General features: G+C 47.4%; 1 protein-coding gene and 1 pseudogene across 1 annotated transcript; one reads left to right on the top strand and one right to left on the bottom strand.

Annotated features, from left to right (window-relative positions):
* Positions 1 to 80,982: 80,982 nt before the first annotated feature.
* On the bottom strand, positions 80,983 to 81,099 carry LOC136661805 (5S ribosomal RNA; annotated as a pseudogene).
* Positions 81,100 to 277,628: 196,529 nt separating this feature from the next.
* On the top strand, positions 277,629 to 278,813 carry POU3F1 (POU class 3 homeobox 1). Its single transcript, XM_066638761.1, has one exon. The coding sequence runs from the start codon at positions 277,629 to 277,631 to the stop codon at positions 278,811 to 278,813; it is 1,185 nt and encodes a 394-aa protein (XP_066494858.1).
* Positions 278,814 to 288,358: the final 9,545 nt, after the last annotated feature.

The raw sequence follows: 288,358 nt of genomic DNA, 5'->3' as shown, positions 1-288,358 counted from the left end.
GGAATTTCTGCTTGATTTCCCAAATCTGTGTGTGGTGGTACAGCTGCCCTATGGTAGCCCGAGCATACATGAACTCAAACTGCCCTTTGCAGTCAAAAGAAGAAGCTTGACAAGAACGATTTATTTGCAAAAAAAAAATAAAAAAAAATTCCCCCAAAGTTTACATAAGTCTCTTTCAAAACAGGCAAAATAAGGGTGGACATGTGGGGGTTATTTTGCTCCCTGCTTTAAAAAATAATCATCATCACCCAACAAGTGGAGTGGCTATTTTCTAACATTCAAGCTGCCGCTCCTCATCATTCTCAGCAGGACGTGACAGCTTTAATTCTTACTCCAAATGGCTTCTGGCTAGAGTGGCCTCTGATCAAACCCAGCACAACTCACAGCGCAGAGGAATTGCTCTTGGCCGCGAAGGGCGACACTTCAGTGCCCGTGTTCAGACGATGGGTGCAGGCCAGGCACACAGGGAGTGTCAGTGGAGCCAGGCACGGTGAAAGCGCCCCTCACTCCACCTGCTACAGCAGGGGCGTCAAACGCGCTTCATACAGGGGGCCAAAGTTAGCACTCATGGGGCCTGCTGAGGGCTGGAAGTGACATCATTAAGCAGGAGGTGACGTCATTTAGCAGATGATGGCCAGAAAGAAGCATTTTGTTCTCACATAGAAACTCATGAGCTGCAAATGACAGATGAGAAAATGTGCAAATCTTGTTCATATTTTTCAAGACATGAGAAAGCCCAATTATAATGGGGGTTAGACACATTACCTAGAACATAAGAACAGCCCTGCTGGATCAGGCCATAGGCCCATCTAGTCCAGCTTCCTGCATCTCACAGCGGCCCACCAAATGCTCCGGGGAGCACACGAGACAGCAAGAAACCCGCATCCTGGTGCCCTCCCTTGCATCTGACATAGCCCATTTCTACAATTCTTCCCGGGCTGCATTCAGTCCACAGGCTTTATGTTTGACACTGCAGTGTTACAGGATGTGCATCACAGCAAAAGGGCCTGTAAGGCATCACTCCAGTCTGCCAAGTGAAGAATAGAAGAATTCTGCCCTTATTCCGGTAGGTCACTCCCTCTGGGGCCATGCTAATGGCTCCAAGATGATGCCATGAATCAGTGCCCACTTGCATCAGCAAGTGTTTCCCTGTCCTTGTGCATGTTCATGGGGGTCAGGATCAGGGTGGTGCAAGATTCCACGGAGTCATGGGCTGGGGCCCTTAGTTGCATCAGTCCCAAGCACAACCAGGTTCTCCCTTCCTCACAGCATTTCCTCCTTCAATGCATGCTCCATGCTACACACTCTCCCCCCACCCCTGATCCTCAGCATAATTAGCAGGGTGCTGGTGAGCAGGTGGGTGGGGGGCTTGCTCAATGGACTGGAAAGGATGGTGGGGAGAGATGAAGGACTGGGGAAGAGGATGTGAGAGTTGGATGGGCTCTACTCCTGCCCCCATTTCTCCTAGTCAGGTATGGCTGCTCCTTAATGATTATACCCTCTTCTGGTTCAGAAAACAGGCTTGAGAGCAAGTGTCTGTGCACAGTCTGGGTCCTGAAAGCAAGCCATTGGTTGCATGGGTGACCCATCCATGATGCAAACAATGGCATTTGTGTTCGGTAGTGAATTGGGAGGCATGGGGAACAGACACCTGCCACCTCCCTCCTTTCTTTTAAAGGAAAGTTCTTTCAGATATACAGTGTCACATGACCTGCTGGAAGGGGCCTTCAGGACAGGCTTCTATGGTGAAGAGGACCTGGGTGTTGCAATGTCAATTGTGTTTGAGAAATGTTTGCAAATAATTTCTGCCATCTTGGGGAAAAGACCCAGTTAACCCAGGGTTAACTCTCATAGAATCCTAGTTGGAAGGCACCCCACAAGGTCATCTAGTCCAACCCCCTGCCAGTAAGTAGGAAATTATCCTAGAGCATCTCCAGCAGGTGCCTTTAGTACCTCTGCTTGGAGATCTCCAGTGAGAGAGAATCTCTCACTTCCTTTGGCAATCTGTTTCACTACCGAACTGCCTTAACCATCAAGAATTTCTTTCTGCTGTCTGACAGGAATTTCCCAGGTATGTGACTTAAAAAAAAAACACCTCGGTAAGTTCACACAATTTGATGATTTCTCAACATTTCTACTGAAACTAAAATGCCCCTTAGTTCTTAGTGGTGGTGGTGGGTGCATCTTGGTCTCTCTTGGTTTGAGTTTCCGTGCAGAGAAAGCCCGAGTACGAGCTAAGTGGGGAAGAAGCCTTCGGCGTAGCTTGGGTCAAGAGTAATTATCACTTTAGTGCAGTGTTATAGCACCATAATGAAAGCTTGCAGCAATTCTACCTTGGATTGGAGCTCATTGTGGGCTCTCAGCTGAAAAGCGACCACTTTTCTCCTTCGAAGGTGTAGCCCGCCCCCCCCCCCCCCCACTGAGCAATGTTTACCACCCGGGAATGAAATTGGCAGTTTCCATCCTTTGGCTGGTGAAGACTTTTTGTGGAAGCGACAGAACTGGCTGCTGGGGAAACAGCTGGGCCCCCTGAGCTCCAAGCTGCACCCTGGCAGAAGCTGTCTTGGCTTTGGGGCTTTGCTTGCCAAGCCCTGCAGCCTGCAGGAGGGGAAGAAGGGGGAACAAAACTTCCCGTATTACGGGCTCAGGGGCCGATGCTTTTCCTAGGGAGCCAGTTTATTAGGCTCAACTCATGCAGTGTCCCTCAGAGAGCTGTGAAAGGGAGGCTGCCGCACAGTAGAGGCAACTTCACACCATCAGGTTTCTTGCTGGAAGGGCTGGTTCTTCCACACCAATTTGAATTGCCTGAACAATCATGCTGAGGGGTGGACTAACCTGTCCCCCCCATCTCTCTCCCATGTTGCAAGTCAGGCCACTTGGAGCGTTGGCTGTTCTCTCTCAACTCGCACCATCTGGCCATGATTATTAAACGGAAACAGAACCCAATCTGGTCTCATCAGGCCCCATAGTCTATCAACTACTACTGCTTTACCACATATTTAAGTCTAGGTGGATTACAATTCCTGGTTGCCCAAATCAAGAGTATTTGGAGGACTGAGACCTAAAAGTATTCTTAAACAACAACAAAACAGGCCTACAAAAACAACTAGGGGTTTTCTATTTACACACACACAACACACACATGAGACTGATGTAGGTGAATGGCGGCGCACAAATGGAAATAACAACTACATAAATAAATACTGTAAACCAAGAGAGTCACAAGGGTTTGAGTCCTGTAAGAAGAATATTGTGAGCTTTCTAGGACAAACATAAGGCCTGTGGGCTGAATGCAACCCCCAGAAGCAATTTATATGGCCCTCATTATAATTGGGCTCTCCCAATGTGATAATTGGGCACTCATATTTTGAAAATATGAGTAAGATTTACACATTTTCTCTTCTGTCATTTGCAGCTAATGAGTTCCTTTATGAGAACAAAGTGCTTATTTCCGGTCATCATCTGCTTAATGATGTCGTTTCCTACTTAATGATGTCACTTTTGGCTCTCAGCAGGCCCCATGAATGCTGACTTTGGCCCTCAATGTGAAATGAGTTTGACATCCCTGTTCTGGGAGATTCCAAGCTTTGGATCAGGGTTGGTGCTGAGCATGTCTGCGGAATCCAGATTATGGTCTTGCCACAACCACTACAAAATAATGGGTCTTAATTTCTTATTTATAAAAGAAAACAGACATCACAGTCACAGGTGTCATGCACTCTCCCTCATCTGATGCCAAAGCCATGCTGAGAAGGACCACATCCACCTCTGTGCATCCGGGCTTCTCCCCCACATGAGCTCATGTCAAAATCACACATACAGCAGGCTGGTGAGGTAGGTACCACCCAGTTGCCCCCAGTAACAGGGGATCAGGGTCACCATTATCAACCCGTCACCCAACTGTGGACTGTCAAACAACAGTCTGCACACTGAGGGCCTGAGAAGTGGGAAGGATGCAGTGGTGTAGCTAAGGGGGCAGGTGGGCACATTGCACAGATAGCAGGCATTGAGGGGGTGCCCAACCCATATCCCCAACCCCCATCTCCCTGCAGCAAAAAAAGCAACCTTCAGAGGTGTGGAGAGGCTGTGCGCCATCTCCCTGGGCCTCAGTAGCCCTCCTGGAGACCTTAGAAAGACACGTCTGGTTTTCATGAAACATATGTAACCCTCCCAGGCATCTGACCACCTTCTGGATGTGTGTGTGTGCGTTAACGTGGGAGGGGGATTAGGTATGTTTCATGAAAACTAGAAATGCCTTCCTAGGAGGCCTTGTGAGGCACATGCAGCCTCCCTGCACCTCAGACCACCTCCTGGACACCAGGTGTGGGGTGTTAGACACCCTTGGGGGTGTTAACATGGGTGGTTATGTATGGGAGTGGTGTAAACAACTTTTGTATCTCCAGGTGCAATGTGGTTTAGGCATGCCACTGGAAGGAGGAGGAACATCTTGACTGATCAGTTTGCTTTGCACTCTCCCTCTTTCATCTCCACATCTCCACACACACTCTCACAGACATTCAAGCCTTCTCTGGATAGTGGGCAAGGCTAAGTGCCCACTTAGTGCCTCCCATCAGAGGTGGGAGGCCAGCTGCTCTATGGGTTAAAGCACTAGGCAGGTGGGCTTTATTCAAACCAAAGGGAACCATTTATTGGGGATTAAAATGGAACGAGGAATTAACAGACAAACAAAGCCTGCACTTGAGATCAAGAGGCGAAGTTCAAAATAAAGTAAGAACAGATTCTAACTACAGCAATATCTTCAACTACAGCATTTGTTAGCAGCTAAATTTGGACCTACTGCAGTATCAGCTTCCCAATTACCTCCAGTTTTAGTAGTACTTACAGAATCCACTGAGAAAAAGAATTTTTCTACAATTTTGAGATAACAAATATGAAACCTGAAGGCTGTAGTCCTACACACACTTACCTGGGAGTAAGTCCCATTAAAGTCAGTAGGACTTATTTCTGGGTATACATGTATAGGTTGCAGTGATGGTGTAAGACAGGGGTCTCTAAACTTTTTGGCCAAAGGGCCACATCAAACATCTGGCACAGTGTCGAGGGCTGGAAAAAAGAATTAAATGTAAAATTTAAATAAAGTAGAGATGGAACTTAGATAAATGAATGAATGGGCTCAAATGTCCAGAATTTCTCCAAACACCAACACAGCCCAAAGCACACACTTAAACAGGCCCCCATTTCTCCACCCCACAAGCACAACTCTGGTTGTGTTTGGTCACCTGGACCAGAGGCTCTCAAGGGATCAGAGGCTGGCTGCGGGCCAGATAGAGGCTCACCATGGGCCGCATCTCAGGGTTTTGAGACCCCTGGTGTAAGAGAAACATGGAATAAAGAGATGGAACATCCTATTTACATCACAAATGGGGAAGAGTGTTAGCTCCTTTCACTATAACATCTGTGGATCTTAAACACTGACAGTTTAAAAAAATCTTTTTTACAGTCACAACACCTTTACAGTAAGGGCTTGCTAAAGAAGCCAACTGTTACTGTTGCAGTGAATCCCAAGGGTTGCTTAGGCAAATGTTTTGGTCTTGCATAGTGACACAATCTTTTTGGATGGAGGTTATTTATTAGTTGTATTAATTGTGCATTACAGCAGCCATTATTTGTGAATATGAACTTTTGAATTATTTACCTACTCTGTGGAAATCTGCAGGACAATGTAACAGAGGCATCACCCGACACAAGAGCTCATTGCATCACCCCCATGACGGACCTCCTCCCATACCAGACCATACAGAATAAATCACAATATCATATGCACAGCCTTAATGCAGTAGCATCACTAGGGTTGGTGTCAGCCCAATGAACTTTATTTATTAATTTATTTTAATATATAACAGTGCAGGTCATCCACCAAATTAATCATCAACAAAAACCCAGTTACCAACTTGATGACACTCATACAGCTGGAAAAAAAAAAATTCGAGTATTAGCTCAGATCCATGGAAATGAGAGCTGACTCCTACTAACAACTTATGGGTGTCATAATAACATCTCATTGGCTCTTAGAACAATCAGTCTCATTGGTCAGTTTTGAGGTATGGAGATCCACTTTTTGTTACTTAAGGCAGTTGTGTTTTCGCTTTCTTTGGCCATAACTTTTGATACAGTTACTTCAACATGGCTTGTTTTGTTGCATTCTGCATGAAATTATGCATGAGTTATATATAACATGATGGCATTGTTCAAAAATATCACAATTTTACAATTTTGACCAGTAATGGTGTCCTCCACCCCCCCTCAAGTTTGTCACCTGGTGTGGTCTGTACTTTCTGCCCCCCCCCAGCAATGCCACTGCAATGGAAATCAACTCTTTGTACCTTTACTGTAGCTAAAAAACTTGACTTGAAATCTTGGATAGACAAGTACCCTCCCACTATTCTTCAGTGGACTGATGACCATTCAACTTTATAGGTATTTGAACCAATGGCTTTAAGATAACAACTATGGACATGTTTTTGGATATTTGGAAGCCCTTTTTTAATGTTTAGGCAGGGCTTTTTTTCTAATGGAATGTGGGGGGACGGAGTTCCGGCACCTTTTTGCAGGGGCCCCTCCCCTTCGGAGGCATTCCAGCGGGGGGAGCAAAATAGAGGCATTCGCTGGGTGGATGGAACGCCCAGGTACTGGCTTGGTGGAGGAGGAGGGGAAGGAAGCTGGCTGGTGCAGCCCCCGTGCCAATCTGCAGCACGAGCCTAGGCGTGTCTACTCAGAAGTAAGTCTCATTGTGCTCAATGGGGCTTGCTCCTGGGAAAGGTTGCATAGCCTTGCAGCCTGAGAGCCCAAGCCTATGCATGTCTACTCAGAAGTAAGTTCCATTATGTTCAATGGGGCTTACTCCCGGGAAAGTGTCATAGCCTTGCAGCCTGAGTAGACAGGCAGAGGAAGGGCTCTGAGGCTGCAGTCCTCTCCACACCTTCCTGGGAGGGAGCCCACTGCCTCTACTGGGACTGACTTCTGAGGAGACAGCCATAGGCTTTGGCTCTGAGGCTGCAGTCCTCTCCACACTTTCCTGGGATGAAGCCCCATTGACTCTAATGGGACTGACTTCTGAGGAGACAGGCACAGGATTGGGCCCTGAGGCTGCCATCCTATCCACAGTAAGCCCCATTCACTAAAGTGGACTTCTGAGTAGACATGCATAGGATTGGGCTCTTAGGCTGCAATCCTAGGGACTTTCCTGGGAGTAAGCTCCATTGACTAGAACGAGACTTACTTCAGAGTAGACATACCTAGGATTGGGCTCTTAATCCTGGCAGAGATATATATCTGCACTCGTTTTCACATGCTAAGGGCAGGTGAAAAGGGATTCTACGTGTGTACAACGTGCTGTCCAGCCTTGCCAGAGATCCTCCTCGTCCTTCCCCCACAAGCATGCCCTCCGCCAGCCAGCGTTTGCAGCTCCTCTCCAGCAATGCTCAGGGCAGCAGAGAACATACAATTGCATGCCAAGCACCTTCCAAAGACACAGAGTATTCTGATACCTGAATTAAGCCATATTGTTTGCAAACGTAGCTGTTTCTATGTGCACCTATGGACCCCTCTTGTGTAAGAATTCCTTTTTTGTTCTTACTCCCACAGTTGCTTAGAGTAATTTTACTACATGGAACTCATGTAAGCCATTTTTCGGAATCCATTCACTGCTTCCTCTCCTCGAAGTAGTGCCACACTACAAGCTACAAGTGCACCTGTACAGTATTTTTCCCCATGTGTAGAAAAAGTAGCTAGGGGGAAGGGGATGTGGAGATTGACAGCCCAATCCTATGCATGTCTACTCAGAAGTAAGTTCATCTTTAGGGGGGAAGCACATAAAAAAGATTTTATTTCTCCAATAAAAAATGGTTTAAAAATGAATGAATGAATGAATGAATGAATAAAAGATTAACAAGTTGTGAGTTCCTGCACCTTTTCTTTTACAAAAAAAGCACTGTGTTTAGGTATACTCTATTAACATCTATTTTATGAATGGCCATGCTTATTTGTATATTAACTGAATATATCATACACATATATAAATTCTTTTTTTAAAATCAATTTTTCTCCCCTTGCCCTTTATTTTTTCTTTTCTTTTCACAATGTTGCTTTCGTACTGTGATTGTATTGTGTTTTATTATGCACAAATGTGGGAGACAGATTTCAACAGACGGCCCAATCCAAACAACTTTCCAGTGCTGATGCAGCTTCAATGAAGCCCTGAAGAGGCCTCCATGACTGCCCCCCACTACTCCAGAATGCAGCTCATGCCATGTTGGCAGGGTTGCATTGGTGATGGAAAATTGATTAAGATTGGGTTGTCAGATTTCCCTGAATTTAATAGTCCACTTACAATTTAACAGCCTCCAGGCACTGGAAGAAAGATCTTCTGATCTCTTTCCTAGGTGGATAGCATCTAGTGTTCATCTTGGCTTGGCTGGCATCTTGCAAGGCACAAAACCCATCTTACATTTCCCCCACATCTAACTCTGTTTTATTCAACTGGGCACCTCCTTTTTATGACCCATTTAGAGGAGCCCAGCCCCTAAGCTCTGTTAGGATGGTTTGAAATGAATGGATGATCAAATTTCCCCGCTTCCAAGTTGAATGAGTGACCTGGACACATGACTAGGTGTGAGCTACACCCATCAAGGATCCAGGAAGACTTTTAGTCAAGGCCATTGTTTTCTGGAGTGACCAGGCTGTAATGGGACTCTGATATGTTTGAGAGAGGAATGTCGAGTGAGATACATGGCCAAGAACTCTGGACTGAATGGAGAACGTGACTTGCTAATTCCTAGGTCGGTTTCAGTGTCCACAGAGAGCAGGTATGTAGGAGAAAGGGGTTTCTCAGGGCTTACTCCTGACACTCCCTCACAGATACTGAGCTACAATCTATCCATTGCTTTTAGCCACAATCTGCGGCTAGATCTATGTCCAACCTAGGGGGCACCACCATAATCCCCACATAGCTTCTCAGAGCTATGTATGAAAACTGAGTGCTGAAATCCTATCTCTGTGCAAAACCCATTGTGCTGTGGATCACCCTTGGATCTGACCAAAGCAGCCAATAATTGTATTCCAACCAAAATCCACAATCCTATGCATGTCTACTCAAAAGTAAGTCTCAATGCCTTCACTGGAATTTACTCCCAGATAAAGTGTCCCTCCTGCAGAGTCCCCAGTTTCTTTCTTTCTTTCTTTCTTTCTTTCTTTCTTTCTTTCTTTCTTTCTTTCTTTCTTTCTTTCTTTCTTTCTTTCTTTCTTTCTTTCTTTCTTTCTTTCTTTCTTTCAGCAATCTCTCCCCCTAACCCCAATTTGCATTCCTGCACTGCCCGAGTGACACAGGTGTCAACTCTAGTTAAAGGAGGAGAAATATTTCAGGCTGTCCCTCCCAAACGGAAATATGTGTGGCGAAGCAGTCATGGGTGGTGGTGGGGGAGGTGCGTGTGGCCAAGAGGAGCTACAATGGCACTCTGAAGGACTGCTCTTCAACTGAAGCTGCCTCTGAGCTAGGAGCTTGTCTCTGTCAACTTGGATATGGGCTCCAAACAGAAGCAAATTTGTTCTGCTATTTCTGCCCTGCTTGTGGTGACCCTCCAATCTGCCAGGTCAGATGGAAGGACCTTTGCAAGGTCTTGATCTCAGTTTTTTAATCACAAAGTAAAGTACTGTACACGTGCCTGGAGTATATATGTTGAATGCTTGCTGTGAACTTGATCTGGAAACCTTGTGGATCAATGTATGAGGTATTTAGAATTGGAAACATAAGCATGGTCAGCGTTCTAGGCTCAAAAATACCTCCAGTTTACAAATCTAGCCATGCTCCAAAGAGCATGGGAATGGCAAGAGGTCTGGTCTAGAGGGTTGAGCCTCCGTTTGACTGAAGATATCATCTGAAGGTCGCCAGTTCGAGGCCACCGGCACTGTGAATGGCAAGACCTTGAAGCAGCTGACAAGCCCAGCCAAGTTATTCCACCTGCTCTTGGAGAGATGAAGGAGCTGCTTGGGAGGAATCTGGAGGCCAGAAAGTGATGACATCTGAAATGTTGTGAGGTTCTTGAAAGACAGAACCTTTCTTCAATTGTAAAAATCCCTACGGGGATTTAGAACAGCCTGCCTATGTAAACCGCCTTGGATTAAAGTCTGCTGACCAAGAAAGGCGGTATATAAATGCCTGTAAAAAAAAAAAAAAAAAGATCAGGTGCCCGCCTTGAATTCTGCACTTATTGTGTTGACTTACAGTTTTGCCTCCGTGCACCCACACTGTCCCTGGGTCTTTCTGTCTAGCTGTGGTGTCACAAGGGTTTGCAGCACTTGATGTGGGAGGCCCCCATGATGGACTGCCTCCCATGCAGTGGGCATGGCAGCACCTTGGGCACCGGGCGTGTTTATGCACCATTGCCCTGCCCCCTGCTTGTTGGCTATAACTTTTGATAGATAGAGATATTTCAACACGGTCTGTTTCATTGCATTCTGCATGAAATTACACATAGATTGATATATAACATGACAGTATTATTTGAACATACCAAGATTTAAAATTTTTTGGCCAGTAGTGGTATCACCCCATAGCAATGCCACTGCTGTCTAGTCCTCTTCTCTGCAGGACACAGAGACAAAACTGAAGGGAGCAACATTGGTTAATGCAATGTCAGTGTTTAACAGGACATCTCTTGCCTTCCAGGTGGTGGGAAGCATTGATGCTAAGGACACCTCCGGGGCAATAGCCACTAGCTATATGTTGACCCCTGCCTTTCCTATATGCTTTCATTTGGGTTAGACAAACAAACAGCTTACGTTAGTTGTGGTGTACTGTATGTGGCGAGAACAGGGATGACAGATGAAGGATGGAGTGAGAGATAGACAGAGACAGAAGACTGGGGAAGGGCAATCAAGCATTGGGGTGTCTCTCATCATGGAATGACACACACAAGTCACTCAAAGAAAGAAGCAAGTGGGGCATCAGACCCACAATACACCAAGATTGGCATTTGCCACAGGTTGCCTTTCTTTTTAAAAACAAGTTACTTGGTGGTTCGCAACCTGATTTTTGGTGGGTTTCCAAAGGGTGATGGAAAGATCAGATAACTAATTGCCTCAAGCCCTGAGATTATTGAAAAATCAGTAGCTGCTAATTACCCTGCAAAGAGCTCAGCTCCTGCAGTTTGTAAAGATGTGTAAATAAAGGAAGATAAATATTTGGGGATCTTTTTTCTGGTTATTATTATTTATTGTAATAGTACAGCTTGTACATGGCTTAAAAAAAAAAAACATGTGCTTCACAACCCCCAACCCAGCATGTTCTTACATCTTAGCTGCCCCAAAATTGTACCTTTGCGATTACCCCATAGCGGTGCACCCCTCTGCAGATGCCAACATTTGTAGTGTTTATCCTGCAACCACTCATTATCTGACTATGACATCCAGTTCCCACAGAAAACATGGCAGCGTTCTGCAGGCTGAAGAAGGTGGTGCTTCAGTCTCATCATCATGGTCATCTCTCATCTCCAGTGGACTTTACCATCCTCCCTCTTTCCTTCCTGTTCACTGACAATCCCAACAGCACTTTGGGGAAGGAATTCTGGAGGGCTCACCCCCATGACTACATGTTTATCGTTCCTCCAGCTGTTTCAAGGCCTCTGTCTTCCCTTCCCACAGTCTTTCCACTAATGAGGATGTGGGATTTTATGTGGTACATTGACTTATGATGCTCCTCCCCACAAAAGAATTCTGGTTCTGGGTCTAGGGTTCACCAGAGCTGTCTCCTCCTCCTCAGCCACCTGGGAATCTAACCATCTTTTCTGGTAGTCCACCCATTACTGCTTTCCACAATTGCCTGGATCTCTCCAGCAAAAGCTCTTCCTCTCTCCAGATTTCTATACCTGTTTCTCTGTTTCTCTGGGTCCTTTGATCATTGTTGTCATTTGCATCCCAGTTGCCCCAGCCAGCGCCCTTCAGCTGGCCTCTCTTCTCTTTCCCCAGGGATTCCTTCTCACGGCCTATCTCTTTCCTCCTGGCTGTTCATCTCAACACGTGCTGCCACCTCTTCCTTCTGCAACCACGATCCAGGGTTTACATAAGCAATTCCCACCACTTTTGTTGTTGGAGATTTAATTCCTATTCTGAGAGCTCCAGTAAACACAATGCGAGCAAAAGGTGGGATTACAAACAAACAAACAAAGACTCCACACACAGTTAATCAGGAAAGAGCAGGCCCATTTCCTAGGGAATCTATGGGAGAAGGCGAGTGTGTGTGGGGGAATTCTGGTTTGATGCTGGCTGCATATCACGGTTGGGAGGGGGCATTGGATTCGGCGATAGCCTCTGCTGCCATTCCCACCCCCCTTCTGGGTCTGGATCTGCCTTCTGGTCCACCGTCCCTCCACCCGGTTCTGCCCCTCCCTGCCTTCCCCTGCCCTCCCCCCCACCCCAAAAAGCCTCCCTGCCACCTGGCAGAGATACTCATTGACCGTCACTCCTTGGAAGTGTCCTTCCAGCACTGAGGCCAAGCCTCTCTGCCAGCACTGGGTGTCTCATGCCAGTGGTAAAGTGCTTGATGACACTTTTAGGACACCCACCACTGGCAGTGCGGCTGGAGCATCGGTGGTGCACCAGATAGGATTGAGCCCTAAGTCACCCTTTCTTAGCCTCGGTCTTCCCCTTGTACAAAGGCAACAACTGTGGCCCACCTCTCCAAACTGGGGGATGGCTGTGAGGTTTAGAAAGCACTTTGAGTGTTTTAATAACACAAGCATCTTCTGATCTGGAGTAGATCTTCTTTTGTCTGTTGATAGTTTAGTACAGTGGTTCTCAAACTCTCTGGGAGAGTTTGAGAGCCACTAAGTGCTTGCAGGGGCAGGGGGGAGGCAGCGGTGTGAACCAGAGGATCGTGCTACTCAGGGGGGGCTGCAGGGGCTTGGATGCACTTACCCAAGCCTCCTGCAGTCTCCCAGGGATGCAGGGAGCCCTGCGCGACCTTCTGTAGGTCTTTTACTGCTGCGGGGATCGCACTGCTGCCTCCTCCCTGCCTCCAGGCTGCCCCCGCCCCTTAAGGGGGAAGAGTCCAGGGCCCACAGGCTGGGGCATCATGACACCCCAGTTTGAAAAGCCCTGGTTTAGTAGATCAAATACACAGGTGGGTTCATGGGACCACCTCTGACTGAACGGCTTGCTGGTATACAAGAGAAAGGCAAGCACACAGCACAAGCAAGAAGGGGAAGAAGCCCAGCCTGTTTGCAGCCGGAGCTGTGTCTGTGGAGACACAGAGAGGAGCGAAAGGCTTCTGGCCATCAGATATGGAGCTGATATACAACCTGACAGCAGCTGCCTGCTTGCCAGCACCTTTTTTCCTGCAGTTCGGCTGTTCATTTGAGTACATCTTACCGGTGCATAAACTCAGATGGGTGCGTCTCTATGCAGCTGGTGAGCCTTAAAGAGCACATCTGAAATCAGGGATGGCTAGAGGGATTGGTCAGGATGGGCACTAGGGCCCTGACCCATCACTGGGTCCATCTGGCTTGTTCAGCCCCTACAAACTCAGTATTCTTGGCAGCAATAGCGCCAATGCACTATCAAGAGGTGGACATGGACCATCATGGGGGGCGCAGCAGAGGGCTTTGCCCAGAGCCTCCAGCAACCTGGCAGCAGCATAAGAACACAAGAAGAGCCCTGCTGGATCAGGCTAAAGGCCCACCTAGTCCAGCTTCCTGTATCTCACGGTGGCCCACCAGATGCCTTCAGGAACACACAAGAGACCTGCATCCTGTCGCCACTCCCTTGCATCTGACATTCAGAGATGGTTGGTTGGCAACCTTCAGTCTCGAAAGACTATGGTATAAGCCTACAGCACCTGGTATTCCCAAGCGGTCTCCCATACAAGTACTAACCAGGCCTGACCCTGCTTAGCTTCCGAGATCAGACAAGAATTCAGAGATAGGCTAGCTCTAAAATCCAGAGGTTGCATACAGTCATCACGGCTTTTAAGCTGTGATGGACTTTTCATCCATAATCCCCCTTTAAAGGCATCTAGGCCAGGTGCCATCATCACATCATGTGGCAAGGAGTTCCGCAGATTAATCACATGCTGGGTAAAGAATTATTTTCTTGGACTGCTAACTGCTTTGGACGTTGGGGGCTGACCACTTGTTTCGCACAAGAGGGGTGCAGCCACTCCTTTGGCTTCCTCAACTCAGGCCACGATGAAGCGTTGCTCCAAAGGGTATTATTCCCTGTTTGATGCCCCCCTGGTGTGCATTTGGACCAAACCATCTCTGCAGTGAGAAACTCACCTTATGACATCGGCCTCCTGTCCAATTCATTTTCCTGTTTCTTCTCTATTGCCCCTCTTAGCCCTTCTCTCAGCCTTCTGAGGCATGTTTCCAGCATTGATGCAGGCACCCACCCACCCATTTGGATTGCTTCTAACTGAAACTATTCCAGGATATTTTTTTCCCCAACCTAATCTAAAGTCATTTGGGCCAGGAGGCCCTATTAAAATCTTCAGGTTCGCTTTCAGAAGTTATCTGCTGATTCCTAGCAATTCCCAATCAATCCCAGAGGATTGGTAGCCCAGCCAATCTCCCACCATTCGCTACCTCCCCACTTCCTTTCTCTCCTTGGTCTGGAATTGCTGCTCTTTTCCCCAGAACACAGTCATGCTTCCTTCCCCTTTCACTCCCTCAAACCTTTTGCTTTCACCAAAATCAGTCTCCTCCACCTGGGTCGGCCCAGCCAAGAAGCGAATGGTGCAGCTCACATAAGTGACAGAGAAGTGGCAGAGTCAGGATGCCCTTTGCTCTGCAATGGCCTCCATCCAGCTTGCCATGGCCTGAGTTGCATCAATGCACCTCCAGAGATCTGCTCCACTCACCTTGCTGCTTCCTCATGCAGTGCCTTTAAACTGAAAAGGCCCATGTGAGGAAGGTGCAAGGGGGTAGAGAAGTAGCCACTTACCTGGCTCCTTCCTTGCAGTTCCCTCAGAGCAGTGGTTCTCAAACTTCTTAGCTCCGGGACCCACTTTTTAGAATGACAATCTGTCGGGACACACCAGAAGTGATGTCATTAATCTGGAAGTGATGGCATGGCCCAAAGTGACAGAGGGCCCAATCCTACCCAATTTTCCAGCAATGCAGCCCCAGGGCAAGGGAACAAAGGATCCCATACCTTGAGGAGGCTTCTGTGACTGCCTCCCCAACAGAGGAAGCAGTGCATACCCCATTGGCACAGCTGCACCAGCCCTGGAAAACTGGATAGGATTTGGCCCATAATCAAGTACGAAAATTTTTGACAATTCAAGGCTGCAATTCTATCCAGACTTACCCAGGAGTAAACCCCGTTGACTATCATTGTTAAAAGTATATACACAGTAGTCTATTAAGAACATAAGAACAACCCCACTGGATCAGGCCATAGGCCCATCTAGTTCAGCTTCCTGTATTTCACAGAGGCCCACCAAATGCCCCAAGGAGCACACCAGATAACAAGAGATCTGCATCTTAGTGCCCTCCCTTGCATCTGACATAGCCCATTTCTAAAATCAGGAGGTTGCACATAAACATCATGGCTTGTAACCGGTAATGGATTTTTCCTCCAGAAACTTGTCCAATCCCCTTTTAAAGGCGTCCAGGCCAGACGCCCTCACCACATCCTGCGGCAAGGAGTTCCACAGACTGACCACACGCTGAGTAAAGAAATATTTTCTTTTGTCTGTTCTAACTCTCCCAACACTCAATTTTAGTAGATGTCCCCTGGTTCTGGTGTTATGTGAGAGTATAAAGAGCATCTCTCTATCCACTTTATCCTTTCCATGCATAATATTGTATGTCTCAATCATGTCCCCCCTCAGGCGTCTCTTTTCTAGGCTGAAGAGGCCCAAACGCCATTGCCTTTCCTCATAAGGAAGGTGCCCCAGCCCCGTAATCATCTTAGTCACTCTCTTTTGCACCTTTTCCATTTCCACTATGTCCTTTTTGAGCTGTGGCAACCAGAACTGGACGCAATACTCCAGGTGTGGCCTTACCATCGATTTGTACAGTGGCATTATAATATTAACCGTTTTGTTCTCAATACTTTTTCTAATGATCCCAAGCATAGAATTGGCCTTCTTTACTGCCGCCACACATTGGGTCGACACTTTCATCGACCTGTCCACCACCACCCCAAGATCTCTCTCCTGATCTGTCATAGACATAACCCATTAGCCTATATGTGAAGTTTTGATTTTTTGCCCCAATGTGCATGACTTTAAACTTACTTACAATGAAACGCATCTGCCATTTTGCTGCCCATTCTGCCAGTTTGGAGAGATCCTTCTGGAGCTCCTCACAATCACTTCTGGTCTTCACCACTCAGAAAAGTTTGGTATCGTCCGCAAACTTTGCAACCTTACTGCTCAACCCTGTCTCCAGGTCATTTATGAAGAGGTTGAAAAGCACTGGTCCCATGATAGATCCTTGGGGCACACCGCTTTTCACCTCTCTCCATTGCATGTTAAAAGTACAGATCTGTAACATTTCCCCGAATACATTCATATACCATGGTATATATGGTATATATTCATATACCATGGTAGGATCAAGTCTAATATATTAAAAGTAAAATATTGAAATGAATGGGGACCCATCTGAATGGCTTGGGAACCATCTAGTGGGTCCCAACCCACAGTTTGAGAAACACTGCCTTAGAGAACACACAAACTGCAGTGCATGCTGGGAGTTTCCAAGATGACCTGCACTTCCGGTTTTCAGTAAAAGGATCACCTGGGCAGTAGCCTGTTTATGCAACCTTTAAAAAGGTGGCCATGGTGGACCCGGCATCAGGTGCTGGGTCTAGTTCGGCCACCCTGCTGCCCTGATGCTGCCTCCACCCTGATACTGTTGCTTCTCTCTCAGTTTAAGGTCTCTCCTTTTGCCACACCAGCTGTCTGCTGGCCACAGTAGCAGAGTTGTCCACCCTCTGGCCACATCCTGCTACTTTGTCCCCATCATTCAACATATTAAGGCTATTTATCATTTACATCTATGTCCCTCTCCCTGACCAACAAAATGGGTCTCAAACTGACTTATAATCATACAGTGCAAACAAAACATTTGGAAAACCATCAAATAGAATCCCATTAATGAGCCTACTGAAGTTTTAACCTTCTGCTTAACCTTCTGTATTAAACAATGGATGACAGGTCAGCTTCAGAAAAAAGCCTATCCTAAAGCAGAAGGTTCTATCCATCCTCGTAATTTCAGGTAGGGAGCTGGCAAGGCAGGTTTCCCTAGGTAGGGAAGGAGTTCAACAAAGAAGTTCCTATCTCAGTGAGGGCCCTTAGGTCCCAAACCTATCCCACTTTCCACTGCCAGTGCAACTGCAATGCAGCTCCTAGGCTGCATTACTTTGTTCCCTTATCTTGTGGAGGCCTCCATACCTACCGTCCTACCACAGGATGCAACGCACACCGCATTGGCACGGCTACACCAGGGCTGGAAGGTTGGATAGGATTTGACCCTCAATCAGGCAACTGTCTGCCACACCTCAAACAGCAGACATACCCTTACCAAAGCATCGCTGGCCAGTCTCAGCACACAGGAGAGATTACATCAGAGAAGCTTTTTCCTTCCTTCCTTAGTATGGAGAGAAGCAATGCAAAATTCAGCCCTTCTGGGATCCTCTTGAGAGTTTTACTGCCAATCATTATGCTTTTTCTTCAGGATCCGCTCCCTAAATTAATTTTGGCACATTGTATCACATGATTGGTAAACAAATCTTGGGATTATTAGATGAAACTTTCTCCAGCCCCAAGAACACTACTGTGCAAAGTCTTTAACTCCCCACTGTGGCTGTTTTGGGAACAGGCATTTCTGGCTGTCTTCAAAGAACTTTGGATGACTCTGCTCATGCAGCGGTTTGGCAACCCTCTCTCCTTTCCTAGAAAGTGCAAGAGGTGCACTCAGTGTCTCAAGGATCTCCCCCCCCCCCCCCGGTGAGAATCAAATTTTGCCCACTTTAAAAAAAAAGGCAGACAACAACCACCATTGCCTGGATTTTGAGAAATTGTGAAGGGTGCATAGGTATATTTGAGCATCGAGTGATAGATGCTAACTACAGAGCTAAATATGGCTTCTTTAGAATGTTTATGGTCACTCATGGATAGGGCTAATCTAAAACAGTTTTATTTTTTCATGGATGGCAATGTTATCCTTGTAAAAGGACTGAACGCATAGTATAGTGGTGTTATGTGTTTTTATTCCAAATCTATATTTTAATTTTTAAAAACATTTTTATCCAGTGTAGTCACTGACATATGGGATAAATTCTTGTGGAACAACCATAGCAGTCTGTCAAGGAATACAAAAACCCAGCATAGGGAGAGCTTGTCACAAAAGAAGCTCCTAGCAACCCTCCTATAAACCTTCAGGGTTGATTTCCCATTGTAGTTCACCAATAACATCATACTCCAAATCATCTCACACAACATGTGAGGTTCGTGTGGATGTGAAGTAGCACAGGGAAGAAGATGGAACTTTGTAGTATCCCCCATGACTAAAACAGTCCCCACAGGGTGGAGCAGCAAACTCCCAAGACCATCACCACTGCCAAGAAAGTGTGGGTCCATCCAGACAGGCTGTCTGGAAAGGTGCCACGGGTGGGAACAATTGGTGAGGTCTAGGAACTCAACATGGGCCCAACCCCACCCTAGTCTGTCTCCTGGCCAACATTGTCCACTGGTGCATCCAAATTGTTCTGCTTCTTGAGACAAGTTAAGAATACAAATGAAACAGAATAATCACCTTGAGATGTAGGTGAAGAAGTGAATTTGCATCCAGATGGATAGGAAGGTGCATTCTGACCCAAACTGTGCCTTTCTGATGTGGACTCAAAGTAAGGGGGGGGGGAGCGTGCTCTGTTTATGGAAGCTTATAAGTGGATCTTCTTTGTGGTACTGGGTCAAATACCTTTTAAGGTCACTTTTATGTCACAAACCAAGTGGGAGACTGTAAATGAAGGATCCCTACTCCTTCTGTATCCTTTATTAGCTGGAAGATCTACAGCAGCACATCCTAGGAAATTGTTTTTGTGGATGCCAGAATTAGTGACACCTGGTTTCCACTTTTCTGTGACATACCAAAATACGTGGCAGGGCCAACCTTAGGAGTTGCAGGGTCCAATTGGAAACATTTTTTGCAGGGCCCGAGGTTCACTGCCAAGGTCAAAGCCAGACCTGTCATTGGCCCCAAAAATTGCCAGGGAAATCTCAGTTTCTGGCACTTGTTAAGACAGCCAGAGTTCACCATAGTTTCTGCAGGTGCTTACTAGTCCATGGCCCTAAATTCCTGGCCCAAGGAGCATGCAATCCAATCCAATCTGTGATAAAAGAAGGGGGAGAATGACACATGGGGCGATGACCAGGGCTGGCCTGGTCCAACTGCACAGCCCAACTGGAAACATTTTTATCCGGCCCCAGGTTCACAGCCAAGGTCTGTAGAATCTTAGGGAAATAAATGACATTTATTCTAGACTTTCTATTTCAATGGTAAAAAGCGTGCACTTAAAAAGTGCGTGTGAGTTAATGGACCAAATGGATCTAAGCACATTTTAATATATGTAGATCACTGTAGTGTGGGGCCCCCCTTAGGTGTGGGGCCCAATTGGGAAGTCTGTTGGTTCCTTCTCAATGGTCATGAACAGCTGCCAGCAGCTAAGTTTTGTGCTTTAGAGAATACTCTCTCCCCAACCTCTCAACCTGTTATTCCCCATTTTACCCTTCTTAGGTAGGTGGCTGTTCCTGCCTTCCTTCTTCCTTCCCTTTTTCCAAGCAAGCCCACCAACCCTCTGGTGGCAAGAAAGTAGGACAAGGACAAGCATTGGCCATCCAGTTAGGGGGCATTGAGACTTGAGCTCTGGTTCAGAAACAGAGGTAGGCTGTTTGTTTGCTCTCCTTTCAATCTAGGATGGGAAGGGCTGCAGGAAGAGCCCGATGTGAACTGACAGATCTGAGAAGATGACAGGAAATGGTTTAAAGGAAGCTCCTTTGGCCACAGTCTCCGGAAGACGATGTGTAGAACCAGGGAGTTAAGTGCAGAAGATTTTGCCTCAAAAAAACTTGTCCAATTTCATTTTAAAATCCTTCCAGTGGAGGTGAAACTGTCTTGTATCTGTAGATGAATTTGACCCCAGGAGGGTTTTGTAATGGACATCAAAATAGATTAGTTGTGACAGACACTTCCTGAAATCTCCAGCAGCGGCTCCCTGCTTGGCACCCAGTGACCAACACCATTGTAATGAAGGAGGTTCAGATGACGCTTCTGATGTCGCAGTCAGATATATCTGGAGTGGGTGATCAGAATAGATCATTATGCATACAGCCAGAGCTCCCCCTTCATTTCATCAGGTTAAAAATAGGGACCACGAGATGTTAGCGGAGTTTCCTACAGGGGAGGGGGAAAAAACCCTCTGTCTTGAAAACCACACTCGGCAATGGAGCAGACAGGTTTGCTAACCTATTCAGCTCTCGTTAGTGTTGCATCGGTCTTTTATCTTGCTTCAAACTGACCTAAAGCCGGGATTTTCTGCAAGCGATTTAAACTCTGGCCATTTGCGTTCCTCTGCCAGTGATTTTCTCTTCTCCAGGAGAATCTGCCTCTGCTCTCGGCTCGCTGATCTTCTCCCCCACCCTCAGCCGGCCATCTCCATCTGAGTGCTGTATCTGTTCTGATGTTCTTTTTGTTGATTAGGAACCTACCTCTGTTTCATCTCCAGGCTACATCTCTTCTGTTTCATCTCACTGAGAAAAGTTGGTCCAAGAAACTTAATCTAACTTCTCTCTGGCTTCCTTCCACTTTGCAGGGAATGAAGACTGGGGCAGCAAAACGGCTTCCTCCTGGCAGTTCCTTTTTAAAAAAACGCCCAGCAGCAAGTTCTGTGCAAATTAGTTTATCCTTCTCTAGTGACTGGAGGGAAGTGAATCTCCTCCACTCACGTCTCTGTGCTGGACACTCTCACAATGGTGCATGCTTTGGACTTTCAAACTGGGGCATCTTTCTGGCAAGCTGTCTCTGTTGTTAAAGGGTCCGCTGTCACATCCCCCTTCCCAAGGATAGGGATCCTGGGCAAGGATCCTTGGGAAGGATCACACAGGGCTACGCCTTTTCTTTTTTGGGGGGGCCTTCTTCCACAGCTCAGAGAAGGTATCAGGTGTGATGGAGAAAACTGTAAACTACAGAGCAAGCCTATGCATGCCTATTTGGAAGTAGGTCCTATTCAACTCAATGGAACTTGCTTCCACACAAGTGTGGTTAGGATTGCAGCCTTAAAGCTGTGAGTTTCTGGCAGTGACGTACAGTGAGGTCCAAACTTGGGAAGGCACAGCCACAAAAATACACACTCACTGTGCCCGCTTCCTCCTTCTTAAGTTCAGTCTCTCTCAGTGCCTTCCTTGGGGGGGGGGGAATACACACACTTTCACTCTCTTCCTCATCTTAGCAAATAAACTAAGGCCTAAATCTTAACCAACTTTCCAGTACTGGCATAGCTGTGCCAATGGGGCATGTGCTGCATCCTGCAGTTGGGGGGGCAGCCACGGGGGCCTCCTCAAGGTAAAGGAATGTTTGTTCCCTTACCTCAGAGCTGCATTGCCCTTACCTTGGTGCTGGAAAGTTGGTTAATATTGTGCCCTAAAAAACTCACCTCTTCTTCCCCCACTGAGACTTTTGTCAAACAGAATGGAGGTAACTCTTCCTGCTGCCTCCCCAGAGATTGCCGATGCAGGCACCCTGTTTTTTATTTAAAAAAAAAATTGGAAACCGGTCATGATCACAGTCTAACCGGCTGAGGCAAATCTTCTGACTGCCTCCCCAGACATTGCTGACACAGGCACTCTCTCTCTCTCTCTCTCTCTCTCTCTCTCTCTCTCTCTCTCTCTCTCTCTCTCTCTCTCTGTGTGTGTGTGTGTGTGTGTGTTTGTGTGTGTTTAATTGGCAGCAAGCCAGAATTGGTTTTTGGCTGCTTCCTTGTGTTTTGTATATTGCGATGTGTTTTTCTGTGTGTGCTCCTTAACTCACTGACTGTGCTGAAGAAGAAAGGAGCAGAGGGGAAAGGCAAGGAATTTTTTATTTTTACTTGTTGAGTCTTCCTTGGGCTGTAGTGGTTTGTTTTGTTTTACTTTTTTGGGTCTTTTGTGGGTCTTTTTTTTTGGCTGCATGTCACTGGATTCTGGCCAATTCATGTTCCGGTATTAGTGGGGCAGAGGGAACATTATTGCAAAAATTAATTCCACATTGCAAGCAAACACAAATGCCTCTTGAGTTTACCCCTCATACAGCATGTCTGACATGGCCCTGCAATGAGACCTGGTGCTCACCTGTGCATGAGGACAGGTGTCCCCCACAACCGCTGCAGAGAAGGACCTCAAAGGCCACAGATTGGTAGGAAGGCCCCCAACTCAGGGTATCCTTCTTTGCCTCCTGCTCCAACCACCAACCTGCACCAGTCAGGTGGCCTTGCATAGTCAAGGCATATTTTAATTCTGCCTCCTTCACCTTCAGGTTCCAGATCAGCCCTGGATCCCTCTTCCAGAGCAGCTTCTGCTGTGGGAAGCTGCATGTGACAGGCAGGGCCCACTTAATATGCAGCGGAGAAACAGTGCTACAAAGAAAACAAGATAAGGTGGGAATGTTGAATATTCATTTTTCATGGTTAGAGGGTATTTTTCCAATGGTTCAGTTATTCAAATTAGCTTTGGTTTGTAACTGCCATTTAAACAACAAAGACTTAAAGGAACCTCGCAGGATAATGGCAGTATCTCATGAAATATCCATGCAAAATCCCAAAAACACTCAGTGGGCCACAGCAATGATAACCCTTTAACAAAAGAGCAGGAAGAAGAAGGAGAAGATTTGGGATTTGGGATTCTGGGGGCTCTGAATGCCAGATTCAGCATGGCTGGAACTCCTTCACAGTGGGGTGCTGCTGTTCAATTCCAAAATGAAGCCCCAGCTTTCACTGTGGAGTTAGAAATGAGCACACACCTACTTCTCTGATAAATTGAGATCTTAAAATTCTTTTTTCTGCCCTTAAAAATATGTCTTAGGTTTTTAAATATCATATGGTTTGCTAAATGCCCTGCATTTAAAGTAAAATCAGTAAGTAAAAATAAAGAAAGTAAAATCAGTGCTGTACTTTTATTTAGTGGGGATCATGTTGCTGCCCCCCCCTGCCCCTTAAGGGGCCAGAGCAGAGTGCTTCCCTGACTGGTTTGGGCACTACTAGCTTAGAGCAGTGGTTCTCAGCCAGTAGCGGTTCTCACACCAATGGTGGCACACTGGGTGGCGTTGGGTGGTACGCACATCAACCATCACCCAGCAGTGAGACCGCAATGGGAGCGTCCAACAGCAATAGGAAGCTCAAGCTGGTGGGCAGAGTCTATTGCAGGGTTTTGAAGTGCAAGAAGCACGCCCACCCGCCCTGAGCCTGACCTTGGAAGCTCCCGTTGCAGTCTCCAAATTCTGAAGTGACTGGTGATGACATCATTGCCAGTTACTTCTGGTGGTACTTCTGAGGACAGCATGGTGGCAAGTGGTATGTTGGGGGAACAGCGTTGAGATACGCTGGCTTAGAGGGTTCTTCCATAAGAAAACAGTCAGATGCCGCCGCCATCAGCCACAGGACCGAGAGTAGCCACAGGCTTTTTGTCCTACTAGGGGTCAGCATTCAGAATGCAGGTCAACTGGTTTTCTACCACTTCCTGGTCCTGCGCCCAGCCAGAATCCAGAGCACCGACATGGGAATTTATTTATGTATTTTTCACTTTTTTATACTACTCTTCCTCCAAGGAGTTCAGGGTGGTACATAATTGATCCCCTCCTTTTGTCCTCACAACAACCTTGTGAGGTAGGTGAGGTTGAGAGAGAGGGAATGGCCCAAAGTCATCCAGGAAGCTTCATGACTGAGTGGGGATTTGAACCTGCATCTTCCAGGTCTAAGCCCAACTCTCAAATCTCTACACCATCCTGGCTCTTCCATCACAGCCTTTGGGGTTACCTCCAGATTGTGCTGTTTTCATGGGATATTGTCTCTTTTTTCAGAATTGACTTACCTCATGGAAAGTTTCAGTCGGCCCCCTCTTTGGGCTGTGTTGTTCCTAAACATTCAACAGCCTGCCCAGAAGACAGCCTGGCTGTTCCATCCGGAGAGTTTAGAATCACTTTCTGTTGTACATCAAAGACCTAGGAGACAACAGAGAAACCCCAGCAATTAACCAGTCGCCAGTTTCAGGACACTTGAGATGCATAAATACTGTTAATTAATTAATCTTGGTTGAAGAGAAGATTGTGCTGGAAGAGAGTTTCATCTGTCCATCCCAGGTTTTTTGCCCAGAATCATCAAAGGCTGCAACCCTGTACACACTTACTAGGAGTAAGCCCCAATGAACATAGTGGAACTTACTTCTGAGTATCAGATTGTACAGGATTGTGCTGAAAGTGTGACACCTTGCATCTCTCATCTTGCTTTTCTTTTAACCTTCTGCACTATGGGGCCCTGTTCTCAGCTCCACCTTTGTCAAAAGTTCAACTGATGGCTCTTAGAAGCAAGGTCTGAACTGCAGTGGGATTTTCACTATGGAAATCCTTCCACCCTCCCTGTAGCAGTTGCTGGCACTGAGCAGGGGTTGGACTAGATGACCTCCAAGTTCTCTTCCAACTCTATCATTGTATGCCTCCCCCAAGAAGCCTGCCAACCCAGCATGGTTAATAATTTCAGGCTGTTCATGTCTGTTTCAGTGGGTCTTGGAGAAGGGGCTGACCCCATATATTGGGGATGACCCATATTTTCTGGATTCTGCTGGACAGTTTTGAACCATTTCACTCTTCTTCACTTAGAAAACTAAATTGGCCGCAGCAGAATGAAAGGTTCATTTGTTCATTTTAATTTGTTGCTTTTTTGTTATTGAATATATCTTTGTTGACTGCTCTGAGGGCTCCTTGAGGCAAAATTTGGCTGGGTAAAAATTTTAAAAAAGATAAAAAGGAATAAATAAATAAATGGAGAAAGTCTGACTGGCATTAGAGAGGGCCAAGCTAGTAACACACACAAAATTGGCTCTGGAAGGAGTTAGTGTGATTCAGTTTGAAGTGTCACTCTAATTGCTTTGGAATGGAAACATATTTTAGTAAGTATTTCATGGTTGCTCTTATTAAATCCCCCATCCACTTCAGTTGTATTCGTTTTCCAGCAAGAGCTGTCTGGGGCAGGATCCTGGCTCTTGCAAAGCAATCAGCTGTCATTGTGCAAAGATGGCCCTGTGGGCCTTCCCCCCAGTGTCAGCACCCAACCTTGCCCCCTTCCTCCACCCAAGCCGGTGGGGTTCGCTTCTGATTTCCATCTGCTGAGAGCCTGCTGAGAGGCACCTGCCCCTCCAATATGCTCTTGCTCACAGCCTCCACTTCCCAGATAATCTGAGCACCCATAAATTATCCCTGCACATGGTGCCAGGCCACCTGACTCAAGTGACACCGTTTAACATACAACAAAGCCAGCTATAAATGCGGGGGGACGGGGGGACCTCTGAGGCTCTGGGGCCGCCTGCAAGGTTCTTTGGCCATGCGGGTTTTGTGTTCATTTTGCTTCTCTGATGTGAGTGACTTTAAATAGGACAAAAAGAAAAAAGAATAATCCTTGAAAGGAGAAGGAGTGGAGTGTTGCAGGCTGGCGGAGGCTGAGATGGCCTGACTGTGGGCATGGTCAGGGTCGATGAACGCAATGATGCTTCTGGTGCTCATTTACCAAGATACGTATCTGTGGCTGGCATCCCTCCTTACAAGTTGATCAGAGCCCGTATAGCTGTGTGTATTGAAAGGCAAAGCCTGTTTGCAAAGAGACACTCGCTCTCTTTCTCAGTGGCACTTTGGTTTTGAAGCTCATCCTCTTCATAGCAGTGTGGCCAGGCTTTCCCTTTCAGACTCTCTGTCTGAACCCATTTTCCTCCTCTGTTCATAGGGAGAGGTTGCCCCTTCTCTCTCTCTCTCCTCCCCCACACTTCAAGGACAGGCTGCCTTCATCGGCAGGCACAGATTCTGCCTGGGGCTTTCGCAGCCTGCTGCTTTTGGCAATGCAATGCGCCAGGCAAGGCTGAGCATGTCTCGCATGCAGCCGCATGTCACAACCAATGGATTTGCAGACGCTCTCATTACAGGCAGCGAGAGCAGTCGGAGCCATACCACGGAATGGCACATCTTATCTCTGGGAAAGACGCCTGGCCGGCACAACTGGCACAAGCCGCGCCAGACAAGCAGGGTGACTTCAAGTGCCAGCAGCAAGGGCGTGGGAAAATGAATCTTGCATGACCAGGAGAAACTATCGTAGGGCCCCCAACTATGGAAGGTGAAACCAGAGTTGTCCTCAGAGCGAGAAGCCCCTCTGGCTGCCAGCCTCCTCCTCCACTGTCGCTTTTCATGTGCTCAGTTGAAAGACTTGGAACGAAGGCAGCCCACATTGCTCCAGCTCCTTCCCAGGCAGTGGCGTCACTTGGGTTTGCATCACCTGGTGCAAGAGGCCAGCACGTTGCCCCCATGATGGATCTCCTGGGTGGGGAAACACCCCAAGTGGTGGGCGTGGCGATTCACCATTGCTCCATCCCTGCTGGTTTTTTGGCTATAACTTTTGATAGAATAGAGATATTTCAACGCTGTTTGTTGCATTGCTTTCTGCATGAAATTACACATTGAATGACATATAATGTGATTGTGTTTTTCAAAAATACCAAGATTTTAAAAATTTTGGCTAGTAGCAGTGTCACCTCCCCAGTGCGCGTCACCCAGCACGGTCCACACCCCCACACCTCCCTAGGGATGCCACTGTTTCCAGGAACCATGTCTTTTGCAGCTACAGCTTTAAGTCTCCCTTGAGCAACCAAGCAACCAAGGGGGAGCGCTTGGTCAGGAAGCCTCCACCCCCTGAGCAGCCGCTGTGTTCCCTGACCCCTCTGTCCTGGTCAGGGTCAGGTCCCAGGTCCCAATGTCAGGTGTTCCCCTCTGGCCCTTCTTTCTTATCACCCTAATAGCTATATTGTGGTGTTCTCCCAGAAGTAGCCCTGCCCGTGATCTAAACAGATGGGTCACTATTTCCAATCAGGCCACCTAGTTGGCTTTGCAACTGCCAGCTAAGCTGTAGATCTGGCTTCTTTTAAGGGGGTGCAGAGTGGAAGAGAGGCAAAGTCTGCAAGGAGAGCAGAATCTCCCAGCAGCTCCTTCCTTTCCTTAGAGCTGTATGGTGGCAAATAGGCTGAATTTCCCCCACCACATTCCCTGGGTTGCTAGATCAAGACCCACACATTGGCTGGCTTCCTGACAAGTTGCCTCTTGTGGTGGACCACACACTGGGTGGGCACATCCATGATGACAACTGAAGCAGCCGCCTCAGGTGGCAGAATGGTTGGGGAAGTCCACTGCCATCTGCCCACCTACAACATGTCCTCCCATACCCACTTCTTGGATTTGGGAAGGAAAAGGGGAAAGGAGCAGAAGAGGCAGGGTGGAGGAGAGGAACGTGATGGGCTAGAGCATCTCTCCTCCACTCCACATCTTCTCTTCTGCTCCTGTGGGCAGAGAAGTATTGGAGGTGGCAGCTGACACATTGTCAGTTGAGGAGACAGTGTTTGGAGAACTGCCTCAGTTACCAGGTGGTCTTGGTTGCCCAGTACACTGTCCGAACATGAGTAGTAGGCTTATTTTGGTATACTTGCCTATATGTAATGAGAGCCAGGGGATGGGGCCCGAGTCTATACATAAAATTTATTTATGTTTCTTATAACCTTTATGCACATAGCCTGAAGGTAATTTTATACAATATTTTTAATAATTTTGTGCATAAAACAAGATTTGTGCATGAACAATTTATTTTATTTCTTTAGGCAAAGAAAAGTTTTTTAAGAAGTCATGTTGGAACTGAAAAAAGTTCAGTATTTTGGAAGACTCCATAATTTGGAATTCCAGATAAGGGGTGCTCAACCTGTAGCTTTATAAGTGCACTAGGTAGGTGATATAGGTGGTATAGTGTCAGCAGATGGAGCCCAGTCATTACAGAGTGAATTAGGTGTTAGAAACCGGTTTTATTTCTTTGCAGATTTGGGGTTTTTGGTTTTTAGGCTTTTTACAAAAATGAGAAGTGCAGAAAGCAGTGTGATGTGTTTTTATTTCGTTATCACTGTAAAATCACACCTCTACTCATAACTACTTGCCGTCCACGGGTGTCTCTTCCCACCTGCTGAAGGTCCAAACACAGACTCGTCTGTCTGAGTCCACAGCTCTGTTCCTGCCCTGTGGTCCTAGGAAGCATTTGTGTGTGGGGTGCGGGGGGGGGGGGAGATTAATTGGCTGAAGCAAAATGCATCCGATTTCTACCCACAGCTTGTAGTTATAACATTGGAAAAACATTGTCACTGCATGTTAGACGGAGATAAGTGACACATTTTCGACTCCACTTGTTAGGAGCACGCCGTGATTTTATTGGCATCGAGGAGCTGAAAGGGAGCTGTTTGGTTTTATTTGCTGAGCAGTGACAGGGTTGCAGCTGCTCCGTTTTTAAAAATAACTCCCTCCCATGAAATTGATCTTGCAGTGATACCGGCGTCTGTCTGCTGCCGGCGCTTCCAGACTTGCAGGCAACAGGCAGCCAGTCTCAGGTCGGAGCTTCAGCTGCCCAAGTGGCAACCAAGACATCATCAGTAGCTCTTTTCCTAACCTGAGCCCAGAGCTAACCCTGGGACTGGGGCTGTAGCGCAGGAGGCAGCCCCTCTTCCCCCCGAGGGTGATGCCAAAGCAGCAAGCTTGCCTGTGCCCAGAGATGTGCAGTCTCCTTGGTGTGCCTGCGGGCTCTGTGTATGGCCCTCCTTGTTGCCTCTGCCACTGCAGGAAGGAGAAAGGCTTGGCCTCCCTGGTGATTGGTCCAGTTGGTGCTTTTGAACGTGCCAAGGGCTGTGACTTTGTTGACTTCGCAGTAGCTGTGTGAGTTCAGGAAGTGGTTAAGGTCCCCAGTTTGTGAATGCAGTGGTGTAGAAAGTGGGGTGGGTGGGGAGGTGGGCCGCCCTGGGTGCCAGACTGGAAGGAGTGTCACTTGAGGTCCAGTCAAGTTGATGGTGGCAGGAGCAGCAACAGCAGCATGGTTGCAGGTATGTGGAGGCCTCCTCCTCCTCCTCATTTAGGTGGCTTTGAGATCTTGCTGTTGCTCTGTTCCTTCTCCTTTGGAGGCTGAAGGGACAGGGTGGCAGCAAGATCTCCAAAGAGATGGAAAGTGAGACTGCGAAACTACCACCGCTGATCATGCCATTGCCTTCTCTTCCAGGAGAACACAAGAGCTCTGCTTGTTACGCTGGCCTCTGCATGGAGGCCTTTGCATGACTTACCTCCATGCAGAGTGCTGGCTGTGGCTGTAGGCAGCCCGCCCTCTGCCTCATTTTAGATACCCATTTAGATACCTGATTTGGTAGTCAGTCAGTCAGTCAGTCACTGATTTCCCTCCACTCACATGAAAGTAATGGGAGAGTTAGCAGAAAGTAAACTCAAGTAAAGTAGTGAGATCTCTGAGTAGAAAATAGATTATGCCCAGATCACTGGGTTTGCTCTTAGAAATGACAATGCTGAAGATCGCAGCCTCCAGTCAGTGAAGAGACTCTCTATTTGGTGGCCTTGAAGCAGCTCCTGCTTCCCTTGGCCCAGCTCAAAATACCCAGATCTAAGTAGGGTCCTTGGGTAGTTTTGTTTTTTTTTTTTTAATGTAGGCAGTGGCATCACTAAGGTTTGCATCACCTCGTATAGGGGGTCAGGGCATCACCCCCATAATGGACCTCCTCCCATGCAGTGGGTGGGGCAATGCCCCAGGTAGTGGGCGTGGTGATGCACCATTGCCCCACACCACTGGTTTTTGGGCTATAACCTTTGGTAGAATAAAGATATCTCAACGTGGTTTGTTTCATTGCATTCTGCATGAAATTACACATTGAATGATATATCACATGATGGTATTATCCAAAAACACAAAGTTTTTTAAAAATTTTGACCACTAGTGGTGTCACCCCCCCATTCATGTCACATGGTGTGGCCCGCTCCCCCTAGCAATGCCACTGCATGTAGGTAAACATGCAAGTTGATGCACTGCATGCCCAGATCCTTGCTGTTCAACCAGGGAGCTGGACAATATTTTATAGGAACAATCTGGGATTTAATTGAGCGTCCACAATTCATCTGGATTCCTGTGGTGGAGCGCTTTCATTACTCATTTCCAGAATGCTAACCTCTTTGCAGCCATACAGTACGACTATTTGAGGGCTGATTGGTTTTATTTTATTCTATTTTTATGAGTGCAACTGTGCACGAACAGAAAACAAAAATAAAAGCATATGGGAAAGACCAAAGGCCAGTTGTTGAGAAGTTATGGAGGAAGGGATTAAGGAGACATAACCAGAAAGGCAGGGCAAGCACTGTAGAAAAGTGGGGGTGCAGGAGGGTCTCATAAGCCATGCCACTGCCCTCCTTGTGGTCCACTCAGTAGTGCACATTGAAGAGACTGGCTTGGCCACCACATTTTAAGTGAACACAGTTGCTACAAAATAGCATGGAAAGCAATGGAACACAACCGGTTGGAAGCGACACAGCACACAATGAGGAATGTTGGCATACATGACCTGCCCAGCGGCAGTCCTGGCCACTGTGCCACCCTGGGCTAAACTTGGAGGTGCCACCCCCACCAGTCACGTGACCTCCAGAAGACTTCTGAGGCTTTTGGAAGGCCTTAAAACATCACATCTGGTTTTTCCCCCAAAATGAGAAGTGACATTTTAAGGCCCTTAGAAGGTATTCCAGATGGGGAAGAAGATGGGGAAGAAGATGGGGAAGAAGTGGGCATGGGTGGCATGGCTGGGATGTGTCATCTCCCATCCATGCCACACTTGCACGTGCTGACCCTCCCAGGTATGCCACTGGTCCTTCTCCTCCTCCCCTACAAGCTCCATTCCATTTTCCTCAATCACAAAAATCACTTTGTCTGAACCACCTTGCACAAGCAGTTTAAATAGTTGTCAACATTGCATTCAGATCACACTGAGAACTACTGAAATCTCATTGAACCATCACACTGAACCCCCCCTCCCCATTTTATGACTGTGGAACAGCAGGGAGTGGGGAGGGACTTGCACATTCGCATCTCTTAATGGTAGTGGGCAGAGCTGATAGTGTTACCAACCCTTTAGGGTTGGCCTAGAATCTCCAGGAATCAACACTGACTGTAGGTGATTTTTGAAAGCAATCTTGGAGATTTTGCTTGACTCTGTGACATTCCAACATGTCAGAAAATGAAGATCTCTGGGAGTATCTTCATTCAGAGCTGGCAACTCTACTAAGTGGATATATCATCTGAACTGGGCCATGCTTTGGGTTCTGTGAAATAAGAACAACGAATGATGTTGATTCAAGAATAGGTCTGGGGATCACCTTGAATCTCCACCTTCAACATGGAGCTCACTTTTAATTTTCTAGATTCCATGTTCTTTCTCTTCCTCTCCTTCCCTCTCCAGAAATTTGCCTGCCTTCTCTAAAAGAACAAACCAGAAAGAAAATTGTGAGTGGGAGCTCTACGAGAACCACCAGCAAAACAGGCCAGCAGGGCCGGCCTTAGGGCAATTTGACCAATTTGGCCAAACTGGGCCCTATACCAGGAAGCGCCCTGGACTGGGGTGGCAAGCAGAGTGCCCGCAACTGCAGCTGGTATCTCGCTCTGCAGCTGAGGCATTGCAAGGAGAGCATGGTGAGTTAAGCATTGGCACTGGATGGTCCTCCCTCCCTCCTGCCCCTAGAATCAATTGAATTGAAATTGGCCCCTCTGGAAGCAGTTGGCGGTGACATCACTGCTGGGTGCTTTACCACTGCCATTCGTCCTGGTGAGCAGAAGGGCCCTGCAGGATGGGGTCTCCTGCAAAAATATTTTGCATTGGAGCCCGTAGCTCTGAAAGCCAGCCCTGACTACCAGTCAGCCAAAGATTCCAAGGCCTGGAAGTGGGGACAAGAGAAGGGTGATGCCTGACTGCCCTGTGGCTTGCGGTGCATTTCAGTGGAGGTGCGTGTTGTAGCTGTGGGGCCAAAATAAAGCCAGAACCAAAGGGAGGCCAAGTCTCAAAATGATGCACCCAGTGGGAAGATGTATTCGAAAATGCAAGTGTTGCACTTGTGTGCATCACCCTCTTCAAAGGCCAAGAGAAAACTCCAAATTGGTCTCATTTTTATGTGTGACATTTTAGATCTTTGCACCATCGCTTTGAGTACCGGGTGGAGGGGCTCCCTTCCTTATTTTAACTGTTTGAGACATAACTTTTCACCCTCCTGCCCCCCACCTCGCACCATCTCAGTGTGTCTTTAAATGTGCTATCATATGAAGTTTGGTGCAATGGTGTTCAGCTGTTTTACTTGATGCTTTTATGGCACTGGACTGTATCTTGAGATATGTGCTTTTATTTGAGAAATGTATGAAATAAACACATAAATATTATGTTAGTAGCTGTGACTTTTAGTTTTTTTCCGGTTTAAATACACTGCATAGGGCACCTTGGTAGCTGACTATGGAATAGAGGAATGCCTGCATGAGCAAGCAAGTTTTCCACAAACTCCCTGGCAAAGGCTTGTGGCTGTTGCTGACTCTTTGACTCCCCATCAGGCTGCATAACTCGGGATAAGGAAAAGATCAATACATGATTTACTGGAAGGGAGCTGCGGGGCTCTTGCACCTCCTCCTCGCTGTCATGTGTGCCTCCATCAAGTAAAAACTACACAATGCTTTCAGCCAAAGAGTGCGTCTTTCATTCATTCAGGGGGGTTAGGGCTGCACTGGGTGATGTGCACAGGGAGGGGGGTTTATACCGCTACTTGCCAACATTTTAAAGATCTTAGTATTTTTCAAATAATACCATCATTTTATATATCATTCGATGTGTAATTTCATGCTGAATGCACTGAAACAAACAGCTTTGAAATATCTCTATTCTATGAAAAGTTATAGCCAAAAAGCCAGCAAGGATGGGGCAATGGTGCACCATACCCACTGCCCCACCCACTGCCTAGGAGGTGGTCCATCATAGGGGTGACATGTTGGCCTCCCGCACCGGGTGGGGCAAACCCTAGTGACGCCACTGTTCATTCATTTCATTCTCTTCTCTTATGCATTCTGCACAAAGGCTCTCTTGCCACTATATCGGTTTGGGGTTCTTTTCCAAGATTTCTCTGAAGTGCATTTTGAAAGCTACCGAATGATACACATTTCAGCTTATATATATATAAAATTTTAAATTAAAAAATAACTGTCATAACAGCACTTGGGTTAATTGATTCTCAATAGAATAATGACATCCAGAATGTAGTGAGAAATATTCATGAGTGGATCTGTGAAAAAACCTAGAGGTGCTGAGCTGCTTTGGTGAAACAGGAAACTCATTAGAGTCCATAATTTAATGCACAACACACACACTCACGAATATAAGCAGCTGTCAGGGGATTTCCCCCCTCCCCCTTAATTTCAGGACAGTCAACATTCCTGTGAATGATGGTGAGATTTTGGATAAAGCAGAGCTGCAGAGGAGGACCCAGTGAAATGACTCAGCAGCTGAGAGCTGCCTCCTGCCTCCTCAGCCCTTGACTGGCCTCCCTTCAGAGCATTACTCCTTGATGTCATATTGAGAATTCCATCAAAAAACATCTCCCAGCATACCTTGGCACATCCTACCAGGGCTCGCCCATCTCTGAGGCCAACTGAAGTGGTCGCGTCAGACAGCAGACTGGCAGAGGGCACCCGGTTCCATCCACCCCCTCACCTTCACTGATCCTCTTCCTCCTGTTCCCTGGATCAGAAAAGGAAGGGGGGCCATACAAAGAGGGTGGCCAGGGCCACCTGGTCCTGGGTGCCAGGCTTCAGGGGTGTGTCCAAGAGGCCAAGATGACAGCAGCAGCGGGGGTGACCCTGGCCACAGCCGTGATTTGGCTAGTGCTGGCTGCAGCTGCCCACAAGAGAAGCATGTTTATTAGTTATAACATTTTTATATACATATAGAAATATCTATGCGCTTCTTCTCTGGTCATTATTATTATTCATTTCATACCATGACTATTACGGAAAATAATTTTGTAATGGGGGGGGGGTGTGTGTGCCAAGATTTTACAGGCCCTGGGTTCCAAATGATCTTAGTATGCCATTGGGAAAGGTCAAAGCAGAAATGTGGAGAAGAGGAGAGTGGTGGGCTAGGGTGTCAGGGGAGCAGAGTTTGGCACACCACCAGGTCATGGGGCAGCATTTGGCTTGTCACCTCAGATGCCAGAGGTCTTGGACCAGCCCTGCATGTCACATCTGACATTGCTTGAAGGTGACCTTGGGCACCTCTGGAGGAAAGCAACCTCCCTACCTAAGCTTGTCCTGAGCTTTCTAGCAACCTATGGATGACATGGCCCCCAGAGCACCTTTCCCAGGATGTAGTCAGGTGTGGCTTCCCCTTTTGCTGACGAACTTCTCTGGTCAAAAGCTTATTCTTTTTCCCCCCCTTGCTAACCAAATTCTGGATTTTGTCAGTTTGTGAGTTTGCTCACAGCCTAGTTCAGAACACAGTTTCCTCAGCTGTAGATTGTTGGGGGCAGGAACACCTGACTTTTTGCAAAATGCATATGGAGGGTGCTGCAGAAAGAAGTGCTAGCAGGATAGAGAAAAGGGGAGCACACATAGGTCTGGTCTAAGACCTTCCTCCACCTAATGCTGCTCCCTTAGCTGAGGGCTCATCAGCTGCCACTGCTGCTCTCATTCCCTGGATGGCATAAATTAAAGGGGAAAAGAGCAGAAGTGTAGAGGAGAAGAGAGGAGAACCGCTTCTGCACTATTTCCTTCTTCCTTTTCAAATCCAGGGAGGAGGGGCAGCAGCAGAGACAGGTAGAGATAGGCAAGTGGTGGGTGCCCTCCACCCATCCACTGCTTCAGAGCCATAACACACTGCCCCAGCACCATCAGGAAGTTGTGTCATGTGACATCATGATGTCATTTGCAGGTTCTCCTCGAAGGAGGGGTGGTTGCTACGGAGGCTTCACGCGCCCCATAGGAGATGGAATGGAGTGCACAAAGCCACCAGCGCCTCCTCCGTAACTAGGGTGGAGCCTGGTTGTATCGCTTGCCATATCGCCTGGGGCAGGTGCCCCTCAGGCTCCGCACTAGTTATGGCTCTGTCTTGAGGCAACCACCTCACTTAGCCCTGAGTGGGCTTCATGAATGGGCTGGGCTGGCCCCTGAGAACACTTGAGCAAGAGACTGTGCCTGTGGTTCACTGGCACGCACTGCGCCTCCCTTCTAAGAGCCGAGGGAGATATAGAATGATAGACTTTGACCCACTTCAGGTACAGGTGAGCAGTGCTGTCACGTGCAAGGAAAGCAAACAAACAAACAAGTTGGATTGGAAAGATTGGAAAGTATTTTGTAGTGCCAAAGGGTGCCCTGCCTGGCCCTTGCTGCTGATGAGGCTGGTTTTTGTTTTGTTTTTAAAAAAATAAACCTAGTGTGGGGGAGATTGGACGGTGACGGTGCAGCATGAAGAAGTCTGACTCAGCAGGATTCCAGGGAGAGATTAGAAGGGAGCAAAGCGGCTCATCAGAGCCACCAGCCAGCCCTATTGCTCCCTCCACTCTTTACCTGCTTCAAGAAGCTCCATTGCCTCAGCAGTGAAGGATGGTGCAATAAAATAGCAATGATGCAACCACGCAGGGCACCAGGCTGCACTGATGGAAGCAAGCAAGAGTCAGCGGCAGACAGAGAGTCTTTTCCCAGCATGCAGGCGGCAGAGGAGGCCACCCTAGAAGGTGCCACACTGCCCGAGGGACAGCAACAGGGCAGGGAGGCTTTGCATCGGGATGGTGGCAATGGGGCGAATTCTTTCCCTGTGCATCATTCCCTTAACTTAAATTGTCCCTGTTGAGAAAAAAAAGAAAACAGATGACACACTGTACATATCTTCCCCCTTGTCTGCAGCTGGACTCAGGGGTAGAAAGGAAACCACTGGATAGCCCAGCAGAGATCAGGCTCCTGGCTTGAATCAGGCAACTTCATGGTGACCCATCGCTCTTTGTCCCCCTCTCTTTGTTTCTTTTGGCTGCTTCCTCTCCTTCCTGGCTGCAGCAGCAAGTGAGAGAGAAAATCTGAGCAAGATCTCATTTGCAGGGGGGGAATTGAACTCAGGAGGAGGAGGAGGTTGGGCCCTGGGGGTCCAGGAGGATGAGAAACAAGTTTCTACACTACTCTCTGCTTTGCAAACTGCAAATGAAATTGGTGCAACATACCTGTGTGAAGGAATGTGAGCCCCAAGAACACGCAGGGTGACGTTTGCACACCAAGCAGCCAAGCCCCTCTCCTCACCTCCACAACACCTGGGATTAGAGTTAAGGAGAGAGGGAAGGGTCCCACTCCAAGACCTTCCATGACTGACAAATAAGACTGTATTGGATGTGGCTTTTAAAAGAGGTCTGAGCTTCACAACTCCCCCCCCCCCAACATTCTTACATCTTGTCATTAAATATGGTCTTTGTGGTTTTGCAGCAGCGGACCCTTGTACAGGTACCAGAGTCTCCTTGGGCAGGAGGTCTGGTCTAGAGGGTAGAGCCTCCATTTGCCTGAAGATTAACATCCACAAGGTCGCCAGTTCGAGGCCACCGGCACCGTGCGACCTTGAAGCAGCTGGCAAGCTGCAGCTGAGCTGTTCCATCTGCTCGGAGCGTGGGAGGATGGAGGCCAGAATGTTAAACCAGATTGGAGTGTAACATCTTGAATGTGGTGGTTCTTGAAAGAGAGAACCTTCTTTCAATTTGTAAAAATCCCTGCGTGGATTTAATAAGCCTGCCTGTGTAAACCGCCTTGATTAAAGTCTTGAATAAAGACCAAGAAAGGCGGTATATAAATACTGTATATTATATTATATTATTACCAACAGTTTTCATGATTGTCATTTCAGAAATCACTAGTGGAATGTGAGCTCCAGTTCCCAAAGAAAGCATGCAGAATTTTGCCGATCGAAGGAGGTACCACTGATTGGAAGTGATGTTTGAGTCCAGGGGTGTCAAACATAAAGTCCACAGGATGAATGTGGCCCCTGGAAACAATTTTTCTGGCTCCCATTATAATTGAACTCTTCCAGCATGTTAATTGGCTCTCTCATATCTTGAAAATATGGACAGGATTTGCACATTTTCTCTTCTGTCATTTTTTATTTAATTATAAAGTTTGAATATTTTTTATTTACCTTTTATATTAATTGTGATGCAAAAGGAGCTCAGCCAACATATTTTTAATAGCCGTGCATTATATGTCAAAGAGCTCCATGTGGCTCACAAACTGTGGTTTGGTCACCCCGATATACTACACACACTTTGAGAAAACCCACCAGTGGAAATGCATCAACTAAACCACAAAAAGGACAAATTTGAACTGTTAAGCCTGATTATGTTCAATTACAGTTCAATATTAAAACCATTTCAATTACATCTATATACATTATGTGTCCATAACCTTATAACTGTGCAATATTAGATTATACAATTTTATAACACTGTTATTCCTCCAAGGGTTTCGAGACCTCTCCATTTTCTACCATGTTACTGGGAGAAAATATATGACTACTATTAAGGAAGGTGTGGTTTTATGCTCGATTTAACCATTGTTGCATTTTCACAGTTAATATTTTCAGAGAGCAAGTACAACCTCCCTGTCTGTTTTGAATTGAATTGTTCTGGGACCTCTCTTGGACTGAAATCCTAGATGAACAGCTGGGAAACTGGCCCTTAAATCAATTTGAATTAATAATTTCAGTAATTTTAAATGTATTCGAGCAGCGTTGATCAAACTGTGAGTCAGGACCCACTAGGTGGGTCGTCAGCCAATTTCAGGTAGGTTCCCATTCATTTCAAGGTATATTTTATGTTTATTAAACTTGATGCTACCATGGTATATGACTGCATTTGGTGAAATGTCGCAGATCTGTACTTTGAACAGGTTACTATGCTCTGAACAATGATAGTCAATGGGGCTCACTCCTGGGTAAGTGTGATTGCAACCTTTGGGATGTTTGGGGAACTTTTTTAAAACAGTTCAGTAACTGTTTGGAAGGGTTAGGAGGGTTCTTTTTCTTTTAAATAAATTTTTAAACTCATTGTAAACATTTAATTTACTTAGGGTACAATCCTATGCATGTCTACTCAGAAGAAAGTTCTGTTGTGTTCAATGGGACTTACTCTCAGGAAAGTGTGGCTAGGATTGCAGCCTTACTTACTTAATTTGATTTAATTTTGTCATAGGGGGGTGTAAGAATTTTTCTTGCCTGATGATGTTAGTTCTGGCCATGACATCACTCCAGTGGGTCCCCATAGATTGTCATTTTAAAAAGTGGGTCCTGGTGCTAAGAAGTTTGAGAACCACTGTATTAAGAGGATATGTAGAGGTTTTGCTGTTTCAGGTTTCCTTACCATGCCCACAGGTCTATTTTTCAGAGGACCAACCTCCCACATCCAGCCCTCTTCAACACCACAGGGCTATTTTCCAAGCACATTTTCACAGGTTCTCTCTGGCTCACTTTTTTCCCCACCTTCCTTTTTATGTGGTGAGATTATTTCGCCACATACCTTTTGCTTGGCGAGTGTTTTATCCAAATGCACCCACATGTGGTGATGGCTGGTATTTATTTCCCAGAGTAGGCCCTGCACTTGCCATACCTGCAAGTACAACCAGCTCTTTAGCAATGTGTGACTACTTGCAAGTTCAATGTGCACCAGGCAGAACCGATGTGCTAAAATTAGGTGGCTTCACCCCAGATCAAAAAGGAAGGCAGGGAATCCGGATCCAGCCTCATTCTCCCTAGTTCTGTGTTTGTTTGTGCGTGAAGTTCTACCTGCTGTTCTTCAGACATCTAGGGATTGTCTAGTAATATGATTCTTTGGTAACTTAGTCCAGAAGGCTGGAATAGACTTGAAAGACTTGACTGGCAAAGGAATGACAAGTTTGCTGCTGCTGTGACCTGCCACAGAGTTCTGGAAAGTAGTGTCACTTGTAGGTCTTGTGTTTGGTGGAAACCCAGATGAAGAGGTGGGGTGGAGGGGGCTGCAGAGCACTGGGATGACTTCCAGGGAGGGACTATTTTCCATTCTTAAATGTGTCAAAAGGCACATTACTCCTTCCATTTTACTGCCATCCCTCCAGCCATAGAGGCTACTCAACTGGGTGAACCGTGGAGTTGAGTGACAGCATAATTCTGTTGTTGCTGTAAAGTGCATTTGTGACTCTGTGTGAGTAAGTGAGTAACCGTGAGGAGTGGTTCAAGCCCAGGATAGGGGTAGGAGAGGGATCAGTGGAGAAGGTCTCTGCCAGATCCTCTTCCCCCTCCCAAACCCGGAAGCCCTTTGTGGAGCTTCTGGAATTTGTGCCAACAATTCTGCTATTGCAGATCAGAGTAGCCCTATTGGGCAGGCTGGGATGCCACACTGGGTAACGGAACATGTTCTCTTACTCCACGGAGACCTACAGTCTGCCCAATTCCACTGCTGGATATGGCTTGGGCTGTGTGGCCCCACTGCACCTGTGATGGTTAGAATTAGGCTTCCCATCATCATCATCATCATCATCATCATCATCATCATCTAGGACCGGCCCATCCATGAGGCCAACTGAGGAAGCTGCCTCAGATGGCAGACTGGTGGTGGGACCCCTTGGCCAGCCCTTGCCACCTCTGCTGTTCCATTCCATTTGGAAAGAAAAAGGAGAAGAGGAGGAAGTGTGGGTGGTGGGTTAGTGTCAGAGACATTCCTCTCTATTCCACATTTCCCCTTCTGCTCTGTTCCTCTCTTTGTTTTGGCACCTGTGGAGTTGAAGGAGCAGCAGCAGAGGAGGTGGCTGGCATGCCGCCAGGTAAAAAGGGCTAGGTTTTGAGGCAGCTCCCCCTCCGGCACCAAAACTTTTTGGGCCAGCCTTTTTATTATTACTACCATTCATGCGGTTGTGGTTTTATGGTTGTGAAGGGCAAACATGCCCTGAAACAGCCAGGCGTGTGGCTGAGACATGGATCCACCCCTTGTTCTTAAAAGCCACATGCTAAAAGCAAGCATCAGATTTCTCATATTGTCTTTTTTGTGGCTGCTGCCTCTGTAGAAACCTGCTTCAGTCGCAAGTACCGGAGTCTCTTCTCCCCACCCTTACAGACCCAACTGGGGTCTGTTTCAGTGTTGCTCGCTTGCCAGGGACTTCATAGTGAGTAAAAATCAGGCATCCCCTGCGGCAGTTCTTGGACAGCTCAGATGAATGGGTTGCTCAGAAAGGGACACGATACTCCTGCATAGCAGATATTCCTGTTACGAGGTGAGACAGACCTGATCTCTCTGAGCAGGCACTTAATTCCCTCCTTGTTTAGGAGCTGTGAAAGATAAATGCTGCCAGCCCTGGAATCTGCGATCTTATCCTTGTGCCAGGCTTTAAATAGCAGAGAGGAACAAGTCCAGGCAGGGATTGCCTCTTCATTGCAAAACAAAACAAAACAAAAAAAAAAAACTCGAGCACCGCCTGCACTGTTCAGACAAGGAGGGAGATCCCATCCTTGCCTTTCCTTCTCCAAATGTAGATATTTTTCCACGTTTTGAGCAGAGTTACCTTTCTGACACCAGTGTCCCCAGTTGCAGAGGGAGAACATGCAAAAACCGGTTGAACTGTGCAAACCCCTTAGTTCCAAGAGAGCTCAGTTCATTTTCCCAGCTGTGTCTTGGGCTCCCTAAATGACATAGAGAAGGAACAGGCATTTTATCAGTTCTTTATCAAACCAGTGAGCTCCAAGCAGCACCCTGCTTGGAGGAAGGGTAGGTGAGTGGAACCTAACTGTGGCAATCCAACAGGGCTTGCCTGCCTTGCACACAGGGCCACTGAAAACTGACTTTGGGCCTGGGACAAGAGGCCTGATTGGTCCCCCTTTCTTAAAGTGGAATAAAGCTGTAGTGGAAACATAGCCCTGAATAGGCTGAGACTCCTTACTTATTTTGTAATAAATTTGTTTTGTACTGTATAGTGGGTTTTCTCATGGCCTGGGCCCCCTGGAAGCCCTGCCCCCTGGGATTTTCCCCTCTTCCCTCTGTCTCCTCAGGCCTGCCTTAAATAAGTGTAATAGCCCCAATCCCATCTCAAAAGGGCCAAGTGGAATTGGGGAGAACAGGCTGAGGGTCAAACCAGAGCTGTGAACAAAGGAATGCTGTGCTCTCCAACTGTGTTTTAGTCAGGGAGATTTAAAACCAGGTGAAGAAGGGAGGTATGAACCTCCCCCTCCCCTTAGCTTGGGTCATTTCCACCCACCAGTTTTTTTAACAAGAAAAGAGGAGCTTCCAGTTGGAAGTACATTTGGATAGCACTGTGGCGTCACGAGAGTTTGTGTCACCCAGTGCGGGAGGCCAGCACATCCACCCCGTGATGGATTTCCTCCCATGCAGTGGGCAGGGCAATGCCCCAGGCAATGGGCATGGTGATATGCCATTGCCCTGCTGGTTCTTTTGGCTATAATTTTTGATAGAATAGAGATATTCCAAAACAGTTTTTTTACTGCATTCTGCATGAAATTACGCATCAAATGATGTATAACATGATGGTATTATTTGAAAATACCAAGATGTTAAAAATTTTGGTGAGTAGTGGTGTCACTCCCCCTGTGCACATCACCAGGTGCGGCCCACACCCCCTGCACTCCCCTAGCAATGCTCCTGGCATAGCACATTTGTGTGCCTATTTGATTTGTCTGTAAGCATAAAGGAAACAGCAGTCTCACTCCTGAGTGTTTTCTTAAGAGAGTCAGGCGCATGTAGATGACTATTAGAAGGAAAGCAAAGAAGATGCCTTTTCATAATGAGACATCAGCCCTTTTGCCAAAGGAAGATGTAGGCACCTGTGGGAGGCCTGGTTAAAGACCTGTGATGGGACAACTGTGTGTGTGTGTGTGTGTGTGTGTGTGTGTGTGTGTGTGTGTGTATGGCAGGGGGGTCTTTAGAATTTGTTGAGCTCTCTTCAACAGACAAGAGGAGGGTGATGGAGATGCACATATGCTCCTGATGTTCTTTTTGTGTGAAGAAGCTGATGGTCACATTCTGCCATAGGCTGATGCTATCTTCAAGGGCAGCTACGTACATAAGCTGTTCCATTCTAGTAGTCAAACCCTGAGACTTCAAAGATATGAATGCTGGCTGCTGGGTCTGAATCCAGCACAGATGCTCACAGGTTTCTCACCAAAGAGAGTTGGTGAAAACAGTTGCTAGAATCCCAGGTACAGTGATAAGTATCCAACTCTCCTCCTCCAAGGCTGTGCCCACAAAATGCTTGCCGAGCCCCAACGTGTCATTGCCAACCTCTTGCTGGAACTCATCTAAGTCCGGAGAAAGTTCTAGCAAGATGAATAGGGTATAATTGCCCCAATCAGTCAGTCAATCAATCAATCTCCTGCTTAAGATCATTGGCCTGGGGAATCAGCACATGCTCTGTGTCACACCCAGGCTGAAAGCCAATTAAGTAGAAGGAAATGAGTCACTCAGAACCCAATCAACTTCCCAGCACCGATGCAGCCACAAATACAGCCCCCGAGGTAAGGGAACAAACATTCCCTTGCCTTGAAGCGGCCTCGAAGACCACCTCCCACCACCACAGGATGCAACTCCTGCCCCGTTGGCACAGCTTCATCAGTTCTGGAAAGCTGGACAGGATTGGGCCCTTAGCAACCTTTCCCCCAAAACAAAGTCTTCCTGAATACTGAGTAAATAGCTGGGGATGAAGTTGGCGCATTCAAACTAGATTTCTTTTTTTAATTCAGGGGTAGGACAACTGACTCCCTAGATGTCTGGAATACATCAGAAAGTATTGAACTTGAGGCGCTTGTTCATGCTTGCTTTTTGGAAATGGAGCACTTTGGTGGTGGTGGTGGTTGGGGACACATAGATCCAGTGCAACTGGTGCTTCACGAAACACAGCAGAGGCAAAGTTAAAAGGGTGACCACGTAGGGTCTGCGCAGAGAAGGAATTTCTTAGGTCTGATCATGTTAGAGGTGAGCAGCCCATGTTGCACTTGAAGGAAAACATGCAGCTGGATCCCAGCACACTGTTGCTACAACTTCCTGTTGTTTTTTCACAATCATCTCACCTGTCATCTTCTTCCTTGTAATTAAGGCTGGGGTTCCTTATTCATGTGTTCAAGCCTCCTTCGCAATCTTGAATATGAATGAAGCGCTTAGCAGGCACTTCTGTTCGGCAGGACTCAGGACTCAAGACTTAATTTGCAGGCAATTAGCCTTGACCTTGGAGCACTGGATGAGTGGATGCTGAGCGATGATGACTTTGGTGTCTCCCAGGCCCAGGGGCTCCTTCCAACAATGCCCTGAAACTCCAGGTCTCTGCCTAGGTTTCGTGTTCGTGGAAGTGCTACAGCTCTGTGACTAGCAGAAGGGATGGCGCAAGAACCTTTGCCTCATAGAGTCAAACTGGACGTCCACCTATATTATTACCACAAATATTTGCATACTGCTCTTCAACAAGCAAAGAAAGAAAGAAAGAAAGAAAGAAAGAAAGAAAGAAAGAAAGAAAGAAAGAAAGAAAGAAACTTTCAGAGTGGTTAACCCAGCTGGATGTGGGTTAACACACTGCCAGTTTTTGCCCCCACCCCCACATCAGGCACAGGGAGGTCTTCCTCCAGTTGATTGCCAGCCAACTGGAGGGAGCTGGGCCATGAGGCACCACTGAGCAAGCCTGCTCAATTGGAACCTCAGCAGCGATCCCTCACCTGCCCACCCCGCTCACCTTCTTCAGTCTGAAGATTAGCTGGTCACCTTCTACAGGGCTGGGTAGATTTTTTTACCATCACCCAAATTGGCTGGTGGGTTGGTCTTTTTTTCACCTACCCCACACTGGAGTTTGTGGGTTGGGGCTATAAATAGGCTGTTAATACCATGGTCACTTAAGGCAGGTGTTGTGCGGGTTTAGGGCAGGTAAGAAAATCTTAGTGTCCATCATGGGCACTCATTAATAAAGTGGCCCTTTCTACCAAAGTTATCTCATCTGTGTCTTTATTGGGGGGGGGGGTGAGGGGTAAATGAAATTTTAAATAATAGCCTCTTATCCACAAAGAACTCAAAATCTAAACCAGTGACTTTCAACCAGTGTGCCAAAACACATTGCCGTGTTCCACAGTGTGCCGTGGGAATTTGGGCACAGTGGTTGAAAATAACTGAAAAACTCCTCTGGGTTCTGCAGCTCTGTTTTTAGGGCAACTCTCTGAATGGTCTCTTCCTCTTCCTCTTTCTCCAGCAGTGGAGGAAGAGACAGACAATTGCTCTAGAAACAGAACCGCAGAATCCAGAAGAGTCTCCTGGAAGCCTGAAGTGACATCACAAGATGCAAAGACCATAGAGAAGACCATAGAGGTCAACATGCCATGAGAACAAAAACATTGAAAATCACTAATCTAAACACTGTTTAGATTACACTAATCTAAATGCTACTGAAGAGGCACTGAAAGACCCTCTTCCTTCTTTCAGATGAACCTGGAGGGCCCCGCAATCCTGATCAAGACCACGAAGGTTCAGTCTTTCTCCTTGGGCAGCTTTCCTGCTAGAAGTCACTCCCCAACCTCCCAGCCCCCAAAGTGTCTATCTGTAGTAGCCAAATGCTCCAAATATCTGGTCGAGAAGTCCACTTTAGTTCAATAGACTTACTTCTGGCTATACGGAAGCAGAGGGAAGAACTCAGGATCCTTCATCAAGTGGAGCTTGTGTAAGTAAACCAGGCAAATTAGAGTCAAATAATGGGGAAGTGCATGTGTGCATGTGTTTGTGTGGCTTCATATTGCGTTGATAACACATGAATTGGGTCTCAACCTCTCTTACAACTATCCTATAAATCATGCTGGTACTATTAGATCCATAATACAGATGGGGAAGATTAAGGCAATGGGACAATTCAGCCGTGGCATCACTCCTGGTGCAGGAGACCAGCACATTACCCCCATGATGGACTTCCTCCCATGCAGAGGACAGGGCAACACCCTGGGCAGTGGAGTGGTGATGCACCATAGCTCCGCCTCACTGGTTTTTTGGCTATAACTTTTGATAGAATAGAGACGTTTCAATACGGTTTGTTTTGTTGCATTCTGCATGAAACTACTCATCAAGTGATATATAACGTGATGGTACTATTCAAAAATACCAAGATTTAAAAAATGTTGGCTAGTAGTGGTGTCACCCCCCCATGTGCATCACCCGGTGCGACCCGCAGCCCCCTAGCAATGCCACTGCAATTCAGATGTCCTGGCAAAACTAAGCTTTACCTTTAGGGAAAGTGCTTTGGGCTCCCATGCTTTCTCTTTCTATTACACACACAGAAGATTCCCTCCCTCCCTATAGGTCTTAGGTCACGGTTGCGCCAGTAGACTGTGACATATGAATCAGACAAATGATGGTTAGCGCAAAACATAGATTGACTCCAAATCAGATTTGGAAACACACACTTCCAGACTCTGGATTCCAATTCTGGGTTCACCAGTAACCATAGTATATGCAATTGGAATGTCGAGGCAAGGTACTGCCAGCAAGTTCAGAGCTTGCTTTTAGCTCAGTGGTCTTCATCCTCTTTGTGCCATGACCCCAATGAAGAAAGAAAGAAAGAAAGAAAGAAACAAAGAAACAAACAAACAAACAAACAAACAAACAAACAAACAAACTGGGGACCTATTGTCAATTTTATCCCCTCCCTGGACCCAATCCGCCTACCCCCACACCCCCACCGCCACTCTGCATGTCTACTCAGACATAAACCCAACTGAGTACAATGGGTCCCAGGTCAGCGCGTATAGGATTTGGGGCAGCTCTCTGACACCCTCTGCTTTTGGCAGTGATTAGTAAGACTCCATTCTAATCATCTTCACTCCTTCAGAGAAGAAGTATTTGTTGGTTCCTGCCCATGAATTTCTTCCTGATCTTCACTGAGCAGAGGAATGAGAATACCACATCACTTTCTTAGGACTCTAAGAGGCCAATTTTGTGCATATCTACTCAGAAGTCCCATTGTAGTCAATGGGGCTTACTCCCAGGTAAGTGTGAATACCAGGATTGCAGATTAACCCATTTTTGCCCGGCCCAGAGGTGTACACATTTGAACCCTGTTGCATATATGCAACGTGGGTGGAAATGGCTTAAGCCTTATGCCTCTCTGGACCACCACAACTGGTAAAAGTTCAAAGGCAGAATTATAACATTTGCAAAATGAGCCCACTACATGCATGAGTGACTATCATATAAGCCACATGCCTACTCAGATGTGGGCATGGTTAATCAGGTGACTTTGGTGATCAAGTTATGGAAAGAGTTCCCTTGCACCTTGCGCCCCCCTCTGCTGCCGCCACCACCACCTTCCTGACCTTCACCCTTCTTTCCAGTAGGTGCTGCCCTCTTTTCTCTACTTTCTCACTGGGATTGCATGACCAAGGAAACAGGACTTGAGTCACGCTCTGCCCCATCAAGAGGGCACTGCCCTGCAATATCCCTGTGTTGGCACTCCTCCTCCTAAATCACTTGATAACTTTAGTTCCACATCTGTGAGAAGAGGACAGTAATATAGCCATCTATGCGGATGTTGTGAAGTTTTTAATTAAGGTTTGTAAAGAGCGAGATGTTTGCACAGCAGTTTCCGATGGAAGGTCTCAGAAAGTTCTTCATAAGATTGCACTCACAGAGCCATATTAACTTCTGTTGCATCAGAGTACAGGATTTCTCATCCGACCTGCAGAGTGCTTAATGCCCTGGGAACCCAACAAAGCAGAGAGCAGCCAAAAACAACAAAGCCAAAAAAAAGGTCCCACTAGCGTTGACTTCCTTATGAACAAAAATAGCTTCAGAAGGTCTCCCCAGCAAAAGAGTTAAACAAATGAGGACGGTAAACATGAAACAAATACAAGCAGCCAGAGGGTAAAATCCAATCATGATCACAGCTTCTATACATTAAAATTAATACAAATACTTATTGTCTTAACTGAATCAAGCATCAGATCTCATCCAGGGTCTATCCAACTTTCCAGCCCTGGTGTAGCCATGCCAATGGGGTTTGTGCTGCATCCTGTGGTGGGAGGGTAATTATGGAAGCCCCCACAAGTAGCCTTGGGGCTGCACTGTGGCTGCACCGGGGTTGGGAAGATGGATAGGATTGGGTCCTCCGCCCACTATGGATTCCACGTACCTGGATGGAGCATCTAGGTTTGACATGAGGGAGAAATGGGTTGGAATTCAGGTAACCACTTGCTGGACTTCAGAAGGCATCTGGAAAAGGTGCTCAGACACAGGCCATAGCTAGTGCGCATGTTAATCTCAACAAAGGCAATCTTTCAAACTTCCTGGTTCCAGACTGTTTAGGGATGGAAGAAGATATGCTACAGGCTGGTAATGTTCTTGATCAGTGTTTCTCAAACTATGGGTCAGAACCCACTGGGCGGATCGAGAGCCAATTTCAGATGGGTCGCATAGCACCTAGCTCATCCACCGTTGAAAATACAGAGCTGAAAATACAGGCTACAGAGCTGCCGGGCAGGGTGGCCTCCTAGTGGGATAGAGGCATGGTGCTTTGCCCCAGGTAGGTGGGAAGATGGGATGCTGCATGTGTGTTTAGACAAGGATCCAAGTTCCAGTTCTGTTTCGACTTTTGAGCTGGAATGTTTAAATTTCGAGCTAGACAAAATAGCATCACAAGCGCATTGTATAATGGGACCTTGGGCTGATTGCGGCTTAGATTTGAAGCCTAAATTCATGATGTCACATATGAAGCTTCTAAGTTATTGACATCACTTCCAGTGGGTCCTGACAGATTGCCATTCTAAAAAGTAGGTCCTGGTACTAAAAAGTTTAAGAACCACTGATCTAGATTGTCTGGGTTCAGGGATGGCATGTTCAGAGTATATGTGTCTGATGACCAACTTGGTGGCCAGTACAAAGCACACCCCCCCCCATAGAAAGAAGCATTCACTGGTTTCTGCATCTGACCAGCCATCTCCAGTCAAGCTATGCACTCTGCCCACATATCCACAGATTGCAATAACTGAAACCTTTCCATAGAATATCGAGCAATCAGTGCTTGTGAAATATCCGGCATGTGCCCTTTATTCTGTTCTGCACACAGACAGGTTTCGAGGTTGGAATGGATGCAAGTAACTTTTTCTGCAAAAATGCCTTGCAAAAGAGTCGTGGTGAACTTTTGAGGGCTCCACAGAGCTACCTGAGGACCAAGAATGCCCCAAGCAACATCCACTAGATGGCATTGGGCAGATGCAACTGTGATAGAGAAATGGAACTTTGTATGTGGCCATCACCACCAATGAGTTGTGCTTATCGGACTTGTGAGTTTTTCTCCCCCTATGTTCTGGCTATCTTCTCAGTTGCTTTATTGTCCCAACCTCCTTGGAGAACCAGGGAGCTGATTTGGCTCTAGCCAGTGAAGAGGACATGAGTGACAGTGAGGTTTGGTTGCCTGGACTTTAAGAGGTTTGAGTCCCCTTGCATGCTCCTGAAAAAACTTAAGAATAAGGGTAGCATCCACCCATCCAGTTTTCCAGTGTTGATGCAGCCATGCCAACAGGGTGTGTACTGTATCCTGTTGTGGAGGTGGGGGGCAGTCATGGTGGCTTCCTCAAGGAAAGGGATCTCAAGGCTGCACTGTAGCTGCATCAGTACTGGAAAGTTGGATAGGATGGGGCCCTTAAGGGTGCAAGTCCTGATCAGAATCATAAAGATTTTTCCAATCAGTGTCCCTTCCTTTTGCGTGCTCCATTCCAGAACAAGTTCCAAATTCTCTCCAAAGTCATTCGTCATCCAACAGATTTTATTTACAGCAAACACAAGAAGGCAATCCACACACCCATCAATCATAAAAATCCAACCATTTTGACTCCTGTTTCAAGGCACTTAAAAAACCCTTCAGGTGTGCTGTAATTCATAATGTCATTTCCTTGATCATGCAGAGTCATGCAAGGACTCATCAAAGACCATAAAGCTAGAGTATGAAGGTCAAGAGTCATGGTTTCCAATGGCAATGAGAGCAAGGTCTTCCCTTCCATGGGGGGAGCAACCTTATTGGTCTGTTGCCAGAAAACAACAACAACAAGGAAGTGTCCTTTTTGTGATCCCTTAAAGACTAGCTCAAGCTTATAGCAGAAGATTCAATTTCACCTGATGTGAATGTGCTTGATGATGTATCCTTACCTAGATCAGAGTTGTGGATGGCAAAGAGACTATTAAATGAGGCAAATATAGCTTACATAAGTCAATCAATTGAAATTAATATGACACATTCACTGGGTAATCCCAAGGTTCTCTCCTGTGAGGTTCCCCACCATAGCTCTTGGTCTTAACAATGCATTCATGCCTCTCTCTCTCCAGGGATTTGACACATCTGTGTTTGACACAGTTGGCTGTGACAATCATGAAAGAAACTGACAACTTTTGAAGATAACCCTGACCCAGAAGGGAACAGCCTTGACTTTGAAGCGTTTGTCATGCTCCATGTTACTACACTGAACTGCACACGTAAGGGCCAAGCAACACAACATGTTGATGGCATGCTGTGTGGATGGAGTGGAATGGGAAAGCATTTTATGGACACTGAAATGCAGCTTCAAGGGGGGCCCCCAATGCCTTCAGTGGAGGAAAAGGAAGCATTTAACTCTACAGTTTCAAATGTAAGCAAGGCTCCAACTTCTCTAGGACACTTCTTGCCCCTGGGCAGAACATCCTTTCACTTCTGTTTTGCTGACAGGTCCTTCCCCTGTCTTCTTGCTCAAGTGCTCTTCCTCTCTTTTTTCCTCCTCAGCAACCCCTTCCTCCTCCCACTCACATGTACAATTTAGGCCTCCTCCCTAGCCACACCACTGCTGGGTGAGATGATGCATGGATTGGGCAACTGCCATGGGGAGCAGGTCTCATGCCCTCTTAGTTCACAGTGGCATCCTAGTCCACAATCCACAATGGATTTGAGAGCAACTGATGGAGACTGACCCAGTCTTCAGGAGTGACCAAGCGGGCTTATACAATATTCTTTTCCACCATCATACTCATTCTGTGGCCACCAGTGGTGCTCCAGCTGAGGTTCCTACCATCTGGGCCATTGGTTCCTACAACACAGTGAGCAGATCAGGATCCCATTAGTGACACAGGCTTGGCCTCTGGAGACACGGTGGGCCTGGAGGGCAATGTCACTGTAAGTTGTTTCTGTTGCAGCACTCAATAATCCAGGCACTGAGAACTACCTGCATTTTTTGTGCATGTGGGTTGCAGAGAGCATCCCACCCACCCTGCCAAGTCAGGTGTGGAGTTTGATACCCTCTGTAATTCCAGCCATTCCATTTGCTCTCTGACTCTTGGACTCTAAGCATTAGCAGTGCTCAGATCTTAAAACGTATACAGATTGAAGAGAACTTGGGAACATGCTGATTTTTAATGATACTTTACCATCTTATGCAAGGACCAAGAGAGTCCAGCAGAGCCGCTGAGATTTTTTGTTTTGCTAGGTGGTGGAGAATCTGCAAGGCTGCTAGATGTTCCCATGAACTCTGTTGGAAGAGTCCCTTGGCTTAGAGACTGCCAGGGGGTAGACATGGGAGTCTCTTTCCTTGGCTGAACACACTCAAGGAAAAAAACAGCAGCAACAACAGGGCCAGAGGGAGGCACAGTGTCAAGTGTTGGCCAGGTTGGATATCAGCTGGGGCCCTCACCCATCAGGGGTTCCATCCTGCAAGGCTGACCCCGTGAGCCGCCTCCAGTACCAGAGGAAGGGATAGCAAGAATTAGCCAAGCGACTTGTGCCATGTCTGCATCTGGCAACCACATCTATCAATGGCAGCATCCCCTAGAGGCCTCTGATCATTGCATCTCCAGGGGATGCTCTGATTGGTTGGTGGGGTGCAGGAGTTGCTGCCCATTCTCAGTGCCAGCAAGCCTGTGTAAGCCTCCCCAGGGAGGCTCTCTGCACTCTGGCATGATGATGACCAAAGGGACACAACTCAGTTCAAGTTTCCAGAAAGATGAAAAGACTAAGAACTGAGTCTCTTAGCAATGGAGGACCAGCACTTCACTGCTACGAGATAAGAGTCAAGAGAGAGTAATTCTGCTGATAGCCCCAACATTGATTGAAAAATAATCAGATACAAGGAAAGAGAGAAGAAAGTGTGATTAATCTGGAAGATGGAAGGGCACCATCTGCCAAGATTATGCCAGCTTGAACAAAGTACTGAGATTTGCATGCAGCGGGCACTGGTTTAACTTCAAAGGAGACTCACCGAAATTGTGTTTGTTCTGCATGAAAAACCCAGTCCCGTCTGTATCAGAATTCCATGGCATTGTGCATGGGACATTTCAGTGAGTGTAGGATTTGGGTGTTGGTGCATTTGTCATGGATTCTCCAGACTTTTGATGCTAACCTCAAGATATACTTTAGGAAGGCAATTAGGAGTAAACAGCCTCATGGTTTTTGTGTGTAAGCACCTCCCTGCAGCTTCCCTTATCAGGAGCAAGAAATGTTATAGGTCAGCATATAAGAAATGCTATAGGTTTCTCAAACTGTGAGTTGCAACCCAACGCCCGGTGGGTCCTGGGTTGGGCCCTCCCACCTGCCCTTGCATTTGTTTGGCTCCAAATTGAAGCCCTCTGGATGTAACTGGATGCTGCACTGGACCTCCGCAGACCTCAGAAGGTGTCTGCAAGCCTCCAGAAGTAGCTGGAAAGGCACGCCCGGTTTACTTTTGATTTTGTGAAAGTAACTTCTGGTTGCTTCCAGAGGTCTGCGGAGGCCTTCTGAGACCTTGCCCAGAGAGGGAGGTGGGATGTGGCATCCTCCACCACAGAACAGATGGGTCACAGTGGGGTTTGAGTTTGAGAACCCCTGCTATTGGCAGTTGCTGTTCTGCCCGCTGTTGAGCATACTGTTGTCAATTATCACATCTCTACTTTCCTCCAAGGAGCTCACAACAGATGAATTATTCCATTTGGTTCTCACTCACAACAACTCTTCTAGGTAGGCTGAGAAAACGTGACTTGGCCAAGGCTACTGGGCTGGCCCGAGACCTCGTGATGCTACCCCTTCTTCCTCAATGACACACCAGCCTCCCACTCTTCAGTGTTATAGCTTAGCACTCTGCTCCCCTCCACAGTTCCTCTTCCTCTCTGTCCCCCTCTTTGTTTTCCAATCCAGAGAATGGAAGGAGAACGTAGAACAGTGGAGACAAGTAGGCCAACAGGTCACCTCCCACCAATTTGATGCCTGAGGCAACTGCTTCAGTTGGTCTCATGGATGGGCCAGACCTGTAAGGTCATACAGTAAGATTCATGGCTCAGTGGGTTTCCCACAGCCAAGGTTGGCCCTCTATCGACATACACTTTACCTTACACAGGTACCCAAAATGTAATTTGTAGGTTCACTCTTGTGCGGGTATTTTGTTTTGCCAGCCTGGAGTGGTCTTAGTTCATTCCATAATTGGGAAATTATTCTGGGCTACCTAGTGTAAGTCTGACATAAATTTCCAAGTTCTGCCTTTTGGACAGGGAGTTGTATCTGCCACAAAGACATCTTCATACATATAACATCTTCTAGATGGAAAATCAATTCTGCAAATGAAATGCAGGGGACTTCTTTAAAATCAGGTGGTACTTGGTTTTCCACATCTGTGCTTTGGAGATTTCTGCGCCATTCAACACACACACACAAAACCCCACAGGAATATTTGTTTATTCAGTGAAGGACTTTATTGCTCCCTGTTAAATAGTGTTTTACAAAAATGTTCGTCATCTATAGGAACACACACACACACTTCCAAGTCCTGGCTCAGTCATGAAGTTTACTGGGTGACGTTGGGCCTAACACGGAACCAGGACATATCCACTAAAAGTGAGTGTTGGGAGGGTTAGAACAGACAAAAGGAAATAGTTCTTTACCCAGTGTGCAATTAGTCTGCGGAACTCTTTGCCACAGGATGTGGCGACGGCATCTGGACTAGATGACTTTAAAAGGGGATTGGACAGATTTCTAGAAGAAAAATCCATCACAGGTTACAAACTGTGTGTATGTGTGGAGGGTATGTGCAACGTCCTGGTGTTAGAAGTAGGCTACCTCAGAATGCCAGATGCAAGGGGGTGGCAACAGGTTGCAGGTCTGTTGTTGTCTTTTATGCTCCCTGAAGCACCTGGTGGGCCACTGTGAAATACAGGAAGCTGCACTAGATGGGCCTTTGGCTTGATCCAGTGGGGCTTATGTCCTTATGTTGTTAGGGTTGTTGTGAGGAGTTCTAGTCTAGAATTTGCATTGACTTAAACTGCTGTTGGGACAAGAGAGTCCTTATACACAATTCTTATTAGCTGGGACTGGAATTGGGTCAGCCATCCCTACTTCTGACCCTACAAAAATCCAAAGAGTTGCTTCCTGGGACCTGCTGCTGCTTCCTACAGGACCTGTCTTAAATTTCAAAGCTCTCGATTTTTTTCCCCTTGAAAGAGTTGCCAAGATGTGCTTGTTGCCACCTACTGGACTCACCATCTGTTGCAACACTTGCACATTTATGCTGACCAACAGACTGTGCCGGTGGATTACCTGTGATCATAGACCAGTTTTTGCTTACAGCACTGTTTCAATAACTACAGTTCTCTTGCCATATCTCAGGTTTGTGTTTGTGTGCAAGGTGGGGGGGGGGGAGTTGCTACTGAGATGCCCACATTAGAGCCCTGAATGGATGGGGGCTTGGGCCGGAACATGAAGAACGTCATCCCTAGACACTTGGCCTTAACTCAAGGCTTAAGTAAGTGAAATTGACTGCATCAAAGGACTTTCCTTCATTTCCAGTCGTGCAAATGGTAACAGCTTGGCTTGGGGCAAACCTTTCGTAGATCCCCAAACGTTTAACATTCTCCATGACGGTTTTAAAATGCAGCAATTTAATTTCAGGAGCCAAGGTTGCTCAGATGCTTCTGAGTGGGTGAAACCCGGAGCCTCCGACAGAGTCGTATTTCATGCTCTCAAGCCCTCTGCTCATTTGCAGGGTTTTCCCTTACTTTGAATGCGCCATGATCTGGACATGGGAGAGCCGCTACTGCTTCTGCTCCTACTGCTGCTGCTGTGATTCAAGGCTGAAAGAGAATTTATGTCTTTTATTAAAATTCTTGATCTTGTGGAGCGGAACTTTACTGTAACTCCAGAGCTGTGGGGATTTATGGTTTTATTTAATACACATAAAGAGAAGAGAGGCAGGACACGGGAGAATGCATAATGCAGTCGCTTTCGGCAGGGCAGGGTGGGCAGGCTGGCAGTGGAGGGAGGGCGTGCAGGCTTTGGTTGTGTTTGGAGCGAGCAGCAAGCCCTTTCTGCCATGCCTTCTAATGCACAAGATCAGTGGCAGACAAAGAGGCGGGGCCCAGACCGGGTGCAGGGGGGTGTCTGAGGGCCCGCCCTCTGATAGGGGTGACCCTGGCTGCAGCCACCCACAAAAGAAGCATGTTTTTTTAATACAAATAAAAAAGGCTCTCCTGAGGCTGTGTGTGTCCTCGTGTGGCCCCTGTGGGTCTCAAAATGGGCATTTAGGTCAAAAAAGTGCGACTTCCGGTTTTTAGCTAATACCGGAAGTGACATTTTTATGCCTTTAAAAGGCACTACGTGGTCCGGGGAAGCCTTCAGTGGCTTCACTGGCCTTCATAATGCTTTTTAAAGACATAAAAAGTAACGGTTTTACAATAAAAAGTCCCTTTTTTTGAACCCCAATGGCCATTCTGAAACCCACAGAGGCCATGGAAGGCTGAAAGCGGCCTCTGCAGAGCTCAGAAGACCCTCCAGTGGGAAGTACAGTTTCCCTCACCTCACAAGGCCCAAAGGCAAGGGGGGCACCCCTGGTATCTGCAGATTCACGTAACCGTGGGGGGTTCCCAAACAGAACCCCTGCAGATACCAGGGCACACCTGTATTATTACATATATAAAGTTACAAAGCAATAGATAGATAGATAGATAGATAGATAGATAGATAGATAGATAGATAGATAGATAGATAGATAGATAGATAGATAGAAGAAATTGTTCACTGTCTGTGCTTCTTCTCTGGCCATTATTATTATTATGCATTTCATGTCATGGTTATTACTGAAAATAATTTTGCCATGGGGGAAAAAATTTATGGGCCCGGGTTGCCAAATGACCTTGGTACGCAACTGCACACGATCAAACCAATTCCCATTTTTTACTCCAAGTGTAATTAAGAACAAAGGGTACAATATCTGGTGCCCAAGAACTTAGAAACTGGGAGCAGGTTTCCTTCACTCCCAGGTTTGACATGAGAAAAAAGGCAGGGGGGCAATCTGATCTGTGCATTACATGCGCCCTGTGGCAATTTCCTCAGCCCCCAAGCATATTGTGAAATAGAATTCAGTGCAGGTTTTTTTGAGGGGGGGGGGGCCTAGGGGACCATTGTTCAGCTGTTCAGTGTTTTTTAAATTCACCAGTGTGGGGCAGGGGGGACTTCTAGGATGTGGAGCCAGGGTGCAGGTGCTTGAAGGAATTCTGCAGTGTTGGAAATTTTACCAAGAGATACCTAAAATCCACCCCACCCTCTGACAGTAGTAATTAGATCCCGCTCCATAATGAGGCTTTAATAGGGGGCCTCCCTGTTCCAGAGCAGGCAGCAGTTTCATGTCAGTTTCTCCATGCAAATAAGGCCTGCTGGAGCCAGCTAATTGTGCTGGCTGCGCAGTGCGCCTGGTCCTGCCTCCGTGCTGGAGAGGCTCTTGCGCCAGTTGCCTTCGAGAGGGTGGCGCCTCGGGCCCTGCTTAACGCTCCTTTCCCAGGAGACTGCTGAGTTCATGGCAAGGGTGTCTCCTATCTCGACAAGCTTTAGTACGGCTGGTGCCAAATTGCCTAGAAGCACAGCTGTTGATGTTGCCACCCGGTAAGGCCAGGCTCCTGTGGGGCCAGCCTGGGCGAAAGAGCTCTTGTGTGCCACCACACCTGCTCTCTCCTGTGGCCAAGACAGCTGACCACCACTCTTGGCCTTGTCCAGTTTACCCTTCTGTGGGGTCCGCCGGCCCCACAGTCCCTCCATGCACATTCTGCTTGATTTCCTCCAGCACCCCTGCACACACTTTCACTGCCACTGCAGATGTCTCCTTGGAGAGCAGCGCACAATCTGTCCACTCAGTTTCCTGTGGAAATTCAGGCTCCCTTCCTGTGTGCCTCCTTCTCCTGAATTATGTAGTCACAGGCTGTTTGGGGTCCTGGGGCAAAGCCTTGGATGGACCCCTCCGATTAGCACCCCATCTTTGGTGGTACCTCAAATGCCACAAACATTCACCAATACACAGGGCTCTGGAGTCAGCTTGGCCTGGTGGACCTCTGACCAGAGCTCAACTTGACCGACTTCACTAGAGTCGAGTCATGAATCTCTATCCCCTTCAACTCGACTTGAAAACGAGTTCCAATGGGCAGACTTTCTGAGTCGCCCAGAGTTTTTAGGGACTCTAAAAGTCCTGGATCTTTTTTGTGAAAGTCAGCTACAGCTCCGCAAGACAAAACAGAGCTGCTGCTGGTGTGTGTGAGTGTGTGTGAGAGTTCTCTTTAAATGTTCCCCTGATGTCCTCCTCTCCCCCTCCCTTTCCCAAAGACAGAAAATCAGGGCACATCCTCTATCCAATGGATAGTCTGGGGGGCAAGAAGAAGCACCTCCCTCCCCTGTGTTCTGGATTCCTGCAGCACCCAGCTAGTTACTTCTGCAACTAGTTACTTCTGCAACCCAATATGTTTAAACCCAAACAAAAAAATTAACCATTTCCCTCCACCCCCAGCCCTGTCTCTGTTTCCTGACTGAACATAACATACCCTGCTGCTACTTGCGCAAATCTGATTGCCTGGCTTCCAGATCACCACACGAAGTTTTTCAGGCAACGTGGAAGCAACGCAACATCAGAGTCCACAAGCAGCATCCCCAAGCTGTGTCTGGGAGACTCAAGTCATCCAAACCCATGGCACTTTCCAAGTCAGTAACCCCAGACTTGAGTGTTTGCCCGAGTCTTTCACATGTGTGACTCGAGTCTGCAGGAGTCTGCAAAAAAGTGTGTTTTCGAGGCTCTGACTCAAGTCACTTAACTCAAGTTCCCATCCCTGGTGCCATGCCTGCTTTGATACTTAGCCTTGCAGGTCCCAAAGGCATTATGGGACAATGTCTCATTCACAGAAAATTATTACACTGTAATAGTTGCATGTCAACAAAGCAACGCAGAGTATAAAAGAGCCCCTAGGGGGGTCTTTTTGAGACTTCCTCGGCACTTGTGAGGCAGGGAGGGTGTCACTGCCTGTGAGCCAGAATTATCGCAGGCAGCAGTAATTGCAGCAGCAATGTATAAAAATGAGAGAAAATGAAAACCCTCCCTCCAGCCACTGACTCTGCTGATTTTTTTTTACTGCAAATGTACATTTCATGTAGTGTGTTCCTCACACCTGCATTTAATGCTTGAGGCAATTGGCAAAGGTTTACTGATCCGAGAAGATTTACAAGACTAAAAACTCTTATTTCATGCAGTTGGGGGTTTTCAAGAAGTCACTTATCTTCCGCGAGAGGTTGAAACTTCCCCCCTGCCCCTATGCATTAGCACCTGGCGTCACCTCCACCCCCTGTTGTGTGTTCTCAGGTGCTAGAACCTTAGGGGGAAGGGGGAGTAAATGAACCGTTTGACCATAGGGTTGCAAGAGCATTGCTCCATTCCTATCCTCACCAGTGGCTGTCTTCATGAGGACTAGCCCCACCTTATTATGCACTTATCCTTCACCCAAGCCTATTTTTTTTTCCTTGAGCCATGTCAATTTCCCCCTCACAAGCTCAAGGTGGGAAGAAATGGGGACACTTCTCTAGCTCTATCTCAGTGTCTGTGAATGGGGGGCTCTGAGTTGACCAGCAGCTTTGTGCTGTAAAGGAAAGAGGGGAGACCACTGGTGTGTGTGTGTGGGGGGGGGGGGGGGAGAAGCTGCAGCATGGTATTGCAACAAGATTCTCCATGAGCCATCTGAGATGAGGGTGGATCAAGTGGTGGATCTACCCAGAAAGATGAACCTAGAGTTCCTGCTGTCAACCGTCCTATTGTGTCCAGGTTGCACCCTAAATTCTCTTCACCTCCATCTCTCTCCTGTTAGATTTTATTGGAGAATTTCCTTTCTCACCAGCATGCAAATTTGTTTCTCATTGGCATGCATGGGCTTCAGCTGCAGGAGGGGAGATTTTGGCTTAATATCAGGAACAATTTCTTCGTGTAAGAGCAGTTTGATAATGGAATCTACTATTATGGAGGAAAGTGGTGGGGTCTTCCTCCCTGGAGAGTTGCAAGCAGAAGCATCTGATATCTGTCTCCCTCAAGGTTTAACAACTCACAGCCCTAACCAGTGCTGGCACAGTGGGGCCAAGCAGCCCATGCCAAAACCTGTGCTGGTTAGGAGCAGGTTGGAGGTCTACTCAGGGTAATGAGACTTCTCAGATCTGTGCCAACTAAATAGCCGATGCAAGTCCAAGAATTTCCTTCTGGGGGTGGGAAGGCTTGGGAGAGGGGCACAGGATTCGGTGTAAGCCTCCCAGGCCTGATCCGCTACCTGTTACACCACCCCCACACAGAAAACCCCCTTCCCACCCCTGCACTGCACAGGGCAACACCTTAGGAGGCCTCAGGCCTGGATCTGGTGCCAATGGGATGGTGCTCACTGATTCCCACTGATGCCGCTCAATCTCGAGACATTGCAAATGTGCTTTAAGGCATGTTTGCAACACTCCAGACTGGCAAAGTGGCTGCTATTCTGGCAGAGCGCAAGGTTAGGTTTGCGCACTCAGTTCCCTTTCTTTGCACAATTTGCTTCCTCCACCCTTGCCAAATCCTCTCCTCCATCAGCAGGGGTATGTGTGTGCAGGGGGGTCAGGAGAGCATAGTTTGCTACAGTTCAAGGAGGATATTGTCTCACTGGAAAACAGCTGAGAGAATCCCAGGGGAGAATCCCATTCTCTGTTTCTATTCTCATTTATTATTAGAAGTATTTATATGCTGCTTTTCAACACAATAAGTTTTTATTTGAGGCAAAAAGAAGGTCCTCTGTCTGAAATGAGACAGCCCCAAACAGCCACTGGACATCACACTATGCTGGGTTGATCAGGGACAGCTCCTTTTCTCTCCCTAAGAGAGCCATCCTTAAGCAGAGGTGAAATACGTGATGCGCCTCCAGGATTGTGGCAGGATTGAGACTGGAACTGGGCTCTCTCACTCTTTCAGGGACTTCTCACTTCATCTTCTTCGCAATGGAGGGCATCACTGACAGACTGTAAACCGGGAGATGTCTCACACCAACCATTCGACCTCCTGTCATGAAGGACTTATGTCGGGTTCCTCCATTAGGTCTTCTTTGGGTGTCTCAGCGTTCTTCAGCCTGTGGGTCAGGTTCTCAATGGAGTTGTGAAGCCACATTTGGGGGGTTGTGGCCAGGGCCTTGGAGACGGGGGTAAAGGGGGTAATTTGTACCTGGGCCCGGGGTCAAAAGGGGGACCCAGGAGCCAAAGGAGGAGGCCCAGAAATTTCCTGAGATCTTACGTTTTCCTATCTACTCAGACTTGTTGCCCTAACGGGATGCTGGGGACCCTACCGATGCCACATGGGTTAGCAGACCTGGGCTTTAAAGACTTTTCCAGCTGTCTCTACCCTCCCCCCACCCTGTTTCGCTCCTCCCTGCCCCCATTCTGCTCACCTATCACCATCCTCCCCCACTCTGTTTCACCCCTTCCCCCATGCAAAGGGGCCTAAAAAAAATTTGTACCCCCTGATAAAATTCCTCTCAGAGGCCCTGCCTGTGCAAGAGAGGGCTTGGGTTCAATCCAATCATGAGACTGCTTTATCAAAACTGTGTTCCTGCACAGCCTCTTCTTGCTGTCTTGCCCCGCATCTCCCAAGGCTGGCCCTGCCCTGGCTCCTACCTCACAGGGTTGTTGTAAAGACACAAGAGGTAGGGAGAAATGGGGTGGGAGTGGACAGCAGTGGGCTCAGTGGTGGGTGGATTGGGTTCTGGGAGGGGGGCAGGATCGGTGGTGGGGCCCCAGTCTCATACATTATTTATTTATTGGGTTGTGATATGAAACAGGTTGCAGATCACTGTCCTAGGTGGTGAAGGAATTGTAAGTCAACCTCATTCCCCTTCTCTACCATCGAGACTTGTGGGTCCCGTCCCCCCCGTCCCAAGGCTGATGTTCTTGCATTCAATTGGGCCACAACTGTGTGGCAGGGATGTGGCAGTGATACTGCTTTGAGAAGAATTCCACATGGCTCTGAGCCACAGGGAGGATCGCAGTTGCCTTCACAACAGCCTCATCAGCACGTACAGCTTTCACACACACACACACACACACACACACACGCACACACAAAACAAAGTATATACGTACACATGCATACATTATCCTTTCATTAGGGCTGATTTGGTGCCAAGGACCTCTTAGCGGGGTGTTCAGCAAAAGGATGTTTCGACTCAGCAAGGGTCTTCCCAAATGATGGCTTTGTTTGGTTCTGTTTTTGTTTTTTAAATGCAAATTGTAAACTTGTCAGAGGGGATCAAGGTAGTTGTCCTCAAGGCAGAACTTCTGTTGTGAAAGAAAAAAAATAAATATTTATTTATTTATATATATACCGCCTTTCTTTGGTCTTCAGATTTCTCCTCAGGCTTTAATCCAAGGTGGTTTACATAGGCAGGCTGTTCTAAACCCCCATAGGGAATTTTGCAATTGAATAGTTCTAGTCTTTCATAGAACTCCTCGTTCCAGCTGGATTCCTTCCCGGTCTGGCCTCTCTCTGGCCCTTCGCCTCCTATGCTCCACTTGAAGGCAGCTCCTCTCTGCCACCAAGGGTCAGCTCATCAGTATATCGTCAGTTCTTGGGTATTTCTGGTTGTTTCGAACTGGCAGCCTCAGATCTTCAGGCATACAAGATGGCAGCTCTACCAACTGAGCCAGACCTCCTGATACATATTCCCAGCACTCAAATTGCACTACTTTGCCAGTGAGAAAATGAATCCCCAGCCCACACACAAGTGCATCAGTTGCAATCACATGTGGAGACTGTGATTTACTTTATGGGACTTTGATCCCACCCTTCCTCCAAGAAGCTGTGGAGGCAGCCGGAGGGCAGAGTATTGTCCTGCTGGTCCTGATCTGGGGCAAACATAAAGGTTATATGAAGCAGAAGGGCATGGAATGGTTGATCAGGAAGCCCATCTGTGAGCTGATCTTTGTCAGGAGAGATGAACGGACTCCCCAGTTAAATCAGTTCCGCCATCCATTACTGTTCCAGCGGTCTGGTGTCCTCTGGGTTCCACTCTGTCTTCTAGCAGAAGTTGTAGATTTGGGGATGTCAGCGCTTCTTTCATGCCTGTGCCCCTCATGCTATAATACAAAATACAAACCCTCAGCCGGTTTCCCTGAAGAAAATATGTTTTTTATATATAAAAAAAAGAAAATTCCTGCAGGAGCACAGTTGCAATGATTTAAAAAAAAAAACTAGATCCTTGGCCTCAGTGTTTGAAACAGGGCACTTTGGGAGGAAGAACAAAAATACACCATTTCCTGGCTTTAAAATGGGCCCCCAAAGCAGCAGTTTCTGCCACGATCAGCTCAAGCACTGGCTTGTTTGGTCTTGTTTTTTTTTTACTTATTTACAATTTTTTTCTTTAATTGTTGGTGCTCAGGATTTTAATTGTTTGTTTCCTTCTTCCCTCAGGTGTGCAAATGCACTTCTTATAAGTGAGTGTATTTTTTTTTACTATTTTAAGAGCGATCACAAAAAAAAATTGCAATTAAAAAAAAATCTTTACAGAAAGCATCATTTCTGGAAAAAACAACCCCAGAAGAATGACAGGTTCCAACACAGATCAATTCTGCTTGGTCGAGGACATGGTTTGCATGCAGGTTCAGTTTGCATGCCCCAGGTTCAGTCCTGGACATCGCCAGTTAAAGAGATTTCAAGGCAACGTCATGTGTTCAAATTGCTCTGCTAAATGCTGCCAGTAACATGAAAGCCAAATATACTGGTGTAATCCAGCGGAGGGGAGTTCCACAAGCATTCTGCCATGCAAGCAAGATGCCTGTTTCACAGAGCAATCTTGACAACATTCCTCCTGTGATATCGTCTGTCTGAGCATTCCAAGGACAAATTGCAGGGGGGGGGGGGAGAGACTCAATTCCTTGCACTGAAGATCTTAATCAGAGACACTGTTCAGCATGTGGTGCCTTGAGACTGCACGACTGCTGTTCCCAGGGCCAGCCCAAGATTTCCTGGTGCCAGAGGTGAGATGCCAAATGCTGTCACCCCTAGCCTGGCAGTATGCCAGCCACTGCCTCTGTTGCTCCTCTTCCTTCTGCTCCCTGGATTTGAAAAGAGGAGAGACAGATCACAAAACACATGCGGATATAAAAGAGGAAGTATGGAGGAGAAGAAGCTGGTGGGCTAGAGTGTCAGGGTTGCTCTAGCCCTGCTCACTGCTCTATTCCCCTTTTTGAACACTGGGAGCAGAGGAAGGAGTTGTGGTGGAAGCAATGAGCAGACAGAGGCAGATGCCTCCCCACCAATAGACCACAGGACTGTATGGTAAAAGGGCAGAGCCCAGCATTGTATGTGCAACCTCCTGATTTTAGAAATTGGTTATGTCAGAATGCCAGATGCAAGTGAGGGCACCAGGATGCAGGTCTCTTGTAATCTGGTGTGCTTCTTGGGGCATTTGGTGGGCCACTGTGAGATACAGGAATCTGGACTAGATGGGCCTATGGCCTGATCCAGTGGGGCTCTTCTTATGTTCTTAGCAGTGACCTGAAGCTGGCCTGAGATTAACCTTTGCCACCCATAAGAACATAAGAACATAAGAACAGCCCCACTGGATCAGGCCATAGGCCCATCTAGTCCAGCTTCCTGTATCTCACAGCGGCCCACCAAATGCCCCAGGGAGCACACCAGATAACAAGAGACCTCATCCTGGTGCCCTCCCCTACATCTGGCATTCTGACTTAACCCATTCCTAAAATCAGGAGGTTGCGCATACTCATCATGGCTTGTACCCCATAATGGATTTTTCCTCCAGAAACTCGTCCAATCCCCTTTTAAAGGCGTCTAGGCTAGACGCCAGCACCACATCCTGTGGCAAGGAGTTCCACAGACCAACCACGCGCTGAGTAAAGAAATATTTTCTTTTGTCTGTCCTAACCCGCCCAACACTCAATTTTAGTGGATGTCCCCTGGTTCTGGTATTATGTGAGAGTGTAAAGAGCATCTCCCTATCCACTCTGTCCATCCCCTGCATAATTTTGTATGTCTCAATCATGTCCCCCCTCAAGCGTCTCTTTTCTAGGCTGAAGAGGCCCACCCATCCACTTGAGAGAGAGAAAAAAAGCAAAAAGCTAGAGAAGCTGGACCATTTGGGGCAAACAAGCAACTCTAGTACCGTATGGATGAGAATCATGGTACAGGGAAGGGATTGTTGTTCCTGGAGGGCCCCACCTCTGGGCTAGGAGTCTTCCCTATGGGTCCAACAGGTGACTGAAGGGGAACCAGTGTTTGAAGAAGGATTTTTTTTTCTACAGGACTGTATGGTTTCCTGCTTACAGAGTGGGTGCCAATCAGAGCCACACTAAGACTTCCTGATGCCTGAGGGGGCCTGCCAAATGCTGTTCCCCCTTGCCTGATGATGTGCCACCCTCTGATCCCCCCATTTTCCAAAGCATCACATTTCCTCTTTCTCTCTTTTTCCTTCTTCCTTTTCCATTCTAGGGAGTGGAAGGAAAAAGAGAAGCATTGGAGGCCAGCAGGCAAGCAGAGGTGGGGGCACCCACCAAGTTGCTACCTGAGGTGACTTCTTCAGTTGGCCTCATAGATGGGCCAGCCCTGGTGTCAATAATTCACTTCCCAGCTTGTCAAAGTTCTGTCCCATTTCCTTGTAAGAAAAATCTCTCCATGCAATTTTGTAACCTGAATTATTCTTCAGCACAAAAAAGTTCCTGATGACATTTTCTTGACCTGGAGCCCTCCCCCCCCCCCCCGCCACTAAACTGAAGGCTGCTGCAACATTTCTAATGAATGTGGCCAGAACAGGGATGTGTGTGGGGTCCTTGCTTGTGGACCTGCCTGCACAAGTGTGAGAGAGGAGCTGGCGGAATCCTCTGATGTTCTCGGCAGCACTGTGGGTGGGAGGCATCGCTGTGGCTGTGCCTGGAGCTACGTTCGAAAATGCAAAATGTGCATGGAGAGGGCACAGAAGCCAGCTCCCTTTGCTAATTGTGTGAACTCTGTTGCCAGGTTGCATCAACCCCCTGTGCCTTCTGCTGCCTGGGAGTGGGACGTGCCTGATGGGCCCCGGATGATCGTGCCTGGCTGATGAATAATGCAACATCAAGTTATTTATTCTTCACTTGTGCCTGGAGGCCCCTGAGCTCGATGTAGAAAAGCAAAACCAATACCAAGAGTCTCTCCGTGACCCCTGAGTGATCACACAGAGAGGAGGAGGAAGAAGAGGAGAAGGACTGCAATGTGTTCGTCCTGAAGGTGCCACAAGACTCTTTGTGGCTTTTCTCACATTCACAAAACACACATGTTGCTAAAGCCCTGAACCAGTTCAGGCGATGAGGAATTTGCTGTCAAGGCAGCTCCCTGACATGAGAACAATGCTCTGAAGTGACTCTGGATGTAGCAAAGGGCTGGAAGAACAATGCAAGCCCCTGTCCCCAGCTCCAGATGGGAAGGCACAGTGTAATCCTTCCAGCTCTGGTACTTTGTCTTTTGAGAGAATTAATGCCCAGATTTCTCACAAAGGTCTGCTCTCTTTGGTTTACATCAGCCTGTGATGCACAGGCAGCTATAGGAAACAGGGTCAGACCAAGACCTCCTGGTGCCTTGCTTTGTGGCAAACCAGCCAGCACTGCTCCTGCACCTCCTCTTAGTACTTCCTGGATTTGGAAAGGAAGAGGAAGTGTGGAAGAAAGGAGAGAGGAGGAGCAGAGCTGTTCTAAGGCAATTTGGCCAATTGGACTGAATTGGGCCCTGCACTTGGGAGAGGACTTGCACCACCTCCACCTCACTCCATAGGTGATGCCCCGACATAGAATTGTCCATGCAAAGGTGTGGCGAACAGAGTGTATTGAATGGAGTGCCACCCCTGATTCCGAATGGCCCAAAATGGGTCTCCCGGAAGTAGTTGGCATTGTCGTCATCATGTGGCTGCCATCTACTTCTGGGTGCTGCACTTCACATGGGGTGCCACTGACCCCACACTTGTCGCTGCGTTTGTCCTTGGGGCCCTGTGGGAAGGTGGGGCTCCCGCAAAAATGTTTGGCACTGGGCCCCGCAGCTCCTAAGGCCAGCCCTATGCAGGAGGGTCTCCCATGTCTGACTTCTTCTGTCCTACTCTCCTCTTCTTTCTGAAATATAGAAAGCAGGGGGGGGGGGAAGTTGGTAGTGGCAGTGGGTGGACAGGTGAAAATGGGTGCTCCTCAAGTGACTGCATCAGTCACCTTCATGGAGAGGCTGGTCCTGGCAGGAGAGGAGAGGAGAAGGAAGAGGTTTGCTGCCAGTATTATTCAATTGCTGCAGACAGTACTTAGCAAACAGTCGCTTATCAAGCATTGAGAGCATTGAGAACTTCCCAACTTTCTCCCTGCCCAAACTAAACTTCTGAAGAGTGGTTCAGGAAGGAAAGCAATTCCTCCATCCATAGCCTTTTTCTACTCCTTCAGGGGTGAGGATTCTTAGTTTTGGGAGATGCAGTTCTTCACCCCACCCCATTCTCCTCTCATTAGAAGTGTGCAAACCACCCCATGGGAACACAAGGGTTACACAAGCACCTCCTCGAGTTGTTCTCCCAAATCTCTTCGCTGGGAACTTGGCTAACGCATCACACTCCCATCTTGAGAAGAGAGAGGAGGGCTTCTTGGTCGCCTGCCAGGCAGCTTTCCCCACACATTTCTCCAAAGCCAACCCAGGAGGCATTTGGTGTGACTCTTGCAGTGGGTTTCAGGCCTGTTGCAAAGTCCAAGGTGTTCTTTTATCTCATTTTTGTTTTGTGCCAAGTTCTGGGGTAAGCCTGGAGTTCGCTGCTGCTTTATGAGCAGAAGTTCCATGCTTTCAATAGCAGCAGAACAGGCAGAAAATCAACAGGGTAAGTACCTACTTGCATGGAGAAGTACTGATGGGCGTGTTGATTTGTGACCTCCCCTGGGCTGCTGCTGTCCCTGCCGTCACCTTTGCAGCAGCTAGCAAGCACAGGCTTGTCCTCTCCTGCCTGTAGATCAGCATTCATCCCTGCAAACACTGAACTCTGCTCCTTGGATATTCTGGATAACTTTACATGTTTCACTTCTGCCTGTGTGCAGTTACTGCCCAAAAGCATGTGTACATGACCCAGCTGTCATCATAGCACATGTAAGAGGGGGTTTATCTACCACATGAATGAGTGCGATCAAAGTAGCCCTGGCAATGTCCTCACTTGCCTTGGGAAGATGCTGTGATAGATCTTTTGTGCAGGATAATACTGATTCCCATCAAGAGCAAATTTGGGGCTTATGTTATGGCAGCCACGTGAATCCCCCCCGGGGGGGGGAAGTGGTAGCAAGTACACTTGCTGTGGCAATGCACAAAGTGGCTCAGAGTCAGTCTCAGGATAAAGAAAGTTGCAGTCCAGTGTCTGTGAGAGCCTAGAGATGGATCTCAGCATGTAACATCCACATTTTCAGATGACCCAACAACACTGGGGGCTATCTGGGCAGCTTGAGATACAGTGGATCCCAACCCAAGGTGGACTGTGAGTCTCTGAGAAGTGGCCCACAAGGCTTCCGAGGGGGGGGGATAGCATTTGATCACTTCCAGCTTCTACTGAGCAAGTATTTCCCCATGGACCACCAGAGAGGGTGGAGAATGGACCCCTGCAATTGGCACTGAAGTGTCAGCTGTGGCTGTGGGCAGTCTGTTCTCCACCCTCTCTGGTATTTTGTGGGGGAGTGCTCACTTGGGAGATGCTTCCCCATAGACTACCAGAGAGGGCAGAGAATGGACCACCTGCAGCTGATACTTCTACTGTCTAGCCAAGCGCTCCCTCGTGTACTACCAAATTTAGTTGAACTTTTTTGTGTGCAGAGAGGGGGGTAGAGGGTTGTATGTGGTTCATGACAATTCCAGTTTTTGCTTCAGCAGTCTGCAAGCTCCTAAAAGTTGGGAACCCCTGCTTAGAATAATGAGGTTCTTCTTTAAGTGGACTAACCTGTGAAGCTGGAAGCAGATGGGCTCTGACCTTCCAGGTGGGCACTTGGGAAACTAGAATGGAACTTAGGGGAAAACTGGGAGGGATTTGCAGTGCTCAAAAGTTGTAGAAGGCAATGCAATTTCCAGGCGAAGCTGCAGAATCCTTGCAACCCTGCATTTCCCCCTGTCCAATGTGCAATCTTTAACCTGTGCTTTACCATTGAGATATCAGGGGCACACTTGAGGGCTGCAGCAGCAATTGCCCCCTAATCACTGCAGCTTGGGGAAGATGCATTTTGGAAATCCTTCATTGGAAACAAGAAATGTCCCATAAAAACAAGAAATGTCCCATAAAAAGCACTGGGACACACAAGGCATGCTGCGCCCCTCCCACTCGTGAGAATAGTCCAGATGTACAGGTTTAGACAGGTCATAAGAACATAAGAACAGCCCCACTGGATCAGGCCATAGGCCCATCTAGTCCAGCTTCCTGTATCTCACAGCGGCCCACCAAATGCCCCAGGGAGCACATCAGATAACAAGAGACCTCATCCTGGTGCCCTCCCTTGCATCTGGCATTCTGACATAACCCATTTCTAAAATCAAGAGGTTGCGCATACACATCATGGCCTGTACCCCATAATGGATTTTTCCTCCAGAAACTTGTCCAATCCCCTTTTAAAGGTGTCTAGGCTAGACGCCAGCACCGCATCCTGTGGCAAGGAGTTCCACAGACCGACCACACGCTGAGTAAAGAAATATTTTCTTTTGTCTGTCCTAACCCGCCCAACACTCAATTTTAGTAGATGTCCCCTGATTCTGGTATTATGTGAGAGTGTAAAGAGCATCTCCCTATCCACTCTGTCCATCCCCTGCATAATTTTGTATGTCTCAATCATGTCCCCCCTCAGGCGTCTCTTTTCTAGGCTGAAGAGGCCCAAACGCCGTAGCCTTTCCTCATAAGGAAGGTGCCCCAGCCCCGTAATCATCTTAGTCGCTCTCTTTTGCACCTTTTCCATTTCCACTATGTCTTTTTTGAGATGCGGCGACCAGAACTGGACACAATACTCCAGGTGTGGCCTTACCATAGATTTGTACAACGGCATTATAATACTAGCCGTTCTCAATACCCTTCCTATTGATCCCAAGCCTATAATTAGCCTGGTTATTGCTGGGTTGTTTTGATGGTCTTGAAATTGGCACCCTTCACGCAGAGACAGTGTCATTTTCCTGTTTATAAAAGGCCAGAGACCTAGATGACCAACCTTACACTCCAGGTTAATTACAATAATGGCCCATGATGATGAAACAGAGCCAACAAGCAACATCATCAAGAACTGGTGTCTCAGCTCTTGGGTAGGAGGGGGCACAACAGAGCAGGCTGTGGTCCACTGCAGGCACAGATCACAAGGTGGTCCTGCTTTTGTCTCTGGGATCATCACCCTTTGCATGTCTTTCTCCACCCTTCCCCACTTGGCTAACAAAGGGGGTAGCTGAAAGGAAAATCACTTCACCAGACCCGGCAGATGCAGGCACAGGAGCCTCAAGCCTGGGTTGTGTTGCCATCATTTGCATTTTTTTCTTTTAAAAAAATCTGCATTCAAAACATAGTTTTTGCATGCACATATAACTTGACCCTAAGACAGCAACAATGCATTTTGTTTCCTTGGCTGTATTGTCATATAATAGAAAGAAAGGCGATTGAAGTATTTGCACAACAGCCCTTGGCACTCAAATCATGCTTTGTAAGCATATGTGCAGAGAATTAAACGCATAGCAATGTGCAGATGCGACTCAGACAGCAAAAGCTGCGTCTTCTATCAGAAAAACTATCTGGCTGGATCAGTCCAAGAAGTTCCATCTAGTCAGATGTTTCTGATTGCAGGCAGCCATGTGGACTCTTTTGGGGGGCTCTTTTGTCTGGGTGGCAGGGCAGAAATGATAAGGATGATGATTTATATACTGCCATCGTAGTGCGAGGGCCCTACAGTCTAGACCTAGGCACAATCTAGGCACAAGAGCAGTCAGGGGATGGAAGCAGGGGTAAAGAAGGGAAGCATGCACGATTGTCTCACTTGCATGAACTCAAACTTAGATACAGTTGGGAGAGAGATCTAAGGCAGTGGTTCCTAAACTTTTTAGCAACAGGACCCACTTCTTAAAATGACACTCTGTTGGAACCCACCCAGGTTTACCAGTCTTTTAAAAAAAAAATCTAGAAAGAAAAATATTTTATTTATTAATAATAATAACCAGAAAAAGACCCCCAAACACTTATCTCCCTGTATTTACATATGCATGCACATATGTTCCAAGCAACTCTCTTGGAAACTGTAGGAACTCAGCTCTTTACAGGATAATTAGCAACTACAGTATCTGATTTTTGAATAACCTCAGAGCTTGAGGCAATTAGTTGTCTGATCTATCTGTCACCCACTGGTGACCCACCAAAAGAAGGTCACGACCCACCAGTGGGTCCCACAGTTAGAGAATCACTAGTCTAAGGCATTGTGCTAAAGGCTTCATGGAAAAGATGAGTTTTTTAAATGTGCCCATGCTCTGCTGGAAACCCAAGTATTCCCATTTCTCACTGGTATCTTTGGACAGTTCTTAGAGTCAAGAAACAAGCAAGGAGAACTTTGTCAAAGGGAACCTCATTCACATATACCAGGGGTGTCCAAACTTTTTGGCAGGAGGGCCACATCATGTCGCTGACACTGAGTCAGGGACAGAGGGGGAAAAAAATTAATTTACATATGAATGAATGAAGGTCTTGCAATAGCTCAAGGCCTATAAAAGGCCTTACACAAAGCAAGGCTAGCCTTTCCTTTGCTGGCGCTGCTGCATCACAGATGTGAAACAGCAAGCAGTGGAGGGAGCCCTTGTCACACAGCTCATGCAAGAGGTCAAACAGTTGGCCGTCACACTGAGAGCAGTTGCATCAGGCCAGCGCGGGCTCCAGCAAGTCTCCAAAGGGCCAGAGTCTCATTAGAGATTGGGGGCTCACCGAGGGCCAGATTGGGAGTCCTCGAGGGCCGCAAGTGGCCCCAGGGCTGGGGTTTGCGCACACCCCTGACATATGCCATAGCATCTAGGACTGGTTATTCCTAGATAATCCAAGAAAGGGGCAAAGTTGGAATAGAGTTGGATTCCTTTAGTCTCCCCAGATGGAAGATCCAGATTTTTAGCCTACTTGCAGATGCTTTAATTCATGAACAAGACTTGTTTCAAATTGCATCAGTCCTCTGTCTGGGATGAAGGAGCAAAGGCACAATGGCTCAGCTTGTGGCCATTACCCCAGCCAGGCCCTTGCCTTGCTGAGCTAGCTCTTTTTCAGACTTCCCCAGGAGGGCCAGAGGAGGTCGCCACGCCACCTGTGCCCAGGCGATAAAGGCGACGGGTGGCTCAGAAGCTCCCCAGCCCTTGCAGATCATCTCCATTTATCTTGGCTGCTCTGTGAGAATCTCCAGTTTACCTCACCTCATTTGCATGATTTATGCAAAGTGTATTAAGTGTTCCTGGGATGTTTAATCAATGTGTTGGGTGGGTGGATTATTTACTGCCTGCCTGTGACAGCCCAGTCAGCACAAGGCAGGGAGGGGCTGTCCTGAAAGGGATCCAGGCGGAGACTGGGTGAGGGGCTTCACTGGAGGGGAAGAAGGAGAGGCAGAAATGTTGCTGCCGCCCACCCACTCATCATGCTCCAGATTGGCAGCTGGGAGGGGGAGGCACATGGGTGAGTGTGCTGAAAAAGCAAAGGAATTGAAAGCCCCTGAGTATGGGGATGGAAGGAGACAAACAGCAGCTTCCCCCTTGGGGTTTAGATGGGACTTGTCACTGGATGATACTCTGCTTATGCCATAAACATTGGGGGGGGGGTCCTTTGGGATTCTTCATTAACCACTTCTTAAAGACCAGCCTAGATGGTTGCAAGGTGGGAACCCCATCGTATGGTATATGAGGTAGGAAGGAGCCTAAATATTTGGCCTCTCTTTACCATAGTTTTCTCAATGCCCCTGTCCTCCCTGGGGCCTGTGAGAGGGGGGTGCATGAGGTAAATTGTATCTGGATCAAGGGTCAAAAAAGGGTCCCAGGAGCCAAAGAAGGGGACCCCAAAATTTCCTGGAATCTTATATTTCCCAATCTCACCAGGGCGCATGAGAGGGGGCACAGGGGGTAAATCATACCTGGGCCCAGGATCAAAAAGAGGGCCAGAGAGCCAAAGGAGGGGAGCCAGAAATTTCCTGGGATCTCAGAAAATAGTTGCATATATTGTGTGAAGATGTGCATTCACAGTTTATGTAAGCCTACATACCTCTATATATCATAATTTGTAGAAATTATGATCCAATGGTGAAGAGAACAGGCCCCCCCCCCCCAAAAAAAAACTTTGCACCTCCTGATAAAATTCCTCTGAAAGGCCCTGGTCTCACACCCTCCCCCCCCCCCCCACACACACCTTTTTGCCCTCTCCTCTCCTACTCCACACTGTCCCCTAGCTCCTGCCTGGGCCTGAGCAGCTCGTCCAAGAAAGAGTTGAATTTCTAGGAAGAAAGAGACATCCTGGGATTCATTCTTCTGCCATTGACTCCAGTTTTTAAGCTCCAGATCTGCAGATGGGAAGGGTCACTCTGTGCATTCTCAGAGGCACTCTTTTCTCTCTCACCCTTTTACATTTAGAGTTGGCCCTCATGAGCCATTCTTCAAAAGATAAGAACGGCTCCTGAGGGCCAACTCTAAATGTAAAAGGGTGAGAGAGAAAAGAGTGCCTCTGAGAATGCACAGAGTGACCCTTCCCATCTGCAAATCTGGGGCTTAAAAACTGGAGTCAATGGCAGAAGAATGAATCTTCTGAAATGAATGAATGAAATGATTTTTATTTATCCAGGGAGCACGGCACCTTTTAGCTTCCAAAGATGCCCAGCACTGTCTCCCCTGACTGAGGCAACAAGAGGCAGAGAGAGGCCAAGAAAACGTCTAGCAGAGACACTCACACATACACACAGAAACCCTACAAATGGAAAAATGCTTATTTCACAGCAGCTGACAAGGTTTTGTTAATATGCAAGATTGTAAAGAACACCACCAACAGGAGCTCACCAAAACATAACTTAAAAAAAAGAACACTAAAAAACTGTTCACAGATGTACAAACATTTGGGTGCGAAATGAATTAGTGAGCACATAAGATGCATTCGCTTCTGCCAGGCCTCTCTCCAAGGGCTGTTTCCTCAGAAGCTCCAGTGGAAGCACACTTCATGTGGACTGTAGCAGTAGTGGCTATGGAGGATGACCTCCCTGCCTTTGGTTCCCCCCACACCCTCCTTCCTTCCAGACATGGGCCAGTATTTCCCATCTATGTGCTGCAAACTGGGTCACCTCCTATAACTACATTCCCTGAACACATGAGGTGTGAGGGCTTCCCAAGACTGAGCTAAGCATCCATTCCCTTGGCAAAATCTCAAAGGGTATTGCATTCTGTAATCCTTTCTTAAATCTGATTTTAGGCTGGGCCTGAATCTCAGCAGCTCTGAAGCAGCTCTCCTGCCAAGAGGATCCAACACTCAACTTGGCTTTGTTGCAACCACACAGCTGAACCTCCGATTGCCATCACAGCTTTGTTTTTCAGGGTGGGCTGAAGGCTTCGTATCTTGCTGGCACAGAAAGAAGTCACAACTTTTGTTTTCCTGTTATGAGAAGAAGACTTCCAGGGGAAGTGAGACTAGGGAAGAAGAGCACAGTGGCATAACTGAGGGGGGTCAGCTGGTGCAAGTGTTCCTGGGCGGCACCATCCACTGCCCCTGCACCTCCCACTTCTTTCACTCTGAGAAATGAGCTAAGAAAGCGGGCACCACTCTGAATGACTCCCTGGGTTTTTTTTGCTTGTTTTCCAAAGCCGCCTTTGGGGAGCCTCCTGCTTCTTTCCAAACTTGCTGGAAGTAATTGCGGTGTCATCATCACATCACTGCAATTACTTCTGGGTCAGACAGGGGCAGCATTTGCGTTCCTGGACCCAGGTGGCGCAAGAGCCGGGAACGCCACTGGAAGGTCAGGTCTGAAGAAGCTGCGAGGTCAGCAGTTGTGGCCATATTGTGCCATATTGTGCCAAGAACATGGACTGCTGCTGTCCCAGCAAGCCAGGCACTGGAAGCTAAAGTCTCAAGGAAAGGAATAAGGCAAAGTTCAGCAAAAGGAGGCAGGGGACAGAGGACATTGATAAGCCAACAAGTTCAGAATCGCTTGACCCTGGTAATAGTGTTGACCCCTGGTCTGCATAACTTCATCTCATATCAGAGCTGGGGTGGGGGCTCTGTAAAAACAGATCTTGTGGGTTTTCCAACTGTAAGGAACAAGACTAAACAGCCACCGGGTAGATGGGACTCGTTAGCCTGGGAAGGCAGCTCATCTGAGAGAAGGAAAACTCTGATCCCAAACCTCCACTGCTTTGTGGCTACATCCAGTTGTGGAAAAGGCTTCAGGAGTCAACCTCGAGGCAAAATCCGGAGCCGGAGTCCCTGAGGCAGTTCATGGCTGAACACAGTCACATTCTGGCAACTCCTGCAACGTCGCTGGAACCAACCGTATTGGCCTCTGCCTTTCCATTGGACCATTTCAGTGACGTGGAGAGGGGGGATTTCCTGCATGGGAAACAGTCTATCCTCCATACCTCCTTTACCCAGGCTTCGCGCACTGGAGAGGACACTCTGTTCCAGAACCAACATTCAGAGACATACCATAGTCTTCTGAGACTGAAGGATGCCAACAACTATGGGCAGGTCCAGCCTCTCCATGAGGCCAACTGAAATGGTTGCCTCCGGAAGTGGATTGGTGGGGGGTTCTCATCTTTCTCCACCTCCACTCCTCCTTCTCTTTCCACTCCCTGGATTGGGAAAGGAAGAAGGGGAAGGAGAGGAAGAGGAAATCTGGAGGGGAGGAGGGTGCTGAGCTAGAACATTGGGCAGTGGGTGGATCAGAGGCTGGCACATCATCAAGGAAGAATCTGGCATGCTGCCTCAGGCATCTGGAGGTCAGGGGCTGGCCCTGAGTGTGGGTGTCTCACTTCCACAGCCAGAGTTCACCATAATTTCTGCAGGTACCTACTGGTCCCTGGCGCCCAACTCCTGGACCAAGGAGCAAGCAATCCAATCTACGATCAAGGGAGATGAGGAATGACACACGGGGCGAGCACTGTGACATTGGCCCAAGAGATTGCCAGGAAAGTCTCAGTCTCTGGCACTTGTTGAAGACTTTCCAGATAATTAAATGCTACATTGTCGTCACTCTGAATGGCCACATTCCTCTCTGCTAGACTTCACACTTCTGTGATTTCCAGCCTAATCAAGGGAGAATTTTGCCATTTTCACAATTTTTTTTTTTCGCTTTTGCGGAAACAGGAGGGTTATTACAGACATTGTCATCGGTTGTCCTGACAGCTGAGGCTTCATTCACAAGCCTATTAACATGACCTCATTAGTTTCTGCATCTAAACATATAAGCCAGTATTGCAGTAGGAGCCAATCATGCTAATTGCACCCGATCCGCTTGCATATTCATAAACCGCTGCCTGCTTTATGGACAGGAAAAAACAAACACCATGTGTCTTTAATATTTTTAAGTGGGTCACTTTCAGGAATGTATCTGTTTTAAATAAATTACCATATCATTAAGGGCCGTTGTCAATATCTCTTTTTAGTGCCACAAAATCGTGCGTGTGTGTTGTTCTGTCCTCAAAAGGAAGCCGTTTTACTGATCTAACCCACCGTCCCAGATAGATTTTCCCAGGATAGGCTTGCTCTGCTTCAAACCACGTTGGGAGCTGTGCAAAGGTGGCAGCCATGGCCAAGTCGGGCTGCAACTGCAGCCAGATTTGAGGCACCCCAGAGACCAAGATGGGAATGTGAGCTTTGATTCCGAGGGGAGGGCTCCGCAGAGCCTCCTCCACAGATCAGGCAGAAAGCAGGCTTCTCTTTTAACACTGAACAAGACAGCCTGCAAGCCACCACTCAACACTAGACAGGCAAGCCAGCCAATGGAGGGAGGGGGTCACACAATGCAACACAGTTGCAAGGTGCTTTGTGGAGAGCTGGATCTTGCTCTTTGGACATTACTGCAAACAGTAATTCCCACTGACTTGAGTCAACTTTCAATGGAATGGATTTCAAATGGGGATGCCCACTTTCCCGTGAAAGTTTATGTATTTGATTACGATCCCACTGAAACCCCATCTGTATTTTATATCCCCTCCATGATGGATTGTAATGCACTATGCAGGGTTCTCAGGCAATCTTCCAACCAAGCATTGGAAGCACAAACCTGGACTTGTGTAGCTTCAGCCAGAAGGCTGTATCATGCACTTTCAGACCATGCCCAAGGAGAGTGAGATCTGAAGCACATGATCCCCACATTTAGATTGTCAAGGGCCATTACAAAGGCTAGGTTTGGAGCAACCATGTGTATCTGTGGGGGGAACGGAACTCAGCTAATGCAAATGTCCTACTGAGACACCATATCCAATTTTGCAATATACAGTGTTTCTCAAACTGTGAGTCGGTACCCCTAGGTGGGTCATGAGCCAATTTTAGATGGGTCCCCATTCGTTTCAATGTGTATTTTATTTTTAATAGATTAGACCTGAGGCTACCATGGTAGGTGACTGCATCTGGGGAAAATGTAACAGATCTGTTCTTTTCACAGGTGGGCAGCCCAATCCTAACCTGCTCTGCAGCAGATAGGCTGGTGGGCCTGCACTGCATCCAGAGCAGGGTTGGAGCCCAAAGTGGCTCAGCTCAGGGCAAGGGGAATTGTTTCCCCTTACCCCGGGTAAAGCCGCAGCAGTCCCAATGGGGCTACTCGGATCTGCTCCACCTAAAGAAATGATGCCTGGAGCTGCCCTGGGCTGCCCAGGAACAGGGATAGGATCCGGCATAAGTGCTGGATTCTGGCTCTGCCCTCCCTCACCTGCCCATGGGCTCACCTGTCCTCGCCCTGTCCTGAAATGCCTCCTTCCTTCCCTCCCCATGCCCCCCCAACCCCTGCACCATCCTAGTATGAACTTATCGCTTGTCCAGGCCAAGCGGTCCTGCATCGGCCTTTGGAGGCATTTTTGTGACACCAGTGGGCTGGCACAAATGACAGCCCTTCAAGATTGTGCCCTACTATGTATATGATTTTCACAATGATCGAAATCTGGGCTAGCAGCTTTTAAATGCTCTTGTCTCCTATTCCAAAGTATTTGAATCAGGGGTATAAAAGACACGGTACATATCAGAATAACTTTAACACAAAAAGCAAGTGGGAGCAAATCAAAACCATATCATCTTGTAGCATAAGCGAGTATGGGTGCTAGCTGCAGAAAGATTCTTGAGCAATCATCATTTTCATTAAAAGGAATACAAGTACAGTAATTACAAATGCTTGCAGGCAATAAAAGGAGAGATCAGTTTGTGTGGGAAGGGTTCTTTCTGCAAGGGAGGCTTGAAGTTGCCAAGCTCTTGTGGACAGTCATGCTTCTTCAGTATTCATGCAGAGGTGTCTCCACAATGCACCCCCCCCCCCAAAATATCCTGGAATTGACTGCTTAGCAGTAGCCTGGAAGGGTGAGAGAAGAACCAGGGTATTCATCTCGGGACTGAAAAGCAGCCTACAGGACTGCCCAGGACTTTGCAAGCCCTACCCCACACTCCCTGCTGAAGTGATGCTGGGTTTATTCATTCCAGATTGGTCCAAGTAAATGGTAGTTTGGGATGAGTCAATGTTCCCAAACTGTGAGCTGTGGCTCTGCAGTGAGCCACGGAAACCAGCCAGGATTGTGGAATCCTTGCAAAAAACCTATACAATGTATAGAATTGTAACCCTGATGGGGAGCCACAGTCAGTGGCCCAGTAGGTCTAGAGAGCCACCAGTCAAAAAAAGTTTAGGAACTACTGGGTTAAGTGGTTTATATCTCTGTACTGGGCAGGGGCCATGGAAGGGCATTCAACATGCTTCCTTAACTTTTCCCCAAGGCAACTAACATTCATGATTAAACATAATTCAAGAGATTTAAAATAAATAACAGAAACAAATTTAAAAGAGATGGAACTATGGTATTTATGTCCTGGATGATTGTGTCGTAGTCAAATGCATCCTGGTCATTGGCATCCCTGGATATTCATGTCTTTCTTCCTTTCTTCCTTTCTTTTGCACCCCAATCATTTACATCCCGCTATAACTGGGCAAGAAAAAAAAATAACTGGGCAACCAATCCCATGTTTAACATCCTAAGGGCGCAATCCTAACCAACTTTCCAGCACTGGCATAGCTTTGCCAGTGGGGCATGTGCTGCATCCAGCAGTTGTGGGGCAGTCACTGAGGCCTCCTCAAGGTAAGGCAATATTTGTTCCCTTACCTCGGAGTTGCATTGCCCTTATGTCAGTGATGGAAAATTGGTTAGGATTGCAGCCTAAGCCTTTTCCCCCAAACCTAATCCTAACCTTACCACTGTGTTTTAAAAATAATAAAGAACATCTAATATAAACATACACATTTCAGGACACAAATGTCTGGCATGCAAAAAGAAGGGACACAAATGTCCAATACTGGGATGCATTTGACCAGGATGCAATTGTTCAGGATGCAATGGTCCTGTCACTAAAAGGGACAAGGCAAGCAAGCCAGGTACAATCAAACTCTGGGTTGGTGGAAGTTAGAAGCAAAAATGAGAAGGTTTTCTTACATTGATGCAATGTTCAAAAACATTCCCTTCATGATCCCTTCAGGCCAGGGGGATCTCCTGGAGCTGGGTGATCCACAATTGGGGCACTTCATTAGAGAATGCTCTTGTTTCTGCCTTATAGGGTAGTGGAATGCACAAGACAATCTTCCCAATTGGCCTTGGTGAATTCAGGACCATCTGGACAGCAGCCCGTTAATAATCCTGGTCCTAAATAATTTAGGGCAGTGTTCTTCAAACCTGTGAGTCACAACCCCAATGGGGCTATGAAGCCTTATTTGGGGGTCGTGGCAACTTTTCAAGAGGGCTTGAAGATACAATCCAATAATGGGAACTGCCTTTGAAGAGGGCTGTGTAAGAGAAGGCTTGGATACAATCTAATAATGGAACTGCCTTATCAAAACTGAGTTCTTGATCTACTCCCACACAACCTCTTCTCAGTATTTTGCCCCAAGATTCTGAAAAAAGACCCTGCTCAGGCTGCAACCTCACAGGGTTGTTGTGAAGATACAAGATGTAGGGGGAAATAGGATGGGATTTCCTGTTGCAGGAAATCCTCCTAGAGCATCTCTAGCAGGGGCCTGTCAAGCCTCTGCTTGAAGATCCTCAGGAAGGGAGAATCCACCACCATCCTTGCAACCTTTCTCACTGCTGAACCACCCTATCTATCAAAAATTTCCTCCTGATATCCAGCAGTAATCCCTTCTCTTGCAGTTTGTACCCACTGGATCTAGTTCTATCTGTCCAGTTCCTACACAGTCCAGTGCACAAGGATAAAAAATGTCCTCTGCTTGGGTTCCACTGGGGCTTGCTCCTGACGTGCCTGATTTATTTTATTTGTATTTACATTAATATATGCACACTGTGACCAATGAATCAGTCCAGTGGCAGAGGAAAGGACGAATCAGGTGCAAGATACAGATTTGTGAATGAAGAATGGTCAAAATGACCTTGGTTGGGTGGGTGGGTAAGTGGGGTTACTTTCAACCAATAGCGTAGCTATGGGGGTGCTAAGTATTGCAGGCTCAGCAATGTGCTGTGTAAGCAGTCCCTTCCACTCGCCGTCAGAGCCATTCTGGATGCAACATGTGGTTGTCGCTGCCCGGAATGGTTCCAATGTCAAACAGGCCACTTACGTGGTGCTTTACGGCACCAGCAGTACCTACCACACCGCCTCCCCTCTAGCTACACTACTGCTTTCTACCCGGACATGCCCAGTGTGCACTGATGGGAGGCAAGCATGAGAAATGGCAGCTCACCCAGCCAGACTCCAGGGCAGGCAGGGTCTGGGCTCCAGCTCATGGTTTCCTTTCCTCTCTGCCTGGTGCAAACAAGGCACACCTTCTGGGCGCCCAACGTCATCCCCAGAGCCTTAACCTGCCTGCCTTAACCTTGGCACAAGACACAGCAAAGGTTGTGAGACCAGAATGGAACAAAGAGGCCAGCCTCTGCAGCTTTGCAAACAGCATTTGAAATGTTTACATAAAGGTTCCAAGAGGCTTTTCTCTCCTGTACCTGTTTATGCTCTTGCCTTTTGTGTTTCTCCAGCAATCAGTCGGTGGAGAGCCCTTCCGCGGCACTCACACACCCTTGATTGCAAGGGAGAGAAAGGCCCAGGAGTGAATCAATGGGAAAAAACATCCCATGGCAAACTGGTTTGTTAATGAGGGTCACCCTTGGCTTTCAGCACTCAGTGTGAGTGTGTGTGTGTGTGGGCAACAGTGGAGGGGGGGCGGGCGAGAGCACTTTGTTTTGTTGGAAAACTGTTCAGAAGACACAATGGCGGAGGAGAGGGCCAGACACCAGGCCTTTGTGTGCAAATTTCCCAGCAGAGCAAAGCCACTTTTTACAAGTTAATTAAGCAGGTTTGTCTAGAGCCTGCCTAACGAGCGGCAATTCTTCATGAATGAGAGGTCTGTCCCCGGCCATGAGGCAAGGGTCCAAAAGATGTCAACAGCAATTACTGGCAGTCCCCACCATCTCAATTGCTCACATGAACAGGAGGGAGCTGGGGAAGGAAGGATGGACGGACTCGGACACAGTCCAGGGGAATTCCTGCCATACTCAGACCAACCCAGACTCCTCAGGAGCCCATCCACTTGGGATACGGGGGGGGGGGGGGTTTGGAGGGCACAGGAAGAAAGGCAAGGGAGGGAGGGAGGTAGGGAGGACTGGGACACATGATGTTTAGTCCTGAGAAAAATGATAGATCCTTACAGAGACGGGAAGGGTGTGTGAGCACTGCCTCTCAAGACCAATTCTCTAATCCCCCTTGTTCACCTTCCTCTGAGAACCAACTAACATAAGCAATCAGAAGGCGACACTGAGAGTGACAGGACCAGTGGCATAGCTAGAGGGGGCGCAAAGCACTAAGTTTTGCATGCACCTGAATGTGCCATGCAAGTGGCCTCTCCCCCTGCCCTTTGAAGCCATTGTGGTCAGGGGTAGCAAAACACCTTCATTTTGCTCTCGCTGCCGGAAATGGCTCCAAATGGGAGGGAGAGGTCACTTGCATGGTGCAATCAGGTGCCTGAAAATCTTAGTGCTTTGCACCCCTTCTAGCTAAGCCACTGGACAGGATCATTGCATCCTTGACAACAGTGTCCTGGTCAAATGCATCCCGCCATTGGCCATCCGTTCCTTTCGTATCCTGGACATTTTGTCCCAATGCATGTATATTTATATTAGGTGTACTTTTTATTTTGCAAATGCAAAGGTTGGGTTGGAGCTAAGGCTGGGATAAGAGGCTTAGCATGTATACCATGGGGTTTGTTGCCCAGTTATATTTTGTTGCCCAGTTATAGTGGGATGCAAGTAACCAGGATTTATTTGGGGGAAAAAACAAAAAAACGATGCAAATGTCAAGTGATGGCAATGACCAGGACACATTTGACCAGGACACAATTGGTTGGCAACCTTCAGTCTCGAAAGACTATGGTATAAGCCTACAGCACCCAGTATTCCCAGGTGGTCTCCCATCCAAGTACTAACCAGGCCTGTCCCTGCTTAGCTTCCAAGATCAGACGAGATTGGGCATGTGCAGGGTAACAGTTGCTGTCCCAGACATAAATACCCTAGAGCTGAAACTGAGCCTTGAATTGCTTAGTCAGTTCCGCTCAAACTCACAACCGCTGTGTCCCTATCCAGACTGCATCCAGGTATTCTGTCTGGGCACTGCATGAAGTTCACCTGGGCAGAACCGAAAGGTCTGCTTACCTGGCAGATGGATCTGCCCGGACACTGGATCTGGCCCCCAGGCCAGGGTTCACGCAGCCCTAATCTAGCTTAACACTAAGAGGGGAAGGGAATCCCTTATTTTTCACACTGGACAGGACCAGTCAGGGTCCAATATCACTGATCATGCCTCACTCATGGGCGTATGCCCGCACACACACATACAAGGTTTGCAATGTCATTTTAATTTAATTTACCTGCCACTGTTTTTTATCTAGTTTGTCATCTTATGGGGATGGGGGGAAGAGTCTTTCCATTAATAATTCATCATTTGTGCAGGTGTAATGACGCTCGTTCTTCATTATTGCTAGGAAGGCGAGTTCAGGTCTAGTCATGGCCTTGGGGTTCCTTTAGTCATTAAAGAACACAGTGCTTCCTCTGGAACAGTATGAGAGTGGCAGGAACCCCACAATTATAGCCTCACCTGTATTGGCCTCGTGATTAGTTATGATGGTTTGTTCAGATGGTCATTTGGGGGAGGGAGAGAAAGAGGAGAATGCAGGAATGCAAATGGCCCTCATCTGCTATAGGCAATCAGGGCACTGCCCCTCAAGGACGGCTGCGGCTGCTGGGAAATCACCCTGCCCCAGCACTAAACAACCCGCAGCATCTCATTATTGGGCACATGTGCTTCTCCCACTCCAGAGGGCACCAAACAAGTGGTTCTCACACATTTAGCACCAGGACCCACTTTTTAGAATGAGAATCTGTCAGGACCCACCAGAAGTGATGTCACGATCAGAAGTGACATAATCAAGCAGGGAAATTTTTAACAATCCCAGGCTGCAATCTGACTCACACTTACCCAGAAGTAAGTTCCATTGACAATGATTGTTAGAAGAATATACATAACAGCTTGTTAAAAGTACAGGTCTGTAACATTTCCCCAAATGCAGTGACATGCCATGGTAGCATCAAGTCTAATATATTTAAAAATAAAATATTTGAAATGAATGGGCACCCACCTGAAATTGGCTCGTGACCCACCTAGTGGGTCCCAATCCACAGTTTGAGAAACAAACTGCACTAAACAATTGCCATATGCAGAGAAGTGGGGCCAGCATTACAAGCACTATCGGCAGTGGCTTAACTAGGGTTTGTGTCACCCAGTGCAGGAGGCCAGCGTGTCACCCCTATGACCTTCTCCCATGCAGTGGGCAGGGCAACCCCTGGCAAGGGGTATGGTGATGTACCATCACCCCTCCCCCGTTGCTTTTTGTTATACCTTTGGATAGACTAGAGATATCCCAATGTGGTTTGTTTCATTGCATTCTGCATGAAATTACACATAAATTGACATATAACATGATGGCATTATTCGAAAACACCAAGATTTTAAAAATCTTGGCAAGTAGTGGTGTCACCTGATGTGGCCTGCACCACCATAGTGACTCCACTGCCTATTGGAGAGTGCCTCTGATACTGATGTACAACTGTCGCTACCACCCTCTGGTTGCTTTCTGAACATTTAAAGGAATTGTTTGCAGGGAAGAAATATGGAGGGGAGGAGGGCGCTGAGCTAGCATTTTGGAGAGTGGGAGGAGCAGAGGCTGGCACATCACTGGGTAAGGGGGATGAGCATTGGCATGCTGCCTTAGGTATCAGGAGGTCTTGGGCCAGCCTTGATAGCACTCATAAAATACAATGACTTTTGTCTACTGTAGCCAAAAGAAAAAAATGGGCTCAGACTACAACCGAAATGATTCCAGCAAGTCATTAGGAAGAGCATGTTACTTGTGAGAGCCAAGACTGTTCTGGGAGAAGTCAAGCAGGGATGCAGCATTTTCAACACAAGAGACCCTGAAGGGCATGTTAGACCACCTTTGGGATGGATTAGTTCATCTGAAAGTAATCCCTGCAGTGGCAGTCCTGATTGAAGGATCTCCTAAGGACACCTCCAGCCATATGCCCCTAGGTGTCCATCCTGGGAGAGTGAGCTCTTATCCAAAGAGCCTTATCAAAGGCTATGGTGTTGCTAGCGGGATGCAGGGGGTGCAAGCTGCACCAGGGGACACGCACAGGGTGTGTGTGACATCAATACTAGCCAAATTTTAAATCTTGGTGTTTTTAAATAATGCCATCATGTTATATATCATCTGAGGTGTAATTTCATGCACAATGCAATGAAACAAAACGGTGTTGAAATATCTCTATTCTATCAAAAGTTATAGCAAAAAAACCAAGGGGGTGGGGCAATGATACAACACCATGCCCACCACCTGGAGCACTGCCCCACCCATTGCATGGGAGGAGTTCCCTCATGGGGGTGACTCACTGGCCTCCTGCACCAGGAGATGCAAACCCTAGTGATGCCACTGGTCAAAGGTTGCTTTGGGGAGGCCTGTCATTGCAGCTTCTGAGTGAAGGCAAGACGGACTCATTGACCCAAGAGGTCCATCAGACCTTCCTGTTTCCAGTCAACATGACTGATACAGACAGAGCTGGAGATCTTAGAGAGACTGTTTTCCACCATGAAGGTAATAATCAGTACAAGACAGCAGCAACTTGAGCATGCAGTCAAGTCACAATGTGGGCACCCTCATTTCCTGCCAGGCCACAACATGGCGCTGATGCCTTTAGGAGTCTCTGAGATGGTCTGTGACTTTGGGCTGTCTTCAGGAGAGCCTGAAGCAGTCCATGAGCAAAATTGGACTGAAGGGCATTTGCACACACGGGAAAATGAAATGCAGTAGCCAGTAGCACTCAGCTGTAATGGCATCTAATTAATCATAATTGTGTCCCATAAAAAACATGGAAATTGTGATTCAGCCTCCGGTGACTTGTTGTCATACAAGGGGATGGAAGCTCCTGTTACTGCTCCGAACAAGTGGGAAAAGCAGACGCATCACTCCTGAGACAGACTTGCCAGTCCTCGTGCTCCCAGAAAAGAGCCTGACTGGCAGGCTCCTGCAACTCTGCCATCTTCTGAGGGAGCCAGGAGGGCAGGGACTCCCTTATTGCTGAGTGGTCAGTCCTTCCACCCAAGGCTTCTGTACTCCAGTTATGTCAACAGAAGTGATTGACGTGATGTTGTAAGCCGATCAGAGAGCTTCATTAACTTCTCTAGAGCTATGTGCTCACCTCCCAGTTTCCTGACCAGCACAAGAAGTTCCTGGAGCACAGCATTGCTGGGATTCTGGCTTCCTTGAGATCACTGGGGACTTAGGCCATCTTTGTTATATTTGCTTTATTTAGCAATGTACATGTTGAGCACTGGACGGGAGTTAGAAAGAAGCCACTCCTGCAAGCAACAGCAGGTCGCACCCTCAGCTGTCAGCTTGGCACCCCAAAGGTTCCTTGGCATTAGTTTCGCCTCTTTTCATCAGCCACAGCCCCAGCCTCTGTCTTCCACAGGTCAAATCAGTAGCTGTTCTGCCAAATCCCAATCCAAGCTCTGCCTGGAGAATTATGCCCACATTTAGCTAATTAACTCCCCTTCTTTCCTCAAAATGACCCTGGTTCTGCCCTGCAGTCCTGCAGGACCCCACCTCCAGGGTGGCTCGCCTGTTCAACCTGCAGAGGTCCTTTCTCCTGCCAGCAGCCTCCCACCACTACAGCAGCCCCTTGGTCCTCAGCAGGTCTTGGGCACAGCAGCCACACACCAAACTCCAGTGTCTCCAGCAGTCTGTTCCAGCAGTCTCCAAAGTCCATTCACCCATCAATTCCTCAGTCCATTAATCCAGTCTCAATTTCCCCCTCCTGCTGCCCACAAACCCTTCCTGCCTCAGGTGCTCCTTGTATCCCTGAGGGCCCTATTGCCTTCAAGTGGCTTCAGCTGTGCAGCACACTCTGCTGAATACCAAGGCCTTACCCTTAAAGGGGCCACTGTTGACACCACACCCTACCTCCTTGCCAGATCTACTGAGATTCCAATACAGTAGCATAGCTACAGGGGGGCAAGACAGTAGGAACTGAAGGTGCACCGTGTAAGCACGAACCTCCAAATGAGTGAGATTCAGAACTGGCACAAATGGACTTTGAAATGTTCTTGGGGCTTCTCTTGGAATTGAACTGTGTGGCCAGAGAGCGATAAATCACTTGCTCTGCTGGCCTTGATATTTATGTTCTGGAAACCCCCACATTGTTTTCATTATTTGCTCAGAGGCCTCTTTCTTAATTTAATAAAACTAAATTTAGAACATTTAATAATATGCTATTTAATCACAGCAGGGAGACTGAGAAGCTGCTGACTTAATAGAGCGGAGGGGACATCTGGGATGCCCTTTCCTGTATCTTCTCTCTACTTCTCTGAAATATTCCTCTTGAGGAGAGATGATCAGAGCCACAGCCAGAGGTTTATATAATGGCCTCGCAATATTTACTGTTTTGCTGAATGTGCCTATTCCTTGTCCAGGTTGATGGGGGGGGGGGCCAGAGAAGGTCTGTTGCATAGGTTCTTCCAAACCCAGTATGTGAGTCACTGAGGCAGGTGCTGCCTTTGAGGGTTCTGCGAGTGCTAATCAAGCTGCACCGAATAGATTCCCTCTCTTCCTCCTTCCCTTCCTTCCTTCTACTCTTAATTAACAACAGCCCTGAATCCTGCTGATGGATGTGTCAATCATTCAGGTGTCATCATTCTGGTGATGTCAATGAACTGACATCACCCAATTCACCTCATTTGTTCTCATTCATATTTTGTTTTTCCTATGGAAAGCAAGTTTAACCATGTAATAGTTTGTACTGCTGGATCTTTCTGGGTGGGAATGGCCTTTTGCTTTCTATGCCTTCGTATTCAGTGGAAATGGGGTTTGAGTGAGAAGTCAGTCTTTACTGCAATGCTGGGGGCCAGAGCAGAAGGCTAGATTAGCCTGCAGTTTTTGGCTGTTGTGACAACTGAAGTTTCAGCTATGTGCCCTCCCCTATGATGTTATTTGCCCCTCAGGTGTGCAATGAGTCAAGAGCCATGCTCAAGGGCCTTTTTTCAGAGGGGTGCATTTTATTCTGAGTGCTAACCCAGATGATGTTTTGTGGTATCTCATGGAAGGCATGGAGGATGCATTGAAATGTTAAACATTTTCAAAAGGAGGAGGAATGTATCCCTTGTAGGTTCAGCCTCCAAAGAACAACATGTAAACAAGGGCAGAAAAGTAAAGGAAGGGAAAAGAGACTGGCAGGATTGCCAACCTGCACCCCCGGTGGCAGATCTGGAGGCGCAGGGGGTGCAGGAGAAGGCACTGCAGCAGTGAGGATGCCTCCTTGCAGCCACTCCTTGGAGGGAGGAGTTGACGTCTGCCATCATGGGCCCATATGCCCTAGTTGCACCACTGGGGTTGCATCATTCTAAGGCAGAGGGTGGGGTCACTTTCTTGGCACTGAAGACCTTAAAATAAGCACACCATGTCAAGGGCTCAAGGAGTGTTACTTGCTCCTCATGTTCAGTAGGGATTCTTGTGGCCCCTTTGGAAGTTGGGGAAAAAAAGAATAAATGTATAGAAAGTTGCAAAGGCCTCGCTGGGCAGGACAGGGGCAGGCAGTTTGGTCACTCATCACCAGTGATGTAATGGAGAATAGCTCCACCCATGACACTTGCACTTGGCAAACCACAAAGCCGATGTGATAGGAGTGGTAGTTGGAGATGGGGGGACAGGCTGCATTTTCCCAGCAGCACAAGCATGCAAGTTTATGGGCACACAATAAAGTCACATCAGCTGCAAAACATGCTAATCACTTGGGTGCTTCTTTGTTTCCTTTCCAATTTTTTGGAGCGGCACTTAATCAATTATTTGAAACGTTGATTCTGGCTTTGTTCACATATTAGCAGCACCCCAAGAGAGGCCACTGACTACCAGACAATTTGCAGGCACAGAATTTCTTTACACATTCTAGCTTAGTTCAACAGAACAGCCCTGAGGTTTGCTTCAGTCAAGCCAAGCCACAGGCGTGGATGTAAAAACACAAGAAAGGTCCAGTTGGATAAGGTCAAAAGCCATTTAGTCCAGCTCTCAGTTTCATCCAAATCACAAACCTTTAGGGAGTTCACCAGCAAGACTTGAAGGCAGTAGCCATTCTTCTTCGTTACCTCCCCAGTGGCGTCGTTAGGGAGGTGCAGAGGGTGTAGGCCACACCAGGTGACGCAGATGGGGGGATGACAACACTACTGGTCCAAATTTTTTAAATCTTGGTATTTTTGAATACCAAAAAGCTGTGCATCAACTGATGCATAATTTCATGCAGAATGTGATGAAACAAACCATGTTGAAATATCTCTATTCTATCAAAAGTTATAGCCAAAAAAAACAGTGGGGGTGGGGCTGTTTTCACCACCACATCACCGCACCCACCACCCGGGGTGTTGCCCTGCCCACTGCCTGAGAGGAGGTTCATCATGCTGTACCAGGTCAACCCTAGTGATGCCACTGTGCCTCCCCACATCAGCCAGTACTGATTGATTGATTGAATTGATTTCTAACCTGCCTTTCTCCCAGTAAGGGCTCTCGAGGAGGCTTACAACTGTTAAAATGGTAACAATAAAAACAACAACAAAACAACAGTAAATAAGACAATAAAAGCACAATCCTCACCGCCATCCCATTTATTTCCATCAGTGGCCCATATTGCCTCTGAACAGAAAGGTTGCATGCAGACATCATGACTAGGATGAACATGATGGTGTAGACAAGCATGTAATGAATTCAACCACATATGAACTGGAGCCAGTGTCACATAGTGGCTAAGGGATTAAACTCTGAGTCAGTCTTCTCCAGTTTTAATCTCTCTGCTAAGAACTCAGCAGGTGGCCTTAGGCAAGCCACTTGGCCTCAGTCTTCATCAACTACAATATAGGAATGATAATACTTATTTACCTTAGAGGGCTGTTGTAACGATAATCTCAAGATAATACACATGAAGAACCTTGAACATCCAGAAAGCATGGTGTAAATGTGGAGTGTTATTATCAAGTCCGGGGACGACCTCTCCATGGTGGTGGTGATGACAAGGCTCACTTTTCTTCCATGATTATGTCCACACAGAGTCATCTAGAGGGGCTGTCCCAAGTTTTGAGAAGCCTGTTATCTCTTGGTCCTCAAGGGGGAGTGGAGGAGCTTTCGATGGCCTATGATGATCAACCTGTAAGATGCTCTGTGGACATAATCACTTCTATCCATTCCAGCCTTGATGCCACACTGGACTTACATTTGACATTTGCTTGCTCAGTTTTGAAGTATCGCCTGCAATTTGCGTAACCTGAGTTTGGCAGAGGCAGGTCTAGAATTCTGGATACCTGGCTTGGCAGCATAACATGTGAGAGGGATCTTGGATTTGTTGTAGATCACAAGATGAACATGAGTCAGCAGTGTGATGCAGCTGCAAGGAAGGCTAACTGTAGCTTCCAAGTCACAAGAAGTTGTGGTGCTGCTTTACTCCACATTGGTCAGACTTCATCTGAAGTACTGTGTCCAATTCTGGGCACCTAGCTTTGATAAAGATGCAACCAAACCGGAGCAGGTTCAGAGAAGAGCAAGGAGGATGATCAGAAGGCTGGAGACAAGCCCTATGAGGAAAGTTTGAAAGAACTTGTAGGTTCAGCCTGGAGAAGAAAAGGCTTAGAGGGGATATGACTCTTCATAAGAACATAAGAACATAAGAACAGCCCCACTGGATCAGGCCATAGGCCCATCTAGTCCAGCTTCCTGTATCTCACAGCGGCCCACCAAATGCCCCAGGGAGCACACCAGATAACAAGAGACCTCGTCCTGGTGCTCTCCCCTACATCTGGCATTCTGACTTAACCCATTCCTAAAATCAGGAGGTTGCGCATACACATCATGGCTTGTACCCCATAATGGATTTTTCCTCCAGAAACTCGTCCAATCCCCTTTTAAAGGCGTCTAGGCTAGACGCCAGCACCACATCCTGTGGCAAGGAGTTCCACAGACTGACCACGCGCTGAGTAAAGAAATATTTTATTTTGTCTGTCCTAACCCGCCCAACACTCAATTTTAGTGGATGTCCCCTGGTTCTGGTATTATGTGAGAGTGTAAAGAGCATCTCCCTATCCACTCTGTCCATCCCCTGCATAATTTTGTATGTCTCAATCATGTCCCCCCTCAAGCGTCTCTTTTCTAGGCTGAAGAGGCCCAAACGCCGTAGCCTTTCCTCATAAGGAAGGTGCCCCAGCCCCGTAATCATCTTAGTCGCTCTCTTTTGCACCTTTTCCATTTCCACTATGTCTTTTTTGAGATGCGGCGACCAGAACTGGACACAATACTCCAGGTGTGGCCTTACCATCGATTTGTACAACGGCATTATAATATTAGCCGTTTTGTTCTCAATACCCTTCCTAATGATCCCAAGCATAGAATTGGCCTTCTTCACTGCTGCCGCACATTGGGTCGACACTTTCATCGACCTGTCCACCACCACCCCAAGATCTCTCTCCTGATCTGTCACAGACAGCTCAGAACCCATCAGCCTATATCTAAAGTTTTGATTTTTTGCCCCAATGTGCATGACTTTACACTTACTGACATTGAAGCGCATCTGCCATTTTGCTGCCCATTCTGCCAGTCTGGAGAGATCCTTCTGGAGCTCCTCACAATCACTTCTGGTCTCTACCACTCGAAAAAGTTTGGTGTCGTCTGCAAACTTAGCCACTTCACTGCTCAACCCTGTCTCCAGGTCATTTATGAAGAGGTTGAAAAGCACCGGTCCCAGGACAGATCCTTGGGGCACACCGCTTTTCACCTCTCTCCATTGTGAAAATTGCCCATTGACACCCACTCTCTGCTTCCTGGCCTCCAACCAGTTCTCAATCCACGAGAGGACCTGTCCTCTAATTCCCTGACTGTGGAGTTTTTTCAGTAGCCTTTGGTGAGGGACCGTGTCAAATGCCTTCTGAAAGTCCAGATATATAATGTCCACGGGTTCTCCCGCATCCACATGCCTGTTGACCTTTTCAAAGAATTCTATAAGGTTTGTGAGGCAAGACTTACCCTTACAGAAGCCATGCTGACTCTCCCTCAGCAAGGCCTGTTCGTCAATCTTGTTCTTCAAATATCTGAAGGGCTGTCATATGGAAAAAGAAACAATTTTGTTCTCAATTGCCTCTGAAAGTAGAACTAGATTCAATGGGCGCAAACTGGAAGAGAGGAGATTTTGGCTGGGCATCAGGAAGGAATTGAATCTTACCACCCATGCACTCAGCATACGTTTCCCAACTGCTTACAGCACCCAGAAGTGACCTGGGGAAAGTGAGAAGAGTGATTAGAACCTCATTTGGTGCAGTGCCAACAACTCTGAACACCAGAATGCCATGGCAGGAGCTGCACAGCCACACAGCTTCCAGGGAGCTGCTCCTCCCCAGCAATCCACAGCCTCATGGATGGGCTACCCCTTACCTTTCCTTGCATGATCATTTCAAATGTCCTTTGCTGCACCTTCTCCAGGTACCCTGTTATGATATCCTGTTAAGATATACACAGTATTCCAAATGATGATACTGACAGTTTTATTCTCAGTTGGTTTCCGAATAACCCTAGCACAGAATTCACCTTTTTCACAGCTGCTGTACACTGAGCTGAAGTTTTCATTTGTCTCCCACCACCCCCATATCTCTGAGAGTTCAGACTCTGTCCATGTATGTGTAAAGTTACAGTTTACAGCCTCTACCACCGTCCCCGCCCCCTCCTGGGCCTGTCCTGCCCACATCTTGCTCCCGTGCCACCCTCCTCTGCCCAGTTTCAACCCCTTCCTGCCTCCCCCCACCTTCCCCTGCCCTCCCCCCACCCCAGAATGCACCTCTCAGTGCCTCTTGGCAGCAAACTCACTGCTGACAGCTCTTGGGGTGACTCCGAGATCCAGCACCCATCTGTGCTGGCCTCCACAGAGGTGCCTCCCTCTTCCTGGCTGCTTTACAGTGCTTTCACAGTGGCTGTCTCCCTAGCAGCTCATACAAGTCCCATTGTGCAGAACAGTAGGATCAGGCCCTTAGTCATACAACCCAAGGGAGCACATTTATAGCAGAGAAAGTGGCTTATAAGGCTGAGCTACTTGCCTCATCCTGCCCCACGAGTCTCTGCAGAATCTAGTCTCTAGTATAATTGCTCCTGATCACAACAAGTTCAAGTCTGGTTGAATTGCAGACTGGCACATGGAAAGAACTTGCTGATGATTTACACTCAGTACCCCTGTCTACTATCTTTGAGAAATCCTGGCAAGTAGGCAAAGTGGCACAACAGACTGGAGATAAGCTAATGTTGTCCCAGTGTTCCAAAAAGAAGATCTGGAAAAGTACAGACCTGCCAGTCTATTTCTGACACCAGTGAAGATAGCAGAACTGATTATAAAGCAGTCACACTGTAAGTATCTTGATAACAGTGCTGAACTTCATAGAAGTCAGCGTGGATTTGTCAAGAATAAATCCTGCCAGACTGATCTTATGTCTTTCTTTTTAAAGATCTGATTACTAGCTTAGTGCGTTGTGGGAATGTTGTGGCCATAATTTATCTTGATTTCAGGAAAGCATTTGACAAAGTTTCCCATGATGTTTTGGTTCGCATTCCTGTGAAACCTGGGCATACTTCGAGGGTGAGCATCAGCGACTCCTCGTAAAACTGGAGGGACATTTTGCCTCAAGTGGCACGGCAGGGGGCTCTGTCCTGGGCCTGGTACACTTCAATGTTTTCATCAATAAACTTAAATCAGTGTTTCTCAAACTGTAGTCAGGACCCAGTCGGTGGGTCACAAGCCAAATGAATGGGTCCCCATTCATTTAATATTTTATTTTTAATCTATTAGACTAGATGCTACCATGGTGTATGACTGCATATGGGAAATGTCATAGATCTGTACTTTGAACAGGCTACTATGGATATGCTTTTAACAATGATAGTAAATGGGACTTACTCCTAGGTAAGTGTGGGTAGGATTGCAGCCCACTGGCATCGCTAGAGAGGTGCGGGGGGTGCGGGCCGTACCGGGTGATGCTCCGGAGGGGTGACATGCCCTGGGGCAGGTGACATGCTAACATTGTGGCATTAGGGGCTACTCCCATCATGTCATAAACCATTGGATGCAGAATGTCCAGCGGAATGCAATGCAAAAAACAGAATTGAAATTGCTCCTTTCCTTCAAAAGTTATGGCCAAAAAACCGGAAGGAAAAAATGCATGGAGCCCTATGGAAAGTGAAAGTGAGTCGTATAGCACGCTTACTCGCGAGTAGGCATACTTGCCATAGTCCGTCGGAAAGGGCAGGCTGAGAGGAATCCAACAACACCAGAACGGTCCTGATCCAGTGCCTGCAGCCCCCCAAAAACACCCAAGGAGGTCCCTGCCTCCCTCCCAGCTGTGCCTGTTGAGCCAGAAATGAAGCCACGTGGTCATGTTTACTCGCGAGTAGGCAGACGTACCTTGCCTTTTGGTCAGGCCAGGCAAAGGGGAATATGAGGCCACCAGAAGGGTCCCGATCCGATGGAGCTGGAGCACAACAAATGATCCAGAAGGCAGCCCCCCCCCCCACTAAGAAGAATGAAGAAAAGAGGCTTCAACTGGTAAGGGGAAAGTTTTCTAGTCTTTATCTGGATATGCCTGAAAGAAGAACTTGCCTGAAAGAAGAAGAAGAAGGGCAGGCAGTCTGGCTCAGTTGGTAGAGCTGCCGCCTTGTATGCCTGAAAATCTGAGGCTGCCAGTTCGAAACAACCGGAAGTACCAGAGAGGAGTTGCCATCAAGTGGAGCGTGGGAGGCGAAGGGCCAGAGAGAGATGAGACCGGGAAGGAATCCAGCTGGAAGGAGGAGCTCTATGAAAGACTGGAACTATTCAATTTTAAAAATCCCTACGGGGGTTTAGAACAGCCTGCCTATGCATATTTCAATGTGCATATTTCAACACTGAAATATCTGTGTTCTATCAAAAGGTACAGCCAAAAAACCAGTGGGGGCGGGGCAATGGCACATCACCACACCCACCACCTGGGGCATTGCCCCGCCCACTGCATGGGGTGACACGCAGGCCTCCCACACCGGGTGACACAAATCCTAGTGACGCCACTGTTGCAGCCTAGGATTGTTAAAAATATTTCTGCTTGATGATGTTACTTCCATCACAACATCACTTCCAGTGGCTCCTGAAAGATTCTCATTCTAAAAAGTGGGACCTGGTGCTAAAAGTTTGAGAGCCACTGACTTAAATGAATGAGTAAAGGGAAACCTTATCAAATCTACTGATAACACCAAACTGGCAGGGACAGCTAGCACCTCCAGAAGGCATGAATAAAATGCAAAATGACCTTGAGAGTAAGGCAAACCGGGCTAAAACTAACAAAGTGAAAACAAGAAGCAGATGCAAATGTTGCCCAAGCTTTACATTTCAACAAGCCAATCAAAAGCACAGGTATAGGATGGTGGATACCTGACTAGGCACCGGAACAAATGAAAAAGGTCATGGGACTGCAGTGGTTCACAAACTTAACCTGAGGCAGCTGTGTGATGCAGCAGCAAAAAAGACTAATATGACTTTATGCTTAATGAATAGACCCAGAGTTCACAAATCCTGAGAAGTCACTGTACCACTTTATTCTGCACTAGTCAAAACTCATCTGGAATACACTGTGTTCTATTCTGGCTGCTGAACTTTAAGAAGTGGCAACAGGTTCAGAAGAGAACACCAAAGGTAATCAGAGGTCTGGAAAACAGGTCCTATGAGGAAAGGTTGAAAAAAAAACTGGATATGTTTAGCCTAGAGGAGACTGAGGAAAGACATGCTAGCACCTCTCCAAGCCCTTATATTATGAGGACAAAGATGTGCTCTGCTGCCCCAAAGGGCAGGGCTATATCTAATTAGCTAACAAATTACAGGAGGGCAGATTTCAGTGGAACATTTGGAACTTTTCAAAGCAGTGTGCCAATGGGACCAAATAGCTGGTGTGAGGGCCCTCTCCATGGCACTACTGGGCAGTCCCGGTTGGGCATCTGCCAGGGGCTCAAGGCCCCAACAGGAGCCCGTCTTGGATGTCCCACTCCTTTGATGGAGCTGAGGAACAGTCCTTAAAAGACTCCTGTGGGTGCTTCCTCCATCCCCTTGTCCCTGCTGGGATATTACTCCTATGTTGTTCTTAGAGCAATGTTTGCACCTCATTGGCCAGTGGGCACAAGGAGAATGAGGAAGTACTTGTGCAACCTCTGGCCAATGGGGCATCGCACTACCAGATAGCAGCCCTGCTGCTGCTTTTCAGTTCAAGAGTGGGCTGCTGAGGAGGGGGTGAGAAGGAAAGTAAATAAAGTAAGTGGGGGGGGGAGGAGAAGAGGATGAAGGGAAAGCAAGGATGAAGCAATGCGGGGGAAGGCTGCATGCACACCTGTGCAAACGTGTGCAGGTGGATCCTGGGTCCTGACATCACCTGGCACTAAGTTTGGCTCTCCCCCTTGCTCAAAGTCTTTAACAGAGGCTGGAGAGAGTCACCTGTTGGAGCTTCATTCCTAATGGATTTCCTATATCAAACAGGAATTTCCTAGACTCAGTGCTAGAAACAAGCAATCATGCGTCCCAAATACAGGTGTATAACCGTGGATTTGCTATCCATGGTTTCACTCATCTGTGGATCCGCAGATGCATCCACCCTCACCCCCCTCATGGCCATTAACTTTGTTTTCCATGAGAAGTGATGGAAGCACAGGTGCTTCTTGTTTACAAAGGAACATTCTTGCTGAACTGAGGAACATGCACTCAGCCAGCCTGCATGCTAGAGGAAGACAAATGGGAAGTTTCTGCTTCCTGTTAATGTTCTGTTAGTCTCCTCTCTGTAGCATGCAGGCTGGTTGCCTGCACGTCACGTTCTTCAGTTCAGCAAGAACAAAGTTCCTTTGTTAACAAGAAACACCTGTGCTTCCATCACTTCTAATGGAAAACGAAGGTAATAGGTGTGTGGGGGTCCCCCGATATTTATATAAGGTTCCCCATATCCAGAGTTTCTGTATCGGGGGGGGACGGGACAGAACCCCTGCAGATCAGGAGGGGAATGTACACCAAAGGTCACATGGGGTTGAGGCTGCTTCATTGTTGTGAGGTGGGGCTTTTGACATTCACTGGGGCTACAATCCTATGTACATGGACCTGGGAGTAAGCACCATGGAGCAGAATGGAACTTCCTTCTGCAGTGGCATGCATAAGACTGGGCTGTAGGAGTGCAAAGGATGAAAGGTCTCTGCTGCTCTGCTTAAATGGCTCTTATACCAAGCAGGCCTCTTGAGTTCCAGGAAGGTGCACTGAAATGAATTAAACATCCCCAGCAGACAACCGATCCCAGTGGCCCCAGTGGCCTGAAAGTGGAAAGACAATGCACCAGCAGGTCACTCCTTTTCACAATTGTTTTGGGCTGCCGGGCAACTGCAGAGAGGTCCCTTTTTTTATACCTCCCCTCAGCATTTGGCCAAAGCCCAGTATGGTGCTCAGCACCTGACAGGTTGATTCTGTCAGGCAGACCCTTGATCTGTCTAGCTCACTCTGGCTGGCAGAGTGAGTCCACTCTGCCTCTGTCCACTCCGTCAGCAGCTCTCCAGGGTTTCAAGGTAAAGGTTTTTCCCAGCCCTCCCTGGAGCTGCTCAGGATTAAACTTGAGACTTACCACAGAAATGCCACGCAGGCAGAAGGCAGGGGCCACATCTTAGTGCATTGAGTCTAAGAAGACCTGCAATCCTCAGCACCTTCACTGCATGGCATTCAGGGCTGGGCCAGTGTAGGACAGGATAAGTACAGGAAATCCTGGGCTGATGAGGCTATCGGGCTGATTTTGGATACGATCTTTCCTGATAAGAGGAATCCTATGACTTTTCCTATGACTTTATTTTTCTAATTTTTCAGGATGTCTTCAAAAGACTTTTTAGTATGTTTCTGAACAGCAGGCAAAAAGAATGTTTCAAAAACCCAAATTCAGTGGTACAAATCAGTTCCTGCAATCCGAGTTGGCTCATGGTTTGTTTAATTGTGATCAGTTCTGATGGGGTACCATTTCCCCCATTGGGCCCTGATTCTGTACCCGCCCTGCATACTTCCCAAGCTCTGGGGCCATGGGACCCTGGGGCCCTGTCCTGGTCTCCCCCCTTCCTAGGCAATGGCTGCTGTGGGAGTGGGGGTGCGAGGAACTGGGGGGGGGCAGAGCAGCAGACGGGCCTTGTCAGGCAAGGATGATTAATGAGCACCCGCTCCGGCTGAGGGTAACCTTTGGAGAGCCAAGCAGGACATCTGCACAACTGTCAGCGCTGTGACAAGGACGGAGCTGAACAACCAATTATTCCACCATCACTAAGGTGGGCTGTCAGTTTAATCCCAGCCATTCACTTAGGCAAGGACAGGGAAATTTCTCCTTTGCCTAGCACTGCACTGTTCGGCCAGCAGCTGTAACCCTTTCAGTGCTGCCAAGTGGACAAGGGGTCGGTGGGGGAGCAGCACAGGTGAGCGTGGGCAGCACAGTCAGGTGGGCAGTGACTGGCTGGGCACATGGCTCTTGCTGTGCCTGAAGAGTGATCTTAGGGTACCAGCTGAGGGCACATGCCTATCAGACAGCTCACTTGACCAGGTCAACACATAAGCCCTTTGAGTAACAGTGGCAGTGATGGTGGGAGTCATCCAAGATACTAAAGGTGCAATCCTAACCCCTTCTGTGCTTTCCAGCACTGACTTCAGGGCAAGGCAGCTCTGAGGTAAGGGAACAAAAATTCCCTTACTTTGAGGAGCCCTCTGTGAGTGACACCCAACTGCAGGATGCAGCACATGTTCCATTGGTGCTGCTATGCCAGTGCTGGAAAGCACTGACATAAGGGGTTAGGATTGTGCCCTAACACTATTCCTGTGTCTGGCATCCCCCTCTACGGACGTGCGCATACCTCAGAGAGGATGTGCCATTGGCTGCTGCTGTCCCCAAGAGCTACTCTTCTTCTCATTCTCCATCCCCATGAGGTGGGACACAGTGGTAGCTCCTCTTCCTCTTATTTTCCACATGTAGGAGGGAGAAGAGCTGACACCATCTAAGATTTCCCATATTCATCAGTGGGAGAAGTTGCCACATGCTGCCCCTGGTGGGGGGGGGGGGGTCCAAGCACGTCTCCCAAAATGCCACAGGAGATCTTTGAAATGCTGACCCTTGCTCATTTTCTCTATGGATCTGGCTCAGATTTGGGAAGGTAGTGGGTCATGATCTATCGGTTCTCTGTGTCAAATTTAAGAAAGCTTGGACATAATGTTGACTTGATGAAAAAAAAGAATTTTAAACTTAGCCTGCTCTCTGCTCAGAAGGCAGATCTTTTTTTCTTTTTTTTTTTTCGGGCGGGGGGGGGAGATCCAAAATGTTTTAAATGTGCACAGGATTTTTTTTTCCCATCACCCACTGAAAACTATGTGGGTGTTTGCATTTTGGCTGCAATCTGATTGACACTAAAAACCTGTACTTGCTATTATAGAGATTTGGACAAGACTTCCACTCAAAATGAATAAATACTGATTTGCTGCTCTTGAGGGTGCTACATTACCTGCGCTAAAGAGACAGTTGTGCATGTACCTCAGTGTAAAAAGGGGGTCACTGGAGGTCTGAGAGTGAGAGCAAGAGAGTGAGAGAGAGATTTTGAAGGAGAAAGCGGCCCCTGTCATAACTTCACCTTCTGGTTGCTTGTGCTCATGGTTCAGTGATTCTCAAAGGTGCCTACAATTTATTTACATGATTCCAGCAAAGTTTGGAGCCTCACTTATTGAAATGCCTGCAAAATGCTTTTTTTTGAAAACTGTTTCTTTGCTTTGGCCTGCTCTGTCTAAATAGCTGGTGGGAATTATTTTGGTCTCATTTTGAGACTGGGGAATAGTGAAACAGGAGAGAGAGAGAAAAAAAATTCTTGCTTCTGTCAACGGGAAAATTACCCAAATTTATTTGATGTCTCTCAGCATATTAAATGCTCACAGAACTTTGAAGAACATCTATTATTCCCTTGGATATTATGCATAGCCCAGAAGTTGCATTAGACACAAACCGATGGGGGCCCAATCCAGGCAGGAGTGGAGAATTTGCTTGTTCATCATTCTCGCTGCTGACAGCAGGTGCAGAGCAGGACAGGGGACAGCAAGAGCTGCTGTTGGAGAGGGACCATCTTTAGTCAGTCAGTGGCTCATGCAGGTATCTCTGAGGACAAAAACTATAATCCACTAGTGCTCATCCATTAGTGCAGTGGTTCCCAAACTTTATCAACTGGCGGCTCCCTTGATCTACTGGGACATCGGCCATGGTTGCCTTTGAAGGCTACAATCCTGTATGTTGTATAGGTCAGAGGGTTTTTTGCAAGGGTTCTGTGGCTCCCCTGGCTGGTTTCCATGGCTCCTCAGGGAGCCACAGCTCACAGTTTGGGAACTACTGCATAAATGGTTCACCTGTCCATTCCCAGTGGTTAAATCATCATGTTCATTAATGGAAAAAAATCAGGAAGTGTTTTCTGGAGGTTGAGCCATCAACTTGCCTGAAAAAGCTAAGCAGGATCAGCTTGAGTTTCACCTTGGATGGGAGACTGGAAGCTGCTGTCTAGAGATGAAGGAATGTGGACTGGTAAGAAATGGCTAACATTCTGTGAACCAGCCTGAGACCTGTCTTGCAGCTGCCTGTGGAAACTTGGAAAGCTGTGCAACCCTGACGACAATTGCACTACAAAGGGAAACATCTGGAGAAGTGGAGGATCTTATCTCATAGAATAGCACTTGTAAAAACCCCGTTTGAAAAAAAATTGTGTTTATGATCAGCCTGCTGATGTAAACCGCCTTGATTCTATCTGACTCCATGAGAAAGAGTCTATGTGGCTCTACACTTTGAGAAAGGTGGTAGATAAAAACTGATAAATAAATAAAATCTGCCAATAATGAAAAAAGTGACCCAGTAGCACAATAACCACAAATGAGGACATCGTTAATGCTACAATTCTGTCCTTTATGAGAGGTGTGGGTGCTCACATATAGTGGAGGACAACAGAACTCACACAGGTAAAAGCAGTCAGTCTACAGTCCCCAAGACATGCTGTATTTACTGTGGTGTGTATGGAATGCTTCAATTCTTCATACACAACAACAGAAAAACAACAACTGGTTGGCATGACAAAGAGTCGATATGGAGTGCCCCCCATCGCAGCTTTAGGCAATGCTCAAAAGACTGCAGTTTTGTGTCTAATTCTTCCCTGTATGAATCCACAAAGCCCCATGGACCTTTCAAAGAAATTGCACTATCCCAAGTCAGTGGAAAGCCTCCAGTGGTGGGTTTGCAAGACTTTCCTGAACATGTGGGGGGGGGGGGGAAACAGCTGGACTCACAAAGGCACGTTCTGGTTTTGCAATTAATGGCTGGATTAATTGCTTTCCACCTTGCTTCTAATCTCAGTTGATGAATAAACGTCCTTTGACCTCCCGGTACTCTGAGTCTACTGGTCTTAAGATGAGACCCCTCTTTAACTCATTAAAACTATGAAGTTGCTCTGGGATTTTTCAATATGGTTTATTGTGTGCTCTTCCGCAGACTCTCATTTCAGAGTCCCTGCCTTGAAAATGACATGGATTTTTCACCTTGTCTTCAGGGGAGGAAAAGCCTTCCATTTCGTCTCCCACTTCCATTTTTTCGTCCCAGATGCAGGACAGTTACAGAGAGCCAACTGTAACACTCTCTCTCTCTCTCTCTCTCTCTCTCTCTCTCTCTCTCTCTCTCTCTCTCTCATGTCCTTTGGAGTAAGTTGGCAGATATAGTGCTAATTGTAAAGAAAGCTTTTTCTGTTTATTTTTCTCTCTCTCACACACAGACTTTTATTTGCTGGTGGAAAATAGGGAGAACAGGCCCTTGCAAAGAATTGGAAATGAAATCTCTTGAGCTGATTCTTTAAGACTTGAGATTGTCTGGGGAGAAGGCAACAACACTGTTTCAGTTTTGGTCTCTCTCTGTCTCTCTCTCTCTCTCCTTCTCATATGACATGACTACAGGCTGTAGCCTCAGGTCTGTGTCATATAGTTAGCTGCTCCTACATGGAAATAAAGCCCCCTCATTTTTGTGTTTGTTTTCTGATGGACACATCTCACGCATGCTCACTCGAAAGGAAAGTTCAAGCAGCCAAGCACTTCTGAGCTGTATTTGGAGCAGGCCTTGCTGCAAAGCTACAACTACTTCAAGACCAGTGGCCTATCTAGGGAAAATGTCTCCCATGGCAAGCACTGTCCAAATAGAGAAGGGGAGATCAAGGTTTTTCAAATAGGTTTTTCAGCAGGACACTCCTTACTCCAGGAGCCCCACCTCAGGGCCTTGCTCTGCAAGATCCTGTACCATGTTTGCTTGTTTGTTTGTTTGCTGTTTGTTTATTTTGAGATTTTCTTGGTTGAGGTCAGATTCTGACTATGATTTAGATAAGGATCTATACATCAGCACCCTGGACAGTACATACAGAAAAAATGATTTCCTTTCCTACTAGCTTTGCACATTTGCAATACCTCTGTTTCAGGTATCTGGAAACACCTTAATTTTTTTTTCCTGCATGCATTTACCTTTTTTTGGAGGTTCGCTGAAACTGGTACAGAAACACACCATTGGCTGTGGTGTGGAAATGCGTCATCAGTACAATATGTAGAAGTCTGCACCCGTTGCTCTCCTTCAAGTGGTGCCCAGGGCAGATGTCCCCATTTGCCATACCCTAGATATGCCACAGCTTGAGACCTAACCTATAACAATGACTGAATCAGAGCCTGCTTTTAGCGCTCCCCCCCCCCCATGCAACATGTCAAGGAGCAGAACACATTTTGACCATGGCAGGGTTTGCTTTAAGAGCTGCTTTTCAGTAGGTTTCAAGTCTTAAACATAAATGAACCTGCAGGCTGAATAGAGAGGGGATGCCTCTGAGAATGTGCAGAGTATCTTTCCTTCACTGTTTCTCAAACATAGTTGGGTTAGCAGTTCAGAGGCAGAGAGTAACTTCCAGACTGACAGCCCAGCCCCATCATTCAGCCATTACTTCTGCGAGACTGCTTTCTGTGCCCTTCCACTTCTGTCTTCCAAGTATTTGCCTCTTCATTGCCTTCAATTTTTTGCTCTGCCCTACTCCCCAATCCTATCTCCCAGCACTCCATAAAATGCAGCCTCTCCAACAGAGCATGTGCTGCAGCCTAGGGTGGTGGTGGGGAGATCAGGCAGCCAGCAGGTGGGGGGGGGAGGAACACTTTTATACTTACCTCTTAGTAGACCATCTAATTGGCAATAGGTCTCCTTGGACCTGCCCCAGCTATGTAACTGGCATAAATGCAAGGACAGGAAGGGAGCATGTCCGGCACTGAAAGAGGGGGTACCGTTATGTGCAAGCTGCCGCTGGAATTCATTAATTCCCTCCCCCAAACCATCTCCTGTTCCTCCCCCACTCTACTCCAAACCTCCCCTGAGCCACCTATGAACTGACCACACTATCAACCAACCTGCTCCATTGCAGCATCTTGGCAGTTCTGCCACATGTGGGGAATCATTGGCTGTTTCCCCCAGTGGCTCCATTGCACACAATGGCAATATAACATGTTCACCATTGTGGGGCCTTTTACAACTGTAAGTCAGAAGACCCGCTGTTGTACAAAGCCCATTGGATTGGGCCATTAAACTCCTCCTCCCACCTGATGCTTCCAGCCTGCTGTTCTCATTCTTCTTTGCTCTCTTCGTCACCCCAATTTTTTTTCATCTAAATAAGCTTATTTCCTACTCGATATGGAACTAGGCAGACAGATAATTAGAGGTTTAGTTTTTTTTATTTTTGTGTTTTCCGTAGTTGGAAGTGTAGAAAGCAGTGTTATGTGTTTTTATTCAAAATTTACATTATAATTATAAATTAAAATCACTTTAAAAGTGCACTAGGTAGGAGATGTAGGTGGTATAGTGTCAGCAGATGCAGCCACAGTCATTACCCATGCATCACTCCATTAAATAATAAATAAAAACAAAATAAAATGGTTTTATTTTTTCAGAGAATTGGGGGCTTTTTGTTTGTTTGTTTACAAAAATGAGAAATGTAGAAAGTGGCATTATGTGGTTTTATGTCATTATCAAAATTTTCTCCCAACTCTACAGACAGTTCTTTCAGAGCACAGCCATGTGCTCTGCCTCAAGTCAAGTCATGAGTATCTGCCTCAAGGGATTTCTGTCTGTCTGTCTGTCTGTCTGTCTGTCTGTCTGTCTGTCCAGTTCCATATGAAATGTAAAAAAAAAAAACAAAAAAAAACCACCACATATGGATTCTGGGCTATAAATTGTGAGGGGGGAAGCAAACTAGAGAGAGGGAGACAGAGACAGAAAAGGGAGGCTGAAACAGAAGTAAAGAAGACTATCCCATTCTGATGGGGAAAAAATGGATGGTGTAGCAGTTGCTACTACCAGCAGGGAGTTGGGCTAGATGACCTTAAAGGTCCCTTCCAACTAACATTCTAATTCTATGACTCTAACAGGGAATTGTTTCAGAAAGGCCCTTTCTTACAGTTCTAAGAACTGAATACAAGAGGGATTTTCTAGAATGATAGATTCTGGGCTGCCTGCTCCTTTCCGCACCGTGAAATGCTGTGGAATTGAGAAGAGGCCCCCTCTTTGATATCATCTCCTGGGAGAAGTGCATGTGATGATTTAACTTCCATGGAGGAGACAGGTGAGGAGGTTAAAGCAAATGTTCTTTGTGTGACTCCCATTAAACTTCAATCAGAGTCACAGAAAGAAATTTCTTTTTGGCTTTTGCAAATGTCGGCATGGGCTTGACTTGCATAAAAGGCATCGCTGATTCCTCGGAGGTCTCCAGCGAAATGAGCTTGGCGCAATGCAAGGCCAGGCCTCCGAGATTCAGGCAAAGAGTCCTACTTCCACATCACACTAGCCTCATAATCCCACTGGCAATGCTCAGCCCATTATTATTTGAAAGGTTTTCGTTTGCAAATTGCGCTCTTTGGAAGTTTGGTCCTTTTTTTCACCTCAGTCAGGTATGTTTAAGGGTCAAACTACAGGTTCTGCAAAATGGGCAGTGAGATCATGTGTAATGCAATCCTTTCTTTAAATAGTGGCGGGTGTGTGTGTGTGTAACAAAACAGAATGGAACTGTAGTGGGGGGGAGTTGTTGGGCTTTAGGACTATGCTCTCCCCCCCAGAGTTCCACTCCTGACTCTGCCTCCTGCATGCTATTTTACAGAGAAAAAACACTTCCATTGAAAGCAATGCAGATTCCCCCCCCCCCTTTTAAATAGCAAGTAGAGGTGGAGAAATTGGGAGAGAAACACAATGGGGCCGAGCCAAATCTTTAAGCCCCCCATCCCCCCATGGTCCCTCCACTCTGTTTCATGACCCCCAACCAAACTCATCAGGACAAGTTACACATTTGGTGTAATGTCACATTTGACCGCGAGATAGCATTCCATAGCATAGTGTCAATGAAACTGCAATTTGATTGTATCAAGTATTTATTTATTCATTTTTCACCACTCCTTTCTCCCCAAACAGCACCCAAGGAAGCTGTTGCAACATGGTTTGCTGGCCTGATACAGAGACATTGGCTAGCTCAGAGGTGTTAGACATAAGGCCTGTGGGCCGAATGCAGCCCCCAGAAGCAATTTATCCCACCCCCATTATAATTGGGCTCTCCCAGTATGATAATTGGGCTTGCTCATATCTTGAAAATACGAACAAGATTTGCACATTTTCTCTTCTGTCATTTGCAGCTAATGAGTTTCTATGTGAGAACAAAGTGCTTATTTCTGGGCACCATCTGCTTAATGATGTCACTTTCTGCTTAATGACATCACTTCTGGTCCTCAGCAGCAGGGCCTTGGAGACAAGGGTAAAGGGGGTAATTTGTACCTGGGCCCAAGGTTGGAAAGGGGGCCCAGGAGCCAAAGGAGGGGGCCCAGAAATTTCCTGGGGTCTTACATTTCCCATTCTCACCCAGACTCACTGCCCACACAGGATGCTGGAGACATTACCATGGGCACATGGTGTCAAGTACTGCCACAAATAGGGTGTTGTCACCCACGTGCAGCCTCCAGGGCTTTGCTCTGGCCACTGCCGCCCACCAAATGGTGGAGTGGCTGCTGTACCACCGCAAGGCCTGGATAGGATTGGTCCATAGAGGACTTCTAAGGCCTCTTTGAACTCTAACATTCTATGAATCCAAGGCACTAACTCTCTTCCTCATTTTTTCTCACCCTGCATCATCCATGTGCCCTCCCTTGATGGATAGGAATGTGGGTTTTGGGGGGGGGGGAGGGACAAGCCCAGATGAAGAGTCTTGTCTGATGTGTTTTAGTGGGCCTTGGCCACTGCCAAGGGTCCAGTCATGTGCCTACCCTTTGAATAAGCAAGAAAGCATCTTCATGCCCACATTGGCGAAGGTTCTGTCAAGCTCCAGAGGGCAAAACACCCAACTGTGCGGAGCGTAGAAATCTGGGAAGCTGACAGCACAGGAACTGGGCTTGATGGGAAAGTGCCTGGAGAAAGATGTCCTGCAATCTCGTTCCGAGGCTGATGGGATCCTGCTTGGAAGGATTGTTTTGGGGGAAGCGGCCAAAGGAATATGGCTCTTGGGAAGGGTGGGGAGCAACATGTCCCACAGCCCATGCCAGCCGTAGGAGGCACGCAGGTGCTTCTTTCTCTGTACAAAGAGGCAAGCAATGGCTCTGTGACCTTCTGCAATCCTCATTCATTACAGCAGCCACATTCCTGAATCCCTGAACGGTGCAGGACTGAAGTACCCCTAAATGCAACCAAATAATTAATTATGGAGTGTAATGACACCATTTAGCCCCAAATTTTCACAATGACAACAAGGCTTAACTAAATATGTACTTCATCACCAGGCCATTTAACGGAGCATCAGAACCTCTTTCTTTTCACCATAAATTGTAGCCCAGAATTGTTTTTGTAATGCTAATTGCCTTCTCTTCATAAATTCTACGGTCTTACATAATTTAGCTGGTATTGTAGCAGGATTTCCCAAGAATAAAAAAGCAGGTGTCATCAATGGTAATTTAAATAAGAAAAGACATGTTAAGTGGTTCTTCATTCACTAGTAATAGAAATTAATTAGCTTTGAGCGGCTGTGCAGGTTTCCCCCCTTCTTTTGCAGGGACCTGTTATGTTTCACAATTTTATGGAAAGCAGTTTGATTTGATAACATCATTTTAGTGACTGGAAGGGCTATGCCAAGAGGTGGGGGGGGGGGCAAATTGAATGCCAGTCAGACTGGGGAAGAAGGTTTTCACAAGAGCATAAGAATTTCAATGTCTCCTGATACTTCAGTAATAATCCCAAATGGACACATGACTCGTCAAGGCACAATGACCCTGCTGCAGCTGATTCTGCATGTTGAGCAGGGTGTGGATGAGAGTCAAAGGCAAAATTGCGGACATAATATGCGTATTTGTGGGGGGGTTTACACCTTGAGTGCTATGTCAGTTCAGAGTCTCTTTGGAGGGAGCCCCGATGGAGTCTCTTGTGATGCACACAAAACTGTGGTTCAGGCATGACAGCCCCTATTCATTCTAATTTATGTATGTATGTATGTATGTATGTATGTATGTATGTATGTATGTATTTTTTCACATTTCTATACCACCTTTCCTCCATTTGTCCATGCACTACCCTGGCCAAGTGGCTTTGGTACTGCATTCTCAAATGTGTCTGGGGAACAGCCCATCTAACTGGGGGGTTGCATCCAGGGCTCAGGAACTTATACACAGGGTGATGTACACTGTTCCTCCTCTCCTTTTGTCCTCACAACAACCCTGAGAGGTAGGTGAGGCTAAGAGACAGGGCCTGGCCCAAGGTCACCCAGGAAGGTTTGTAGCTGAGCAGGTCTAACTCTCAAACCACCAGGGATACTCTTAGGAGCTGCAGGCCCCAATGCAAAATATTTTTGTGGACCCCCCATTCACTAAGATGAGTGGCAGCAGTGAGGCAATCGGAAGAGGGGTCTTCCCATCGCGTTCCAGAAGTGCAGAATCCCAATTAAACAACACACTCCTTGCTTCATTTCTCCTTCTTTGAACCACCTTCCCAGGGTTCCACAATGTATGCATGGTAGCCATAGAATTCCCTTGTCTAGATTAAATAATGAGTGAGCCAGCTCACATACTGCCCAATCCTAATGGGCAGCCCAATCCTGAGCTGCCTGGGGAGCCCCCGCCTGGCGGCACCACGAGGGCTGCCGCTGAATCCAGCGCCTCCCACGCTACCGCGGGAGGCACCTTGGGAGTAGGGGACATTCGTCCCCTTCCCCCGGGTAAGGGAGGCAGCCCTGCAATGGGGCTACTCACTTTAGCAGCACCCAAAAGTAAAGCAGCGGCGCTGCTAAAGGCGCTCGTGTAAGGCACGCAGCCTCCATGAGTGCTGAGGATCCTGCGGATCTTCCTCCTGCCTGCCCTCTGGCACGCCCCCTTCCCATGTCATGCCGGCCCCCCGCCCCCTCCCCGTGTCACGCTGGACTCCCCCCTCCCCTGAACACCCCTATCCCAGCCCCGTTTGCCGTTCTGCAGCCCGGCGGTGGCACGCGCCGCCGACCTGCAGAATGTGGGCACCTGCCAGGCGGCCACCTCTGGCAGGAGCCTGGCGGTAAGCCCCACAAATGTGCCTTACGGCATGTTTGTGACTGTGGTCCGCACCGCGGAGGTGCGGTGCGGACCATAGGATTAGGCCCTTAGGCCCTTGTTTTAAATCCTTCCTTTTGAACACTAAAATAAATCCTTTTTGCCTCCATTCTTCTTTCCCGGCCAAATTACATAGCTGTGCCATTGGCCACTACACAGTGTCCCTACACTTGATTGTCCCCTCCCCCCATGCACATGTTACATGTGTTTTAAACAACACCATGGCTTGAGCTCAAATAAGGTTTAGGGGACAGACTCCATGCAGTTCTCACACCTCCTGGTTACTGCTGGTGTGATAAGCCATGCCATTGAGATGTCTAAAGTGGAGATGGAGAAGAAGGTCTTTTAGTGAAATATGCACCAGCAATCAAGCAAATGTACAAAAGGATGTGTGGGTGGATGAGATGATGGGGCCTGAGCAAGATGACAGGCATCCCAGGGTCATGTGAACTACAAGCACTTAGCTAAGTAAGGTGGTTTGTCCATTCCCTACCCTGTCCAACGGCTTAGGCACTGCATTCTCAAGTGTGTCTGGGGAATAGCCCATCCAACTGGGGGGGTTGGATCCAGGGCTCAGACTTGGGACCTCATGGCGACCCTAGGGTTTGTGTCCTTCATTGCGGGAGACCAGCACATCATCTCTATGGTGAACCTCCTCCCATGCAATGGGTGGGGCAATGCACCAGGCAGTGGACATAGTGATGTACAATTGCCCCGCCCCACTGGTTTTTTGGATATAACTTTTGATAGAATAGAGATATTTCAACACGGTTTGTTGCATTACATTCCGCATGAAATTATGCATTGATTGATATATAACATGATTGAAAATTTTACAAATTTTGGCCATAGTGGTGTCACCCCCCATGTGCATGTCACCCAGTGTGGCCTGCACCCCCCTAGCAATGCCACTGCTCATACATCTTGGAGACTTACAAATCACCCAATGCAACCACCCCATTCCTGGTCATATGTGGCTGGGTCTGCTAGTGGATCATCAGAAAAGGCCCTGATGGGTCATCCTCATGTTTGCATATTCAGGGAACTGCTGTTGTGTATGAGGTGCAAATTTTTACCCTCTTTCCATTTCCTTTGTGCTTCTATAATGTTTCTGAAGCTTTGCCTGTAGCAGGACAAGCTCCCCTTTCTTGCCTATCCCCATGAGTTATTACCTCCTTGTAAAAATAAAAGCTTCTATTCTACTTTGATGTTGTTGGGTGTCACGAAGGAATGACCAACTGTGGATGATGGATCTCCCACTGAACCCTGAGACTCCCAGTTGCTCCAAAACAGCTTTAGCAACTTGGAATTTTCAATGAAACACAGGAATTTTTTAAAAAATTTCTTTATTTTAAATGCCTTTTAAAAGTTATAAACCATTCTCTGAACTATTTGTTCAAAAGTGGTATGAAAATACTCTTTGTCATCATCATTGCTGTTATTGTCATCATCGTCATCATCATCATCATCATCATCATCATCATCCTGAGAAATGGTAGGATTATAGGATCATCATCGTCATCATCATCATCATCATCATCTTGAGAAATGGTAGGATTATAGACCAGGCAAAGTTGTTGAAAATGAAGAGATTAAAATACTGTGGGAGAAGTAAATGAAGAGATTAAAATACTGTGGGATAAAAATCCAAAGAGATAAACAATATTATTATTATTATTATTATTATTATTATTATTATTATTATTATTATTAAACAGTATTTATATACCGCTTTTCAACTAAAAGTTCACAAAGCGGTTTACAGAGAAAAATCAAATAACTAAATGGCTCTGGTGCATAACAGTAGTTGAAAAGAAAATGGTCTGGATTATAAATGTGGCAACACCTGGGGAGGCAGGAATTGAAGGCAAAGAACATGAAAAAGTAACCAAGTACAAAAATATTCAAATTGAGGTAGAACAACTCTGGCACAGAAAGGCAAACATTGTACCAATAGTAGTGGGTGCTTTTTCCTTATTGAAAAACTTGGGAAAACACCTGTACACTTCAGGTGTAAATGAAATTGCTAGATATGAGCTGCAAAAAGCAGTTCTGCTTGGAACTGCACATGTGCTATGGAAATATATCCTAACAGCACAATCCTAATGTTTGTGACAGGAGGTAGTGCAGGGAGCCTGTGCTGGTGCAAGGCAACCTTAGAATTGGGCTGCAAATATCCTAGGACAGTAGTTCCCAAACGTTTTATCACCAGGACCCACTTTTTAAAACAACACTCTATCAGGACTTGCCTAGGTTTACCAGACTTTAAAAAAGATCTAGAAAGAAATATTTTATCTATCTATCTATCTATCTATCTATCTATCTATCTATCTATCTATCTATCTATCTATCTATCTATCTATCTATCTATCTATCTATCTATCTAAAGTAATAATCAGAAAAAAAGACCCTCAAACATTTCTCTCCCTATATTTACACAGGCTTACTGACTTTAGGAGTGCAGCTCCTTGCAGGGCAAATAGCAGCTATCTTTCAAACTGCAGGATCTGAGCTCTTTGCAGGGTAATTAGCAGCTACAGTAACTGATTTTTGAATAGTCTCAGGGCTTGAGGCAATCAGTTATCAGATCTTTCCATCACCCTTTGGCGACCCACCAAAAATCAGGTTAAGACCACCCACCCACAGTTTGGGAACTACTGTCCTTGGAAAGAACTTGATATTTAGAAGACATCAGCCATCTTGAGGTGGGCTGTGATTAACCAAAGTAGCAGTAGCAGTAGTAGTAGTACTGTAGTATTAGCATTAATATTAGTAGTAGTAGTAGTAGTAGTAGTAGTAGTAGTAGTAGTAGTAGTTGTTGTAGTTGTTGTTGTTGTTGTTGTTGTTGTTGTTTTCAAGAACAAATTCAGCAAGTGAAAAGGCTTTGTGGCACCAGCTAACCTAGCTTGGGTGATGGGATGCCAACCCATCCTTGCAATTTTCATTTAAGTCAACTTAACAAGAAACAAAAAGGACCTATTTTGCAGCTGACCCCTGGGTGCCACTAACATCTAAACAGAATTGTGATGAATTGTTACAGCTCACTGATAGAGAGGCATCCTTCATATTCATTGGAAAACACGCTGTATTCCCCAAATAGTTCATTTTGTTTTGTAAAGTTCTGAAAACTTGCTTTATTGAAATGCATGTTGTTGCATCGATTTTTCTAAAATACACCTTGTTATCTTTTCTTTGGTAATTGGTGACTGGTAATGACTTTGGCAATTTAACATGTTCTTGCAGACACTTTCTCATTCCCCCAGATAACTGAAGTCAAGAGAGAGAGCCTGTCTGTCAATCTGAGATGCCTGTCAGCCCACTTGATTGACGGCTTTTGGTCCCACAATAGAGCCCATTTCTGCAGCCCCCATTCTGTTATTTTCCTCTCCTTCAATGCATGTGGGGGATGGTGTTTGTTTTATAAGCCATATTTAAAACTCAACTTGGAATGGGGCCAGTTCCAATGAAATTATCACAGGGTCTTGTTAGCTTCCCATCAGGAGCATTCCCTAGAGAGTTACTCAAGTGGTGGTTTCTGCTCCAGAATTCACCTCTCCTCCTCAGAGCTTCAACTCAAATCCCCATTCAGTTTTGGCTAAAAGACTGTGAGATCTTTGCCTAGTGTGCCTGAAGATCAGGTTAGTCAAACGTCATTTGTTCCCCATTTATTTGAGTCACAGTGTCACTTCCTCCAGAGAAATGGATGGGGAAAATTGCACATGAATTAGGAAGCTAAGCAAGATCATCATGGAAATGGTGTTAGAAGGAGGTTGGCATAGGCAGGGAAAAAAGGTAATGGTAAAGGGGATGTCCCACAAAGTTCAGGCAAGGATGGGAAATTGGAGATAGCCTCGGAGCTGCCGTTAGGAAAAGAGCTAGAGAAAGGCGAAGGGGCTCAAGATGGGTATTAGTGAGTTCATAAATGAGTGAGTGCTCAAGTGTCCATGTGTCTTAGAAGGAATGCACTATTCAGCAATCCTGCCACATGGACAATTGGATTATTTTTTTGATGCACACAAAAATGAAGTTAGAAGAAAAATATAATCTCCTCCAGCATCTCAGGCATGATGCAATAGCTATTGAGCAGCCCAATTCTCCACAGCGCATGGTCTGGCGTGGCATGTAGTATGTGACCAATTGAGAATTGCCATTGCACTGTACCTCATTTGTATACCGCAAACCTACAAGGCCAGCTATTTCTGGATGTTCCCTAGGGTTGCCAACTCTCCAAGATTGGCCTGGCATCTCTGGGAATCAGCATCAGTCACCAAGTGACTGTTGAAGAAATCCTGGAGATTGTGCCTGGTCTGTGCCCCAGCATTTGGTACTCAAAAGTATTCAGGTCCTGTATAGGATCCAGGTAAAGGCAGTGGCTAATCTTCCACTTTTTTGTATCTTTCCAAATTAAGCATTGACTTTGCTGGTGAAATTCTAGTAAGCTGTCATTTTCTAAAACAACAAGCCCTACAAGGAAAGATTGAGAGAACTTGATATGTTTAGCCTGGAGAAGGAAAGGCAGAGAGGGGACATTTAAAGTGCTCTTCAAAGACCTGCTGTTATATGGAAGAAGAGGAAAATTTGTTCTCAACTGAGAGCAGAACTTGATGCAATGGGTACAAACTGCATGAGAGGAGATTCTGGTTGGACATCAGGAAGAAATTCTTGATGGTCAAGATGATTCAGCAGTAGAACAAATTGCCATGGAAGGTAGTGGATTCTCCTTCCCTGGAAAAGAGGGTGTATTATCCCTCCCTCTTCAAGCAGAGGCTCAACAGGCATGTGCTGGAGATGCTCAAGGAGGCTTTCCTGCAACAGTTAGGGGGTTGGACTAGATGACCCTGTGGGTCACCTTCCAATTCTATGATTCTATGACTCTCCCACCCCCACCAAAGCTACATGTTTGTTTTTGGAGAGTTTGCAGAAAGTAAACTCATGGCACAATTTAGAATAGGATATTTTTGAACACATTTGAAAATGCAGTGTTGTCACAAATGCTTCAGGAGACCAAGGAAAGATGTCTTGCTTTTTTGATAATGAAAGATGGTCTTGCCAGATCTGTGCTGCCTCCTACTTGATGATCTGGGAGGCTGCTGGTTCTTCTGGTCTCAAAGCAGCTGCAGCAACTCCTAACAGGAGGATGGGTGGGGAGGGGGGGGAAAGATGAGCTGCAGTGGCAAACAATTACACCTGCTAATTGTAGTACCTAAATGACATTTTAATTAAGAAGCCATTATCTCCCTGCTGCCTTTTAATATAAAGACTTCTTGCTTTAAATCTCAGATTAATTAAGTAAAAGTTCTCCCTGACAGAGCTGGGTATGGATCTTAGGGAACGGTGGAGACAAAATATATGGCTGGAAGTTGCCAGACATTTAGAAATAAGCTGTAATTCTGCTAGCCCAGAAGCATAAAAACCACCCTTGCTCTCTGTGCTGATTTGGAAAGAGGTGGGGGGGGGAGATCTCTGTTTTTAAGATCCTTTCTTCCATGTTGTGTAACCAATTGGCATTGCTCTCAGCTCTTTGCTTTGGGAAATGTTAAAAAACAAAGTGAGAAAGTGTTCCACGCTTGTCAAAAGGGGAGGGAGCCTCCTCTTGGGCAACAGAAAACATTTGGAATGAAAGCACCGAAGTGTTCGCAACAGGGGGCCTTCCTTTGGAGTGCCATGAAGTGGGACGGGACTGCCCCGCACTGGCATCCTGCCTCCTGGCCAAACCACTAAGGGGGGGGGAAATGCACAGCAGCCGTGCCAGCTGGCACCCAGTAAATGCTCATCTCTGCCCAGGGGTCAAGTTCATGTTTGGGCCTATCCCAGTATCCTTCCGTCTAGCTCTCCTGTCTGCCCATTCTGGAAGAAGTAGAGTCGGCTGTGCCCAGATCAGCTGGGCCAACATTTCTCCACATTCTCTCCCTTTCTGAAGAATCATAAGCAATTAAATTAAACTAAATCAATACATTGTTGAAAGTTCCTTTTTTTGCCTCCGCAGCTGTGACAGTCAGCAGCAACCTGAACTCATGGTGAACCTGCCCCCCCTATAAATACAAGCCTTTGGTGCCATCCTCATCATCCCTCGATTCTCACTTTCCATTCCACTACCCCTTCTTCTTCTTCTTCTTCTTCTTCTTCTTCTTCTTCTTCTTCTTCTTCTTCTTCTTCTTCTTCTTCTTCTTCTTCTTCTTCTTCTTCTTCTTCTTCTTCTTCTTCTTCTTCTTCTTCTTCTTCTTCTTCTTCTTCTTCTTCTTCTTCTTCTTCTTCTTCTTCTTCTTCTTCTTCTTCTTCTTCTTCTTCTTCTTCTTCTTCTTCTTCTTCTTCTTCTTCTTCTTCTTCTTCTTCTTCTTCTTCTTCTTCTTCTTCTTCTTCTTCTTCTTCTTCTTCTTCTTCTTCTTCTTCTTCCAGAGCTCTCCAGCTAAGTGCTGGGCTGTTCAGCCGCTTAGCCAGAGCTTTCTGAAAAGAGCAGCACTTAACCTTCTGATGAGACACTGGCACAGTGCAGTGACAGAAAGCCAGGTTTTTCACACAATGAATTTATTGATAGATTTATCCCATTAGTTGTATTTACCTGTCAGTTCTAAGGACACTAATGAGTTGTTTTTCAAGGACTAATGAGAGCTGTAATGGCTAATGGATGCTTCCAGCACTGCTGCTGAGCACCATGCGATTGTGTGCGAACGCTGGGCTCGGACCTGATTGGCACCATCAGAGGATCCTTTAATTGCATTTCTGCAGGCTGGGGGGACTCCGTGTGAGAGAAGTGGCAATTCCGTCCCCGTGGCCCAATGTTCCCTGTCCTGGCGTGTGATGAATTCCTCTGGAATGGGGCACTTAAAAAACACATTTGTCTTCTCCTGCCCCCTTACCTCCTTTGCCAACTCTCCAAGCCACGTTTGCTGGAATGGAGCACTTTGGAGAAGTTTTGAACACCTACCCAAAAAACTCCAGCATGCCTTCCTTCCTTGCCTTTGCACTGGCATCATGACGTAGCCAAGGCACCTGGCACAGAAATACTTTTAACACCCCCCTGTGACTTCTGCGGGCCTCAGAAGGCTGTTTCTTACGCCTCAGGTCCACTGTTGGATGTGCAGGTTGGCACCCCCTCAAGGCATGCCAGGGCAATATATCCTCATGCCCTGCTCAGCTATGCCCCACCCAGGGCAATGTACTCCCCTGCCCCCCTTAGGTATACCACTGCACTGGCATTCAGTTACTCATCCCTGGCAGACCTCCAGAGTGTCTGTTGGCTTCCTCTTGGAGTCCAAGTCTTTTGGAATTGCCTGAGCAAAGGAGGCCAGAGCATTGCAGAGGAATCCAACGATTGTCTCTGGGCAGAGGGAGAATTGCATAAATAAGAAGGGAGAGGCTGAAAGCACAGCTGTGTGGTAGGAGTAGGAAGCCTGAGGAGCAGTCTCTGCTGAACAGTCTCTGCTGAGTCCCAGGTGCCAGCTGGGTACCAGGCTGGCTGGGAGAAGCAAATAAAGATCACTTGTATTCACTTCCTCCACTGCTTTCTGTCCCCCAATGGGCCTACTCAGATCTACACCAGCAGTTTTGCAGTGTGCAGGCCAAATGGGGTGTGTCGGTCCTGGCACAGGGACATTGGATCCTGCGGATGCCACTGCAGCTGAGATCTGCCCCCGACCCTGTCCTGACCTGCTAGTGCCACCGCCTCACCAGCACCGATGGCAGGTCTGCAGTTGCCATAGCCTGTGCAAATCACAGACCTCAGAGCATATGCAGCAATAGTGACTCATGTGATGTGTTGGTGGATCACGAGACCGAGCAATATATCGTGGGATCCACCAGTGTATTCTGTGGATGGGATTGGACTGTTCTCTCCCAGTACGTGTGTATAGGATTGCCACCTTAGTATGACAGCTGCCACACAAGCAAATCATCTGAAGTTTTGCAGGAAGAAGAGAGGAAACAGATCTGGCAAATATTGCTCATTCCCACGTTTTTTTTGTTTTGTTTTTTTTTTTGGGGGGGGGGGTTTCTAGCAGCTGAGAGATGGGAGAGCAGACTGCAACTGAAAAGAACTACCAATTCTGCTTCCCTCACTCATTTGTCTCCCAGCAGCCTCCCAGGGGTCCTTACAAGGTGGGCGATGTTGACACTATAACCAACTTGCTGTGCATCCCTTTGCATCTTCCTTCTCACCTACCCACCACTCCTCCCTCCCCCACCCCCATTTTCCAAGTGCAGCTGCTTCATGGTTCGTTACTGTTGAAGCACGTGGCATCCCACCAACATGTTAATTAAAACCCGCTGTCCGAAATCTCTTGGTACAATTTGCAGGGTAATCTGTGGCCTCTAGTGCATCATTGTATCTCTATTAAAAGGAATTCTATGTAATGATGCTGGGATTTAATTAGTTTCTTTGCCAGTGTTGTAAAACATAGTGATAAATGAGCTAACAGGTCTGCGGATCATTATTCTCCTAGAGATGAGCTTATTAGCTGATTATGAATCATTAACAAAGTCTACACGGGATTTTCCTTATCTAATTCAACACAATTTTTTAACATTCAATACTCTGCGTTCATTGCTTTCGATGGGCAACATCGTATTTAGATTGTAATCTGTGCGTCCTGTCTTTTGTGTGTATTTCCCCCCCTGAAGTAGTGAACTATAATTATACCAACAGCTCAGAGCTCAGGACAACTATCTATGCTGGGATGAAGAACATACCATGGTGAAGGTTCTTTTCCCAGGTAGTTCTGAATAGCAGAGTCGTTACCGGGCACTTGCAAGAGTTCTGTGCCCAAGGAACTCTTTGCCATGGAGGACATTGATAAATGCAGAGAGAGAGAGAGAGAGAGAGAGAGAGAGAGAGAGAGAGAGAGAGAGAGAGAGAGAGCATTCACAGAAGCACATAGGAAATGTGGTACAGCCAGACTCTGCTACCTTATGTGGAATTGGGTGCTGGGTTAACCAGCCAAAGTGAAGGATAAGCCATGCATGGGGAAAGCAGGGCTTTTATAAGCCCAGCTCCATTCAAGAGCCTCACAAGGATTGGGATTCTGTGCTTTTTTCCCTTTGGGTATTGTACTGCTGTACAGCGTGATGGATGGCAGACTTCCTCTTGGAAGATGGAAAGAGCAACCAGTTGCAGCTACAAGCCACCTCTGAACCAAAGAGATGCCATCAAGAAGACAATCCCTGGTTCTCCAAGGCTGACACAAAACCTCCTTCACCTGAGATAATGTACTGAATGCACCTCCCCACCACTTTTATGCAGCAGTATGTGCCAGCCACTGCTTCCACATCTTGGCTGTCAGCTGAAGCTTTTTTCCTAACTAAAATAGCCCACATAATGGATGCAAGTGGGATTGGAACCATGGCTAGAGCAAAGTCCTAAAACTCTACTACCCTCTGACCATGTTTCTGCATGGTTTTGAAGGAGCCTGTGTGCTCTCTTTTAGGAAAAGAGAAGAAGCACCAGGCCAAGTTCAGTATTTTATATGATGCATACTTAGAACCTAGACTTTTTTTTTTATTTAAGAGGAACTGCTAATTTAACCCCTGCTAATTGGGTAAGAGGCACTTTTTCAAGTGGGTGCTCCTTTTTTTAGCAAGGGGAGAGTAACTGGCCCACCTCACCCCAGCACTGTCTGTTCTAGTGGCTGTCTGCTGGTATTCCTTGGCATCTTTTTAGATTGTGAGCCCTTTTGGGACAGGGAGCCATTTAGTTATTTGATTTTTCTCTGTAAACCGCTTTGTGAACTTTTAGTTGAAAAGCAGTATATAAATACTGTTAATAATAATAATAATAATAATAATAATAATAATAATAATAATAATAATAATAATAATAACTGATCTGTAGTGTGGCTGTACCTTCTTAACAAGGCTCCCCATAATATGTGGACTGCATTCATCGCACACTAGGGGGATCTTGTGAAAGTTTTCCATGCTTCATAAACTGAGGTTGGCCGTGCAGTGACTGACCACTGTATGAACACTGTGTGAAGATTTTGGGTCTCTCTTCAGGTTTCTGTTCCAGGAATGAAAGCTTATTTTATTTTTATTTTTCACATTTTTATACCTCTGCTCCTCCAAGGAGCTCAGAGGGTGTACATAGTTCCTCCCCTTCTTTTGTCCTCACAACAACCCTGTGAGGTAGGTGAGGCTGAGAAACAGTGACTGGCCCAAGAACACCCAGGAAGTTTCATGGCTGAGCAGATTTGAACCTGGATTTTACTGAACCACTGAACCACTTCCTGAACCTCTTCCTGAACTCCTGAACCGCTAAACCATCCTGACTCTCAGCCATGTTCCTCCCAAATCTAGACCTAGATCTACCCAAACTAGGGTACAAACTGCAAGAGAGGAGATTCCAGCTGGACTTTAGGAAGAAATTCTTGATGGTAAGGGTGGTTTGGCAGTGGAACAGATTGCCAAGGGAGGTGGTGGATTCTCTCACTGGAGATCTTCAAGCAGAGGTTTGACAGGCACCTGCTGGAGATGCTCTAAGAGGAATTTCTGCTACAGGCAGAACTTGGACTAGATGACATTGCAGGTTCTTTCCAACTTTATGATTCTACGAAATGTGCACTAGACACAAGACACACAACAGTATCAATAAGTTCTCCATAAATATACCTAATTAATGGCAGAGAACCTGGACATGCCAGAGGCACATTTGCAAACTCTTCTCTTGATAAGGTGATGTCCTTGAACAGAGGACAATGGCAGCAATGCTTGGCTCCTCATTCAGCAGTTCTGTCAAGTCTGAGCCCGTCATTCGATTCCATGTTCATACACATGCTTAGAAAATTATGGCCTGTGTCGCAGCAGCCCAGAAGTCAAGAAAGGCAAGGTCAGTGCTGATGCAGCAAAGAGGAACTCTCCCAAACTCTGATTCGCTCATTCACATTTCCCCACCTTACTGAAGCTGGCCAGAGGTTAAACATGGTTGTGCCCAAATGACTGTACATCCCCACATTCCCAATTCCATTTGGGGACTGGTGACGAAATATAGCCGTCTGCTATTGAAGCATTATAAAAAGCACACTCCTCCAAAGAAACTTTTTAATACCTTCATCGTATTGTCTCTTAACAGAAGACCAAATGAGGTGCAGGGCAAAGATCTCAGATATAGGTGGGCCCTGGTATGCGTGGATTCAGTATCTGCAGTTTAAGTCGTCTGCCGGTAGGGAGGAGGCCCTTTTAAAAGATATTGTTAAGGGGAATGTTAAAAATAGCTGTGATTAGGTAGTGCAGCAAAGTTGCTTCATTTTCAGGGCTGCAGGCAGCCTTCCAAGCTCCCTTCAGCCTCTTCCTGGTCACAGGAGGCTCCTCCTTCCCCCCCATTTTTGCCCCAGCATATATCGCGACCAGGAAGAGAACGCATCGCGATGCTGCTTGCAGCCCCGAAGATGCAGCAATTTCACTACACTAAACACAGCAATTTTTAACATTCCTCTTGACTTTCTCTGTCTTTTAAAAGGGTGTCCCTGGAATCGGTGGATCTCTTGAATCTGTACGTGCGGGGAGAGGGGTTCGGAAAGGAACCCCTGTGGATACCGGGGCACGCCTTTACTATTTATTTTGCTTAATACAGTCCTATCTGGCCTCTCCTGGTTTTTGGAGGCAGCTTACAAAAGTCAAACCAAGCAAACATAATGATAATTAATGAAGCCACACAAAAGTAAGAAGCAGCCCAGACACTAGTATGGTAACAGCATTGGAAACAGTTGAAATGCTTTGGAGAAAGAGCTAATCCGAGTTAACATTTTAAACCAAGGGGCATTAATGTAATAACTAGATGCATCATTACAAGGTTAGAGGTTGCCTTTTCCTTTTGCGGAGCAGCCACGTGGGGTCAGTTTCAGTGGATTCAGTAGGGTTTCCTTCACCTGGTATAGGAGGCCAGTGTGTCACTGCCATGATGGACGTCCCCCCTCACAGTGGGCATAGCAATGCCCTGAGTGGTGGGCATGGTGATGCACAAATTGCCCCACCCCCACTGATTTTTTTTGTTATAACATTTGATAGAATAGAGATATTCCAACGTGGTTTGTTCCATTGCGTTCTGCATGAAATTGCACATCAAATGATATGACGGTATTACTCCTAAAAACTGCAATTTTAACTATTTTGGCCAATAGTGGTGTCACTCCCCATGTGAGTCACCCAGTGCAGCCCACAACCCCCACACTCCCCTAGTGATGCCACTCATCAGTTTAGACTGGGACCATGGTGTGGAGGAACATGGCCATTTTCCTGTTGAAAATCACACCCCAAAGTGGCTCTTTAATCTTGAGAGTGCCATTTCAGGGATAAACTCTGTAGCAATTATTCTGGGGAGGAAAATGGTGCAGAGGAGAAAGGGTCACTTACCTCTCCCACCATGCTGTGGTTCCAATCTGAAGTTCAGCCCTGCAGAGCCACTACATGGATATTAAGTAAAAGTAAACCTCTAACCACAAACAAACCCACCAATGTGCTGGGATGATTCCACACCTCTCTTCAATTGCTTCCCTTAGATGTTCAAGTGTGGTAGATTTTCTGCAATGAAGTTAATATGAAGTAGAGCTCATTTTTGGAGACACCCTGTAGTCCATGAACAATGTGTGATAATTCCATACTAAACAACTCTGTAAGAATCCTTGGTAGGAACACCTGGAGATGCGTCCAACTAGCAGCACAATCCTGTTGGGCTCTACCATGGTATGGCCATCGCAAATGATGCTCTAGCCTTCATCTCAATCTCATTCATGTTGTCTTTTTTCCATTGTTTGGGCTTGATTCGGCAGAAAGAAGAAGGGCAGTAGGTCTGGCTCAGTTGGTAGAGCTGCCACTTTGTATGCCGGAAGATCTGAGGCTGCCAGTTTGAAACAACCGGAAGTACCCCAGAACTGACAACACTGACATCAGCTGATATACTGATGAACTGACCCGGTGGCAGAGAGGAGTTGCCGTCAAGTGGAGCGTGGGAGGCGAAGGGCCAGAGAGAGGCCAGACCGAGAAGGAATCCAGCTGGAAGGAGGAGTTCTATGAAAGACTAGAACTATTCAATTGTAAAAACCCTGCGGGGGTTTAGAACAGCCTGCCTATGTAATCCGCCTTGGATTAAAGTCTGAGAAGAAATCTGATGACCAAAGAAAGGTGGTATATAAATACCTGTATAAATATAAATAAATAAGGATCTGGCCTACAAAATATCAGGCTGGATATGAGGAAGAAATTCTTGATGGTAAAGACAGTACGGAAGTGGAACAGATAGCTGAAGGAAGTGGTAGGTTCTTCCTTGCTTCAAGCAGAGGCTCTAGGAAGGTTTCCTGCTACAGGCAGGGGGTTGGACTAGATGACTAGATGGACTAGATGACTTTGTGGGTCCATTCCAACTCTATGATTGTATGAAAATTCCCTGCTGCTGCGAAAGGTTCTGCTGTTCCTTTTCAAGCTGCAGGGCCCTGTATGGCTTTTATGACAAAATGTCTGCCATGGTTACCTTTTGAGGAACTGAATCTGTGCTGAAGGCAGGTTGTGCCAAAGCCAATGGCAGGTTCTACACACGCGCACACCATTGTCACTGAAAATGTCCCACAGAAAGTGAGGCACTCATTGACATGCCAATGTCAACTCGAGGTGTGTCTGTTTATGCAACTTGTGAGTTGCGTCAAGTGTTTGGGATACAGTTGGGTGTTCAGGTGAAGACAGCAGTTTCAAAACATAAGGACACTCCATATTTTGCAAGGAGGAAGGCTGACCGGTTTTGCAAGGGAGGGGCTGACCTGTGCACTTGCACTTCCCTTGGATATCCTTACCAATAACTGTCTCTGTATTGCAATATTTCCTGAAATGAACAGGAAGGCTTGGCTCAACCCTGATTCAAACAGCCAGGAATAATTCCTCCATTAATCAATCCAAATTTAATCTGGGGGCTCAGTTTGGCCGTTGCAAAATACCTCCTGGCCAGAGGTATTTTGCAAAAGAGGGAACCAGAGTCTTCTTAGGATTTGTAGGAGAGATCGGCTGAGTTCACTTCCCATGAAATATAGAATTCCCGAACTTAGAAGAAGGGGTGGAATCAAGCTCCCGCACTTAAAATTAACCACAAAACCACTACTTAGAGAAGTCTCTCCACAACTTAGGGGCCCTGCTTAAGCCAAGAACCACTGCTTAACAGAGGACCCTCCCACCTAGGCAGGTTTGAAAGGGAAGCAAGGGCAGTTCAACAACGTCAGCAATTTGAGAGCTTCTCGAAAGCCTTTCCAAAAGAATCATGGGAAGCCTGTGTGCGCATGGCATGCATGTGTGTGTATGGGAAGGCTACTCCTACATATGAGCTTTAATTAACTGTAGCAGGCAGTTAATACCAATTTAATAAGGCAGTTATTGTGTATTAATTAAATGTCAACTGATTGCTAAAAGGTTTTGGCAATTATTGAAGTTCGCTGATTATCTAATAGATACATCCGTTTCCAGTGTAGATAACCCACACCTCTAAGCAATAGATATGTTATGAAATAGGACATGCTACAATACAGGAGATTACGTGAGCCAAATGAAGGCACTCTTTGTCTATTCATCATAGGCAGGAAGACATCTAGCTATGCTCCTACAAGGCCCGTGCTGGCAGCTTCTCCCACTTGCATGAGACTCTACACTGTTACCACTAAGGGCGCCACTGAGTCTTTTGCAAAGAAGCAAAATGAGCTTCTTTGAAAGGTTGCCACGACCCCCCAAATGAGGCTTCGCGACCCCATTGGAGTCCCACTCACAGGTTGAAAGGCATTGTCTAAGTAGATGCTTTCTCTCTAACCTATAAGATGGCAACTCTACTCTACTTCACAGAAAGAGAAGCCAAGCAGGACCCTGAAGCCAAGGACTCTGGTTTGGTTTGAATCCTTTAAACCTTCCTACTCAGATACCTCTTACAAGTTTTGCTCTTTTTGTATTGAGCCTGAGGGCAGATTCAATAAATATTTGATTATTTACTTACACACTCTACAAAAAGTTCAGATAAATGTTGTTTCAAATCACCCGATTCCACTTTCTCCTGAAGTCCTTTAATCCACATTTTGTGAATTCTGTTCCTGTTCTCTAAGTCCTCAATCTTTTCATGGAGATTAAGTCAATTGAGTTTCACTTTTTTCCTCAGATGTTCCCCCAAAACCACAAAAGCTCTAATTAGTTTCCTGTCACAGAAGAGGGACTCTTCTCAGGTGTGCCTGCTTTGCACACACCCCCATTCTTCTCCTGTGGAGGCTCCCCAGGTGGGAGGTGCAAAGCCGCCAGCAGCTCCTACTCTGTGAAGAACCCAGAAGTGACAGCCTTGCACACTGCACTTCCCCCGACATAGCGCCTGGGACAGATGCCCCTCAAACTCCACCCTAGTTACACCACTGGTCCAACCAGACAGTGCTGAAACTTTTTTCTCTGAACTTTTTTCAGTGCTGAAAGTTTTATAAAGGAGCAAATTAAATTTAAATGAATGAATGCGTTTTACTTGGATCTTTTTGGTAATTAACATAGTATGATTCAGAACAAAAGAGAAGGGTAACAACTACAAAGAAACAATGCCATGCTTAAATTGAGAATTGATCTAGAATGAGTACAAGTGGCAAACATTAGCGAATGCTCTGACAAGAAAGAAAAAAAAATTGCTGCAGCCTGGATAAAAATCTGGTGCAGGGTCTGATCTGGCCCCTGAGACATATTTGGAGACCTCTGGACTACACCACAGGGTTGGTGTATGCTACCCTCTCTCAGATCCCAAGAGGTTGGGCAATTTTTTAATTGCTTAAAAATTACACATGATTCAGCATATTCTGCATGATAAAAGTTCAGAGGCAGAATGTACTGTTGCTTCTGCCTTGGATAATATCTTTTGTTTGCCTGGGCGGGGCAGGGAGGGTCCAGCTCAACATGCTGCCCTTTCAGAGCTATGCCATATTCCTCCCTTCTTCCATATGGTCAGCCTCCCCGTCTGCCCCAGAGAGAAGCAAACCGAAGAGGACAACAAAGGGATTCAAAAGGAACCAGGAAGTCCCATTTTCAGACAATGGGAGCTGTCAGTCTCCCTCTTTTTCCCCCCAAGTCTGTACCTCCTTCTAGAGCGGCTCTCCAGCCTTGACCTAAAAGTGTTTATTGGCAGGATAGACAGGAGGATCCCTATGGGGAGCCTGAGGGGGTGGGGAGAAGGTGACAGCATGTATACAAGTTGGTCCCAGCTGAAGCTCCCAGTCCCCTTTCCTAAATGCTCAGTTTTCAATGGGGTAAAAAGTCAGCCTGCAGCCAGGAGATAGAGAAGAGGCAAAGTCAGTCAGGCAGACCACCTTCCAACTAATTGTTCAATCAACTGCTTCCCCCTCCTAGTGTCCTGGGGGTCAATGAGTGGAAAGGCACTGGAATGATCAACAGTCACCTTGTCTCGCTCTCAACCTCTATGCATGGGTGTGTCAGCAGCAAGATTTCCCACTTAAAACACCCAGACAGAACTCTTTGTCTGGCACCTCATTTTAAGCCCGGGGCCAGCTTTAGACCAATTTGGCCAAACTGGGTCCTGCTCCTAAGAAGTCCCCACACTAGACCAGCAGAGCAGCTGGGCACTTGCCTGAGTCTGAGAGATCTGGCTGACTGAGCAGGTTCTTGCAAAGTTTGCAAAGCACACATGTCTTGCCTCATCCCAGAGCCATGGCTGGTGGCCCTGGGGTGTTTTGACCAATTTGGCAGAATCAGGCCCCACACTGGAAGGGCCCATGCTGGGGCAGCAAGCAGAGCACCCACAGCCGCAGCTGACACCCTGCTTTGTAACTGACACTCCAGCGTGAAATCTTCCATGCCGAGGCAGTGTTGTGAGAGCTCAAGCAGAGCATTGCTGCTGGACGGCCCTCCCACCTGCCCCTGCATCCAATTCAGTAGCATAGCATGGGCAGGGCCACAGGGGCAGTTGCCCTGGGTGCAAAATTCTTAGGGGTGCAAAATTTCAAGAGAAAGAAAAATGTAGTAATAAATGAAAAATAGCTCTTTCCCACAGTGCGTTACCTTTCTTTCCATCCCCTTTCCCCCTTTCTTTCGGTTCTTCTGGACTTTCAGTAACAAACACCTGAGTTGCAAATCTGTGTGAATCCCTGAAGGACGTGATGGAGCTCTTCAGAAAGGAAGGAAGTCGTGATGCTGGTGACCACAGAAAGAAGAGATTGGCCTGGAAGGGGGTACCCTCCCTTGATGCAGCCACCCCTCATTCAGCCTGCTCCAGTTCACACAGAACCAAGGTCTTCTCGCACATCAAGAGCACCTGTCACCTTCTGGGCAGGATCTCTCCATCTTTCTCTCTGGTTCGGGAGGCCGGCTCAAGCTTGCAATGGGGCTTGCAATTGCAAAGCCTTCCAATGGGGGCACAGCCCCAGCTCCTAAAGCTGCTCCTGTTCAAGCCTGTGCTGCATGGAAAGCCAGCAGAGTTTGCATGCAAAGCAAGGCATCTTTCGAAGTGAGTTCCCCCACCCTCCACCACCCACCATTTCTCACTGTGGTTTGCTCAGTATAATTGCTACTGCTAATACCTCACATTTACTCAGATCCCGAAAAGTGCCAGGTGCTGCACAGAGTTTAGAAGGGATGGTGTGAAACCCTAACAAATATTAAAACAGAGCAGGCGGAAGGGGGTTGACACATTAGAAAGAATGATATTGGGGAGGGGGGAAGGCTAAATGACAGTGAGCCAGGGGGGCTAGAAGAGGCTTTTGCTCTTAGCGTACGGCTTTTGCCGTACGGCTCCGTTTTGCTCCCCCCGCCGGGAATGACTCCGAAGGGAGGGACTGCTTGCCCCCTGCCAGACTGAGTGGCCCGCCCCCCCTCCAGCTACCCCACTGACTCAGAGCTGCCTGCAAGTCACTCCAGAGGGAGGGCAGAGTACTCTGCACAGGCTCAGATGCACATTTTGTTTCAGCATCTTTGTATGTTTTCAAAACGGGTTCCTGGACTTGCTTTATACCAACTTTGTTGGACCAAATTCCTCAGCTTGATTTTTCTGCCTCATACAGTTCACAAGTTGCTCCCTCTCTGTCCATCAGCTCCCTAAGACTCTGCCCAATAATCTCAAAATCCCTGCCATAATTGAGAGATCAAAAACTCTTGTTTGCTTCCCAGTCTAGGAAGAGAAGAAAAGGCCTTTCAGAGGTTAACCTCAAGTCCTGGTTGTATACTTTTGTATTATGGGACTGAATTTTCCCCTCAATCTCTGCCTTCATTTTTAAGGCTGTATACTTATGTAGATTATTTGTATATCGTCTTTCCTTTACTCAAGGTAGTTTGCATAAAATTTGAGAAGCCAGTACAAAGCTTGACTGCTCTTTCCACTAAATCACTTCTAAGATCATAAGAAGAGCCCTGCTGGATCAGGCCAAAGGCCCGTCAAGTCCAGCCTCCTGTATCTCACAGTGGCCCACCAGATGCCTCAGGAAGCACACAAGACAAGAGACCTGCATCCTGGTACCACTCCCTTGCACCTGGCATTCTGAGGTAGCCCACTTCAAACACCACAGGATGATGCATATTCCCATCCCAGCTTGTAACCTGTGGTGGACTTTTCCTCCAGAAATCTGTCCCATCCCATCTTAAAGGCATCTAGGCCAGGTGCCACATCCTGTGACAAAGGGTTCCTCAGATTATTTACATCCTGGGTAAAGAGGATCAAACTTCTCCAGAAGGGATACTTCAGGATAGTCTATCTAGCAAGAAGTACAGGACCAATGGTGAGCTTCTTGTATTGCCCTTCCCAAATCAGCAAGGTGCCAGTAGATCACCCCCAAATGTCCTGGCACCAACTCCCTCGTGTGCCTTACAGTTTCTGAATTATTTTCATTTAGGAATGGGGCAAGGGGACAGGACAATTCAAATCCAGGCCTCTTCTAGAGGATCCTGCCCTGCAAACAGTCATCCAGGAATGGGTTTTGACTCCTCTGTATCATGATTTTCTTTCGAGGGGACCATTGTTCCATCACTGTTGACCTCTGACCTCGCACAGACAAACCCAAAGGCAGGACAAGGATTCCCAGGGATGAAACCCCAGGCAAAGCTGAGGCGCTCGCTCAAAAGAGAGGAAATGGTTGAGGCTACCATAGTAACATGACCTTGTCATGTCTGCCTGGAACAAAGGCCGTCTTCTCCTGCCTTTTTTCTGCCCCTGTGAATGCTAAAGCCCCCCCACTGTTTCGCGTCAAGAGAGACCGAACGCTTGTGTTGAGGTGCTGCACCCCACAGCCTAAACTAAGGCCCTGGAGTAGGATGATGTTCGGAACCCGGACAGCTAGAAACTCCCAGGAACACAGAGATGGGAACTTTATACTCCCAAAGTTGTAGAGGGGCAGAGCAGGACATTCCTGCAGGCTGGCACTGCTCCAATCGGAGCCCCTGGCATTCCCCCCCCCCCTGCAGCTGCAGCATTTCCAGGGCAGAAAAAGGCATTTCCTATGTGTGAATGTGGGCTGTCTTCTCAGACTGTTCAGGAGCGCATGAAGAGCTGAGAAGTGTTGTTATGTGTCAGCAAGATGTTTAAAGATGTTTAGCAAATCTCACAGGTTTTCTCCAGCCTGACACTGTTTAAGATTAACAGCCATTTGGAGGCATCCACATTGCACAGGGCTTGGTAGATTTTTGGATCCCGTGATTATGGCAGAAGCTGTGCTTTGGCCCCTGGGGGATGTTTAGAAATGCACCCTTTGCCCGAACAAAATTGTGGCTCATTTGAGCCCAGGGGTCCTAACCCCGCCACTTCTGTTCCTGCACACGCTGGCAATTTGGGATTTACCAGCAACTTCTCTAACACAGTTATTTACATATATCACATTTCTGCCTCCAGGCCCTCTATCCTTTTTCAGACATTCAACGCTGACTTCAGGGACACAATGATGGGAGTTCTGCAAGGCTGGCCCATCCATGAGGCCAACCGAAGTGGTTGCTTCAGGCAGCAGGTTGGTGGGGAAGGCACCCATCTCTGTCCACCCACTGGTCTCCACTACTCCTAGACTACTTGTCCCCACTACTCCCTTGATTGGGAAAGTAGGAGGGGGGCAGAGAGGAAAAGGAAATGTGGAGGGAAGGAAAGTGCTGAGCTCGAGCCTTGGCGAGTTCTGGGAGGAGCAGAGGCTGGCGCTTCATTGGATGAAGGGGGCAACAATTGGCATACTGCCTCAGGCATCAGAAGGTCTAAAGCCAGCCCTAGAGCTCTGTGAGGGAAAGCCAGAGATGCCCTTCAGAGAATGGGAGAGGTTCCACCATTAAGGGGAGTCAGCCCTGGTAGGACTTGTGCTCTGCAATGGAAACGGCCTGTCCTCCTGCTTTGCCACTTGACCAGGTCAGCCCTTAAGTGCCAAGTGCTTTTCTGTGTCTTACAGCACATGCCAGGGTGCCAACTATGTTCCTTAATAGCCGGGGGCAGGAGCCCCAGCACTGTCTTACCCACCCACCCCCATCCATCCATCCATTACAGTATTTAGATGCTTTCTTGAAGACTCATAGAACTGTCTCAAAATGGATTACGTGGGCAGGCTGACCATAAACTCCATCTTTTCAAATGAGCTTTTTAAAAATATGTTTTATTCTTTGAGAGAAACACATAGGACCCTCCATTTCTCCAGATCAGAATTTTCTCAAGCTGTGGGTTGGGACCCACTAGGTGGGTCGTGAGCCCATTTCAGGTGGGTCCCCATTCATTTCAATATTTTATTTTTAACATATTAGACTTGATGCTCCCATTGTATGTGTTTGCATTTGGGGAAATGTTACAGACCAGTAATTTTAACAAGCTACGAAGTATATTCTTTTAATAATGAGAGTATATGTACACTCTCCTTGTAAGGGTGGGTAGACTGCAGCCTAGGATTGTGAACAATTATCCTCCTTGATGATGTCACTTCCAGTCATGACATCACTTCCGGTGGGTCTTGACAGAGTCTCATTTTAAAAAGTGGGTCCCAGTGCTAAATGTGTGAGAACCACTGCGCCAGATGATTTCCTCCATGGTGCAATCATCATCCCAGCTGCACAGCTCTTGCACTTTCCAAGCTTTCACAGGCAACTGCAAAACATGCCTGAGTCTGGTTCTCAGGATGTCATCCATTTCTTGCCATTCTTTCATCTCTACCCAGCTGCTTCCAGTCTCCCATCCCAGGCAAAACCCCAACGGATCCTGCTTAGTGTTTTCAAGCAAGGCAACAGCTCAACCTCCAGACCACGCTTCCTGCACTATCTACACTTCCACACTATTGCTTCCCAGATGTACACTTTACACAAGAGGCCACTGCATCACACATGGTGATCAAAGTTCCTTCAGGTATGCAGGACAGTGCTAGAAGCCAGCCTTGCCTCTCCTGTTCTATGGGGCCAGGTCACCAGACAACAAATGCAAAAGATCACTGGGGCTCCTCTTTGGGACAGGGGGTAGTCAGCCAGAACTGGGAATTGACATGAGAGTTCTTGGACACTGGCAGTACCCCTTCTTTCTTTCATTGGGTCCTTAAGACCTCCAAATGGAAACTTACCCCAAAGTGGAGGATGAAACTTGTAGTCCTGCAGTGACTCTAAGAGGCATGAAAAACTACCAGTTGTGGACCTGGCCCCTGTGCCACCCTGGGGCACAGGACTGAAACATGCGATCCTCCTCTGCAACAAACCGCCTCCCTCCTGGATTCTTACCCAGCCGTAATGGAGCCTCATATGACATCTGGAGTGCTGTTGTATTTTTGTTTTTCTGGCAAAAACTGGAAGTACTGTTTATGGGCTCTCAGGAGGCTTCAAAAGACTTTTGGAGAGCCCATGGACACAGCATGTGGCTTTGCCTGCCCCCAGAACGGCTCTGGAAGGCAGGCAGAGGCAACAGTGGCAGCGTGGCGGGCAAGGATGGTGCCTCCACAGGGCCAACAGGCTTGGGGGATTTGCCCCCTGACACTCCCCCCCCCCCAGGATCACCACTGAAAGCCACCTGCTTTTAGCAGGGTGCCTTCAAAGTTCCTTCCTGAAGCTCAGAACAGCCCCAGCAAGCGACCCCCTCCTCGCTCCCACTTACCACTCCTGCTTTATCTATGCAACAAAGAGAGCTGCTGCCGCCTCCCGTATTGGAGTTGCATGAAGAAGACTCCTCCAAGGTTCTTGGAAGAGCGGCAGCTTCACCAAATTATCCTCTCATTAGGGATGATGCATCCCCTTTGAACGCCGCCGTGCCATTTCATTGCACAGCCTCTCTCGGCAGCGAGGAGCATTAGCCGATAACTGCCTTCACAACATATGCCATTACTCATTAAGGGAGTCTTCCTGGATTATGGCTCCGGTTTAATGTCTTGTTAAAGATGTTTAACACTTACCATTTTGTTTTTAATTTAGGAAGCCGCGTGATCAAAGTGTGTCCTGAGAATTTCACTCCGGAATTGAGAATTTCTGCTGGTCCGGCTGTTCAGAGGAAGGGAGTCTTAAATTGAGTTGCAGCCCTCCAAGGCATGTTTAGATGTCAAAGCACCACCAGGAACTGACATGTTAATGGACTGGAGAAAACAATGTGTTCCAGGCATAATTGTGAGTTCCTTCCCAACAACCCTCTGCTTCAGTTTTAAGCTCTCTCACAAGGATGCCTGGACTGGAGTGGCTGCTTGTGATACTCATCTGATACATGCCCCCTGCCCCCCACCACACACATAGGGCCAAACAAGGTGCACACACAAATGCATGATACAGTTTTGCTTCCTCTCAGATGCACTTCATAGTTGTTAAGAACTCCTGAGGGGTGGCAACTCTGATTGGGACCAGAAAGGGGAGGTTCACTCTTCTCCCATGCGCCATTTTGAAGCCCATAATTTTCCCTCTGAAGCAGAGGTGTCACTAGGATCTGTATCACCCAGTGCAATCACCCCCATGATGGACCTCCTCTTGTCCCAGGCCATACAGAATAAATTACAATATCATGCACACAGCCTGAATGCAGTGCTGTCACCCCAATTAACTTCATTCATTCATTTCAATATATAACAGTACAGGTCACACAACAAATCAGCAACCAAGCAAAAAAAACAAACCAGTGGCCACCTTGATGGCATTCACACAATTGAATAAGAGTTCTAGTATTAGCTGTGATGCATGGAAATGAGAGCTGATTCATATTAACCCCTTATTGGTTCTCTCTCCCTTATTGGTTCTCTCTGAAGCAATAATAACTCCTCATTGGCTCTTGGAACAATCAGTCTCATTGGTCAGTTCTGAGTTAACCCATATCTGCCAAGCCCACAGGTGTGCACATTTGATCCCTGTTGCATATGTGCAACATTGGGCAGAAACGGCTTAAAGAAATCCACTTTTTCTGTTTTCCTGGTTAATTGACCATATCTTTTGACAGAATGCAGATATTTCAGTGTGGTTGGTTTCATTACATTCTGCATGAAGTTACCTTTCTAATGATATATAACCTGATCGTATTACACATAAACACAAATTTTCCAAAAGGTTTCCAAAATTGTGGCCACTAGTGGTGTCACCTGCTCTCCAAGGGTGTCACCCGGTGCAGACCACAAGTCCCACTTGTGCTGAAATGGAAATGTGTAACTTAAGCTGTGGCTTTAAATGGCCTCTAAACATTTGTCAGGTTGGCTTTGTAGAGACTTTCACTCTACTCCATCTCTGAAAAACTACAAAATAAAACAATGTGTTAAACTCATTAGGAAGAGCAGGCAGTTAATTAGGCTATAGATTTTTTCTATAGGAAACTGGATTTTAAGGCAATTTGCAGTCTCTGTAGAAGTAACCAGAACCATTATTTCTATTTCTAGTCTTCTTTTTTTTTCCCCTCCTTCAGGGTAGCACCAAGAAACACTTTCCCCTCTGGGAAATCTGGTGCTTCTCTCTACCTCGATATCACATCAAAAGCACATATGCAGTCAGGCTCTGGCAGTACATGTGGGGTAGATATGTTGCCACAAGAATTGCAGGACCCAGCTGACATTTCCACCCTTTCAATCCAGTTGGGGGGTCAGCTTGGCAACCGGCAGCTTTCATGTGGAGTATCTGAAAATAGAGATGGATGGGGAGTGTCTTGACTGGCCGCTTGGCTCCACTTCTCTGTCTGTATCATCCACACATCCCCATACAATCACAAACACACTTAAGATGCCTCTGAGTAGCATGCAAGGTTGATCTTCAAATACATCATGTTGCATTTTTTTGGTATAAATTTTGTAATGGAACAGATTGCCAAGGGAGGTGGTGGATTCTCCCTCCCTGGAGATCTTCAAGCAGAGGCTCGACAAGCACAAGCTGGAGGATTTCCTGCTACAGGCAAGGGGTTGGACTAGATAACCTTATAGGTCCCTTCCAAATCTTTGATTCTACGATTTTCATGCCTGGGGTCTGGTTTCCGTAGATTCTTCCAGGGCAGGGCCAGCTTTAAGCCAATTGAACCAACTGCTCCCGCTCTCCAAAATCCATGCCTCAGTTTTCTGAAAGCTTTTTGTTTGAACTGGTGGCCAGGATCAAGCAACTAAGGAAAGCAGTCATTCATAGATTCCCAAATCCACTGGCAGCAGATGGAAGGCAACAGGGTACCACTTGTCTAGTTTACTGTGCTGTTAAAATAACTCCTTGAAGCATCCAGATCTAGCCACTTAGGAAGCCAAGAGTCCTGTCTCCTTCCCTTTGGCCAGATTTCCAAGCCTTCAGACCATGTGTTCAAGAAAGAGTTAATCTCCCGGTCAAACAATTTGCTGCAAAGATCTCCAAAGCAAAATCAGAGGGTTTTTTTTTTTAATTATATCAAATTAAGGTTATTAAAAGTTAAGTTCTGTATTGAGAGCATTTTCCAGCGAAAGGTGTTGCAACATCATTATTTCTCCCCAAAACGCACTTACTGTACATTTCTCAAAGCCATCAGCCTTGATTGAAAGCTAATGAAAAAGCTGTCCTGCGTCAGTTTCTTCCTTGTATCCATTAAGAATAATTATGGCTGAACAATTTTTGATGCCTGTAACTTTCACAAGTGTTGCTAATGGCATTATAAATTGCTCCTTGTCCAATGACTACAGTCTGAGGCTTAATTCAAAAGCGCTCTGTCAACAGGGCAGATTTGTGTGGTTAATGAGTGCGTTTAAAACAACAGCCTTGGCTCATGCATCCTAATGTCGATAAGAGGATGTGGTTCAATAAAGCGGCTTGTCCATAATAATTAGCAGCAACAAATGCACTGGCTTTGCCCAATTGCTGCCTTAATGACTCTGCTTTCAGTGTTTCTGACCAAGTTTCCATCTCTGATCCGAGTTGACAGAAATATGTTTGTTTGAGCCAGGCAGGCACTGTACCCCACAGGGCAAGAAAGTCACAAGATGCTAATAGATAACTGGCTTCTTATTAAGTAGCTGGGAAAGTCAGCTAAGGAGATTCTTAGGGTCCAAATTTAGACTGAACATGACTTGAGACAGAGACTGTTACTGGGGGTCGTTTACGTTTCATCCTCCCCAGTGACTTCACTAGGATTTGCATCACCTGGTACAGGAGGCCAACACTATGATGGACCTCCTCCCATGCAGTGAGTGGGGCAATGCCCCAGGTGGTGGGCATGGTGATGTGTCATCCCCCCACCCCCGCTGGTTTTGTGGCTATAACTTTTGATAGAATAGAGATATTTCAACGCGGTTTGTTTCATTGCATTTTGCATGAAATTACACATTGGTTGAGAGAGAGAGAGAGAGAGAGAGAGAGAGAGAGAGAGAGAGAGAGAGAGCACAATGGTATTATTCAAAAATACCAAGATTTAAAAAAGTTTTGAGTAGTGGGGTCACCCCCTTGTCTGCATCACCCTTTTGTAGCCTGCACCTCCCCCCCCAGCAATGCCACTGATCCTCCCAAATGTCCTGGAAGACTTACATGAAGAACACAGAAACAATTTGGTGAGGCAGAGGTGGTTCAGTAACATTCCAGGAGCCCTGCACAGAGCCCCCATTTTGCCCCCAACCTACTCCCTAATGGTACATTGGATGCTACAACTGCCACCAGTATTGGGGAGCCAGAGATTGGCAAAGCAGGTTAGCCCTTGAATAGTGTGGGGCCTTGGCTAGCACCAATCTGCCTGACACTCAAGGTCATTTCTGGGTCCACAGCATATTTCCAAGCAGTATGTGTGCACCTACGTGGGCAATTTGATGTGTTATAGAGCACATCCAGTTGCAAATATCAACAAAAGTAGGAGTTCCCCACTGGTGTTTATCCCCCTGCAGTAATGGATGGGAGCATGTTTTCCCTAATGCCCCTGAAAGAAGAGCAGATGGGGACAACAGAGGCATGTGATGTCATCCTAGCCAGATATGGTGAAAATAGAAGTCTACATACATAACATGCTCTTGCCTCCTGAAGGCATCTTCTCCCAGAACAGGTCAGCCAGTTACAGGCAGAGCTGGTCAAACCAGTCACTCTATGGGGCTGATTAGGAAGGGGGCCAGCATTCCCTGATCAGCCTGCCTTGTTTTGCTGACTTTGCACTGCTCAGGGCCAGGCCTTCCCAATCTGGCTTGGTCAGGGAATTTGGCTGATTAGGCCCTAACTAGGTGTCGTCGTGAGTGTGCAGAGTGCAGGTTGGCCTGGGAAATAATAGGGTTCCTTCTTGAGACATCAAAGCGATGAAGGGAGGATCTCCAAACCGACCTCTCCAGGCCGACTGGCCAGAGAGGAACTGGAGTGGGTGGAGAAGAAGACTGGCTGCAAGCATAGCTGGACAGCCTGGGGAAAGAAGCATGCTCTCCCTGCACACGCTGGAGTGTGTGTGGGCAACAACAAGGCAAGTCAACGTGGGTGGGGGCACTTTCTGGAAGTCTCACCAAGCAACCTTCAGTGACCTGCACAGTGGAGTTTCAGATGGTAGGAAGCTAATCAGAGATGAATGAGAAGATCAACTAATTAATAAAGTTGTGCCCTAGTTTAAGGGTTGCCTCTTGTGCCTTCTTTCGAGGTGCTGTGGCAATCCGGGTGGCTGGACATTTCAGGCGGGGCGAGGCATGACAGCCACTGAAGCCTCTGTCTGATGGTGATACTTGTTGGGATATTTTGCTTTTGTCTCCAAAGAGGCAGTTCCTAGTAACAGAACATACTTTCTGCAGGTAACAAAGGTTAGCATACCCACTTCCGACTTCCGAGAAGGGTTTTTTCCTCCTCTTGACTCATAAAAATAGCCACGAATATTATTTGCAAATCATAAAGCTACAACAAAATATTCTACTCAAGATATAGAAATATGCGAATAGTTCCAGTATTGCATTGTAGAAAGTTAGTTCCCCAAGTATTCCATATATTGTCAATCCTTATCTCTTTCAAACTAGCAGCCCAGTCTGATCTCCTCACCATGCTGTAGCATGCAGCCACATCATGGAGGTGCAGACTGCATGCGTGCGCCTCCATGGCATGGCTGTATTCTACAGCATGCACTCCCACGGTGTGGCTGCACACTAGAGCATGGCGAGGGGGTAGCTGCTATTTTGAAAGACATAAAGCAATCAGGAAGCCGGCTATTATTTTCATATTTTCAGGATAATATTTTCGGGAAGGGAAAATATTCTTCCCTTACCTCTCTGTAGGTCTCCTGATGGCCTATGAGTCTCCTCGGACCTATGCCAGCTACACAGCTGGTGTAAATCCAAGGAGAGAAAAGAGGAGGGGCCAAGCCCAATCCTACTTAAATCTCTCTACCAATTTGCACTCCACCAGTGAATGCATTTTTTCCATTTCTTCTGGATGCATTTGTTCCCTTGCCCAGGGGTAAGTCTCCCCTACCCTGCTGGGTCTACCTGGATCTGTGCCAAGTACTTTGTTGGTGCAAGTCTGAATGGACTGGGGAAGGCGAATCAAGACCAGGAAGGGGGGCAGAATTTTGGTGGTGCTACTGCTGCTGCTACCACCCCCTTCCCAGCCTTGATCTGCCCCCATTCCCTGCACCGGTCTCTGCCCTGTTCCACCCCTCCCCTCCTTGTTCCGCCTACTCCTCCTCCCCCCGTTCCCCCTTCCTCTGCCCCCTTTCTGGTAGCAGGGCTTCCTGTATTTCCTAACTGTCAAAGCTATCAAGCACCGTGCAGCTGTAGAGGTTTTCCAGTGTGGCCACCTTTCAGTCACCTGCACTGAACAGGGGTTAGTCTAGATGACCCCTAAGGTATTTTCCAGCTCTGACATTCTATTATTCAATTATTCTAAATGAGAAATAGCAAGCCGATCTTTCCATGGGAGTTGTATATCCAAGAATATTTAAAAGGAAAAGTTTGAGAAGAGGGCAGTCATCAATAACTACTCTAAATTGTAGCTTAATCATGTACGAGATAGCCCTTGCCAAGACAAAAGCTCTCTCTCTCTCTCTCTCTCTCTCTCTCTCTCTCTCTCTCTCTCTCTCTCTCTCTCTCTCTCTCCATCCCCCATGTCAAATGTATTCTTTCCAAGGCTGAAGATTTCATAGTGTAAAATGATCATAGTGCAAATGGAAATAGTCTGATTTCTCCCAAATGTTTTACAAAGGATAGAAATCGTAACCCATCAGGCTTCTGGTTCTAGAGATGCAAAGCATCTCCTGGATTCTTGACTTTCTCCTTCGCTTTTAGAGGTGCATCTTCCCTTTTAAAGGGGTAAAAGAAAATCTGGAGTACGGGTGTCTCCCCATAACTGCAAGGGACCCATTCCAGCCCCCCACCTTCAGATACAGAACCTGTGGACACAGGGAAATATCTGTAACAGGAAGTTAACATTCAATTAGTCTCTTCAAGCATTCAGGCTGCCTGCCTGCACATCCCTGCTATAAGCTTGTGTGTTTATAGCATTCAGTAAAAGGTAAAGAAGTCTTTTCTCTTGGTGCCAGTGGTAACCAAGTTAATGGGCAAGTGTGTCAATGTGCATGCACTCATGTGAAGAACCACAGAGAACTGGGTCCATGGATACTAAATCTGCAGATATGGGGAGACACCTGTACTGGGAAAATGGGGAAAAATGGCCAAGGATGCAGTCCAGCATCAGCAGGATGATGATGATATTGCTATCTGGTGTGCTTGCCCTGGGAATCTCCTTGCTTATTAGCACAGCTACAATGTTACTCCGGCCTAACTGTGACTCCAGCAAAACACTGCCAGATCATGGGCAAAATCTGGGGTAAGCAAGACTCAAACTGAATCCTGTGCTTGCTCAGAGTCGGCTCCAGAAACATGCTACACTCTACCTGCAACTGAGGTGGCACAAGTAAGTGAGCCGAGGCGTGATAAGTTGTTGTAGCTGATGACCACTAGTCCTCACTAGTCCTCCAACAGGTTAAGAGGAAAGGTTATGTCTCATTCTCTGTACAATCCAGATCACAAATGAAGCTAGACCAAAATGATCTGCAGCAGTAACCAGCATTCCCCCTCAGGGAGTGTGCGTTGTGGTTTGCGTGTGCAGTTAATTAATTAATCAGAGCCGTTTGTGCTCTCAATCTTCAGAACAGTTAAAAGTACATTTGGATAGCTATAAAACAATGTAATAATCACAATGACACCAGAAATTAAAAGATGCTGATGTCATGTCAGGTTAAAGCCGCAAATGAAAACTAAACAAAAGAAGGGCCCAGGAAAAGAAAAGGCACAGGAGAGGTAACCTGGTATCTCAAAATATACTTTCTTGCACTCCATGGGGTCAAGTGTACATGCTGACAACATTGTAATAGGCGAGTAGATTTAGGCTAGGCATGAGGAAGACACTCTACCAGGGATATGCTCCAATCACTGAGCCCAAGTCGAGACTCAACTCATAGTTCATACATGTTTGCTGTGACTTGACTTGAAAAAATTTCAAGTCATCCAAGTTACAAGTCATCCAAATTTCAAGTCGTCCAAGTTACAAGTCTGAGTTATATCAAGTTATTTCAAAAATGTTCAGAATAAAGAAAGATGGTGGTGGGTATATACGTAAACAAGAACACATGCACACTAAAGCAAATCAGGATTCGAGTCATTTCAAGTCCTGACTCTTTCTTTGAGTTACTGGCCGAGTCGCTAGTCAATTTTGGCACGACGCAACACAAATCAAGTACCCATCCCTGCACCCTACCCAGCTGAAGGGCCATGCCACTGGAGCACCAGCAAGGGAGAGAGGGAGGACCCAACAGCTTCCTTCCTCCCCTGTTGTATTGCTGGTTTGATAAGAAATTGTGTGTGGACTGGGGCATCTCGCTTATGAGGAAAGGCTACAGTATTTGTAACTTTTCAGTCTGGAAAGAAGGCATCTGAGGGGAGACATGACGCAGACGTATAAAATCATGCATTGGGGGAGGAGAGTGGATGGAGGAACTTTCCCTCTTGCACAACACCAGAACCAGGGGACATCCACTAAAATTGATTGGCAGGAGAGTTAGAACAGACAAACGCAAATATTTCTTTACCAAGTACATAATTAATCTGTGGAACTCCTTGCCACAGGAAATGGCAGTGGCACCTGGCCTAGATGTCTTTCAAACAGCCCAATCCTATTCTTCCCCCTCCCCATGCTGGTACAGCTGTGGCAGAAACAGGCACACTGCATGGGGGGGCAGATTGGAAGGCTTCAGAGGTGAAAGGAGATGTAAATCACCTTACACGTCCATAAACCTCCTGCTGTGCAATGAGCCTCCTCGAACCTGTGCTAATGATGTCACTAGCACAAGTCTGAAGGGGGGCAAGGTGTGCTGTTGTCACTTGGTCCTCCTTCTCCTGCAGCTTCCTCATTCCATTATGTCTGTGCCCCTACCAGTTTTGCCCCTCTGCAGGCTTGTTCCATGCCTCCCCCTCCACTTTACCTTCCTTGGCGGGAGGCTGGGGATCTACTGGTGTGAGATCCAGTGGATCCCCTGTCCCCAGCCTTCCTGCCAGTGTCTCGGCAGTGCCTTACTCTATACACTGCCAGCACACCTTTTAGAGCTGACATTGAATGTTTTTTCTGCGTCAGTCCCAGTGAAATATGAGTTCTGCTGTCAGATGGGCCCATTAGGATTGGGCCAAAAGAGAGTTGGACAAATGTCCATCACAGATTACAAGTCATGAGGACTATATGCAACCTCTGGGTTTGAGAGGTAGCCTATCCCTGAATGCCAGGTGCAAGGAAATGCAGCAGGGTACAGATGTCTTGTTATGTACTGCCAAAGGCATCTGGCGGGCTACTGTGAGATATAGGAAACTGGACTAAGTAGGCCTTTGGCCTGATACAGCAGGTCTCTTCTGATGGTCTTGTATTCTAAATGAGGGGTTCTTAACTGGAAGAAACCACAGCGGTTGGGGATATGGGAACCAAATGATGGGGGTGTGGCATGTGAAGTCTGAACATTTTTTTTTAAGTTGTTGTTAGATTACTAAATATCCCCATTATCAATATGGACTGAGGTGTTCTGCTCCTAGCTATCAATATGTAAAGCAAAACCAAGCTATTGGCATCTTTTGAAGTCATCCTGGTACCTAAGAGGACTGATGATGATGATGATGATGATGATGATGATGATGATGATGATGATCTGGCAAAGGTATGGGGACACACTGGGGGTCTATAATTGTAAACAGGTTAAGAAACTTTGTGCTATCAATGAACAATATGCATTTATCTCCTCTACACTTCCTGTTCCCACTCCGTTCCCCTCTTGATTTTCACACCCAGGGAGCCAGAGGAGGAGGAGGAGTGGTGGAGGCAGGTAGGCAAATGGGTGGGCATGCGCTTTCATGCGCCATCTCCAACAACTTTGGGGGCAAGCAAGTCTTTTGCAAGGCTCATTGATGGGCAGTGATGCAAGCCCATTCCCATCTGTGTCACCCAGATCATTATGCTCCTCTCTTTGAATGGGGACATCCTATAATTCCAACTTGGCTCCAAAGCCATTATGTGACTGCATTCTTGACCTGGAGGTAGTCCTCCAGACAAGCTCTCCAGAGGGAGAACTTTTCACCCAAGAGGTGTGAGGGTTTTAACGCTATTCAGAATGGCTAGCAAATTGCCAGGTTATTTGCTTGTGGTCACTTCAACTTAAGTGAAGCTGGTTTGAGGTGAAAGGGGGAGCTATTTATGAGCTCTGAAGCCTGAGAGGCACAAAAGAGCGAGGGGCAAGCAGGGGGCTCGGGGGTGATTGTTGCAAGGCCTCCTTTGTTTGCCCCGTTGTCTGCTGTTCACCGGAGGAGAGAGATGCCAAGCGTGTTACAAGGCATGGAGAATTGGGTAGTATTTCATTCACTCAGGGCGATGCTGCTGTGCCAGGCCAAGGATGTCGTGAGGCCGTTTCCCTGATTGGCCAACAAGAGCAGCCCCTTTAGTCTTGAAAAGGGGAGGAGGCCCTTCAAAGGGGGGGTGGCCATGCTGTTGGTGGTGGGGAAGTGATGGATGCGATGTATGCTGATTTGGCCAGCTGGGGAGCGCATGACATCATCAGGGGAGCCAAGCAGCAGTCAGGGATGGAACTGAGCCCAGCAGTAAATAATTCCCTTCGGAAACATCTCCTTGGCTCTGGCCTGGTTTGGCTTTCCCCTTAGCTTGGGATAATGGCAGGCAGAAGGATGCTGGTGGGGGAAAGCTTTCAGAGGACAGCATTATGTCTCCAGGGCTGCCTGTCCATCTCCCCCCCACACCCCAACCATCCTGACATGATTAACAGCCCTTTTGCCGACTGCAACCCCTTCCCTGGGTGCTTTTTGCGCTTTCAGGCTTGCACTTGGGAGTGACATGCAACGGCTAACACGGTACAAATTGCCGGGATGGGCAGTTAAACGGCAGGGTCGGGGGTTAAATGAACATGGTTGTTTATGAGGACACAACCCGCATGCATTTGCATTTTAATATTCTCTCTGTGAGACAAAAAACCATTTTGGGGACAGCTTGTTTGGAAATCCCATTAACGGGTTATTTATGGGACTCCTGACTGCCTGACCCTTCGCCTTGTTTTGTTAAACATGAACTAGACATGAATCAGATGGGTGGCTGCACGGCCACTATTGTTCCCCTAGCATTAAATGTCATTGAATTCAATGATTCTCCGCCTGACACGTTCTAAATTATTATCCTCGTAATGCCCAATTTTCTTTTCTTTTCTTGCCATTGTCAACCTTGTGATCTTTACCTGTCTGCAGAGATGGCAGTTCTCCTAGCAGCCCGAGATGTAGGTGAGCTGAGGGGAGGTGTGCATGGCTAGTCATTTGAACAGCCACATTGCAATGAATTGGAGCCAGAAGGGTGCTCACAGGTCACCAAGAAACACCAGCAATCCTGCCCAAGGATCTTCACAGATAGACAACATGGTGTACATGCAGTATAATTGGAAGAGATTCAGAAGCTTCTCTGCTTCAACCCTTGGCTGCCCTCCTGCCCCAGGCTTTAAGTCCTCTGCAAGCAATCCAGTTAATACTTGCCTAGCTTGCTCCTCAATACTTCCAGTGGCAAAGATTCCAGTGCTTCACCACTCTATCAGTTAGACTGTATCTTCCAATGAAAATATTTCTTTACCGAGCATGTAATTAGTCTGTGGAACTCCTTGCTGCAGGATGTGGTGATGGCCTCTGGCCTAGATGCCTTTCAAAGGGGATTGAACAGATTTCAAGAAGCAAGTCCATCACAAGTTCCAAGCCATGATGGGTACATGCAACCTTCTGGTTTTAGAAGTAGGCTACCTCAGGATGCCAGATGCAAAGGAGCGGCACCAGGATGAAGGTCTCTTGTTGTCTTAGGTGCTCCTTGAGGCATCTGGTGTGCTACTGTGAGATTCAGGAAGCTGAACTAGATGGGCCTTTGGTCTGATCCAGCAGGGCACTTCTTATATTCTCATGTTTTTAATGGGTACTTTTCTCTAAAGACCCTCCATCAACTGAGAGAGACAGAGTACAAAGTTTCTTTTGGGACCCTTTCCAAAGAGGGATGGGAGGAGGTGAAATAGGGCAGGAGTAGGCAGACAGAGGCAAGGGGAAGGAGATGATAGCCAGAAAAGTCTCCAGGTCTACCAGGCTTCCTGATGTTGAGTCCAAGTCTACAGCCTGGTAGGTCTGGCCTCCCAATCAGTCTGGCATCTTTCATTTGCTCTCTATGAGACCAGCTGAAATCCCAGGGATCCTGCACAATCAGCAAGTCTTGGTGAGATAGGAAAATGTAAGAGCCCAGGAAATTTGCAAGTCCCCTCCTTTGGCTCCAGGGCCCACTTTTTGACCCTGGACCCAGGTACATTTTACCTGCCTGTGGAAAAGGAAGGAGAGCATTCATGCAAATTCTTTAGACCTGCTTCATTATGAGAAATGGATCAATTTTTTTTGTAAATAAATAAACAAAAATATTATTGCTTGTAAGTAAATAAAAATATTTTTGTTTCTCAATCTTTTTTTAAAGTCTCATAAACTTAGGTGGGTCCCAATAAGTGTGTCATTTTAAAAAGTGGGTCCCAATGCTAAAACTGCTTTAAGACCTTCTGAAGAGATGATCCTTTTCATTCCAACAGCTTCTAAATTGCCTTTTCGGTTAGGACCTGGGGGAGAGCCTCTTCTTTGGCTGCATGTAGACTTTGGGACTCCTGACCAAAGAAGGCCCACCTGACACCATCTCTGATTATCTTCTATGGCTATTGAAAGACCTTCCTTTTTCAGCAGGCATTGGGTTTGCTATGTTATTAATTTCAACCTCTCTGATATCTTTTGCATATCTGCTGTCTCTTCCCTCTTTTTGATTGATTGTTTTTATTTGTGATTTGCCTTGTAAGCAACCTTGACCCCTTTTGCTATAATGAAGAGAGGATGGAAATAGTTGTAATAAACAAATAACTCACATCCTGCCTGAACATTCATTATTTCCTGTCTTGTCCATAGTGGATTCAGTCCAGGTTTGAACTCCCGATCTTGCGATACAACTTCCACAGCAGGGGAGAGCTCTATGTTGGGCAGTCTGTGCTCCGAAAGACTGCTGAAGAAATGGTGTGGTTGTAAACCAATAGATAGTGCTCACAACAGCTACCTGCAAAGGCCTTTGGGTTCTGGAGATACAATTACTGTATACAGAGGTTCCTTCTCCAGCATGGTTGTTACATGATGTGATCCCCTTATGGAAAGTGCAGCGTGGGCAGGGCAGGGAAGCAACCTTGTGCACCCTGAGAGTTGTGGAGGAGATACTCTGAATATGGGGCAGGACTGCAGAGATATTTGATTTCCACTGAAAGATAAATTCTGGGAGGGCAGCCCCTCTGCCTGCACAGACAGTTGTGCTCCAGCCGGTTCCCTTTGAAACTTGCAATGCAAATTGTGTTCCTCCTGAGCTATATCTCTCTAAGTATTTTTTTTTTTTAAGAAAGAGTTTTTCATGGAGTTTAAAATAGATGTGCCGTATGAATGGTCTGTGGGCTTTTTTTTGCAGTGGTTAATTCAATCTTAATAGAACCTGATTTCCCCCCCCCCAGAAGCAAAAAGGAACAAAACGTCTTTAGAGCCAGTTCCTAAGTATCATGGATTTTGTGACTAATTCACCCGACATCCTCCCCGTTTACATGTGAAATTACCTCATTGTGCCTCTGACTATGGCAGGCATTTGCGCCTGAAAATTAAGCTTTCCATATAGTTGTCAAAATGACCACAATTTGCTGTGTGAAATACCCTGATTGCATGAGTAATTCAAAGCAATCCTCATCTGTGCCCCGTACCAGGCAGGGCAGGCTGCTCAAGGGCAAGGCTGATGTATGCTGATTGGCCCGGTGCTTTGCCGAGCGTGTGAATACACCTGCATGTATATGGGGGGTGGGGGATGCAAGGCAGAGCTGCTAAGTCTCAGTTGCTTAAAATAGAAATGCCTCTACCTCTTTTACCTGCCCTTAATTCAGTTTTCAAGAAGAGTGTCACCAGTGGCATAGCTAAGGCATCTGGTACTTGGGGTCAAAGAAGATTTTGTAGCTGCCGCCCCCCCCCCACGACAAAACCACATTTAATTAAGTAAGGGTGCAATCCTTACCAGCTTTCCAGCACTGGCATAGCTGCGCCAATGGGGCGTGTGCTGCATCCTGCAGTTGGAGGGCAGTCACAGAGGCCTCCTCAAGATAAGGCACTGTTTGTTCCCTTACCTTGGAGTTGCATTGACCTTACCTCTGTGTTGGAAAGTTGGTTAGGATTGCACCCTAAGTAAATAAAAAGTCTGCCCCTTACTGGGTAGAGACGGGTTCTATAAGTGCCCCCGTTCAGCACATGATCCTCTTCAGGGATCATGTTAAATGCACGGAACTTAAAACAGAGTAAGACATGGTTAATTGGCCATAACATTTGACAGAATATAGATATTCCAACACGGTTTGTTTCATTGCATTCAGTATTAAATTACCTTTCCAATGATATATAACATGATTGTATTATTTGTACATACCAAGGTGTTCACAATTTTGGCCACTAGTGTCAAGCTCAGCTTGTTGCCCCCCTAAAGCATGTTGCCTGGTACAGTTGGCCCCTCCCCTGCATTCTCCTTACTACACTGCTGAGTGTTACCTGAAAGGGAAGCCTGAGTTGAAAAGATCTTTGGTCAGATCGAAAAGGGCCCCTTCACACAAGACACATATCTTGTGCAGAAGTGATTTGTGCTTAGGGACTGGGCAGTGGATATAGGTAAGAGTCCTCCCTCACTGTTGTCACTTAAGAAGGGTGCATGAAGAAGGACTCACACCTGGTTCCTGGGCATCAAGAGGTGATAGAGGGGGCATGCATGCGATTCCCAAAGTATGGAGAGTGTGTCATTGGTGGAGCTTCTCAAAGGGTGCTGGGCTTCCAGGCACTGGAACTGCCACTGGAAGATGCATTTGAAAACAGAGGTGGGAAATGCAGAAAGTGTTTTATTAGTGTCCTGTAAGCAGTGGCATCATCAGGGGGTGCAGGGTGCATGGGCTGCACTGGATAATGCACTTATGGGGGGGATGAGACCACTACTAGCCAAAATTTTAAAAATTTTGGTATTTTTGAATAGTACCATCATGTCATATATCAATTGATGGGTAATTTCATGCTGAATGCAGTGAAACAAATCATGTTGAAATAATTCTATTCTATCAAGCATTATAGTAAAAAAAAAAACCAGTGGGGGCATGGCAATGGCACATCACCATGCCCACTGTAAGGGGTTGTCCTGCCCACTGAATGGGAGGAGGTCCATCATAAGGGTGACACGTTGGCCTCCCACACAGGGTGACCCAAACTCTACCACTGCCTGTAAAGGGGGGGGGGGGGAAACGCTTCTTGGACGGCGACAGGCAGCTGGCCAGTGAAGCACTGAGCAGCAGGGCAGCCCAGCATGGCCTTGAGAGCTGAATTCGGGCTGTCAGTGAGGCAGGCTATAATTTACAATCCAAAGAGTCTAGCGCTAGCTAGCATCAGATGCACACTCCAGGAATAGAGGCAAGCCTTCCACATTAGTGGCAGATGCCTTGGGGGCAAGGATAGGAAAGCAAGAGTGAAAGACACATGGACACCAAGTGCTTTCTTGCAATTAGGATGCAGTGGAAGAGGTGACCATTTGGGCATGAGGTCGCTTGTCAGAGGGCAGAGTAAAGGTGAAACTCTTTCTTAGGGAAGGGCTGATGTATATTCACCTTTAGGTGATGCACCCTGGGGCAGTGGCGTAGCTAAGGCACCCGGCACCCAGGGGCACAACAATTTTTTAACACCCCCCCCAATATGACAAAATCAAATTTATTTAATGGGCAGTACAATCCTAATTTGTGCTGGAAGAGGGAGGCCGGCAGTCCTGCCCCATATCCAGTGTGAGTTTCTGACTACAAGCGTTTCGGCCTGGGGCAAGGGGAATTGCTTCCCCTTGCCCCAGGGAGAGCCACTGCAGCCCCAATGGGTCTACTTGGATCTGCACCACCTAAAGAGGTGGCGCAGATTCGAGCAGAACCGAACAGCCCAGAGCCGCTTCATGCTGCCCAGGAAAGGGTCAGGATCTGGCATAACGGCAGGGTCCTACCACCATCCCTCACTCTCCCACCATCTGCCCATGGCCCGCCCACCCCAGAATGCTTCCTCCCCACATTCCCCACACACCCCCAGACCCCGGCCCAGACCTACCTTCTCCCGTCAGTGCAGAGACTGGATCTAGTCTCTGGGGCCAGCATGCATCCCTACATCAGCCCAGCTGACTTTTGTCAAGGTGCAAACGTGCTTTATGGCGCATTTGCAACCCTCCCAGGCCGGCGCAAGGGACTTGTGCAGCTGAGCACACAGTTTGGGTTGCACTCTAAGTAAGTAATCGTTAAAAGATTACAATATATATAAGTTTAAAAATGTATTTAAAATAAAGAAGAATCAAATCTATTAAAAATAAAATACGCATTGCAATTAATTATACATTTCATGCATATGAATTACAATGTGCCCTCCTTATCCATACATTTGGGACCTGTGGATTTGACACAAAGCAGTTCCTGACCCACGTCAGGAGGGCCTCACTGTACCTCCTGAATGTGACCAAAGAGTTTTCTGGTTGAGTCCAGCCAGTGACCTGAGGCGCAGGGAGGCCCGCACACAGCCTCCCTGATCCCAGAAGCCTTCCTGGAGGTCTTAGAATGGCACTTCTAAAACTGCAAGTGCTTTTCTAAGACCTCCAGGAGCCCTTCAGAGATGTGGGGAAGCTGTGTGCTGCCACCGGAGGGTTCTGGAGGGCTGGGCTGGGCTGGGCTGGGCTCCCCGCTGGAGAAGTGGCATCTGCCCACATGACCCAGAAACCTGGAACCTGGCACCATGTACTCCTGGCTCACTCTTAGCTATGCTAGTGCCCTGAGGCAGAAGCTGACTTGGCTCATGCCATTACCACCCCCCATAGCGAGGTAGAAAAAGAGGGGGTGCCCCCCACTATGGTTCCTGCCGCCCAGCCTTCCCTAGTCCATGTGTCCATCTATAAGCCTAGAGTAGCTCCTGTGCCTTCCGTCCTCTTTGCACTTAGGTTACCTCTCTCTAAACAGCATTTCGACAACCTTGGTGTCCTTCAGGTATCAGGATATGGTGCTGTTTCTTATTATCATCCCAGGGCTTTGAACTGAGTGATTTGCATTCTTGCTGTCTTGAAACATTTGTGGCTCCTTTTTTGTGTGCTTTGTTTTTAAAACTGACTTCATTCCTTTAATTGTTCTTATTGTTAAATTTGATTGTTTGTTATGATCTGCTTTGGATATTAAAAAAAAAATCACTAAAATGAAGACAAGGTATGAGTGCCACGAGAAATGCTGCTATGTGGAAATGCGGCATCCAGGTGGGATAAATAACACATGCACCTGATGAATGCGGCTGCCTGCTCGTCTCCCCCCTCCCCACAAAAGCATTGAGGATGCAAAACAGCCCTTTGACTGAGTGCGCCTTTGACCGAAGTCAAAAGTGTGAACGACTTTGCTCAAAGTCATCTCCGCCAAGCAGATCTGAACCTGGCCAGGCTGGTCTTTGGAAAAAAAGTTTCAAAAGCATCACCTACCCACCCCTGCTTATGACATCATGGCTGTTGCAATAGGAGAAGTCCAAAAGCTGCACTCCCCCACCCGCCTGCTCCTCCTTCACTGCACCCTTAGGTTTATGTATTGCTTTTCATGTGCTGCATGCACTTGACTCTTGCACATTCAGTGGTGTCCTAACCCGTGGGAAACAGTGTGCAATGCCCTTGTCAGAGTTCCATGGCTCCCATGCCTTTGGGCCCAACTCACCTCCCAGGCCTTAGGAGCTGGCCTTAGGGGCCCAATTGGAAACATTTTTTTTGCAAGGCCCCCGGTTTACAGCCAAGGTCTGTAGAATCTTAGGAGATATAAATAAAAAATTTTATAGACTTTAAACCTCTATGGAAGAATGGAAAGCAATCAAAATGTGCACTTAAAAAGTGCATGTGAGTTAATGGACTGTGGGCCAAATCCTAACCAATTTTCCATTGCCGGTGCAGTTGTGCCAACGGGGCATGCACTGCATCCTGTGGTGGTGACACAGTCTCGGAGGCCTCCTCAAGGTATGGGAACATTTGTTCCCTTACCATGCGGCTGCCTTGCGGTTGCACCAGTGCTGGAAAGTTAGATAGGACTGGGCCCTGAATGGTTCTAAGCACATTTAAATCTAAAATCCAATACATGTCAGTCTGCAAGTAAACAAACAAAATGTGCAGATTACTTTTGTTATAAAACTGCTTGTTTTAGTGGCTGTGAAATGATTTGGTAAAAATATTAATTTCATTTTTTATTTTTACCTTATGGTGGGGGCCCCTTAGGCGCAGGGTCCAATAGGGAGCAATTGGTCCAATTGGCTTCAAGCCAGCCCCACCACCTCCTCACCAAGGCAACAGAACAGACCACCAGCATAGTGAGTTTCACACCCAGGTGCCATATTCCTGTGACTTGGTTGAGCATTCCTTGCCAATGGAATGCAAAGGGAATCCACCGAATCACACTGTTGAAAAAGAGAGATGGAGAGAAAAGGACTTAGTGAAGGGCCTCTTCTTACCATATCTTCCCCTAGAGAATTTACATAAAAATGTTTTCTGTTTGAACCATGCCTTGACTCAAGCACCTGACGGAGAACAAACAGTTCAGAGCGGTAAATAAATTCTGATATTTTATTTCTACTTCTGGATAAAAATGTTCAGTGGGGCGGCGGAAAAGAAGGAGCTGCATTTTATTTCACAAGCCAGAAAGATTTGTACATCTGGCCCTGCAGGAACTGCTGAATCTATTTTCATTATAACAAACATTGATTTTGCATTAAAAAGTCTCATTATTTGAGATAATGACTGCTGGGCTCCTTAGTTATTCTTCTGGTTTCTAAATCATTAAATCTCTTGCATTTAAACTGCTGATGGGACTGCAAAAGTCCCCAAACCATATTAGAGTCCTCTCTTGCCTTGTTTCTTTCCTGAAAAAAAAAGTGGTCATCTCTGAGACAGATATATGACATTAGGAAAACATCATACTTATTGAGCCTGTTTAGATGGCATCGTTAGCTTTGCTCATCAGAACACCAATGGGCCCAAACATATTGATTGCGTGAATTAATATTAGTTGAATTAATAGGAAGGCTCTTGGGGCTGGTGGGCTCTGTCTCAATTCTGAGCTGGCTCAGGCAGTGATGAAACAGCTCCCTCACGCCCTCCCCAATTAGGGAACAATTCAAAACAAGCCCCTGTATATTTTCTGCACATGATGCTAGCGATGCCTTTTGAATAATTCTGGATTTTTTTAATGGGGGGGAGGCAGAAAGAAGTGAAAAAACTCAGCTTCTCTCTCTCTCCCCAGAGTGGTGGCTGGGTAGTCATTAATGTATTATTCTGTATATAATGTCGGAGGCTAGCTGAATGCCCCCTTGCACCACAGCAGAGTATGAATTATTGACACAAGGAATCTTCCCTGGGGAATACTTTTCCAAGGTTACACTCTCTGATACTGGCTATTTATTTGGAATAAGGAGGGAGAAGAGACCTCATTGGCACATAATGTCTGACACAATCAAGTTTGGGAGAAATTTCGAGATTTGTATAGTGGATCCATTTAGAAGCAGAAGCTGGGGTTTAGACAAAGCAAAATCCTTGTTGCGTGTCAGTTCCAGTCTACAGCACAGAAAGGAGAAGCCACAAACACCACTGCTATCCTATCCTCTCATGATACTGGCTGGGCAAGGATAGGATTGCTTCAAAATCCCCTGTGCTGACGTAAACCCCCAAGTACAACTGCAGGTGGTATTTTTATGCCTTGAGAGCCCAATCCTGTGGTCCGCACAGCGCCTCCACAGCACGGACCACAGTCGCAAACATGCCATAAGGCACGTTTGCGGGGCTTACCACCAGGCTCCCACCGGAGGTGGCTCAGCTCCAGCCAGCACTGAGCCACCGCCCGGCGGGCGCCCACGTTCTACAGGGTGTTCCACAGGGTGTCCACATTCCACAGGTCGCAGCCTGTGACCGCCGGGCTGCAGAATGGGGAATAGGGGTGTTCCTGGGGGCGTGGGGGAGGCGTTCCGGGGAGGGGGGAGGCGTGATTGGGGGTGTTACCGGTGGCAGGGGAGAGGTGGGTCTGCGGAGCCGAGCTCCGCGGGATCTAGGGCACTTGGGTAGGGCTGCTCGCCCTACATGAGTGCCTTCACTTTAGCGGCGACCAGTCACCGCTTAAGTGAGTAGCCCCATTGTGGGACTGCTTCCCTTACTCGGAAGAGCCTCCCATGGTAGTGCAGGAGGCTCTGGATCCGGCAGGAGCCCTTTGTGAAGCTGCTAGGTCCCGCAACTCCAGGCAGCTCAGGATTGGGCTGTAAGTCAGGGTACCGGCAACACCACTGTAGCTATACCATAAAGGCAGATGTTGGAATAGAGCAGCGAAGTGGTTGGGATCTTCTCTTGCCCAGATCTCCCCTCCTTGCATAAGTTGCCAGCTCGGGACCAAACCAAAGCAGCACCCAAAGTGGCGCCCATATTTTCCTCTCACCTTTTTTTCTAAAGCACGAGCATCAATTTGCAGGCATCCAAACACCTTTACTTCTGCCGTTGCCTCCATCATCAACCCAGTTCCTCCATGCCCATGAGGTCCTTCTTTCAAACAGCTTACGTGGTCCCAACATGCCCTCTTCTCTTCCTATAATAGCAGTAGACAGCATTTTGAGGAAGCACTGTATCTTGTAGAGATACATCAGGAAAACATTCATCAGGACTATCTCTTGCAAGTGATTGCGAAAGGCGTTGAATTTCTGCCTGGGTGCATCGTTCTCCATTCTAAGGTCAAACCAAAAAAACAAAAACAAAGTGTAGGTGCACCACAACTAATTTATAATGCCAGCATAATATACCAGTCTTTACTGCATATGTCTTTACATGCTGTGGAAATTAATACAGCTGCCTTAATTCCCAATTTCCCAAGCTTGATGGGACATAAGGGAAAACTATGAGCACCTTAATATTTACATCTTTAACCAAAGATGTTTTTAATATTTGAATTTTCTGGAGGTTTGAAATATTCATTCATTCATTCATTCATTCATTCATTCATTGTTATTATTTACTGCCTTTTTATTTGACAGTTATCAGTACAGCAAGCAAAGTGGCCAAAGTGCAAAAGAGCACACAAGATGATTGCTAGACATTTTCTTTTGCTGGAAGATCAAGCTACTTCCAAGTAGAGGAAACAAATATCCAAGCAACAACAAAAGTTCCAATAATTATCTCGGCTGTATAGCTGGCTCTTTGTGTGTATGCGTGGGTGTGTATAAAACTTTCTGCTTTATAAATCTCTGCATAGCAGGAGGAAGGCTAGGCATGTACAACTTCCAGATCAACATTTGCATGCGAAGCATGTGAAATTCTTTAATATGTTTGCCAAACATTCATGTTCCATGATAGACTAATATGTGAGTTCACACAGCGCTAGTTGTGCTACATAATCCCAGAGAAGTCCTTGGCATTTTCAGGCGTGGCAGCACATGGGAGTTTCAAAGACTGAAACGTGCAAAATGCAACATTTACTGCCATAATTCTTCAGTGTGCAGTTATGACAAAATCAATGCTTATGGATGTGGAAGAGGTTCCCAAGAATATCCTGAGCCTGAATGATGACTGAGAATATGATTGCTGAGTTTGGTTCTGTTTGTCAATTGCTGCCTATTAATGACTTGTGCAACTCCTCCTTCTAATGAAATAAGAGCCTGGATCTATCTTAAGAAACCTACTTGTTGGCAATGTGTCTTTGTGCTTCTGAACTGGGAGGAAATGCAAAGTCCTGAGTTATTCTTGTGCTTTAAAGGCTGCAATCCTATCCAACTTTCCATCATCCGGCATAGCTGTGCCAGTGGGGCAAGTGCTGCATCCTGCAGTTGGGGGGCAGTCACAGATGCCTCCTCAAGGTAAGAGAGTGCTTGTTCCCTTACCTCAGAGTTGCAGTGCCCTTAGCTCATTGCTGGAAAGTTTGTTAGGACTGTGCCCAAAAATATGGCTGGCTTTTATGGTGCTAGGTTTGTTTAATGGGGGAGGGATCTCATCCTTTAGGGCAGGAGAATGTCTGACCCTGCCCTAAGCTCAAAGTATTTAAAACTTAAGCCTGTTTTTTCCCCTTAAAATCCATGGCCCACAATGCCCACCAGGAGGATCACTGGTTTACTGAAACAATCTGCAGTTTAGCATAGAACTCAAGGAAGCAAGCCAAGGAATGTTGTTTTTTTTTCAAATTTAGAAAACATGCACAGAACAGCAACAACAAAAAGACATACAAAACAAGTTGCTCATAGAAGTGAGCCAAGCCTCATTTAAAAAAAAATGAAATCAAACCACAGAACTCAGAATCTATGCAAAGCAAATTACTCGAACTGGTGAGCCCATTCAGAACATGAGTGAAACCAAACAAATTAGAAAACAGATCGCGTATGCCACTTTCACTCAGCTACCATCTGCATGATATACTCATATTTCATCTCATGGTGATATCATGTGATATTAAAGTTCATTTTAGTCCCTTTTCAGATTTTCTCCCCAAGGGCGCAATCCAAACCTGCGCTGGAGCAGGCAAGCCAGGAGGCTCGCGCTGCATCCAACACAGGTTCATTGGCTGCAGTGACTCAGCCAGGGGCAAGGGGAAGCTCTTCCCCTTACCTCTGGGTAAGGGTTGCACGCCCCAATGGGTCTCCTCAGACCTGCGCCACCTCCAGAGGTGGCGCAAGTCCGAGGAGAGCAGAGTAGCTCGAAGCCGCTCCGTTCTCCCCGGGGACGGGGGTTGGGATCCAGTATAACCACCGGGTCCCAGCCCTGCCCCTGGCTCCCCATGCGCCCACCCCTGGGACTGCTCATTGTCTGCCCTCCCCCCACCCAGAAACGCCCCCTTCCTGCCACCTCCCACCCCCCCGCACCTACCTTTGCCGCTTGTGTCATTGCGGGTGCGCTGGAACAAGCAGCGGGGAGGAAGCCACCACAGAGGCTTCTGCTGGCCTCCGTACATTGGCGCATCTGGTGCTTTACGGCATGCTTACAACCCTCCAGGGGCTCCTATGCCGGCATAACTGCTGCTTAGGATTGCGCCCCACGTCACATCAGGAATCCGCCAATGCATCATTCCAGTTATAAAATAATTGTATGGCATTTGCATCATTTCAAGCCAGTTGCATCGCTAGGAGGTACAGGCCTTACCGGGTGATGTGCAATGGGGGGTGACGAGCACTAGGGGGATGACGCGCTAAAATTGCAGTTTTTAGGAGCAACCCCATTACGTCATATACTGTTGGATGCAGAATTTCCAGCGGAATGCAATGGAAAAAACCAGAGTGAATAGCTCATTTCCTTCAAAAGTTATGGCCAAAAAACTGGAAACCAAAAAATGCATGGAGCCCTATGGAAAGTGAAACCAAGCCGTATCATGCATTTACTAGCAAGTAAGTGAACTTGCCTTAGTCCTTCGGAAAGGGCAGGTTGAGAGGAATCCAACGACACCTGAATGGTCCCTATCTAATGAATGCAGCCAAAAAAAACCAAGAAGGAGGTCCCTCCCTCCCAGCTGTGAGTGTATTGAGCCCTATTGAAAGCGAAACTAAGCCACGTGGTCATGTTTACTCACGAGTAGGCAGGCGTGCCTTGGCTTGTGACCAAAGGGGAATGTGAGGACACCAGAATGGTCCAGATCTGATGGAACTGGAGTGCAACAAATGCACCAGAAGGCAGCCTCCACCCCCCACTAAAAAGGACAAAAAAAAGAGGCTTGAACTGGTAAGGGAAAGTCTTCTATTTTGCACTTGTGAAGCCAGGTGGGTCTTTATCTTGATATGCCTGAAATAGAAGAACTTTAAACTGGGCACTGAGGAGGGCTAGAAAACTCACTGATTCTTTTTTTTGGGGGGGGAGGGGTGTTATTGCAGGCAGACTACAGAGAAAATTCACTTGGTGGAACAGGACTGGCTTCCACTTATTTTATAATTATTTATTTTAATTTGCTTGATGATGTCACTTCTGACCATGACATCACTTCCAATGGGTCCTGGACAGATTGTCAATCTAAAAAGTGGGTCCCGGTGCTAAAAGTTTGAGAACTGCTGCAATAAGGTGTTAGTAAGTTGACACGGGGTGTGTGTGTGTTTTCAAGTTTTCAAAATCACTAAAATCAGAGTTTGGAGGAATAATACCATCATCTTATATATCAATCAATGCATAATTTCATGTAGAATGCAATGAAACAAACCACATTGAAATATCTTGTGTTCTATCAAAAGGTACAGCCAAAAAACCAGTGGGGCGGGGCAATGATACATCACCATGCCTACCACCTGGGTTGATGCCCTGCCCACTGTATGGGGTGATGCGCAGGCCTCCTGTACCGGGTGACGCAAATCCTAGTGATGCCACTGTTTAGAGCCTAGTCCAAACTTTCCCTCCCCACCCCGCTCTACTGGTGCAGTTGCACCAAAAAAAGTGTGCTGTATCCAGTGGAGGGGGGCAGATTGGGAGGCTTCAGAGGTGAAAAGGGGATTTAAATCCCCTTACGCTTCTGTAAGACTCAAACTCACAATGAGTCTTCTCGGACCTGCACGAGCAATTTCACTAGCACAGTTCGAAGGAAAAAGGGGTAGGGAGGATGCAGGGAATTGGGATAGGACCTGGTGGGTGCCTTTTCCCCCATTACACCCCCTCCTCACACAGTTTTGTCCCCTCCCCACCCCTTCTGCCCTCCCCTTCCCACCTCTCCTGCTGATTTACCTACTTGGGTAGGCAGTGGAGGAGCTGACAACTCCAGCAGTGAGTTCTTTGCTGCCGGAGCATGTTTTACGACTGGTTCTGACTGCTTTATGGCAGTCAGTGCCAGCGGAAGAGGTGCTAGAATGTCTGTCTGCCCAAATAGGATTGGACATGATCATCTTCACTTGGCAATAGGTTGTCCTGCCAGGCCCGGCCATCCGCATCTTTTCCAGTCTGTGTTGAGTGGTAAGGATGCAATGTGTTGCTGATATACTCAGAAGATGTGCTTTTACTAAAAGGAGCATAAGAGCAAATTCACAAACAAGTCAGGTTACTAGAAAAAAGGAAAAGGATGCTAGCAATTTCCTGTAAAGGCATGTGGATTTGATCTACCAAGGCTGCAATCTGATACACAGTTACCTGGGAGTAAGTCCCATTGATTTCAGGGAAACTTATTTTGAATAGATATGCATAGGATTCCCCTGCAAATCTATGCCATCTGAGAATGAATGAGTTAATCCCACAGTCTTTGCCAGATCCCCAATGCTTTGCAGCAGCCCAACTATCTTCATCATCACCATACCTGTGCTGCATTAATTCCCTCTAATATAGTCATTTTTCACATTTCTTTTTTATACCACCCTTCCTCTAAGGAGCTCATCGTGGTGTACATAATTCCTTCCCTCTTTTTCTCTTCACAACCCTGTGAGGTAGGATAGGCTGAGAAAGAGTGTGATGGCCCAAAAGTCACTCAGGAAGCTTCATGGCTGAGCTAGGATTTGAACCTGGATCTTCCGGGTCTAACTCCAAAAACATAACACCACCTCAGCTTTTTCTCCCACCCACAACAGTCTCTTTGGATATTAGCAGTATTGTGCTCTCCCTCTGTTTTGTTAGGCAAAGCCTCCAATGTGTTGCAGAATTCCCAGTGGTCCCATCATGTCAAGCAACAGAGGAAGGCAGCTCTAGCATCTCTACAGGACAGGACATCTTTTTGGTAGTGGATATTTTGCTTATTATGTTTCGATGAAGCATCTTATGTCTTAGCACCTTCTCCTGATGCACTTTTGGACTCCTGAACACACACACACACACACACACACACACACACACACACACACACACACAGCCAGAGCAGCATCTTTCTTCATTCTCTCAGGCCTTGTACAGTGTCTAGAACAGGGGTGTCCAAAGTTTTTGGCAGGAGGGCCACATCAGCTCTCTGACACTGTGTCAGGGGCCAGGGCAAAAAAAGAATCACTTTACATTTAACATTTGAATAAATTTACATAAGTTTACATAAATGAATATATTAAAGATGAACTTATATGAATGAATGAAGGTCTTGCAATAGCTCAAGGCCTATAAAAGGCCTTGCACAAAGCAAGGCTGGCCTTTCCTTTGCTGCCACTGTTGCATCACAGATGCAAAACAGCAAGCAGTGGAGGGAGCTCTCATCCCACAGCTCACGCGAGAGGTCAAACAGTCACCCTCACGCTGAGAGAAGTTGCGTTGGGCCAGTGTGGGCTTCAACAAATCTCCGGAGGGCCAGAGGCTCATTGGAGAGTGGGGGCTCCCTGAGGGCCGCATTGAGAGGCCTCAAGGGCCACAAGTGGCCCCCGGGCCGGGGTTTGGGCACCCCTGGTCTAGAAGATGGAATCAGTGGCATTGCTAGGGAGTGTGGGTGTGCAGGCCACACTGGGTGATGCGCACGGGGGGGGGGGGGGTGAGACATCACTACTTTCCAAAAATTTTAAAAATCTTTGTATTTTCTAATAATACCATCATGTTATATATCAATTGATGTGTAATTTCATGCAGAATGCAATGAAACAAACCGTGTTGAAATATCTGTAGCCTATCAACTGTTATAGCCAAAAAAAAAGAGCGGGGGCATGGCAATGGTTCGTGACCACGCTTGCTGCCTGGGGCAATGCGCCACCCACTTCATGGAAGGAGGTCTGTCGTAGGGGTGAAGTGCTGGCCTCCCGCACAGGGTGACACAAACCCTAGAGACATCACTGAGCATCTTTCTTCCTTCTCCTGGGCCTTGTATGATGTCTTGAGGATGGAATATTTAGGGAAGCGGCATTTAGAAAGATTAGAAAGGAAACTGGAATTTAATCTTTTTCTTCACATTCGACCCAAAGAAAAGATTGGCATCCATCCCGATCCTCAAAGCTTTCTGCAGCCCCTCCGCCATTCAGTCAGGAGGTCTGGCCTTCCCATTAAAAACAACCATCCTATTGACAGTCATTTTAAGATACACCATTAAAATGCATCGCTCTCCCTGCAAGAATCCTGCCTTGCCTCTCTCCTAAATCTTTCTTGCCTCCTGTCAGCTAACTCGCCAGTATAAATTATTTTAATGCTCTTGTTTCAGATGCACATTGAGCTGCTCTTGGCGAGGCAAAGGGGTTGGAGCCGAGTCTCCTCCCTCCTTCCACTGGCAGGCTGGCAAGTCCCAAGTGATCTGCCTGGAAAGGGAAGGGAAGGACAATTGACGACCCCATCAAGGTGTCAGAACTGCCACAAGGCCCTCTGCATTCATCAGGACTCGCAGCCATTTACTGAGCCCCCAAAGTGGGTGACGTCACCAGGCTGGCCCCTTTCACTTGTCTTTTTCTGCCACCACTTTCATCTGTTTAAGCTTCAAATGGTGGCCACGGAAATCCTTTGAAAACTCAAGGCTCCAAAGGCCCAGGAACATTTTTGGGATGGAAACAGATTTGCCCTTTAAAAAAAAGAACAAACAAATCCACAGCTTTTCTATTAGATGTAAACAATAAAAAGATACCACTGTGCAAAGTGCAAAGTTATTATGTTTACTTCATTTTTATAATTTAAATTGTGGTGTTTTTCTGCTTGTTGCTTTCAGCAATTAAAAAAAAAATACAGTAGTTTATATAAAACAAGCACAAAGCAAATGATGTGACAGAGGGTCGAGTTATGGAGCAACAGAGCTCGAAACATTTCAGGCATGTAAGCAGAAGGACTGGTCACCTGTGGATATGGAGGATCGCCTTAGGGCCACATAGCAGGGATACTTGGCAAAAGCCAGGGATGTGCCAATCCACGGTGGCAAGACTCGAGTCGGGTTCCAAGTCCCCGCCCCCCTTGATTCAACTCATGCTTGAGACTTAACGGACATCCTTCAGGTGTTGCTCAGAGCCTTTTGGGATTCTGACTTGAGCCAGAGTCTTTTCAATAAATGAAAAAAAGAGCAGCTGGTGATGTGTGTGTGTGTGTGTGTGTGTGTGTGTGTGTGAGAGAGAGAGAGAGAGAGAGAGAGAGAGAGAGAGAGAGAGAGAGAGAGTTGGAGTTCTCATTTAACACTCCCCTGATGTCTCCATCCCATCTGCAAACAAAAGCTCTGCTGATTTAATGTGCAGTAAGCGCCAAACAATTCCTTACGAACCGCAGTGATGAACCCACCCACCCCTGTTCATTTGTCTCCACTTGTTCCTGAGAAAAAACTCCCATGGGGAAACTCCCATGGGGAAAATTCCTTGGGGAAAAGTCCCAAGTCACTTCCGGTTTCAAAATATGTGTGTCTCGAGTCTTTTTGGTGACTTGAGTCTGAGTCTTACAAGTCGAGTTGCCCATCCCTGGCAAAAGCTGATGGTTCTCATTCTGCTTTAGTCCACAAATGACTGCCATATGAGCATGTAGGCAGGCACAATGGTAACATTTTTTGTGGTTAGTGACTTTGGCGGATTTATTTGCAAGCCTAGTTCATTGTTGAAAGTGCAGGCATGGACAGGTTAATTGCCAGACCCTTTTGCCCTCAGAGCAAAAGCAGCCCACTGTCTGTATCATAGGGGTTTCAATTGGGGAACTACAAGCTCCAACACTCCAACCAAGCACACTATCCAGACATTTTGCCACATTTCAGTGGAGGCATTCCTGGCTCCGTGATTCGTTTAATGTTGGCACAATGGCTGATGGCAGTGATGGAAAGAATACAGAACTATGAACTAGAAAGGGAGAAGAAAAGGCTTTCCCACTGCTAATTTATTTGGCTTGTGGGGTGGGAGGAGAAGGGAATGAACAAGACCACAGGAAACCAAATCCAGTCTGAGCAGGAATCCCTGTGGCTCAAGGCACAGGGAGACACCTGGAAGGACATGCTCAGGGACCCAGGTGACTCTCATCAAACACAGACACCGCCATCTGCACACCTGAAAATAGCTTGTATGCTGATAAATCACCCCTCAAGCCCTGAACAATCAAGCACTGATGATTATCTCTCACTGGATCACTTGGGAGACGGAATTCTAGCCAAATCTGCCTTTCTCTGCTTCTTCCTCTCCTTCATCTCCATTTCACTGCCACGATCCAGGGCACTCCCACCCTGCCTCCCCCCCCAAGCTGAATTTCATAATCACCTCTCAGATTAGCAGGTAAACCCCAAAAGGGTGATCCATGCACTCAAGCAGAGGCTTATTTGTGGCTGCACTGGAGGAAGAGGGGAGAGCTGGGCTGGCATGGCAAGACACACTCACCTACAGGGCAGGTGATGAACCTGATCGTAGGAAGAAAAATGCAGGTTAAAAAACTAATTCGGCTGAGGTGAGAGAGAGAGCACAGAGACTTGCAGGTGAAATGAGTTGCACGGGGATCTAGGAGGCCCTTACGTAGATCGGTGACCTCTTTGGCAGGAGTCCACGTGGAAGGTGTGCTGAGAGTAGAAGAAGTTTGTATGAGATTATTGCAAGTATTCCCACAAATGGGGTGCCTGCTTGGCTCCCTCCCCCCAGCTAAGCCTGTCCTCTTTCAACAAGAGAGGCCAAAAGTCAGAGTTGATGCACCTTGTGTTGGGCCCTGCATCTTTGTATACCTTTCAGTCCTGTGCATGTGTCCCCCCCTCCCTGGCTTCCCCATCCCTCCCCCCCCCCCGGTGCAGCTTTCCCCTCCTCTCTCCCCAACAGCTTCCTGCCTCTCTCCCTCCCCATGTGGCTTCCTTTTCCCTTCATCCCCTCCACCCACCGATCTGTGCAACTACCCTCCTTTCCCTCCCCCCATCTCCCCATGCATGATTTCTCTCCTTGCTGGGGGTGACAACAATACATGCAGGGCAGTTCCTCCCCTCCCACCCCCAGAGAGGAAGAGAAGTTTCCATCATCATCAACTGCCCACTCTTGCTTCTGCCCCTTCTGCTTCTCCCCTCGTAGGGGAGCAATCTGCCTGACCAAAGTGGGGAAGAGGAGGAAGTGCATGCATGAGGTTTGAAGTGGCATTTCATCTTCTCCTGCTCCCCCCAATTGATCAGCTTGCTCCCAGGGTCTTTGGTGTGCAGAAGGTAGCAAGCCTCAAAGCCTAGGTTTGGACTACAAGTCTAGATTGTCTGAACTCTGCATGCAACTTGCACATAGTCAAGAAAATCTAGAGTCGCCATGTTGCATGGGACCCTTTGCGAGCCATGGCTCCTCCAGCAAGTGTCCAGATAGGCCTGCCCCCTAATGCCACCACTGGGAAAAGCTACGACAGGGAGCCTGAACATCTGCCCATATGGACATCCCTGCCCAGAGTGACAAATGATGTGGATTGTTCACAAGTGGGCCTGTCGAGATGTGCATATAGTTCAGTCAAACCTGAAACTGGGTCACTTCCAGTGACATCTTAATGGATGTCACTGGGACATCCATGTAAGACCACCTTGGCTGCAGTTCATGGCCTCCACGACAACCATGGGACTGTTTCAGGCTGTGCTGGGTCCCACATGTGTGGGAGGAATGACACACATTGGATTGACTTCTTTGCACTTCTGTTATTGTCACATCACTACCCAATTAGGGCACATGTGAATGTGGCTGTTCCCTTCTATAAGGGCAAGAGACTGGTTAGGATGCTCTGCCCATGAAGACTGTTGGTTTCAACTGATATTCATAGCGCTCCATGGTAGGTGAAGATTTTGGTGTTGTTGCTACCCTGGACTTGGAACTGGAGATGAATTGGGACAATGGATAGGTTTGCTCCTCCCACAGTCCTCTCCTCCTGTCTTACATGAACGCAGCTTTTGGGGTGACATGAAGCAGGCTGCAAGATGATTTGAGCCACAGCGGTGGAAGACTTGGACGGAATCCAGTCAAGCAGGCCATAGAGCCTATTTGCAGGCTTACGAGGTAGCCTTGAAAAAGCTTTTTCTCTCTGCCACCATTGCATCAGCTGAACTGCATCCAGCAATATTCTTCTGGGAACTATAGGGTCTTTTAGCCAAAAGTGTCCACTTTACTTTAGTGGTAAGTGTCCAAGATGGTATGAAGCCATGGTGACCTTTTTGCTTGATGTACAAGCAGCCCAATCCTAACTCATGCCGGAACAGGGAGGCTACTGCCTGCCCCATATCTAGAGCAGGGTGGGGTTACCTGAGGCTCAGCCCAGAGCAAAAAGAATGCATTCCCCTTAACCTGGGTCTACTTGGATCTGTGCCGCCTCTTTAGGTGGTGCAGAGTCGAGCAACCCAGACCTGCTCACCCAGGACTGGCGGTTAGGATCAGGCACAAATGCCGGTTCCTGGCCCCACCCCCCTCTTGGCTGCAGCCCGCCCATGGGCCTGCCCACTGCCTGCCCTCTCCTCACCCAGGAACATTTAAAACAAATGATTTGAAGTTCTGTTCACTTACATTTTGAATTTTTTTTAAATAAAAAATAAAATTAATATTTTTTACTAAATCATTTCACAGTTATTAACACAAATTATTTTGTAACTATTTACTTTTCAAAGGTAATCTTCACATTTTGTTTGCTTAGTTGTAGGCTGGCATGTATGCAATTTTTTATTAAAATGGGCTTTGATTCATTTGGTTCATTAACACACATGCACTTTAAGTGCGCATTTTGATTGCTTTGCAGTCTACCACACAGATAATAAATAAGTTGATAATAAATTTTATTTCTATCTGTCTATGCTTCTACAGATCTTGGCTGTGAAACTGGCACCCTGCAAAAAATGTTTCCTCGTGGGCCCCGCAGCTCCTAAGTTCCCAGCACTGCTATCCTCAAAGCAGCATCTATGCAAGACCCAGATTCTAAGAGATTCAAAGTACCTCCATCATTGTGATCAAGGGGTCAGTAGTATTGAACCAGCTAGGAAAAGGCACCGAGTTGAATCCCAGTGGGACAAACGCTGCCTTTAATGTCATAGTAGCTTCCATAGAAGTGACTTGGATGGCCGGAGCTGCTCAGATGTGATTTAAACCCAACTGCCTCTTGCTGCCAAGCCACCGCTCTCTGTGGGAGCTTCTTCCTGGTTAAATTAATTCAGATAATTTGGATTTATGGCTGCGTCTCTTGTTTCCAGAACCCTTGCAGTGCTATTAGGGGCCTAGGTGTGGTTTGGCAGAATGAGTCTGAGCTCCCATTTGCACTGGTTTAACTACAGCTGCACCCCCCGTTGCTATTTGTTTTTCTCCCATTTATTACCCGCCTCCAAATTCAAGTTAAGCACTCAGGGGCTTTTTCTAGTCTCGCTAATGGAGGAGAATAGATGCATTATTTGTGAATAATGTATTATGATGATACAATTTGGGTCTCTTAGCTCTAACCACGACCCGTCCCGCCTTACATTATTTATAATTTACACACACCTTCCTGAACATGTCTCTGTAAATATTTTATGCCCAAAGCAAGTTAACTCTTTGTTCCTAGTTCTTTTGCATCCCAAAGTTAACACTCACAAGTACCAGCGAGGAGGAGGAGAAAGAGGACAAGGAAAGGGATGTGTGAGAAGGTTGTGCTCTGAGGTTGTGCTCTGAGCTGGTCCAAGACCTCCCAGCACCCAGAACAGAAGAGAAAGTGCAAAAAGGAGGCACTCTAGCCCACAGCTCTACTCTACACTGCCACACTTCCTCATCTGCTCTGTTCTCCTCTCCCTCTCTTCCAATCCAGGGAGCAGGTAGAGGCAAGGGGATGGAGCTCCTGCCAGTCTGCCACCTGAAAGAACTGCCTCAGTCAGCCTCATGGGTGGACCAGCCCTGGTTGCACTTGGGAGGGCAGTGGAGAAAAGGGGCACCAGGGAGCAGGCAGGAACTCTAAAGGGTGCAAAGGAGCCATCTTCTTTGTGGTTGTATAAGAGGGAAGAGGGAAGCCACCAGAGCCGATTACCCCCTCCTGTCCTAGTTTGTCCTGTGTCACCCCGCCAATGAGTGGGGCAGAATGAATCCCTATCCCAGGGAAGGGACCCCATATCCCAGGGAAGGGACCCCCCTCCTTGATGAGGACCTTTGCCCCAGGCTGGGAAGATCCGGTGGAGGCAAACCCCATGATTCCTCTCTCATATCTTGAAAACATGAACAAGATCTGCACATCTTCTCTTCTGTCATTGACCACTCATGAGTTTCTGTGTGAGAACAAAGTGCTTATTTTTGGTCCTCATCTGCTTCATGATGTCACTTCCTGCTTCATGATGTCACCATGAATGCTAACTTCAGCCCTCCGTGTGTCACAGGTTTGACACCCCTGCTTCACAGTCTGCAATCAGAGTGGATTGAATGAATGAACAGCTCTCTTCCACCGCGGGGGCGATCCTAACTAACTTTCCAGCAATACAACTGGTAAGGGCAATACAACTGCAAGGTAAGGGAACAAACTTTGCCTTACCTTGAGGAGGCTTCCGTGACTGCCCGCCCAACTGCAGGATGCAGCACATGCCCCATTGGCACAGCTATGCCAGCGCTGGAAAGTTGGTGAGGATTGTGCCCTGAGACACAGTGGCTTGTGTCAGTCCAACAGGTTATTCACTGGATTGCTTTGCAGGGGACGGAGACCAGCCAAGGACCCCCAGCATCAGCTCTGCACTAACCCTATCGCAGGTGAGAAGGAAGGGAGGGCTGAGAGACTAGGACTCCAGCTCTCAAGATCATTTTGCTGAGCGACACAGCACATTTGAGCTTGGTCGCTCAAGGGGAAAAGACAGACTTTCCTGCCTAACAGGGCTTCCATTGTGCCAGAGTCTTCCGAACGGGAGTGATGCATCCCATAAAAATGCTTTTTTGGGTACTCCCCATCTTTGTGTCTAACAGAACCCTTGCTGTTTGCTGCAGGGAGCTCCTACCCCAGTTGGGTGGGTGGAAGGGACTTCCGTTCCCAGCTTGTCTATGAGCGCTTCTCTGTTTCCACCCTAAGGCGATCCTCCTCTGAACCGCGCTGCTTCTGCCACAGTGAACAAGACGCTTTGACACTCCAAGAGCACATCAGCGCTGACTGTGTGCCAGCTGTGTTATCTCTAGCAACTGGGGATATAAAACCACATTTATTAATTAACGTCATCGAGGCTGAGCGGGAGCATTTTTTTTCTTTCTGCTTTCGTCTCAGGGTGAGCCTCGGCACATGTTTCAAATCCAGTTTAATCATTTACAATCTTGTAATCACACACACAAAAAAAGAAAAGTGAACGGGAATGAGATGATTTGCTCTTTTGTAGATGAGTGAGTGTCAGCTGCGCTTGGGGTATGTAGGGGCCTTCCACTGGAGGGGCCTGGAACAGGCTTGTTCCTCCCCAGGGAGGCCTCAGATTGGCTGGAGGGAGAGGGGGTTCCAGCACCCTTATCCTCCTCCCTAGCAGAGCTGCCAAACCTGGCCTAGGAGCAGGAGCTGTTGACCTCACAGCTCCCTGCTTCACACTGACTGCCTCTCATCCCTGGCCTCCCTGTTTTATGGAGCAAGCCCGCCCCCTTTGGCCCCTCCCCTTCCTCCAGGTGGGGCAGAAAAGGCCTTTCCTGTTCCTGGCTTGTTTCCTTCTGTGTTCCTTGTTTGCCCTGCCAGTCCCCTCTGGCTGGTTGAGGTGAGCCAACCCGCTTTGCCCCCTTTGGGGGCAGTGAAGCCTCCTCACCCCGGGCAGGGGGTGCCTGCTCCCAGGTAAGTCGGGGGTCAGGGCATCTGGGAGAAGCCCCGACAGGGTAAAAATCAAAATAATGCAGGTGTCATCAAAGAAAGAATGTAATCCACTCTCAGGGTGAAGATTGTAGCATCTGATACAGGAAGAGCCATTTCCGAGGTGGTGAGCACCTGGACTGAATAGGTGTCATGTGACCTCTAATCGCCAAGCCCCTCTTTTGTGCCAACACCTCGGCTACCTGGAGGTCTCACCTGGCTAAAATCATAGGGACATTATTATTGTTGTTTTTAAGATGTGAGCTGTGCCCCAGGAGGGGTGTAAATGAAGAGCGAGGAAGAAGTCTCCGTCCTCTAAAAGGAAAAGGGGCTCCTGCTGTTGCCCTTCAGGCTGGTCCCTCGGGTTCCACTGGGGCTGACCTTGGAACCATCCTCTGCACAGGGAAGCCTCCTTAGGGAGGGGATTCCAACCACCCTCATCTTCCAACACAGCACAGGAGAGAATTGGCCCTCAGCTTCTACCAGTTATACTTGGCCTGTCTCTGGCCAAGCGCTGAAGCGCTTCAGCACTGAAGCGCATCCTGAAATGCTCCTCTTCATTCTAAACACCTCCCTCTCCTGCTTCTTCATCCCTGCCAGGCCCCTTCAAAGACTCTTCCAGCCCCCCCCCCCACCACCACCACCACCATTCTCTTTCCCTTTAGGTGCCTTGGCAGTGAATGCACAGCTGTCACAGGAGCCCTGGCAGGCTGCACAGTGCAGAAGACACCAACTGCTTCTGAGACATAGTAGCTGGTGGGGTTGCCCCCTCAGCAAGCTACATAGCTTCTGTCCACTTTCCCTGGGCCTCCACTATCACTGGCTAAGTCTGAGGCCAGACAGAAGAATACTTATATACCACTTTCAACAAAAATTCCAAAGTTGCTCCATCACCCTTAATTAGTGGGAGGGCTTGCCATTTGGATTTTCTGGTGTCCTTACCCAGCAATTCCCCCATGCCCACAGAAGTGCTCAAAAACAGACAGAGCCAGATAAGTGCTGGCAGTGAGATGCTTGTCCCATCCTCTGTGAAAGGTACACAAAGCCTCTTCCTTGTATTTTGGGAGATATTGAATATTTATTTCTAAACTTGCAGGAAAAGCACATCTATATACGTATAAAGAAAAGGAGAGGGAAAATACCCCAATTACTAAATACTTCTAGCCGCTCTCTGTAGGCTTGAGTTCTTGTGGTCCTTCTGGAGAGATCAAAGGTGCACACATCTTGGGTGTTCTGATGTAAACCATGGACAGGCAGCTGCCCTGATAGGAGTGCCTATGGCAATGGTTCCCAAACTTCTTTGACTGGCAGCTCCCTTGACCTACTGGGCCATTGGCCATAGCTTCCCATTATGTCTACAATCCTATACATTGTATAGGGTTTTGGGTTTTTGTGAGGATTCCACAGCTCCCTTGGCTGGTTTCCATTGCTCCCAGGGATCCACAGTTTGGGAACAAATGGCCTGCTACTGGATGGCTCCAATGATGTTCTGCATCTTACCAGACCCTATTCCACAGAGAGGAAAATGGAATAAACACAGTACACAGTGATGAAACCAGGATCCCCGTGAAGCCTTTTCAGGTATCTCCAGTGCGGTGGTGGCAGAGGCAATGACTGGCTTCTACCAGGATATCACAATCCTGCAAGATTCTGAAGAGCCTCAGGATATGGGCATGGCTGGCTGCAAAGCATTTAAGCAGGGGGAATGAAGTGCTGATGGTGGCCACCAGTTCGAAAGCTGCCTCTGGGGCATGGAAAAAAGGCCGCAGAGCTGTGAGGGCAGAGGAAGCAATTGGTTGCAAGGCAAACCCATCTGTCCCTCCCTCCCTCCATCCCGCCATCCCTCCCTCAACCGTACAAGATCTGTGCAAGAAGCCATTGTGTGACCAGGATACCCAACAGCAGGGTATAAAGTATTTTAAATAAAGAAAGAAATGCATTCATACACATCTGATCTGGTGGCTGGGCTCCTTCCACAATCCTTCTTGTTTCTCTGCCTATCTTCAGAGAGAGAGAGAGAGAGAGAGAGAGAGAGAGAGAGAGTGCTCATGGAGTTCCTTCTTTTATTATATAAAAGATAGGAGCATTAGCTTCAGGTCTTTAAAAAATATGACCCTGTAATTTGAGTTCGTGTCCCTACAGATTCACAGCAGGCTTCGAGCCAAAGGAGACGCTGACCAAATAAATATTTAGAAAGACAACTGCGTTGCAGGAGACCCAGGAATTGAGTTATCTTTGATTCTGACAACTTCCTGAATTGCAGCCCACCTTGGCAAACGGGGGGGGGGGGCTCCATCCCTTCAACGTGGGTCTGTCTGATACAATTAAAGACGGGTGGAATTAAATGGGCTGCATGGAAAGTGGTTTTTCTGTGGGAAGGGGGCTAAATGCCTGAAGCAATCTCCTTGCCTGAGCGGAAAAGTGACACTGGCTGGCAGATCAATATTGTCTCTGTTATTAATATCAAAAGCATATTACTTTGTTTTTTCCTGGCTGGCTGCCGTCCAACGGTGGGCCTGGCCCGGGCTCAGCCATTTGCGTGCGCCATAATTTACTTTGGTGCGTTTTTAAGGTATTGTTTTGTCAGGGCCAATAACTGTGATGTTATAAATGAGCCCACCGAGTTGCACTCTCTCTTAGTAGTAGATGCAACAAAATTAATTTCTAAAAGTTTCATGTCAATTACTTCTGTCCTTGAGTTATGCAAGGGGACAAAAGAGCAGATACTTAAAGACATGAGGTAACGCCGGGATGAAGCCACAGCTCAGGCCCAATCAGGCATTTCGCTGTCCCTAATAGATGCATCAAATTAAACAATGCGAGAGCCAAATAAATATTGGCTACTTAGCAAAAGAACCGTCGATTTTTATGGTGAACAACATTTACATAATAAACCACTTTAGTAGGGAACCTGTCAGATCACGGAAAGCAGATGCTTGGTAGTGCTGCCGCAACCGCTGCTGCTCTGAGCGGAGACCCAAGAGGACTTCTGTGAAGGATTCCCTAGTTCAGGGGTCCCCAAACCCCGGCCCTGGGGCCACTTGCAGCCCTCAAGGACTCCCAATCCAGCCCTCAGGGAGCCCCCACTCTCCAATGAGCCTCTGGCCCTCTGGAGACTTGCTGGAGCCCATGCTGGCCTGACGCAACAGCATGAGGGCGACTGTTCAACCTTTCATGTGAGCTGTAGGATGAAGGCTCCCTCCACTGCTTGCTGTTTCACATCTGTGATGTGTATCACACCTTTGTAGCAGTGGCAGCAAAGGAAAGGCTGGTCTTGAGCTACTACAAGACCTTCATTCATTCATATGTTCCATCTCTAATATATTATTTTACGTAAATTTATTCAAATTTGAAATGGAAATTCTTTTTTTCCTGGCCCCCAATACAGTGTCAGAGCGCTGATGTGGCCCTCCTGCCAAAAAGTTTGGACATCCCTGCCCTAGTCTGACACTCTGAGACTCCTGCTGGATGCTCTGGAGCCCACCTCTCTTCCCCCAGAGTTCTTGAGAGGATACATCAGAGTTCCAAGGACAAGGGCAAAATGGAGCCCTCCCTACCCCAGGCATCCTTGGTCATGGAGAGGCCTTCAGGAAATCATTTCTGTATTTGCCCAAGGTTGGAGGGTTGGCAAGATGGCAATGACCCTTGGAACATTTCAGAAAGGATATAGTGAAACTGGGAAAGGTGATGAAGAGAATGACCAAATGATTAATGGCCTGGGGCACCTCTCTGATGAGGCTACTGCATTTCAGGCTTTTCGGTCTAGAAAGAAGGCAAATGAGGGGGGACATGATTGAGGCATACAAAATTATGCAGGGGGTGGACAGAGTGGATAGAGGGATGTTCTTTTCCCTCTCACACAACACAAGAACCAGGGGACATCCGCTAAAACTGAGTATCGGGAGAGTTAGAACAGACATTTCTTTACCCAGTGTGTAAACCACTTTGTGAACTTTTTGTTGAAAAGCGGTATATAAATACTGTTGTTGTTGTTGTTGTTGTTGTTGTTGTTGTTGTTATCTGTGGAACACCTTGACACAGGATGTGATGATGGCACCCGACCTAGATGCCTTTCAAAGGGGATTGGACAATTTTATGGAGGAAACATCCATCACAGGTTACAAGCCATGAGAAGTTGGCTACCTCAGAAGGACCGCTGCAAGGGAGCGGCACCTGGATGCAGGTCTCTTGTTGTCATGTGTGCTTCCTGAGGCATCTGGGGAGCCACTGTGAGATACAGGAAGCTGGACTAGGTGGGCCCTTGATCTGGTCCAGCAGGGCTCTTCCTATGTTCTTAGGAACCTTGAGATGCTGCTCCTTCTGTGGCCTGTGCGGTCCCTACCTTTGGCAGCAGCTGGGGGAAAGGCCACAGACTCAACATTTCTTCAGTCAGCTGCATAAATGACTTTCATTCTCTCAGAAGCCCAGAAGTAGGGTCTCAGCCCCCGAGGGAACAACTGGGGTGCATGGGGAACACTGTGGCAGAAGATGCTGAATTCCTGCCTTGGCCAAGACGTGGCATGAGGACCTGAGCCACCTGGGGCCCTCGTTCTTTCCTGTCATGGTGTGCGCCGGGATGGAAGTGTTTTTCGATCCCTTCTGAGTGGGCTGGCAGTGAAATCACCTTTCCCAGAGACTGCCTGCGGCGGCCTCCTTCCAGCAGGCACTGACATATGGAAATGCATTGTATTCCTATTGATTAGACACTTAAGCATTCTGTGTGTTAATTACCTTATATTTATATTCTGTGGAAAGGATGAAGCAAGCCAATGGTTGCATCACTCACCCAGCAGACAGGGGCTCGCGGAGCCAAACTCTTTCAGAATGCAAATGCTCCCAAGGTGAACAAGAGAAAGGACACTCAGCCTGCCCCACACTCCCCCACCCCAGTGAGCATGGAAGCAAGTGCTGAGCCTGAATGTTGCTGTGCAGTCAGTGGGGGAAAAGATGGCTTCCTCTAACATGTATTTGTGAAGTTCCCTTTCCTCTGTGCACATCATGGGGGAATTCCTGGCAAACCTCAGGCTGCAATCCAAAGTGCAATGACTTGGGAGCAACTCAGTAAGGCATTTTTCTGAGGATATGCTGTTGTTGTTGACAATGACAATGACGAAGTTCCATCCTGTCTTTCTCTCTTCATCATATAAAACAGCAGCAGCAATTCAAAGAAACCCTAGGTTATAAGCAAAAATAACCCCAAACAGAGAGTATAACAGATTATGAAAACTCAGAAAATCCATTTGAGGGCAGGCAAGTCTTCATCCACTGGCAAGAAGGGAGACAGGCACACACTAGAGGACAGGGTATTCCACTTCACTGGGGCTGCTACTGAGAAGGCCCTCCTTGTCAGAGGGTGACAGAACATGCGAGAGAGCATCCCTCCCAGTTCTAAAGATATAAGTAGATGTGTATGGAAGAAGCTATTCTTTTAGGGGTTGTGGCTACAAGCTTTAAAGACAATCGCCAATACCTTGAATTGTGCCCGGAAGCATGCTGGCAACCAATGCAGCTGAATCAACAAAGGCCATCTCACCTGGGTTCCTGGGTTTTGCACCAGCTGAAGCTTCCAAAGGGTGTTCAAGGAGAGTCCCATAGCAAGCATGTTGCCACAATCCAAGTGAGAGGTGACCAATATCATTGTTGGGATGGAAGTAGTGCAGTTGGTTCATCACAACTGAAGCTGGCAAAAAAACTCCAGGAAAAAGAAATCCAGGCTGCATCCAGGGGCACTCCCAAACTGCAAACCTGCCTCTTCAAGTATAGTGTAAGCCAGGACAGGTTGGTATATCATCCACAAATCAGTGAGTCTCCTGACCAGGGGAATCTCTGGCTGGTCCAGATTTGATTTCAGCGTGTTTGCCCACATCCAGCCCTTCACTGAATTCACCATTGGTTCATATTGATTACCCCAACACCAGAACCCTTGGACGATCTCCCCCAGTGATTTTACAGAGACCAGATTGGCAGAATGAAGTCACGAAGCCTCATTTGGGGCATTGCGGTGACCGTTCCAAGTCTGTGCAAGAGAAGGCTTGGATCCAATCCAGTCATGAGCTGCCTTCTCAAAACAGTTCTTGACATAATCCTGCACAGATTATTCTCGCTGTCTTGCCCTGCAGCTCCTAAGGCCGACTCTGCTCAGGCTGCTACCTCACAGGGTTGTTGTGAAAACAAGAGAGTTAGGGTGGGGGCAGGGGGTGGGCAGATCGGATCCTGGGAGGGGGGTGGGATTGTCAGTGATCCCCAGTCTCATACTCTATTTGCTTATTTCTTTTGTAGGGTTGTGACACAAAAAAAGATTGAAGACCACTGACACAGATGATGCAGCGCAGGAGAGAGAACGCTGCTGGATGCTACGTAAGCCAGTTGCCACTGCATTGAGCAAGAGCCCCCTCCCCCCATACAGCCTACTGGAATCAACTATACAGGACCTTTTAGCCAGTGCAAAGTACATGAATGTGCAAGAATCAGAACATATGCATATTAGCCTCTGCCTTCATCCCCGTCCCTCCCTCCTTCTGGAATCTTCCTTGTGCAAGTTTCTAGACTTTAAACTCCGTACTTGGGTGTGGGATTATTTAATGCAAAGCAATATATGGCCTGATGGTACTATATAGATGAATAAATAAGAAGCAGGACCGACAGCCATATTGACAGGCAAATAACCCATAGGTGCATCCTAGTTTCTTTTGAGAGAAGCACATCTTAGGACCAGCACCAATGATCCAGCTGTGAGCCCCATTGAGGTTGGTTGCTTCCAACTGCTCCTTCCTCCCACGTTGGTGGCTGATCCTGCTCCCACAACTACAGATAGTTGTCCGGAGTAGCCACTGCCTTGTCGTTCTTGCCTGTTCACCTCTTCAAAAACTTGCATTTCTGGTCTCCTTTGGACACGGCCAGCCTATCCATGAGACCAGCTAGTGTGGGTTGTGTCTGCAGCGGATCACGAGCGGTCTGACAAAGCACGGATCACTCAAACCTCTTCATCTTCGAGCCCAGAAAAGAGAAGGAAAATAACCCCCATGGCACAAGTGGATTCACTGAAATGTGTGCACATTGAAAAGAGGAAGTTAAGCAGCCCTGAAACTCAGCTAGTTTGCAGCCCTAGCGATTCACAGCTCGAGACCAGTAGTGCCCTCAGTCCATTTTGGGGAGGTTTGGTGGGATGGGAAGGAATGAGTGCGGGATGGAAGAGGGCCTCCATGGAGCAATCTGGGCAGTTTTGGACCTGCCCAGCCACTCTACTTGCTGGGCTGAGTCTTACTCTGGGAAGATGGCAGGGCACACGGGCCTTGATGGAGTGCCACATATTTCTCCCTAAGCAGGCAGCCTCAGATACAAACGCGGCAATTTAAAAACATGTAAACCTCACAAATGAGCCAGGAGCCGTCCATGTGCAGCCCCAGCAGAATGTGAAATTGCTGCATCACTGTGGACTCTAAATGACAATAAACCTTCCACCTCTTATAAATTAAGCGGGCTTTCAAAAAATGATATTTGCGACTGCAACTTTTTATGGCTGTTTGGTAACTTTAATCATTTTGCAAAATGCAATTCCTGGTCATAAATTCTCTGCCAAGTACAGATTTAGGGAGATCTAGAGGACTGCAGTGGGCTGATAGGTAGGTTTTAATCTGACAAGGCCAAAAAGTCGATTAGATTTATACCAATGCACCAGCTACCCAGTAATTGCAATAGGGCAGGCTTAACAGAAATTTGGAATATCAGGAAGGCTATGCAAAAGGAGCGTTTCGAGCTCGAGAAGGGGACGGGGAGACATTACTTACCTGATCGAGACAATTTATGAGGGAGCCTGCCTCCATCAAAAGACCTGGGCTGAGCCTGAAGGACATCAGAATCTCTCGTGCTGCAGAGCTTTGATGGTGGGTGCCAAGTGTCTGCAGCAGACAGCATGCTCCTGCACACCCCTGAATTAAGGCTGTTTCTGGGAATGTTTTCATCATCCCAAATTCCTCCAAGGCAAATCAATAGAACTTGTGGAGGTATGCAATGCTGCTCTCCATAGATTTTGGTTCAGTGAGAGGAGCAGGAAAATACAACGATGCTCTGATCCGGTGCTTCTTGGTACTCCATCTGTATGTCAAGCTCACCTGCTAAATGGCTTTAACAATAAGACTGCCCATCATGCTTGGGATTGGGATCTCACAATAGGTGGTGAATTTTAAGATTCAGAAGCCATTGCTATGTGGGGAACAGAGCCGACCTTAGGAGCTGTGCGGCAGTGAAAGCAACCTCAGGGTAAAAGGCATCCCTAATCCTCCATACCTCAGGCCCCTTGCAATCTGCCACTGACACAACCCACACCCCACACTGGTCTCAAGAATAGGCTGGCCCTTTCCAAAGGAGACCAGAAATACAAGTTTTTGAGGAGTTTTTTTTAAACCATTTTCTGGAACAGAAGGAAACATGATTTACTAGAAAACCAAAATAAATGTGCAAACGCTAGAAAGTTATGGAATGTTCTACACAAAACATGTGGCTATAAGGGGAGTTGAATATTTCCAATGTTGTGCCCGCTTTCCTAGCATTTAATCTCAGCAAGATCAGGGAGATGCCTCTGGGAGTTTTCCTACATATGAAGATGGACTTAGAACAGTGTTTCTCAAACTGTGGGTCGGGACCCACCAGATGGGTCGCAAGCCAATTTCAGGTGGATCGCAATAGCACCTAGCTCAGCCACCATTGAAAATACAGAGCTGAAAATACAGGGTACAGAGCTGCTAGGCAAGGCAGGCTCCCGGTGGGAGAGACCAGTGGCGTCACTAGGATTCGAATCACCCGGTGCGGAAGGACTGTGTGTCATCCCATGTAGTGGGTGGGGCAACGCTCCAGGTGAGTGTGGTGATGCCCCCACCAGTTTTTTGGCTGTACCTTTTGTTATAACAAAAGCGCATCGGTAAAGCAGCTACCACGTTTTCCAGACTCACAAAGAGAGTCTGGTCCAACAAGAAGCTGACGGAACATACCAAGATCCAGGTCTACAGAGCTTGCGTCCTGAGTACACTTCTGTACTGCAGCGAGTCATGGACTCTTCGCTCACAACAGGAGAGGAAACTGAGCGCTTTCCACATGCGCTGCCTCCGACGCATCCTCGGCATCACCTGGCAGGACAAAGTTCCAAACAACACAGTCCTGGAACGTGCTGGAATCCCTAGCATGTATTCACTGCTGAAACAGAGATGCCTGCATTGGCTTGGTCATGTCGTGAGAATGGATGATGGCCGGATCCCAAAGGATCTCCTCTATGGAGAACTCGTGCAAGGAAAGCGCCCTACAGGTAGACCACAGCTGCGATACAAGGACATCTGCAAGAGGGATCTGAAGGCCTTAGGGATGGACCTCAACAAGTGGGAAACCCTGGCCTCTGAGCGGCCCACTTGGAGGCAGGCTGTGCAGCATGGCCTTTCCCAGTTTGAAGAGACACTTTGCCAGCAGTCTGAGGCTAAGAGGCAAAGAAGGAAGGCCCATAGCCAGGGAGACAGACCAGGGACAGATTGCACTTGCTCCCGGTGTGGAAGGGATTGTCACTCCCGGATTGGCCTTTTCAGCCACACTAGACGCTGTGCCAGAACCACCTTTCAGAGCGCGATACCATAGTCTTTCGAGACTGAAGGTTGCCAATACAGCATGATGGTCTTATTCCTCCAAATTCTGATTTTAGTGATTTTGAAAACTTGAAGTCTCACACACATACACACCCCCGTGTCAACTTACTAACACCTTATTGCAGTTCTCAAACTTTTAGCACTGGGACCCACTTTTTAGAATGACAATCTGTCCAGGACCCATTGGAAGCGATGTTGTGGCCAGAAGTGACATCATCAAGCAAATTAAAATAAATAATTATAAATAATTAAATTAAAATAAAATAATTACATAAGGGGAAGCCAATCCTGTGCCACCAAGTGAATCTACTCTGAAGTAAGTCCCATAGTGGTCAATGGGGCTTACTCTCAGGAAAGTGTGGGTAGGATTGCAGCCTGTGAACCCAATCCTATGCATGTCTACTCAGAAGTAAGTCCCATAGTGGTCAATGGAGCTTACTCTGTAGTATGCCTGCAATAACACCCCCCCCCCCCAAAAAAAAAGAATCAGTGAGATTTCCAACCCTCCCAGTGCCCAGTTTAAAGTTCATCTATTTCAGGTATATCAAGATAAAGACCCACCTGGCTTTGCAAGTACAAAATAGAAAACTTCCCCTTACCAGTTCAAGCCACTTATTTGTCCTTTTTAGTGGGGGGGGGGCTGCCTTCTGGAGCATTTGTTGCGCTCATGAATAAACACAACCACTCGAGCTCAGACTAGAAGCTGGGAGGGGGGGAGCTTCTCAGGTGTTTTTGGGGGGCTGCATTCATTGGATCGGGACCATTCTGGTGTTGTTGGATTCCTCTCAGCCTGCCCTTTCTGATGGACTATGGCAAGTATTCACAAGTAAACACACGCTACGACTCACTTTCACTTTTTATAGGGCACCATGCATTTTTTCCTTCCGGTTTTCTGGCCATAACTTTTGAACGAAAGGAGCTATTTCCATTCTGTTTTTTGCATTGCGTTCCGTCAGCCATTCCACATCCAACGGTGAATAGCACAACATGGTAGCTCCTAACCCCGCGATGTTAGCACATCCTAGCAACGCCAGTAGGAGAGACGCTTGGTGCTTCGCCCTGAATAGGTGGAAAGATGGGACAATGGAAATGGGGGAGGGATGTGGTTAGAGTAGGATCCAAGTCTGCCTTCTGCTTTGACTTTCAAACTGGAATGTTTGAATTCTGAGCTAGGCAAAATAACAGCACCAGTGTGCCATGAAATGGTACCTTTGGCTGATGGTGGCTTAGGTTTGAAGCTTAAGTTGATGATGTCACTTCCAGACATCACTTCCAGGTTAATGACATCATTTCCGGTGGGTCCCAACAGATTGTCATTCTTAAAAGTGGGTCCCATTGCTAAAAAGTTTGAGAACCATTGGCTTAGAAGAACAAAGTAAAAGGAACTTGGAGGAAAGTATGTGGTTCATGGCAGAGGGAGGCACCTTGAAGTGTAGTTGGTGATGGAGGTAGAGACTGGGACCAACGTCTCCCTGGCCTCCCATTTCTATGATTCTGTGATTGACCTTGTTCAAGGAGGACGACTTTGCCTCCAACTCAGGTCAGGCAGATGGTGTGGAGATGCAGACAGGGGCTGCGGGGCCCAATGGGAAATATTTTTTTGCTGGGCCCCAGGCTCACAACCAGAATCCAGCAGTAGCCATATAGGACCGCTGCTCCTGAACTGGACAGGATTGGGCCGTTAGTATTGTCTTGTACAGGCTGGGCACAAACCTGGGCCAAAAAACAAAACAAAAATCACAGACAGTGGACTCCCAAGTGCAGAAAGAAATTAACTTCCTTATCTGTGAATGCACTCCAATTTCTTGCTATGCCTGGTGTGTTAAGTGCTCTGCCAGAAGATAAAAGATAAAAACTTCCATATTCAAGAGAAAAGAAGTGATTGCTCCTGACTCTGAGGAAGGGATGCACCGGGAGAATGCAAATAAAGAACGGAACTGTTTTAGCACCTTTTGCAGTCTGCTTCCTTGTGTCCCTTCCCCCAGTCTGGAATTGCTGTTGCCCTCCCTGTTCTCAGTAAACCTGGGCCCTGGTGATGAAGTGGGGGAGCTCATCATGACACCCCCCAAATCCTTGTCCCACTAACAGCCCAATCCTATCCCCCATTAGCCCAGAGTGTGCAGCAGCTCCAACAGGGCACTCTTGGCATGCTATGGGTGCACTGGGGTGGGGATACCAGATAACCCAGTAGAAGTTAATAAAAAACTTTTGTTCCTTACTGCTTTGTGGGCTGCCTGGGTCACCTGGAACCCATGTCAGCTATTTAGTTAGCGTAAGTCCAAGCAGGCTCCCAAGGGTGGGTCCAGGCCAGGAAGGGGGTGCAGGATCTCAGCGGGTGTGGCAGCCATTGAGAACCTCCTTCGAATTGCCCCCAGCCTGGCCCACTCCCTGGCCCGATCCCCCCAATCCTCCCAGAAACTGACCCCCCCCCCCGACCTACCTGCTCCAGCAGACATTCTGAGGCCACAGTGTGCCTTATTAGTTCCTGCACTTTTGGTAGTGAAACATTGAATGATGGAGCAGCCTCAGTGGCAGTGGTCCCAGCTTTGTGCGTGTGGATGATGAGATCTGCCCACATAAGGTCAGCATAGGATTGGGCTGTTAGACCCAGTGGCATTGTTTGGAGGTATGGGGTGTGCGGGCCACACTGGATGATGCACATGGGGGGCGGGTGACACAACTATTAGCCAAAAAATTTTAAATCTTGGTACTTTTTTGAATAATACCATCATGAAATATATCATTTGATGTGTAATTTCATGCAGAATGCAACAAAACAAACATTATTTAAATATCTCTATTCTATTAAAAGTTATAGCCAAAAAACCAGCATGGGAGGAGTGATGGTGCATCAACATACCCACCGCCGGGGGCGTTGCCCTGCCCCCTGCAGACATGCTTGCCTCCCGCATAGGGTGATGCAAACCCTAGTGATACCACTGGATAGGCACACAATATAATCAATTTCCCAAGTCTTCATTAGAGTGTTTTCTTCTCCTGTCACTTATCTCTACTTTGAAATTTACCGAATTTGAAAAATTTGCTCATTTCATCCCAAACTCTTGGCATGGATTGCAGTAGTTCTGCAACTGTCTGTTGCTTTTTCTGCAAGGCAACTCCTGAAAAAGCAGATAAGAGCATGTCCCGGCACCAAGTGGTCAGCAGCCAAAGTGTTGCCCCAGCAGTGGCCTTTTGGCTTAAGGACAATTGAGCCAAGGGGGCAACTGCTCTTTGCCACCAATGGTGGCTCTAACACAGGGATGGGCAAACTTTCAACTTTAGGGATCCTAGACCTTTAAGAATTGTATAGAAGAGGGAATTTCAGCAGATACAGCTTGTCATCTGTGAGATGACAAGCTGCGCCTGCTGAAATTCTCTCTCCTACACAATTGTTAAAGGCCCAGGATCCCTAAAGGTGAAAGTTTGTCCACTCCTGCTCTAACACAAGTAGAATGTTCCATTTTCCTGTACTATTTTTGACTGCATTTACAGGTCATACCTCTTTATCCATGGGGGTTCCTGCCAGAACCCCCAGTGGATTAAAAAAAAAATCAGTGGATACCAAATCAGTGGAAAAATAACTTTAAAGACCCACTTCCAGGTTTCCTTCTCCTCCATTGTTGTCCCAGAATGCTTTGGTATAGACACCATGCCGCATTCAGTCACTAGATGGGGTGATTAATTAATTTATATTTATTTTTCACATTTTTATACCGCCCTTCCTCTAAAGAGCTCAGGGCAGTGTACACAGTTGCTCCCCTCCTTTTGTCCTCACAACAACCCTGTGAAGTAGGTAAGGCTGAAAGAAAGTGACTGGCCCAAGGTCACCCAGGAAGCTTCATGGCTTCCAGATCTAAGTCCACCTCCTAAATCACTAAATCACCTCCTAAATCACTACACCACCTTGGCTCTCTTAATGGTTCTCATAATGGAACCTAATAGATTGAAACTGTAATTATTTAACAGCACGAAGGTATGAAATTGGATTTTGGTGCTTTTTTTCCTTGTTACAAGGCATTTAAAGGTGGACCTCTATATCAGTGGTGAGTCAAATCAGTGGATGCCAAGATATCACGTGTATTTTGGGTTTATCATTGTCACGACCAATAATGTCAGGAGCCCAAATTGGATGAAACATCCTCAGGCTTGGACAAAAATGTTCCTGTGGATGTCACTCCAAATGGCCTCAGTCTTTGAAGGCACAGCATGTGGCTGAGACAGTTAGTTGAATCATCATTATCCTCAGAGCATCTTCTTAGGAGATGCTTTCCAGTCCAGGCCCTCCAAATATCAGCCCCCATCAAACACCCATCAGTTGGGGTCTGCTTCCCCCTCCAACCCCAGGCACCTCCCCAGGGTGGAACTGCTGCTCCCCACCTCCCGGCCACTACCGATCATAGTTTTTTCTGACACATGACAACTCCAACAACCCTCCAAACACAATGAGCGAATCAGCTGCTTTACCGCACGGCAGCAAATGTTAATAAAACTGTGCTATAAATAATTAACCGTAATTTAAATATTCATATGTTGTTGGCACAAGGCCTTTTATCAGACATTTGAGGATATATTAGCGAAACATGATGTATTTCTCCAAGGTTGATGTTATCCTAAAATAGCTACCCTCGTGCACGCAGCAAGACGGGGTGGGAATGGCCAGCCGACAGGTTGCAAATATATATCTGTAATATATCTGCAATTTCATAAATGGCTGCTGCAGATGAGCGAGCCTAAAACAATATTGAGAGCATTAATTTCATTTGACTAATGCTTATCTATATTTTATAAATTTCCGCCTTTCTTCAAAGGGGCCCTTTGGCACCATGTGGGAAGCTACTGGGCAGCACAAAGTCCTGGGTAGAGGCCTAAGTGCCTGTAGCAGTCTGCAGCACCAGCCCAGGGTAGCGGATCTCCTCTCCTCGCTGATCAGCAACTCAATTCCTTGCTATCGTGGTCAAAAGGAACAATGGCTACACAATAACTGTGGACTTTGAACAAATCAGAACAAAACTTGATTCAGTTTGACTTAATGGGAAGACCCAGATGTCACCCGACTTACAGCTGAACGTCCAATCTTGGGACACTAAGAGCCAGTGGTGTAAAACAGGAAGTGCTTTGCGCTCACATTTCTCCAATGTTCTAAGACTCGGGGAGCCCTGCGGAAGGCTGTGCAGGGCTCCCCACGCCTCCTGCAACATCCTGCACATATCAGTAAGTAAAAGCACCCCTCTTCCACCTCTGTTAGCAATGCAATCCCTTGCCCCCTTCCCCTCAGAGACTTACCCTGGGAGTAAAACTCCTGGGAAGTTCGAGAACAGAGTATTCACTTCTGAATGTTTACTGAGAAGTTAAGTTCCACCGTGTTCAAGATTTACTCCCAGGTAAATTTGCATAGGATTTTAGCCTTAATTGATTAAATATGCATATACTACAATTCTAATGAAAAAAAATTGTGACCATGCAATGTAGAAATTGTAGATTGGGGAAGGGGTGGGCATGCCAACTACCCTAAATCATGATCCTTCACAGGTATGGAGGTTTTCAGAGTTGTCACCTGCTTGGTCTTACTTGGTTCAATAAAACATTCGCAGTTACAGAAATGTATGTTTTTATCAGCAGATCCCCTGGATCTCCACACAAAGTCAAGTCTCCAAATGGTCTCCATCCTCAGAAATAGTCTGAGTTGGGGAGATGTGGCCTCTGTCCCTTTCATCTCAACTCACCAGTCTGAAGATGGAAGGCATTTGTCAGTTGTGGGGAGTTATGTGTTGATGGTGGAAAGGAGCAGAAGGAAAGCTAAAGTAGAACTGGAAGGAAACAAAATAGTAACAAAGGAACTCTACAGTAGGTGAAGGGACATGGATAAACCTGCTCTGACCACGCACCAAAGTGTGGAGCTCTACATGGAAGGACACCAGAGGGGTGCACATGATTGTCCAAGCCCTAATTTGAATTAATTCCGGTGTTTTTAATCAATAACACTTCAGATCTAATATCTGCCAAGTCTTTTTCAGCGACTGCCATTCTCTCAAGAGAAATACACGTTGGAATCAAAAGAATGGGAAATTGCAAAGCAGAGGACATCTGATCAAAATGATGACAAATCACATCCCCAGTAAGCATTTTAAACTCACACTGCCATAAGAAAGATATGCCAAACAGACAGACACTAACCAGCAGAGTGCAAAAGAATCACAACTAAAATTAAAAAGTAGTTATATTTTAATCAAGGCATAAGTATTGGAGTAAGTCAGGCATCTTGTAAAAAAAAAAGGGAAGGAATAATTTTGAGACTGTAGAGAATAGAAATCACAAGTTGGAATTGCCTACTGGATATATGGGGGCCTTGTGCTGCTGGAACTAGTGTTCCATCAGCGCAAGGTCATTTACGGCTGTTGCAAAAGGCGACGTGCCATTTTGTACAGCCAGGCTGCTGCTGCAAGCAGCAAAGAGTTGTGACCAGTGGCATTACTAGGGGATGTGCGGGGTGCAGGCCACACATGGTGAAAAGCATGGGCAGGGGTGACAGAGTAGTATCTGGCCAAAATTGTCAACATCTTGGTATTTTCAAATAATACCATCATGTTATATATCACTCGATGTATAATTTCATGCAGAATTCAATTAAACAAGCCACATTGAAATATCTCTGTTCTATCAAATGTTATAGCCAAAAAACCAGTGGGGGCAGGGCAATGGTACATCACCACCCCCACCACAGGGGGCGGTACCCCACCCACTGTATGGGAGGAGGTGGAACATAGGGGTGATACACTGGCCTCCCGCACTGGGTGAGGCAAACCCTAGTGACACCACTGGCTGTGGTCACACATCAGTGGGCTGCCAAAGACCCCCAGTGCCAGTAAGACAACATGCAGGGACAGGAGGTGGGCAGGATGGGGAGGAATGGGGCGGCAACCGGGGCAGGGAAGAGGGCAGTATATTGTCAGTGGCAGCACCACTGATATCTGATCCTCCTTCTTGACCTCAATCCATTTTCCTGGGTCCATTTGGACTTGAGCCAATCCTTGGTAGACCTGGGTAGACCCAGCAGGGCAGCAGCAGCTTACCCCAGGGCAAGAGAACAAATATTCCGAAATATTCTCCTCTTCCCTCCTTCAGGCAAGAGGAGATTTCTGGGGCTCCCCCTCCCCCATGAAGGATGCAGAGCATGCTCTGGTGGTACAGCTGCATTAGCAGGGGAGATGTAGGAAGGATGGGCTGTGTACTGTTTGGCTGATCCCTATTTATTTATTTATTTATTTATTTATTTATTTATTTATTTATTTATTACATTTTTATGCCAACCTTCCTCCGAGGATCTCAGGGTGGTGTACATGGTTCCTTCCCTCCTTTTGTCCTCACAACTACACTGTGAGGTAGAAGGACCTGAGTGACTGCCCCAGTGTCACCCAGGAAGCTTTGTGGCTGAGTGACAATTTGAACCTGAATCTTTGAGGTCTTAGAGCCCAATTCTGAGCTTGTTGTGCTGGCCGTACACTGTTTCTGGGTAAGGCATACCTGCAATATTCAGTGCTGGGTCAGTGCTGGCGCCAGCCCAGTGCCAGTCTGTGCTGAGCTTAGCGCCAGCCGCAAGCCAGCCGCATGCCGCCCCAGAGCAAGGGACAAGCTCCGGGCAGCAGAGAGGTTTGTTGGGGCAGGGGGCAAGTGTTCTAGGGTGGAGGGAAGGAGGGGATGGTCGGAGCAGGGGAAGGAAATGGAGGCAGGACCAGCAGAGCTCTGTTCTACCAGATTCTATCCTCCATGTCGGGCTACAAAGCCTGACATAGAGTTCCTCCAGTCTGCACTGGCAAAATAGCCAGCGCAGAATGGAGGAGATCCATTCCAGCCTCTGCGCCCTTTTTGGGGGGAAAGGGACAAAAGTTCAGCCACCCTGGCAGGGCTGCTGGATGAAGCGTTAGCCATTTTGGTGCAACTGCACCCAGTGGGACTGCCAGGGATTGAAAATTTCTTAAAGAAAGAACTGATCCGACCTTCTTCCGGTTCACGTTGAAGTGGCCCCTCCTGTACCTGATATTCCTGAGTAGCCTTCTCTCTCTGAAGCCATCAAGCAATAGCTTTATAAAACTATTTATAGCAACCCTACACACACACCCATGCCCAACACATGGCTTGTTTTTGACAGGAGATTGTCAAAATGAGTATGTTCGCGTGGTGTCTTGTACGCTCTCGTCCAGTGATAAAGTCAAATATTTGTGCAAAATCATTATTTCTAGCATGAATTAGCAGGGTAAATGCTTGACCATTAAGCAGCTTTGCACTGCATGGCTGGAGGCCTGGCAGGCATCTCAGTGATCCAGGAAGCCAGTAGGATGAGAGTTTCTCCCTCAATAGTTGGTCTCTCAAAATAATTCCAAGGAGAAAGCTGTCTTTTTGCCTTGGGGTTCCTGGTCCTCAATTCTTTGCTGCTTCCTTGGGAACAGGGAGCCTGTTCAACAGGGCCTAAATCAGTGACAACCTTAGCAATGAGTCCCACCAAACAGCTAAAACCAAGCGCTTGGAGCAAACCCAAGCCCCAGCCGGTTCCCTATTTCTCTCTGCCTGTGGGTTTATTTCTTAAATATTTATACACCATCTTTCTCTTTTTCTCAAGTCAGTTTGCACAGGCAGTCTAGTCCTAAACCACCATTTTTTCAATGGGGTTTTTACAGTCTTGTTCTTGAAGAACCACCAGATATCTTCTATCCAAGTGCAACTATCATCCTGGCTGTGCCCTGCACTTTCAAGCTCTCACAGTAGCTGTGCATCAGTACTCAAGATGTTCTTCAACCCTAGTTGACTCCTCCACATTCCCCCTTCTCTCACAGCGTGCCTTCATGAGGTCCATCAACAGGTTTCCTCTCTCCACCAAAGCCTCCTATTCAAAGCTGAGACCGCAGCTGAACCTGCCTAGCTTTGATTCAGGCAGGCACTAGCTCAACATACGTTCTGGATTTTGCCCCTTACAGCCGTCACAAGAGGCATCAGTGGGGCATAGACCACACTGATATATGGGAAAAGAGGTACCGTATATAAAACTTTTAAATAAATAAATCATGGGTGGGAGCAGGGAGTGGAAAGACAAGGAAAGAGGGCAGCAGGCAGAAAAGAAGGCCTTGGATTCACTCAAAAGTTCCTGCCAGCTAGAAAGGAGGATGCATTTGCTTCCTTGAGAAAAGATGGGAGGCCTTCATAGTACCCATTTGGTGGTGGAGCTTCCAAATCGCAGTGGTTCATGTGATCTGCATCAAACAGTTAGGGATCTTCTCTAGGCTGCTATCAGAGGATGACCTTTCTTGCATCCTCTCCTGGCAACAGGAAGTGGCACAATTGCCTGCTGGGTGTCTGTCAAAGTTTGCTGATCTCTCTCCCCCGCACCTCTTTCGCCAGCTGGCGTCAGGTTCTTTCCAAGGGAGGGTGTCCAAGCCCAGCAAAAGCTCCACCACTACTGGCTACCCTTTCAATGAAGGTGCAGGAGGCCCATGAGGCTGGCCTTGTCCTCAGTGCCTAATTGCCCAGGCAACTCTTTTTTTGTCAATCTCCTCAATTTCCCTGGCCTGGCATTTCCATGGCGGAATCCCGTGGGGAGATGGGCTGGCTCGGCAACGCTCCCCATGCGCCTTCCAGGAGTTTTGCCTGCAGCACTTGAGATAGTTGAAAATTTGAGATCCATGTTGACTGCTGGGAGGCCACCGAACAGGACTCAGCCATTTTGCAATTCCACCTCATTAGACATGTTTGGGGGTTTATGAGTTGAGCTGCAAGTATAAATATTATATTTGCCTCCAGGTTATCTTTAAAAATTGATTTCTTGCCTCCTCTCTCTCTGTTTTCCTTGTAGCTTGTCAGCCCACCCATTCAGCAAGTTTCCATCTCTTCATGGCCCCGAAGCATAGACAGTGGCCAAGCGCAAGGCAGTCTCCCCTCTGAAAGACCTTGCCCTGCCAATTAACCAGGGCTTGAGCCTACAGAATAATCTACAGCAGTGTGAAAGGGAGCTCATGGGTTGAGGGGAAAGTTGGACTAAACCGCGGAAGGAGAAGAGACCCCAACAACTTGGAGGAGCAGAGTATATTCCCAATGGGCAAATGAAGTGGGCAAATCAGGCAAGGCTTCTTCATGGTTCAAATGATGTATTCTCTGACACAGAGCAAGGTGGAAGCCAACTGAGACTGCTGAGTCAGGTGGCAGAGCTGGGAGGGCTGCTTGGATGGCCAAACAGACTCCTGGTCCCTTTCCGCACACCATCACTCACAGCTGGGCCCCAGCTGTTCAACACACACAAACACACAAGCAGAATCTCAGCACCAGCAGCACAGTATCCAGGCTGCATATCATAGGTGGAAAGCAGCCGTGAGCAAGAGAACTGGTCTCTTCTCAACCAGCAATTCGCTCAGACTTTCCAGGCTTTCGCAGTGAACTCATGGAGTATGCTCACATCATTTCCAAGAGTTTTTCTGGCTCGTAATGTTGGTGCTATGACATTATCCCTTAGGGATTTGTAGCCTTGTCCCATCCCCCCCTCTCTGTGCCAAATGCTCAGTTTTCCATGGACAATGCTGTCACCATCTTCTGTACGAAGGGAAGGGGAAAGGAGAAAGGCAAAAGAGAAGGCCGAGCTTCCAAGAACCCAGAGTGGCAGAGTGCTTGATGCCTCCATCCAAGCATTCTTTGTTTTATAGTTTGTGTTCTTCCCCACTCAGTTTGGGGGACAGTTTTCCGAATAATGACATTTACTTTACACCTTTTAATAATAGCAGGTCAACTCTTTTTGGGATATTGTTTCCCATGCTGTGGTTCAACTAATTTTTCACATTTTTTTAAACCATTCTTCCTCCAAGGAGTTCAGGGTGGTGTAGATGGTCCCTTTCCTCACAACAGCCCTGTGAGGTAGGTGAGGCTGGATGCCCAAGGACATCCAGAAAGCTTCAAGACTGAGAGGGTATTCAGACCTGGATTTTCCAGGTCAAAATCCAACTTCTGAACCACAGCATCATAGACATCTGCCTGCCTCATTGAGGAAAGAAGGAAAAACAAAGGTGTGTATGTGGGGTGGGGGGAGAAATGAAAAATTAAAGAAACTGAATGTGAAACCAAAGCAGAAGGTAGGTTGGAAAGGCCTCCAGAAACTCCACTGGAGTTCAACATTCCTGTTCTTTCAGCTTCCAAGTCAGAGCCAAAAAAACTACTGGGAAGTTTCCCAAATCTCTCCCAAAGTTCCAGCAAGTTGGCCTTTCTTGAGTGGTAGTCATAAGTGGAATGAACATTGTCCCAGCAGCCCACCCTCTGTGGTATGAACCGCCTTTCCACTGTGGCTGCTCACCACTTTTTTCTCAGAAAGCTGATTAGTTAGGTATTTCTGCCACAAAGTTTACACTGTGCTTGTACCACCCTCAGGGCTAACTTTAGGAGATGTGGGGCCCAACTGGAAACATTTTTGAGGGGCCCCAGGTTCACAGCCAATCTTAGAGATATTAATAAAAATTTCTTGTAACCATTATATCTCTATGGAAGAATGGAAAGCAAGCAAAACAGTCACTTAAAGAGTGCACTGAGTTAATTGACCAAATGGATCTAAGCCCATATTTATATAAAATTTCATACACAACTAGCACGGAGCCCCCTTAGGCATGGGGCCCAATTGGGAGCAATTGGTCCTATGGGCTTAAAACCAGCCCTGGCCATACTAGGTGGGATTGATGGAGATGGACATTGAATGGGATCCACAAGATTCATCTGGATTTCACTTCCTCCTGGAGATGGGAATCTTGCTGCCAACACAAGGGGAGCCCTCTTGCTTTTACCACCACCAACAGAAAATTGAAAGCAAGAACGCCCATTTTCAATTTCCTGAATAAGCACAATGGGAGAAAGATGGAAAGAATTCTGAAAATAATTAAAATTGAGGATTGATTGTTTGGCCACCATTCAGACTAATGAAAAGGCCCCGCACACCTTGGGGAGTAGAAAGGAGATGTTTCCGGACCCGTTTCTGGGCCGGTTTTATCGAGCTAAGCAGTTTTTCAGATGATTCCTCGCATAATATGCCAAGGGAAATACACTCCATTTGTTATTTCTTTTTTAAAAATCAATGAGATGGAACATTCCCTCTAGACCTATAATATTTATTTCAATGTTCTGTCAATAAATATAACAAGGTTAGCTTTCTATCAGGTTAGCTGGAAAAAAATCATTGGAGGGAAGTTTTATTTGTTAGACTTGATTACAAAAAGCAGCAATCAATAAGGACAAATTCCAACCTTCCCCCCCCCCCATTGCCACCAAAAAAAAGAAGGAGTGCAAGAGCCCCAAGGAGTCATTCTGGGATAGTGTTATTAATTCTCCACAGTTGTGAGTCTGTGGTCATGGCCAGCCGGCCTTAGGAACTGCAGGACCCAATTGGAGACATTTTTTTTTGCAGGGTCCCAGGTTCACCGCCAAGGTCCATAGAATCTTAGGAATACAATATATTATAGAATTTATACCTCTGTGGTGGACTGGAAAGCCATCAAAATATGCTCTTAAAAGGTGCATGTGAGTTAATGGACTACATGGATCTCAGCACATTTTAATAGAAAATTGCACACATGCAAGCCTACAAGTGAACACACAAAATGTGTAGATGACCTTTGAAAAGTGAACAGCTACAAAACCCCTTGTTTCAGTGACTGTGAAATGTGAATATTTTTATTTAGTAAAAATATTGTTTTTTTATTTGTACCCAAGCACAGGGGCCCTTTAGGTGCAGGGCCCAATTGCTTTAAAGCCAGCCCTAACTCTGATGATGCTGTGCTCCCAGATTCTGGTTTTCCTTGGAAGGAAAAATGTGGTACTTGGTTTATTTACAAATATATAGATGGAGCATCAGATGTAGGCATGCAATATGTTCATTCCTATACTGTAAGTCAAGATCAGATTGCAGCAGAGACACTCCTGCACACTCCCTAAGGGTGCACACTGCACACATCAGCATTGAGCTCTGTGTCGTGGCTTCCCCATTCAGTCTGCGTCTCCCAGCTGCCCAGTCTTAAAGCTGCTTTTGTTCCATACAGACGCTGATCTTCACTGGGGAGGAGGGCAAGGCGCCTTGCAAGCTGGATCACTCCCCCATTCAGAACACTGCAGAGCCAGCAATGCCCCATTCAGAGGCATCACCTCCTGGTTTCTCCGCCAGTAATCTGCTTCATAAAGGAGGTGGCCAGCCAGCATTCATGTGCATAATCCATCTGCCCCAACAATATTTGTGTCTCGGTTGCGTGACCGTCAGCTGACTTCCCAGGGCTGGGTCTCCCCTCCCCCTAAGCTGGGGCTTTCTTGATTCAACCAGAAATGATGGGCCCACATGTGGGGCACAGAACCAGCTTTGCTCATCAGCTGCACTGCCATCTCTTGGGGTTTGATCCCAAGACTTTGTCAATTAAAAGCTCCAACCCAACCATCCCAGGTCTACATTGCAGCCTGATTCCCAGGCTGCTAGTTGTGTCTGAGCCAAACCAGTGGCAGGGCCTCTGTCAGGCGTCTTTGTCAACAGAAAGCCCCCTCCCCAACCGCCTTCACCTTACAGTGTCTCTCCCCGTCCCACCCCCATTCGCATAAGAACATGATTCAGGGTGACAGATGAAGGGGAAACAATTGTCAGAAGGTCACAATCGAGTGACCTTGGAGGAGCGGAGAGGTCACAGCCCACACAAATGGACCAAGTTAGACAATTCCTGAACCATGTGCTGGGGAAAAAGAGAACACTTAGCTCATGTCCTGAGCTGTGGCCTGGCTGTGGGGCTTGACAAAGGCTTGAACGGGAATGGCTTTATCATTGAAGGGGGCCCATCTTCTCCACCTCGGCTGCTGTACAGGCAGTTAACATTCCGATTAAATAATTACAGGCTTTGGTACTAATAACTATGTCATATTCAGTGTGAATTCAGGTCCCATGAGCTGCCAATTCAGAAAGAAAATCAAAGCAGGGATTGGAAATCAAAGCTGAGCATTTGCTCCCCTGGAGGCAATTTCAGGCTCCTCTCAAACTTGACATTTCACAAAGAACCAAGCCCGGCTCAGTCCTTTGGGCAGGTGAGCTCCCTCTCACTCATCCCCCCACCCAGCTGTGTGCACGTGCAAAGAGTAAGGCCCCATGCACACTGTCTCCAAATAGTGTACAACAGGTAGCATCATCAGCTCAGAGTCTTTGGCTCATGCGTTAAACTGCAGCTGCTACTTTCAACTTGTAATTTTCAAGGAGCAAGTACATCAACAACTGCAAACACACTTAGCTGAAATGTATTAACTCTCTGCTTGCCAGCAGTGATTAACAGTCAAAATCCAATCTACGCAGCTGCCCAGAGCACTGGCAGAGATTTCTTTCTTCCATTGTAGCAATAGATAAAAGCCTAAGCATTGAAATGCAGCTAGAACTCATTAAAAATTCTCTCTCTCTCTCTCTCACACACACACACACACACACACACACCCCTTATACATTAAAAAATCTGTGCTCTACTTTTAACATTCATTTTGGGTTCAATATACAGTTAATTGTTTCTATAAAAGAGGTAAATAGGGGGAACACTAAATGCTACCTTGATACCAGCCTCCCCTCACTCTCTAATGGCTCCGTTTTTTTAAAAAAAAGAACATTAAAAATGATAAGATAAATTTGCAGGTGAACGTGAGAGCAGTGGTGTCAATAGGGGTTTGTGTGGGGTGCAGATTGCACCAGCTGACGCACTTGGGGGGGGAGTCAGGGCCTAGGGGTAAAGGGGATAATTTGTACCTGGGCCCAGGGTCAAAGGGGGGCTCCAGGGGGGCCCAGGAGCCAAAGAAGGGGGCCCAGAAATATCCTGGAATCTTACATTTTCCTATCTACTCAGACTTGTTGCCTGCATGGAATGCTGGGGACACTACTGATGCCACATGGGTTGGTAGACCTGGGCTCCAAAGACTTTTCCAGCTGTCTCTAATCTCCCTCCACCCTGTTTTTCCCCTCCCTGCCCCGATTTCTGCTCATCCATCAGCACCCTCCCCCACTCTGTTTCACCCCTCTCCCTTTGCAAAGGGGCCCAAAAAGAACTTTGTACCCTCTGATAAAATTATTCTCAGAGGCCCTGGGGGGAGTGACACCACTAGCGCTAAAATTGTGAAAATCTTTGTATTTTCAAATATTATCATGATATATATCATTTGACGTGTAATCTCATGCAGAATGCAGTGAAACAAGACACGTTGAAATATCTGTATTCTATCAAAAACTGAGGCTAAGGTCAAAAAGGAAACAAAACTGCCTTATGGAACAAAAAGTGGATTTCTTTCACTCAAAATTGAGCAATGAGACTGAGCCAATGAGGTGTTATTGTGACACAGCAGGAAACCAATAAGGTGTTAGTATGAGTCAGCTCTCATTTTTATGCATCAATTTTAATATTAGAACTCTTAGGCTGCAATCCTATTTACAGTTACCTGGGAGTAAATCCCATTGACTATAATGGGACTGACTTCTGAGTAGATATGCATAGGATTGGGCTGTTATTGAGTTGTGTATGTGTGTCTTCAGGCTGGCCATTGTTTTTTGTGGGTGACTGATTTATTGGGTGGCCTGTACAGTTTAAATAAATAAATAAAGTAAATGTGGGTGACACCAACCCTAGGCATGCCACTGTATTTAGGCTGTGCATCTGATATTGCAATTTACTCTGTATGGTCTGGTACAGGAAGAGGTCCATCATGGGGGTGACACAATGAGCTCTCACACCAGGTCGTGCAAATCTTAGTGATGCTTCTGTGCAAGCACAAAATCTTAATGCTTGCTCCAAGCTTTGGTTTGAGGTTTATGAATCAAAGCACTGAGAAAGACCACCAGGCTTCCCTTGGGACACCCCCTCCCCTGCTTGTCACTTCAAGGGGTCTCTTCTGCTCCTGGTTCCCAGCTTGAAATGAATTGATGGCTTGGCGCATGCAGTCAAAGCTGATGGCAGGTGTCACTCTATTTTTTGTCTCCCTAAGCCCCAAGTTGCTGAATGAGAGAAAATGGCGACCATGGCAAGCACTGAAATTGCGCCCCTGTCCAAACCGAGAGGAGGAGATCATGGGGTGGGAAACCAAGTGAATTCCACCAAGTGAATTTATTCAGTTGGCTACGCAGAGAAGGGGAGATGGAGATGGGGGAAAAACCAGCCCTGTCCCACCAAATGAGTTTATGAAAAAACCTGCAAAAGTTAAGCCCCCTAAAAAAAGCAATGAAAAATTGTGTTCTGTATCTGTGGTTGGCCTGCTGCAGTGCTGTGCGACAATGGCCAGTCCTGGAAGCACCCTCCTGCCTTTTGGGAAGTCCCCAGAAACTGGTGCAAAAACGCACCACTGGCTGTGGTACGGAAACAGACCATCGGTAGAATATGTAAGTCTGTGCCCAGCTCCCACCTTCAAGTGGGGCCCAGGGCAGATGTTCCCACTTGCCACACCCTAGACATGCCACTGTTCATGGAGCCCTGATATGGCATACCCAGGGGGAAAAGGGGTGCAAATGCCTCAGGTGCCAGGCAGTTTGGCGCTTAGGGATGGCGGCACCACGACCCACTCCCCCCCACCATCAGTTTTCTGAGAGATTGGGAACTGCATGGACAGTGGCTGCAGGAATGCAGCCACTGTTGCCATGATTGCGCGCACATCTAAGGGCCACCCTGGTGCTTCTGGCTGGGCCAGCCACCCTCCTCTCCTCCCCTTTCTTTAAAGGGGAGGAGAGAGGGCAGATCAGCCAGGAACTGCACCGAGAGTGGAGCTGGCCCTCCTCTCCTCCCCTTCAAAGAAAGGGGAGGAGTGGAGGGCAGCTGGCCCAGCCAGAAGCAATACACACCTCCTACAATTTCGGTTTAGCAGTGGTGCGAAAGGCTCCATTGGAGCCTGGGCTGCCTCCTTCCCCCCCCCCTTTTCTTCAAAATGGGGAAAGGAGGAGGCAGCATGGAAGCAACTGTGGTGACAGTGACTTCACCGCAATTACCTCCAGGTGGGGAGGTGGCAAGCAAGGAGGTGGCCCCTGGCAGGGAACCCCCCCAGGACCGCCACTGGAGCCCTGCACAAAATGCCTTCAACAACCTCTGTGGAAGGGTGATGAAGCCTGAGACTATGTTCCCCTAAGCAAAACAGAGCAACACAAATAAACCAAGGAACAATCCTTCCAGAAGCCTGCCCATCCAGTGTGATGTTAGATAGTAAGAGTGTGATGTGTTTGCATTTTTTTTTCTGCCACCATGTGGACTAGAACACTGTTGGGAATTTTTTAAAATGAAATTTAGAATTTAGTCCAGATGATGGCACCAGGCACCCTATCCAGGTGCCAGGAAGAAAGCCAGCTATCTGGCTTTCCACCAAGATTCTTAAGCCACATTTCAGTACTACTCCAAGACTCCTCTTCACACAAAGAGAGACACCCACAGTTCTCAGGTGACGCCCACAGTTCAAAGACTGCAGAAAAGGATGACAGTCTCTGCTAGGCGTGTCGATGTACATCACATTACTGGAGAGATCCTGGAACAGATTATTCAGCGGAATGTCTGTGAGTGCTTGCAAAATCATGGGGTGATTTCGAGGAGCCAGCAAGGGTTTGTCAGGAACAAGTCGTGCCGGGCTAATCTCATTTCCTTCTTCAAGAGAGTGACTGCACTGGTAGAGCGTGGGAACCCTCTGGACATGGAGTACCTAGAATTCTGCAGGGCATCTGACAAGGACTCCTGTGATATCCTAGTGGATTACGGAGTTAAAATGTGGGTTAGGTGATGCTGTTGTTAGGTGGGTTGAGCAACAGCACTTGTGAAAAGGGTCTAAGAGCCCAAGCCTATTCCCCGCCACGCTAAAGCATGCAGCTGTACCACAAAAGACGCACACTGCATGCTATGGGGGCAGAGGTATATCTATGGTGTGGCAGGTGGGAACACCTGTCCTGGGCACCACTTGAAGGGGGGCACCACTGCAGCAGCTTTCCAGCTGACTTTCTTCTTTTGCCAAGCTGTGATAGAACTCCGAGCACAGTGCGCTCCAAGTAAAGTGCCCTGCTCCGAACCAGGAAGTGACATTAAAGCATCATGTGATCTTGCAATGTCATATGATGCCACTGGAAATGCCAGTGGGGAAATTGGGGGGGGGGGGTAGGAACATGAAGGCAAACAGTTTTACTTACCTTTGTGTAAGACTATAGGCCACCTATGAAACATACACCAGCTATTTGGTGGCATATGTCCAAGGAGACCCATAGGCAGCCTGTAAGCTTACACAGATGTAAGTAAAACTTTTTGTTTACCTCCCATTTGCCTTCAGGTCCCCGTTCCCCCCCCCACCATAGCCTGGAGCACTTGCCTTTTTAGTGTGCCTGCATGCTATATCATAGTGGGGGATAGGATGGGCTCAGAGCCATCTCTAGAAGGGTGCAGATAGGGTGAGGGCTTGAGGCAACTCAGCCAGTGGGGGGGGGGGGCTATTATGGCTGTATACCTGTCATGAAATCACAGGACCCGAGGTGGCTGCCCTAGTGGCTCTGCCCAAGGGACGGCTGATCAGGCTCATAGCCTAGACTTGAGGGAGAGTTTCCTAACTGTAGCGCTGTCCAGCACTAAAACAGTCTGCCTCCTAAAGTCATGACCTCTCTTTCATTGAACTGTTTCAAACAGAGGCTGGACAGCCACCTGTCAGGGATGTTGTAGCAGTTGTCTGCATTGATCGGGGGGGTTGGACTAGATGACCTCCAAGATCCCTTCCATCCCTTAACAATCTATGATTTTTCTCTGCACTTAGAATACATGCAGTTCTCCTACATGGAACTTAAAGCCATACAAGAAAACCATTTTCTGCATGGAGTGTTTCAATGTCCAGAGTGGGCAATTTCAGTATCAACTCAATTGACATTTCTGAGTCAAGCCCCCCTTTTCCAGCTCATGAGCTCTTGTCCCTGCCATGGGCAGATTCCTTGAGCTGGCCTTTCAGCAGACCTCATTCTCACAAAGGCCAGCCATGGTTTGAGCAAGACGAAGCCTTTCTAAAGGAGACCAAAATCTCTCTGCACCTCCCCAGCTAGGAGGCAGCTTGGTCCTGATGCAGTAGGAGCTGCACTATTGAGCCTTATTTATAGTCCTCCTCTGTCTGGTTCATTTCCTCCAACTTCCCTGCAGAATGATCTGAATAGAAATGACACTATTGACTCTCTGGGTAACAATAAAGGCCTTATAGAAATAAGATTTTTATAGTTTCAAGACTGAGGGCCTGAAGAGCGTAAGAATTATGGTGTGCAAGGAGAAGAAGAGGACTCCTGCTGAGGCCATTTGGAGAGACCCATGATGCTGGATCTCCTGCTCAGCTGGCTGTTCTTTCTTTCTTCTTTGAAAAAAAAAAAAAATTTCCCCTCCAGTTTGGTCTAACACAGGCTCCACATTGCTAAAGAAGTGATTCTCTGGAATAGTTTTAGGGCCCAATCCTATCCAACTTTGCCGCATTGATGCAGCTGCAATGCAGTCCTTGAGGAGGCCTCCATGACTGCCACCCCACTGTAGGATTCAGTGCATGCTCCATTGGCATGGCTACATTGAGGTTGGAAAGTTGAATAGGATTGGGCCCTAAAACTTCAACTGGGTCAGCTGTGGCTGCTACCTAATTTATAAATGTCAAGGGATGTGGCTATAACTGTGGTTTAGGCAACAGTGCCCCCCCCCCAGTAGAAGCTTGTTTAACCGCTGATGTACATAGCCTAACCTGCCCTGTCAAATTCATAACCCAACAATAACGGAATCACAACCCACTGGTGAGTCCTGGATCCACAGTTTGGAAACTGCTGCCTTAGTACTTTGGGAGTTGGACTTAGACCTGGAAGATTCATGTTCAAACCCCTGCTAAGTCACGAAATTTCCTGGTTGACCTGGCGCAAGTGTCTCTCTCTCTCTCTCTCCTCACCTACCTCACAGGGTTGTTGTGAGAAAAAAGGAGGGAAGGAATTATGAACACCACCCTGAGCTCCTTGGAGGAAGGTTGGTATAAAAATGTGAAAAATAAATAAAATAAACTTCACAGATGTTTGCACACTGCCACATGAAAGTTACCACTGTGTGTGCATGTATGTCTGTGCAGAGGGTGTACAGTTGTCTGCACATATTTAGATTTAGGTGTTCTCTGGACAAAAGAAAAGTAAGCCAAGCACTGCAATCCAAGGAAGAAAGCATCAGTACCACAAAGCAATGAGAAGCACAGAGATGAAAGGGGGCAAAGGCAGACAAACCAACCCCAAACAACAGGGCAGTTCTGGACCGACCTCTGGATGCCAAAATGTTACCAAGATGGAAAAAAGCACCCGCAGCTGGACAAGTGCTTGGAAAAGGGGGCTGCTCTTGCCCAGATCAATGCCTATACCAAACAACTTGGAGTCTGAATTTCATCTCCCTAAGCAAAGTGGCTCCTCCTGGATCCCAGGACTTAGGCTGACTGATGCTGCCAGCTTCTGGCTTGATTACACTCAGCAGGGAACCCTTCTTGGTGATGAGAGAAAAATATTCAACAACCTGTCTCTGCAATCACAGCAGAGAGGGATACAGAGGGAGTGATTTTTATATGATGCTTTGCTACGTGCCTGAAAGTGCCTGCACTTCGTTGTGAGCCTCTCCTGCGCCCTCTGAGACCAACTTTCTAGCCAAGTTCCAGGAGGTCTGCAAAGGCCTTTCCAGGTCAAGATCTTCTGTTGGACAAAGCGGGGAGAGGAAGGTTCCAGTTCCTAAGAGTCCTTTAAACACCCATTGCCTTACCTATGTCGAAAGTGGTGCTTCTCATTCATGCAGGCTTTTGCAAGTGCAAAATCCACATTCACACACAGTCACTTTACTTTGGCCAGAAGGCTCCATACCTGGACCCTTCTTGTAAGTGACAAGGATTTGAGAAATGCCAGACCTTGGCACCCACTGACCTTTATTTTCAATATTTTCTTTTTTCAATTCACTCCGCCAAGTACCACAGTATGTGGCATCTATAGACTTCAGAGCAGGGGTGTCAAACTCGTTTCACAAAGCAGTCCAAATAGCAATCATGGTGCCCGCAGAGGGCCGGAAGTGACAACATTAAGCAGGAAGTGATGTCGTTAAACAGATGATGGCCAGAAAGAAGCACTGATCTCATGCAGAAATACATTTTCATTTGTTTGAAAATGAATGTTTTCATTCCTTGGAATGTTTTCATTCCAAGGGCACATTTTTATAAATTATAATTCTAAACAGTTTGAAAGTGTACTAGATAGGTGATATAGGTGATATAGTGTCAGTCAGGGCCTAGGAGAGGGGGGTAAAGGGGGTAATTTGTACCTGGGCCCAGGGTCAGAAAGGGGGCCCAGGAGCCAAAGGAGGGGGCCCAGAAATTTCCTGAGATTTTACATTTTCCAGTCCCACCCAAACCCGCTACCCATGTGGGATGCTGAGGGCATTACTGTGGGCACATGGCAGCGACTACTGCCACAAGCCATACACACCAGGCCCAGGAATGCACACATTCCTTAACAGTGTCACATCTGGGAGAAAATTGACCTGCCTCAGTGGTGCTTTGGCTTATGGATCTGCTAACTATGAAGGAGTATCAAGGAGCTCAGGAACACAGCTGTGGAACTGCAGCTGTTGCAGAAGTCAGTTTTGGTATACATAAATACAGTGATGCTAATCTCTTGCAATGATTTTCTATATTTGAAAGATTTTAGAGAGATTTAGGAGTGTGTTTGGTTTTCCATATCTAGGTAGACCTGCCTGCTCTGTATTCTGACTATTCTGGCTGTTGCCACTTTTCCCTGCCTGTTTTGTCCTCATTCTGCCACTGCCGAACCCCCCTTGGGAAGGGGCCCAAAAGAAACTTTGTACCCCCTGATAAAATTCCTCTCAGAGGCCCTGGTGTCAGTAGATGCAACCACATGCATTTAGAGGTGTTAGAGAATATGTAGAGGTGTTGGGGGTTTTTGTGTTTGTTTGGTTTTTTTTTCAGATTTTTCAGATTTGGAGGTTTTTTTTAATAAAAATGAGAAGTGCAGAAAGTGGTGTTACATGCTTTTTTTCATTCACTGAAGAAACCCACTTCTAGACAATGGGTTTTATTGCACAGAGAAACTTTTAGAGTACAGAGAAACTGGTCTGTCATCTGTGAAACAACCTCGCTTTATATCCAAGAGCACTTTGTCCTTGTTTGGTTTTTAGAAGTCTCCTGAGATGTGCTCCCTTGTTGGGCTCCTCAAAAAATTAAAAAGCCACTTCTTTTTGTGATGTGAGAAGCTTTTCATTCATCCAGCATGGCTCTGACAAGCCTGCTCCATCACAATAAGCCCATGGAGGAGACACAAGGAAGACCATGTGGCCATAGCACTCCACTAGGAGTGGAGGGGTAACAATTCTTTCAACCGTCTGGTTTGTTGTCCCCTCTCTGCTCCTACTGCTGGGCTTGAAACATCTTTGGAGATACTGGGAGTTCTGACCTGAGCTGCACTGGGGACCCACAAATACTTTTGGGCACTGGGTGCAGCCAGCCCCACCAACCCCTCCCCTCTGCACAGCCCCTGCATGTGGTCCCACCGCAGGGAAGCCCCAGCAGGATCTCTGCTTTCCCCCCCCACACCCCACCACGGGCTGCGCAGGGCCCTGCTGCCTCCTCAGCTGTTCTTCACGCTCCCCCCTCCAAGTGCTTCCCTGTTAAGCAATGTGATAAGAACATGCAGTCACACTTGGAACAAAAGTGTCTGGTGCGTGTATTTTCGTTTGGTCTAAAAAGGGAGCCGGGTTGTGCTGTGTGAATGTTCACATGCTTTAAATCACCTCTGTTACTGGAGCTTTGAGGAGGGGGCCACAAGCCAACCCCTTCTGCCATCTTCTCTTACAGGCTTCAGGCAGGCAAAAGCCCCATGGAAGCAGCAACCCGTTTGGGGTGGGGAGGGAGAGAAGGGTGTGTGATGCTCTTGAGCACAAAGCTGGAAGCCGAATTGAGATAAAGGATTCCCCCCTCCCCCCCCTAGAAAAACCTAATTTATTTTCTGGAGTGTGGAATATCGTGGCTTGTTTGCCATTTTCTAAGAAATTATCATTTTAACTTTTCTGCATGTCTTCCCCCTTCCCCTTGCTTAATTAAACTGTAAGTGGAAAACCAAAAAGAGGGGGATCACCATTATGGCATGTAAAAATGATTAAAATATATTTACAATCTAATTGTTCCCCTGGAAATGATAAGCTGGGCAAGTTGGGAAAGTTGCTCCAGCCTCAAGCAAATAAAATTTCAGCAATAACCAGTCATTTGGTGGAACAAAACAGAGGCTCTCTCCTGCTAGGAAAAGGGTCAAATCCAAGCAGCTTGACCCCACCTGCCTCGCCCATCTGTTGAGCGGCCAATGTGTTTGAGAGAGACTAGGTTAGGAGCAAACGTGTCTATATCTGTGGCTATATATAAGCATCTCAGAACCTTGTGGCAGCCTTGTGATTATGCTGGCACAATAGCCTGCTACTTTTGCACCCACTACTGGGTGAGAACAACTTCAGGAAGCTCCCCAGTCTATCTTTCCTACTTACTTACAGTCAGAGAGGAGAGGAAAGATAGGCTGAAGGGGGGGGGGGTTGCTCCTAGCTGCAGGGGACAGATGGCAGCCCAAAGCTTGACTGTGGCGCAATCTTCACCAGCAATCTTTGTGAGAAAAACTCTTTTCTCAGCTGCTCGGTGAGAATGTAGGAATTCTGGGCCTGGGGTGGGGAGAGAAGGATGCAGGAGCAACAGGGGGGCCTGCATTGCAAAGCCCCCCAGAATTCACACAGGCTCTCTTTATCAGACACTCTCATGCCCACAGAGATGTACACATGAGGTTAGAGCTATCCTTCTCTGCCTAGCAGCACTAGAGAGTCACTGTTGCTCATTCACTCATGTTCTGCCCTGGAATCTGCTTCCAATGCCAGACCTCTAATGCGGCACACAAATCAAGAGAGCCTCTGAGCATATGTAGGGCAGGCACTGGGGATTCATGATCAAGCAGGGAGGCTTCTATCATGCATGAACTCAGAAATGTTTCTTTTTCAGATTGGAATTACTAGCAAAAGTAGATTTGAATTACTTGCTCGGCTGCCCTGGTAGGGCCAGCCTAAAGTCTCCACTTCTTGGTCTGGAACCACAAAGAGATACCAGCTGAATGAAAGGCACAGTGACTTTGCAAAGAGATCAACCACTCTGGCTGGGGAGAAGGAGGAACCTCAGGTGGGGCGGGGGTGGAACTGTCAGCAATGGTGCACACCAGATCTTATCCCCTCTTTTGAAACCTCCCTGCCCCTTTTTTCTCCTTGGACATGTGCCACCAAAATTGGAGACCCATAGATAACTCCAGGGCTTATACAGAGTAAGTAAAAATATTTTTACGTACCTCTCTTTGGGTCATTTGGGTCTTTGGGTCATCCCCCCCCCCGCCCACATAGGATGCAGTGCATGCCTTTGGGGCATGGCTGCATTGGCAGTGGTGGCTGGAGATAGGATTGGGCTGTTTGGGATGAAGAGGGATGATGTGCAAGACTCTCAGGTCCAATATCCATGTGGGAGGCCAAATGCAAAGGCTGTCAAGAAGCAGAAAGACAAACAGCTGAAATTACTGAACAGCTGGAACTTATGCAGATTGTCATATGAAGTTGAGTGGTGATGATTTCACAGTTCCACTATTTTCCATACAAACTAAGAAGATACAATTTCACATATTTACAGTTTGTTGACAAGAAAAATCTGACACATCTTGAGAGTTTTCAGTACCACTGGAGATGAATCTGCTCAGAAATTTCTGGATTCCCAAAGAAAGGGCAGAGAGGGGTACTTCCAAAATTCTTAAACATACTTCCAAATGCAGGGACAGCATGACACGGAACTCTGCCTTGGGTCTGACACGTCTGCATTACAAAAAAAAACAACCCAAAACCCTTACTGTGCTTCTACCATGGGAGGAGTATGGTAAGGAGGGGAATGATCTGCTTCTTGCTTGAGCAAGCAGGAAGCAGATCATTGCAACTTCCATCAGTGGCTTGCTTCGGTGATGGGTTGGAGCAGTTGCCTCAGGTTTGGTGGGGGATGTGCCCATCTCTGCCCACCTACTTGCTCCTACTCCTCCACCTTCTCCTCCTTCCAGTCTCTGGATTGAAAAAGAGGGAGGGGGACAGAAAGAAAGAGGAAATGCAGAGGGATGGAGAGTGCTGAACTAGTTCATTGGAAAGTAAGAAGGGCAGAGACTGGCATATCACCAGGTAAAGGAGGGCAGCATTTGGCATGTTCGTTCAGGTGTTGGCTCAGGAATGAGGAAGTCGTGGGGTTGCAGTGAAAACAACCTCAGGGTGAAAGGCACCCCAAATTCTCCATCCAGACCCTTCGCAATCTGCCACTGATGTAACCCACATCAGCTGGTCTCATGGATAGGTTGGTCCTGTTCAAAGGAGACCGGAAATGCAAGTTTTTGAGGGTTTTTAAAGCAGCACGATCGGAGGTCTACCGCAGCCTGGCAGAAGACGAATGACGGCTTGAAAGCTGCTATAGAGGGCAGGGGGAGGGACAGCAGCCACATTGTGAAGCCGCTGCTGCCCTCCTCCAAACCAGGAAGTGATGTCAAAGTGATTGGTGATATCACAACATGATGTGATGCCATGAAGTCACTGCCCCAGGTGCCACTGCCCCGGATATGCCGCTGCCTCTCTCCCTCTGTTGCAGATTGCTCTTGTGAGCAAAGCAGTCACTTTCTTCCAAACAGAGGGTGGAATTGCTTTAACAAATGTGTCACTTTGACAAAGATACCAATCAACCTTTGTTCTTTTCACACCCAACAAACATACAGGACCTTGGAGGATACAGTTGGTAAGGAGGGAGCCTTAATTAAGCATCCTAGCAGAGAATTGCTCCTTGCTTGCTTTTTTTCCCCCCAGCATAAATCAGAAGCAACTTTGATGCAATATCATTTTCATCTAATCAGCAGCATTCCAAAATTACCATGTTGTTTTTCCATTAGAAGTTCTATTAGAAATCAGATAGCGTTGTTTAAGGGAACGGCTTCCCTAACATTTGCCTAGGTTGGCACGTGTCGGAGAAGAGGTGTGGGGATCGAAACCGACACATGGTTCAGGTGGAAAAGGGGCAGACAGTAGCAACAAAACTGCTGTCGGTTTTTGAAGGAGATGCACAGATAAAAATCAAAAGGGCTTTATAAATAAAGCATGACTTGCGCCAGCCCTTTGCAGTCACAGAAATATGTTGGGCGACTGAAAAAGCAAGCCAGAGGACACTGTTGGACTTCAGATGCCACTTGGGGCAGAGGAGCTGGCAATCCTGGGCAGGTAGGAGGCAGCCACCCCATTCCCCAATCTTCCTGCCTTAGTTCTTGTACTGCACCTAAATAGGTGTAGTTGATCCCTGGTATCCACAGATCCAGCATCCAGATTTGACTTGCTGTGGATGCTGTGGATACTGGGGAAAGCCATTTCCAGTTTGCTTGTCAAGCTAGAGTGGCATGGGTTTGTGAGGTGTCCTGGAATGGATTCCCATGGATCCCCTGGAACTGATTCCCTCCTAGTGGAGGTCACACCTGTACAGTCAGTTCTCTCTACGCTCAGATTTGTTACCTGCAGATTAGCTTATCCACAGGAGACAGGATTGCCACTTACCTCTCAGTATTTGTGGGGTGTTCTTGGCTATCCATGTTCTCCGTGCCATTTGTGGCCATCCTCAAGATATTTGTGGCAACAGGAAGCCAGCAGAGACCCTTGGCAAGGCAGTGGAGACCTTCAAAATGGCACCTGCAACTAGCATGGAGTCCTATTCTCTGGCATTCTGAAGCTTCTCACAGCCATCCTAAAGGGCTCTGTCCAAAGGATGAACTGAAGCAGTGAGGTGCGGTGGACAAAGCACTGGAACTTATACCAGGAAAATCCAAATGGCTACTCAGTTCAGCCATTGCTGCTCCAGGGTGATCTGGAACCAACTCTGAGTCTAACCTACCCATAGGATTGTGGTGGGACTGAAATGGGAGGGGAGTGTAATTTAGGCTGCCCTGCGTCTTACTCCAGGTTGCAGGCAGAAGGAACAGCTGATCTGACCTGTAGGATGTTCCTGCAGCTTCCAAGTCCAGCAACCTCAGAAGCCAGTACATTCCCCCCACCCTGAGCTGTCATAGCTGCTGTCTCTCAGCTCATCTCTCATAAGCTGAGCTGCCTGGACCTGCAGGCTGCTTACAAGCTACTATCAGCCCTGGCAAATTAACACCCCCTACAAGGAGAGGGGGCCTCCAAGGTGCCACAAAGCTATCTTTTCCATGCACCAAGTGCAGAAACTCCACAGTTACATAGTCTTTAAAAAAAAAAAACTCAAGTTTTGATGGCAGTTCCTATTTTGTGAATTTTGAAAACAAATTTTGTGTGGGTGTTTGTGTGTCTGGTTGACCTGGCCAGAGAAACCCCAGAGCCAGCACACACAAACACAGAGCAGCAGTGCAGCCTGGTCTCCCTGGAACTCTCTGGCCCTGAGGGCATGACGGGAATCTTTAATGTCAAGATTTGCCCATGAAAGGCCCTTCCTCCTGCCTCCCTAGGGAAGCAGCGGGGAGGCAGGAAGGCAACAGACATTCTGCAATCGGCCCACCTCCAATCTGCTCCCCATTCCACTGGTCCACCACTCGCCTTGCATGCAAAATGAACCAGCTGTTGCGGGACTCCACAAAAGGCAAGAGGTGCCATCAATGACGGGGAGGTCAAAGGGCAGGTCTGTTTGGCAAGGGCAGGGAGGGGGTCCCTGCAGCTCCTCTTGTGTGACTGCCCCCTTGTCCCCAGGGAGGAGGAGGCTCTGACATGCACAGACATACACACTTATTTACACGTCCCTTCTTGTGCAGTAGAAGTGGAATGGGATTCCCAGGAACAGGATTGCCTTCCTGATGCTCAGTCTGTGATCTGATGCTCGGTCTCTGAGCAGGCTGGAAGCTTCGCTCTCCCACGGGGAAAACAAACTAGAAGATGGAAGTTCACGTTGAATAAAAGGGGGGGGGGCTTCTTTTTCTCTTGGATTGGAAAACCCCACCCAGCTTGGTTATTCCATTTGTTTCTTCTTGACCCTATAGTACACCACCATTACTGGTCAGCAGTGGAACTTATATCCTTTTTCACAGGGTAAGACACACACATGCCTTGCACTTCTTTGCTCTGCCACATTTCACAGACTGACAGTGGGTCGTCACATTGTTTCTGGATATTTTTTTTTGCACCAAGTGTCATCAGCACAGTCACAGGAACACAGGAGGGTGACATCCTTTCAGGTGACTGTGCGCATGTACCTAGCCCAAGACTGAGTGTGGTACTCTTGGGATTACCATAATCACGTCTCTCTCTCTCTCTCTTTTTTTTTTTTGGAGAGGCCAGCATGTTGCAGCAACTTTAGACTCCACAGTCTGCAAAGGAATGAGGAAACTTGCGGGTGCAGGATATGGGTATTCCCACTGCCCATTCACACTGTATAAGAATTATGTGGAGAGCTGGCTGAAGGGGATGGATCTTACTGGCAAAAGTGCACACCAGAACCTATCCCCCATTTTTTAACCTGACCTATCCCCTTTCTCTCCTCAGACTTATACCAGATACATAGCTGGTGTGGGTGTGAGGAGACTCCTAGGTGGCCAGGTAGCCTACCCAGAGTTTCTAACTTACTTTTGTTTGGACTTCTGGTCACCCCACCACCAGCACCACTGGATGTAGCACAGGCTCTATCAGCACAGCTACATCATCATCAGAGGTGTAACTAGGGTGGAGCCTGAGGGGCAAGTGCCCCAGGGGCTATGCCAGGGGGGGTGCAACGTGAAAGGCAGTCACTTCCAAGTGATGTCACTGCCCCAGGCACCAGGGCTTCTAGTTACGCTCTGATCGTCATCAATGGTGGAGATGGGATTGGGCTGTGGATCTACTTCCCTCTAGTTTCAACCTATTGGTTCTAGTCCTGCTTTCAGGAGTCACAGAGAGTAAGTCCACCCTTCTATGTGTCAGTCCTTCAGATACTCAGAGGAGGTTCTTGTAGCTCCCCTTAGTTTTCTCTTGCCTGCCACTCAGTCTGTTCCAGCTTATAATGTCCTTCACATTAGGCCCCATGTAACTATATTTTGCCTTGGTCTTCCAACTAATATTGAACTGGGAAGGGTTGTTTAGGCTGAAACAGATGATGCTGCCCCAATCATTTGCTGGTGATACACCTCATTAATGCCTGCCTGTTGCATCTCTACAAGGCACAGCACCTCCCCAAACTGGGGCAGGAATATAGGATACATAGTTGTTAAACAAACTGTAATCATTAACATATACAAACGAGCAATCCCTGTCTCAAAGTCACAATCGGTAAAGCAGTAATGTAACAAGAGAAGCAAAAAGAGGATCTAACAATATATAAAAGCAGCACTAAAAATAATTCACAGGCCTACACACATTTTGTTCTTTGAAGTTAGACCAATTCCTGGATAAATTTGAGATGCTGAATCCAAAGATGGCTTCTGTTTTGCCCAGTCGACTCTCATTTCGCCGGTACGGCATAGCCACCTTTTTAGATTACTTTAATCATTGTATAGCAGCAGTGGCATAGCTAATGAAAGAATAGCCTGGTGCCAACGGCAAAATGATGCCCTGGAAGTGACATAGCTAAGGCATTTGTTACCGGGATCAAAGAGGATTTTGTTGGGTCCCCCCCCCCACAATGAAATCAAATTTAATTAATCAAAATATAAATATTCAGTTTAATTGGCCACAACTTTTGATAGAATATAGATATTCCAATGTGGTTTGTTTCATTGCATTCAGCATTAAATTTCCAATGATGAATAACATGATGGTATTATTTGTACATACCAAGGTTTTCACAATTTTGGCTACTAGTGTCAAACTCAACTTGTTACCCCCTAAAGCTTGTTGGCCAGTATTGCCCCCTGCACTCCCTTAGCTATGCCACTATACAGAAGAAAGAATTTTGGCAGGTGCAGCTTTTTAAACCCTTCCATGTTGGGCCCCTGCCAAAATTCCCTCTTTTATATAATGGTTAAAGGGACAGGCACTCTGTCCCTTTTTGTATCTGGTCACCCTGATCAGATGGAAACACATGCCAATTTATGAGACATCCCATTTTACGGCCTCCCCCATTCTTCTTGGGAAGTTTCCCATTAAGATAGATACTCCGGGGTAATCTTTCAACACATTATGAAATGTTGACTGACCTCCTAAATATTTAGTGCAACAAAGCAAGGACCAGCCAGCATTAAGGCTGCAGACTTGCACTCTAGGGTGGGGAGATGGCATGGAGCTGTGTGAAGAGTCAGATCTTTCAAAGGCAAGCAGCAGAGATCAGTCAGATGAAATGTTTGCGGTGACTTTGAAGGCAAGTATTTTTATCCACACTTCGGCTGTACTTTATGTCCTTTCCAAGGCTATAATTTTTAGTATCTAGGAGAGCCTGTGGGTGAGACATCTCAAATGGCACATATTTTCCTTCTAAAGTTTCAGAAATGGAAGTGTTTGATGTAAAAGTGTAGCAAAATCAAAAAAACAAAAATAAAAAAAAAACTAACTTACAAGAAAATTATTTTTTGAGAGCATTTGCCATTTGCTGTGCAGTTTTCAAAAATAAAGTTCTTTTAAAAAAAATTTCTGGGTCTTTCTGAAAACAACGCAGTAGTCTGTGCATAACCAGCATATGGATAACTGGTTAGATCTGCCTTCCCCAGACTGGGCCACAGCTGGCAAATCAACTGAAACTCATAAATGTGCTTCTGGTTACCACTATCACCACGGTAGCCAGGACACCTGCATCTTAAGCATTCTCAGTTGTTAATGTGTGTCTGTGGTGTTGCCGAGCTTAAGAGCAATATGGTCAAGGGCTATTGAGACTGCCTGAGAAAATTATGGCAGTGATGAGTGTTGGAACACAAGTTTTTTTTTTTCAAAAGATGATCATTCTGATCTCAACAAATGCTTTAGTTCAGCATTTCTCAAACTGCGGGTCGGGACCCACCAGGTGGGTCACGAGCCAATTTCAGGCAAGTCCCCATTCATTTCAGCGTGAATTTTATTTTTAATATATTAGATGTCACCCTACCATGATATGTGACTGCATTTGGGGAAATGTGACTGATCTATGAAACACTTTTAACAGGCTACTATGTATATGCTCTGAACAATGATAGTCAATGGGGCTTACTCCCAGGAATACTTGGGGAATTTTTTTTAAACAGGTCAGCAACTGCTTGGGAAAGTTAGAAGGGTTCTTCGTTCTTTTAAAAAAAAAATTTAAACTTACACTTATTATAAACTTTTAATTTACTTGATTGATTGATTTGATTTTGTCATGAGGGGTGTTAAAGATTTTCCCCCTTGATTATGTTACTTCTGGCCATGATATCACTTCTGGGTTAATGTCATCACTTCTGGTGGGTTCCAACAGATTGTCATTCTAAAAGTGGGTCCCGGTACTAAAAAGTTTGAGAACCATTGCAAGTTTAGTAGTACACTCGTCTGTCTTACATTCTACTCAGGTTGTTTTAATGTGAAAGCTATTTGCATCTTGATAGCCAGCGCATCATGTGCTGGTAGAACGAATCTGCTGGGGAACTGCATAGTCTGATCTATGTTGTGAGGCTTTTTATGTAGGAGACGGGCAGCCCAATCCTGAGCTGCCCACAGCGCCCAGGCTCGGCGGCTCCGTGGAGGACTGCCACCAGATCCAGCACTTCCCACACTACTGCGGGAGGCACCTCGAGAGAAGGGGACATTCGTCCCCCTTCCCCTGAGTAAGGAAAGCAACCCCGCAAGCGTGCAGCCCTCCACGAGCACCTTGGATCCTGCGGAGCTCATGTCCGTGGATCTGCCTCTCCCCCTCCCCAATACGCCTCCCACCCGCCCCCTGGCATGCCTCCCCCCTCCCCAGAACGCCTCCCCCATGCCCCCCAGCCACGCCCCCGCCTCCCATTCCGCAGCCCGGCAGTCCAGGAGACCCCTGAGCCATGGAACCCGGGCAACCGCCACACGCTAGCCTAGCTCCAGCCGGCACTGGGCTAGCTCCAGTGGGAGCCCAGCGGTGAGTCCTGCAAACATGCCTTAAGGCACGTTTGCGACTGTGGTCTGAGGCATGGAGCCGTGCCGTGGATAGCTGTGCTATCCAAATTTCCAGCTCTGGTGTAACCATAATGCAGACCTGTGGTAAGAGAACACGTGTTTCCATACCTTGAGCAGGCCCAAGTGACTGCCCCTCCACTGCAGGATGCAGCCCACATCTCACTGGCACAATTGCACCAGCACTGGAAAATTGGATAGGATTGGGCCCTCAGCACACACCCCAGACCTGATGAGGTGAGGTGGAAAAGGGAGATCTTTCCTTTTCATATAATTGGCCAGAAGCACCCCTGAAGGAAGACTCACAATCAGAATCACTTAGTAGCAAAGAACCTTCAGATAGATCTTTAGAGGCAGGAATAATGTCTGTTGTCTTTTGCCCCCAATTCAGTGCTGGCTCCAGCTTTTGGGGGCCTTGGAAAGAAAAGTCCTGAATGGTTTGCTCGCCCATGCTTTGGAAACCATATGAATGTACCCGTTACTCACTCACCACCCATGACAAGATAACAGTTGAACTTCAGTGAGCCACAGAACTAGGAACATCAAACAGATTCAGATTTCTGAATCAAACATTATATGGTGATATCTCACCAGTTCTTAAACTCTCGAGTGGAGTTTGAACTAGTGAGCACACAAAAACCCAAGGTGAAACATCTGGTGGGCTGTGACCAATTACCCAGCATGTAATTAGTCTGTGGAACTGCTTGCCACAGGATGAGGTGGTAGTGTCTGCCTAGATACCTTTAAAAGAAGATTGGATAGGTTTCTAGAAGAAAAGTCCATCACAGCTTATAAGCTATGATGGGTACTTGCAAACTCCTGGCTCTAGAAGTAGGTTTTCTCAGATGGCCAGGTGCAAGAGAGTGGCAACGAGATGCAGGTATCTTGCTGACTTGTGTGCTTCTGGAGGCATCTGGTGGGCCACTTTGAGCTCCTGGAAGCTGGAATAGATGGGCCTTTGGCCTAATCCAACAGGGCTCTTCTTCTGTTCATATGTTTCTTAAAGCTGATTTGCTTGCAGGGTGGAAATCTCTCTTTTAAAATAGGAAGAGATCTATTAAACCTCTCTAACAGAGTAAAAACACCTACTCCCTCAGTTCCAGGTTTTAATGGTATGAAAGACCACGGGATGCCAAGCTTGAGGAGGGGTGTGTGTGTTTGCAGCTTCCATGCGCTTCAGGGTTCGGTGGGCAGCAGCAGCTCCTGCATTTGTCAGTTGGCTTAGCTTACTGAGAACTGAAATCCTTTCTCTCACCGTCTTCATCGGAGCCCGTAAGCCACCTTAACCTCCCCCCAGCCAGCAATCCAATCTGCTCCTCCGAGTCTTTGATTATCTCCTCCACTTTTGCTACTGGATCCCCCTTGCCTCGTGCTGCCTGCCTGCTCAGCATCCCAGATGCTGGGAAAGAGATGTGGCAATGTCAGCACTCTCTCCCTTGAACTGGCTGCAGAGGAGGCAGATAGGAAGGACCGAGTGCCAGAGGGCTTGGAAGCCTCCTGCATTGTTCATTTAGTCCCTGGAAAGGAATGTTTGTCCTCTTACCTCTGAGCTTCATTCCAGCTGCATTGGTACGAGAAAGTTGGACAGGATTTGACCCTTAATGATAAAAAAACAAATGAGAGCACAAACCTCCAGTGGCATAGCTAAGGAGGGTTCAGGGGGCTTACATTACCCCTGGCACCATGCCTTGAGAGGGTGTCTTAGGGCCTCCAAAAGGCACTTCTGGTTTTAGCTGAAAACCAGAAATGCATTTTGGAGGTTTTCTAAGACACCCCCTCAAGGCTTTGTACGTGGGGCCTCAGAAGGGCCTCTAATATGAGAGGGGTGTTATGGGGATATGAGACGTTAAATTTTTAGGGGTGTGTGAGGCCTCCCTGTGGGGGAGGGGAGGGCCCACCCAGCCTTTCTGAGGGGAGGGCCCTGGTGGAGGCCTCAGACTAGTTCCCCCACAAGAAGGGGGGGTTGCATCACCCAGTTCCCCCTCTTTGGGTTGGCAGCATTAGCTAGTCAGGAGCAGGGGCTACTAGCAGCAGATCCTCCTGCCTGCTCTGTTAACTCCCAACTGCCTTGTCATCCCTGGCCTCCAGGTTTATGTAGGGCAGACCCCTCCCCTTTGGCCCCTCCCCTTCCCTCACAGGGAGGGTACAAATAGGGCCTGTCTCGGGCCTGCCCTCCCCTGGGCTTACCACAACTCCTCCCCTTCCTCTCTCTGTTTCCCTCCCACCTCCTCTCACCTGGAGCTGCCAGGGTTGTTCCTGAATTGCTGGGAAGGCTGCTGCCTCTGCTCTGGTCCAGCAGCCTTCTCCCTTGGTAAGTTGGGGACTCGCGGGAGGAGGGGAACCCTGACAGGGTGTTAAATTTTTGTGCTGCCAGGTGCCAAGTGCCTTAGCTATGCCACTGCAAACCTTCAGGGTGTGCAGAGGGCAGATGCCATGGAAAGAAACAATTCTGGTGGAGATGATTCCCCTGGTGTATCTGCCCCCTCCCCACTCCACCTGTCGGTGCTGAGAGAGACCCCAGTGCATCAGCATTCTCCAGCCATCTCTGCAGGATCACCATTTGACTCCTTTTGCATTTCTTCCAGGAGGTAGTTAGACAACTCTCCGCTCTTTGGGGACTGCCAGGCCTATAAAAAGTTGGAGCTTCACTCCGCTGAAATAACATTAGCGAAATATCAAGTCTTTTATGATGTCATAAGGGATTCCTTAATGTAGCCATAGCTGCCTAATGACATCATAAAAAAAACCGCTGTGGTATCCGAGAGCAGCCAGAAGGCATCAATCAACCCTTGCGCTCCGTTACCTGCTGGGAGAGGCAGCCCAGGCTGCGCCGCTCGGCTTTTACGAGCTGCGCCGGCCATAGAGCTGCACATGAGAAGGGACTCATAACCGTACAAATGTCAGGGAGAACGTGTCAGTCAATCACTGCTGGAATATTGCTGAGGGGTAATGCAGGAGCTGCCGCGCAATTTTAATATCCTGGGTGGAGTCATCTGGACTGGTCTGGAGAGAAGGTCCATCATTAAGGAGGCGAACCAGATCTTCCCAGGAGTTCCTAAAGAACAGTGGAAGGTGTGCATTTGGCTGTCAACAGTTTATCACTGAAGATGCTTTGCATGCACAACATGAACAGAAGTGATTGTGAGGAGCTCCAGAAGGATCTCTCCAAACTGGCAGAATGGGCAGCAAAATGGCAGATGCATTTCCATGTAAGTAAGAGTAAACTCATGCACATTGGGGCAAAAAATCAAAACTTCACATATAAGCTGATGGGTTCTGAGCTGTCTGTGACAGATCAGGAGAGAGATCTTGGGGTGGTGGTGGACAGGTCGATGAAAGTGTCAACCCAATGTGCGGGGCAGTGAAGAAGGCCAATTCTATACTTGGGATCATTAGAAAAGGTACTGAGAACAAAACGGCTAATATTATAATGCCGTTGGTAAGGCCACACCTGGAGTTTTGTGTCCAGTTCTGATCGCCACATCTCAAAAAGGACATAGTGGAAATGGAAAAGGTGCAAAAGAGAGCGACTAAGATGATTACGGGGCTGGGGCACCTTCCTTATGAGGAAAGGCTACGGCGTTTGGGCCTCTTCAGCCTAGAAAAGAGACGCCTGAGGGGGGACATGATTGAGACATACAAAATTATGCAAGGGAAGGATAAAGTGGATAGAGAGATGCTCTTTACACTCTCACATAATACCAGAACCAGGGGACATCCACTAAAATTGAGTGTTGGGCAGGTTAGGACAGACAAAAGAAAATATTTCTTTACTCAGCGTGTGGTCAGTCTGTGGAACTCCTTGCCACAGGATGCGGTGACAGCATCTGACCTGGATGCCTTTAAAAGGGGATTGGACAAGTTTCTGGAGGAAAAATTCATTATGGGTTACATGCCATGATGTGTATGTGCAACCTCCTGATTTTAGAAATGGGCTGTCAGAATGCCAGATGCAAGGGAGGGCACCAGGATGAGGTCTCTTGTTTTCTGGTGTTATCCCTGGGGCATTTGGTGGGCCACTGTGAGATACAGGAAGCTGGACTAGATGGGCCTATGGCCTGATCCAGTGGGGCTGTTCTTATGTTCTTAAAATGCTGTGGTAGACAACACATGGGCAGTGGCATAGCTGGCTCCTGTGCCACAGGGGGCCACCCATTCAAATGCCACTCCCTGACCCAGAAGTAATTGCAGTGATAGGATGACTTGAGAGGGACCCTTTGACAGCACCTCCAATACTTATCCCCCCATAGCTATGCTACTGCTGACAACTGGTAAGTGCCTTGTCACTTGGATTCCACTGATGGGACAATACATGGGGACCCATTGGATGGGACCAATTCTAGGAGGGGAAGAGGAAGGTTAGTGGAGCCTGACAAGTCCTACCTGGTCACTCCTTCAGGAGCCCTCCTCACAGGCTTAGAATGGTGAAATCAAATGGGGAGAAGGTTTGTTTCTGCTGCTCCTAAAATGGCCAACAGGATGGAGCCACAATGGGGGCATTTTGCTCAAGTGTGCTCCGAAGCCTGGTCAGGCTGAAACTTTGCCCATCAGGTAGCAGCAATAGTTTGCATTCTCCTTGTGTACTGCTGGAGAGAGATTCCCAAGTCCAAATTCCTTTGGGGGCTTGCTGGGCTCATAGCCATGCTGCCTCCAATGAGAAACATGAAGCAGTGGGGGACCGGAGGGGGGGGGGCTGACAGCCAGCATGTCTCTGAAGGGAGTCTTTTGGTAGCTGGGGCTGAGAGGGCAAGATATCCCAAAGGAAAACAGAGTATCCCTTCAGCTAATTGGCAAGGATTGTCCCTTTGACCCTAATTAGCTGCCTGATCTTTCCCCCAATTTGCATATCAGAACAGAAACAAATTTGCATACTTGTAAATGAGGAGTGCGTTTGCCTCTCTGTGGGGCTTTGAGCAGCTTGTCAGAAAGCAGCAATGGGAGATGGGTGTCTGGTGGTGCCTGGCGGGCGGGCTGAGGCAGTGTGCTGCCATCGGTGAATGCGCAATGCCCCTGGCTTCTGCCCAAGTCCATGTAGCTACTTGCTCAGCCAGGGCAACGGCCCAGAGGCAGCGCTAAGCAAGCTGCCAGGGGTAGCCACTGTGTTGACAAATTAAGGCCTGTTTTCATGCTCCCCCTCTGAGGTTAGTCACTCAGGTGCCTACCAGAAAAGTCTCTGGTACGAACTGGAGAAAGTTACACATCAGGCATTCTAGACAGAGGTTCTAAAGCATGTGAAGCTTGTAAAAGGAAAGGAGCCCTGATCCTTGGAGGTTGTCAAAATGATGCTAAAGAAAGAACCTTTTACATGTGGGGTGGGGGGGGGGTGATTACAATTGGATTGGCACTGAAGGCCCTTTCTTATCAGGACACACAGCCACCTTCCTTTGGTCATTTGGTTAACTCCCTGAAAATGCTACTTTAGTGAGTAGAATATGCACTGCTTGAAGATCACATGATGACTGACAAACCAGCAAGCTCTGAACTGCAAGCGGACCTCCTGCGGTCATCCTCCTCCTCATCCTCTATCCAAGCTGATCTGGCCAACCCTCTCCAACCAGGGCAGGCCCACCTTGTGAGATACAGCACTTCTGACACTGTTTTTGCTTGCAACTAAAAATACCACCTCTGAAGTTGAAACCTGACATCCCCGGGGACCTGATATCTCAGCCGTTAATAAATGACTGTGAAAGTGGTCTTGCCATTTCAGGTTGCGTGTGGGTGTTTTCTGTGAGCAGGACTAACGCCTCTGCCTTTCTTGGCCGAGTTGGACTTGCTAACATGGGCGCCACTTGCATGAGTCTCATATGTTGCATCACCTTTCCCCCCACACACGCCCCACTGCTAGTTTGCAGGGGCATTATCTAGAGGGAGGGAGAGATGGGTGTTGTTGTTTTCTCTGCCCCCACCCCACATGGCTTCGCATGTGCTACCTGACACAGCCTTCTGCCTCTCTTGAGCATTCTGCTCAGTATACATTTTTTAAGTAAAATGGCTAAAATAGTTCTACATTAAATATAGCATCACACAGAACTAATACTTTCACGTAAGGGAGAGGGTGAGAGGGAAGGGCGAGGAGAGAGTCTGGCTAGTACAGATTGCTGGAGTCATGAATATTCATTATTCAAAGAAGGAAGGCAAGCTGGAATTCACATAACAACTCCCCCTCCCCCCCACTGAAGCTAACATTGCAACCTTTGCCAATATGGTGCCGGGGGGAGTGGGTGGTTGCACTGTCTTTGAGCTGGCTGGGCTGCCAATGCTGTTAGCAGGGCCTCCCTCAGCTGGGTCAATCCAGAAAGCAACTTGATTAATTCCCAAAGGACAACACTAAAATCATTTACACATGTGCATGTGTGTTTGAACAGGCATGCATGCACACACCCACACATCCCATTGCACTTCATGAAGCCATGTAAAAATAGCCTTGCCTTTGTTGGCAAACCTTTGCGTGTACGAGAGCGTTTGTGGCAAAGCAAGAAGTTCTGTTTCCCATGATTCCCATTGAAGAAGAAAGAGAGCAACCCAAGAAAACACAGATGGCCACATTGAAACACAGCAAAGAAGCTAAAACATGCCCACTTCTGGAACTCTGTGCCATGACTGAGTGGCAGGGGCACTGTTTAGGGGAGATGTTCTTCTCCTATCTGATGGCACAACCGCCACCTCCACCACCACCCCTCTTCCTGCTCCCTGGATCCAGTAAAAGAAGAGGGGGAGCAGAGTGGAAGTGTGGAGGAAAGGGCACTAGTGTCGAAAGTGTTGTGGCCCAGTGGGTCCCAAACTTAAGAACATAGGAAGAGCCCTGCTGGATCAGGCCAAAGGCCCATCTAGTACAGCTTCCTGTATCTCACAGTGGTCCACCAAATGCCTCACAAGACAACAGACACAACCTGTGTCCCGGTGCCCTCCCTTGCATCTGGCAATCAGAAGCAGCCTGCCTCTCAAACCAAGAGCTTGCATATACCTACTATGACTTGTAACCTGTAACTTGTAACTTTTTCGACTGGAGGCTCCCTTGACCGATGGGCCATTGGTCATGGCTTCCCATTAGGGCTACAATTCTATACACAGTTTAGGGGTTTTTGCAAGGATTCCACAGCTCTCTGGGGAGTCATGGGAACCACTGGGGAGTCATGGGTTCCCACAGTTTGGGAACCACTGTTGTAGCCCACCACTCTCCTCTCCTCCATAATTCCTCTTCTGCTTCATTCCTCTCTTCATTTTTGAATCCAGGAAGTAGAAGAAAGAAGAGCAGTGGAAGGAGGCTGGCACGATCCAACAATCCATAGCCCAAGGTGCCTACCTCAACCAGCCTTGTGAATGGGCTTGTTGCTTCCTGCTTTCTTTCCAACCTCAAGTTGGAGCTATGATGTCAGGGGCATCCCTACCCCACCCCTACCCTCCACCCAGGCTTGGCATTAGTATACTCTCCACTTCCTGAGTTCCAGGGAGGACACAGGGGCAGAGTTCACAACCTCCTTGGGGCAGCGGGAAGATAGATAACAAGTCTGCTGGAACCATCACAGGCAATCAGGCAAATGAACAGGTGAGGGGGTGGGATGGCAGAGCAGAGGTGAAAGAAAAGTCAGGCAAGACTCAGGCAAGTCACTAAGTGGGGTCTTGAGCATACTACACTCCATAGAATTGCTTGCCCTGCATTTTTCTCAGGTGCTCTTGCTCCTGCCATCCTTTTCTGAAGAGCAAGCAAGCACCTGGTGTGTACAGCCAGGTCTGTGAGATTACGAACGCCCCATGTGACATCATTTTGCAGTCTCTTCCCATGGCTTGTTCTGTGGTGTCAGTCCCTCAGTCAAGAAAAAATGTGCCTGAGGGGGGACATGATTGAGACATACAAAATTATGTAGCAGATGGATAGAGTGAAACTTTTTTCCGCCTCATGCTACACCAGAACCAGAGAACATCCACTAAAATAGAGTTTTGGGAGGACAGACTAAAGGAAATATTTATTTTCCCAGCATGTGATTAGTCTATGGAACGCCATGCCACAGGATGCGGTGATGGCATCTGGCTTAGATGCCTTTCAAAGGGGATTGGACAAATTTCTGGAGGAAAAGACCATCACAGGTTACAAGCCATGTGCAGCTTCCTGAATTTAGAGGTATGCTACCTCAGAATGCTAGATGCAAGTGAGGGCAGCAGGATGCAGGTCTCTTGTTATCTTTGTGCTCCCTGAAGCAACTGGTGGGCCACTAGGAGATACAGGAAGCCGGACTAGCTGAGCCTTTGGCCTGATCCAGCAGGGCTCTTCCGATGTTCTTAAAATGTGAATGCTAGTCTTCACACAATACAGTATATGCCAGGGGTGTCCAAACTTTTTGGCAGTGGCCCACCACAGTGTCAGTAAGCTTTAGTGTAAGATCACACGCAGCTATCAGGGTGCTGCTTGCGACACCGACCATTCCCTGGTGTGCAGCTGAGTGAAACTGCAAACAAAGCGACTGTACCACATGAAAAAGGAAGGAAGACTTCGCATTGATACCAGCAAGACCCGGGATCAGAGAAAAGTGGAGGAATTTGCATGAGCGCTTGAGGAATCTCTTCCAGGCCCGGTCGATGCAAACGCATCCAACAGATGGGAACATTTCAAGAATGCCGTTTACAACAACGCCTTGTCCATATTTGGCAAGAAGACCAACAAGACGGCAGACTGGTTTGAAGCCCACTCTGAGGAGTTGACACCAGTCATTGAGGAAAAGAGGAGAGCTCAAGCAGCATACAAGGCCTGTCCCAGTGAGCGCAACCTGCAGGTCCTCCTAGCTGCTCGCAGCAAAGTCCAGCAGACTGCCAAGAGATGTGCTAATGACTACTGGCTCCAGCTCTGTTCCGAGATACAGATAGCAGCTGACACGGGAAACAGCAAGGGGATGTATGATGGTATCAAGCAGGCCCTAGGTCCAACACAGAAGAAAATTGCCCCTCTGAAGTCTGCCACAGGCAAGGTCATCCAGGATCGGACACAGCAGATGGAACGCTGGGTGCAGCACTACTCTGAGCTATATTCCAGAGAAAATGTAGTCACCAAAGAAGCACTGAACAACATTGAGTGCCTGCCTGTGCTGGAGGAGCTTGACAGTGAACCAACCCTAGAAGAACTTCACGTGGCCCCAGACTCCCTTGCCTTTCGCAAGGCACCTGGAAAAGAGAGCATCCCTGCTGAAGTCCTAAAGTGCTGCAAAGAGATCATCGTCACTGAGCTGCATGAAATCCTCTGTCTCTGCTGGAGAGAAGGTGGAGTACCTCAAGACATGAGGGATGCAAACATCATCACGCTGTACAAGAACAAAGGCGACAGGGGTGACTGCAATAACTATCGTGGCATCTCTCTCCTTAGCGTTGTAGGAAAGTTGTTTGCCCGAGTTGCACTAAAGAGGCTCCAGGTACTTGCAGAGAGCGTTTATCCAGAATCACAGTGTGGATTCCGAGCCAACAGGTCCACCACTGATATGGTATTCTCCCTTAGACAACTGCAGGAGAAATGCAGGGAACAGCGACAGCCACTCTTTATAGCCTTCATAGATCTCACAAAGGCCTTCGACCTGGTCAGCAGGGATGGCCTCTTCAAGATTCTCCCCAAGATTGGATGTCCACCCAGGCTCCTCAGCATCATCAGATCCTACCACAAGGACATGAAGGGCACTGTTGTCTTTGATGGCTCCACATCAGACCCCTTTGACATCCAAAGCGGCGTGAAGCAGGGTTGTGTTCTTGCACCAACCTTGTTTGGGATTTTCTTCGCTGTCCTGCTGAAGCATGCCTTTGGAACCGCAACAGAAGGCATCTATCTCCGGACCAGATCAGACGGAAAGCTCTTCAACCTCTCCAGACTGAGAGCAAAGTCCAAAGTCCAGCTGAAATGTCTGCGTGACTTCCTCTTTGCCGACGATGCAGCTATCACTACCCACTCTGCCAAAGGTCTCCAGCAGCTCATGGATCGTTTTAGCAAGGCCTGCCAAGATTTTGGACTGACAATCAGCCTGAAGAAAACACAGGTCATGGTTCAGGATGTGGACTCACCTCCCTGCATTACAATCTCTGCGCATGAACTTTGTGCATGAGGTTGTCCATGACTTTGTGTACCTTGGCTCAACGATCTCTGACACTCTTTCTCTCGATACCGAACTAAACAAACGCATCAGTAAAGCAGCTACCACGTTTTCCAGACTCACAAAGAGAGTCTGGTCCAACAAGAAGCTGATGGAACATACCAAGATCCATGTCTACAGAACTTGCGTCCTGAGTACACTTCTGTACTGCAGCGAGTCATGGACTCTTCGCTCACAACAAGAGAAGAAGCTGAATGCTTTCCATATGCGCTGCCTCCGATGCATACTCGGCATCACCTGGCAGGACAAAGTTCCAAACAACACAGTCCTGGAACGTGCTGGAATCCCTAGCATGTATGCACTGCTGAAACAGAGACGCCTGCGTTGGCTCGGTCATGTCGTGAGAATGGATGATGGCCAGATCCCAAAGGATCTCCTCTAAGGAGAACTCGTGCAGGGAAAGCACCCTACAGGTAGACCACAGCTGCGATACAAGGACATCTGCAAGAGGGATCTGAAGGCCTTAGGAGTGGACCTCAACAAGTGGGAAACCCTGGCCTCTGAGTGGCCTGCTTGGAGGCAGGCTGTGCACCATGGCCTTTCCCAGTTTGAAGAGACACTTGGCCAACAGTCTGAGGCTAAGAGGCAAAGAAGGAAGGCCCATAGCCAGGGAGACAGACCAGGGACAGACTGCACTTGCTCCCATTGTGGAAGGGATTGTCACTCCCGAATTGGCCTTTTCAGCCACACTAGACGATGTTCCAAAACCACCTTTCAGAGCGCGATACCATAGTCTCTCAAGACTGGAGGTTGCCAACAAGTAAAGCCTACAGAGTTTTATGTATCTAAGGCACAAATCCTAACCCACTTTCCAGCACTGGCATAGCTGTGTCAATGGGATGTGTGCTGCATCCTACAGTTGGGTGGCACTCACAGAGGCCTCCTTGAAGTAAGGGGACATTTGTTCCCTTACCTCAGAGCTGCATTGCCCTTATGTCAGTGCTGGAAAGTGGTTTAGGATTGTGTGCTAATTATCCAATCCACGGGAGAAGGGAAGGGGCCCAAAAGAAATTTTGTATCCCTAAGAGAAACTTTGTACCCCCTGATAAAATTCCTCTCAGAGACCCTGACAGTAACCAAGGACCACAAGTTACAGCAGAGTCAAACAGTTTTTCAGGCCAGAGCTGAAGACGACCAAGATGTCTACACAGGAGTGGCATGGGAGCACCACAGAACATAGCCAAGAGTACAGGCATGGTCAGAGGGTTTTCCTCCTCACAAAGGATGTGCCACAGCATCTATGGACAGGCACACCTACCCCTTGCCTGCTGCCAGGTCAAGACCTGCAAGTCCCAACAGGAAGGCAACAACCAAGTCTTAGTAGTTGTAGCTCACAGACTCTGCGGAGAATCCTGTGTGCGTCCCAGAGATGGATGCAAGGATTTGACTTGGAGCCATTTCCTGCCAAGCTGAGTTACATGCAGGAGGCATCTGGCTGGAAAAAATGCAGTTTAATATGAAGGTCTGCCTCTCTTCTTGAGTGGATTCCTCCTGGCAGCTGCTGTCTCCCTCAGCCACCTCGCCCGTGGAGGGAGACGACTCTGCTTATTAAGCCAGGCTGCTGTTCCCTCTCAGCCCACATTCCTAATTCACTTTTTGTGAAGAGATGCGCAGTAATAAGTGGTTCTGTTGGGAGAGTGGGGCTTTGCTGCAATTGCTGCAGCAACACACCATAAGAGTACCTCCGGGTGGTCCTGTTGGCCAACAAAGCCCTCTCCAAGGAAGGAGAGGCCATGCATCAGGCAGGATTTCCTTACCAGTATCACCACACAATCATAGGTCTGGCTTTGGTGTGGCACAATCTGATCTCCTCTCATCTGCTGAGCTCAGCAAAGTTGCTGGCACCACAGACAGCTGTGTTACTCAGTGGATGACCTTGATGTATGGGGAGAAACACCCTGGAGATTATTGACTGAATTTTTGTTCCATCTTCTGCAGAACCCCAGTCTGGCATGATTGGGCAAGGAGGGCCTCTCTGTGTGTGCTCACCTTTGGCTGACTTTGCAGTTCCCATCACCTGCCAACTTGCCTCCTTGAGGGAAGGTGAGAACTTGGGTCATGCCCAAACTAGCCTTAGCCCAGGAGTGCCTGGGATGGAATACCCTTTGATCAATTTTGGAGGGCACCCTTTTTAATTGGCAGGAAAGTTTGCACTACTGTATCATTCTTGCTCCAGGTGAATGTGAATCTAACTTTGTGGAACATCTTTCCATCCAGTTCTGTCCTGACTCTGTCCTCCATGCTGTTCCATTCTCAGCAGTGCTCGCTTCACTCTCTCTCTCTCTCTCTCTCTCTCTCTCTATCTCTCTCCTCACCATATCAGCAAAAAGCGGACTCTTCTCCAGAGCTGAGGCTTTCCTAAAGAGGCCATTACCATTGCCAAAACAAACAAACAAAACTGTGCTGTCTCCATATGAGAATAGGAGGCCAGTCCAGGACCTCCTGCCTCCTGAGGTGGCATGCCAAATGCTGCAATCTCTTCATCTGATGATGTGCAAGCCCCTGCTCCTTGGACACTCTAGCCCACCACTCTACTCTCCTCCTCCACACTTCTGATTTGTCCCAGTGGCATAGCTAAAGGGGCACAGGAGGTAAATAGCCTTGGGCACCACATCTTTAGGGGGTGCCAACCCACATCCCTGATGGCAGACCTGAGTTGAAAAAGTGACCTTCTGAGGCACAAGGAGGCTGCACACAGTCTCTATGTACCTCAGACTACCTCCTGGACACAACAGATCTTCCTCAATGCATTTTCTTTGGTGATGCCTGTTGAACCCTCCAGTAGCGAGGTCACTCTCGCCGGAAGAGCTTGTGTGGCAGCCAACTTGGGTTCATTCAGCAGACGTGGCCAAACCATTGCAGCCTGTGTTTTTGAATTTGTTCTTCCGCTGATGTTTGACGATTGCACTTTGTGCGAATTATCTTGTTATGATGACATAGTGTCTTTAAGCCAAGGAGGTCCTGCTAAAACCTGAAGGCTTGCTTCAGCAGTCACCTGGAAATTGCTACTGATTCCACTGCTCCCACAGTGCCCTGAAAAGAAAAGAAAAACCCTTAGCAAGCTTGCACACTTTTTGCAAACCTGGAAGTGCAGAGTTCCGGTTTTATTTAAAGGGACAGCATGAATAAAGATGCTCCTGGGGTATGGAGCATACTGTCTTCTGACTGCTTTTATAAGATTAGGACAATCTTGTGTTTTAACCCTTGAGAAGGATGCGTGTGTGTGTTTGTATTTCTCACTGAATTGGTTACTTTATTTTAGTCACATTTTAATTGTTGTAACAGGAAATACTATTCACTGGGACATAATTGCACACTGTTGATGTTCTTCATGCTGAAAGATACAAGGAGAGGCACTTCCATAAGGTGAACTAATCTGCAATCCTATACACACTTTCCTGTGAGTAAGCACCATTGAACCCAATGGCACTTACTTTTGAGTAGACATGCATAAGATGATGCTGTACAAAAGGCAGCAGAAGGGGGGTAGAGGGCCCTCTTTGGCCCATGTGGACCACATGCAGAGAATATGTAGGAGCTGCTTTCTTTCAGCGTGGAACTGCTTTTTCAGTCTTTCAATGAGACCCTGAAGACTTTCTATGTCCTGCAGATCCCTGGGTAGGATCGGTGAACTAGCCCATAGGTGGCTTTCTTGCCGATGATGCCTGGGGCATTCTGTTCATGGCAGGACTTGCAAGAGCAGGCCATGTGGAGCACAACGCCCTTACAAGACAAGATACTTTGCCTACCTCTCCTGCTGCCTCCTGAACAGATGCCTACATTGCTGCTGGGCAAGGCTGGGTACCTCTTGAAGGTGCCCAGAAGAAGGTCTCCAACAGCTGCTGCCACATCAGCAGCAGCTTCTGGGCACTTCTGGCTGATGTGGTCTCAAACCCAGTGTCTCTCAAACCCACTAGATGCGTCATGAGCCTATTTCAGATGGTCATATAGCACCTAGCTCAGCCACCATTGAAAAAATAGAGCTGAAAACACTGGGAACAGAGCTGCTCAGCAGAGTGGGCTCTTGGTGGGTGAGGGGCAGGGTGCTTTGCTCTCAATAGGTGGGAGGATGGAATGCTGAAAAGGGGGGAGGGCAGTGTGGTTGGAGAAGGATCCAAGTCTGCCTTCTGCTTTGATTTCCTAGCTAGAACATGTGAATTCTGAACTATGCAAAATAACACACAGGCACACTGTGTAGACATGAGACACCTCAAGACATGAGGGATGCAAACATCATCACGCTGTACAAGAACAAAGGCGACAGGGGTGACTGCAACAACTATGGTGGCATCTCTCTCCTTAGCATTGTAGGAAAGTTGTTTGCCCGAGTTGCACTAAAGAGGCTCCAGGTACTTGCAGAGAGCGTCTATCCAGAATCGCAGTGCGGATTCTGAGCCAACAGGTCCACCACTGATATGGTATTCTCCCTTAGACAACTGCAGGAGAAATGCAGGGAACAACGACAGCCACTCTTTATAGCCTTCATAGATCTCACGAAGGCTTTCAACATGGTCAGTAGGGACAGCCTCTTCAAGATTCTCCCCAAGATCGGATGTCCACCCAGGCTCCTCAGCATCATCAGGTCTTTCCACAAGGACATGAAGGGCACTGTTGTCTTTGATGGCTCCACATCAGACCCCTTTGACATCCAAAGCGGAGTGAAGCAGGGTTGTGTTCTTGCACCAACCTTGTTTGGGATTTTCTTCGCTGTCCTGCTGAAGCATGCCTTTGGAACTGCAACAGAAGGCATCTATCTCCGGACCAGATCAGACGGAAAGCTCTTCAACCTCTCCAGACTGAGAGCAAAGTCCAAAGTCCAGCTGAAATGTCTGCGTGACTTCCTCTTTGCCGACGATGCAGCTATCACCGCCCACTCTGCCAAAGATCTTCAGCAGCTCATGAACTGTTTAGCAAGGCCTGCCAAGGCTTTGGACTGACAATCAGCCTTAAGAAAATACAGGTCATGGTTCAGGATGTGGACTCACCTCCCTGCATTGCAATCTCTGCGCATGAGCTGGAGGTTGTCCTTGACTTCTTGTACCTTGGCTCAAAGATCTCTGACACACTTTCTCTCGATATTGAGCTAAACAAATGCATCGGTAAAGCAGCTACCACGTTTTCCAGACTCACAAAGAGAGTCTGGTCCAACAAGAAGCTGACGGAACATACCAAGATCCAGGTCTACAGAGCTTGCGTCCTGAGTATACTTCTGTATTGCAGCGAGTCATGGACTCTTCGCTCACAACAAGAGAAGAAGCTGAATGCTTTCCATATGCGCTGCCTCCGATGCATACTCGGCATCACCTGGCAGGACAAAGTTCCAAACAACACAGTCCTGGAACGAGCTGGAATCCCCGCATGTATACACTGCTGAAACAGAGACGCCTGCGTTGGCTCGGTCATGTCGTGAGAATGGATGATGGCCGAATCCCAAAGGATCTCCTCTAAGGAGAACTCGTGCAGGGAAAGCACCCTACAGGTAGACCACAGCTGTGATACAAGGACATCTGCAAGAGGGATCTGAAGGCCTTAGGAGTGGACCGCAACAGGTGGGAAACCCTGGCCTCTGAACGCCCGCTTGGAGGCAGGCTGTGCAGCATGACCTTTCCCAGTTTGAAGAGACACTTGGCCAACAGTCTGAGGCAAAGAGGGAAAGAAGGAAGGCCCATAGCCAGGGAGACAGACCAGGGACAGACTGCACTTGCTCCCAGTGTGGAAGGGACTGTCACTCCCAAATCGGCCTTTTCAGCCACACTAGACGCTGTTCCAAAACCACCATTCAGAGCGCGATACCAGAGTCTTTCGAGACTGAAGGTTGCCAACAAACAAACACTGTGTAATGGGACCTTTGGCTGACCATACCTTAGGTTTGAAACCTAAATTGTTGATGTCACTTCCGACCATGACCTCACTTCCAAGTTAATGACATCACTTCCAGTGGGTCCCGACAGACTGTCATTCTAAAAAGTGGGTCCTGGTGCTAAAACATGTGAGAACTGCTGTGTTAGTCAGTTACAAAGCCCCGCTTCCCATAGCTCTTGGTTGAGGCCAGTATCTCTTAGTCCCCTGGAGCTAGTGGGGGCAATGCCTCTGCCTGGGAAGTGATGTGAGTGTGATAATGTCTACTAGGGTAGTCAGCCATAGACCACAGAAGAACACAAAACCCCAGCATATTTCGTGGTTGCACAGAAGAGGACATCTTAGCAGGGGATACTTTTCTCATTCCCAAGTGACAAGCGGCACCTGCCAAAATTCTCTCTGGTCTCCTGCAAAGCTAAATGACCCTCCACCCCACTTTAATGAAGACAAGCCTGCCTCAAGAGTCTGGAACAGGGGTCTCCAAACTTTTTGGCCAGAGGGCCACATCAAATATCTGGCACGGTGTTGAGGGCCGGGGAAAAAATTTAAATATAAAATGTACATAAATAAATCAGAGATGGAACTTAGATGAGTGAATAAATGAATGAATGGGCTCATTCATTCAACCTCTCTGGCCCTTTGGACCAGACGCAACCGTCCAGTTGCAACCAGAACACAGTTCCAGTCATGTTCGGCCAAGTGGGCCAGAGGCTTTCAGGGGACAAGAGGCTGGCCGTGGGCCAGATAGAGGCTCACCACAGGCCGCATCTGGTCCCTGGGCCTGGGTTTGGAGACCCCTGTTCTGGCAGGAGCTGGAGCTGGCAGGCGGCATGCAGTGCTGGCTGCAGTCACTCTGAGCAGGCTGCAACTCCCCCCTCCCCAATGCCTGGCTACGCTTTTGCAAGTGAAAGTGCAGGTTCAAAAGCATGTGCCAGGAGCCTGATATTTCTGGGAAGAAATGCGTTATAGCCGAAATCTTCCTTCTCTTGGGAATGAAAACAAAACAAATTTAAGGATTAAATCACACCAAGGTATAATCCCCTCAGGAAACCTCTGTTACTTATTATGATTATTCTGCAATGTATGCCACTGAAGCAGCGTGAATACCATTTCAAAGGGGAATAATTTTCAGCCTTACAGCCTATAGTGCATTATAATGCGCTTGGAGGGCCCTGTTGAGTAATAGCGGCAGCCCTCACTCTCCTTTGCTTTTCCCCTGTTGACTCTGATGCTTCTAACACATTCTTTGTCCACAGAACAAGGAAGAGCCCGCTCTCCTTCAGGCAAAAGAAATTCCCCTGCCTCCAGCTTGCTACAATCCAATTGCTTGTTCACGGGAGGACCTCGCGCACAGTCTGGGCAAGGACACATTTGCAGTGCTGATTCTTTGTGTGTGTGTGTGTGCGTGTGTGTAGGGTGACCAGACATCCTCTTTTTCCAAGGCATGTCCTCTCTTTTAGCCTCATGTCCTGGAAAAGAACTTAAATGTCCTCCTTTTCCCAGTGAGCAGGCAGCGCATAGCCTTCTTGTAATTAATAAATTATAAGTAATATAGTTTTAAATTTAATAATAAGCAATATGGTGTTTAAATTAATGATATGAAATCAACATATGAGTGTTTTTAGCTTTTATTTTGTCATGTCCTACATTTTTCTTGAATAGCCTACATTATGGTTTGTATTATCCTCTTTTACTTTTTGGGGTGTCTTGTCACCCTGGTGTGAGTGAGTGAGTGAGTGAGTGAGTGAGTGAGTGAGTGAGTGAGTGAGTGAGTGAGTGAGTGAGTGAGTGTGTGTGAGAACAGCAAATCTGGCTACATTGATCCTTGTGGGATGATTGGTGGGGCACTGACTGAGGGCCCAAACCTATCAGAAGACCCTAGGTCTAGCCCAGAGGAAAATGGCATCTAAAGCAGCCCTCCCCCTAATGCTGCTGCCTCTATTGCTGCTTCCCCCATTGCATGCACCCCCATCTCTGGTGCATGTAGTTTAAAAGTGAAGACAATGCAGATGGCAGCAGCCACCACCTTCGTCCACCCACCTTGCTCCTCTGTGAAAGGAGGAGGAGAGAAGAATATAAGACAGTGGTGCCCTCTTGGCTCACCTCCCACTGCTGCCTCCTCCTTCACAGGAGAGGAGGAGGGGAGGGAGGGAGGGAGAGAGAAGGGGGCAACAATCTCCTTCCCAATCAGGGATCAGGAGCATCACTGCTGCCTGCAGGCTGCTTAAAGTCTCACCACTATAGTGTGCGCACATGGGGCAGGTCTTTTCATTGATTGCACCCACCTGGTGGAACTCCGTGTCCTGTATTCCCTAGAGCTAGGATGGTGTAGGAGAAGGTTCCCAACAGATTGTCTTTCTAAAAAGTGGATCCTGGTGCTAAAAAGTTTGGGAACCACTGGCTTTTGGCTGGCACAAGTTTGAGTGTGCCCGAGAGGGCTTTTTGTGAAGGCCAAAAAGGAGGCATAAGATATCCACAGAGCTGCTGACACTAATATACACCCTCTGACCTTCCTCATCACACCCATAACCTGCTGCAATCTCTACCCTGATCCTCCCCCATCCACCGACTGCATACCCCCACTGCCAGTTTACTGACGCTGGTGGAGTCTGGGTGCTCCTGTGGCATGCATGCATAGTTGCTAGCCCTGTGCACCAGTGGCTCTGTTCTGAGCAGGGTACCATCACTGCAGCTGTAGCACTAGCAGGACAGGCTTTTCCTCAATGAAATGCATGTTCTGTCAGTGGAAGACTCAGACAGGACTGGGCCGTCAGTCCCACAAGTCACTGTGTGTTTCTTATGCCACAGAGGAACCTGAAATCTGGCGCTGGTTCAGCCTGCTACCATACCAGGAGAGCACAGTGGGAGGCTCCCTGTGGTCCTCCCAGCTCCCTAGTGTTCTGTGCAGCCTGGCAGAGACATCACCAATGCTTCAGGAAGCTTGCAAGGGAGTGCTTCCATAGAAGCAGACTGCATGCCCTTGGCACAGGGTCAGCAGCTGTGCAGCATAAGGGGGTCTCTGGTTGTGGATATGAGGAACCGGAGATGAGACAAGCAATTGGCCTTTGGGCGGCAGGAAAATGTGTATGCAGAAGTTTCTATATATGAATGAATGTGAAACAAAACAATGAAGTAATGATTATAACAAGGAGAAACAAATCCATGAATAAATCAACCATTCTGGATGCAAACACCAAGCAGCTCTGACTACGTCATGACAGCCACCAAAGGCCCTTCTGCTTGCTGTGGTTTCTTGATTACAGGAAAGGTCACATACTTGAACAGGTGAGGCTGCCTTTCACAGACGGTTAAATTTCCCTCCCTCCTGTGCTGTGGTCCCAAAGTAATTTGAGACCCCCAGTGACTTGTAGTCATTTTTTTGGTACAAACTCACGTGCTTCCCAAGTCACAACTAGTTTTACACTCTGGTTCTCCTCCACCACGATTTTCTCCTCTCTCTTTTTCCTAATGAAAAAGGGGGTCCCTGCCCACCCCCTCCACCATGACATTCCCTTACCTCCCCTCCCCCAGCATTCCCATGGCACAAATGGAAGCATGATATTTATTGTCTGAAAATATTTTTTTCAGCTGCCTTTCAGTTCCACCAAAGGGGCTAGCAAGGTAACTTACACTGTCTCATAAAATCCATATTGAAACCAATTGAAAACAACATCAAAACAACGCTAAAAGCCAGAATGGAAGTGGCAAGCAGGGCGCAGATATTCAACAGAAGGGCAAAATTGACTGTAGAAACCCAAAGACAGGCCAACCACAACAAACCAGATGGGCTTCATTTATTTTTCACATTTTTAACATTTTTATACCCCCCCCCCAGCTCCAAGGAGCTCAGGGTAGTGTACATGGTTCCTCCCCTCCTTCTGTCCTCACAACAACCCTGGGGGTCTTGCATGTCTATGGTTTATTAAGAGTGTATTGTTTTATGAAATGTCAGTAAAGATTCTGAATCTGTGAGATGGGTGAGGCTGAGAAACAGTGGCTGGCCCGAGGTCACCCAGGAAGCTTTATGGCTGAACAGGGATTTGAACCTGGATCCTGGATCTTCCAGGTCTTAAGTCCAACTCCCAAACCACTATGTCATCCCTGCACTCAGAATGTATCTCTACTTGCCCACCCAGTTCCATAGGGATGTATGTCATGGAGTAATTGATGTCCCAATGTGTTCCTTTATTGCTTTTTGGTTGGACTCGGAAGTCCAGTTGCTCAGCCTGGAAGAGTAGGGCAGGATTAAAGCAAGAGGTCAGGTAGATCGGCTCTCCTGGCTGGCCCTTTCCCCACATGGTCAGGGCTTGCCCTCCAAGGAGACAGAGTCAGGCATCTCCTTGGAAGAGTTCCCCCCCCCCCGGCTTCCTTATCCTCTGCTGCAAGCCCAGAGCATTTGGGCCTTCCCACTTTCTTTTCTTTCATTGCCAGCTCCGTTTGCTGCTGTACTTCCAGGTCTCTGCAGAGTAATTTACTGGCAGAATCTCTCCCAGAATCCAGCTTGAAACCAAGCTGTAAAAACAGCTGAGAGTGTAAATAATTCATGCCGACAATATGACTTTTTTATGTAAATTCAGTGCATTAACCCTCTATTATAATGATGGACGACAGATATGGGCGACGTTGCCTTGGTAAGAGCTAATGGATGGCCGCCATAAATTCACTGCACATTTTATTGTGTTGCTGGAAATTGTGCCTTCAGGCAAGGCTGTTTACTTTTATGTAAAACTCTGGGTTCCCTAAATATTACAAATATTTTACATCCGACTCCTCAGCATTTCGGCAGAGGGCACAAATCAAGCTTTCTTCATGCAAGTTGTAATTAAAGGTTTGTTGTTTTCTTTTCTAAGGACAATTATCTAGAACTAAAAAGAGACATATATTTTTTGCCCCCTTAGCTGTTCAGTCACCAGCGTATCAAAAAAATTCTTTTGACGTACAAAAGGTTAGCAATTGAGGCATGCAGCGTTGTGTTGAAAGACTCGTTGTCATCAGAGGATCCACATGCTCAGAGGGAACTGCGGTCCCCAGCTTTTTGAATGGCTTACCCACTGCTTATTTACACATAGAATATTCCTTCTTTCCCCCTCCCCCCACCACATTTATCTCTATAATTCATATCCACTTTTTTAACAGAGCAATTCTTTGAAGCCAGTCCTAGAGGAATGAACTGAGAAAGTTGAGCACATTTAGGGAAGGTTTAAACCAAGATTTTCATTGGGGGCGAGGAGGATGAGAAAAATTCTGGTTTCATGGGGGGCTGTTTGGCATAGACTTTCTGCAGGAAAAATGGGTCTTGTTCCGAAGAACAGAAGTCAATTGTGAGAAAAATACATGGCCAACATAGCTTGCTCTTCCACTCCTGTTTCTGAATTTGTGGTGACAATGTGATGTTTATTGCAGGTTCTTCAGATTCTCTTTGTAGTTGACCGTGAAGACAAAAGACACAGAATTGATAGCTTGGCTTCTGACAAGGTCTGTCATCCTTTGAGGGAGCAGCTTGTAAGTGGATGGGTTTCTGCTTTATGTCTTTTGTCCTCTGTACTGCTGTGGTCTCTTGGTTGCTCATTGATACCTCTAACTTTGTGTGTTTTTGGATGCCGAGGGTGGGCTTCTGGGTTTGCCTTCCCACAAACATGGCAGGGGTATAGTAAGGGCCACCACAGAGAAGCACATCAGAACTCAAGAATTCCCTTACTGTGGGTCAGGCTGATGTTCCATTTAGTTCTGCAGTGATAAAGACCCCTGAAAGCTCACAAGCAGAGCATCATTGTGGTAGCTATCCTTTGTTGGTCCCAAGCACCTGATACTCAGAGATATACTGCCTCTGAAAATGGAGGTTCTGGTTAGCTGTTATGACCTCTTGATATTCCTGCCCTCCACAAATAGGACATTTACTAAAACCAGTTATGCCAGTGACTGTCACAGAATCTAGTTATCTGAGAATGGCTGCCTGAAGTACTTCCCTTTGGTTTGTCCTGAACCTACTTGAGGGCTGAAGCATCCATTAGGGTGATGGAGGCCCACCACTCACCTTTGTCCACCTGCCCACCCCTGCTGCTCTTCCTGCTCTTCCCATATCCAAGGTTCAAAAAAAGACAAAAGAAATGGATTGGAAGTACTGGTGTTCCGGGGGGGGGGGGGGCAAAACACTAAGTTTCTTCAAGTGCCTGGCTGCTGGCATAAAGCTGCTCCTCATCCTCACCTTCACAGCCAAAAGCTTTTGCAGTCACAACTGACTCTGGAGGCAAGGAGGAAGGACAGCTTTACACAGTGGTCAGGCACCTGAAGAAACTTAGTGTGTCCGTCCATCCAAACACCAGTGATTGGAAGGGAAAATGTGGAGAAGAAGAGAGTGGTGGGCTAGCCCATCAAAGACTCTCTAGCCCAACATTTTCCTCTTCTCCACACAAGAACAGTCCAGCTTCCTATATCTCACAGTGGAAACCACCAAATGGCTCAGGGAGCACACCAGACAACAAGAGACTTGCATGCTGGTGCTGTCCCTTGCATCTGGCATTCTGAAGGAATCCCCTCTCCACTCCATTCGCTTCTTCCTTTTTAGGACACAAGAAGTGGGAGAAGCAAGACCAGCACCAAGCATGGGCAGAATGGATGGACAGAGATGGTGTGGTCTCCATCAGCCTCTTGGACAGACCAACCCTTTATGTATCTGCAAGGGAGCAGAAGGAGAAGCAGAGGACGCTGCAGCTGTCACACTGCCCCAAGGGAGGCATTGGCACAGTTAGGCACCAAGCAAGTCATTGGGTACCATTGGATGCACCATCCCAAGCACTGGGAGGTCTTGAGTCAGGCCTGACCCATTATATTCATGTATTTGTGTTCATTCTCTGCCTGGTGTTCATAATATTGTAGATCAGTTCTGTGTTCGCTCTCCCCATCTCTAGCCATCTTTTCTTCTAAAAATCCCAACATTTTAGGCAAGAAGGAACCTAATGCAGCCTGTTGATCACAGCATTTGCTGTGATCTGCATTTCTCCCAGTTCTTCAATAACATTCTTCTGGCTGTGTGTAACTGTTCCCTTTTTCCCTCTGTCTACTTACACGCTTGCTTCTGATTCCTTCCAATGAACCTCAATCTTGGCATTCTCTTTCTCACTGCTGCTCCTAGCATATTCTCCTACCCATTGTGGGTCTCTCTCCTTTATTTGGTGAGTCAATATAGCAACAGTGAAGGTGGAGGCCAGCTCAGCTGTGTGCTTGTGTTTCCTGGGTTGGAGAGGGATTACTTATCCCAAGGACCATGAGGCCAAAAGTGCATGACAGCTGCACACCTTCTTGGCAGAGACAGAGGGCTGACTCAGAGCAGCCTTTTGGACTTGCAGGAAGGTTCATTCAGGGAGCAGATTAGGTACATAAAGTGAATGTGAGGGTACGTGTGCAGTATATGCTGCAGGGAAAAGAATCTAAACCTGCACGAGCTGGACCAGAAGGGGTGAATGTCAGCTAACGCTGTGCAGAACACAGAGGGTGCCCTTTCGACATGGCCAGTTGCAGCTTTGTGCAAAGCCTCTTTCCAATAACAATGGCACAATAGGAGGGGCGGTGGGAGAGACCAGTAACAGACTGTTGGTGGAGTGGGGGGGGGGGGGGAGAAAGAGAGTCATGAACTGGAGAGAAAGCTATGCTACTTTTCATCCCTCTCCCCTTTCAAAGTCTGATTGGCTGCAAGCTCCATCCCATAATAGTAATAATTTCAGAAAGCAGAAGGATAATTGCTCAGGGGTGGGCATAACTCTTGTACCTGGCAATTTTGACTTAAAAAGAAAAAAAAATTCTGCTAAGTGAGCACCCCCATGTGGAGTTGCATAATGTGGGGGACACATCCTCAAAAAATTACATGGAAAGTACACCGTGGTGTGATCTGGGGGGGGGGGGGAGTTGCTTGTCACCTGTCACAAGTCCTATCACACAAAGATTTTTATGTACTATATCCAGCATTTCTCAGACTGTGGGTCAGGACCTACTAGGTGGGTCAATTTCAGGTGGGGGCCCCATTCATTTCAATATTTTATTTTCAATCTTTTTGACTTGTTATGACCGTGGTATGTGACTGCATTTGGGGAAATGTTACAGATCTCTACTTTGAACAGGCTACTATGTGTATGCTTTTAACAACCATAGTCAAAGGGGCTTATATCTGGGTAAGTGTGGATAGGATTGCAACCTTTGGGATGTTTCGGGAATTTTTTTTTAACCAGATCAGCAATTACTTGGGGAGGTTAGGAGGGTTAGTTCAGTGATTTTCAACCTTTTTTGTCTCATGGCACACCATCAAGGTACTAAAATTGTCAAGGCACACCATCAGTTTTTGGACAATTGACAAAGCACACCTTTCTGTTGGTGGGGGGTTCATCTCACCAATGATCCTATTAATAAATGACCCTCCACCAAACTCCCGCAGCACACATGGGTGCCATTTGTGGCACACCAGTATGCCACGGAACAGTGGTTGAAAATGACTGGGTTAGTCTATATTTTAAATACATATTTAAACTTATTGCAAACTTTTAATTTACTTGATTTGATTTGATTTTGTCAAATGGGAGGCTGTTAAAAATTTTCTTCTTGATGATGTCATTTCCAGTCATGACATCACTTCCTCTGAGTCTTGATAGTCTTTCTAAAAAGTGGGTCCCAGTGCTAAAAAGTATGAGAACCACTGGCATGTGCAGTATTTATATTGGGAAATATTCTATTGGCCTGGGGGAGGCATGCTTCATAGTCACTTGCACAGAAATTAAGAATGGATCTGGACATGATATTAGGACATCTTGTAGGGGACAGTTTCCTGATACTGTTGGCATGGCACTTGTGATGGCCCCAAAGTGTACTTTGGGTGGCACATGACCCATTCTTTTTTTATTTTGGTGAGTCAATGGCAATGCACCCCCAGCATCAGTAGACTGTCCCCATAGCATCATGTCTGGCCCCATGTTTTCTCCTTTTGTTCTTGAAGACAATATGAAATGTACTACTTTGGCCTACTCCAGACCATGCTCAGAACGCATCTCTTGCCTGTTTTATTCTTTAAAATTTTCAGAATTAAGTTCCACTCCAAACATGAATCAGCCATTTTCAACCACTGTGCTGTGGCACACTGGTGTGCCACGAATGGTCCCCAGGTGTGCCATGAGAATTTGGGAGAGGGCCATTTATTAGTAGGGCCAATGGGGGATGTGAGCCCCCATAGACAGCATGGTGTGCCTTGTCAGTTGTTAAAAAATTGATGGTGTGCCTTGACCATTTTAGTGCCTTGACAGTGTGCCATGAGATGAAAAAGGTTGAAAATCACTGATTTAAAACATACTAAGCCATGAAGTGCATTGGGTGACCTTGGACAAGAGACAGCAGCAGACTCTGCCACTGAATCCTATGCTCCCTCCAGGTCTGCGGAGCCTTACACAAGTCTCCTTGGTTCTACACTTACACAGCTGGTGTAGCTCCGAGGAGACCCATTGGGACAGACGGGGCTTTCCCTGCAGTTAGGGAACAAACATTCCCTTACCACAAGGAGACTCCGGTGGCTGCCCCGGCCCCATAAGATGCAGCTGCAGCCATTTCAGTGCCACTGCTCCTCATGGAGGCCCTGGGGCATAGGACTGGTTTTATAGGCTAAAAGGTGGTGACTTGTCTAAGACCACCTGTTGAGCTTCATGAAAGAGTGAAGATTTGAACTCAGGTCTTCCGGTTTCTACTTTGACTAATTCTATCCCCCTTTTCCGTCCTTGCAGGGACCATCAAGATGGCTTGCAGCAGGTTAAACAACCAGAGAAAAGTGACACTCTGTGAAATCCAAAATAGACATAGAGGGGACCACAAGCAAGCTAACAAAAAACACCAGTCAGAAGTCAGCTACAAGAGCAAGCTCCCCTACTTCCTCACCATGTGCTTAAAAAAAAAAAAAAAAAAACAAAAACCTCCCAGCATGCTGTTTTAAAAAAGAAAAACACCAGGCCATGTCATGCATTTAGCATAAGGTAATGCTTCACCCTAGGCGTTCCTTCATTTGTGCCCTAAAACCAAGCATTGCACGAACATGTTGCCAGGAGGCTATGAGAGCCGCAGGAAGAGGAAGAAGAAAAGGGAGAGAAAATAATTTTGCAAACACAGCATTCATATGGGGTGCCCCACATCTTTGCATGGCTTGCCTTGGGCAGGGAAAAAGGTCTTGAGGATAGGATGGAGTAGATGTGGCTGGGCTGCATTGACTGGGGCGGTGGACTGCAGAGGGGAATAGAGGTCTCTCTAATTTGGTCCCCACCCCCAGCTCTCAGATGTAGCTTTATTGGGGCCCCACAAGGCTCAGACTTCCCAGTTTAATACTGCTAAGTAATGCACTCTCTGCTTATGAAGAGCTGCGATGCGCTCCAAAAGGATTCAAAAACATATGTTTGAATGAAATGTGTTGACAACTGCTGAAGTAAAGTTTTTGCTCGGTCTCAGGAGTTTAGCCATGACAAGCGTTATTAATGAATTGAATTAATTAAAAAGCATTTTGAGATGAAACAGGCTCTGCTCTATGTAAAACGCTCCATACATTAGACAGACATTATGGAAATCTCGGCTTTGTAGTACGTTGTAGTGCAGTCATTTATAAAAGCTTCTCCAGATCCATGGATAGCGGTAATTTGGACGGCTTTGGCATGTCTTTGAAATTCATTGACTGCAGTATGTGCTGTTTCGAGGCATGAAATTGGGATGGTTCCACTACCCTCCCCCCTGCCATTCCTGGTTTCCCTGAGCTGAGCTGCTCTCGGCACTGCTGCAATGGGAGAAAAAGGTCCAGGAAGAGATCACGTGGGGAAGCAGCTGGCCAAACCTGATGGGGCATTGGGGCATGACTGGGCTCTTCTGGTTAGGATATTGAGGTCTGCAAGGAAAACACTGAACTCAAGAAGTCCACAAGGAGCTCCTCTTAAGTTGGCAGGACTCTCTTGGCAGAGGATTTGGTTGATGATCCTTACATGAAGGAGGGGCCCTGAATTGGGTGGGCCACTGAACTGGCCTCAGGAGTTCCATACCAGCCAAGAGAAAATATAAATATTTGGCAAAGACCAAATGGCAAAGGATGTTAACTGGATTCCAGAAGTATATGGTTGACCCGTCTATGAGGCTCACCTGTGTGGAAAAGTTTCTCTCCACTCCTGAAGTTACTGTAATCAATGGAAAAGAAGATGAAAAGAGCAGAGAGCAACATTTCCAAAGTTATTCTTTATTTCCTCTTCTGTCTCTCAGACTTGAGGGACCTCCTTCCCTACTCCCAGCAAAGGCTGATTGTTCAGGCCATTGGCCACCAAACAAGATCCCTAGATAGGGAGCTATGAAAAACGATGCTTTTTATTGGGTGGGCTAGAAAGGATGGAGAGATTCGACTCTTTTAGCAGTGAGGCTTCAGTTTCCTTTTATGTTGCTATTTGCACAATTCCTTGTGGCTTTGTTCAGAATGCATTCTAGTAAATTTTGGGTTCATCCCTCCACTCTCTATATATTATGCATTAAGAATCCCTGTTTTGCCTTGAGGGTTTATTTACTCACACTGTTTATTTGATCATTTCATTTTATCCATTGTCCACGTGCTTCAATAAATTGTTTAATTTGCTTCGATTAAACCGCTGCATCTGTGCTTCTTACTGGTTTGGCATTTGCTCACTGGGGTGAAATAGGAGCCAGAAGTATACACAGTGGTGTCACTAGGGTTTGCATCATGCGGTTCAGGAGGCCAGCATGTCACCCCTATGATGGACCTCCTCCCATGCATTGGGTGGGGTCACACCCAAGGCAGTGTGCGTGGAGATGTACCATTGCCCCACCCCCACTGGTTTTGGGGTCATACCTTTTGAGGGAATAGAGGTATTTCACCGTGGTTTGTCTCCCTGCATTCTTCATAAAATTAAGCATCAAATGATATATAACATGATGGTATTATTCAAAAATACCAAGTTTTTAAACATTTTGGCCAGTAGTGGTGTCACACATACCCCCGTGTGTGTCACCCAATGTGGCCCATGCCCCCCCTCACCCCTTGGTGACACCACTGACTACACAGACTAACATGCCCCAAGGGTTTTTCCCTAGAAAATGACTCCCATCGCCTCCCCCTTGTTCCTAGTTTCTCCAGATCTGCAAGCAGGAAAACAAACACCATGATACAGCCCAGCTCCATATTCCCTCTGTGGTTCATGTTTGGAGTGGAGCTTAATTCTGAGTCTTGCCTGCAAACTGTAGGACTAGATTGAAAGCCAGCCTTGACACAGAGATATATGCCCAGTGACACCTTGGCTTTTTGACATGTCATGTTTGCTTGGTAAAAGATGCTCTGAGTCTCATATTTTTGCTGCTTTGTCCAGAATGCAGGTCCAATTCTATTCAATTTTCTAGCGCTGACATGGGCCAGCCATGTCAACAGGGTGTGTGTTGCATCCGGTGGTGGTGGGGAGTAGTCACCTCTTCAAGGTAAGGGAATGCTTGTTCTTTGAAATCAAGGAGACATTGTGGCTGCATCTGTGCAAGAAAGTTGGATAGGACTGGGCTTTGATATGGACACATATTTTATCTCTTTGTCTACTTGCTAACATTACTAAAAAGCAAGTTATTTGTTTGGGAAGTTTACCTGAAAACTCAATTTCCCCAGGTGTCCTCTCTTACTCCACCATTCCACTTCTTCTCCATCTTGGTGCTCACTCCTTTTTTGAAATGATCAGTGTCACCCCCAGACACCTCTCCCCATCTGCAAGACACTGTGGGTCCAATCCTATCCAACTTTCCAGCACCAGTGCAGCCTCAATGCAGCCCTGAGGTAAGGGAACAGATGTTCCCATACCTTGAGGAGGCTTCTGTGACTGCCCCCACCACCACAGGATGCAGTGCACATCCCATTGGCAAGGCTGTACTGGCACTGAAAAATTGGATAGTATTGAGCCCTTTGTTAACAAAATGCATGCTGTTCTACCCCCTCATCCCAGAAAAGAGAAGAGATCTTAGCCTGACATGCCTGAGCTCTCCCTCCCCAGCAGTGTTTGCTGCAAAGGGCCAGCTCCCCCTTCGCATTAGCCTTGCCATTTGGAGGTTTAATGAGCTGCCCCAGTGGGGCCACTTGGGGAGGATGCTAATTGAAGGTGGCAAACCCGTTACCTGGGCAGTGCGCGCATCCGACCGGCACCCATCAATATTTAATTTAATTACTGCTGTTGTGGCGCAGGAGTCATGTCTGATTTAGGAGATAAATAAGGTTCTTTATTAATGAACGAAAACCCATCCATGCTCAACCACAATTGTGGCTTGGGTGCCAGAGGAGTGGGAGGCCTTCACCAAAGGCAGAGCCAGGCAGGGGGAGTGTGCTGGAGGATGTTCCCTCCTCCCTCCACTGTCCTTCTTGGGGCAATTCACTGTACAGGACAGAAGCATTAGAAAAGAGACAAACTGGCTGGAGTGTTTGTGGGGAGGGGGTTGAGTGGGAGGAAGTGCCATTTTTCAACATAAAGATGCACTGGTGTTTTAAATAATTTATCATTTACATTATTTTGTTACATGGGGAGGGGGGAAAAGACCTTGGTATTAATCTTGCAATGTGGCTACAGTTAAGTGCAACAGAGGAAAAAAAAATGAAGCCTCCCTTGACTCTGGTTGGGAAAGGAAAGAGGATTGCATTGGGGAGGGGCATTCTATCTGGGCTTATTATTTCATTTGCTGATTGATGTGGCAGAGCAGTGATGAGGAGGGGGGAGGTCTGGTCTTTTCCAAATGGCTGAGCCTTTTGTGCTCTGTGTTGGGTTAGGCTCATAGAAGGCTGGCCACACCAGAGCCCCAGAACTTGAATAGGCAACATAGAATTGCCAGGCCAGATGTTCAAGGCTCAATATGCCTTCTGCTAACCTATGTCACTAGCCAGCACAGGGTGGTGATCACTCCTGAGGGCTTCTGCTGGGGAATGGCCCTTACACAGGCCTACAAAACTGAGGGTCAGAAAAGTTTTTCCAAACTTTATGGTGGTTTGATATGAATTTGGGATGCAGATTCCAAAAATGGCATCTGTTTTGCCCTATCTAGTTTTGGAGATATAGTATATCCTCATTAGTGAATGGTTCAATCAGCTTCCTCATGAGGAAGCCATGGTGTAGGCTTCCTCATGAGGAAGCTGCTTGAACCATTCACTAAATAGGCTATGCCATGTCTCCAAAACTAGACATGACTGACCAAAACGGATGCCATTTTTGGAATCGGCACTCCAAATATACCCAGGAATTGGTGTAACATTTAAGGAAGCAAAATCTGTGTTGGCCTGTGTTATCTAAAGCAGGGGTGTCCAAACTTTTTGGCAGGAGGGCTGCATCATCTCTCAGACACTGAGTTGGGGCCAGGAAAAAAAGAATTAATTTGCATTTGAATTTTGAATAAATTTACATAAATGAATATATTAGAGATGGAACTTATATGAATGAATGAAGGTCTTGCAATAGCTCAAGGTCTATAAAAGGCCTTGCACAAAGCAAGGCCAGCCTTTCCTTCACTGCTACTGCAGCATCACAGATGTGAAACAGTCCCACAGCTCACATGAGAGGTAGAACAGTTGTCCTCTCACAGGTAGAACTGCTAAGAGCAGTTGTGTTGGGCCAGTGTGGGCTCCAGCAAGTCTCCAGAGGGCAAGAGGCTCATGGGAGACTGTGGGCTTCCTGCGGGCCAGATTGGGAGTCCCCAAGGGCCACAAGTGGCCCCTGGGCCAGGGTTTGGGCACCCCTGATCTAAAGGGATGGGTGGGGGGGGCGGGAATGCTGAAGTGCCCAGTCCAGTGGGAGGGCTAAGAGATAGGACTTGAAGCAAGAAATGGTTGTGGGTAGAGAAACCCAGAGTGGCTGCCTGGAATTATTATGAGAATGGAGGACACATCAAAGAAGGCAAAGTGTGCCACAAGTCCAGACCAAGGTGATGGTACCAATAGTGCCAACATGGTCCACTTCTCTTCTTCAGTCCTTAGCTGGTGCTTGGGGAGCAGGTTGAACTCTCAACAGCGGCATCACTAGGGTTTGCAACACCTGATGTGGGAGGCCAGCACGTCACCCCCATGATGGACCTCCTCCCATGCAGTGGGTGGGCAATGCCTTATGCAGTGGGCTTGGTGATACACCATCTCCCTACCCCTGTTTTGAGTATTGGTTTTTTGGCTATAACGCTTGATAGAATAGAGACATTTCAATGTGGTTTGTTTCACTGTATTCTGCATGAAATTATGCATAGAATGATATATAACATGATGGTATTATTAAAAAATGCCAAGATTTAAAAAATTTTGGCCAGTAGTGGTGTCACCCCTCACGGGTACATCACCCAGTGCAGCTTGCACTCCCCATGCCCCCTAGCAATGCCACTGCCTCTCATTGCTGTAGGTACCACTGGGTTCCATGCATCATTCATGACATGCTTCTACTCTTGGCGATTGTTGGTGATATTTCTAGCCTTGCCAAAGAACAATCGCTGGTTCGTTAGATCTTCCTCAGTGGGTTTGCCAACATGGCTGAGTGATCAGCAGGCTGGACTTGAGCTTTGGAGCTGACGGGGTTGATGTACTGCTCCTGCCATGGTCTCATTGAGTGGCCCTTGCTTGGGTGAACTATTAGGAGGAAGGGGGTTGAACCAGAACACAATCTGTTCTGAACTACTTGAAACAGGTAGTGGCACTATGGAATTCAGTTGGCCTAACCCTGGGAGTCATGATTTGGCATCTCAGTGGAAACTTCAGTATGGGTCATCACTTGTGGGGCCAGTGACAGATGCTGGACCCTTTATGGCAAAAGGCCTGAATTAAAAGTTGGGCTATGAGTGACAAAAGTTTGCATCCATTTACCTGGCTTTTGCAGGAAGAGTGAAACCTGGAAATCTGGTTGTGTCAGGGAGATTTGGTCAGGAAATGAGGTGATAGGCTGAGCTGCGATGCGGGAGAAGGAGCTAGCATGAGAAAAGACTGCCTCTGATGCAGTTATCCTTGTATGTAGCCTGAAGAACCCACAATAAAGGAAGGTCACTGGGGCAGAGGGAAGACAGGAGTTGCGCTGGAAAAAACGGCAGGCACGGAACACCGCCAAGCTGCATGGGGGGGTCACACAGTGAGAAGGAATTCAACAGAGCATGTGTCTCCTCTATTCCTCCATTGCCAGGATGGGGGAGGCACTATGCAAACAGCTCCCTAGCTTCAAGCACATTCCGCATCTAGCCCAGACCCGTCAGAAGAGTGCAGGGGTGGGCTGGAGAGCATTGGGCTGCCTGGAACATCAGCAGCAGAGCCAGTCTCAACTGGCAAATGGGCCAGCCTCTCTCCACAGGTCTCCTGAGAGGACAGAAGAGCAGAACAGAAAGGCTGAAGTTGTGCTTCAGTTGGAGTCCCACATTGTCTGCAGCAACTACATGGCACTCTTCTGAGCTGTTTGGTTCCAGCATCATTCTGTTCCTGGAAATACAGATTTTTTTTTCCCCCTAAAAGACACATTTTAGGAAGCAGGGAAAGAGATCCACTTCTATTGTTGGAGCAGGAGTGCTAGAGAAATGTCCTTTCTGTGCTCAGGCAGACTTTTTGGCCCTTGCTGTTGATAGTATAGTGGCCCAGAGATGGAGCTACAAAATGGAACATTCCTAGTTTGAATCTTGCCTCTGCCATGAGTTTATTAGGTGGCCTGAGGCAAGTTGCACCCTCATCCTCTGTCTTCCCTCTCTGCAATATGGGGATAATAATATGTAACTTTCAGGGAAGTTTTCAAGATAATACACATGACACACTTTGAATACTGAAAAGTGCTACACAAATACTAAATATTATCTGACATTTAGTGCCTTATTGACAAGACTGGTCTGGTGCAGTAGGAGGTGAGGCAAGAAGGGACTTGAGCAAAATGGATGCCCTCCCATCAGGTATGCAAGTTCAGTCCAACAACAGCGTTCCCGGGGGGGGGGGGAGTTATAAGTTTTTCAGGTACCTCAACGTGCTGTGTAAGCTGCACCCCCGTCACCTGTGGAGCCATTCTGGCCAGTGAGAACAACATGGAGGAGACACTTCCGCATTGCTCATGCTGCCCGCATTGCTCATTGCCTCCCCAATGGCTCCGAAGGCATGGGGGGGCACTTACATGCACACTGAGGTTCCTGCAGAAACTTAGCACTTTGCCCCCCTCTGGGAATGCTACTGCAGTCCAATCCCAATCTTTGGACCATGGGGGGGGGGGGGAGGCTGCCTTGACCTCTTCCTACCTGGGGTTAGGCACCAGAAAAATTGCTTTCACTGCATACTCCCTGTGACTGTGAAGAACCACCATTTCCAGTTCTCTGGTCATGACAGGTCAAGGGCCTCCTCCCGCAAATGAAACAGACTGAACAAACCCAGCTTGCAGCCTCAGGCCCACTCATATGCCAGTCTTCCTTCTACACTTACTGTCTCTCCCACTCAGTGCAGAAGGGCAGCAAGGAACAGGTGGCACCCAGAAGCCATTGAGCTGCCTGCTGTATCATAGTGAGTTTCTTACAAGTTTCAAGGTTTTTGCACAGCTGGATATAGCAGCCAGAGCCAGATGTTTCAGCTGCCAAGAAGTAACTGCAAAACTCGCAAGCCCAAGAGAGGTTGCTCAGGGTGGCAGCCAAGTTTGGGCCACCTAGAATCTCACCAGAGGGCAACTGAGTTGCATCGTGCACCTGCTGGCAGGGAAGACTGAGCTGGGTGTGACTTGACTCTCCTTCTCTGTGTTACAGTTGACTGCTCCATCAAAAGCACCGCGGAGGGTTAGGAGTAAGTGCTGGGAATCGCCCAGCCCTTTGCCTGTGTGTGTTCTGGACTTGGCTGCCAAATAACTCCTGCAGAAAGGACTGTTTGAGGATAGGGGAGATTCCCATGGAACGACCGCTTGGCTTGCAACTGAAACATTTGTGTGGTCCAAATGGATAAAAGCCTGGGCATGATATGTATTTGTGGGTTCTGGGTTCAAGTTCCCCTCCCTTGGCCATGGACTTGCCAAGTTGCTATGGACAAATCACTATCTCTCAGCTGTGGCCTCTCCATCAGTAAAACTGGGATGGAAGGTCTAAATGGGGCTATTGTGATTTTGCCAAGAATGTGGCAAGTAAAAGTGTATCACAATGAATATGCTCTGTTATCATGTAGTCAAACTGAGAACTGGGGGGGGGGAAATGAGGGGGAAAAGACTGCCAAAGTAAAGGAGAAGGAAAACCCAAGAATTACTCAGGTCGCAACTTCAACAGGTCCTTTACAGACCATGTCTACCCTCTGGGTATGGCATGACGGTACAATCTGCTCATTCTTTCTCAGAATCCCTTGTGTGCTCAGCACACAGGGAGCCCCCGCATACTCATTGTTCCATGCTCACAGCACAATCTTATTCATGTCTACTCAGAAGTAAGTCCAATTATAGTCAGTGGGGCTTACTCCCAGGTGAGTGTGTATAGGATTGCAGCCTCACAGAGGCATGTTGCATGGAATCAGAAAGTAGCTGCCTCAAGGCACATAATGCCCTCTCATGGGCTTGAAACAATATCTCAATCCTGCCACTCAGTCCATTTATGGATTTTTGTAGCTTTTTGTGCTTTGAGAAATTATGCCTTCTATAGTGCCTTTTAAAACTCAAGTGTTATTAGTTTTTCTTGCTTTTTTTTTTTACTCCTTGCATGTATATTGCAACTTTATATAGGCTGAAATCCTAAATGCAGGAGTAAGCCCCATCAGACACACTGGGATGAAAATCTGAGTAAATATGTATAGGATTCCACTGCTAGATCCCCTGTTGCCATGGCAGTGATCCCTCTGCACCTTTTGCTTCCCCACCCCATCGCATTTCTCCTCTCCCTTATTTCTCCCCTCCCCATTTTTACGCTTCTTAACTTTCCCCCTTTTTTGATATGCCCCACTGAGGATCATTAGAGCCACAAGGCCCAATCCTATCCAGTGCTGATGTAGCCATGCCAACAGGGCTCATGCTGCAACCTGTTGTGGGGGGGAGGGGTGTCACAGAGGCCTCTTCAAGGTAAGGGAACATTTATTTCCTTACTTTGGGGTTGCATTGTGGTTCATCAGCACTGGCAAGTTGGATAGGATTGGGCCCACTGTAACACAGGCATGAGCCGAGCACCTTATTTTGGGTGCCACCTCCACTTTTGAAGCTGGCAGGAAAGAGTTGATCTGCTGCACATGAAGGTGGTGGGCATCTGGGATGTAACCCTCTCATTGATCCAACCAGAAGCTGTTTTTCCTGGTGTCATAAGTTTGTGAATTGATTTCTGCTGCTGGTTCTTCTTTTTACTAGCTTTCATGATGCATTTCATGACCTGTATTTTAAATTGGTGGCATTATCCTTTTGTTGTTGTTGTTTAGCTACCTTGGATGCCTCTTTCAGAGGTGAAAGGCAGGCTAGAAATTATTTTTAAATAATATTTCCAAGCCCTTCCAGTGGCAAATCAATGCCAAGAGAAGCCCAAGCTGCTTCTCAAGGAACCATAACAAAACAGCTGCCGCTTAGTTTGGGAAGACCCTTCCTTCTTATCCTACCGAACTATTCCTCCTGGGATTCTTATCCATACATTCTGAGAAAATTCACAAGGAAGGGCAGAGTTGAGATCTTTGAAGGGCAGAGGACTCGAAAAAGAAGGGACACTCTCCGGTGTGTTATAAGTAATAATCAATAATTAAAAGCCTTGTTAAAGTATTGTTGGATTGTACTTCAGAAGAAAAGTAGTTATACTGCATTTCATGGTTAATTCAATGTCAATTAACTGATTGCTCACTTCCCTCCAGCTAAATCTTGCTTGGTGCAGAGCAGAGAAATCAAAAGCATCTCCCTTTAACAAGCCTGGTGTTTCAATCACTCATCTCTAGCTGCAGGCACAGAATCAATGTTGACAGATGCTCCACTGCAGTTTTATCAGCCATTTTGTCATGTCACTTTTTTCTTGGCTTCCCCCCCCCCCCCGCCCCCACTATCACACTTGCATGCACAAAACCTTTCACTGGAACGAGAATGGTCATCAGAGCAAAACTCGGGAAAAGGTCTTTTGCTACTTCATTCCCCTTTCTCTAGACCAGTGATTCCCAAACAGTGGGTTGGGACCCACTGGTGGGTCACAACCTGATTTTTGGTGGGTTGCCAAAGGGTGATGGAAAGATCAAATAATTGCCTCAAGACCTGAGGTCATTCAAAAATCTGATACTGTAGCTGCTAATTTCCTTGCAAAGTGCTTGGCCCCCACAGTCTGCAAGCATGTGTCAATGTAGGGAGATAAGTATTTGAGGGTCTTTTTTCCTGATTATAATTACATATAAATAAATAAAATATATTTCTTCTAGATGTCCTTTTCTGAAATTCTGGTAAACCTAGGTGGGTCCCGATAGTGTCATTTAAAAAAGTGGGTCCCATGCTAAAGAGTTCGGGAGCCACTCCTCTAGATAAAGCTGATTCCCCTTTCTCTAGACCTGAGCCACCCAGGCAATGCTGCCTTTCAGTAAACATGGTACTCAACAAAAAGACCCTGAGGGGAACGTAAGCCATCAGCAGCTAGCAGCCCAAATGCCCAACTCCGCTGAATTGGATTCAGTACCATGGCCAGATCCCAGGGAGTTACATTTAAGAAGGCAAAGAGAGGCAAAACTCTGTTCAACTGTTCCAGGTTTGCTTCTTAGCAAAATATGGTGCATCCTATTCCAGGGACAGGTCTCAGGGGTTTGTCTCAGAACCTGCCAACCACCACCACCCCCCAACCATGTTACACAGTTGCAATGTCAAGGTGGTATTTTTCAAAGTGGTTCATTGCTTGTCCATCCAGCACTGCTCCTCTGACTGCCTTTGCCTGTCATGACCAAAACCTCCAACTTTACCCCAGGGCTTTGCTCCCACATAAATGGGGTAACACAGACAATTTTCCCTATCCATGCACTCAGTTCCCAAGGATTTGCTTATCCACAGGAACATGCATGTTTCATCGTGCCATCTGCTGCCTATTCTTGCCTATCCATGGCAACTGTGGCCATCCTGGAGCTATCCAAGGCCATGCCGAAGCTATTCTCAGCATTTGAATTCATGCTGATCATTTTGAAGCTGTTCTGAAGCCATGCTGCAGCCAAGGAAGAGCTGGCATCTCCCAGAATGCCTTGCAGCAGCTAAGGTAGCATCCTAGAATGCTTTTCAGAGCCACAGCCATTAACAGTTTGTTGTTAAATTGCAAGTGTGAGAGGAAGAAGCCTTGCTCAGATGGAGGATGCATTTGTCAAAGGTGTGCTTTTATATACAATAAACCAGTGGTTCTCAAACTTGTTAGCTCCAGGACCCACTTTTTAGAATGAAAATCTGTCGGAACACACCAGAAGTGATGTCATTAATCTGGAAGTGATGTCATAGCTGGAAGTGACATTACCAAGGAGGAAAATCTTTAACACCCCTCACAACAAAATCAAATCAATCAATCAAGTAAATTAAAAGTTTACAATAAGTTTAAAAATTTATTTAAAAGAACAAAGAACCCTCCTAAGCTTCCCAAGCAGTTGCTGATCTGTTTAAAAAAATTCCCCAAACATCGCAAAGTTTGCAATTCTATCCATACTTACCTGGGAGTAAGCCCCATTGACTATCATTGTTCAAAGCATATACATAGTAGCCTGTTGAAAGTGTCTAATAGATCTGTAATATTTCCCCAAAAGTAGTCACATACCATGATAGCATGATGTCTAATATATTAAAAATACAATTCACACTTAAATGAATGGGGACCCAGCTGAAATTGGTTCACGACCCACCAAGTGGGTCCTGACCTGCAGTCTGAGAAACACTGCTTAACCTATACTGAGGGTTTGCAGGGACCTGATGCCATTAACCCCATAGGTTAAGTGATTCAGTAACTGCAGTTTCTGTATCTGCTGGACTTTTCAGGAACCTAACCCCAGTGGACAAGCAGAATTGACCATGGTTGCACGGCATACACACTATCCAGCCTTTACACTGCTGTCATTTCTATGTCTAATCCATGAAGCTTATAAATAGACTGCTGCTTACCGCTGTAATCCAGGCATGGGGACTTCTTGCCCATTGACTGGTCCACATGCTTGCTCTTTTCTCCAGCCCCTGTGCTTCCATCCTTGTCCTTCCTTCTCTGTTTTGCCCCTCCTTCACAGCAGGGGTGTGCAAAGTCAGACAGGGTCTACCCTGCAGGCCACATGTGCTGCATTCAAAGAGATTCAGCATTTCAATGATATTGAAAGTGATGAATGTGACAAACAGCCATGCATCAGAGAGTGAAAGACATCGTCTCCTTTCCTGGAGAGAAGCATAACAGGAACAATTCCCCTCCCCCCAATTTTGCTTCCTTCCCCTTTTATGCTGCTGAGCTGCAACCTTTGGTGTGCTACAGAGACCTCTTCCAGGTTTCCTGTTGCTCTTCAGTTCCTCCAAGTACTCCCAAGTACATCCATCTTGGGGTTTCTCCTTCTGGAAAGCAGGCCTCCCAGTCAGTCCCATCTCAGTTGCTCAAATCTCTGATAGAGGAAGTAAGACAAAAAGGAAGCCCATTTCCCAGTCCCTTCCTCATACAGAAGATTCTTAGAGCCATTGTCTGTGCTGTGCTCTCTAACTTAATGGATGCTACATGCCAGCAACATCCATTGAAACTGAGGTATGCATTGGCTGCTTCACTTACCTGGAACACTGTCCCCGTCCCTGTCCCCCCCATTGCCTGAAAAGCGGTCTTTACTCAAGGGCAAAATTCTACTTTCAACTCCAAGACTCCTGTAGCAATGCATTGTGGATTTTGTAATCTTATCAGTCATTCTTGTGTTTGGTTGTTTCACTAAAGGAATGAGTATGGTTTGGAGTAAAAGGATCAACAACATAATGGAAGGTTGGCCCAGTAGCATAACTAAGGGATCTGGCATCCAGTGGCAAAAAATTTTTAACACCTCCCGGGGTGTTAACACACATGTCCCACCACGGGCAATGCATGGGAGTGTCCAGGAGATCATCTAAGGCCCAGGAAGGCTTCCAAAGTCCTCTGAAAGGCACCCCTTGACATCCCACAAGGCATGATACCTGGGTCAATTGACCCCCCCAGCCCCACCCTTAGCTGTCCCAGCTGCAGGCCCAATAACTCTCAGCACTTGTGGTGGCATTTCAAATGCTGCCCCCTTCACTGCTCATGCACCAGCTGCCTCCTCCCTTGTTCTTCCTCAACCTCATTTAAAATGAGGAAGAGGGAAGAAAACATAAGCAGAAGTGTGGAGAGGAAGCACTAGACCACCGCTCTCTTTTCTTCACTTCTTTTTCTGCTCCATTTCCCTCTTCCCTTTTCTTCTTCCAGGGGATGGGAGACGAGGAAGAGAAGAGACCAGCAGGCAGACCCTGGCATGCCTGAGATTGTTCTGCAACCTAAAAGACAGAACAATCCTATGGAAATGTGGCTGGTTTTAGCTGAAGGGTGGGGTAAAAATATCTGAATGCACGGGAGGGTTGGCAAGACATGTCAGTGAGTGAATGTCTTGAGAATGTAGTGAGACTAATCAAACTGTGGCATTCATTCCTTACTTGCTGGGGGTCTGTCAAAGGCCTGGGGACTTTTAGGAGGGCTGTAAATTAGAAGTGCCCTGGATCATGGGTACTAGGAGTACCAAGAGGCTATGGCACTCTCTTATACCATGTTAGAGAATCAGTACAGAGAGAGGAACACCTTCTGAAAAAGCACAAGGTAATTGATTCCAAGAGAGGGAATTTTTTTCCCCTGACTAATGCCAGTTTGCCAATGCTTGGGGCAAACTCCCTTTGCTCTGTGTGGGCCCTTGAAATTCTACCGGGGAAGGCAGACATTCATGAGGGCTGAAGTCCTTGGGCATTATCAATATTCTGCACAAGTTTGTCTCTGTACCCTGATAAAATTGGAGCCAAATATTTCAGCACAGAGAAGGAATGTCTGCCTGCCCCTGCAGACCTTCAAGGGCCCACGCCGAGCAGTTTGCCCCAAGCTTCTGAACAGGCATTAGTCAGAAAAGGGAATTCCTCTCTTGGAACCAATCACCTTTTCAGAAAGGACTTCCTTCTCTGGGCTGATTCTCACATGCTTTTTGACATGCCAAAATCATCACCCAGAGCCAGTACAGCTTCAGTTTTATACAAGGTGCCTGAAATCCCTCTCCTGCTGTCACAATATCAGTGCCCTCTGCCACCTAGAGAGGAGGCAAGTGCTTTAAGCCTTCTGACATGGGGAAGTCCTGCCATTTCCATAAGGGAACAAATCCAGATAAATGCCTTGACTTTGAAAGAGGAAGGGATGCGGGCCCTATGTCAGAAGTGCATGTGTGAATTGGACCACCATTGGAATGGTCCTGTGCCAAGAGCTGATCCCAAAACATTGTTTGAACTGATGGAATGGATGCTGGCCAATCATTGGTTGATGCACAGCTGAATCCTCTGAGCTTTGAACACAGAGTTCTGGGAAGCCAGAAGGGTGGGGCATCAGGATGGAGACATACCTGGGTAAAAAGGGAAGTAACCCTGAAGGATTTCAAATATTTTTCAATAAGAACACATTGTTTTTTGCAAATGCGATGTTGGTATAGGTGGAAGTTCAGGGACATAAGGAGCATATCGGCCCCAAGGGTAAGAGGTAGGTAACAGGGTAGGAAAGAGGTGTTTTCACTTTCAGAAGATATGAGACACCACTGGGTCTCTCTCCTGTGTACACATACAGGTGTAGTTCTACAACAATATGTTGTAGTATATCCCCAACAGCATACCCTGTTCTCCTGATAGGGATTTCAGTCAACCTAAGACAGGAGAAGGCTTGCATCTTGCAGGTGAAGAGGCTTAAAGGGTGTCAAAGTGGAAACAATGCCTTTTTTTTCTTTCCTGCCTTCCTAAAATCTTCCTCCACTGTATTATTATAAGTTATCAGATTTGGAGCTTAAATGCTACATGGCAAAGTGGGAGGGTTTTTTTTTTACCTCACAGGCAGTGCAATCCTAACTTGTGCTGGAACAGGGAGGCGGGCAGGCCTTCCCTGTATCCAGCGCAAGTTTCGAGCAGCTCAGCCTGGGGCAAGAGAAACATTCCCCTTATCCCAAGGAGAGCTGCAGTAGCTCCAATGGGTCTACTTGGAGCTACAGGTCCTGCCGTCTTTTCCCAGTGCCTGCCCACAGACCTGCCCGCTGCCTGCCCTGCTCTGAAAACCTCCAGGGTCAAGAGTGGGCCTGGTTATCCCAAGAAATGAATCTGGGTCAGCTCCAAATAAGGTAACATGCTATGGTGTACCTAAGGGGGGGCCAAGGGGGAGAAATGCCCCAGGCTCCAGGCTTGGTGGGATGGCGCTGTGCCATCATCCACCACCATCCCCGCAGCACTCAGTTGGTCAGCACACTAATCTGAGGGCCACCCCCTGAGGGCCTTTTGCACAGAAGTATTCTGAGCATTGGAGAAGCCGCACACAGCTTCCCTGACCCTCCAAAGGCCTTGGAAAGCCCATGGATGATCAAAAAATATAACTTCTGGTTTCGTAGAGGAAACCGGAAGTGACGTTTTCAAGCCCTAAGGCCTTCTGAGGGCTGAGGAGGCTTCCCTGTCCCTCAGAATGCCTTTTAAGAAGAGCATAAAAACATCACTTCTGGTTTCCTCGATGAAACTGGAAGTGATGTTTTTTGGCCCTTGGAGGGTATTACAAGGCCTTTGGAGGGTGGAGGAAGCTATGCATGGCCTCCCTGGGTGAAGGGAGGCAGGGGATGGCAGTCTAGTTGGTGGGGGGGGGCAGAAGCTTGCACTTGTGGCCCTGGGCATTACTGGGGCCAGGATCACCACTGTTAACATGCCAGGGAGCCCATGCCAGTTTTCCTCTGTATCTCAGACAGGAGACAGGCTAAAGTCACCACCTGTTCCATGCTGGTCTTAAGAGCTGTCATGGCATGGCACATTTCTTGAATAAAGCTAATGCCAGTAATTCCTTTGTACTTTTCTCTGTCCTTCCCTCCAAACACATATAAAGGCCCCTTCATCCCACATGATAGCAGTTTTTCAGGCTGGAACAATTATTTCCATGTCAATCTTCCTACTTCTCCAGGGCAGCAAAGTGGCCTCTTGTGCACCACGAGAGTTTGGATCTTATGCAAAGCTGGCCTGAGGTTCGGTTCCTGCCTTTCTTTGGGGCCTATTGTCCATTTGGCATGACTAGTGATGCTCAGAGTGCGTCACCAAGCAGAGTGCCATCTGAGACGCAGTTTGGTTCTCCCCGCCTTCAGATCTCAGGGCTGAACCACAAATTGTGCATGACACAACTAAATTAATATTTAAAAATAATTACTTGCTGCCTGAAGGTAAACAGAAAAAGGGCAAATAATTGATAGCAGAGGGACTGGCAGGTTGGAAGTCTATGGAGTGTTTATAATGCACTGAGAAGGTTCAAAGGGATAGTAAGCTGGCAGCTCCAGGGGGAGGGTTATTGCAGATCCATCCCAAACACCCCCCTAATCCACATTCCCATTTATCACTCAGTTGAACTGAATGGAACCTCAGCTTCATTCAGGCACTTCTCACACTTGAGACACTAAGGGCGCAATCCTAACCCCTTATGTCAGTGCTTTCCAGCACTGGCAATGCAGCTCTGAGGTAAGGGAACAATCATTCCCTTACTTTGAGGAGGCCTCCGTGAGTGACACCCAACTGCAGGATGCAGCACACGTCCCATTGGCACTGCTATGCCAGTGCTAGAAAGCACTGACATAAGGGGTTAGGATTGCGCCTAACTTTCCTCTCCCGTTTTGAATTAGAAATTCTAAAGATGCCCCGAAAGAAAAAGCAGTGTGGGGCAGTCACCCCGAATGCCAATTTCTGAAATAAGATTTCATACGCTGTCAATCAGACATTGTGCCTGCTGCTCCTGATCATCTCTGTAGCACTTCCAAGTGTACAAAAATGTTTTACAATGGTATCTCACCACCAGCCAGCCAGCTGTGCGTCAGTAGAAATACTGCCAATAGTACAGTGGTGCATTTTGCAGAAATTTATCCCCTCTCAACTCACAGCAGGGTAGCAATGCATTTTGAATTACAGGAGCTCATCCCCACATCTGTCCGGATACTGCAGCCACACCCACAATAAGTCTATAATATACCCAAAAAAACCCAGCTTTACACTTCCTCACTAACCGGCGGTCTTCTTCTGCCACTTATTTTGACTATGAATTGTATGCTTGATTTTGAGCTACCTCATTTCATCCTATGCTCTTGGAGCAGGTTGTAATAGCTTTGAAACAAAGGCAGTGGTTCCCAAACATTTTTAGCACCAGGACCCACTTTTTGAAATCTTTTCTACTATGGTGGAAGGGACACCTTTTGGAGCATTTGTTGAGCTCCATGTTCATCCAATCAGGACCATTCCTTGTGTTCCCCTTTGCCTGGCCTTTGGTATGATCAGAAGCAGGTTTGCCTACTCATGAGTAAACATGCATGTGCTGCTCCATTTTGGGCTCAATTTGTTTTCCTTGTCAGTTTCATGACTCACCAAAAATTAGGTCCTGACTCCACAGTTTTAGAACCACTGAACTAAGGTATAAAAATTGGCAAATGGGATTAAAGAAAAATCCCAAATAAATATCAAAGGTATATTAGACTGCAATCCTATGCATGTTTATGCAGAAGTTATACTTCCATCTAATTGTTTCCTAGGGACCCCTTGTCCAATAAAATGAAATAAACAAGCCTCTCCTCTCCTCACTGGGGGAGCATGAGCCAGGCTCCCTCTCTCTCCTTCACCTTCCCATCCGTGCCCCAGTTTAAACATCCATCTGCACTACTCCCCTATTCATCCTCCATATGCAGCGGGGGTGAGTGCAGACTGGTGCTTATGCCCCTAGGAAAAATCACAGTTGGCCTCCTGCTGAGCCTGGTGCTTCTTCTCAGCTTTGGTCGTTTGAAAAAGAAAAAAAGTTTCAAAGGAGTGCCTTAGTGCTCCTGCTTAGTGCTCCTGCTTAGTGCTTCTGCTGTGGGAGAAGTCACAGAGCTCTCCCCCTCCAAATAAAACCCCCAGGCAAGAGGACTGCTCTCCCTCCAGCCACCAGGAATCCAGTAATCCTACTAAGTCCCTAACAAATCACCCCACCACTCTGGGTTGTGAGATTCCACCCATGTCCAAGCCGGCCATTGTAGTCATAAGGAACAGAACACTGTGCGTCCCTTGATGGCAAGCTAAGCTGGGGAAAGGGCTCTTTTCTGTGTGCAAAGCGATGACTACAGGCAGTGGGGCAGGGTGCATTGTCTGTCAGGGAGCCAGCTGGGGATTTAGGACTCTGTGTGTGTGTGTGTGTGTGTGTGAGAGAGAGAGAGAGAGAGAGAGAGAGAGAGAGAGAGAATCACCATTGTCCAAGCAGCTGCTGGGAGTTTACCAAACGGCAAACCAATCTGATCTTCTTGGAGACAAATCCTCCCAGAAAAAATGCAAGGCTCCCTCCAGTGAATGCAGTTGCCTTGGGGGCCCCACAGAGAGCACAGCCTCCCATAGGCAACAGAGATATTCTGCAGAGGAAATAAATAACCCCCTTGATGAGGTACTCCTGGCTGCCAAAAGAGCAGAGCCGCTGCACCTCTTGCCACCTGGATTCCCTTCCTCGCCCCCAGTGGGTTATCAGTGTGACAGCAGGAATGGAATGGGGCGCCACGAATAATGCATGAAGCTGCCACTCGCTGGTTGTGCGCTCTGGCGTCCAGGGGTGCAACGTCACGGTGCAGAGTACCAGCAAAGGAGACAAGCCCACCAGCTCACTTGCTGCACCCACATGGCAAACTCCAAGCTCAGGAGTTTTCATTTATCCTTCTTTTTTTCCTTCCCTGAAGAGCTAGCTAAACTTTCCTGCTTCTCCTCTGTATTGCCTGTGGGCTTATTGCTAAGCAGGGAGAAAGAGTCCACCAAACATACAAAATGGTTGGGTGGCCTCCCATCAATCACCAGTCTCTGCATGGCCTCCAGATCCTTTTGGAGGCCAATTCAGTTTTGAACATCCCAAGATTTGGAAAAAAATTGCAAGTCACTGGGTGGGATATCTGCTGTCCCCAACAGCGGGATGAGGGAACTTCGAAAGATGGAGAAGCTGGAGGACAAGACTGCAAGGCCCAGGACAAGACAAGGCCATATCACAGTTAAGAGCACCAATGGACTGATGGGCCCACAGACTGACAGCCTTAGGACCTTGGCAAAACAGCTGTGAGATATGGAACAAGGAAGTGGTGACAGGGTGCAGGTCTCTTGTGGTCTCGTGTGCTCCCTGAGACATCTGGTGGGCCACTGTGAGATACAGGAAGCTGGACTAGATTGGCCTATCCATTATGATAGACCCCTGTGATCACTAGAAGGAAAGGCACATGTCATCCACCAGAACCAAGGGACATCCACTAAAATTGAGTGGTGGGAGCATTAAAACAGATAAAAGAAAACATTTATTTACAGGGAGTAATTAGTCTCTGGAACTCTTTGCCATAGGATATGGTGATGGCATCTGGCTTAGATGTCTTTAAAGGGGGACTGAACAAACTTTTGAAGGGAAAGTCCATCACAGGTTACAAGCCATGATGGGTATGTGCAACCTCCTGATTTTAGAAGTAGGCTACCTCAGAATGCCAGATGCAAGGGAGGGCACCAGGTTGCAGGTCTCTTATTTTGTGTGCTCCCAGAGGCATCAAGTGGGCCACTATGAGATACAGGAAGCTTGACTAGAGGGACCATTGGCCTGACCCAGCAGGGCTCTTACTTTTTTTGTTTAGGTTCTAACTAACCCGTGCAGGTGCCAGTGAGCAGAGCCACTGAAGTCAAACCATCAGCTCCTGAATGTGGATCTGTGGGTTTTTTAGATTGTGAGCCCTTTTGGGACAGGGAGCCATTAGATATTTGATTTTTCTCTGTAAACCGCTTTGTGAACTTTTAGTTGAAAAGCGGTATATAAACACTGTTAATAATAAATAATAATAATCATATCAAGTGAATGCTTGTGGAACCCCATCTGAACCTAACTCTATTTTCTTTATGGGGAGTAGGATCCCTGACTTTCCAGTGGTGCTTCTTCTCTCCTCCTCCTTTCCTGCACCAGGACAGCCAGCTGCGCACCAATATAAATGCTATCAATCATAATTTGTTTCCTTGTAGTGAGCATAAGCCTGGATGTGAGGCATGGCCTAAAGATCCGTTACCAAGACAAACACCTAAGGTGGCAACAAGAAGTGCCTCAGTGGGGTTGTCCCATTCTTCCATGCAGATCAGTGCAAGACACCGTGGGGTAGGTTCACACTAGTCCTTGCAAGTGGTATGATTAGCCACCCTCTCCAATAATAAGTCTCCTGCAATAGCATCTAGGCCAAGTGACACACCTCCTTAGGAGGCCCACTTTCCAAAGCTTCTAAAAGTGTGTGTCCACTTATGCACCCAAATGACCCATTCAAAAATGAGGAGGGATCAAATTATGCAGGGGATGGATAGAATGAATACAGGGATGTTATTTTCCCTCTTACACAACACCAGAACCAGGGGATATCTTGAGCATTGGGAGACTTAGAACATCCAAAAGAAAACATTTCTTTACCCAGCGGGAAATTAATCTCTGGAACTCCTTGCCGCAGGATGTGATGATGGCACCTGGCCTAGATGCCTTTAAAGGGGGATTGGACAGATTTGTGGAGGAAAAGTCCATCAGTAGTTACAAGCTTAATTTCAACTTCTGGCTTTTAGAGGTAGCCTGTCTCTGAATGCCAGATGCAAGAGAGTGGCAACAGGATGCAGGTATCTTTTTGTCTTGTGTGCTCTCTGAGGCACCTGATGGGCCACTGTGAGATGCAGGAACCTGAATTAACCCTGATCCAACAGGGCTCTTCTTATGTGCTTATGTTAGTATGGCCATAGGTGGGGAATGGGAAGAATGGGAACCCTACACAGTGGTGCACATGCTCTGCACATAGAAGGCTCCACATCTAGTCCCCGGCAGCATCTCCAGGTTGGTCTGGAAAAGATACTTCTCTGCCTGAGACTTTGGCACCAATCAGGCCAGACTGTTCTGAGCTGCAGGGACAAGTGGTCTGATTCAGGGAAGGCAGCAGAATACCATCTGCACCAAGTCAGTGAGCAGGAAGGACCTAAGGCACTTGGCCTGTGTTCTGACAGAAAGAGCATGATGCCGTTGCACCTTTCACATGCCCAAATGCCTCTTGTGCCAAAGTCTTCCTCCCCAAGTCCTCTTCTGGCATTCCAGCCATGCAGGTCTCAAGCAGCAATTCCTACCACTTGCAAAATTGGCTCATAATTCTGGGAGCAGAATTATCTGCCCACTTAAACATAACATTTCCCAAACCAATTCCAATGGATTACAGTGGAGCGAACTGAGGAGTAAACATGCATTTCAAGCCAGGGCTTCCACCACAGCAGCAAAACCGCATAGCTGTTGTTGCCCAGGCTTATCTCGCATCTGGTTTCCTCGCTGTCTCTTGTCATTTGGCTCCCACTGCTCTGGCGGCAGCCAAGCTCCAACACTCTTTCAAGATAGGAGGTTTAGTCCAATTACTGAGGGCAAGATGCCAGGCCACCGCCACTCAATTAGCAGGCCCATGGAAACATGATGCAAAGCTCTCCTCGCAGGGTGACAGCACCTTGACTACAACCAACACAACTTGGTTTGGAAGAGAAAACCTTCCATGCGTCCTAGGAGGGGCTGCTCTGCCTTGCTATCAGTGAGAGAAGCCCAGAAGCTGGTGTTGGGGAAAACCAAAGCAGTGCCTCTTTCCTCCCTTTTGAACTTTATGTTATGTTATGTATTGTCTTGTTAAATGATTAGCAGCAGGGAAAACTGTTTGCGGTTAGTTTAAGGCTGCGTTTTTTTTCCAGCTAGAAAATAGCAGTAAGTGACCTCACTAGCATGCCTCTCTAGCATGCTTCTAGCTCAATTCATAAACAGAAAGTGGTGTAGAATTCAAAAGTATATTGGGGGGGGGGTATCACAGAGATGTTGTAGGCTAGAGTGGCACCTGTCCCTGTCCCCCATACAGAATTCAACCCCCCAAACAGAATCATTACAATCAGTGGCACCTCCGGGGTGCCACCCCCACTCCACACACCCCCCCCCCCAGAAGTTCTGAGGGCCTTATAATGCCGCCTGGAGGCCAAAAATCATGACAATATTCTGGGAGGCTGAAGAGTGACAATTTTCGGCCCCCAGAAGCCCTTCTGACGACTGGGGAAGCCAAGTGCAGCTTCTAAGGGCGCAGCTTCTAAGGGGGCTTCAGAAGGCCTTCTGGGGGGGAGGGCCTCAGATCAGCGCATCAATACTACCAGTGGCCGACTTAGTGCTGTTGGGGGCACTGTGGAGGGTGTGCCACTGCTCCCAGGCCTGGCGCCTGGGACATTTGTCCCCCTTGCCACACCAGGCATGCCTCTGATTACAATGGAAGTGACCGTGTTCTCTACTATTGAGCTCGAAGGTAATATTGCTAGTGTGGTGAGTGCACTAGATTGAAAAATCAATGTGACCCAAGCTTGCTACAAGGAAGGGGAGAAAAGGCTCTGGAAGGTGGAAAACAAATGCAGCCTCAGTTTAGCTTTAAGAAGAATGGTTTGTAGGTCACCCCAGCAGTGGAAACCAAAGATAGTGACCAGAGAAATGGAACAAAAGGCTTTGGGGGAAATGATAAACTAAAAATACTACTTTGGAGATACAAAACTTAAAACTGGTAATCTGATGGAGTAAAAGGAAGAAGCAGTGTTTTCTTCTCTAAGTTGGGCTGAGCCCACACACAAAGGAGTTGGGGGGAGGGGGGTCAGAGAGGTGCTGCATGGAAAAGGGAGAGCCAGGACAAAGAGGACTGTTACAGAGAAGGCTACTGTGGTTGGCTAACAAACTGGACTGGAACACTGAATCACATATGAATATCATTTTTTGTGAGAACCTGGTTACAACAGGAAGCCAGTTTGGTTAAGATTAGGTGGATGCAAATATCCATTTGTTTTCTTACTCCATGTGCTCTTAAAGGGGGAAAATCTATTTTGAAACTGTTTTTCCTTTTTTATATTTGCCTATTGAAACCTTTTTCCCCTCAAAATCCCTAGTAAATGTTTGTTCTCGTTAATCTGCTTGGGTTTGCTGAATTTGGGATTTTTCCAGAGTACACTGAATGACCAATCCCACTCTACCCAGTATTGGCACAGTGGTGGGATCATAAGCAAAGGATTCCCCAAAGCAGAACACTGTTTTAGTGGGGGGAGCCATACAACCAATTGATATTGGGTCACAGGAGGGGACAAGTCTGGCAGTGGGTCCCCAGTCTCATACTTTATTTTGGGAGTGTGTGATGTGAAAAAGGTTGAAGACCACTGCCCTAAGCATTTAATTCCAACCCTTTTTCATTTCTATATAGCTTTTCATTATCTGTTTCTGGTTATCTGGTATCTGACCTGGGTTTAGAGCTGCAGCTGTCTTGATTGCCCTGGTTGGATGGACTGCACCAATGGGAGGATGGAAATGTGCGACCCTGCGAATTACCTGAGCAGCCTTTCATGTCAGCCTCAGTTATGGCATCTGCCCAGAGCAGCCTTATGGGATGGGAATCGGGATCACTGTGGTTCCATTCCTACCTGCTCCAGCGGTGACACTTGAAGACTTTTGCTATGCACCCCCCCCCCCCGCCCAGCGCTTGTGCTATCAAGTTCCACACGGCTCTATTTTTTTAGGCTCTGTATCATTGTGAAACAGCTGACTGAGGTTGTTCAGGGACTTGGGGTGCGGTGTCGTCAGTATGCTGTTAACACCCAGCACTTTGCCTTCTATTCATCAAATTCAAGTTGGGTGGTAGATGTGCTGAACAGGTGCCTGAATTCAGTAAAAGACTGGATGAGGGCCAACAAACTGAAACTATATCCAAGTGAGACAAAGTTCAGCCATCCATCTGCCCATCCCCACGTCTCAATGCACGATCTATTCCATTGTGGAAGTAGCAATAGTGGGCAATTCCCATCTTTCTTCCTTAATTTATTCCCGCACCAATCCAATTATACATATGATTTAAGCAGTTCAGTCCTATCCCTGGTCAGCACCACTGATGCAGACATGCCAAAAAAGGCACATGATGCAACCTATGGTGGTGGGGTGGACGTGGACCACACAATCAGATAGTCTACATGAGGTCAGTGAAAACATTTACACTTATCTCCTGGTAGGCTACTCAATTTCCAATGGGTCTCCTTGGACGTATGCCACTGATTTTGGTGGCATCTGTCTGAGGAAAGGGGCAAGGAGATTTTAAAAAGAGGGTATAAGATGCCACTGAATCCACTCTCTCCTCCTCCCCCCACCCAGAAATGCCCAGAAATGTCTTCACACTACTTCCCCCTCCTCACCTACAGCCCACCCCCACTGCTGACTTACCAGCACCAGGGGCTCTGGGAGGCTACTACTGCCTACTGCCACTGCTCAGTGTTTGTGACAGTAGCCAGGTTGCGCTCAGTGGAACGTTGCATTTTGCAACCTCTATAAAGTGAGTTCTAGTAGCACAGTGGGCTCACAGGATTGGGCCCTAAGTGTAGACTCTGCATGATCCAAATATACCTCAAAATCCCTTTGATCTTGTGGGGAAATGCAGATGGTTGTAACTATAGCCAATAAATAGCTCAATCACACGTCTTAGGCACATGCTGTGCACGATTTTTGCATTAAATTTTTTCCGTTCATGCTGTGCATTAAAAACAGGTTTTGTAGAATGTACATTTTGTTAATAAGAACTGATTTTGTCCTTGGACTTGTTTCCAGCCTACGGATAAGGTAGGCTATCGTTCCTCACTTTCCCCAGTGATGAAATATTCCATGACAGTGCTGACTAGATTCTGCTTTCCTTTTGAAGGAGAGGCAACTGGAGGCTTACAGTATCTGTGTAATATTTGCTTTATTTACCAGCATACAGGTTGATGAAGTTATACAGCAGAACACTCACGCTCATCAGTTTCTGTCTTCCTCAGATCAATTGACGGCCTCGTTCTTGAGTTGCTGCTTCCTCTGTTCACACAGACCATGTTGGAGGAAATTTTAATATCTAAAAAGTGGTTTCCTCTTTGGGGGGAAGCAGAGTAGCTTCAGCAGCAGACCCCCCCCCCCTCTTGATTGGGTATCACCCCAGGGAACCTCCCTCACCTGGCTGACTGCTAATCAATAAAAGACAAGAGACAATGGCTTGTTAAAATTGCAAAGGAAGTTGTTTACTCACGGTTCCATAGAATGCATATTTACAGCATCTGATTAGGATCAGAGGTTCACCTAACTTAGAGATAGCAAGGCCCTAAGAGCTGCCTCGCCCTGCATGCCATGTGCTCAAGATGGCGTAGCCAGCAGTGCCCTACTGTGTGCCATCTCAACAGGTCAGTGGTCAGAGAAGAAGAGAGGGAGATGTGCGCGGAGAAGAAGGGAAGGTTATAGGGTCTGGGCCACACCCCCACAAAGGGCTTGACCCCTTCTGGACAGCATCCTGCCACCTCTGGACAGCAGACGGAGTTGCTCCAAACTCCAACAGACCACACATAGAGGGGAAAGCTAATAACATCAAAAGTATAACAATAAAAACAGAATTTAAAATAGGGAAATGAACACACTAACAGCCCAATCCTGTGCTGCCTGGAGCATGGGAGCTAGCACTGGGGCTGGGCAAGCACTGGGGACCATGAACGTGCTTTATGGCACATTTACGACACTGGTTGCTGGTAGAGCACCAGCAGTGCAAGCTCTAAAACAGCAACAAACGCTGGACTGTGTATACACAGTGCACACATACATCTTCATTCATTTTTGTTTTTCTTGCAACCTGCGGATGGAATAGTCCAAGTTGTGCCCACTTGACCTGCTGTCCTGCACTGACTGAAGAAGGCACTGTGGCCCTGGTAGGGCTGGGAGACGGAATGGTGTTAACAGGAAATTTGACCACATTGAAGAATTTCTCACCTTTCACTTACCTACACAACATCCATCTAAAAAAGGAAGGAACATTGAACATCTCCAGAAGAACATACAGAATTTTAGAAAGTTCATATATGGGGTAAAAAAAATGCAGTATTTGTGAGTTTCTGTGAAGTGTGTTTGTGTATGTGTGATGAATAACTTTTCAATTGTGAAGTCAAACTTTGAGGGATGCTTTTAAAAAATCTTGTCCTGTTAATTCAATACAGAGCCTGTTAATCCTATCCTCTACCCACCCACCCCCAACTGATGTAGCCATGCCAAATACATTTACACTTACTTCCTAGTAAACCCTGGTGCCTCCTGTGGGTCTCCTCAAACATATGCCACCTTGTTTGGTAGCGTATATCCAAGGAGAGGAAAGGGGCAGGGAGTTAAAAAAATTAAGAGGATAGAATTTGGCACACACCATTGCTGCTGGATCCATCCCCTCCCGTTGTCTCTGTTCCCCATTCCTCCCTCTCCCTGCTCAGTTTTGCCTCCAGTTCACTCCTTCCCCACCCACTTCCACCCCACTGCTGCCTTACCTGGGCTGGCAGATGCAGAGGGCTCCTATGATGAGGCTGCAGTGGTGAGGCTGCCTCTTGCAACAGCAGTCACAGAATGGCCACCAGTAGAGTGCTGTGTGTTTCACTGGTGCCATTTTACAACAGCAGAAGTCACTTCCACTGTCATTATGGGCTCTGTGCAGCAGCCCAGTTCACCATAGGATTGAACTGTTAAACACAATCATCTCGGGTTGCAATCCTGTGCAGACTTAGAGCCCAATCCTATCCAATTTTTCAGTGCCAGTGCAGCTGTGCCAATGGGATGTGCACTGAATCCTGTGGTGGGAAGGCAGTCACAGAGGTCTCCTTAAAGTATGGGAAAATTTGTTCCCCTACCTCAGGGCTGCTTTGTGGCTGCACTATTGCTGAAAATTTGGATAGGAGTGGGCCCTCACAGCCCAATTCTGAGCTGCCCGGAGCTCCCAGACCCGGCAGCTCCACAGAGGGCTGCTGCTGAATCTTGCGCTTCCCGCGCTGGTGCGGGAGGCTCCTCAGGAGAAGATGACATTCATCCCCTTCCCTCGAGTAAGGTAAGCAGCCCCGCAATGCGGCTACTCACTTTAGCAGTGACCAAAAGGTTGGGGTTAAAGTAAAGGCGAGCAGCCCTGCATGAGCGCCTTGGATCCTGCTGATCCTCTCTCCCTCCCCCTGACATGCCTCCCCCATGCCCCCAGCCACACCTCTCCCTCCCCAGAACACCTCCTCCACACCCCCGGCCACACCCCCACCTCCCATTCCACTGCCCGGTGGTCCAGGAGACCGTGGAGCGGTAGAACCTGGGCGATCATCAGGTGCTAGCGCTGGGCTAGCTCCGGCAGGAGCCTGGTGGTGAGCCCCGCAAACGTACCTTATGGCACATTTGCAACTGAGGTCCGCGGCCTAGAGCCATGCTGCAGACCTCAGGATTGGGCTCTTACCCAGTAGTAAGATCCAGTGAGTATAGTGCGACTTCCTTCTGGAGATATATGCAAGGAATGAAGTACATTCACTTGCCAACTTCAATGCTTGTACAACATGCTGTTTTATTTTCTAAATTTCTCAGATTCTAACAGATTCATATTCTGGAATAGTGGAGAGGGGAATCAAAAGAGAAAAATCAAAACAAATATGAACTGAGACAAAACATCATTTGAGACTTGGATACCTCCAGGTAGAGTTAAAACAAATTTGGGGGAAAACTATATTCTTAAGCAAATTCAAGCTGGCCAGACTCAGATGGGGATAGTTCTATATTGACTACACAAGCCTATAAAAAAGTCCTTTTTTTTTTTAAAGTTGCCAAGGATGTTTGAACAAATTTAGCTTTGGGGTGCTGAGTCTAAAAGCAGCATCGGTTTTGCCCAATTGGCACTAGTTTTGGGGGTATGACATAGCCAGCTTATATGCCGATTCAAACAGCTGCCTCATGAGAAAGCCATGACATCAGCTTCCTCCCAAGGAAACTGCTCAAATCAGCATATAAAGGTGGTTCTAGTTCCTCCAAAACTAGAACCAATCAGGAAAACCAATGCCATTTTTGGATTCTGCACCCCAAATATACCCTAGAATAGGTATCACTTCTATAACCCCTGCTAATTGGGTAAGAGGCACTTTTTCACGTGGGTGCTCTTTTTTTAGCAGGGGGAGAGTAACTGGCCCACCTCACCCCAGCAGTGTCTGTTCTGGTGGCTGCCTGCTGGTATTCTTTTGCATCTTTTTAGATTGTGAGCCCTTTTGGGACAGGGAGCCATTTAGTTATTTGATTTTTCTCTGTAAACCGCTTTGTGAACTTTTAGTTGAAAAGCGGTATATAAATACTGTTAATAATAACAACAACAACAACAACAACAACAACAACAAAATGTGGGTAGGCCTGTGCTATGTATGGATATGTTTTGGTTTCAAAAGTAACAGCAGTTACCACTCCAGACCAGCCCCTTGTTCCCCTTGAAAAGGGGGAAGTTCCTGCAGAAATCACTGCCCTCCTGCCAGGTTGGTCAATGGTGATGAAGACTGGGGGGATTTCCTGTACAAAGTGCTGTGGAAGTAGCTGGGTGACTTATTGAAGTGAGATTAATTAATTTAACATATTTATATCCTGTCTTTCTCTCTTACAAAAGAGACTCACTGAGGTGAATCGATTCATTCATTCGATTTTTATCCTGCTTTTCTCCTGAAGGCACTCAAAGCGGTTCACAATATTAAAATACAATTAAAATCAAACTATATACAATAAATATTAAAACATATAAATATTAAAAATATAAAACATTAAAATAAAAAGCCAGTGGAAGACATTTATATGCATTTATTTTTATGATGATGATGATGAATATTTAGATACTGCTTTACTAAAACAACAAAAAGTTCATTATCATTTACAGAACCAAGTAAATGATTCCTTGTCCAAGAAGTGTTCAAATTTTTCAGTTCACAGCTTAAAAAGTTTCATGCACTCATACTCTAAATCAGCCGACATCATCAAGGCTTTATAGTTAATGGGGCTTACTCCCTGGTAAGAATGGATAGGATTGCAGTCTAAGGCAGTGTGTTTTGCCAGTCTCCTTTTACCCATGAGAAGTCCATCTGTCACCCCTCCTCCTCATCTTCGCTAGGTTCAGAATGGAAGAGAATTCCTTTCTGAGAGGAAAAAAATTCCAAGAGAGAAAAGGAAGTGTGGAAGAGGGGAGGTGAGTGATGGACTAGCTAGAGTATCTCTGTTGCTCTAGCCCACTACTCTACTATCTTGTCCACATATCCTCTTCTGATCTGTTTTTCAAGTCCAAGGAGGAGGCATAGTGAAGACAAGCAGATGCAGATGCCCCTTTCCCTGCTAATTCACCTCCTGAGATCACTACTAAGTTGACCTCATAGATAGTCTGGCCCTGTCATGGTTTGCCCTACAGAGCCTTCCCCTCAAAAGGGCTTTGGGCACCTCCATTTCAACTTCTACCAACAGCAGATCTCAGACCTGCTGAGATCACAGCTGAGGAGGACTTCCTGCTTCTCTGATCTTTATTGTATTAATTTACTTGTTTGATTAAAATCCCACTTTATTCCAGGGTGACTTGCAGCATTTTTGTTAAATATAAATGCACCTGTCTTGACTCTAAAGAGTTCATAATCCAAGAATGACAATCTAACAGCCAATTCCCCTTCTGCCCAGAGTCTTTGCAAACTTCTGGAGGAACAAATAGAGGAAGGGACAGCTGGGAGAGGCAGCCTCCAATATAAATACCTCCGCTGCCAGGATCCTCCATCTCCACACCCAGGTATGTTCATATTTATTGGAGGCCAACTGGGAGATCCATTTAGCCAAAGGCAGCAGTCCCTGAAGCTGAAGGAGAAACAAGCTGGTCTCCCAGAGCAGCTTTGCCAGAAACTGCAACACCTGAAAACAATGCAGGAAGTTTTGGGTTTCCCAAAGATTCTCTGGATCCCCCTCTGGTGAAAGTGCCAAGTTGCAACACTTACAGAGACAGCTCTCCAGTAGGGCATGTGGAACACTTCATAGATCACCTGACTCTCAGCCAGGCAAGATGTGGGGGATAACTTGGAGCAGGATCCCCTCTCCATGCCGCTTTAAGTCCCACCCAGATGCTGCACAGTCATGGGAATGAACCACCTTGGGTTTTTGTCCTCCCTGGAGCCAGGAATTTTTTGCAAAACCTGTTTGCACATGTTGCCTGACAGGAACAGTTCCTCTGCCCCCTGCCAGCAATTTTGGGAGAAACCCCAGACAGGAGGGAGGACCTCAGTTTAAGCAATGCAGGCAGGGCGAGGTGTGAGAGCTGCTGCACCCCCTCAAAGCTCCACCTGCAGCTCCACTCTTGTAGAGTTCCAACCTGACATAAAGAAACAGAAAGGCAGAGAGGAGCCAAGGGGCACAGAAAGAAGCCCAGGCAAATGTATCTGGAGAGTATTAAACTATCTGTTTTACTAAGATCCTGGCTATTGACCCCAGACCCTTCAGCCAGCATCATGATGACACAGGGTCCAATCCTGTCCAATTTTCCAGTGCTGGTACAGCCGTGCCAGTGGCACATGCACTGCATCCTGTGGTAGTGGGGCAGTCACAGAAGCCTCCTCAAGGTATGGAAACATTTGTTCCATTACCTGAAGGCTGCATTGTGGCTGCACCAGTGCTGAAAGTTCAATAGGACTCAATTGGACCCTTACAGCCCAACCCTTTACGTGCCTACTCAGATGTTAATTTCATTATACTCAATAGAGTTTACTTCCAGATAAGTGTGGATAGAATTGCAGCCTTAGACATAGTTCTCACAAACAGCAGGTGAGGTGGTAAACCTGTCTCCAGTGGCATAGCTAAGGCATTTTGTAGCCCTCCCTCCACTACAAAATCAAATTTAATTAAATAATAAATAAAAAGTTTGTCCCGTATTGGTTAAAGACACTGTGCTGGGGTGAAGGGGGACAGTTAGAGCCCAATCATGGGCTCAACGTGCTGGCTTACCACCGGCGCACACTGTCACAAATGTGCTGTAAGGCACGTTTGCGAGACCTAATGCCGGGCCAGCACCCGTACTAGCCCAGCACTGGCTGGTGCTGGGCTAGAGCCAGGCAGGTGCCTGGCCTCCACTGCTCGGCAGTCACATGGACCGCCAAGCCACAGTAAGGTAAGCGGGGGTGGGGGGAGGCATTCTGGGGAGGGGGGGAGGGGAGGAGGCATGCCAGGGAGAGGGAACGGAGAGAGAGGTAGGTGGGTCCAGTGGAGCAAAGCATTCGTGTGGGGCTTGGCGCCCTACAGGAATGGGACATGTGCTTCATCCTGCATTTGGTACCACTCATGGAAGCCTCCTAAAAGTAAGGGACTGTTTGTTCCCTTACTTCAGAGCTGCATTGCCCTGAAGTCAGTGCTGGAAAGCACTGACTTAAGGGGTTAGGGTTGCACCCTATAAAACAAAACAAACAAAAAATCTGATCATGTCAGTGAGAAGTTTAAAGTAGAACCTTGCCCCCTGACATGCTTGTTTTCTGTTTGTGGATTGTTTTTGATAGGAGGGAATAAAGTGATGTGAGCCAGGCAGTGGCATAGCTAAGAGGGCTGCAGGGGTGGCAATTGTACCAGGCAACAGGCTTTAAAGGGACAAAAAACTGAGCTTGACACTAGTGGCCAAAATTGTCAAAACCTTGGTATGTACGAATAATACCACCATGTTATATATTATTGGAAAGGGAATTTAATGCAGAATGCAATGAAAGAAATAGAACTTAGGGAGGTAGCGATGTCGGAATTTTAATTTTTGACAGGCTGGCTGGCATTCTTGATTTTTATATGAAAATCCACGGGGTTTGTTTGTTTTTAGTTTTTGTTGTTTTTTTAATTATTGTAAATCGTTTTTTTTTTTGTTTTTGTTTTTTTAAATGTATTTTTAATGGTGTTTGTAAGCCGCCTTGTGTGCCCGCTGGGCAAAAAGGCGGGGTATAAATTAATAAAATAATAATAATAAATAATTGGCACTGCTATGCCAGTGCTGGAAAGCACTGATATAAGGGGTTAGGACTGCACCCTAAATGTGTGGGGATTTTGTTCAAAAAGAGACATATGAAGACATACGAGGACATGCAACCCACAGAGGTACAGTTCTGACACAGGCATGCCATTTATAAGAATTGCCTCCTTGTCAACAAATTGAGCCTTTTGGATCAAAACAGATGAGGGGAAGGAGGGGGGAGTTGTTTTCACAATAGCAAGAGAGGGCTTCCAAAACATGAGGAACTTAGGGAGGTAGTGATGTTAGCATTTCATGCTTGCTGCAATTTTTATCCCAATCCCCCTCACACAGAAAGACCTTCCAATGACTGTGCTTTTTATCAAAAAATGGTGCGGGGGGGGGGGGAATAACACAATCAAGATCACAAGTATGCCAGGGACAAAATACTAATGCCTCCCAACCCTTGCTGCAGTTTCACCGTGTTCTGGGAGTCCTCTCTTGCTATTTGAAAAGAAAACAACCCCCTTCCAGCATTTAGATGCACATTTAGTTTGAACTTTAAGAGCAGACTATCCACGATCAGTGAGCAAGTGGAAGTCACTGCTGCTGTGCTTGGCAACAGACACAACCACAGCCTTTCCTCTCAATGTTAGGATGGTGTCAACAACTGCAGAGGAAATATATACTGAAGCCCCCCCCCCCGCCCCGGAAGTCCTCCAAATTGATGGCTATTGCCAGTTTCTTCTCTTCTGTCTCAGGAGCTTCGACATGTCTCTCTCTTCAGTCATCCAAACATTGAAAAGTCAACTCTTTTCACACTTGTAGACTAGGTTTGGTTTTGCATTATTTATTCATTTATTTTTTAAAAGATTTCTATGCCTTTTTCCATAGCTCATTGTGGCTTACCACACAATTTAAAACAGGTAAAACAATGTAAATACAATTATTTTTAAAGCAATAAAAATACAATACATTACAAAAATAATATTCTGCTTGCTTACATGTGTGTCACAGCTGTTCCTTTTCGACAACTTCATCATGCACTTGGTGCAATATGCCCTAGTGTGGCAAATCGCAAGGCACTAGGCTTTGGTAGGTGAGCATGACTCAAGCAACCGAGAGCAAAGCCATTGCTCAAGGAATCCTCAAGGAGAATCCTGGCGCTCCTGAGGATGACACAGGGAGAAAACTAGCTTCCCTGACCTGCAGGCAAGCCAACTCAGGGCTGAGTCTCTCTCTCTCTCTCTCTCTCTCTCTCTCTCTCTCTCTCTCTCTCTCTCTCTCTGACACCCCTCCTCTTCCTTGTTTGGGTAAATGCACCCAGAACCCTCTTCAGGGGACCAGCACCAGAAGTCTCGGATTTAATAACTATGGGAGACACAGGGAAATCCTTGCTTAGCTAAAGACTTGCCTTGGGCAAGTCTTCTTCCTTTCGATAGCACACTAGCACACATTGCTTCACAGAATTGAGTTACAGCACAATCCGATGCATGTCTACTCAGAAGTCCCATTTTGTTCAATGACTCTTACTCCCAAGTAAAGGTGTATAGGACTGCAGCCATATGGTCCAATCCTTATGAGGGCCATCGGCTGTCAGAACTAGTGTTCCAGCGGTATGAGGTCCTTTATGGCTTTTGCAAAACATATGCTGTTTTGCACAGCCAGGGCACAGATGTGAGTGGCAAGTAGCCACCATGGTGCACCAGCAGTTCGTCCACATCCTCCAGAGCCAGTAAGTCAGTATGGGAGGCAGAGGGTGGATGGAACAGGGCAGGGAGGGGAGGAATAAGAAGGAGACTGGGGCAGGGAGAGGGCTGATCGAGGCCAGGAAGGAATCAGTAGCAGCAGTAGTACCACCAATGTTTTATCCCCCTTCGATCCCCCAACCCAGGCCCTCTCAGATGTGTGCCAACAAAGTAGCTGGTGCAAATCTGAGTAGTCCCAGTGCAGCAGCAAGTGCTTACTCTGGGGCAAGGGAACAAAATGTTCCCTTACCTAGAGGAGGCCTTCACTGCTCAAAGCTCCCCTGCTGGATACAGCACATGCCCCATTGGCGCAGCTGCATCGGCGCATGGGGAGGTTGGTAGAATTGGGCTGCCTGTTATGAGTTACATGGCTTGTAACCTGCCTTTGGGAAAAGGCAAGAGAGATAGATATCCAAGTGGAAAGAAGAAATCCATCCCAGGTGGAGTTGAAGCCCATCCTAAGTGAAGTCAGGAATGCAGAGTCACACCAGTTCTCCCTCAGGTTTCAAGAGACAAGGCACCAAGCAAACTCACTCCAGTTCTGTTCTGGGACTCAGGACTTACTTGCTCCCCCCCCCCTTTTTAATGAGTAGGGCAACATTTACAGAGTGTATAATTCTTTCAAAGGAAATGAAAAATGTCCCAGAGTGAGGGTCATTCAGTTCCCTTCTAATTTTTTATAGAATGAAGGAAAGTTCACAAATAACAGCATAGAAACACCATTCAGTTCATTCAGGAACATATTTTTTTTTGGGGGGGGGGGGGCTAACCTATAGAATATGAACAGCCATTGGCGTCACTAGAGGCCAGTGCATCACCCCCATGATGGACCCCCATGATGGACCTCTTCCCATACAGTGGGTGGGGCAATGCCCCAGGCAGTGGGCGTGGTGATACATCATTCCCTCACGCCCACTGGTTTTTTGGCTATAACCTTTGATAGAATATAGATATTTTAACATGGTTTGTTTCATTGCATTCTGCATGAATTATGCATCAAATGAGATATAATGTGATGGTATCATTCAAAAATACTAAGACTTTAAAATTTTTGGCCAGTACTGGTGTCATCCCCCTTTGTGCATCAGGTGCAGCCCGCACTCCCCTAGTGAAGCCACTGTGAACAGCAAAGGGCCTTGTTAAATGTTTGAACTTCCAAAAGAGTGACAGAGTTCCTTGTACTGGCTGCATCCTGACACACACCATCTTTCTCTCCCAGTGCCCTGAATTTCCAGGGCATTGTGAAGAAAAATGGTGGTTGTCAAGAGGCAGTCACTCAAAGGCAGTAATCCTTAAAACTTTAAGGAGTAAAGAAGTTTTTTTAAAAAAAAATAGACCCTTCTCCAACTTACAAAAACAGATAAAAATTTGCTATCAAATTGATACAATTTTTATGAATGGGTAACTAAGACCCCAGTCCTATTGGGGCATTGCAGTGTCAGAACTAACATTCCGGCAATACAACATCCTTTTATAGTATCATTTTTTATGGCAGCACAAAAGCCAGGCAAAAGCTACTAGTTCTTGTGCACTGCAGGGCCATGGCCACAAATGGAGAGAGGCACAGCACACACAGCAGTGGCTCTGGGAGGCTCTGCAGGTGCTGGTAATGTGGCGGTGGGGATGGGCCATGGGCAGGGAGAGAAAGTAATGGGCCATGTTGGGGAAGGAACTGGGAGTGTGTAGGGGATAGAGGGGTGGATTCAGTTGCAGTCACACATGCCAGTTCTTATCCTTCATTTCTCTGCCCACCCAGCCCCTGGCTGTCCTTGGTGCAGCTATATAGCTGGCATATTTCCAAAGATACCCATAGGCAATTGGGCAGCCTACTGGGAGGGAAGTAAAAACATTTTTACTTATCTCCTTCATGTCCTCCCCCCTCCCACAGCATGCAGCACAGCCTCTGTTGGCATGGCTGCATGCTATAACATGGATTGGGTAATTAGGCTGCAATCTTGTGCACCCTGTGGGCCCAATCCTACCCAAATTTCCAGCAGTGATGCAGCAGCAATGCAGCCCTAAGTTAAGGGAATAAATGTTCCTTTACCATGAGGCGATCTCTGTGACTGCCCCTCCCCATTGCAGGACGTAGTGCACGTTGGCCTGGCTGCATCAGTGCTGGAAAGTTGGATAGGATAATCCTATTGAATTCGATGAAAGAAATGAATTCCATGCAAAGAAAATATTTCTTTAACCAGTGTTTAATTAATCTGTGGAACTCCTTGCCACAGGGTATGGTGATGGCATCTGACCTAGATGCCTTTAAAGGGGGACTGGACAGATTTCTGGAGGAAAAGTCCATCACAGGATACAAGCCATGATGGGTATTATGCAACTTCGTGGTTTTAGAAGTAGGCTGTCTTTGAATGTCAGATGGAAGGGCGTGGCAACAGGATGCAGGTCTCTTGTTGTCTCTGTGCTCCCAGGGGCATCTGGTGGGCCACTGTGAGATAGAGGAAGTTGAACTAGTTGAGCCTTTCACCTGATCCAGCAGGGCTCTTATGCTCGCTCTTAACTGGACTTACTTCTGAGGGGACACACCTAAGATAGTGCTGTAAACAAGTAGCGAAAACACATGGAATAACAAAAGGGAAATTTGTATTGCACATCTTTCGTCTTGCAGACCTGCCCATTCCCCACCCCTCCTCCTGAGGTAGCTTAAAAGGTTATCATCCTTTGGAATAGTGTTAGGGGTCTGACCCGGCATCTCCTCCAAAGCAGGGCAAAAGCCCTCTGGAGGCCAAGGAGCAGAGCAGAAGAGAGAGGGCTGTGGACATAGTTCCATGTTGCCTCCTCCTGGTCCACAGAGGCAAGGAGAGGTGGCTGATGATGTACTTGCCTCTTCCTATCTAGGCTCAAAGGCCTCTCCCAACTTTCCCAGACAACGAGGGTGACGCAAGTCTCACTCTCTGCCCACTGGATTCTAGAAACAGGCTCTCTGCAGACAGCTGCAGAGGAAAAGTGTTTCTGGTGAGCTGTAACAAGAGCAGCCAAGCAACTTGTTCACCACAGACGAGTTTGGGCGGGAAGAGAAGCCAAATCCTCCTCGGGGCCTGCTTGACGGTAGTGGGAGTTTGTTGGCGAAACACAGTCTGAGAAAGAAGAGTGGCAGAGCAGATCGTGGCTCCAGCAAGACGGGTTTGAGGAGCGCTGGGCCTCTGCCAAGGAGAGGCACTTGCAACACACAAGTGTTGGGAGACAGAGTGAAGCTGAGGGAAACGGCTCGGATCCTGGCTTGGAAGCCACATCAGCAACACCCTTGACAGGGCCACTGACAGGCACTTCACACAGGGCTTTGCCATCATTGCAGACATCGATCTCCCTGTCACAACATTGGGGAGGGGGGGAAGAGAGAGATTTACACATATTGTGATGCGCATGTACATTTTGGCTGCAAAGTCATAAACCAGGCTGCTAAGTCAAAGACCTGTGTGCCAAAATGTTCTCTAGCTTGCCTGAGACATTGCAAAACACAAACTAATCCAACTCTCCTCCCAATAAATGCTGTTATGCACTCTGCAATTCCCTAAGTGGTGTGAGATTCTAGGGGCAGTACTACCAGGTTGTGTTTTCTTTGACTTAGTGTGCAATCCTAACCCACTCTCCAGCACCGACATGAGGGCAGTGCAGCTCCTAGGTAAGGAAACAAGCATTCCCTTATTTTGAGGAGGCCTCCGTGAGTCCCCCCCAACTGCAGGATTCAGCACACATCCCATTGGCACTGCTATGCCAGTGCTGGAAAGTGGGTTAGGATTTGGGCCTAAGAGAATATGGGGCCTCACAATTTTAAACACACAAGCACAGCCCAAATAGAAGCTACCAGGCATTCCAATAAGACAGTATTTTCCACTAGAGAGCAACTGAGGCAGGCTCCCAAGGTGATCCTCCAACTCTTAGCCAATTCCAACTTGAAACTCTAAGCAACCTGAGGCCTGCCAAAACTGTGATTCTCAAAACAGACACACAACCCCTGCAGCACATAAATCAGAGAGGCCTCCCCTGCAGATATATTGTCCATGCACAATGCACAGCCATTAAAAGCATCTAGGCCAAGTGCCATCACAACATCTTGTGGCAAGCAGTTCCACAGATAAATTACATGTTGGGTAAAGACATGTTTCTTAGGCAAAGCCTTCAGGCAAAACTCAGAGCAACAAAGCCATTCCAAGAGATCTGAGGGGTTCCACTCACAACAAGACATGTCCTCTTTCTGGAAAGAGCTCCACTACTTTGCTAGTCAAGGTGGCTTTGAATGACTCAGAGATAAGATAACTGGACAAGTTATCAAGAAATTTAAAATCAGAAACGTATATGGGGGGATCATGAAGTACATATATAAACACATATAAACACAAGGTGTTTTCCCATCTGTGGTGATTCAGTGAGGCCACCTTAGTCCAACAAGTGGAGAAGAGACCAGGCTGGTGCACCTGACCTTCCCATGCACCTTTGGGTGCTTTCTGGGGTGGCTGAGATAGGCATGGACCTTGACATAGATGGTCCCAGAAAAAGCAGTGGTGGCTGCCAGCAGGAAGGGAGAATTTAAAAAGCAGCAGTTCCTCTTGTCTGGAGTGAGTCCAGTTGCTCCAGAGTGTCTGGGGAGCCATCTGACCTGACATTCCCAGCTCCTCTGCACCTATACACACAGCCATGTAGCATTTGCCACAAGAGATCTGTAAGCAAGTGAGGAGTAACAGCTCCCATCTCTGGTCTGGCTGAAACAGGACAGAGATGTTTCCAAAGTAAAAAATAGTTTATTAAAATAGAATAAAGGACAAAAGGTTCAAACATTCAACATTAGGCACTTGCAAGTTAACAAAATCAGGTCCTGAAATTAGAGGCAAAGGAAATTACAACCCAAAACAAGATCTATCTAGATTTGCATACTTAGAGCACGATCCTATGCATGTCTACTCAGCTCCATTGTGTTCAATAGAGCTTACTCCCAGGAAAGTGTGTCCAGGATTGTAGCCTCAGTTCCCTTTCCTTTGTTCACCTCCAGGGTCCAGAGGGTTAGGGCAGCAATGAACAGGCAACTCTGCAAGTGTTAGAACCAAATGTGCAACTTCTCAATACAGCCTCCCCTCTTATAAGAATTTGGAGGACGGAGATCCTACCTTTCTAGCTAGCTATTTCAATGGCAGGAAATCCTAGATCAGCCACCTGAATGTCCCCTTAATCATCATCAGATGGATGAACCTGACCAATGGACAAATGTTAGCAAATTTAGCAGGGCGCCAGTGTTTCCAGGCTGGTCCATTGTTCTACCTGAGTTAGGTGTCCATCAAAGTAGCACTGAGAATCCACATCCCAGGTGAAGCTTTTCCTGTGGGAGTGCAGGTTATAAAACTCATGAAGGTAAAGCTGCACTGACTGTATAAGAAAAGCATATTATTCATATTAACCATGCTCCATATTATTGGGGGGGGGGGAGATTCTCCTTTACATAAAGGAGTCCTGTTCACCACATCACAAATGCCTATTTCATCCTCTAGGTCAGCGTCTCTCAAACTGTGGGTCGGGACCCACTAGGTGGGTCGCAAGCCAGCTTCAGATGGGTCTCCATTCATTTCAATGTGCATTTTATTTTAATATATTAAACTTGATGCTACCCTGGTATGTGACTGCAGTTGGGGACATGTTACAAATCTGTACTTTGAACAGGCTACTATGTACATGCTTTTAACAATGATAGTCAATGGGGCTTACTCCCAGGGATGTGGGGATAGGACTGGAGCTTTTGGGATGTTCAGGGTCCCGGTGCTTTCAGGTTAATGACCCACTTCTGGTGGGACCCAGTGCTAAAAGGTTTGAGAACCACTGCTCTAGATTAAAAGAAACATCTCCATTTTGTGCCCTCTTCATGCCAATCACAGTGCAAAAAGGCCAATGTCTAGCTGAAGCCAGTGCTCCACTCTCACCCCATGTTGAAACTCAGGTTGCATGAAGATAAAGACTCCTTCAAGCTCCCAGTATCTCTTTTGTTACTCATAAACACACCTGAATGTGTCCTTAACCTCATCCAACCCACACATCTCCATTTTTCTAAGATGAATGGATTTCCGGAATGTAGTTGGGATAGGAAGAGTACCATTCAACAGAGTGCAGAAAAAAAGATCTCAAGCCTAAGAAGGCATTTATATTTGTTCTCTAACCCCAACCCAGGATACCTCTGCATTATTCTCACCTTTTGATACTTTCCAGTTAGGGGTGTACACTGAATTCTCTTTCATTTTCAGAACCTGGTACATGGGGGGCAGGTAATTTCTTCATTTGAGGCTGTTCATCTGGGGACCTATGCACAGGGTCCTGATTTGTTCTTAGGAATTCCATTTTCAGTCTTTTTCACATAATAAAAACAAATATTTTTAACTGGTTCTCTGCTGCGGCCTGAATCAGTGTCAGCAAGAGCTGCACACTGCAGCCACCTCCTGGCAGCAAACATTTTTAACCCATCATGTTCCAGGACATGGTGTCCTTCTAGAGCAGGGGTCTCCAAACTTTTTGGCCAGAGGGCCGCATCAAATGTCAGGCATGGTTATGAGGGCTGGAAAAAAATTTAAATATAAAATTTATATAAATAAATTATAGATGTGTGAATAAATGAATGAATGGGCTCATTCATTCAACCTCTCTGGCCCTTAGAACACCCTCCAGCTGGAACCAGGGCACAGTTCCAGTCATGTTCAGCAAAGTGGGCCAGGGTTTTCAGGGGACAAGAGGCTGGCTGCGGGCCAGATAGAGGCTGGCTGTGGAGACCTCTGTTCTAGAGTAGTGTGAGTAAAAAGGAATGACTGCCATAATGAAAAAAATGGCACACCAATATAAACTGCCATTTTGTTCAAGATGACATCAAGGTTTTTCTCTTTTACTCACACTGTTCTGAGATGATGCTGTAGCCTGGAGCACTTATGGGTTAACAGAGCTTGAAGGAGGCAGCCATGTCTTACAGACTCTCTGACAGCAACTAAGAACATCTTTTTTAATGAAAGCAAGTAGGTAGGAATGAGGGTTCCAAATACATACTCCGATTCTACCCATTTTATCCTATTCATTTCATGACCCAGTTGATTTAGGATGGAACCTGCACCAATTGACTTCATTTGGTTTGGGCCCCATTCATCCTGAAAAAAATGCCCACCCCCAAATTACAGAGTTACACAGAGGGAAGTTTCCAAGGTGTGAGGAGAATCCCATCACTGAATTAGCTACTGTTGCTGAACAAAGGACCTCTGGACACCTTGGATCCTATAAAAAATGTTTCCAGTTGGGTCCTGCAGCTCCTAAAGCCAGCTTTGAAGGTAGATCAGGCTGAGAGACAGTGACTTGCCCAAGGTCAGTCAAGAAGCTTCATAGCTGAGAGGGGATTGGAACCTGCATCTTTCAGGTCTAAGTCCACTTCCTGAACCACTACACCATCTCTCAACACAGTCTTTGTGGGGTACCCCAAAATTGTTCAATCACTGCAGGGTTCTGTTCTCCCTGTCTGGCTCATGGGCCTTCAGTTTTTCACCTTTGCTTCTCCAGTTTTGTTTCTCTAGTTCTTCAATCCTATAACTTACTAGCTAATGTCATTGCTGGTCCTCTGAGGCACTGACTGTCATAAAGCATTCAGTGCGAGTCATAAATGGCAATCCAACAGCGTGCTACTCCAGTAGTGTTGGGAGCACTAACCAGAAGGCCTGTATCTTCCTGCCCACACCACTGCTTCCCTCACTGCTCACAAGAGTAGGTAAGTCAGCAGGGGAGGCGGGAGGGCTGGGGAGAAGGCAGAGGATGGGTAGATCAGATCTGGGAAGGGGGCGGGTTTGGCAGCAGTGACAGCTGCCGAATCCTAACACCCTTCCTGGACCCAATCCCACAGCATGGGTCCACAAGGTCCCTATTTAGCTGACACAGGTCTCCCTCGCACCATGGAGGCATGCCCCCAGGTAAGAGAACAATTGTTGCCTTACCCAAAGGGGACCTCCATTGTCCCCACCACCACCAAAGGATGCAGCGGTAGCCATTTTGGCACTGGGGGAGGGGGGATATGATTGGGCTGTAAAAAATACACATGAGCCATCTTTGAGTTTCTTAAGGAATGTCACACAGAAGAAGGGGGGACCTACTGCTCCTGGGGGTAGGACTAGAACTAATGGATTGAAACTACAGGAAAGTTGATTTAGGCTAGACATGAGGGAGAATTTTCTAACTGGAAAAGTAGTTTGAAGTGGTACAACAGAGCAACAGTAACCACAGGCATGGACAATTGTTAGAAGTGTGTGTCCAGATTGCACAGGCTACAAGAAAAACAGGAAGACTAAGAGAAGAAAGAGGGTCAGTCTACTGCATCACCCAAAACACACTGTGTTGCATGAGCATTGCAATTCACACCACAAGGGGAAAACATCAAAAGCAAGACACGACCAAGAGCCAGTCCTGAAATGCCCTTAACTACATGGTGAGGGGTTGCATTAACTTCAAGCTTGCATTAACTTAACACTTCAGCAGGGTAATGGATGATGTCACTTTGCCCACAAAGGTGCAATCCTGCCCTTTTCTCGCAGGTGTAATTTGAGGATAAGGTGGCTTTCTCCCTGTGCTACAGGTGGGGGTCTGAGGCTGAGCAAGGGTGACTTACCCTGTGGTCAACCAAAACCCAGCTCATCACCTAGCTATGCTTCTCCAGGACCCAATTTCCACATAGCAGGCCTGCAAGGAGGAAGGCAAAGGAGTTGCTCAGTGGGCCCAGCAAGGGCACTGGGGTGGAGGTGGGGAGGGACAGTGCTTCTGTTTGCTTGCAGAAAGTTAAGGGCATTTAAGCCTTGCAAATGGTAGAGCCAACTGTGGCTAGGAAGTGATCATAGGACACCGCAGTGTCATAAGAGAACCACTACATATTGGTACAGATGTGGCAGCAGCTCTGCGGCCTTGCCCCCTGCAAAGCTGCATGTCACAGACAGTTAAAGTGGGGGGCCTCAGGTGTGAATTCGATTGGCCCAGGCAATCTATTGGATAACCCTTGTGATTGCCCCTTTCCCCCATCCACTCCTGTGAAGTTTTGGAATGGTTTTTAAAGGGTTGCCTGGATTCTCTATTCACATGCTGCATTCAACCTGCATACAACAGTGAAAGCAGTATACCCTCAATTCTTTCGTGGGACTCAATTTCTACGTTCACTTTTAAAATGAACAAATGCACGCAGCCATTTGCACCAAAACATGTACAGCAATGACACAGACCCCTGTAACCATACAGGCCTGGTTCTTAAGAAGGAGAAGAGTTCACCTGTCCCAAAGATGCCCCCACCAACCACCACAAACAGACTTTGTTTCCCCTTGGTACACTTTTGCTTTGGAAAGTGTGTCCCTCCCTCCAGCATTCAAGAACACACCACCATCTTTTACAAGATGGTGTTCTTTTACAAGATGCAACTCTCATCTGCCTCCCCTCCCCCAGAAAAGCCCAGCAAGGCTCCCCCAAAAATACCCACCTACATTCTCTCTCTCTCTCTCTCTCTCTCTCTCTCAATCTGCTTCTTGTGCCTTTTCAGTTCTTTCCCCATCAGAAGCATGGACAGCCTCCATGCCAGCCCCAGAAGCCTCCTTTAGCACAATTGAGAGATTGCCTTTGAACATGTGCAGAGTGCCTCACCAACCAACCCTGTAACACAACTGGGCTTAACAGAGCAGTACAGGTGTGCTTTCTGCTTGCTTGAGGCCAGTCCAAACTACTTCCAACTTTATTTTTGACCTTATTTCCTTCCTTCTGGACAACTCTGGAGGTTGCAACTCACAGCTGCAAGCTCTGTGCAATGAGGACCTCCCTCCTTCCCAGGCAGCTGCTCCAGGGCGGAGGGACTGGGTGCTAAGAGGCATTGTGGGTGGGTGCCTACTAGCCAGCCAGCCATCCAGTAAGGGGGGGGCACACACAGAGCTTGTCATCTCCCTGCCTATTCATGCTTGTCTGTCTCATCCTTGAAGTCCCCTCCATCTGTCTGTCTGTCTGTCCATTTGACAAGTGGCCTGATCCACTGCAGGCACAGGGTTTGTAGGAAGGGAGGTGGGGACTGTCCTCCTCAGGCTCAGCATGGACTCTGCCCAACACACCCTTTGCCAGCACATCAAAGCCCAGACTGACATCCCCCAAGAGCTCAGCTCTTGCTCTGCAGTCCAACCTCTCCCACCTCTTCTATCAGGTGAAATGTTCTCTGCCACACTTTCAGGCTGACCAGAGTGCCTCTGAGCATCTGCAGAGCATCTCCCATCCGTCCAGGCTGGATCGGGCCCTACATCCCTCATTTTCTGCGAAGAGTCCCAGCTGGTGGTGCAGCCTCCTTGTAGAAGACCTGCTGTTCATCCTTTCCTGATCCACCACAATGGGGGGGGGGGGCAGGAAACAAAGGAAAAGGAGCACAACTCAGCATACAGGGGGGGTTGGTTGGTTGATAAGATGGTCCGGTGTCCATAGAAGTGGGGAGAGAGCAGGTTACCCCACTGATTTCCCATGTGCAAAAAGGACCAAAGGGGGGGGGGTCCTGGTAGAGTCCTGAGAGAATGGATTGTCCCACTTCAGTTTGCAGGTGAGGGGATACCACCACGACTGAGTAATCCTTGCATAGTGGTCCCTATGCCATCCTAACAACCTCCCTGCCAGGAGAAAACCAACACAAAAGGAGCGGACTGGACTCCAGTCATTTTCCTAGAGGAGCTACATTTCTGCTTTTCAAAACCTGCCTCCGCCCCTCGCAGCCCAGCCGAGGAAAGCGATGTGGTTGGAACCTACAAGTCTCTCCCACGCAGAGCCGGAGAATGGCATAAAAACAGCCAAGAGTTTCCAGCACTTTCCAGGCTACCAGCCCAATCCTACTTGGAAGTAAGTCCCATAGTGTTCAGTGGGGGCTTACTCCCATGAAAGCATGTATAGAGGACTGCAGCCTCCCTCATTAATTCGCGCTGAATCCAGCTGCCATCCTATCCACACATACCTGGAAGTAAGCCCCAGTGACTATAATAGAACTTACTTCTGAGTAGACTTGCCTAGGCTTACGCTCTAGTACAGTTCCCTTCGTCTGCGGAAAGCAAGGAGCGGATCTCAAAGGTGCCTACAGACTTTTGGGCTGCCATCCTATTCTATAGAAGCACACTTTCCTGGGAGTAAGCCCCATTGACTACAATCGGACTTACCTCTGAGTAGACATGACCAGGAGACTTGTGTCAGGAATGGTTTTTGGCTGGAGCACAGTGGCCCGGCTGCAGCTGCTCCTCCTCCTCCGAGAGCTTCCTTGGAGAGGGTCCAGGTGGCAGCTGGCAGCTCCGGGCACACACAGTTGAGCTTTCCCTGCTGGCCGGAGGAAGGCAGCCTCCGCTCCCCAAAGCCAAAGGACCCGGTGCATCCCTTATGCAGGCTAGTTCTTCTCCAGGTCCCTCCATCCAGGAGCGTCAGAACAGAGCCAAGTTGGCTAGAGGACTCCGGCGGGCGGCAAGCGGGAGGGGGCTGCTGGCAGAGAAGCTGCTAGTTCTCAAGGTCTCCCCTGCTATGAAAGTTCTGAGAAGACGCGACTGGCGGAGCAGAAGGTAAGGGTTGCTCGCACCACCCCTGATGGGCTGGAGTAATCTCCAAGGGCAGCAGGTGTCCAGAGGTGGAGAGGAGATGTAGGAGCTCTCTGGCGCAGGGCGACCCCCACCCTCCTCGCTCCGGTATACTAAGACCGTCCGAACCTTCTGATGACCCCACAGTCCAAACCTCTGCATACGAGGAATGCAATCCTATCCACACTTGCCTGGGAGCAAGACACATTGACTATAATGAGACTTACTTCTGAGTAGGCATGCCTAGGAGTGGGCTGCCATCCTGTCCACACTTGCCTGGGAATAAGCCTCATTGACTAAAATGGGACTTACTTCTGAGTAGATATGCAAAGGCTTGGGCTCAGGCTGCAATCCTAGCCACACTTACCTGAGAGTAAGCCGCATTGACTACGATTGGGCTGTTAGACTGCAATCCTATCCGCACTGGGAGTAAGCCTCATTGACTATAAAGGAACTTACTTCTGAGTAGATATGCAAAGGCTTGGGCTCAGGCTGCAATCCTAGCCACACTTACCTGAGAGTAAGCCGCATTGACTATAATGGGACTTACTTCTGAGTAGACATGCAGAGGCTTGGGCTCCAAGATCGCGGATCCGTGGAGAGGGGGACATCCCAGCGTAGGAAAGCGGCAGCCCCTACGATCGCTCTCGCCCTTTGGACTATGCATCGCTCTTGGCAGCTCTCCGATAGCCCCAGAAGAGGAGCCACGGGGGGCAGGAGGTGGGGACTACACTGCCTAACCCGAGGACTCAGGAACTGGTTGGGGGGGGGGGTGGAAACAACACCGTCCACGACTCTCGAAGAGGTGCGCCCGCCTCACTCCCCTCCCCCAGGAAAGAGGGACCGTGGGCAGCTCACCTGGGGCGTGATGGGGGGCTGCAGGGGATGCTCCTAACGCACCCGGGAGAGCATCCTCCTCTCTCTGCCTCTCTCCCTCTCCAGCCCCGTCCCGTCCAGCCCAGCAGGTGCGCCCCCTCCCTGCCGCCACGTGGTGAATGGATCTCAGTGGCATGAATGGGGCGCCTGCCCCCTCCAATCAGCAGCGGCCGCCCCCCCTCGCCAATCCCCGGGCCAGCGCCGCCAGACGGGGCGGGGGCGGCTCCCTTCGCCCAGGGCGCCCTATGGAGGTGCGGGGCCGGCTGCCAGTCGCGGGTGGCGGAGCCAATGGGGCGCGCGTGGGGGAGTGGCCGCGCGTGGGGGCCGAGCCGGGACTGTAAAGCGCGCCCCGCGCACCGAGGGGGCCCCAGTGAGGAGCCGCGCGGAGCCGCGGAGGGGAGCGCGGGGCACCGAGCCCAGCCATGGCCACCACCGCGCAGTACCTACCGCGGGGCAGCCCGCTGCTGGCCGTGCCCACGCCGGACGCGGAGCGCCTGCACCCGGGCCCCACGTACCGCGAGGTGCAGAAGATGATGCACCACGAGTACCTGCAGGGCTTGGCCGCCACGCCGGGGCACCCCATGGGCAGCCTCCCGCACCACCAGTGGCTGCCGGGCGCCACGGGGGACTGGGGGGGCGGCGGAGGCGGCGGCACCCACCTGGAGCAGCACTCCAAGGGTGCAGGAGGGCAGCAGCGCGGGGACCTGGACGGCTTCCACTCGCGCTCGCACCTGGTGCACCCGCAGGGCGCGGGAGCCGGCGGAACGGGCGGCCACTGGACGCAAGGCGGGCCCTCCGCACACCACCTGGGCGGCTGTCCCTCGGCCATGTCCCCGACGGCGGCGGGCGGACATCAGCCCCTGCTGTACTCGCAGGCGGCCTACCCGGGCCTGAACGCGATGCTGGGGGGCCCGCAGGCGCCCTCCCTGCACCTGCCCCACGGCCACGCGCCCCACGGCCACGGGGCGCACGACGAGGCGTCGGAGGCGCACCTGGAGGGCTCCCCGCCGCACCTGGGGCACCCCCAGCAGGAGCCGTCGGACGAGGAGGCGCCCAGCTCGGACGACCTGGAGGCGTTCGCCAAGCAGTTCAAGCAGCGGCGGATCAAGCTGGGCTTCACGCAGGCGGACGTGGGGCTGGCGTTGGGAACCCTGTACGGGAACGTCTTCTCGCAGACCACCATCTGCCGCTTCGAGGCGCTGCAGCTGAGCTTCAAGAACATGTGCAAGCTGAAGCCACTGCTCAACAAGTGGCTGGAGGAGACCGACTCCTCCAGCGCCGGGGGGCCCGCCAGCCTGGACAAGATCGCGGCGCAGGGGCGCAAGCGCAAGAAGCGCACCTCCATCGAGGTGGGCGTCAAGGGCGCGCTGGAGAGCCACTTCCTCAAGTGCCCCAAGCCCTCCGCCCACGAGATCGCCTCCCTGGCAGACACCCTGCAGCTGGAGAAGGAGGTCGTCCGCGTCTGGTTCTGCAACCGCAGGCAGAAGGAGAAGCGCATGACCCCCGCGGGGGGCCCCCACCCGCCCGCCATGGAGGACGTCTACTCCCCGGCCTCGCCTCCGCTCCACCACCACACGCTCCACCACAGCCCGCCGGGGGCGCAATGACTCGGGGCTGCCCCCCTCCCAGGACTGGACTGGCCGGGCTGGGACTGGCCCTCGGGGCCCCCCGGGGGGGCAGGTCCCTTGGCGGGACCCCAGCACCGCCCTGACCCCTTTGCGGGGCCCTAGCACCCAGGGGGACCCCTTTGCGGGACTCTAGCACCCAGGGGGACCCCGACCCCGCCTTGACCGCTTTGCGGGACCCTAGCACCTAAGGGGTACCCGTTGTGGGGCCCTAGCACCCAGGGTGACCCCTTCCCCGCCTTGACTGACCTCTTTGCGGAACTCTAGCACCGAAGGGGACCTCTTTGCAGAACCCTAGCAGCCAGGACCCTTTGAGGGACCTTAGCACCCAAGGAGATCCCCTCCCCACCCTGGCCCCTTGGCGAAACGCTAGCACCCAGGGGGACCCCCTCCAGCCCTGCTCCGTCCCAAACTGGACCTTTGGTCGGACACAGAACCAGCAAGGCGGAGGACGGAGAGGCGCCTTAATTTATTCCCCCCCCCCAGCCTGAGACTCTTTCTAATTTAAAGTTCTGTATTTATTTGAACCTCCCCAAAAACAACCAGCCAACCAAATGCGCTCCGAGACAGCCAAGCCCGGACCGGCCAAAGGTGTGAGTCCCTTCGGGTTTCTTCTTGTTTTGCCTCTCCAGGACAAGGAATGTGGGGAAGGGAAAGGGGGGGGATCGCTCAGTCTGGGCTGGTGTCGGGACAGCACTTCTTGCCCCCCCCCAAATGACCAAACGCAGCGCAGCAGCTCCGTGATGATGCCCGCCCTGCCCCTCTCACCCTGTCCAGAAAGGGACCCGGCAGCAGTGTGGATGGGCCCTTCTGCCAAGCCTTGGAGGCTTAACCCCACTTTCCCCTACCCGGGGTCGGTCCCAGAGGCACTGCTGCTGCAGGGCTTGGGCAGGACTGGACTCCTGGCCAGCAGCAGGATGCCAGCCACTAGCCTCTGGATTGTCCCAGTCCCCCCCCCCATCAGAGCTTTGGGGGTCCGCTGGGTCTGGGACGCCCGTCTGTATCCCGCTCCGTTTTTATTTATGTTACAGCCAATATTTTATTACTCGCATAAAACATTTATCCAGGAATCCGCCTCCTGTCCTTTTTGGTTCTCCTTCTATCCCCCCCCTTTTTTTCTTTGCTCTGGGGAGGAGGAGGGTGTCAGGTGCGCCAAAGTTGGGGCTGCGATTGACTTTCCTGGGTGTTGTGAGCCTCCCCCGCAGCTCCTCTCCCTCCCTGCTCTCCAAAGGGTCTCTTTTCACCCCCTCCTAAGCTTCACACACACATACCACCCTGCAGCACTTTTGGCCTCTGCACGCACTGGAGCGCAACTTCTGTGGCCAGAGAGCCACTACGACTTTCTCCCTGGGCAGATGGGTGCTCCAGCCCCTCTCTGCAGCCTGGAGGTTCCCTGGATCCTTTGGGCAAAGTTTAGGGGTGTGTGCAGCTACCCCCCCCCTTCCAGCTCTTCTCTAAGCGAGCAGGACTGAAACAAAGCCCACCACCTCGGAAGTTCAACCTGCAGGGCGAAGCACAAGGTGGGTGACTCTCCAAAGCCAGCCAAGCTTCAGGTGAGCCTAGGCTTCCTCCTAGAACAGCTTCTCCGTCTGCAGACCGGGACCCTTCGCTGTAGGTGAGCCCCACCATCACCTGGCGTTCATGACCATGTTTGAAAGTGCCCAGAGATCAGGAAATTGCTTGGGAAACTGAGGCAAGCACCAGATCTTCAGCAATGTGCTTTGCTGCCTTCTTCTTGGCTTCCTCTTTCTTACCCCCCCCCCCCACCCCATTCATTCTTTCTTTCTTTCTTTGCATTTCTGGAATAGCTGCAGAGCGGGGGTGGTGGCTGAACTCTGCCTTTTCCGGCCCTCTGCTCTCTCTCTGTGGCCTCCTTGCCTGGTTCAGCCACTTTCTTCTGGGGAGGGAATCCTTTAAAAAGGGGAACTTTTTCAAACGTGAAGGAAACCCCCCCACAGCCCCTTGAAAAGAGCAGCAGCCGCTAGGTCATTTTAAAAAAAGGGCTCAGCTTCCCAATGCCAATCACAGTGTTGCAAGGTCCTGGAAGACCCCTCTGGCTCAACCCAGAGAGAAGTTCTCCTGCAGGAACCCTGCCTAGAAACAAGCCCTGGGGGGCTGCTCAAGGGTGGGGGTGTGGGGGGGGCTCCTGCAGGGCGACCTTCTTGCCGGATTTTGCCATCTGTGTGTGGGTTTCACAGAATCCCAACTGCAGTTCTTCTCTCCTTGCAGTGCAAATCTCTCCGGGTTTATACTTGGTGCAAGCAGTCTATTTAGGCACCAGTTCCAGCAGGTCGCCATATGCTTCTGTTAACATGTGTTTTGTTTTTTTGTCTTATTCGAAATATTCCTAAGAGCTTCTCGGTATCTGCCTAAATTAATTTCTTTGCATTTTGATCATGTAAACAGTCAGACTGCAAAGGACAGATAACTTTTTAACAATCATTCTGTTAAACAGCACTAGGGAAGACTTACAGGCATCCCTAGGAGTAGTTTTGCCTGAAATCTGAACTGTAAAATAGAAAAATTTGAAGGACCATCACTGGGGAAATGTAATGAACTTCTGACTCCTGGCATCCGTAGGTTGCGTACCTCAGCTGTTCCTTTATTGTTTGTTGTTGTTTTGCAACAAGAACATCAAGCGCTAGAGCAAAGCAAAGGGGCAGAGTCAAAAAGGGATGTAGCAAGAAGAACAACACTTGTGCTATTTTAAAGACTAACAATTGCACAAGTATTTCTGCAGAAGCTTTCATGAAATAGAGTCCTCATCATCAGATGGGTGAAGTGTCCTCCTCAGTAGGCAGATATATATAGTATGTACCAAGGAGAAAAATTGTAAATAGTGGAGTCAATTGTATAAGGCCTAGTCTGGGACAAGCTGAAAGTTATACAAAATAAGCATGGCTCACAGTTCACGATAGCAATCATGGATAACTCCCAGCAATGCTAAGTTAATCGCAGGTACAATCCTATGCATGTCTACTCAGAAATAAGTCTCACTGTGCAGTGGGGCTTACTTTCAGGAGAAAGTGCATCAGATTGCAGAAGTGCCTAACTTTGTTGCTATTAAGGTCTGCAATGTCCAATCTTGTTCTAAATTCAAGTTCAACTGATTCCTGCTGGAGATAATTCCTTTGAAATGTTCTGTTGTCACAGAGCATCTTAGAACATTAATATGTTCTCCCACTAATTTCTAAACACTGCCATGCCGGCTGTCAGGCCGTGTGTTGTGCCTGTGTTTATATACCTGCCTACTCAGGGTTATACTTCCTGCATTTGAAAAAATTAGAGTCTACGAGTGCTTATGCCAAAATGAACGTGCCACAAAACTCTGTGTATATTTAGAATGTGCTGGGGGTTTGCCGGAGAAATAGCATAGAAATAGCCAGGGAAACTGGACCATGTAGAGGGCAAGAAAGGCAGGGTAAGGCTGCAAAGCCTGGGAGCAAACACTGTGGACCTATTTGTGAGTGAATGTACATAGGGCACAAACTGGAAGGCTTCAATCCTATATGCACATCCTGGGAGTAAACACAATGGGCCTTATTTCTAAGCAGACATGCATAGGATTGCACTGTCTGTCTTTTGTATAAGCAGACAGAAACTGGAAGTATCTCCCCAAATGAATTGTTAAAGGGCAAAAGCTTTGTCAATTTCTCTCCTGCAATTTTGCACTCAGTCTGTTAAGGACAGAAACACAGTTTTGTTTTCTCCTCTGTCTTGCTCTTTTACTGTGGTGCGAAAAACCATTTCCACAAAACTTTTCTGAAGCCCTTGCAGCAAAGGCTGAAAGAGCATTTCATGTAAAAACCACAGACATGTCAAGGAAAGGAACTCTGCTGTATTTGCTTTCCCTCTTCTTCTTGTCTGACTATGAGGGAGAGGAACGACTTGGAAGAAATCCTTGTGACAAGGAGCATCTGGGGGTTGCTCTTTTGCAGCCTCCACTTTCCATAGACAAGGGGGAGTGAATCGCGCTGAGGACATCTGCTTTGTCAGAAGGTGTTCCCCATGTTGATCCCATCAAACAAGAAAGCCCCTTTTCCTTGTGTGAGATCAAACTCTTTCCAAAGAGAACCACCACAAAGATTCACCTGAATATTTCACCTGAATGAAGAGGGTATAGCTGTAACTAAGCTCTTTTTCTGCCAAGAAGTACTCAGTGTGCTGCTGCTTCTTGACAGCTGTTCAGAAGGGATGGTGGGTTTGGGAACCGGTGGGTAATAACCTTACAGAAGGGGAGGCTGTTCTCAACAGAGCAAGAGAAGTACAAAGGTGGATGCTCCAAAGGGGTGGAGGCAGCACACAGCTTCTCCCCAGAAAGCCGGACATCGCTCATCGCCATTGTCCCACTTTCCAGTCAGGCAGCTTCAACAGGAATAAAAGTTCATTCTTTCAGGATCCGCCTCCATTTTAGGGATCGCTGCAGGCCTTGGAAATATTCCTGCTAGAATGGCCACAATTTGGCTGCCTCCCTGCTAGTGGGATGGAGGGGTGCGTGGTAGACCAGCCTCTGAACTTAAGAAGCCACAATGAAAGCTCGGTGGCACAGACTGTGCTCGTTCTCTCGGAGCAGTCCAACGACTAAGTGGAATGAAGCACATTGACAGCAGTGCATGGCCTGTTGTGTGACCCCTTTGGGAGAGTCTTATGGTGCTCATCCAAAGCCTGTCTTTTTATCTCTGCACCTCCTGCCAATCCCACAAAAAATTTAAACTCCTCTTTTTGTCAACTGCACTAGGGAAAAGGGGGGAAAAATCCCTGTTGGATTAGTGGCATGGAAGCCACAGCTTCCTCAGTGACAAGCCACAGGCAAAGACCCAACTGGATTTTAGACCAAGTTGGGCCCATGTAGCAATTTGTCACAGCAGATTGTTGCCTTTGAAGGTCTGGGAGGCAAAAGGGTGCACCTGGGAGAAGCACATGCCTCCGATTTGGCTTTGGGTACCCTAGGAGGAGAGCTGGAGAACAGAGGGTGTGAGCGCAATGTGAGTAAGAGCATTACCAGATTTCTAACTGGTTGCCCTGCTACTGGCAGTTGGAAGGGACATCTTCCTTCCCAACCCTGCTACAACCCCATCTGATTACTGGTCTGCTGTGGCATTTCCAGCCGTTTGCCTGTTTGGCAGTCTTGAGTTCACAAGATGGCAAAAGCATTGCCGAATGACATCAGGATACAGACCAGTTTGTAGGAAAGCCATCCTTTTCCCTCTTGACCTCCCTGTGGCCAGGAATCAATGCTTGCTAACCAGTTGTGTATTTGGTAGCTTTTCTTTGTAGGTTTTATTGAGTTGGCACCTGCCTGAGTTGTGGGATGTATAATGCATAAGTTGCCAAGTGTGGCACCCTGCAGTGTCCCCTGTCAGTCACAGGGATATTCTGTGTAGACAGAGCGCCCCCTGCTGCCTTGCAGAGCAAGGACATCAAAACAGAAGGTTACTCTGGCACTTCACAATATGTATTGTGCACAGGAGTATTTGTATGTTGTATGTGTGTACAACATGTGTATTTCTATGTTTTGCGTTCCGATATATGTAGGGTTCCATATTTTCTAGAGGCAGAAAATAAATCGGTTGGCAAGTTCCACCACCTCATGTTGCTGGAAGGATAGGCAGGTTTCTGAGTTACATGTAATTATATTCATGTAAAGTGCCCTACAGCTCTCTTTTTCATTATTCAGAATTTATTGGCTGTTAAACAACGAACCCCGGAAGAGATAAAGCAAACATAAAATAGAAGGATATTCCTTCCACCCTATCCGTGCCACCAGTGAGACATATTCATAATCCTTATTAATTTAATTTATCTACCTACCCTCATACCCTGCCAAATTAGTAGAGGAGTTTGTTTCCGGTGAGTAAGATAGGATTACAGCCCAAGTTTTAGTGAAACACAATGGGCTGAGTAACACCATTTTCAAACAACTCTACAAATTAGGAAAGGGGGAGAAAATAAGGAAGAATGGGAGAGAAACAAAGCAATCCAAAAAAAAAGTGCATCTGTAAGATAGCATCAGTATTCCCTTTGGAGACCACTTAAGTTATAGACAAACAAAGGAAGCCCCCCCACACACACACACACACACACGTCTTGTTACTTCTGTTATTGTTCACATTGGGAGTAAATTACAGCTCAGACTTGGAGGGAAGGGGTGACTATTTCTCAGCTGCATTTCTCATGCTTCCTAGTACTTGTTACTTGCTCAGGAACAGACCTTGCTGTTAAGCCAGACTTTTCCCTTGCCATGATTTCCTGCAACTGACGGTGGAAGGTGGTAGGCTCCAAAGCCATGGCATTGAAGGAGCAGGGCCTTTCTGGGAGATGGCAAGGTTGAGGAGAAATCTTGCATTAGCTGTGTAGGTTGAAACAAAAAGCCACAAGGGCAGGGATAAACCTTGCTTCCCCCCACTGAATTGTGACATGCTCAGACAGTGGAAAATGAACAACTCTTCAATACTGGCATAAGTAGTTCAGCGATGCCAACTGAGGTGGAAAACCTGTGAGCACATGACTAATAATTCCTCCTATCTCCAAGAATCACTCCAGATGCAAGGGAAAGGGACCTTTAGTCCCTGTTGCAAACATCTAGGAGCACAGCTCAAACCACACGAGCATTGCACAGAGCCTGGGGTGGTTACAACAGAGGCTACCGTGGCCTTGGAATCCATTCTGTGGTGCAGCTCAGGCATTAGCTTGCTGCCAGTTGCCAACGCACAAATATAAATAGAAGAGCCTGCAGCTTAATCAGGTGTTTTCCTTGGCGACTTGCATTAGCTCTATCGGCAAAAGTTCCCACTAGTTTCAATTAGATCTAATAAGAAGGAGCTTTGTTGCTCTGAGTAATCACGGGGAGGGCTGGGGGAATTGTGCGGCTGCAAAGGCAGCATGAAAGTGGGGGCCGCCGCCGTGCCATTGGTGAGGAATACGGCTTCTGTTAAATCAGGCCTCCTGAATAATTCATGTCACTCGACATCACGTCCTTTTTTTTCCCCTTGTTGGTCTGAACCAGAGTAGATTCCTATAAAGTCCCAGATAATTGGATGTGGTAGCTGAGAACCTCAACAGCAAGCAATGTTTCTCACTTGCTGCACACTTGGTCTTTCTGGGCATGAAGAGAAATAAAGAAAATGTTTCCAAGGCTACCATGGTCATGGTTCCATGACCATTTTTCTTGGCTTGGTCACCTTTGCAGAGCTTTTGCGACCGAGACATCCAGAGGCACCGATGCAACACTCAGTTCCCTTTTGCTTCTTAGTGGGGGTGGTGGTCTTCTAATTTATGCTGTGGCTTTTGTAGTTCTTTGAACAGGAGGTTGTTGTTCCCTCTAATTAATATATACACATATACATACTGTTCACACAAAGGTTCAAATTAGTAAATGTGCTCTTTCCTTGAAACAATAGGTTTTTAATAAAAGCAGAACCTCATGCTTTGTAGGAACTTTGCTAAAGGAAGCTTAATTTTACACAGCCATCATTGTTAAAACATTTTTAATTTGATGTCAGCTTATAATCTTTACACAAATACTGTATTGCTCACCTCGTTTAAACAATTGTGTCAGTTAAAACACGATAGAAGTTTCAGCTTCCATATTTTCACAGAATGTGCTAGAAAATATGGGTTTTATTTATTCATGAGGCTATGGCAAATTGCACTCAGATGGAAATCGGGATTCAATTAAAAACCACACATGCATAATTTTATAATGGTTTAATTGCGCTAGCAAAAATAGCGGTGTGTGCTGGTTAGGTAAAATGAGAAATACACCAGAAAGTCTTCCTGCAAAAGTGAAACTGGAACCATTTCAAAGGAAAATTGTTTTATCTTAATGATAGCTCAAAGTGGGAATCTCCCTTATATTGGGGGTAGTGTCTGTTTACACAACAAAAGCAGTAGATTGAACTAATGACCTAATAGCATAACGATCAGAGCATACGATCAGAGAACATATCCCCCGTTGTTAAGTGGTGCACACCTGTACTTAGAATGGAGTTCCTGCCACTCAAAAAGATATGTGATCTACAATTGGGCCATCCGGATGAAACATGTATGCAATAGTAATGGGGAATACTGCAAATAAAATGAATTTAAGGAGCGCCTTCTGCAGAAGGGATAATCTCTTCACATGATTGGCTCCAGCATCCAGCATTCATACAGCATCCATACATTCAGGACGGTCTCTCTTCCACAAACAAAAGGAGCATGTCTAGAAAGAGCACCACGTTGCTTTTGGGACTGGCTTTCATTCAGCAACCCCTAATTAATGATCACCTGATTTCAAGGAGAGCAAACCCTGAGTAGTCAACTCGCCATTCCTTGCTAAAGCTATGAGCAAGCCTCTCTCCATTGCCTCTCATCAGCCTGCATAATCTACAGACCTGATTAGTGAGGGCCAGAACAAGATCACCTGGATCACATCAGTGTGAATCCGGTTGCTGCACCAACTAAGGGAACTTCAAAAGCACAATAATTGGCAAAAATGTTTAAGTCCATCCATGTATCTGTCATTGAATGTAAGCACCTGGATGCCACATTCAAAATAACAAAAGACCGTCATACCCGTTTATGATTTTAAGTCAGCAGTTGAAGCAGCCTGTTGCTAAACTTTTTAATTTTGAGGACCCCAGGCTCTCTGACTGACAGTGCAATCCTATGCAGGCTTCCTTTGTTCAATTTTATTCAATGGTTCTTACTCCCAAGTAAGAGTGCATAGGATTGCATACAGATATATTTCCTGTTTGGAAACAAAAATCAAATTCCAAGATACAAGGAGAAAAATTATCAAAATGTCACCACCTTGGCTTGTTTTGGAGGGAAAATGAGGCCCCTCAGAATTTGAAGGGAAAATGAGGCCCCTCAGAATTGGAGGGAAATGAAGCCCCTCAGAATTTGGAGGGGAAACGAAGCCCCTCAGAATTTGGAGGGGAAACAAAGCCCTTCAGAATTGGAGGGGAAACGAAGCCTATCAGAATAGGAGGGGAAACAAAGCCCCTCAGGATTTGGAGGGGAAATGAAGCCCCACAGAACTAGAGGGAAAATGAAGCCCCTCAGAATAGGAGGGAAAATGAGGCCCCTCAGAATTTGGAGGGTAAACGAAGCCCCTCAGAATTTGGAGGAAAAAGGAAGCCCCTCAGAATTGGAGGGAAAATGAAGGCCCTCAGAATTGGAGGGAATACAAAGCCCCTCCGTGTTGCAGGGTAGAGAGGAGGCAACTCAAGAAATCTGGGTATTTCATTTCAAGCAATGGGCATCTCAAGGGACTTGTGTCCAAAGCACTGAGAGCAATTTCCCAATGTTAACTGGACCCTTTATACCATTCTAGGTCCTTTGTTTGAAAATCTGAACTTCCCATTGGCTGAAGTTTGACATCATGGATGGGGCAAACTCTTATTAGGCTATAGATAACTTTAGAGACACCTGATAGGCTTGTTTCAGGTTACAGTTCCCATAAAAGGTAAAATTAAACAATTAAACATATTGAATTACAAAGTTTTCAAGAACCAGCAGGGGTTGCTATAATATCATTTTAT

The sequence above is a fragment of the Tiliqua scincoides genome, chromosome 10 (genome assembly GCF_035046505.1).
Source record: "Tiliqua scincoides isolate rTilSci1 chromosome 10, rTilSci1.hap2, whole genome shotgun sequence".
Classification (NCBI taxonomy): Eukaryota; Metazoa; Chordata; class Lepidosauria; order Squamata; family Scincidae; genus Tiliqua; species Tiliqua scincoides.
Note: the sequence above shows the minus strand (reverse complement) of the source record. Positions and strands in the feature narration are given on the sequence as shown.

Excerpts from the sequence above, each read along its gene's own strand:
- POU3F1 (XM_066638761.1), top strand. The coding sequence starts at position 277,629 with ATGGCCACCACCGCGCAGTACCTACCGCGGGGCAGCCCGCTGCTGGCC.